Here is a 288,358-nt window from a genome sequence, read left to right on the forward strand (position 1 = left end):
ATTTCCAGGAAAGCTGGACAAGTGTCAGCATGTGGCACTGTTGAGATAAGTAAATGCACTATTGTTCTAGGAGGATCTGTTCTGTGGATTCTGCTTCTACAAGTGATTATTAATAAATATGTCTGAGCTGGTCAGAGTGAGAATATAGGGGATAATTATATTCATAGTTTGGTATTTATGTCTTCTCTAAATAATAAAACTTTTTGATCAATTATGCTTACCACATTTGTATTAAGAGAATCCAAGAATGACCTGCTTTGAGGATGTGGAAGAATGATCTTTTCCCTTGGTTATTAAATAAGAATGAAATTTATTAGCTAATTATTCCACGTCTGTTTCCCTTAACTCAGAAATGGTGCGACCGAATAAATCATTGTTTCCCGCCTGGTGCATTGGTTTTCTGAAAAAGGAGTGAGGAAAAGGCTTATATTTCCATTGCTTTGAATTCTTATGCAATAGTGATGCTGATTTCCAGAGCATCTCTTGTTCAAATATTCTAGATCTTCTTTCATCACAGTCCTACGTGGATAAGGCTGTGACTTGGGATTTAGATGTATTTTGTAAGTTATTGCTACTGAGGAAAGGGAAAAGTAAAGATATTTACATTTACCATTAAAGACCTAATATGCGCCAAGTGATTTGTAATGGGTGTCACTTTTAAATTTTTTTTTTAACGTTTTTATTTTATTTTTGAGACAGAGAGAGACAGAGCATGAACGGGGGAGGGGCAGAGAGAGAGGGAGACACAGAATCGGAAGCAGGCTCCAGGCTCTGAGCCATCAGCCCAGAGCCCGACGCGGGGCTCAAACTCACAGACTGTGAGATCGTGACCTGAGCCAAAGTCGGACGCTTAACTGACTGAGCCACCCAGGCGCCCCATGTAATGGGTGTCACTTTTAAGCTTCACAAACTTCCTGAATATAAGAAGCTAAGTAACCAGCCCAAAGTGACCCCACCAGTGATGACAGAGCATGGATTTGAACCCTAAAAGTTCTGCTTATTAAAAATCTTGCCAACTTTCCAGTACACTTCCATTAATTAAGAATTACCCCTTATGCAGACATTTAATGTGTATGGTCTTTAGATGCTACAAAGTGTGTATGTATGTATATATACACATATATACATACCCTGGAAGTATTTCTTTCCAGGTGAATTTGCTTAAGGTATTTTGTCCCGGACTGCCTTGAATATGTCCTTGAACTTGAGGGGAACTACCCACCCGACAAATCTGCCTACTTGGTACCAGTTACACTGAGGAGAGGCCACAGGTTAGTTTCCCAGATGATGTTAAATGACCTCCTACTTATATCCCTGTGTCTTACATAGTTTCCCAAGAAATTGGTTCCTTCAGCTTTCATCTGCAGACCCGTCTTCCACAGGCCTTAGATACCCAATCATGGGAAGCGGTGTTGGGGGCAGATATACTATTCCCTATCATCATTTCAGTCTAACCCATAAACTTCTCTCTCTCTTGCAAATCATCTCTGTTGAAATCAGAGTCGTACTGGTAGTACCACTGTATCAGGTCCTCTCAGACGTGCTTCAATCTCTCAGTTGCTGTATGTCTAGTATGTTATCAAGAAAAGGTCCAAATACATTTGATTTGGAGTAGCATATTGTTTAGAAGTTGTGCTTGGGATGTATTCTATCATGAGCTGCCATCTTCCCAACTCCCACTCAATATTTCCATCTAGCTTTACACTTGTTATTCAAAGTTCAGCGTATCTATCACTTGGGAGCTTGTTAAAATGCAGAATTCTGGACCTTGCCCTAGACCTACTGGATGAGAATTGGTATTCCTGTTGACAGTCCCACCATTGAACACGATATCAGCTGATTTGTATGCATTGTAGGGTTTGAGAACCTATGATGTCTATTAATCTACCATTTCCTGAATTTATGCTTCAGATGGGTCAATTCTGAAAGATGTCTCAGCCATCTGTTTGCACAAGTGAGCAAAAATCCTCCATAGAAGAAGGTTTCATTATGATAGGCCTAAAATCATCTATACAAACAGTTTTCAAGCAAAATATTCAGTATGCTATCAAAGGCAGAAGGTGCACGAAGAACCGAGATGACGTAAGTGTGATCCATAGACAATAGCAATAGATCCAACGTGACTTCAGATCTAGGAATCATCAGACATAAACCATAAAACAATTATATTTATTATGTACGAGGAAATACTTGTTTTTTTTTTTAAATGAAACCTGGAAATGTCTGTAGGGAATAGGAAGCTATAAAAGTGACATAACAGATTTTAAAAACCCCAGAACTTTAAACACAATGAGTGGGTTTAGCAGAAGACTTGTCTGAAGAGAGAATTTTTAAGCTGAAAGGTAGGTCGGAAGAAATTACATAGCATGAAGAGACACCAAAAAAGTGTGTGAGACACAGAAGACACAGTGTGAAGGTCTAACATGTTTAATGAGATGGGGAGATAAGGAGAGAAGGTTAAGACTGAATGGTACAGAAACAGTGATGCCTGAGGATTTTCAGGAACTGTTTCAGACACCAATCACAGATTCAAGAAATTTATTACGTCCTAAATATAATTTAAAAAATGGTATTTTGATACATAGTAGCTAAAACACATCCAAGAAAAACCTTCAGTTCATCCTTGAAGGAACGGAGGCAAATTCCACGGTACTATGCAGTATAACAAACCACTCAGTGGCACGTAGCAATTTTATTATGTTAAAAGAATTCTATAGGTTAGGAATCTAGATCATACACAGCAGGGATGGTTTGTCTCTGCTTCATTGTATGTGTGCCTGGGCTGGATGATGTGGAGCCCAGATCACTGGGATCGTCAGCAGGAATGTCTACACTTGTTCTCTCCAGCAAGGTAATTTCAGGCTAGTCTGATTTTTTATATGGCGGCTGGATTCCCTCACAGTGAGTGGTCAAGAGCAGAATCTAAATAGCATTTAATTACCTAGCCTTAGAGGTCACATAGCATCGCTTACACTAAACACTGCTGTACAAAAATGTCAAAACTCTACTCAGATTCAAGTGCAGGGAACATGGCTCAGTTGGAGGAGTGTCAATTAACTTGTAGCCACTTAAAAAAATTCAGCTTCCAAAACTAAAAATCTGGTTACAAACTAGGGACATGGGTTATTGCAATGACTTAATCGGGTTGGTTTGATATTATTTCCAGGGCACTTTATTCGGCATCTATTATAATAGATTTATAGCACTCCCGGTTTCTAGAGAAGAGATTCCAGGCTTAAGCACACTTCTTTCCAAAGAAAGATTCCAAGAGAAGTCTTTGAAGAGATATTTAATCAATTTCTTGTTTGCTGAACTTCATTATTAACCAAACTGCTTAGAAAGATGGTCAGAATCATCTTTACCATGTTTAGAAAGGAATAAATTGTGGTTTCAAGAAGCCTCAATTATGTGTATGAGGAAACCATGTGTAATGCCACAAACGCTTAGTGAACAAGTTAGAAAAATGAAAAAAAATAAAAATAAATTAAAAAATCAGCCCATTTATCCCCACAGGTCTATTCTGTTAGACCACAAGAGTCCATAAACCTTTGCTTCCCTCTCTAGGCTCGGTCATATTTCCAACCCTAAATCAACCACTGTGGCCAAGGAAATAGAAAGTCATGACTGGTTTGGCCTAGGTCATGTGCAATCCTCTGGAGTCTGGGAAGGTGCTAGTTTCCCTTTAAGAAGCAGGGTGGAAGTTAGGAGTCATTGGGATGGGACAAATACATACTGGAAGAGCCACTATCAAGTGTCCATGGTAGGTGAATATATATTCCAGGCAGAGTAAACAGCTTATGCAAGGTTCTTCAAGGTCATGGATAATTTGTGGGGAAATGGCAAGAAACTTGAGAGTAAATAACATCTAAAGTTGGTGCCCACTAAACCACAAGGGCCAGACCATAATTATGTCACACTGAAAGATGATTAAATACATGTCTCACTCTCAACGCTCATTTCAAAATATTGAGTTCTATATTCTTATGGAGCTGAGATGGAGGACTGGGAAAATATAGAGAACCAGGAAGTAAAAATGCAGAAATGTTACATAAAAGTTTCCTTTAAAAAATCTTATGTTCTCCAAGTTCCTAGCAATGCTGCTTCAAGCTATGTTGACTACACTCAATTACAGGCTCTATTCACGGGTCCATGAACCTGACACTTGAGAGCTTCCCTTGAGGTGATTGCATGCCAAGTATGCTTCGACCAGATGAAAACTAGATTTATAAATACTTCAGCCTGTTTTAATTCTACCTCTGCAGACTTCTATGTCATTTTTCAAGCAAGCTTCAGTTGGGACGACCTTACCAAAATAGAGCCAGGAATTCAGGAATCACATTGACGCTATACCTTGGATAGCTCCTTGCTGTTTACAAAGCACATTCGCAAATGTTGTTAAACCAAATACTTACAACACCCCTGTACAGAAGGTATACTGATTCTCATCTTACAGATGAATAAACTGAGGTTCAGAAATCTTAATGATGTGCCCAGAGATACACAGATATCTGTGAGACGCAAGGCTAGATTCCTTTATCTCAAATCTTCACTCCTCTGGCTGTTGCTCTTTCGTATTGTGAATAAAGCGGACATTACCAGAAGTCTCCAACTTACTAAAGTACAACTTGAATCACAGCCCACATTATATTTTAAGCTACTCCGTGTATCTGGAATGACAGCAATAGCTTGTCTAGATTCAAAATAGTGGAATAATGCAAAACACAAGTAACCTACTTTCAAAATGAATGTACCTGAAACACCATGTTTCTTGAACAAACCCTCCATCGTAGTTCAAGGACTTCTATGTTTTGGCTCCAACCACTTTCAAATCAATAAATCCTCCCATTTTCCGTGTTCTGCATCCCACACCACCTTGGCTTTGAGACCCATCCCATTGCCTACACTCTTCTTTTTGCTTAGAAATATTTTCCAACATGTCTTCCATTTCCGCTTTTCCAAATTTGATCTGTGCTTTACAGCACAGGTCACGTGGAACCTCAAAGTCATTATTTCTTAACAGACCCCTCCAGCTTTCTCACTGTAACTCTGTTCCTGTCCAGTACTGTTTCTCTGTCTCAGAACGTGTGTGTGATCACAGAAAGGCAGAGGGGGGCACTGAGGTTCTCTGGAGTTGCCTCAGTTCAGGCAGATAGAACAGAATACCATGACTAGGGGCTTAAACAACAAACATTTGTTTCTCAGTGTTTCTGGAGGCTGGGAAGACAGATATCAAGGCGTCAGCAGATCTGGCATCTGCTGAGAGCATGTCTCCTGGTTTGCAGATGGCCATCTTCTTGTTATATACTCACATGTCAGAGAAAGGAGAGAGGGAGAGAGAGAGAGAGAGAGAGAGAGAGAGAGAGAGAGAGAAACCATCTATCTCATGTCTCTTCTTTTAAGGGTACTAATCTCATTCATGAGAGAGCCACCTTCATGACCTAATAACTCCCAAAGACCCTGCCTCCACATAACCTTCACTCTGGGGAATTAAGGCTCCAACATATGAATTTCGAGGGGACATAAATATTCAGTCCTTAGGATTCGGCACTAGTCCCCCACCCCTGCAATCTATGTACTTCTCACATCCAAGTTACATTCATTCCATCCCAAGAGCCTCCAAAGTCTTAACTTGTTTCACCATCAACTCTAAAGTCTAAAATCCAAAGTCCCAGCTAAATGTGATCTAAATCAGATATGGGAGGGGCGCCTGGGTGGCTCAGTCGGTTAAGTGTCCGACTTCGGCTCAGGTCATGATCTCACGGTCCATGGGTTCGAGCCCCGCATCGGGCTCTGGGCTGATGGCTCAGAGCCTGGAGCCTGCTTCCGATTCTGTGTCTCCCTCTCTCTGCCCCTCCCCCGTTCATGCTCTGTCTCTCTCTCTCTCTCAAAAATAAATAAACATTAAAAAAAAATTAAAAAAAAAATAAATCAGATGTGGGTGAGACTCCAGGAAAGATTCATCTTGAGGCCAACTCCTCTCCAGTTGTGAACGTGTGAAACCAGAGGATTTCTGTGCTTCCAGAATACAATGGTGGGACAGACATAAAATAGACATTCCCATTCCACAAAGGAGAGAGAAAAAAGAAAGAAGAGGTGAGGGGATGGTTCCCCAGCAAGTCCAAAGCCGAACAAGGTACACTTCATGAGAGATTAAGACTCAAGAATAGTCCTCTTTGCCTTGATGCTCTGCCTTCTGGACCCACTGGGTTATGCAACCTGGGCAGCACACAGGGCCTTTCGACAGCACACGTAGAAAAGCCTCATGCTTGGTTTAATGCTCTGCTCTCGCCCTCTTGAAATTCTTAATAATGTTTTGAGCAAGGGGAGCTGTGTTTTTACTTTGCATGAGACCTGCAAATTATGTGGCTGGTGCTGCTTTCTTGATTGCAAACTCCAACAGGATGGTATAGAAGGGAAGGGAGAGAAAAGGAAAGAAACACACATCTGCTACTTATCTGTCCGGTTTTGAAATCCTCTCTCTTGGTTGTCCCCGTTTCTCTGGCCGTAATTGGCCTCTAGAAATGGGAAGAACACGGCTTCAGATCTGTACATCTTAAGCCATTTCAGCCATTATCGTTTGCTCCCAGCTGCATGACTAATGGGACCCTCTGCCTTTCTCCTTCTCCTTGGGCAGAGGGCATTTTTTCCCTTCCTCTTCTTGAAATCAGAGGAAACAGCAAAATCATCCCTTCAGCAAGGGATTCTGGCTTGTTTACTTTTTTGTTTGGCTGCCCGTTTAGACAGCAGCCTTGATTATCTTACTCGAAGCACATCTGAGCAGAGAACAAAATTCCAGAGAGAAGGTACAGCCTAGAAGAGGGGGGAAGGGGGACAGATTTGGGGCAGATAAGATTCTTACTGTTTTTTGTTTTTTTTTTTTTTTTTTTTTTTTTTTTTTTTTTTTTGCCTTAGCTTACTCTGGGCGTTGCGGTAGGTAACTGTGCTTTAGTTATTTTGCTGGTGCTCTGTTCAAGAGAGTTGTCTGTTAGGTATTGGGAACCAGACTTGGACGGGGGTGGGTCATTGGGCTGTAGAAAGAGGAGGCAAAGCTGGAGTTGTGTCTCCCTCTTCAGAGAAGATCCCGCAGGGCCCTCCAAAACACTCACACCCTTATCCCACGGGGAGAACAGATGTTTGGGCTCCTGCCTCAAGGGAGGGGGGGCATTGCCAAGGGGATGGTACTAACTAGAGAAGCAATCACCATCAGTAGAGGATTGCAGTTGCTCTTCCAGACAGAAAGAAACATTGGCTCTGTTTCCTTTCCCTCCTCCCAGTGCCCAACACTGAGAAAGATAGAACCAGAAAAGGCAGGGAAGAGAGGACAAAAATAGCAGACACTGTCCCTCTTCCCATTTCAAGCTCCTCAGGCCACAGCCTGACTGGTGCTTAGCAGAAAGGGAACAAGAGCTTTTAGATCGCATATAAGAACCAGGCTGTAAATGGAATTAGACTGGCTGGAGATTTTGGTCATAAAAGCACCCGCCAACTATGGCATCTGCCCTGGATGCATGATTGGGTGGCAAAGAGAAATTTGGGCAAACACAGGTGGCCTAATAGTTACATTTAAAAACGCACTATGTTTTTGTTTGCCTCATGCAATTCAGATGATTAAGCCATTTACATTTGCAAGTTGCCTGCTAAAAGCAGCCAGGGGAATGCTTTGCTGTTTAATTTTTGTTGGTGGTTGGAGTGAGAGAGAAAGAGAGAGAGAGAGCCCTCTGTATAATTCCTTCCCTTCAGTTTGAGCAAATGCCCACCCAGAACAGATAAGTATTCCAATATGAGAAGGCTGGGCTCTGTCTGTTGGGATGGGCTTTGTCCAGGCTGTATTCATCGCTGAGATGGAATCGGTATCTCCTGTATCACGTGAGTTAGGTGGACATCTACGGAAAACCAGGTGAGGAGGAAAGGGAGACAGGATACTGCCGCTGAGGCCACCCAGACTCTACTACATGGAGGCCACCATATGTGATAATCATCTGCTTCCATCGTGGCAACGACCTTTGTAGCCCTGGGTACTGTTGGCCAATTTCCTTTGGGCTTCTCCATGCCGAGAAACTCCTCCATTCTCCGCAGGCAGTGGGAGTCACTCATGCCCAGATAGGGAAGGGACAGGTGTCACTTCCAGGCTATAACTGGTGACAAACAGGCTTGTGCGCTGTGGTCACTTAATCATCCTTACCCTCTTCCCACTGCGCTACCTCCCAGACTCATCATGACTGAATGTCGGCAATTTGTTACTTTGAAAATATCCTCCATTCAATTCTTTCTTTTTTTTTCTTATTGTCTCCTGGAGTCAAGCTCTAGAAACGGAATTTAAAATTCACCTCCCAGTGTGTCTGAGATGTTTATTCTTTCCATTCTGGATACTTGGCTGGCGTGCACTTCCTCTGTCTTCCATTGAACGATTCTGCCCTTTAGCTGGCTGTGTAACTTTCCTTTTGAACAGATAAATGGTACAGCATTCATTATTGGTTAAGAATGTTTAATATAATGTAAACTTTTAAAAGGTTAAATATAATACAACATTTGAAAAATGCTTCTAAAAGTATCATGAGAGAAGCCAAACATTTTTTTTCTCTTGGCGAAGAAAATTTTATTGTGATTTTAAAGTTTTGGAAAACACCTTTGTAACCTAGTGTTTGCCCAGATTGAGGATAACTTTCCATTTTGCATTCGCATGGAGTACTGCCTGGAGTCAGCTATTGTGAATGATCTAGAAGTATCCCCGTGTGGAGGTATTCTCGAACAGGTATCTCAGCCTTGTAAATAGTCATCAACTCCCATTTTCCCAGCCCTCACCTCATTGTTGTCAAAGAAACACAGAGTTCTGTTCATTGTTCTTCCTCTGTTTTGGGAGAGTGATGGTGTAGTTGAGAAAATACATGATTGAACTGATGAAGGATGATCAGTGGTTTGTGAGTCTGCTTCTTTTTCCCTCTGTGTGGTCTACCCTTTGACCTCTCTCACTTCTTGTGCCTCCAATTTATGCCAATTTAAAATGAATCCCATTTCTAGTTCTGTGACTTTAAGAAAGCTATTTACTTTTGCCATGTTCCAGATTCTTTGATAATAAAACCATAACAATAAAACCTACCTCATTGGGCTATTGTGGAGATTAAATAATTTAATACATAAAAAGCACTTAAAATACTCCTTGGCAGGTGTAGAGTGAGTGTTCAATAAATGTCAGTGGTTTTTGTTGCTACTTTTCTTCTTATTCTTGATACTTTAATTAGGTCCTTTCACCATTTTGAATCTTAATTTCCTTACCTACAAAATTGGGTCCATAACTTTTTCCCATTCAAATGGATTACAAGGACTTGAACAAGGAACACGAGGGAGAAATCATTAGTAAAATGTTGGCTAATTAACACCAGGGAGACTCTGGACAAGGCTGTCCTCTATTTTCAGGATCATTAGAAGTTGGCTATGCTTGGACTTGTGTCAGACGCTCATTAGCAGATGTCACTATCCTCCAGCTCAAGGGTTTGCCAAAACCTCCATGCCGAGTTGGGAAAATTCATTTTCTTCCAGGAATAAATTCATTTAATTTTGTAGGTTATTTATTCATCAATCAGAAGAGCTCTGATGATGACAATATTGCCCTTGACATTCTGAAAGACAGGGCTCCGTGCCCCAGGAGAGAGTGTGCTTACGTATCACCAACCCGTGTGCTCATGCGGGGCAAGAAAACGCCACATGCAGGGACATCAAGAGTTGAGGGCAGTTCAGAAAATGTCCTGAGGGAATGTTTGGGGATCTCAGTTGAGGGTGGAAAAATATACAGCTCAAGAGACACGGAGGTGAGAGGAAAAACTGCCAGAGAACAGGGATGTGTTGGCTCCTTGCACAGCCTGCTCTTGGCAATGGTTAACTCTTCAACTCTTGCTCCAGCCATCACCCACTAGAGGCAATGTGGTAATGCTGCCATGGTAACAAGCCAGTTCAAGCTGTCTCAGTTGCTGAAGTCCAGAACCTAGATGACGTCGCCAGTGCCTTCCTACTTAGAACCCCAAATCACGTGTTTATACTAGCTAACAAGTGGTCAGGGCCATTTCACATGCCAATTTTTGACTTCTTCAAAAACTTTCAGATTTACCTAGAGAGGAACTTGGAACCGCTGGGGTTAGACATGATCCAAATGAACACTGCCCAGCCCTCTTTCACCCTCACCCTGCTTTTTAACTGCTTTATTTCCAGCAGTGTTCATTATTGCTATATGCTCAATTAAACTTATTCCCCATATTGTACTTTTGCTTTGGCTACTCATCTGTATCCCTCGCTAGAATGGAAATCCTAAAATGCCAAGCACATTGTCTCTTCTCTGTTGCATTTTCTTGGGTCATCGGACACAGTGCTTGTCATGTCTGGTGCCGAATAGATGTTCAGGAACTGGAAAAGGCTAAATATGAACGCCTATCATAATGCCAGGCATCGTACTGAATTCCTTTTCGTGGCTCTCGTTTCTGAAAATTGGTTACTAGACTGTCAAGAAATGCTTAGCCAGGCAGCAACAGGTTGTTAAGGGCATAAGCTTACAGCTTCCTATTTCTTCAGGGGTGAATATGGCAGCTTTGTTGTAATTGGTGCATTTTTGAATGGCTTTTTTATGGCAAAAAGAAATACCATGAAATGAATAATCTTAACCATTGCTATTGATTTCAACAGCCCCCTCCGCTGGTTTTAGTAAGTGATAGTTGGCCTACAGCACTGTATAAGTTTAAAGTGTAGAGCCTAATGATTCAGCTTACATATATTGTGAAATGATTACCGTATAAGCTTAGTTCATCTCCATCAGATAGGTGGAAAAGAAAAAAGAAAAGAAAAAAAAAGGTGTTTTTCTTGTGATGTGAGCTCTTGGGATCTACTTCCTCTGGAACTGTCCTGGAGGTCCCACAACAGCATTAGCTGTGTTCATCGTGTTGTGCGTTGTGCGTTACATCCCACTACTTGTTTCTCTGACAACTGGAAGTTTGGATCTTTTGACCCCCTGCCTCCGATTTCCCTCCCTTCCAGCCCTCACCTCTGGCAACCACAAATCTGATCTCTCTCTTCATTATCAGCTTTTTTGGTTTGTTTTTGTTTTTAAGATTCCACATACACACGAGACCGTACAGTGTTTGCGTTTCTCTGTCTCACAAAGCCCTCGAGTTTCTACCATATTGTTGCAAATGGAAGGATTTCCTTCTTTTTTGTGGCCGAATATGTTCCTGTTCTGGGTGTATTTTTAATTAAAAGTAATCCACTTAATCTGCTTTGAGTGGCAGGTAGTTAGAGCTGTTATCTCTGTTTTCAGCAAATACTGATGAAGGAAAAACAGATGTGTGTGGTTTGGGGGGTGGACATCAGAACTTCAGCCCCTGGAGGTGAGAAGGAATTAGTTCTCCTTAGAAGTCATTAATGGGGTCCCAGACTTTGACCGAAGCTTAAAGCAGCCAGTGTGGACACGTGTCTTGTCGTATATTAACCATGACATATGTTGTATATATTTTATAAACTCTGCCAGAGTTAGAATTTTCTGACTTAAAAAGTAATATATTTCTTGAAGAGTTACATAGGCTTCTTTCCCCCTTCCCTCCTTTCCCTATATCTTTCTTTCCTTCTCTGTTCCTTTCTTCCTTCCTCCCTCCCTTCTCTCTTTTCTTTTTTTCTTTTCTTTCTTTCTTTCTTTCTTTCTTTCTTTCTTTCTTTCTTTCCTTCTTTCTTTTCCTTTCTTCTTCCTCCCTCCCCCCCTTCCTTCCTTGATTAGGACATATTCTACACAAAGAATGCCTTTAAAATAGCATTCTTTTTAATTAGAATCTGCCCCTTGGACATGCTTTCTTCACAAACACATGAGCTCCTAGAAGGGGATGGTCCTTTAAACAAACATGCAATGAAGATCCGTTCGGTACTAAATTAGATCAGGCATCAGAAGGAGGATTCCGAGGTGATACCAAGTGAACAAGCCAAGGGTTCTACTTTCTAGAGATGTAGAGTCTAGAGCAGGATTATGAAAATGGCATGCATAATCCCCCTGAAACCGTACAGGTAATCCCTGAATTTTACACAGGTGGAGTTTTCCTTTGATTTTCAAAAGAGCCTATACCACAAAAATGTTCAGAACCATAACTACATTTTTCTTTGTCCCTCTGAATACTCTCAAACTTTTCCTCATCTCTTTTTTTGGTTTAATATTTTAAAACCTATCTATTTATTTTGAGAGAGAGAGAGAAAACGAGAGTGCGAGCATGCATGAGCGGGGCAGGGGAAGAGAGAGGCAGAGAGAGCATGCCAAGCAGGCTCCACACTGTCAGCACCGTGCCCAATGCAGGGCTCGATCTCAAGGACCATGAGATCATGACCCGAGCCGAAATCTAGAGTCAGGCGCTTAACCGACTGAGCCACCCAGGTGCCCCTCCCTCATTTCTTTAACCAAAATTGTTCACCACCTGATTTCTCTGCATCTTGCCCCAAGCAATCAGGAAACAAAGAAGCAACCTGCTGCTTGACGTCTAATCATCTTTATCTCCCCAAGACACCAAATTCCATGGAACAACCTCTTTGTTCCTCAGGAGAATACCACACTTTCCTTTCTCTCTGCCAAACAGCAATTTGTAGAATGTTGCAGTTGGAAGAGATTTCCTGTATCATATTATGTGCATACTTTATCTGCTGCATTAAAAAGCAAAGCAAAACCAAATGTTTCAGAAAACACTTAGTCATATGCTGGAGGGCACACGCAGCTGGGGCTGTAAATGACAGCTTTTTTTTATATATACTTGCACTTAGGTTTTAAGAGAAGATCCCGATGTCAAATGAAGGCAGAAGGAAATAACTGATCTAATTTAGTAAGGCTTTATTAGACATTTCTAAGGATTTTATAAATGGTCGACATGCGGCCTTACTGCCTTTATCACTAAATATGTTGCTAGACTTGTAACACTTGTCTTGGTGTTTGAAATGGCAGGTAGAGTAACCTTCCCCAGTGGCACACGTAGCCACGAAGAAGAATCCAGCGAGCTCAAAACTAGAGGCTATCGTGGTTTTATCCCCCTTCGTTCTGTTTCAACATGTGGCGATTCATCCCGCTTTCCTCCGTAAGAAACAAAACGCTTGCTCCTACCTGATCTGTGTCTCATGCTGTCATTTTTGATGTGTCGAAAGAGGGGTGTGTTTTGTGTTTATGAAGATTTGGGCCAGACTGGTATTAAAACAAAAAAAGGCGATAACAAGTGTGGGCGAGGATGTGGTGAAAAAGGAAACCTCACGCACCGTTGGTGGGAATGCAACTTGGTGCAGCCACTGTGCAAAACAGTACGGACAGTCCTCAAAAAACTAATACGAGGAAGGCCATGTGATGCAGCAATTCCACTAGTGGGCATTTACACACACACACAATGAAACCATGAATTCTAAAAGACGCACGCAAGTCTATGTTGATCGCGGTAGTATTATTTATCATAGCCAAGATATGGGAGCAACCCGTGTCCACTGACAGATGAATGGATAAAGAAATTGTGGTATATGTATGATGGGCTATTAGCCATTAAAAAGAATGAGACCTTGCCCTTTGTCACAGCACGCATGGGCAAGAGGGTCTTATCCTAAGTGAAATAAGTAAAAATGAAAAAGACAAACACTATCTGACTTCACTTTTATGCGGGATGTAACCAAACCAAACAAAACAAACAAGCAGAGACAGGCTCATAAATACAGAGAATGAACTGGTGATTGCCAGAGAGGAGGTTGGCGGGGTGGAGGGTGGTCATGGGCATGAGAATTACAGCACAAGGAATAGTCAATAATACTGTAATAATATTGTATTATTACAATAATAATAATAATAAAAAGTGGCAGGTAGATAATAAATAAATAAATAAGTGGCAGATGAGGCCACTGAGTAACATACAGAATTGTCGAATCACTATGTTGTGCTTCTGAAACGAATATACCCTTGCATGTCAACTACACTTCAATAATAAAAATTAAAAAAAAAATGACTTGGGCCAGGTGTTCAGCCCAGGGACCCCACAATCTGCCAGGAAACAGTCTTTACACCTGCGCTCTGTGGGGCTTAGAGCGTCCTGGTAGAATCTGGAGTCCCTGTCGCATTCTGGGCTGAAAATAGGGAAAGCAGACAGTAAAGCAGTTCAATGGGACAGAGTTCGTCAAAGCAGTGAGAATCTTCCAAAGGCAAACAAATAACTGTTGATAAGAATTTAATGAAAGGCCATTTCTGAAGGACAGCAGGGAATAGGAAGGAGATGCGATAACTGAAAAGAAGCTCGTGAAATTGGATACGAGGCTTTAACAGGGCGGTGGCGGCGGGGGGGGGGGGGGGCATTATGAAGGGGACTATGTCAGGAAACGGAAAATTTAGAGGTCAAAGGATTCTTGCAGCAATACCAGCGGATTACATTTTGTTGGCTTTTTTAAAAATTTTTTTTAACGTTTTATTTATTTTTGAGACAGGGAGAGACAGAGCATGAACAGGGGAGGGTCAGAGAGAGGGAGACACAGAATCTGAAACAGGCTCCAGGCTCTGAGCTGTCAGCACAGAGCCCGCTGCGGGGCTCGAACTCGCGGACCGCGAGATCGTGACCTGGCTGAAGTCGGCCGCTTAACCGACTGAGCCACCCAGGCGCCCCGATTTTGTTGGCTGCGAGGGAGGTACAATTTTGGGTACAATTTTGCTGATGCGAGGGAGGCTCAGACTTTTTCCCCTGTCCACTGCATTCAAACCTGTCTATACTCGACTGGCGTCCAAGTCGTGCTGATATGTCCTGGAAATCACTTAAATTCATCCCAATACCACAAGAACATTCTCAGGTCTGTGATCCAATGTTCTTACGCAGCTAAAATAAAAGGCAGGTTTTTTTTTTTTTTTTTTTTAAATAGAAAGTTTTACTTGCTTAAGGCTTAAGTCCAAAAGCAATTCCATAAAAAATCTCAAGAAGCTTAATATACCAGGTGGCATTCTCTGGTAAGCAAAGAACATTACGGTAGAACTGTGTTTCTAGAATTAGTGGTTGAACATCATTAGTTGGAAACGGAAGTTATCCACGGCCCATTAGCTTTCCCAGGGGACAAGGCCTTGTGGGAGGGACTGGGGAGGAGCCCATGGATGAGTCAGAGGTGGTCCCACGCTCCAGATGGCCTCACGGAAATACAGGTATTCGACCAACTGTGCTAGAAGCAGGGAGTGGTACTTGCTTGTCCAGGAAAGGGTGTCAGGAGGCCGGGGTCGCTCAAACCATTGCAGATTCCTAAAAGAGGCCTGTTTTCAGGTCATGCCTGTGGCTGGTTCCCAGGAGCTAAGCTCTGAGCCTTCCACTCCTGGAGGCTCCCTTCTGTACCTCAGACAAGGGCCCTTCAAATGCCCATTCTTTGCCTCATGAGTGATGACGAGAACTGCTTGTACCCCTCCCCAAGAAGCCCCTCCTGAGGTCAGGCTGAGCTCAGGACACAACGGGCTGTCCCCCACTGTCCCATCACACCATGTCTGCTGGGTGGGCTCGTCCATCCCACCCTCCACACCTGGCCCCTTTCTCGCTTATTCTCACTATAAAAGACAACCCCTTTTTGCTTCACGTTGAGACACCCGGCAGGTCTCACGGCTGGAACACTCTCACTGTTACCATAACCGCTGTCCCCCTGGGGTTGCAACAACCCCGCTCTCCTTCTTACTGTAATCCGTGCAAATAAAATCTCTCCTTGGCCACCGCCCAGGGTTGGTTTTTATCCGACATTACCCTCTGGCTGACTGGCCAATTCTTTATGTGAGCACGCTTATGCCTTCTTATTATGATATAAAGTGCTCGGAAGTCTCCGGGCCTTATTTGCCCCAATCCTAATCATGTGTTTCCTGAATGCAAAGGGCACCGATCCATTTACCTCTAAGCCTGATAAGTTTACCTCTAGTTTGCTGGAGTCTAGGTCAGTTTACCCCCATGCCTTGTTTGTCCTGGGCTTCTTTCTGCTATCTGTCAGGCTTCCTGGAAAGGCCGCAGCCCCTGGACCTTGGGAAAGTGGGAGGGGGTGCCTGGTGTTCGAGTTCCTGCTGGGATTCCCTGGACTAGAGGTACAGGCTCCCCTTCCTCCACCCTGACACCTCCTAGAGCCTCAGACTCCGCCCCTTCAGTACACTGTTTATATCGCTGGCTCCCAACTAGTGGTGATGTCACCACCCAGGGGACACTGGGCAATGTTGGGAGACATCTTTGGTCGTCATGACGGGAAGAAGTGTCCACTGGCATCTAGTGGCTATCGGCCAGGCATCCTATACCGCGTAGCACAGCCCCCTGCAACAAAGAAGTATTCAGCCCCGAATGTCAACAGTGCGAAGGTGGAGACATGCTGATTTATGTGATAATCGCTGACGCTAACAAATTTAGTCAAAGGACATTTTCTCATTCAAAAGTTGAAAATGGAACAGGAAAGCTTGTCCAAAGGATAATCTACCTTCATCCAATCACACGGGGGCCATTTTTTTCTAGGAGGCACCGAACGATTTTTGGACCGAAAAAAATGGTCAACCATTCGGCAACAAAAATTTATTGATTCGTTTGCAACATTAGGTACAACATGTATAACTTTATCACATGGTAACAATCCCGTATTTGTGCTTTGTAGGATAAGTAAACATTCATTCCGGCACAAAAAAGTCTACGCACAATATTCTGGGATGGTTTAAAAAATAAATCTATCCTTTTCCGTTCAGTAGCACAAAGAGCTTTCAGTCTGAGATAATGGATACATTTTACAATTTGACATTTTGTTAATGTGACGAGTTGAACACATATCTTAAATCGGGACTATTGATGTAACAAGTGCCTAATGAATTCTGGGGAGGATTCCGTGATGTGTGAAGAGGGAGGTACGGCTCCCAAGGAGGCTTTCTTGACATTTCAAGCTGTGGATGACATATAAGTCCAGCGCTGACGGCCTGGGGCCTTGTTCACATTTAAAATCACTTCACAAATTTTCAAAACAGAGTAAAAGCAAGATATTTAAGGAAATCTTTGATAAACACCTTCTCTGGTCAAGAAAATAAAAGCCGGTGTACCTCAGTTAGTTGAAGGGGAAGAGGATTTATTAAGGAGAAGTTAGATACGTCGGTTTTTCAAAAGAGTAAAGCTCTGTTTCTGAAAAACTTCAATGGGATAAGGTTTTCTTTTTTCCAAATTAAATGTCAATGTGTTTGAGTCAGGAAGAGTCTACGGTCCTAACGGGTTAGGTCAAATCCTGCGCCCGTCACCATATCATCCTGGGAGCAGGTCGGCCATACCAGTATCAATGCATTTATGATGAAACCACTGAGCTCAAGTGTCAAGATACAACTTAAGACGACAATCCTCTCATGTTGTATGAACCTGTAAGCTAACTCATATATTATTTAAGGTAATCATCTCTTCATAATTTACAATAAAAATAAAAGGAATGCTTATATTTTATATAATTGAATACACGAGGAGATTTTATCTCAAAAGATTTTTTTTTTTTTGATAGTAAAGTTTTCCCTTATGGTAAGAATTCTGTGATCATGTTACCCAAGTAATATAGAGACGGAAACGAGACAATTTTCAGTTTTTCTGTCTCTCAACTGAACACCAATAGTTTTCTGGTTAGTTGAGAATGCAGACACTATTGGGGGGATAGGAGATACTTACCAGTGAGCTGCTATGAATCAATGAAATCACCTGGGCAGAGGACATCGCTAGGACTCCTGCATTTCTCTTAATGTCCACTGATAATGGTCTGAAAGTGAAGATCTTTTATATCAAAATTCTGGAAATTTCTCACCCATATCTTAAGTGTTTACCTGGGCTGAGAGCCCCTTAATCAGCTCAAAAAAGTAAAATAAAAGTTACATCATAGTTTACAAAATTATTTTGACTAGTGACTTTGTTTCCAGTTGATTCACATAATTGGAGACATTACATGTCATTTTATATCATTAAAAATACTTAAGTACAGCTTTCCTGGAGTTTGGGCCGAGTTAAAAGCTTTTCGTTTGGGGTCCATTAAAATTTCTGCTTTTCCAGTGATTCTAATACAAGCTTTTTTTGGACTCGCTCACAGGTTGCCTTGATTTGTACCGATCTGTGTTTTGCTTTTCCTCAGATTTATTCGATCTGTGGCAGACTCGAACAGCAGATTTTGTATAGCTCTGCTAATGTGATGGGATGTTTTGAGGAGGTTTAGAGCATTTCAAGCAAACCACTGTAATCTAAGCTGGGAAAAAGGGAAGGAATATTCTAAGGGCATTGCTGCCCTATCCCAGTCCCAAGAGCCAGTCAAAGAGACTCGGGGTCCCCTCCTTCTGCTCCTCATGCATTTTGCAGTACTGAACAACCGCGTGAAAGATGTCTCCCACTTTCCAAGACTTCTGCTGAACCAGCCGCACGACATCTAGAAACTAAAATAAAGCACAGAATTAGGACTCATGTATCACAGATGAGCCTCAAAGTTATCTCATTCAACCCCTTTTCCAAAGCCAACAGCTCTCCGGGCTATTTTTTTAAATCTCTTGTGACAAGGGACTATTTTTCAGGACAGTCTATTTTCTTTTTAGACAATTCTGATTGTTAGAGAGTTTTTTCAAGTGAACTGGATTTTTCTTCTTCACAGCAGCTGCCTTCCATCGATTGTGGGAAAATAAATGGGATTCTTCTTTCAAGAGTCTATCTTTTGGATATTTCAAGAGTTTCCCCAGGTCTGAGCTGGACTCTCTGTGACAGGACTGTATAGCATAGCTCCCAGGACCTTCTATTTGTCTTACAAATAATCTTTCATTGGATGCATACATTTAGGCCAAGTAAATCAAGTGCTGACCTTTTGGGTACAGTCACTCATTGGCTCCCCACTCTGTCTTGAATAGTCCTCTCCCCCAGCATCACATTTCAAGAGACATTGGTTTTCCATTGTAAAAGGAAAAGGAAAGATTGGGGCATCAGAGAAAAGGGGAGAAAGGCTAGGATGTCTTTGCACGATTTGATTAATCAGACTTTTCCAGCGTTTACTTTCCCAGCTCTTACTGGAAATCTAGAAAGTAGGAGTTACCAGTAGAGAAGGCTTGAACATCAAGTTTCTGAGATCTCACTGAGAGAGGCTCATAGGTTGGTGACTTCTTTTCAAGATTTCCATCAAGGGGTCACCAATGGCCTTAGGCTAGACCCATCCCTTGAGGGTGTCGCCTCTCCCTTAACATGTCTTATAAAGATGCAGCCAACATGAAATACACAGAAATATAAAATTAGCCTCAGTTCCTTCTTTTGCTTCCTGTAGACTCTGGCTCACTGGGCTACCATTTCATTCCCAACTTTTATCTCGGAGTCATTGCTCTAAGAGACAAAGCTCTGGAGCAGATGCCAGTATTTGCCAAGCCCTTCCCAGGAGGCTGTTGGCCCCAGACCTTTCTGGAAGCCCAATTACTAGATTCTTTCCATCTATTAAGGACTTGCTGAAGTAGGATCTGCCACTGTGGTGATGAGCACAGGATGATGCTGACCGATGCCCCACCAGCTAGCCACTCTGCCAGTAGTTTGTGGAATAGTCACAGGCTAGAATCTGTTTCATGGTTTCTAAATACAATCTGATATCTCAATAAATCAGCTTTAAAAATGGTCTGGCACGACTAAATATAGACTATACTTGAGGCTCTGATGACTTAACCTCAGACATCAAGACCTTGAAACATCTGTGGGGCTGATGGACAAGAAGGTCTATACTCTTTTCTTCCTTCACTAAAAGGAATTTCTAAATAAAAATGCAGCTAAGATTGGACATTCCCAGTTTGTTGCTATAGCCTTTTAAAACCACGTGCAGGGGGCGCCTGGGTGGGTCAGTCGGTTGGGCGTCTGACTTCAGCTCAGGTCCGTGAGTTCGAGCCCCACATCAGGCTCTGTGCTGACAGCTCGGAGCCTGGAGCCTGCTTCGGATTCTGTGTCTCCCTCTCTCTCTGCCCCTCTCCGGCTCGCACTCTGTCTCTCTCAAAAATAAATAAACACTAAGTCCACATTCAGGTTAGCAGTTGGCCCTAGATCTTTCATTGTTCCTGTCCATGTTATTGCTTTGGTAATTTTAGAATCAGCTTTAGGGTGTCCTGGAGCTGAGTTTTTCATTCCAATGCAGTGAAAAACAAAAATCAAACATTTTCACTTCCTGCCACTTCACAGTCCATAACAATCAGGTTCCCTTCCTACATATCACAGTGGGCATTTCCTTGAGCAAATATTTTGTCTTAGGAAACTAAAATGGCTTATATCCTGTGATGGTGTCATTGACAGACTCACTTGAAGAGGGGTATTACGTAGAGGGCTTTTTATTCTCAGGTGCATTTGCTAAATTAGATCAATGGTTTACAAAATTATATGGTAGAGTCTATGGGAGTTGTTGCGAACTGTGAGATTTAAAAAAAAAAAACAGTCAACTTAGATTTCTGAAAGCAACTACCTTCTCTTGCTCCAAGGCAGAATTCCATTTTATGAAGTACAAGTGAGTTCGTTTCTATAACCACTCCTGCAATTACGGCCTGTAGAGTCGTGATTATCAGCCTTGTCTGTGGCCTAGAACCACCAGGGACCTTTAGAAAATTCCAATGTCTGAGCTTCATCCCAAGAGGAGATTCTGATTTAATTGGCCAGAGCAACTGGGTCTATAAATCTCCCCAGGTAATTCTAGTGCACACTAAGTTAGAGAACCATGACGAAAGTATTCAGTTCAAGCCGATTTCTTATGTTTATAAGTGAAGAAACTTAGTATCTATTATGCATTAATGTTGGCATTCTCCACCAAATTCATATATTGAAGTCCCAAACCCAAAAGTGATGGTATTGGGAGGCAGGGCCTTTGGGTGACAATGAAGTTTAGATGAGGTCATGAGGACAGGACTCCTATGGTAAGACTTATTCTCCTATAAGAAAGGGAAAAGAGACACCAGAGCTCATTCTCTACCATATGAGAACATAGGAAGGGAGAGGGCTGTCACCAGGAATGGAATCTGCTGGTACCTTGATGTTGCAATTCCCAGCCTCCAGAACTGTGAGCAGTACATTTTTGGTTTAAGCCACTCAGTCTATGGCATTTTGTTCAGGTAGTCTGAGCTGACTAAAACAGTAAAATCTTCCCTATTTTTCCTTCCTTTTTCTCTCTTACTGCTGTTCTACCAGTTTGCAAGTAGAATGGAATGACCTAGAGGTAAGGTCACTTCTCTTATGACCCTCACTTTCTTAGGAAGGCATGCATATGCCTTTTTCCTCTGTGTTTGTTTGTTTGTTTTTGCATCACCTCCAAGAAAAAGAAGTAATTCTCAAATGCATAAAAATGAGAAAGGCACTGATTTACAGTGAGGCCAGGCATCAGGCCACTCTAGCTCACAGGAGCTCGTTGGATTTAGAAAAGGAGCTAGAGAGCAATGATATTTTGGATCCAGAAGGAAAAATAATTGGCCAGTTTATGTCATTTGTTAAAAAAAAACAATTGTTGTCATGATTTTTTTTTACATCTTAAATTAAGTAGATTACATTTAACTGATGTCAGTCATTGCGAATTACATTTACAAAGTGTTTTAGATCTTTAGGCATTAGGATTCTCAGCAAATTTGCCCTGGAATTTAAGATAGTTAAAGTCCAACTCAAATTCTGTCACTCTTTCGGGCTATTTCTTATGGGAGGGGGTCTTGAACTTTGATACTCATCAAAATGGCTTCACTTGAGGGAAATTGTTAAAAATGTATACTTCTGGGCCCCATGGAAAGCGATCAGGGCTAAGAAACGACCTAAGAAGATGAATTGTAAGCAAGTGTCCCAGATAGTTCTGTGCACTTGGCTCATAGATTTCTCTTTATAACCTGAGTCTCCCCTGGATGACACTCACCCTACTCTGGGTCCCTCCTGAACTAGAATGGAAATTCCATGAGGGTAGGGAATTTTGTGTCCTTTGTTCCTCATATTCCCAGAGCCAAGAACAGTGCCTGGTATGTTGTACATGCTCAATGAACAGTTGATGAATGTTCCGAGTGCACAACTTTCAAGTGAACATGGCATTTTAATGAGTAGGGAAAATGCCATGAAAGAGAAAGCTTGAAATGAAAGTGTCACTTTTCAGAAAGGAGTGACACTACACTGGTCACCAAAAATGCTTGGCATTTGCCTTTTGAGTTGAAACGAGGCTGAAATTCATTATAAGCTGACTTTAAGTGCCCCTTGATTCCAAGGTCAATGGTGGGAAACATGAGCTGCTTTGGTATTCACTCATGATATCGTCTCCCCTTTAGTTTATGCCCTTTAGCTTCAGGCTGGGGCACTGAGTGGGAAACACACAAGTGGGAAAATTGTTAACTAAATTCATTTTTTTAAAAAAAAAATCAGAATTCACACAAATGGTGGCTTGAAGGGTAGAACTGTGAATGATATCTAACACTCTAGCGATGGTGGGAAAAATGACATTTCTGAACTTAACAGAGATGTTTCTTTAACCCTTTCCAAGCTGAGGAGGAGCAGTGCTACCCTTGTGTGACACGGCCCCGTGGGAGGCCACAATCTCTCTTCTGCACTACTGGAAACTAGCTACTTCACCAATGAAAAAAACAGTCAGAATCAGCACTTGAGTGTTCAAGTGCAGCACTGATAAAAGCAAGGATATAAAAATTTTGTGTAAGGGTTTGCTTTATTTAACCAGTTTGGTCTCAAACAACAAACAGTGCCCATTTATGGAGAAGCCACTCTGCAGAGAACCTTAACTGACTCTGAAAGAAATGAGAATATTTAGTTCCTAAAATTACAATCCTTAGAAATAAGCTCCTTGATCTGATGCTAAATTGCATGGGTAAAACATTACTTAATGTTTTTCTTGATAACACTCGTGGAGTGTTTATTTTCTCAGAAAAATAGCTATGACCAAAGACAGGCATCCCCTCTGAGAATTGAAAATTGGTGAGGATAAAGAAATGTCAAGTCAGGGCCTGATTTACATAATCAAGTTACTAATCAAGTTAGTGATACACCCTTTGTCCTTTCACCTAATGGGGATTTATGAGGCACGTATTCACATAGAGTCCTGTGTTATTTCTTCAAAATGGGGGATTGGATAAAAAGCTACTTTCTTAGGAGACCATCTGAAAATGGACCTAGCAATGCTCTGGAGATGAAGTTGGGAACCAGCCAGTCCTTCATTTTTCCAGGAATTTGAGGACGTCATTTGCCTGAGGAAGTTCTTGTTCCCCTCCCCATGGTAGGGAGTCTTTGGGATGGTGTACAGAAAGAGGGAGGGGTCCAATGAGGGGGGTTCTTTTGCCCCACTCTTTGCACCGTGCAGGCTAAAAGGTAAGATGGAAGGAGACCCTATTAAGTAGTGAACTACTCATCACCTTGCCAACAGAGGTATGACAAAATTCAGACGGCACAGAATGGTCGGAAGTCCTGGACATGAAGAAAAATATAAATTACTGGCTGGAGAGAGAGGCTGATGTGGGAGGGGCCAGTATAAATTAGGTCTCTGCAGTTTTTCCAGTGGCCAATCCCATTGGCTGGTGATACAGAAATGGGGAAGGTGTTCTAATTTCCATGTACATGGGCAAGATGATCAAGGATCTTTCATTTCAAGCTGCTAGATTCTGACAGTGAGAATTAAAATGCAATTACACATTAAAGAGAAAATCCAGATTGTAACTCCAAGATCATTTAGCTTGAGAGAGACACACTATTGAGAGGTTTCCAGGACTAGGCTGAGCCACCTTTACCATCCTTTCTCATGGGCCAGCCTCTCTGAATCCTGACTTGTCCATTAAAAAGCGACAGTAATAGCCATTTGGCTCTTCTCCCAGGGTTGTTGAGAAACAAGCTTAATGAATACGTGGAGGTACTTTGGGACAATAAGACATTCAAAAATGCACTGTGGCAGTGATAAGCAGGATCGTAAAACGGCTCCCAAGATTTCTGCCCTAATCCTCAGTACGTAGGATGAGATAATTACGCCCTTATTATGTTATTGTACATGGCAAAAGAGATTCTTTAGTTGATTTTGAGTTAATCAAAAGGGAGACTATCGGGTGAACCTAACCTACTTGCACAAGCCCTTTCAAAGCAGAGAGTTTTCTCTGGTGGCAGAAGTAAGGGACTGACTGTATGAGAACACGAAGGGGTCCACATGACAAGGAATGCCACAGCTTCTAGAGGTGGTCCCGCAAAGAAACAGGGTGTCAGTCCCACGGCCACGAGGACCTGAATTAGGACAACAACCTGAAAACCCTTGGAAGCTTGTTTTTCCCCACAGTGTTCAGGCAAGCGCTCAATCAGGCTGCCATCTTGCTTTCTGCCTTGCAAGTCCCTAAGCACAGAGCCGAGTAGAATTTACCCAAACTTCCGGCAACAGGGCTGGGAATCATTGTTCTAAGCTAGTAAATTTGTGGCAGTTGATGACACAGCACTAGAAAACGAATAGAGCAACATTATTATTAATGTGAACATTTGCAGAAGGGGCGTACTTTTAAACTGCGGGCAAATCGAGCTTGAAGACATTGGCAGATGAATTTGTGCGTCAATCTTAATCATTGAGATTCTACCACGGTTAGTGGGCAGTCTCAAAGATAGGGAGTTAGAGTGACAGTTGCTATTAATGTTGAGGTTGGCAAAGGGTCTATTCCCTGACTTTATACTGCTGGTAGGTGGAGAATGATCACGAGAAAGCCTGTCTAATGCAAACCTGTTCAGTAGGGACTTAAACATGCTTCTTCTTGACATCATGCCACAGTCTGTTTTAAATATCAATGTGGCCTCACTTTAGTTTCTTATATATATCAGGTCTTTCCCTTGTACCCTTTATTTAAATGAGTGTTATGAGGAGGTTGGTTCCAGAGCAAGGAACCATCAAAACAGAGCAAACAAACCAAGGAACAATCAAAAAGCCAGAGTCTGGAAGAGTTCCCAGCTCCTCAATTCACTTTCTCACTGCCACCAACGAGCCGAGACAAACTGAGGGTCAAAGAAACAGTTATTGTGATTTTAAGCAGGTGGAAGCTTTCAAAGTTCTAGCCACAATTTTAAGGTGAAAAGTCAAGAGCAAATCATTCAAAATTTAAGTGAGTTGACTGGGAAGTTACTGAGTTTCCAGCAGTGACAAAGCCACGAAGCTTTTTTCACATCCAAACACACGACATGGTACCTTTTCGATTCTGTTTTCCTGAGATTTCTTAAAGTAGATGGTGGGGATCCCAAGTTCAGAGGCTGCTATCCACTGCAGAGTGGCTCGAAGCTCAGCGTCAGGGCACTCTGGCTCCAGGTCAAAGTTGATCACCAGCAGGCTCCCCTGGGGACTGGCTGCTCCCACCTGCACTCCAGAGGTGCCTTCTGAACACAGACAAAACCTCAGTCTTATGATGCTTTCCACGGGGAGATCACAGGCAAATTGTGTGTCAAAATTATGGGAATGTGGCTTACCCTCTACGTTTTCTGACTGTCCTTTAAGAGTCTCCTTTTCTTCTACTAATTCACTTTGGGAGAAAACAACAGTATATGGTTGGTAATGTTTAGAAAGGGTAAGCTGCAAATGGATGATGAGGCAATGGGTCGTATTGATCTACAAGCTTCTGAAATTCGTTCTAGATCCATTGTTTTCGTAGAGTGGAGTAATACTGGGGAAATATCAATGTGGCTCTTATGTAGGATTATTGGGTCTGCAATCAATACCCTGGCCCTAAAAAAGAGGCCAGATTAAATGCATAGTTTTAGTGGGGATAATTGGTGGGGGAGACCGGAAGAAATGCATCCATCTATTCTCCTCAACTTCCCTTCCACAAACCTTCACCAGTTTGAACAGTCAAGGAAATATCTTGTAGGCCACTAGATCTGATTTGGGGATGTATCCTTCTTCTGTATTTGACTTTAAAGGTCCCTATTATTTAAAGTCCCTGTTTAAATAAAGGTCCCTGTTATTTAAAGGTCCCTATATTTCCATCCTGATACGATGATTTTTTTCCTAAACTATGGTAGCAACAAATCTGCATTTTAGTCTGAAATAAGGGATAAAACAACCAATGGGCTGCAAAATTGAGTTGTACAATGAAATATCTTAATTAAAATTGAAAATTTTCTTTTTCTTTCTAGCAGAAGGATGAAGGAGGCTGGAGGTGATAAAGAACTAGAGATAAAACCAAAGTATTTCATTAAAGTCATGGTCAATGTTTGAGGTGTTTTCATACAGCAAGTACTTGTTAGGAAGCCTTGATATAATGGTAGGATTCAGTAAGTGCTTCCAAAAGGAGAGCATATAGCTCAACAGTTGAAAGGAGGTGGCCATCTTGCAAAGACTGTGGTTGTCTTATATTTTTGTACAGTCTAGCAATTAGACTATAGCAGCTCCTAAAAATGTGTGTTTTTATGAGAGAGTATTCTCCCTTATATTTTCTATTCATGCTAAGATTTGCTGGCTATAAATTCCACTGTATTCCTGATGTTGAGAGAGAGTTTGGTTGTTCTGCCATGCTTACAGAATTACTTCTAGAAGCACGGCCAATTTCCCAAGGGTCTAGATTCTCTTCTACGTCTCTGCAAGTGATCTAAGTGAAATGGCGTATGGTAAGACAGTTTCTGCTATCGTGGAGCGGCCAGACATGGATATGGGTGGTGGTTATTTTGGTTTTCCCTGAGTGCATATAATCTGCGGGGTCCTAGGCTCAAACCCTAGGGAAAGATGGAAAAGGGTAGCTAAACAAATGCTTCCTGAAAGAGAAAAAATAAATTTAACCCAAAGTGATTTTTTGTTTGTTTGTTTTTATTTGGGTCCTACCTTAAAAAAACAAAGCAAACCCAAGCTAACGTGTATGTTCATCTCTACTTGTGACTAATGGCTCTATGGAACAAAGGGTGCACGGCGACCGTCAGTCGCTGAAGTACATACTCCCACAGGCCAGACACCTGATTACATAGTGAAGCAAAAATGATTTAGCTATAGAGAGCAACTGAGAAAGGAGATCAGGGAGCACTGTTAGTCTTGTAGTTCATTTTTATTTTTCTCAGATTTCAGAAAACTCCAAATAGTAAGCTAAGTCATAATGGTCAAAAATAGATTTCAATTCATTTACTTTTCCAGAATAATCACAAATTCTGGATGCAGTCCTGACCTCGCATTGTCCTCCTTTTCGGCACTGTAATTTACGTTACACATGTGCTTCTCTAAGTGCTATTTTCCCTTGGTCTTTTAGACCTTTTAGAAGGGTCCCAAGGTCGTGGGGAGCAGAGTCACTGCAGGGCAATGACCTGTCTCCATTGTAGCACCTCTTGGTATTAGACCCATTTAGTAGTGATTATCCCAGGTTTCTACGAGTAAAGGAAAAGCCGTTCATGTTACATTCTATTGAACAATAGTCTCTGTTGGTTGGCATGGTATGATCTAAAAGGATTTCTGCTTCTCTCTGTCCAATTAAGTAAAATGACATCTCTTTCTGATTGTATAGATAAGCTTTTTGTGAAATGATTTTATCAGAGGGGGCAGATTTGAAATCCAGAAGACAGTGGTAGGGTAGGGTAGGACCCGTGGTGGCCCTACCAGTGGTGGTAGGGTAGGACTATTCTAGGCCCTAGTTCTTGCTCCAGTGACATGGAACCACAGCAGCGTGGACATGATGATTCAGTGGTTGGGCACGATCTCAATGACCAAAATGGATTGCCAGATGGAGTTAGGGTAGCGGTGTCACAATCACTGCATCTCGGTGGCTACTTACTTAATCATGGGAGAAGATGGCATGCTTTCCTGATAAATGTCCAGGTCCACAGTGCCAAGACTGTTAGTGGCACTACTGTTGCCATTGCTGACAAAGCAAAAGTTTACATATTAATGCCTGTCTCCACCACCTGGCCACACCGCCGACACTGATGTTCTGCCATTTTTTTCTAAGAGGTCCTTCTTTGGTCCCCGGGAGAATATCGTTGGGGGACCCCTACATTAAGATTTTTTTCTGGACAGATTAGGGGGAAACGGCACAAAAGACGTTTTTGGCCCAAGCCAATCATCATCATCGTCATCATCGTCATTTTCGAATTTCTGTAGTGGTGTCATGCCTGATGGGCTACACCTAGTGGGTGACAATCTCCAGACTTTTATTTTCCTCATTCTAGGTATAGTGAGGATGTTTATCTGGCAGGAAGAGACTCCTCGGTGTTCCCATGGAGACCAAGATACTTCTGAGAATGCTGGCTGGGGAAGGTACCAGAATGTTCATCTGCCTGCTTGTTGACTTCTGACAGAAACCAGGGGACACGCGTTCTCCCTTTGCCTGTCACGGGATTTTTCTGAGGGGCGTTCCACAGAATATGCGCCTGGATCATTGTTTAACTATGGCACTGCAGAACTTACAAATGTGAAATTGGGCAATGCCAAAGTTTAATCAGCTCCTTTGTTGTAAAATCGTTGGGAAGCAATACCTGCTACCTTATGTATCGAGGAGTAGGAGGGCTGATGTATCATTTTCATGGGTTACACAATCAACATATGGTCTAGTTACTAGCTTGGAATTTATTTGCTGAAACACAGTTGACTTGAGCCAATTTTTTTTAGGCTGTGTCTGTACTTGCAAAATGGAATGCATCCAATTTTAGCAAGCTCACCGAGTTTCCTCATACTCCCACTATTTCCCAGTGACATCTCTTCCAAGTCAGGTTTTCAAAGGGTGAGTGCTGGTGTGTCATATGATGGGGCAGTCTTCCCTCGGGAGGACCGTGACTAACACACTAGACTCCTCCAGTTTCAAATTCCGGCTTTGGGTTTCGTGTGGGGCATCAGATATATTCACTGATGGAAATCTGATGACTCAAACACGTCGCTCAAGGTAATGAACCCTGTAAACTTCTGCTAAGACCAGACGTTGAAATTCTCTTTCCTCTCTATCTCTGTATTGTAATATTTCCCGCCAGTTTGGGGGGATTTTAGACAAAGTGTGTGACAATGTTAAGATTTCCTGGGTCTAAGCAGACCGAACTTCCAGAAATAAGACTGCCAAGGAGCCATTACACCCAGATGCATCTGTGTCCCATTTGCCCGTTGGCCTTTCTGGAAAGTCTGTGGAACTGGGCCAGTATCAAATAAGACTTAGGGCAGAAATGTGGAGATTCTTTCCGTTTCTACCTCACGGAGGGATAGTGTTCGGTTTATGTCTCTTGATGGGCTTGGGTCTTTCCAAATCTGATCTTTCATGAACTCCTCTCTTGCTTACCCAGAACAACAATATAGAGGTCAGGGGAGAGAAAGGGAGAGAAACAATTAGGCCAAACAACACAACACAATGTGGAAACACTTGCCTCATGTAAACCCAGTCTGGGTTGCATCTGAGATACAAATGAACCAGAGAGAAAGTATCAAACACACCAGGTGTAACAGCAGCCCTTATTTAAAAATTCTCAGTCGTTATCATTGACTGCACTAGCTGGGACTTGGCAGAGAGAGAAACACAGCTGACTCTTAACCTTGGCCAAGGTAATTAAAGGCACAACTGGATATTATGAAACCTCTTGGCCCAAAACATGACAGGCAGGCACCTTGATCTAGCGGGGAGCTTTCTCTCTTGCCCTGTTAGGGACCCTTTGCAGAGAACCACTTAGGAAGCATTTCCAGTATCTGTGTTGAGACCTGTTTCCCTGGGAAGTCAAGTCAAGAGCAGGTACCTCATGGATCGCTCGCTGAGCTGAAGAAAGCTACTGGTATCATGTGGATTGTCCTCCTCGTTGGTGAGCTGGGACCAGCTGTCCGTGCTCTCCCCACTGCTGCTGGGAAGGTTGGGAAACTCATCGGGGGCTCTGCCTTCTGCGGACACCTCCGCCTCTGCTACATCAAGGCCGGCACTGTAGATGGCAAGGCATCATTACCAAGAGCGGAGGCACAAGACAGAGCTTTTCACGAAGACCTTGCTGACTGCTCAGCGGGCGCGAGTCTCTGCCACAGTGAGGAAGATACCGTTGCAGACAAGCGCAGTCTTTCTTTTAGGCTGACCCTTCTCCTAGCACTCTCCGTCCCATTTTGCCTTTTCGAGATTACTCCCTTCAGTTGTCCCATCTCTTTATTTCATCTCCTTCTACTGACTCCCTCCAATCATTTCAAAAGCACGTCGAAACCCCCCGGGGCTACCTACAGAAGAATAAAGGAGGGACGGTAACATCTAAAATAGAGATACCCAGAGCGCCGTCTCCCAGAGATTATGATCCAATGGTTCTGCCAGGAGAGCAAGAAACCTGCATTTTAAACAACCACTGCAGGTGATTTTAATGCAAGTGGCAAGTGGAGCATGCTGGGAGAAAAACACCCACCCGGTTCTGGAGGTTTACCAAGTCGGTTTGTCTCTAAATGCCTCTGAACACATTTTGCATTTGTAGCTTACCTTTCTTTCCCCTCTTTTTTTTTTTAAAGCTTTTATTATTTTTTTTTAAATATGAAATTTATTGTCAGATGAGGAGGGCACCTGTTGGGATGAGCACTGGGTGTTGCGGCTTCCCTTTCTGTACCATCCTCTCCCTTTGAAACCTCTGATGGGTATCAGTATTGCCTTTCTGGGTGCTTTTTTAGGTCAGGTAGCTCTCTAAAGCCTTTAACCCCTGATCTGACAGGCTTTTCTCCTCACAGCCTTTCCTCCCCGGCCTCCCATGACTTTCTGCCTCTCTGGTCACACCTTGCCCGGAGCCTGGTTCCCTGGGTTTCCTTTCAGTGCCACCATCACTGATGGATTCACTGCCCTCCTTTCCAGTCTGTCCTGAACAATTTCCTCTACTCTCTCTCCTGCCTCTGAAAATAGCTTCTGAACTTGAACTCCGGCCAGGGCCCCTCTTCCTGCTTCTGGGGGCTCTTTTTTTTCAGCTGGTCTCCTGGAAACATCCAATCTGTCTCATTAATATTTTGAAATCAACATATCTAAAACAAATGCTAATTGCCCTCCTATCCCCTTCCCATGTGCTTCAATTTCCATTGATCTTGCCTTCTCTATGCTCATGAAATTATCTTAGTTTAGGTCGTTCCGAATTGTTAGAATTTAGATTTGGAAGGAACCTCATAGATTTGCTGTAGATTGGGATGCAAAAGCCCAGTGAGGTTAAATGACTTGTCCAAGGTTGCAAAAAGAATGGGTGCCACGGGCGCCTGGGTGGCGCAGTCGGTTAAGCGTCCGACTTCAGCCAGGTCACGATCTCGCGGTCCGCAAGTTCGAGCCCCGCGTCGGGCTCTGGGCTGATGGCTCAGAGCCTGGAGCCTGTTTCCGATTCTGTGTCTCCCTCTCTCTCTGCCCCTCCCCCGTTCATGCTCTGTCTCTCTCTGTCCCAAAAATAAATAAACGTTGAAAAAAAAAATTAAAAAAAAAAAAAAAGAATGGGTGCCAGACATTAGACCTCACGTTTTGAGACTCGTGGGCTTTGTTCCGTTCCTCCTCGTCCGCACTGTATCATACTAGCTTCCTAACAATTGAGCCCCAACCATTTCTCTCCACTTTCAACCATACGATCCAGCAATTCCCCGTTTAAGAATTTATCCCCCCAAACCGAAAACACTAATTTGAAAAGACCAGTGCGCCCCTATGTTTATCGTAGCACTACCTACAATAGCCAAGATATGAAAACAACATAAATGTCCAGCAAGAGATGAATAAAGAATATGTAGTAAATATATACAATGGAATATTACTTGGTCATAAAAAGAACAAAATCTTGCCATTTGTGATAACATGGATGGAACTAGATGGTATTATGTTGAGTGAAATAAGTCCGAGAAAGACAAATATTATATGACTTTACTTTTATGTGGAATCTAAAAACAAAACAATGCTGGAGAATCATGTAGTGAGGCTTGCAACACAGGAGGGAAACCTCGAAATTATGAAGCTTGGAGTTCATATAGGAATTGCTGTTGACACATTTGCCCCTCCTCTTCACCAGGGAGAGGTGAAACAGAAAGAGCGAGAGGGAGAGAGGGAGGGAGAAAGAGAAGGAGAGAGAGAGACAAAGACAGAGAGAGGGAGAGAGAGAGATCCCTTATAAACAAATCCAAACGTTCTCTGCAGAGAGGACGAAATGGTCTCTACTTCACCACCCTGGATTGTAAACAAATAGCTCCAGAAATATAAATCTCTGCATCTCTCTAGAAGTCTCTGTCTTTAGGGCTACCATCCAATCGTTCTTTGATTGCCAGTGCTCTTTGCTCAGAAAGCCAAATGTACAGGATTGTGAACATGCTCCTGGAACCCTTCTCCTGACACTACATACAGAGTCGTCAAAACCTAATAGCACAGGAGACAAGGACACCAACAGACTGCAGGCAAAAAGCAAGAGTGTATCTCTCAGGTGATAAGGAAGAATACAGCTGGTGTCATGGATATGGAATGCTTTTCTAGGCCATTGCACGCTGACTGTAGACAATACTGGCTGTTGCCAGCACACTGGGAATTACCATGGGGCGGACAATTACCTTGCCAAGGTTGTACCCTCCCTCAGCGAACATCCAAACAACCAGCTGATACAATGACACAAAAGGCCTCTCGTTGTCTCCCCTGGCACCAAAGAGACGGATCCTTCCACCTGCGGCATTTCCCGCAGGACGTGCTGAAGCGTCCGTTGCAAACACATTTGGGGGCATCTTCTCTCTGTACAATCTTACCTTTCCTACCTCCCTACAGATGTATGCACACCTATCTCTGGAGGGCACTCCCTAACAGATTATCTGCCCGAAACTCCCCCTCTTAAGGTCTGTTCCCAGGAGATGCAACCCAAGACACTTCGTCTCTTTCATTCAGAACAGTATCCTGGGCTGCAGAAAAGCCTAGGTAGTTCTCTTCAATCTCGGGATTCGTACCATTATCCTTTCTCCAAAAATGGATGCATTTTAATTTCTTAAAAAAGAGTTCTGATGTAGAGAGTAGGACTTCAAATATATAAATTCTGGGGTTTAATTAAAAATCTCCTTAGTTGATATATGAACTTGTGACCTAGAAAATGTCACAAAAGCTCTGGATCCTTGCCTCTAAGATTCCTCCCCACGGCATTCTGGATAGGTACAGCCTTAAGGTGTGGCTCTTTCTCACATGCTGTGCTACTAACAGTTGCTGCAAAAAGGTTTTCCTTTCTAACATGTCGAGATTTTTCCAAACTGAACAGGGAGAAAGTGAGACAGAGGCTGCACCCAAAAAACATTTGATGAATTTAATTAAATTCAAATGAAAGAAAAGTCTATTGAAGCTAACTATTCCCCCAAAAGGGGGGTAAATAAGCCAAGTACTGAGCACAAAGGAGACGCTTCTAAAACCATCTGTTTGCTCATTTAACATGAAACTTCCGAGACTAACTGTTTACTAAGTTAGGACCTTGCATTATTAGAAGAATTCATTCCAGGATATTTCTTACTAAAGCAGAAGCTAAATCTCAGTGATTGACATTGAACATTCCAGGTTAAAAATGAGTCTGTCAGCATATTTTATTTTATCTAATTTCATGCTCTATTTACAGTAAATCTTATATTCTGTGTCACATAACTGGGAAGTCGAAATGAATAATGATTATCTAAAACACCGGTTTTCATTTTCTTTCGAGAGGAATATACAGCTTTGCTCATTTATTTGTGAATAATGCACAGATGTGTTATGCAGATGTATGTATATGGCCTTTCCCCCACTTCTGATTTTATATTCACACATAGAGCTTTAGAGGACCGGTTGTAATATGCTATCAAATTCAACTGTAGAATTTCTGAGTTAGCAAGGACCTCAGAAATCATCGAGCCGAATGTTCCTCCACCTTAATTTACTAGTGAACTACTGTCATACCTGATTGTACTGTCGTGCATGATTTTTGCCACGCCTGCATTCCCTCCTGTATTATATTAATAATAAAAATTGTAAGCAACCAGTTTATGTAATCTAAAATGTTTATTTTAAACCTAAATGTTTATTTTAAAAAGAAATTTTGAGTCATCACTGTAAATAGAAAATAGAAATCACTTGCCATAGGTAGAAGGTAACAATAAACATGGAACTACATTTACAAGCTCTCTTTCCAATGGGTCATGTCATTGTTTAGTTATAAAAAGTTCATTGAAGGGGGAAATCATGACAATCAAGCATCTACATTTTAAATATTTCATTTTAACTTTAAAGCATAAAAATGTCCTTAGTCACCAATCTTTAAACCAATGGATAGGGGCGCCTGGGTGGCGCAGTCGGTTAAGCGTCCGACTTCAGCCAGGTCACGATCTTGCGGTCCGGGAGTTCGAGCCCTGCGTCGGGCTCTGGGCTGATGGCTCAGAGCCTGGAGCCTGTTTCTGATTCTGTGTCTCCCTCTCTCTCTGCCCCTCCCCCGTTCATGCTCTGTCTCTCTCTGTCCCAAAAATAAATAAACGTTGAAAAAAAAAAATTTAAACCAATGGATAATATAGAAGTGTGTTGATAATTTCCAAATATTTGGGGGGGATTTCCTAGATTTATTTTTTTGTTATTGATTTTATTTAATTTCACTGTGATCACAGAACATACCCTGTAATATTCAAAACAGTATACTGACTGCAGAAAAGTCTATGTAGTTCTTCCATTTAAAAAATTTTATTAAGACTTTAAAAAATTTTTTTAACATTTATTTATTTTTGAGAGACAGAGAGAGACAAAGCACGAGCAGCGGAAGGACAGAGAGAGAGGGAGACAGAGAATCTGAAGCAGGTTCCAGGCTCTGAGCTGTCAGCACAGTCCCTGATACGAGGCTTGAACTCATGAACTATGAGATCATGACCTGAGCCGAAGTCGGACACCTAACCGACAGAGCCACTCAGGTGTCCCTAGGAGTTATTTTATGGCTTCGTGGTCCACTCAGGTTAATGTTTCAAGTACACTTGGAAAAAAAAAATGTATTCTCAGAACAGATGAACATAAGGGAAGGGAAGCAAAAATAATATAAAAACAGGGAGGGGGACAAAACAGAAGAGACTCTTAAATATGGAGAACAAACAGAGGGTTCCTGGAGGAGTTGTGGGAGGGGGGATGGGATAAATGGGTAAGGGGCATTAAGGAATCTACTCCTGAAATCATTGTTGCACTACATGCTAACTCATTTGGATGTAAATTAAAAAACAAAAAGTGTATTCTGCTGTTGTTGGAGTGTTTAATTAGTGTTAATTAGGTCAACTTGATAGAGAAGGTTGCTCAAATCTTGTATATCGTTATCGATTTTATGTCTACTATTGTATCAGTTCCTGAGAGAAGGGTGTGAGATTTCCAATCCTGATTGTAGATTTGTCTATTTCACCCTCCAGCTCTATCAGATTTTGTTTCATGTAGTTTGCATTTTTGTTATTTAGGTGATTACATATTTATAATTACCATCTTCTTGATGGATTGGACTCTCTATCATTATAAAATATCCCTCCTTATCCCTGATAAAATTTCTTGTCCTGAAGTCTACCCAGTCTACTATTAATATGCCTACTTCATATTTCTTATATTTCTTTTCCCATTCTTTTACTTATTACTTATTTATGTCTTTATGTTTGAAATACATTTCTTACAGACAGTTATAGTAGGGTTTCACTTTTATATTCAGTCTGAGGAAATGTCTTTTTAATGGAAGTATTTAGACCATTGAGAATTAACGCAATTATCAATATGACTGGGTTTATTTTATTTTTTTAACATTTATTCATTTTTGAGAGACAGAGAGAAATAGAGTGTGAGTGGGGGGAGAGACAGAGAGAGAGGGAGACAGAGAATCTGAAGCAGGCTCCAGGCTCCGAGCTGTCAGCACAGAGCCCGACGCGGGGCTTGAACTCACAAACTGCGAGACCATGACCTGAGCCAAAGTCGGACACTCAACCGACCGAGCCACCCCGGTGCCCCTGACTAGGTTTAAATATATCATCTTGATCATTGTTTTCTATTACTCTCATCTGTGCTTTGTTTCTGTTCTCCTCTTCTCCTGCATTTCTCTGGGATTAACTGAACACTTTTTAGCATTCCATTTTATCTCCACTATTGGTTTATTAACATAGCTCTTTGTTTTATGTTTTTAGTAGTTATTCCAAGGTTTACAGTATCCATCCAATTTATCACAGTCCAACTTCAGATTACATTACACAAAGTCACACAGAATGGAAGATTCTTAGGAAAGTATATTTCCATTTCCCCCTCCCACCCTTTGTGTCATAACCGACATATATTTTAGTTCTACGTGTCATAAAATATTTTTTTCATTGTAAATAATTATATTTTAAAGAAACTTTAAAGTAGAAAAGGTGTTTTATATTTACCTACCTACTTCATAGTTGTGCAGTCCAAGTTTCCGTCAGTATCGTTTTTCTTTAGCCTAATGACTTCCATTAGCATTTCCTTTTGTATAGATCTCCTAGCACATGTTCTCTAAGATTTTGCTTGCATAAAAAGTTACTCTTTAGCCCTTATTCTAAAAAAAAAAAAAGGCTTTATTTTTTCAGAGAAGCTTTGGGTTCACAGTAAAACTAAGTGGAGAGAACAGAGTTCCCATGTGCCCAGCCCCTGCACACCACAGCCTTCTCCACTATCAACATCTTGCACCAGAATGATACATTTGTTACGATCAATGACCCTATATTGACGCATCATTATCACCCCAAATCCATAGCTTCCGTGGGTTCACTTCCGTGTTGTACACTTTATGGGTTTGGACAAATGTATAATGACATGTATCCACTGTTATAGTATCACACAGAATGGTTTTATTGTTCTAAAAACCCTCTGGATTCCATCTTGTCATCCCTTCTTCCCTCCTAACATCTGGCAACCACTGAGCTTTTTACTGCCTTTTCCCAGAATGTCGGAGGGTTGGAATCATACAGTATGTAGCCTTTTAGATTGGCTTCTTTCACTTAATATGCATTTAAGTTTCCTCCATGTTTTCTCATGGCTTCATAGCTCATTTATTTTTTGTGCTGAATAAACCTTCCATTGTCTGGATGTACCAGAACTTATTGATCCATTAATCTGCTAAAGGAAATCTTGGTTGTTTCCAAGTTTTGTCAATTATAAGTAAAGCTGCTGTAAAATCTTATGTGCGGGTGTTTGTGTAGACATAAATTTTCAACTCCTTTTGGTGAATACCAAGGGGCGTGACTGTGGGATCATATGGTAAGTGTATACTCATTTTTGTAAGAAGCTCCCAAAGTGTCTTTGAAAGTCGTTGTGCCATTTTTGCATTCCTACCAGAAATAAATACGAAGTCTTGTTGTTCTACATCTTTCTCAGCATTGTGTGTTGCTTGAGACACAAACAACACATTGGTTGTTTTCATTTGACATTTGCCTAATAACATATGATATTAAGCATCTTTTCATATGCTTATTTGCCTTCTGTATGTCTTCTTTGATAAGGCGTCTGTTGAAGTCTTTTGGCCACTTTCAAAATCGAGTCGTTTGCTTTCTTATTATTGAGTTTTATATATTTTGGATAACAGTCCTTTATCAGGTATGTCTTTGGGAATATTTTATCGCAGTGTTCAGCTTGTCTTCTGGTCCTCTTGACAAGCACCTTTCACACAGCCAAAGTTTTTAATTTTAATGAAGTCCAGTTTATCACTTAGTTTTTTCATGAATCACGTCTTTGATATTCTATCTAAAAAGTCGTTGCCAAACCCAAAGCCACCTAAATGTTCTCCTATGTCATCGTCTCGGAGTTTCATAGTTTTATTAAGTTTTACATTTAGATCCATGGTCCATTTTGGGTTAATTTTTGTGAAGGGTGTAAGTTTTGTTTCTAGACTCTTTTTTGGCAGGTGAGTATTGAGTTGAAAAGACTCTACTTTTCACACTGTTTTGCTTTTGATCCTTTACCAAAAATCAGTTAACTATATTTGTGTGTATCTATTTCTGGCATTTCTATTCTGTTCCATTGATCCATTTGTTTATTCTCTTGCCAATGTTACACTGTGCTGATAACCGCAGCTTCATAGTAAGTCTTGAAGCCAGGTGATGGCAGCCTGACTTTGTTCTTCTTCTTAAATATTGTCTTGACTGTTCTGGGTATTTTGCCTGTCTGTATGTACTTTGGAATCATTTTGTTGATATCCACAAAATGATGAGCTGGGATTCTGAATGGGGTTACATTAAATTTATAAATCAAGTTAGGAAGAACTGATATCTTGACAATATTGAGTCTTCTTATCCATGGATAGCCTTTATTTTTTGTGAGGTGAAGAACACTAAGGTGGCAGTTTTTTTTCCTTCTGCACAGGAAAGATGTCATTCTTCATCTTTTAGATTTCCCTTTTTCTGATGAGAAACCTGCAATTTTTGTGTTCCTCAGTATGTAAGTTGTTTTTCCCTCTGAGCTACTTTTAGGACTATTTCTTTGTCGTTGGTTTCTAATAATTTGGTCATGATGTGCTTGATGTGGGTTTTTGTTTATCCTGCTTAAGATTCACTGTACTTCTTGATTTGTGAATTTATAATTTTCACCCAATTATAGATTCACGTGTACCTTTAAATATTGGAACATGTTTGTAATAGTTATTTAAAGTCCTTGTCTGTTAATCCCGTTACCTCTGTAGTTCCTGGATATATTTATGTTGACTGATTATCCTATGGGTTATGGGTGACATTTTTCTGCTTCTTTGTATGTGAAACATTTTTTTTTAAATTGGATCTTATGCTGTATATTTATGCTGTCAAGTGCTGGATTTTGTTGTATTTCTCTGAAGAGCATTAGACCCATTCTAGGTTAAATTAGTTTTAGTTCAGTTTGACCTTTTCAATGTTGAGTTACAAGTTTTATTAGAACAAGTTTAGATTAGCTTTTATTTTTTAGGGGTAAGTTAGCCTTAATTCTATAGCGTGATACTTTTGGGGGTCTCTGCTAAATGCTGAATGTGTTTAACATGGGTTCTCTACTCCGCTGGTTGGAAATAAATTTCTCCAAGTCCCATGTGAACTTGTGGGATTCTTCAGCTCACAGGTCTTTGGCTTCATGGGGTTTCACATACACATGCAGGGTTTAGCATTCAGCAACAGGCTCAAGGGGATCCCTCTACAGAATTCTGGAGTTCTTTGTGTGGCATCCTCTAATCTCTGACTCCTTAACTGAGAGTGCCTTCTGAGCTCTGTTCAGGCTGTCCTCTTTGTACTGTTGCCTAAAAAGGGAATCTAGGCAGAAATTTGGGGCAATTACTGGGGTCACAATGTTTCCTTCCCTACTTTCAAAGTGCTGTTGATTGTACAATGTCTAGCAACAGTTGTTTCATATATTTTGCCCATTTTTCTAGTTGTTTACAGAAGCAGGGTAAATTTAGCTTTACTTACTCCATTGTGGGTGGAAATGAAAGTTGTTTCACACTTACCTTTTACTGTAGTTTCTCTCTGCATGTATGCCATTGAAGTCTTTATTCCAATGACCTTATTTTTTAAGTAATTATTTTTCATAACAGAGGCTATAATTTCAGTAATTATATTTGTCTTCCTTTAGTATTTGACTAATTTTCAAGTCTACTTCATCTATTTTAATTGTAGTTTATGCTTGCTCTTGGTTTATATACCTCTTTAAATATTTAAGGTATATTTATTTTATAGTCTGTATCTAATAATTCTAATATCTGAAATCCTTATTAGGGTTAATGCTACTATTTGATGTTTGTACTAGGTCTTGTTTATGGTGCTTTGATTCCTTGTGTATCTTGTAATCTGAGTTTTTAAATGCTTATTTAATGGGGCTTTATCTATTGAAGTCCTTTGAGACTTGGGCTAAAATACCCAGAGATTTATTGTTTCTTCCACCAAGGTCTCATCATGTTATTAACCTGAGATCGCTTTAAGGTAATTTACCAACTTAGGGTTTCCTTTTTTCTTTCTCTTTCTTTCTTTCTTTCTTTCTTTCTTTCTTTCTTTCTAGAAGTTTGTTATATCATATTTATTTATTTAAATTTTATTTTTTATTTTTTTAAATTTACATCCAAATTAGTTAGCATATAGTGCAACAATGATTTCAGGAATAGATTCCTTAGTGCCCCTTACCCATTTATCCCATCCCCCCTCCCACAATCCCTCCCATAACCTTCAGTTTGTTCTCCCTATTTATGAGTCTCTTCTATTTTGTCCCCCTCCCTGTTTTTATATTATTTTTGTTTCCTTTCCCTTATGTTTGGGAGGATGCGGAGAAACAGGATCTCTTTTGCATTGTTGGTGGGAATGCAAACTGGTGCAGCCACTCTGGAAAACAGTATGGAGGTTCCTCAAAAAACTAAAAATGGGGGCGCCTGGGTGGCGCAGTCGGTTAAGCGTCCGACTTCAGCCAGGTCACGATCTCGCGGTCCATGAGTTCGAGCCCCGCGTCAGGCTCTGGGCTGACGGCTCGGAGCCTGGAGCCTGTTTCCGATTCTGTGTCTCCCTCTCTCTCTGCCCCTCCCCCGTTTATGCTCTGTCTCTCTCTTTCCCCCCTCCAAAAAAAAAAAAAAAAACTAAAAATAGAACTACCCTACGACCCAGCAATTGCGCTACTAGGCATTTATCCGAGGGATACAGGTGTGCTGTTTTGAAGGGACACCTGCACCCCCATGTTTATAGCAGCACTATCAACAATAGCAAAGTATGGAAAGAGCCCAAATGTCCATTGATGGATGAATGGAAAAAGAAGATGTGGTATATATATATATATATATATATATATATATATATATATATATATGTATGTATATATATATATATATATGTGGTATATATATATATATGTGATATATATATATATATATGGAGTATTACTCCGCAATCAAAAAGAATGAAATCTTGCCATTTGCAACTTAGGGTTTTCTGAACCAGAGATAGTGTAAGTTAGAACCTCAAATATGCATTAGGGAAGCTGTGGTTATACATTCTTAGGGGATTTTTCCCCTTTCTACCTAGAGCCCTAACCCTAAAAGATACATCTTCTTCTTAACTCCTTTTCTGGTGAGTGAACTTTTTTCCTAAGTTTGTACTTTTTTTTCTGAGGACATAATCCTTCAGGATATGGAGGTTGGTGTCATTTCTAAGTCTTCATCATGCATGGACCCACAGTACTATTTCCTGGTTTCCTCTAGCTTTTAGGAAATGAACTTGTAGATTAGGGAGACTAGTAAGAGCAAGCACAGACCTAACTTTAGTCTATGACTTTTGTTTCCAAATCCTTTCATTTTCTGCCTCTGAGATTGTCATCATTATTGGTAACACTGTTAAGGTCAGCCCTGTATTCAAAAGGATATTTATCATATTTAATCTAGGACTTCAAGGTGGTCTGTGGGAGGATTTTTTTTTAGACTAGCTAGAACACCAGTGCTGCTTGAAATGCAAATGCACATCTTCCCCTTCAATTCTTCACATGGTTGGCTCCGTCTTCCCCTAGGTCTCATCCAAATGCCCACATTATATCTTAAGTAACCACTTCGCCCAACCAGTTGCTCTCCGCCACATTACTCTCTTTATCTTTCTCTCATAACACGCCGTGATGATCTTTTGCCAAAGGGTTCTTTCCATGCATGTTTTCTGTCTCTCCCACTGGTGTGTAGGACCCATGACAGCAGGTACTAAATCTCTACTTTCTACTGTGTGTTTCACCTCAAGGGCAGCGTGTGCCACAGAATGTGCATGTACATGCTTGGTGGATGAATAACTGTTTTCTTGAAGCCAATGTAAATAAAAACACAACACAAAATATATTCCTGAAAACATCAGATTATGCCAACGAAGACAACATGTGAATGCTCGGGATTCTTAGCTTGGTGTTTCTGCCTTGTGATCCCAAATTATCAAAAAGTTAGATCATTGCCCTTCAATAACCTCAGAGGGGGCAGCTGAATTAAGAAGACATCGCTGCCCACCAGTACGATACCATTTTCCCAGAAATCAAGAATCAGGCTGTCCTAAATTATTTACTTTCTTTATGACTGAGGGACTATTCAGGTATCTGGACAAATGTGGCAGCTTCAAACCCAACAAGTATTTTCATTTGGACATGGCTTCCATTATGAATTCCGAAACTGTTAACTCTGTTTTTCAAATAAAAAAGTAAGAAAGTGAATTTTATTTCAGTATGTTGAGCCTTTGTATCATTTTTAGCAGAGTTATGAAAATGTCCTTCAGAAAGTAGCCTAAAAACATTTTTAGGACATGATACCTCGCCATGACCAGACAGAATCAAGTGTTGTGTCACGTCCTTTGCTCTGTGTGTAGGTAGGAACTCTTTCACAGGGAGTTCAGTTCTCTATTTTGACATATCAAATCCCCTAATAACAACCCTGAGCTTAGAAAATGTGATCCAAATAGAATGAATTTCCCCCCTTGTAAATCATAGTAATTCCGCTTTAACAAAAAGTTCACACTGTTCACAACAGGTTTCTCGTGGGAAAAAAAAAATCTCTTGAAATAAAGGCAATCATACACCCTAACCCTGAACAACAACAACCATAAAGGGAACGTTTATTGAGTACTTCTAATGGGTTAGGCACTGAGTTAAGAGCTTTATTCCTATAGCTTACTCACCTAAACTGCCGTAGAGAGATTAGGGAACTTGCTCAAAGTGACACTGTTACCAGGTTAGTCAGTAGAGTTCATGTTCTATAACAATTCTTCATATTGCTTCACAAAGAAAAATATATTCGACGTCCTTATGTTTTGGAAGCAGATTCAGCTCTTGAATTTCTAAGGATGATGGCTCTACATTTTCATTTCTTTTGTTCTTGGAAAACCAAATCAGAAATCCATACCATGAGTTGAGAGAATATGTGCTTGAGTCATTATATGGAATCCAAACCTAAATCAGTTGGAGGCCTTATTCATACGTATTTCCCAAACAGTTTGAAAGTCCCCAGGTTGTACCTCTTTTAAGCTTAAGGTTAGTGACCTTTCACTCAACAATGTATAATGAATGTTACTTAACTTCATTGACAATCACTATTTGGTTTGAGCCTGAAACCATGCATCTTGTTGAACTACTAGTTCACAAATGTTTCCTCACTAGGTAACTTTCTTCAGCTAAAAATCGCAGCTGGTTTATGACGATGGCGAAGAAGATTCAAAGTCAGATACGTGGAATCTAAAATAAGACTTTTCCATGTTCGTATATCTCACCTTAAGGGAATTCTAAAGAATTACACATTGGCCCTTTTGTTTCTTCAATTCTTTGATCTAAAGTGAGGTAGGGTACTCCTATAAGACTTTGGTAAGTATTGTCTAGAGCTGGAGAATTACTGATATATATGAACTTGTTTTGGTCTGCTTGGTCTGTATTTCATTACACTCTTTTGCTTGTGGGTTTTCATGCTTTCCTTCTCTTGAATTCTCCTAGGATTTTATTCAATAGGAAAGTTAAGTTCTCAGCACTAAGAGGCGAAGAAGGAAATAGGTGCACCTTGACCACCATCACCTACACCTTGTAATGATGCCATAATCATAGGGAGTCCCGGCACCTGAGGACGGATCCCTTCTGCTTCCCTGGTGGGGGGAAAGTATTAGAGATTTCCCAGAGCAGCTGAAATTTGATGAAAGCTGTGTTCAACTTGTTTATTGCACCTAAACATTTTAAAATACCAGGCTCTTTGTACAACAGGCATAGGTCTCTGAAAAGACATAGGCTATTTTTCTAACTTACGTTTTCCAAGGCTACTCAGCTTAATTTGTTTTTTTTTTTTCTGTCTTATTTAACTTTAGAGACAAAAAAACATTTAAAAAAATTTTTTTTTCAACGTTTATTTATTTTTGGGACAGAGAGAGACAGAGCATGAACGGGGGAGGGGCAGAGAGAGAGGGAGACACAGAATCGGAAACAGGCTCCAGGCTCTGAGCCATCAGCCCAGAGCCTGACGCGGGGCTCGAACTCACGGACCGCGAGATCGTGACCTGGCTGAAGTCGGACGCTCAACCGACTGCGCCACCCAGGCGCCCCAAAAAAACATTTTAAAATGAAGCAACGGGGGGCGCCTGCGCCCCAAAAAAGCATTTTAAAATGAAGCAACGGGGGGCGCCTGCGCCCCAAAAAAGCATTTTAAAATGAAGCAACGGGGGGCGCCTGCGCCCCAAAAAAGCATTTTAAAATGAAGCAACGGGGGGCGCCTGGGTGGCGCAGTCGGTTGAGCGTCCGACTTCAGCCAGGTCACGATCTCGCGGTCCGTGAGTTCGAGCCCCGCGTCAGGCTCTGGGCTGATGGCTCAGAGCCTGGAGCCTGTTTCCGATTCTGTGTCTCCCTCTCTCTCTGCCCCTCCCCCGTTCATGCTCTGTCTCTCTCTGTCCCAAAAATAAATAAATGTTGAAAAAAAAATTAAAAAAAAAAATAAAATGAAGGAACGGTATTAAATGCCTAAGTCATGGAGATGAAAACTACAGTATAGGGATTATTGTCAATAATAGTGTAATTGTGACGTATGGTGACAGAGGGTGACCACACTTGTGGTGAACACTGAGTAACGTGTAGCTGAACTGTGTTGCACACCTGAAATTAATATAATATTGTAGGTCAACTAAACTTCAATAATAATTTGTTTAAATGATACAATGGTCCCATATTCAAGAGTAGTTATGAATTTTCTACAAAAACTGGGAATTGTAAGAGGATTGACTTCCTTAAGCACTTGGAAAGAAAGAATTCCTTTGTCTCAAATTCAAAATGCATTGCCACTTACATTACAATCTTCTAGAAAAGAACTCCTGAAATAACAAAACTCCAATGTTGCCTTGCACTTAAACTGCCATGATTATACCATGCATCTAAAGGTCCAGTATTTGTGGGACAAGGTGTCCTTGCAAAGATCTTTAGAACAAAACAAAATAGAGAAACTTGAAAGGAGAGACGGTAGAGAAAAATGATACTAAAATGTTTAATGTCAGATTCTAATATTAAAACGTATTTAAATTTAACTTTTTTCAAGTGGATAAGTTGACATAACTTTCTTTTTTGTTTGAAAATTTTTATGACTGAATTTTAAAAGGTAACAGTATGGGAGATTAATTTTAATGTGGAAAACGAAACTTTCATTCTCCTATTATATAGATGAATTCAATTTGTTTTTGAAGTTTTAAAAAAATTACTTCCAGGGTCGCCTGCGTGGCTTAGTCGGTTAAGCGTCCGACTTCGGCTCAGGTCATGATCTCACAGCTGGTCAGTTTAAGCCCCGTGTCAGGCTCTGTGCTGACAGCTCAGAGCCTGGAGCCTGCTTCCAATTCTGTGTCTCCCTCTCTCTGCTCCTCGCCCACTCAGAGTCTCTCTCTCTCTCTCTCTCAAAACTAAACAAACATTAAAAAAATTTTTTAAATTACTTCCAAATTTCTATTATAAGTGCATATTAACCCAGAGAGGTCACTTATTGTCTCAGAATTCAGTTCCTGCATCAATAAAGTCCCTCCGATTTAGACTAAATATTAAGGGAGATGCAAAGTCCAGTCCCGTGCACCCTATCTAGTCTAAGAGGTCATTCACTCACCTGGGGTTTTGGCAGGCACTCTCGGCAGTGTCTCCATCCCTCGTCACATGGGGGACTTTTCCATCTTTCAAATGCTCCTCTGCTTCCTCTAGGGGGCTGCTTTTGGAAGAGAAGTGTTCAGGTTCTCCAACACACTCTTCTCTCTGATCTGTTTCAATTTGAATTAAAGGTACATCCCTGGCGCACAGGGACCACCTGCTGTGGCTTACAGGGACAGACCCATGGCATGAAGACGTTTCCTTTTTAGAATCTAAACCATTGTGGTTTGTAAGAGAAAAAGCTTTGCTCCGAGCTGACACTGGGGGATGCTTGCTTTCGGTAATGGAGTCTTTCCTCGGGTTATCGATGGACTCCTGCGCCAGAAGAGCAGGCCCACTTTGCGCCCTGCTCGAAGATGATCTGTCTGCACATCTCTCCGTTTGCCTGGGAGAGCCACCAGGAACAGGCTCAGCTGCCTCAGCATCATCCGCTATAATTTTGTTCTTTCGCATGAGGGCCTTGATGGAGTTTGCCCACGTCTCGTGAATTAACATGTTGGTGATCTGGTCGGTTCCACCTCTCCGATACAAGCAAGAGTCAGATTTGCAGAGACCCGATGAGGAAGTGCTACTGACTGGATGTACACTTAGGAAATCTTGCTGGCTGTTTTGAGTAAAGCCATCTAAGGAGCTGGCTTTGATGGGCGCATTCACCGTTAGCCTGGCACCCAGGGGTCTGCTATCTGGCATGGATGACTGTCTGTAACACAAGGGGGATCGCAGAGAAGGTGACAGTAGGCCAACTGTCCAATCCTGGCTGCTTCGTCTGGAGGACGTGCTGTCCTTGTTTTCTCTTTCGATGTCCCTCAGCATGTACCTGTAGAATTCCTCTGTTATGCTCTCGGTGCTGGACTGCTTAGAGGGACAGCTTGGCCTCACGCTGAGGTGCTCATTTTTACGGCACGCCTGTTGCACGGCTGAGTTCAGGATGCTGCTGGCATTCTTGCCTGCATAGTAATCCAGCAATAACTCAAACCCTCTTCCTTCATTTTCCATCTGGTTCACCATGAACCTGGAAAACTCCTCAGTGATGCTCTCGCAGCTGGACTGCTTGGAGACAGAGCTGGCCCTGCTAACTGGCTGACTTAGGGTACTCATGAAACCCAGGCTATTTACGTAGGCCCTGGTGTTGGAGTCCTCCTCTGGAATGCTTTCACAGCTGGAAGCCTGCAGCCGGTTCCACCTGTCTCCACTGAGTAACCGGTTCCGGGGATAGCTCTGGGCTTGCCAGACGCCGTCCACCACGGAGAACTCTGTTAGGTTCATGATCTTGGCTGCCACTTCGTCTGCAAAAACACTGACCGAATCCGGGATGTCCTCAAGGTTCACGGACTCGTCCACCACCCTGTTCATTAGCTTCTCTTTAAGCTCCGGGTGCTCATCCGTTTTCCTCTTGATCTCGCTGAGCCGTGGTGGTTTGTGCTTCCTCACTGTGGCCCCGCTGGTCTGGCTTTCCTTCTTCCTCTTCAAGGATCGGCAGGATACGTTCGGGGTAACCAGAAACTCATTCTCTCTTTTCCATGCACAAAACCAGGGTTGTTTTCCATTGGAGTTGTCAAGGCAAATTGCTGCGATTTCGGTTGCCATGGAGACGATCATCTCTGCTAATTCTTCCGCAAAGTCTGTAATGCAGTATAGGTCTGCATGTTTTGCCTGTAGCGTGGATTGAGCAGGAAGGGGGAAGTCATTCCCTAACAAAGACAGGTTAACTTGAATTTCACTGTTCAGACGTGAGGTATGATTATACTTCTCCTGGGCGTTTATACTGACACTGTCCTTGGCATCCTGGGAACCTCTGCTGTACTTGCCCACTGTCAGCGTCCTCTCTCTCTCTGAAGAGGCTCTGAACTCATTCTCATTGTAACTGGGTGTCTGATGAGGCTTGTCTGGATCTTCTCCCACTGTTACTTTTAGATCTATTTCCTTGGGGGGTGTTTTAGCAGGTGAAGAATCTGGCCCCCTGGGACTACAGGGCAATTCAGATTGCAGCGTGGGATTCTTGAAGAGGCCTAGCTTTGCTGGGCCCCTCCTATCTTGCTTCAGATAAATGTCATCTAGAAGATCATTGGTAAGAAGACTGGTACTCTGTGGATTGCCACCAAGTGGCTGGCCGCTGGAATGTTCGGTGGCTCTTGTCCACGCTAGGCTAGCAGTCTGATCAGGTGGCTGGCAGCCTAAGTCCGTTTCCCTCCATCTGATGGTCTCATTAGCAAGGACAGTGGGCCATTCACCAAGCTGTACAAAATGCCTCATCTTCTTGAATGTGAAGCATATCACACTGAAGAGCAGTTGGTTTGTACTTTCCATCAAGGTCTCAAGAGTCTCAGATGAATGTCTGCTAACATTGGGATCACTTGTTCTGTTTCTCTGGAGAGCTTCATCAATGGAATGCTCCAGAATAACATTGGAGAGGGTCTGTGCCAGCTCATTCCTGAGGACGTTTTCTGAGCACAGGGTCTGAGGCTTTGAAGCCGTTTCTAGGATTCTCCCGTTCATTGATTCCATGAGGTCTCCGATGCTGCTGTGGGGGTCGGGCCTTGTTAAAACCAGCGCAGCCTCCTGGAGTAATACCTGTGCGATGGCCTCGCTTCCCAGCTCCATGCTGCTCCCTGTCGCCAAACCGCAGAGTGGGGGGACTGCTGCATGAGCCTCAGTTGCACACGAGAGGCCACTCGGAGCCTTCGCCTCTTCCGATTCGCCGAGGCCACAAACAGCAATGGCGCTCGCCACCTGGGTCATGCCACACAAGGCAGATGGAAAGGAGTATTCGCTGACAGAAGGTTCCTTGAGGACTTGGGATATTTGACTTTGCAGGTGGTCACTGCCTCCCAGTGGACGGGGTGAAACCAAAGATTCTTGCTCCATTTTAAGTCTCTCTGTGGCCTGTGGACTGGAAATAGTTCCAATCACAGTGGCCGCGCAAGCTAACGCAACTTCCAGAGCGCTCTGAGGGTGTCTGCCGGAGTTCTCTCCAGAGAGGACCCCTGAGGTTTCAACAGAGACTTCCATCTCAGGCCACGAGGAGATGCCTGCCTCAGGGGCAGCATCGCTGCCATCTGGACTCTGAACGATGACGATTTTGGGGAGCTCATTCCATGACCGTGGGACCACCATACCTTTTGTGGAACAGCCACTGGGTAGCAGAGCGCTCCCTACAGAAACACCGACTGCAGATTCCTGGGGTGGCGTAGGCTGCGACTGAGATAACCGAATAAACGCATCCTGTAGCACGGATTCTGCTAAATTTGTGGCATACTCCCCAGCGGTGACTTCTCCATCTTGGTGGGGAGGAAGAGAGTTTGTGCCGTCTTCAGGGTCCCCTGGGTCTAAGCTGCTGCCATGCTCAGTGAGGGTACCGTGCACGGAAGGCCCACCTTTCTTAACCATCCCAGGGAAATGAACATCCCCTGGAATATATGGTGCCTGTGACTTTTCCACATGCCCTTTATAACTTTCTGAGTAATAGTAATTTCTGGCTGGCTTCTCATTCTGCACAGCTTTGCCTGTCCACTCTGATGGCTCGGCTGATGAATCGAGGCTCTGTAAAATGGTGCCTTCTACTTTTTCCAGAGATCCTTCTGCTTTAATCAATGTGGTATGAGATCTGCTAATGCATTTGTCTTCCGAAGGATAAAGCAACTTTTTCTTGTTGTCATTCCATTCCTCCTGAGTGACTTCCTTTGGTTTTTTACTTTCCAAAACATGAGTGGAGGCATTTATATTTTCATAACCTGGTGAAGACAAAACGAGGGCCCACTATTACTTTTTGGATGGCAGGATCTCATGAGTCCAAAATAACAACCACTTTCTAAAAATGCCTTAAAGCATCAGTTTCCCCCTTGCCTTCCGCCCCCCAAAAACAACATTTAGAGTGTTCCTTCAAGACAAATGCATCTGCAAAGGTTTCTGAGTTTCGGTATGGAACCCTGCTCGACAAAATGGCTCTCAACGTGGGATATGAATGTAAGCGCTAGAGTGGGAAAAGAAGGCAGTGGGGAGACAAGTGCTGGTCACCTCTCTCCACCGGAAAAGGACCCCCAAACAATTGCATTTTAGAGCTTCCCAGTGCATACAGAAGGAGGAGGAAGGATGTCTACAGCAACCTCCATAGCAAGCCTTGTTGCAAACATCCGCTCTCAAGTTTGGGTAGGACTTGTCCCAGAGAGTGTCAACAGCATCTGGGATATCCCTTCTTCGGTGGCTAAGGGTGGGGAAGAGGAACACCTTGTTGACTGGACTGTATTGATCAGTCAATCAAAACCATGAATAAATGAGTGCTAAGTACTCTCCCGGGTTACTTCCTTCTGTCCTTCCCAAAATTACAGGCAAGTATCATAAATATATGTAGCTACATAGTGTAACTATAACAGTGTTAGAGGCACTATTGTCCTCCCAAGTAATGGATGAAGAAACTGGGGCTCCAAAGGACTAGGTAATCAGCTCAGGCTTCACAGCCGCAAAGAGGCGGTGCTAGGATTCAGGCCAGTTTAAGTGGGCTCAACTTTAATAGGTAGCTTTATGGAAGTCTTCGGGCAGATAACTTTCCTCCCTGTGATAGTCTTTGTCTCCTGGCGGGTGGGAGGATGTCCTCAGCATCCCCAAGGCATCTTCAGGAAGACGGAGTCACCCAACCATTAGATCTGAGTGCATTAGTCAGCATCCTCACTAGTGTTCCCTTATCCTCTCCTTCCCTCCCTAAACTCAGTAAGTGATGATGGCGATGTGTCAGCCAAACTGATGTGGCCTGAAACTCTCCTGGAATGGAGCTCATTTTCCCAGGGTGACTAATTTCAGGATGCGCATGTGTTTTCTCGGGAACTTCTCACCATTCCTGTATTCTTCCCCCTCAGTTTCCTCCTCCAGGTGCTCCGATGCGGTGAGAAAGTCTTCTTCAATTGAAGACAGGGAACAGTTTGTGTCATCTTCCACCTTCAGGATGTTTGTTTCCAGCTGGAGCTGCCGTTCCTGCACCAGTTCCAGACCGATCAAAAATTTGTTGATTTCAAAGATGATGCAGTTGGTACTGTTTGCCCTGTTCCCTCTCGCACACTGGACCAAGCAGATATCTGGCAGCCAAGGACACTGAAAGTAGAGAGAAAAAGATGCATTTATTGAAAGACAAAATAAAAAAAAAACCCATTGCTTCTGACCTTTCTTCTTCTACTAATCTTCCTTGTTATAAAGAGTGGGGGACATTTAAAATACTTGGTCTATCTTCTGGGCTGAGATTGACGGATTGCTTGAAAAAAAAATTCAAGTGATATTTGGGAACACAGGGTACCTAGGAGAAAGTCTGGCTTAGGGGAAAATAGACCAGCTGTATCACATATTTTTGCTCTCTCCTGTCAAAGCAAAAATTGCACTGGGCAAAGTTAAACAGGTTAAGGAAGACTTTCTTCAGAGCTCTTAAAATAGGAAAAGAAGGGCCAGAACTGAGTTGGACCCCAACTGCACTGAAACAAGAGGCAATAGAGTTTTTAAGAGCTGGTGTCGGAGGCCCGTAGGCCATCTGTGCTTGCTAACTGGCTTTATCCAAAGGAAAAGTAAGTGTACTTGTATCTGCACGGCAAGAGGTAGTTTTGCAAATCGGAGGAAGGATCCTACTAACGTTAGGCTCCCATCCTTCCACCGAGAAAGGGACACTATCCTGTTTGATGATCTTATTTCAGAGACGGTCCCCCGGTCTTTGAAAAGGACACTCCTGGGTTGTAAAACAGGCATGAGACTTTTCAAAATGATTTCCATCTCAAAGGGACAGAGAAATAATTCATAACGAGTTTTCTAAAGTGAATGTTCTAAGAAAAGGGCAGTCAGTGCCTATCAGGAAGAAGCCTGTCTGAAGTCTGGTCAAGCTGAGGGGAATGTTAAGACCGTCTTGGGCACCCTTCTTGATTAAACTGAGTCCCCGTTTCTCAGGCCGGTGTCTTTTTCTGCCTTGGTGATGCTCTAGCCATTATCTACAGTTAGAATTTATAATGTGTATGGCTCATCTGAAGAGGCAGACACAGTGAGATATGAAGCAATCCATTGGAAGTGCACTAATTATCTCTAAAAGGCCAGCATGTGAGGAAAACAGTGATAAGGAGGCTCAAATCATTGGATGGTGTCCCAGTGAGATCTGTTAATTTTGTTCTCTTCTAGCGTTACAGACCATGTCCCTATTCGCCACTACACATTTTCACTATTCATATTGTTGTTCATTAGAAGAGGAATAAAAGTTTCAATTGCTTGTGCGCAGGTTACTAGTAAATTGCAAACATACGTTGTGCATCAGGATTTTTGTTTTTTTTAAAAGGAACAATATGTTCATTTATAGTAATTTTCAACAGAAAGTTCTTTGAATGGAAACAAGAGTTAGTGGGCGGGAGGAAGCCAAATAAATTTATATCTCAGTGGAATCTGAAATGTTTGGGGGAAATATTTTATGTCCAAATGTTTGTCTTACAGAAAGGATCATTTAAATCATGTGCTTTCTAGGATCAGAGTTAATTTTGTCATTTTGGAATTCTTGAATGTGGATACATGTGTGTGTGAGGGGTAAGTGTGTGCACACACAGAGAAATACATGTACACCGACATCCATATTGTATTTCTGAAAGTAGTATATATTTTTCAGTCTTTTTGGTTGAATATTATAATTAGAGTAATTCTAGAACAGATGATTGCAAAATGAAAAATCCAACCATTCTCCAAGGGGTCCAGGAGGCTCAGAAATGGAATTGATCTATGTGCTTATGCAATTAGGTCTGTTTTTCAAAGAAGAGGGGTCATAACCTTATTTTTTTTTAGAGTTTATTTGCTTTGAGAGAGAGAGAGAGAGAGAGAGAGGAGAAGGGGCAGAGAGAGAGGGAGAGAGAATTCCAAGCACAGTCTGCACTGTCAGTTCAGAGCCTGATGCAGGGCTTGATCCAATGAACTGTGAGATCATGACCTGAGCCCAAATCAAGAGCCAGATGCTTAACTGACTGAGCCACCCAGGTGCGCTCTGACCTTACTTTTCAAAGTGTGGGTTGTATGTAGGCCAGCAGCCTTGGCGTGGTTTGGCAGTTTATTAGATGTGTATAATCTCAGGACCTACCTCGGAGGTACTAAATCAGAATCTGCATTTCCCAGAACTCTTTTGGTGATTCCTACATGCCTTAACATTTGAGAAGTAATGGTCTGTAGCTTTTATGGAAGTCACAAAGGGTCTGAGATCCCCCGCAATAATGAGGAACAATTGTTGTAGAGTTAACGGTAGCTGGCGTGATTAATTTTATTTCCACTGAATTCAGACATAATACACTAACTTGAAATTTATAACATACTTTTTGGGTGTGTATTACATGCAAGGTATGCTGGTAGGTACAAACATGAATTAGATAATTCCCCAGGAGGGTGGGACACAATATATTGCCGGTGGATAAGGCATGAATAAAAATAATTACAAAGTGGAACCAAATGAAGTTATTTGTAGGTAAAAATGGCTGCGTATTGGCCATTTCATATCATTCAGATTAAGTACATATGACATAAGGTTTTATATGTTGTTGCAGGAACGAAAAGAGATATTAATGAACAGTTAAATAACACCTCAAAACAAATGTAGAGAAAGACTTGTATTAAAAGTGCAATGTTCCATGGCTATTGCACTCCTAGAAAGAAAACATATTTTCTTAACAAGCTTCTTGCAAGTAAATAAACATCCTGAGAGTCTTAGGGAAATGAAGACCAAACACTATAACCTGCAAAATAATGGCAGGTATTATTATATAATTTTATTGTAGTCTATTAAGTGTTTTGAATATCTTGTTACCTTCAACGCAAACAATATTTCTGTGAGGCTGGTGATGTCTTTGCTCTTTTATAGAGGAGAAATCAGGCACAGAAAGACTTACTGGTCCTTTCAAGTCTACACCAATATAAAGTGGAAAGCCAGCACTGCAATCCAGATCTGTTGGATTCCTGTGTCCTTTCCAATTCTCCCCATGACTTCCTGGCCCAGTCAGCAAAACTCCAATATTAACCACAAATGTGCAAGCTGGAAAGAAGGGTGGTTTGCACCTGGACCTCCTCAAACGCACACATGCTCAGTAAAATTATGTGTTCATCTCATAGAAAGGTCAGCCACAGGAGGAGTAGATCTTATTATTGTACGTAATAAGCATCTCAGAAAAATTTTCTTCTGTAGGAAAATAATTGCTTTTACTTGTACTTTCCACTTAGTATTTTACTTGACCATGGGCATGATGATTTTCTTTAAGAATGTTTTAGAGTCTTAGCCTAAGGCTCTTAAGGATGGCCCGAGGAAGGAAAATGTACCTGTTGTGGCAATTTCTTATTTGTTGCTGGCTGGTATGTATTCATTAGTCTTTTGAGACGCAGGTACATGGATAGTTGTGCAATGTGTTTATATACATTTAATTGTATCCAAAAGAAATAACATCTGAGAGAATGCCAGACTAAGTAAGTTGCTCTTTGAGAGCAAGATGTCCGACTCATTTACCACTGTATCCTTAACCCCCTATGCTTTGCACTTTTCCAGGTGCATAGTAAGTATTTGTTGAATGAATGAATAAAGTATTTGATAAATATTTTCTTACATTTTTTCCAGTTGTACAACTGTAAAATAACATAGCAATATAAAAAAGCATGTGAGTCATTTGCTGAGCTGGAAAGATGAAGACATTGAATAATCATTTCGTAATCATCTATGAGAAGATAACAAAACTCCTCAGGAGGCAGAAAAGGCACTCTGTACACAATCCCTTGCAACAATATTACACTTCTCTTCCCCAAAGGAGAATGGATGATTACTCCTGGTGTATATAGTACTCCACCCTGGTACCTTATTTTGCTTTAAATGAAATTTTCTTTCTACTTCACCTTCCTTCAACTTTTTGGACATGGAGAGAAAATACAATTTGCATTTGAATAGTCCTTCCCAAGGTGCCTTCATGTTATTTTATGAAAATCACTGTGACTAGTCTCTGAGAATGGAGAAAAGGTATTTTTTTAAATCTCCATGTTATAGAATAGGAAATTACAGTTGAGAGAAGTGAGGTAATTTGTTATCTGCACCACTGAACATCTTTGGCATTGTAATTTCCAGGGTCAAAGGTGCCAAGCAGCTCGTTTATTGCCTTCTTCACAGGGTCAGTGGGAACAATAGCTATGCCCTTGGGACTGCCCTTAGACTCCCCCCATTAACCCAGCTCATGCTGCCTCCGCCAATATCTCCACGTTTACTTAGGAATCAACAGGTAACTGAATTTCTTGAGGCGAGGCAGCCAAATTGAGACTATCCCTAAAGAATTAGGTACCGGCTATGGTTGGCTAAGATGGGATTCATTATTGATATGCTGCCCCAACATTGCTAATTTATTAAAACACATGGATTGTGGTATCTGAAAAACGATGTAGGCCTTTGGGAGACGGCAGAAGGGTGAAGTGATATATAGGAAGCGATGAGGCCTTTTAGAAGAGGGAAGTAGGAAACATTTAAGAGTGTTATAGCTCACAGACAATTCTTGACGACTCCTAGGAACAAATATGCAGAATTTTAAGCATGCTTTTGATGGATGACATTTAATAAGTCCTGATAATTTAACTTTCCCTAACCCTAATTAGTATCTGTGTTGTTTTTGTGACCCAACGTCACTCAATCTTCTTCTGTTTCTCATAGCCTGTGAAGCATCATTTTCTGGCTCACCCACAATGCCAGTGATTTCCATGGAGTTAATTCACCTAAACCCTCTGAGGTGATCATGTGACCCAGCCTGGCCAATCTGAACACTGCAATCCTCAGGCCATAGTGAGTGGTTGAGAGATAGGCACATGACACATGAGAGCCAATAGAACACAATCAGACTTTTACTGTTAGGCACCTGGGGGGGACATTCACTCTTGCTCAACTTGAACCCAAAGGGAATGGGCTTCTTATGGGAAAAGACTGATAAAGATTAAAGAGAGAGAAAGCCGGAAAGAGGTCACAAGGGGAAATTCATGTCCTGATGGCACTGTTCAAGTCCCTATAATAATCTATCATTAGTTTTTTCTTTTTAAATGTTTTATTTATTTTTAAGACAGAGAGAGACAGAGCATGACTGGGGATGGGGCAGAGAAAGACGGAGACACAGCAACTGAAGCAGGTTCCAGGCTCTGAGCTGTCAGCACAGAGCCCGACACGGGGCTTGAACTCACGAACTGTGAGATCATGACCTGAGCCGAAGCTGGACACTCAACCAACTGAGCCACCCAGGCGCCCCATCTACCCACTAGTTTTTTTAGTTACATTCTTTTCATGCATGAGCCAATTTTCTGTCATGTTTAATTAGAAATCCTAACAGGCTTGGTACAGAAATACTTTTAAAACTCAGTTTTGGAAATTACTTTTGGTCATCATAGTTTTGCTCAATATAAAGAGAAGGCACTTAGGGCCATTTCTGTTTTCTCTTTCCAGATGATTAATTTTCTCACTAAGAATATAAATTATGAGACAGACGGAGAAGTTTGGTTCTAGTCTTTTTTTAAAACAAAATTTTTTTTCAACGTTTATTTATTTTTGGGACAGAGAGAGACAGAGCATGAACGGGGGAGGGGCAGAGAGAGAGGGAGACACAGAATTGGAAACAGGCTCCAGGCTCTGAGCCATCAGCCCAGAGCCCGACGCGGGGCTCGAACTCACGGACCGCGAGATCGTGACCTGGCTGAAGTCGGACGCTTAACTGACTGTGCCACCCAGGCGCCCCTAGTCTTAATTACCAAATTGTAATAGGCTGTGTGCAGATTTTTACGAAGCATCCGGGGTAGATGCTAGAAATAGTGGGTACGTTTCCGAGTTTTTTGGTATTTCAAAGGACTGAAGAGTAAAAGAGTATTTTAAAATTTTCCAGCAAAACTAAAACCCAAGAAAGAACAATTTGGAGGAAAGCAAATGTTCACCATTTTAATCCGTAGTGGTGTTATGTGTCACTATCAGCATATCTTATTTGGGAAAAATCAACAATCTTCAATATGATGTGCCTCTAGAAATCATTACATAAATATATATATATATATATATATATATATATATATATATATACACACACACACGTATATGTGTATATATATATATATACACGTATATGTATATATATATACACACATATATACATATGTGTATATATATATTTGTAAATTGAACAATTTATAATTTAAAAAATTTGTCTTCAAGTAAAGAATGTTATAATGATTTCTCTAATAATAATGAACATCAGTACACTGAATGAGAAAAATAGCATCTTAATTCCTGCTTTATTTTTAGTAACATTCATTTCCTCTAGGAATTTTACTCTTTAAGTCTAGGAAACTCACATTCCACCCACGGGGCTACAATCCTGTATTTATTACCATGACTCATTTGGTATATCCTAAGAAATAAATAACATCCAGAAAGAAGAAATGCTGGGATGCTGGGACCATATAGTATGAATTAGAATTTTTGTATTATATGTGAAACAGAAGATGAATCTATTTTTTTTAAATGTTTCTTTTGAGAGACAGTGAGAGCATGAGTGAAGGAGGGGCAGAGAGAGAGAGAGAGATGAAGAGAGAGAATCTCTAGCAGGCTCCAAGCTGTCAGCGTGGAGCCCGACATGGCACTCCGTCTCCCAACTGTGAGATCGTGACCTGAGCCAAAATCAAAAGCCGGACGCTTAACTGACTGAGCCACCCAGGCGCCCCAAGATGAGTCTATTTTTGACAATCTAATGGATTTGTAGAAAACCAAGCTAAGCTGTCAATTCCCAGCATGTCTGCTCTAGTTTAAGTACAACTTAACAACATGAACTTGAGAATATAATAAATGGTAGGAGTTGAGGTAAGGGAAGCTCTGTCAAACTCTGAGTGGCATATTTAGAAGAAACACAGATTAAGACTGCTTTTGATTGCAAAGAAATTTTTGAGTCCTAGGCTATGGAAGCTTAAATGTGGCATCTATTTGAAGTCCGTACTGACTTGTGCCAAGAGCTGACCGTAGATAACTTATCTCTGATGAATATTTTATCAAGAGTTTACATCTCTTACCTGTGAAACTTCAAAATCTGCTTGGAGATTTCCAGATGTTAACCCACTTAGAAGAACAATTTCATTTTCTTTTGGCTGCTGGACATTCATGGAGCTGATAAGTTTTGGAAGATCTGGTGAAACGTTGACCAATTTCTGTAGAGGAAGAATCTTTATTAGTTTAGATGATTTCTTTTCACCTCCAAAACACTACCCCCAAACTACTTACTTGCAAAAATAATATACCTGAATAACTGCACCAATGATAGATTACTTAATCTACTAAGATTATTACTAGACGAAGTGTGAAGCTGAAACTTGAAGGTTCACACTGGAATAGGAAATTACTTAAAGCTTTAAAAACTCTTTGCTTCTAAATATGCCAAAGTAGACATTTAATAATTACTGTCACACCACAGGTATGCATAGTAGGGGTTTCTTCTTTCCCTTAAAACTTGGAATGAGAGACTTGTCTAATCATCATCTGTTTTAACAAAGTCAATAATCATATCAATAATAAAATAATTTCTAACATTAATTTTGCTCTATGTACCAGGCACTGTGCTAAACTCTGCACACATGTTACATTTTAGTACATTTAATCCCCACAACACCCCCACCCCGATTAGGTACCATTACTACTTTTTTTATTTTTGCACATAAGTAGCCTGAGGCCCAGAGAAGATGAGTTCACACAAGTTTAGGCAGCTAAGTGGATGCCCGGTTTCTACCCTTAGCTGTAGAAGAAGACGGTCTCAAATCACTCACATAAATCTTCAAACACACAGTCCTTAAGATGCCAACTTGCTTTGGTCCCTCCTTCTTTCTCTTTGACTCTGCACCACAAGTCCCCTAAACGAAATGATATGTACACTTTTTTTTAATCCCTCCAGCACTACACGGATGAATGACGTCGGAAGCTCTGTGGAAGTCTGTAATGGATAAGCTGTATGGGCAATTGGGTTTGAGAAGCTTCAGGTGCAGCACTGGCAAGGGAACAAAAAACAAAACGAAACAAGAGCGCCTGGGTGGCTCAGTGGGTTAAGCTTCCGACTTCGGCTCAGGTCATGATCTCGCAGTTCATAAGGTCGAACCCCGCATCCGGCTCTGTGCTGACAGCCTGGAGCCTGCTTCGGATTCTGTGTCTCCCTGTCTCTCTGCCCCCACCCCTGATTGCACTCGTCTTTCTGTGTCTCAAAAATGAATAAGTGTTAAAAAAAAAAAAAAACCAAAACGTTACAGGAATAACTCAGTCATCACAGGCCGGCTGTTCTGTGATGTCAAGCTGCAAATAGTGTGTTACTCTACCGTATTATGCCAAAGAGTAGGGTCAAACCATCTTCAGCTTTGGGCATGAAAGGATAATCAATTCACACCAATTAATTCTTCCTATAGGACCCCTTGTTAGCTCTCGTTCCAAAGGACTGAGGGGTCCTTCAACGTCTTGCACGTTGTCAAGGATTTACGTCGGGATCATCACAACCTCCGATGAGCCTGGAATACGTAGCTGCTGGAGAACGCACAAGTGCGAGTCCCAGATGAGTGTAGGGCTGGGAAACCAAGGTTAGAGACCAAGCGTTTCCTCAAAGCAGCAGGAAGGAGCATATCTGAGACCCGCAGAGAAGGGCTGGTTGGTATCCAGCAGGTTGGGAAAAGCCTTGGAGACATCATCTCAGGCGGGGTGTTTGAGACAGGATGAAGACGGGGGCTGAAAAAGCCACTATCAGGCCCCGTGGGCAGGAAAAAGCGCCTGTTTGGAGAGCGGCCCTGTTATCTTGGGAAAGCAAGCATCACAAACATAAGGAAGGCAAACTGTGGGAGGTGGCAGGGAGACGGTCAGGGAATGGGCCGTGATGACACCATCCAGCTGAAGAGTCTCCAACTAAGTGAGCATCATTTATGGAAAACGTCACGTCAGCTGTCTGGTCAGTGTAGGCAGCCCTTGTCACGAGCTCCCGGGGAGTCCGTGCTCCCAGCATTACCTGCTGCAGGTGCTCCGTGCTGCACGCATCCTTGTTCACATCCAGGTTCACGAAGCAAACCTGAGAAAGAGGGCAAAAACAGCCATGTAAGTGAAAAACCGTGGCAGTTCTTTTAGAAGAAAGCAGGAATCCATTTGGGGAAAATGATGTAAGAATCCCGCACATTTTGTGTAGTTGATCGGATACAGAAATGGCCGCTGTACCTTTGGGCTTCTATGCAAACCTCTAAGGCCCTCCTCACAAATCCCTGGATTCCACAGAGCTCCCCTTTCCGTTCGTGGCACAACAAACCAGACAGTCTCTTTGTATTCAAGTCCATGTAAGTCACAACAAAATCTGCAGGCTTATACAGGGTTAGCAAAACTCATGAAATAAGAAAAAAGACTTGGTCCCCCTTGAAACCTCTGTTTATAAACGCAGTGAACGTTTCTCTCCATTTCTCCCTTTTTTCCCCTCATCTTCCTTTTCTCTTCTCATTTTTAATACAGTGCAGGAAAAGTGGATTTCTCTTTGTTTCAGGGTTTTAGCTGATTTATTTAATCCTGCTGTATAGTTTGCCTCTTTTTAGCCATCTTAAATAAGTGTCTGAATAGGCTGAGTATGAAAACAACAGTGACAACATTAAAAAAGAATTCAGAACAACAGTAAGAGAGTGGTTGTAGTTTAAAGCTCAAACACAGCACAAGAGAAAAAATCTACTATGGGCATTCACATGGAGATGGGGAGAAGAAAACTTAGAGAACAAAGAGGTGAGAAGTATTCTTTTTTCCCTCTGAAATTAATTAATTAATGAATTTGAGTATAGTTGGCACACAATGTTTTATCAGTTTCAGGTGTACACAGTGATTAAAGTTTCTTATTCTTAACAAGTTAATTTGCCCATATAAAACTGATAAAATTAATTATTTGGATATTTAGTCAGACGTTTGGGTCAATTCCTGGAAGCATACGCACTCTTCCGATTTCAGTTAGTTGTTCGGGATCATGATTTCCTAGAGTCCATCTTTTTCTTTTTGAGGTTTAATAAGAAAACATAAGTGAAAGGCTTTGGGTAAGTCTTTAAGAACTACGTAGTTAGGGGCGCATGGGGGGCTCAGTAAGTTAAGTGCCCAACTCTTGATTTTTGCTCAGGTGATGATCCCGGGGTTGTGGGATAGAACCCTGTGTTGGGCTCTGCACGGAGCATGAAGCCTGCTTAAGACTTTCTTTCTCTTTCCCTTTCCTCCTCTCTCCAGCTTGCACCCTCTCTCTCTCTCTCTCTCTCTCTCTATATATATATATATATATAAAATAAATTAAAAATAAAAAAAGAACTACAATAGTTATACATTGCTAAATTTTTGTAAAGATCACTACGTTTTACTTCCCATCAATGGAAGGTTTTCCGGATTTCTGAACTCACAATATCCTTGCAGCATATCCCTAGGATACACTATCTGCTTGTTAAGAACAACTTGATGGGCATTTGGGGGAAGAAAGGGCATGAACCGCCATCCACATTCTCACTTAGAGGTTCTCCTCCTTCGGGTTAATAAGATGGCTAAATAGGGAGGATTTAGCTCTGGGCATGAGCTCCTGTAGGGGCAGCACAAATGGAGACATAAATAGTAGATGGTGCTTGGAAGGAGTGCACGGCTTAGAGCAGTTTGCAAATACTCATGCAATAATCGGAACTTTGCCCTTGGAAGACTGGTTCAGTGTCTATGAGTCCTCAGGGGCGTTGACTAACATGCAGCTAGAACTGCAGTTGCTGAATTGATTAGACGGTTTTCCATTCACCTTGAAGAAAGGTGGGTGACCTTGACTCGGGCATCACAAGGCTCTTCTTTCACAGTGGCAGAGGACAAAGCAGAAACCAAAGCAAGGCATCTATAATAACTACTTCTCTGCCCACTGATACTGTCTTTTGTTCTCTGAAGATGGGCTTTCTTTTTATTCATTCTGGATTGTCATGTAAAACTCTGCCTACATTTGGAAGAAACCCTTCACACTTGCCAGCTGGGCCGAGACTAGAACAAAGTCAGACATAAACCAATCGCTTGCTTACGCTTGGCACACGGATCTTTCCAGATCTTGGTGGGAGAGGATGATCTAGGTTTCTAAGGGCCTGATGTACATACAAGGTCTGAAGACCTTTTTACAAAAAAGAGTAACAAAATCAAAAATCCTAAATTACAAGTGAAAGTGGATACTCATTTATTTAGAAGAAGAAATCATTCACAAATACCAAATTTAAAAGAGGTAACAAACATCACAAACATGACAACTTCCAGAAAAAAAGATATTTTAACTAATCTACTGCCTAATACACCTCCATAATACTTTTTATCTACATTTCTGGCTTCATATGATGGTAGTTTTATAACATTTTCCCTGGATAGAAAAGAAACATAATTCAGTCTTGACCTAATACTGTTGGTAGATTTTTTCAGCTTCACTAAGTTTTGTTGATAATATTTTATACATTTTCCAAGTTATCAAATTCAGTGGGAAACCACTCTAAAAGTTCCTTCATATAGGAGTTGTTGTAGGCATGCTCATCACTTGTTATACTGCTACAAGTCTACAAACATTGAGAATTTGGCTATATTCTCTTCTTGTTTGATTCTCATTTAAAAAGAAAAAAAAGGCACGGTGCAATTATAATTTTTCAATGTTATCCAACAAATTTCCTCCAGGAGAGAACTTCTGTGTTGACCAGGCATCAGTGAGAAACCAGTCTTGTCTTTATAAGTTCACATGTCTGATGACGGGAAGAATTCTCCGCAGAATAGCTTCTGCCCTATAAACCTTGTTTTCTCTCCACTATCTATATATTTCCAGTAGGACGTATTTACATTGTGAAACCATTTCTGACCTGACACCTACATGTCTCAATCAATGTCTGGCTGAGTTGCCACTGTCGATGATAAAGGTATTCCTGGGAGCCATTATTACATGTGTATGGCTAGCAATTGCCTAACTATATACAGAAGTGACCTCAAATTGTATAAAAATATCTTATGTATACACAACCCCACTCAATTTCCTTCAAGTCAGACCCCACACGTCTGCGGTCACTCCAATGACCCTCAACATAATAAAAGGTAGTGGGGAGTCTCATTGGAAGGAGATCATTGTAGTTAAAAGATCTTCCTTTTGAAAATTTTGAAAATTTTACAAGCATATAACCACTTGAGCTTGCGGGAAGGGGGAATGGGCATATGAGGAGCCCTGACTTTTAGGCTCTGAATTTTAGGCTTTAGAGTGAACCCACTTCATGCCAAAATGGTCTGTGTAATGGTGTTCCTCTCCAAATGTTCACTCTCTGAGGCCTTGGTTTCTTTATGGAGATGTAGGCACCCACTAAGACCGAACTCCAAGTGGAGAATGTGACAAGCTTGTGTCCAGAAGAGTTGGGGAATGGTGGGTATGGGGTAGGAGGTTGTGCAAGGTGAGGAGAGGGGGAAATGCGCCTCATTTCCGAGGGGTGTGGTTTTGGTGCTGGGTTCTGAGAAGACAAACAATGCGCGTTATTGTTCTTGTTCTCAGGGAGTTACGGTCTGGAGGCAGAACACATTCTTTGAATCTATGAAGAATATTATTACAGAAGTGACAAGCCTGCCATTACAGACATGGTGGAGAAGGAAAGTGGGAGAATGTGGTCAACCACCAATGGCATTGCAGAGAAGGCCGGATTTGAGGGGAGCAGGCAGGACAAATTTACAATGGCGCAAACCATGAACGGATGATCTCCCCCACCGCCCCCATCAGCCCCAGCTGAGTGAGGGCGAGAGGCTCTGAATTAAGCACAAGGTGAAGAGAGGGAGAAGAAAGGGGCTGCGACGACCAAGGTGAGGGGCACATCCTAGAGAAATTCCAGAAGTGAAGCCCAAGTTGGTGAGCAATATGCCTTTCTTTCTACGCTATGAAGAATCTGGGCATAACTCAGCAGACTTTTTAAAGAGGTGAGGTAAAGAGGAACTCATCATTGTATGCTGGACTCCCAGTGCCGTTAAGAGTTGAGAAAGACCCGAGGGTTAGAATTTCCCTTTCAACAAGTAAGGCTGTTCTCTGTGTTGTTGCAGGAGGGTATAAAGAAACAATTGGTGACGGAAGTTGAAAAGAAGTTTCTGGGGGTTTCGGGTGAGTGTTTTATGTGACTAAAATATGACAGCCTGGGAGATTCTGCATTATGGTTCTATGGGCCATGTGTTGAAAGGGGTCCCTTCAGCAGAGAGAATGCTGCAGGCAGGGAAGCTGAATGTCTGAGATACCAGTCACCTGGGAATAAGATGTAACCTTTCTGTGTTGACTCTTCATCTCGGTCTGGGGTCATGCTATTGAGTCATCTGTAAAATGCCCGAATGTGCAAATCCAAAAATACCAAATGATCCAGAGAAATGTTGTTTTAAAGTATGTGTGTTTACTTAATAATCTCTTGAGCACCGTTTATTTCCCTTCAGCCTTCGCTAGATGGTTTATTCACGAAGGCAGGCCTTGCTCGTCACTGAATTCTTAGTGTTTAGCGAAGCCTGGCATTGGGTAGGTGCTTAATAAATGCTTGTTGATCGACGCATAGGCACGAATAGAGTGGAAGCACTGTCTCAGGTGTTACAAGCATCTTACCCGTAATAATTATTTTCCTTATTTATGTAGTGAATTCCAATGTTATCAGTAAACAAAGCTGTCTTCCAATAAGGACATAAGGGAATAGACAGTGAAGTTTATAGAATTAACTGAACTAATGTTAATCCAGCAATTGGTACTGTTTAAAGTACTTAGATTGGCTTCTTTGTTCTGTGATTAAGGCTTTGCTAAAAAACAGAAAAAAGCAAAAATTGAGAACCAGAATCGGTAATAAATACGGGTAAAAGGTATTAACATTTTTCTTGCAATAGAAGCTCCTTTTCTCTTCATATAAAATACCTTTCGTGTTGTCTGTTTGTGTCCCGTTCAGAGCACCTGCAGACATGCTCAGCCGAGATAGACGGAAACACACATCATCCCCGAGAGAACACAGACCCGTCTTTTCTTGCCTACCTAAAAAAGTGAATTTTGTGGTTTTACGTACCTTTCAAATGCAAACGCCTCTCTTCTGTCATTATCACAGTTTTAAAACAAAAGGTTGGAAGAGTAAGTATCACCGAGAAAATGATGCCACTTTATGATTGTGGGCATAATCTCATCAAATAGTCTTCAAAAGTTATTTGTCGATCCTAACATTCTACTGCTATTTTTTCTGCTTTGTGTTATGGATTATTTAGTCAAGCAATACCAATTATTTATTTCACTGTAGGTCCCTTTTCATAAATGGAGGAGATTATAGCATGTTATAAAATAGTATTTCACTATGAAATTCTAGAAAACAGTGATATAAGACCTATTTTGGTCCAAGCCCCTGTGAGAAAAAGGTTAACATTCAAATGTAGTAAAACAGGAAAAAAGAAATAATTTGAAGTGGATTGTAGCCCACAGCATCTTCTGTGAGTTAATTGCACTTATTGAATAGCTTTAAATATTTATTATTTATTTATTGTAGAAGTCAGACAAAAGCAATTTTAAGTCAGAGAAAGAAGTGTCAGACAAAAGACATACCGTATGTCATGTAACAGGTTTGACATTTTGAACAGAAACCAGAGAGAAAGAACTGGTGACGACTGTCAGGGGCAAACTCCCACTGCACGTGGACAGTTTTTTTTGTTTTTTTTTTAATTTGAGAGAGAGAGAAGGGGGCGGGGATCACGGATGTGGCAGGGGTGCAGGGAGACGGAGAATCTCAAGCAGCCTCCATGCCCAACACGGAGCCCTGCCGTGGGGCTTGATCTCACAACCATGAGATCATGACCTGAGCCGAGATCAAGAGTCAGTTGCTCAACTGGCTGAGCCACCCCGGCGCCCCTGTATGTGGACAGTTTTATTTTTGCATGGGCCCTTCAGGTGGTTAATGCAATAGTTGAGGAATGTCATCGCATTATACATCCAGGAGCGCCAAAAGGCGCCCAGAGGCTGCACGCCAGCAGGGCTTTTAATCCAGGGTTCCGGGCCTTTGACTTCTGCTGGGTATTGTCATCGCTCCTGATGTCAGCTGAATCCTGTGAAGGCGGTCATTCTATCTGGAGGCACTGCTTAGAAAAGGTTAACCAGAAGCATCATGTCAAATCGCCTTTAAAATCTCGGCATTTGAATGCTTACTATGACCAAATATACACTTAAGCTTTAACTCAGAAGAAACTCCGTCCCTTCCTTCCGCGGCTTCTAACAATGCAGCCATCTGGCCATGCGGAAAGGATGGGACCTCTGTATTTGACGGTATTAAAATGCCCATCTACGCATCTTCCAAAGAGAAAAACTGCCTCATTTCTTACCCCAACCGAAAGACGCCTACTAGATTCAGGATCGTGGACCAAAATTCTCTTTGAAGGAATATGGCATTTTTCCGAATGAGTAGTTTAGACTGATGATAAGTAAAATGGCAATTTAGGCATCAACGTCGTTATGTCATGATGCTGTCAGACATTCTCGAACACACCCGATGTTTGGAATGATAACGGTATTTGTATCCAGTTACTATTGCTTTAAAATGATTGCAGAGATCACACAAAATGAAATACAAAATGTTACTTACACTGAAGACTGTCAAATCTCTCTGCTTTTTAAACTGTCGATATTTTTAAAAAATATCTTAGAATTGCTGTTTTGAGGAAAGCTAGTCAAGCATTTTGTGACGAGAGACTTAGTGAAAGGTACTGGAATTTCTAAACTGTGTCAGATAGTCTAGCCATACATCCAGCCAATTTTATTGCTAACCTAAAAAATAAAGAAGTATGCTACTCAATTGTTTATTTTCCCACTATTTTTGTTGTGTCAAAAACCACTTCTTTTGGAGAAAAAGGAAATACTTAGATACAATATCTGGTATACATTTACCAGTTGAAGAACACACTGTATTTAAATTTCCATTTTAAAGATGTGCTTTACTGAGATGTAATTCACATGTGACTTACCCCTTTAAAGTATACTTCAGTGGTTTTTTTTTTTATTTTTTTTAACGTTTGTTTATTTTTGAGACAGAGAGAGACAGAGCATGAACAGGGGAGGGTCAGAGAGAGGGAGACACAGAATCTGAAACAGGCTCCAGGCTCTGAGCTGTCAGCACAGAGCCCGACGCGGGGCTCGAACTCACAGACTCATGACCCGAGCCGAAGTCGGCTGCTTAACTGACTGAGCCACCCAGGCGCCCCACTTCAGTGGTTTTTAATACATTCCCAAGATTGTGCAACCATCACCACAATTAACTTTAGAATATTTCTTCACCCACGAAAGAAGATGTATTTATGAGCAGTTAGTCTCCCTTTCTCCCCGCAAATCCCCCAACCTCCAGCCCTAGGCAACCACTAATCTACTTTCCATCTCCACACATTGACCTATTTTGGACATTTCATATAACCAGAGTCGCTCAATATGTGTTTTTTTCTGATGACTGACATAACATCATTTTTTTTTAACAACGTATCGACTGGACAATTCTATACAGTAGGCTGCGTTCACTGCGTTAAGTCTAATCACTATCTGTCACCATCCAGCTTATTACAATATTACTGACTATATTCTCTCTGTTGAGCTTTTCACCTCTGTGGCTTGTTTATTTTATAACTGGAAGTTTATACCTTTTAATCCCCTTCACCTATTCCACCCATCCCCCTACCCACCTCCCTTTGGGCATACCTACATAAAAGCTTTTTGACGACAACTGTCGTCTCTTGTCTCCTTAGTGATGAGAGCTTTCTCCCATCATCTCCTCCCACTGAAAGGGGTAGTATTAAGGAAAAATGATGCCCAAGGATGGTGGGGGCAGAGATGAGTCAAATTTCCCTTGGAACAGAATTTATCTGGGCGCTCTACCTTGCTTGTATGTTAAATTGAAGGGAAAAAGAATGCATAGGATTGACTTGTTTCCACTTTGTGTACTTTTTCTTTCACAGAGGTTATTTAGATTTCCAATGCATAAAGAGAAGAGATAAACTTCTGAACTCTCAGGATTCATGCTCTGGTATAGTGCAGGCAAAGAAAAGCCAAATGTTGATCAAATATCAAGCAGATAAATTATTGTAGACATCACTGATGATGGTGAAGGATCTTCCATTCATCAGCAAAGATTTGGTTTCTTTGGGAATCAAGATGACCTTTCAGCTCTTCACTTTGCCTCCTGTAAGTAAGCCTGATTTCAGAGAGCCACGGGAATCATCATCAAGTTTAATAGGGAAAATTCTTTTCTAAGGTGTGTGGAGCATGTATTGAGCAGGGGGAAGTAGTCAGAGGATTCATGTCTTCTGATCGGTGAGCTGGACCTCAGGAGGTGGTTAGTTGAGATGATCTGTTTGCTGACCCTAAATTACTCATGTCTAGAACATGAAATTCTTATCCATTGTCAAGTTAAATATAATGATTCTGTACATCTCATCCTTCGAAATTCATTGTGCCTACACTGCTGTTTTAAAAAAATAAGTTCTTACCACTCTCTTGGATGCTATCTGTTCAAAAAATTTAACTCTCCTTAATCTGGATAAGTATGCTCCAGTGAAAGCATGACAGAGAAAACAGGGCTATTCCTGAGGCATGGAAGTCAGGAATAACCCAGATCCCCAAAGTATGAACAGTCACGATCAAAGAACTAACAGCAAAGAACTAGAGAAGCAAATAGGCCATGTGACAAGAAAAAAATTCTAGTTTTCCAATCTTTGACAATAATCCTATTTTCCTTTGAGAGGACACATCATTGTTCAGAGAGAGGAAGGCAAACTGTGAGAGGCTGTGAAATACAGAGAACAAACTAAGGGTTGCTGGAGGGGAGGCGGGTGGGAGGACGGGCTAAATGGGTGATGGGCATTAAGGAGGACACTGGTTGGCATGAGTACTGGGTATTACATGTGACTGATGAATCACTAAATTCTACTCCTGAAACCAATACTACACTATCTGTTAACTAACTTGAATTTAAATTAAAACAATTCTGTAAGTGGGGCGCCTGGGTGGCTCAGTCGGGTTAAGCGTCTGACTTTGGCTCGGGTCATGATCTCGCGGTTTGTGAGTCTGGGCCTCACGTCGGGCTCTGTGCTGACAGCTCAGAGTCTGGAGCCTGCGTCAGATTCTGTGTCTCCCCTTCTCTCCGCCCCTCCCATGCTCATGCTCTGTCTCTCTCTGTTTCTCAATAATACATAAACGTTAAAATTTTTAAAGAAAAAATTCTGTAAGTTTCACCAAAAACAATGGAAGAAACTCCAGAGTAAATGACTTAATCATGTCATCTCCTGGCTGACCCTTGGGAGAATATTCTCCCCTTACATGGCTGGAGCAGTCTCTCATCTTTGAGACACAATAGTTTGGGGAAGGCAGGAGGTTGTTCTTTGCCTACAGAGAAGCCGAGCTTCAAAGCCAGCTCTGTCCTTGCTTGATTCTAGTCTACGGAGGGATAATGAAGTACTCTGGAGAATGTCTATGAAGACTACATGAAACATAAAGTAAAGAACATCAGAGCAAATTGGATGACATTTCACTGATTTCTGGGTTATTGTCTATAAGGGTGAATTATTTGAAATTGCTGCTCTTAGATCACACAAAAATGGCACTTTCATAAGGCCCAATCTAAATAATTTGAGAGGGAATATTTATAAAGTGCAGCTATTTCTGACAACGTAAAGCAATTAAAATTTGGGTCCTTGCACATAGCTCCTCCCTCTTCTGCCCAGATCTTTTTCACTTGGTATAAATCTTTGTTCCCGCTTCATTACCGAAACATTATTGATGAACAACATTAAATTATTTTTTGTAAGTCTTTATTACTTATGTTTGGACCATGTATTATTTAGTACAGAGTGCTACATTGGTTTTCAGGGATATAAGACATTTGATGAAGAAATGCCTTCCTTCTTATTCCCAGAAGTAGTTCTGACTTAATTCATCAAAATTCACACCATGGGTAGAGTGCTGCCTTACTCCACACCATGAAACCAGTGGATGATTGCAACAGACATGAAACTGGGAGCCAACGGCATACATGGGAGTAAAAAAAGAAAAAATTGAAAGCAGACATGTAGGGAGGTTAAAAACATCAACCACTGCTTAATCGTTATCATTTAAGTTTCTAAATATGAATAGTGCTGTTTGAGAGAACTTACAGACCTAGACACCACAGAACCTCTTTTATGAGAAAAAGGATCTTGGATCAGAAAGAGTAAATACCAAGTTTTATGTGTACAAATCAACCACTAGAATCCGATGCATAATTTCAGTTTCTCAACACAATACATAAATGGATATATGGATTAGCTTTACTTTAAACATTAAAAAAAGTCAGCCAAAAATGTACTTTTTGCCAGTGTTGAAAAGTGTTATCAGTAAATTGACAAAAATCTTCCTTCGGATGTGACGAAACAACTCATCTTTGACTATGGCATAAGAACCAAATGCTACAGACTTGATAGATTGAATATGAACCTTGCATGGGTTTAAATGTTGTAGAAACTTGTGTTTTAACTCTTCAACTAGCTTTCATTAAGGGTTATTTCCAATTTTTCACCTTTAAAGTAATAAAAGAAAATAAGCCTCCAGTGATTGCCTTTCTCCTCTCCTTAAAGCCGTAGACCTTTGCACAAGAGAAAGGGGGTAGGCACACACGTTTGGGGTCTGAGTACTTCAATTACGTTAGAGGAGTTGAGAAGCAAGTTAAGCACTCAAAATTATCAGGAATAAACAGTAGTGAGTCTAATTTTAAAATGCAAATAATTTATCTGAACTAAACATCTACCTAGCACATCTCGTATTTTTGAGAGCCAAACCCATAAACAGCTCCAAACTCTACCTCCCCAGGATGCGTTGGGTGTATCTGAGCAAAGCCTTTGTGGGTCTTCAGTGATTAAGTGAGACGGCTGTCCGCTGGTATAGATAAAAGGTGCAAAAAATAATAACTCAGTAGCCACTTCCAAATGCACATCCTGGGTGATGTAATGCAGGAACGTGGAGTGACTCCCTAGAGAATTTAGTACTCCAATCCAGCTGCTAACGGGGTAAAGGTATTTTTCCCTTCTTTTGAACAGATCTAGATGGACTATCCACATTGATGACTGGCACCAGAAAGCAGGTGTCACATTCCATTTCACTGGGCTCCGTCTATTCGGCCTGTTCTAGGTCTGCATGTGAAGCCATTAGCTCAAGGCATGTGTCCCAACTACAGTCCCCACAGCTTGGATACTGAGGGCTCTTTAGAGACTCAGTTTAAAATATTCCAACACACAGGCAAGTCTTCGGAAGCAACTTGCTTTTCAGTGAAATAACTATTAAAGTCAAACCTTTGAAAGGTGGAATTTGGAAAGCTGTAGTTTGCATGCAATGAATGAATAATTAGATAAAAATAATTCAAGAAACAAAAAAAAAACATGAGAGGGAACATCTATCTTAAGGGAAATGATAAAAACTGTGCTTTCATATTTGTTTCCTTTGACCATGCTTCTGATTAATTAGTAAAATATCCATGTTTCAAAAGACTTTCTGCATGATGAAGACTGTGTGTGTGTGTGTGTGTGTGTGTGTGTGTGTGCGTGCGTGTGTGCGTGTGTGTGTGTGTGTGTGCGTGTGTGTCTTGGTGAAACTGACATACATGCTGCTTTCTGGCTTCTTTGTCCACTTTGCTTCCCTGAACTTTATTTGTTTAAGGGAACGACTTCTGGAGAAAAGGCCCTCATAATGGAAGTGCTAATTCAAGTTAGCTCAAGCTGGTAACAAATACAGCAAGTGAATCTCTGCACACTTCAATTTGGATTATGGAATCAAGTGTTCAAAATAGGTAGGTGACTCAGAAGTTCTGAAAATACTTTCTATTCTCTAACCACTCCAAAAATCATTGACAGGAATAAGGCAGGAGTGGAGTTTTTTGTTTTTTTAAGTTTCATGTTTCAATGTTTCTGACTTCAATCATGAAAACACCCATTAATTGGACCTCATCATTTACAGAAAAGGAGGAAAATATTTTTTTTAAAAAAAATATCATTATAGGTTCCCGTCTGAGATTTAAAGTTACAGCTTTCAACTGGAGAATACTGTGAATTGCATATTGGTAGCTTTTGAAAAGCCTCCGAAAGACCCCTCTCTATGCAAAGAGAGACAGCACTGCCCGGGTAAGGCCAGCATGGGCCGTGAAGTTCGTTCCTTTGTAATGTCTAAACCTCATCATATCATGTCTGTGGCCGGCTAATATTTCCCACTTGAAAGGGAGGCAGAGTAAAGCTTAAGAAACATTCCTGACCTTCAAATAGCTCCACCAAATAAATTTTAATTTCACTAGGAGTAAATGATAAGAAAACGATCAAAATAATTAACTTTCCAAAATGTAAGTGCAAACACATACAGGAAAATGTGTTTTAGTATTTTTACTGCAGTACAGAACAACAGAATTTTAGAGAAGGAAGTGAATTTAAAAATCATCTGGCTCAACTCTTTTATCTGTAAGGAAACTGAATCCCGGGTAAGCAAAGCATACCAAATTCCATAGCTAGGTCCTTCCTTCCTTCTTTCCTCCCTCCTTCCCTCCCTCCTTCCCTTCCTTCCTTCCTATACTTATTCATCCTACTCATTCATTTATTCACTTAAAGAAAATTAAAGGGCAACCCTTCTATACTTGTGGAGGTAAGTACTGACATACAACAGTAAACAAGAGGGTCATGGATCCTTCTTTTCCTTATGATCTGGGGACCTAAAGTATTTATTTGTTAGAAATTAGACCACTTTAAATGAAGACAGAGAGGAATGGATGTTAAACAGAGGTACAAGCTAAAATGATACGGAAATCCAGACAAGGGTAAAGGGTAAAGGTTTTGAGACATGGAGGTTTAGAAAGGCCAGATGGAACTTTGAACACATCAATCTAGGAAACAATGTGGAAAGGTAGATATGCTGGAAGAGAAAGCTAGCAAAATGGTAGATGAAGGTTCCATTGTCATGATAGGATTCTGTGCTTTCTATTTTAAGCGCTAGGAAGCAACTGGAAGATGATGAAAACTGTAACTTATTTTGCTTCATTGACAGCTGAAGATGGGGGTTGTCAGCTGAGGGTAGATGCCCCTTGAAATCTCCTTCAATTATCTTTAATGCTTCAAGTCACTGGTGCAAAAGTGTGGCATCCTCCAGATATTTTTACAAGGCTGGCCAGCTTGCTAGAGATCAACTCTGGTGTGAAACTCAGTCACTTCTTTGGTGTTCATGGGGAAAAATACTATTCACACCAGCCCTTTAAGTTTAGTAGAGTATCTAAATATCTTGGTCAAGAGGGGTTTTGTGTGTGTGTGTGTGTGTGTGTGTGTGTGGAGGGGTGCTGTCCCATTTACCATAACCCTGTGCTCTTCATTGTCTTCCCTTCCACCTCATCGCATCACCTACTCCCTCCTTGCTATGCCTGGACTTCAAATTCTCTATCACGCACAACTGCTTCCTTGCTGAACTCCTGACACAACCCAGGCCAGGTGAGGGATGGTAGTTGAGAACTGGACTCCAGTCCCAGCTCTGTCCCTCCTGAGCAACTTCTTAAAAGGCTCTGTGTCCTCCTCCATTAAATGAGGAGACAACAGTGTCCATCTCATCAGGTGTTTGGAAGGGTTTAAGACATAGAGCTTATAAACCCTAGAAAAGTACATGCTTAATGAATATTTTTGCTTCGCTATTATTATTACTTCTCCATACACTTACCAATATGTAGTTAAAATTATCTACCTCTTTTAGATCAAAGTAATATACACACATGGTTTAAAAGTCTCCATACACTTATCAATATATTTAAAACTATCCAGCTCGTTTAAATCTAAATAATAGACACACATGGTTTAAAAGTCTGTTAATGGAAAATATTTGCCTGCTGCCCACCCAACTGTGACACTTCCCAAACTCCTTCTTCAATTTCTTCAAGTATACTGCTATTTTTTAAAAAGCTTATTTATTTATTTTTAGAGAGAGAAAGAGAGTGTGCACATGCATGAGTGAGGGACTGGCAGACACAGAGAGAGAGAGAGAGAGAGAGAGAGAGAGAGAATCTCAAGCAGGCTCTGTGCTGGCAGCTGGGCTCGAATGGATGCTTAACTGACTGAGCCACTGAGGCGCCCCAACTATACTGCTCTTTATTGATCACAAATGTTAGATATGGTCTCCTCACTGTAGATGAGGTTTTAGCAGTCTTAGGCTGCTATCCTTACCTCACTTTCCCTCCCCTCTCTCTTCTCCATATTTTTATATCATAATTTTTGACAAATCAATATTTCGTGTTTGCCTTGTTGTGATCAAGTAATTTGATCGGGAGGAACCATGTTGTATATGTGATTTTCCTTTTTTCAGTTAAACTTATTCTTATTGGATTTAATTCTTGCCTTACGTAGTAGATTGAATCATTCATTGTTCAGCCAATATTCATCCTTTCCCAACTCCATGGGAAGAATCTACTTCTCTGCTCATTAGCTTTGAATTTGGTTCTATGACTTACTTTGACCAATGAGATGTTAGCATAGGTAATGCAAGCCAAGGCCTGAAACGTATCTGTGTGGTGGGGTTGTCTTCTTTATACTTACCATCTTCCTTACAGGAGCTTGTTCTGAGGCTAGCCTGCTGGGCTTAAGGGGTGTGAAGAACACAAGGAAAAGCCAAGCCCAGTCTGGGAACCCCACAACAACCTGAAGACCCACAGGAAGTATATATTCGAACACTTCTGAAACATTGTGGTTGACTCTCATACAACAAAAGCCAACTATTATACCTATTTTTTTTCTGATTAGCTTTCGATTTCACTATTATTCTTCCTTAAAATTGATTTACAAGAGCCTTAAGAATAATGGTTTTCATATCATTAAACACAACGGAACTTTTATTCACTTTTTTTCTTTAACCTGGAGACATTTTACTGAGTCCCCTACTCTCTTACTCTCATCCAGGTTGGTTTTCCTCCAGATTTCACACACAACGGTCTTCTTGGGAGTTTCCAGCTTCTATTTTGGATCTGCTGCCTTCCTTACCCAATGTCTTATTCCTTTTTTATTTATTTTTTAAATACAATTTATTGTCAAGTTAGCTAACATACAGTGTATACAGTGTGCTCTTGGCTTCAGGAGTAGATTCCCATGATTCATCACTTACATACAACACCCAGCACTTGTCCTAAGAAGTGCCCTCCTCAATGCCCATCAGCCATTTTCCCCTCCTTCTTACACACCCCCATCAACCTCCAGTTTGTTCTCTGTATTTAAGAGTCTCTTATGGTTTGCCTTCCTCTCTGTTTGAAACTATTTTTTCCCCTTCCCTTTCCCATAGTCTTCTGTTAAGTTTCTCAAATTTCACTTATGAGTGAAAACATATCTTGCTGTTTGCAACAACATAGATGAAACTTAAGGGTATAATGCTAAGTGAAATAAATCTGTCAGAGAAAGACACATATCATATGTTTCCACCCAATGTCTTATTTCTTGATTTACTCTCGTTTTGAATGTGCACATTGTCAAGTAGCTTTCTTAGAAAGGGTGCATGGAGACAGCTTTAGGCAGTGCTCATTTTGGTAAAGTCTTATTTTAATGTTTCTTCATTTTTGAGAGAGAGACAGAGCGTGAGTGTGTGGGGGGCGGGGCGCGGACAGAGAGGGAGACACAGCATCTGAAGCAGGCTCCAGGCTCTGAGCTGTCAGCACAGAGCCTGATGCGGGGCTAGAACCCATGAACTGTGAGGTCATGACCTGAGCCAAAGTAGGATGCTTAACCAACGGAGCCACCCAGGCACCCCTTGGTAAAGTCTTACTTTAATCCTCACTTTTGACGGATAGGTTGACTGGATAAAAAATGGGCAGAAGGCATGAACAGACATTTCTCCAAAGAAGACATACAGATGGCTGACACACAAAAAGATGTTCAACATCACTCATCAGGGAAACACAAATCAAAACTACAATGAGATCCCCCCCTCATACCGGTTAGAATGGCTAAAATCAACAACTACAGGAAACAACAGGTGTTGGGGAGGATGCAGAGAGTGGGAGCCCTCTTACACTGTTGGTGGGGGTGCAAACTGGTGCAGCCGCTCTGGGGAACAAGATGGGGGTTCCTCAAGAAACTAAAAATAGAACTACCCTATGATCCAGCAACTGTACTACTATATATTTACCCAAAGGATAGAAAAATACTGATTTAAAGGGATACATGCACCCTGATGTTTATAGCAACATTATCAACAATGACCAAATTAAGGAAAGAGCCCAAATGTCCATAAACTGATGAATGGATAAAGAAGATGTGGTACACACACACACACACACACACACACACACACACACACACACAAGAATATTACTCAGCCATCAAAAAGAAGAAAATCTTGCCATTTGCAATGACATGGATGGAGCTAGAGTGTATTATGCTAAGGAAAATAAGTCAGGCAGAGACAGACAAATGCTGCCACTGCCTGATTCAGGACCATATTCTCTGTGACCAGGAGCAAAAGTCTTTAAGCAACATCCTTAATTCCAGCTACTTCCATTCTACCTCATTCTGTGCCCAGCTCCTCCCGGCCCCACAAGCTTCATTTTCCTTTAATATCTAGAGAAACTTTAGCAAGGGGTGTGAGTCACTCCATGTGCTAAGTGCATATACATACAATTATATCATTATACATGCATTACCCTCCACTTGGTATATGTTAATCCTCACCTGCATTATACCATTATACGTACATTACATCAAATTATGTTACTTAGTCCTCACCACTCCCAGATAAGGTAGGCACCACCATCTTAATGCATTCCACTTAACAGCCCTGCTCCTTAAATTCTGGCTGAAAGAGACCAGTAGAATTCCTGAACACACGTAGTTTTCTTTCTTCTACACCTCTGCTCACACCGTCAGCACTATTGTTGTCTGTGCCGTTCCTTACCCCCTCCTAGTGCATCCATTCAGACTTCAAGTGACATGCTGTCTTCTTCAATGACCTCCCTTGCAGGGTTTCTGCAGTTTTGTGCTCCCCCAAGCTTTGGTTCTTAATTGCTGCTACATGGCATTGCAATAATCATGTTAATAGACAGAAGGGTCTTCTTTTAGTAGTTCATGAACTCCTCATTAGAAGTGTTTGCTTATTCACTTTCATTTAAATAAAATTATATATAGTAAAATTTACATTATTTAACGAGGTGGGATACATGCATAGATTCCTTTAAGCACCACAGGGTACGGAACAATTTCAACACCCCAAAGAATTCGCTTTTGCTGCCCCTTTATAGGCAGAACCTCTGCTCGCCTTTAATGCTCGCGATCACTGACCTGTTCTCTGCTCCTGTAGGTTTGCCTTCTCCAAAATGTCATATAAGTGGAATTATATAGTATCTAACCATTTAAAACTATCACTTGGCAAAATGCATTTGAGATTTATCCACGTTGTGTTACCTACTGTTTGTTCTTCTTTCTTGCTGGGTAGCATTCCATTGCATGTATCCATTTGCATGTATCAGTTTGCTTATCCATTCACCTGTTTATCAGTATGCACCAATATTAAAGGGACTCCATGTTACATTAAGTGTAGAAAGTGAAACACAAACCATTGTATACAAAATTCTATGATTTATGTGAAGAAAAAAGAATACAAGTATATATAAAAAAGAGAAAAAAAAGAGAGACAGATCTCCTTCCACTGTGTGGGGGCACAGCAAGAAGGTGGCTGTTTGCAAGCCAGGAAGAGAGTCCTCACCAGAAACTGAACCCTGTTGGACCTTAACCTTCAGCTTTCCAGCCTCCAGAACTGAAAATCTGTTTAAGCTATAAAAATGTAAAATAAAGTAAAAAGAACACTCCTGATTTTGGGGGGCCTGATTGCATCAAATAACAGTGAAAGGATCATTATTTGGAAATGGGAAAGTAAAAATTTCCAGCAGGTTTAAAGTGGACCAAAAAATGGGATGTATTATTTCGACAGGCAGAAATCTGCACATACAGGGCAAGAGATGAGCAGACCTGAGACAAATTTGTAGCCAAATGAGAGGAAAACAGCACTATAATATTAACATAAACATTCACTCTTCAGATCTGGTGTGTAGAATTTTTTTCTTTGAAGCTTCTCCTACTTTAAAAATACCTTTTTTTCTTTAGAAACTCCATCCAAAATCATTTGATATCTGTATTTTATCTGGGCAGGAAATGCTCTGATATCATGTGTAGGTTTATATCAATCTTTCTCATATATCTTGTCAGATTGTGTCATGTGAAAATTTCCAAGTTAGGACTAAAATATAGTTTTTATTCAATCACACAGTCCACAGCTTGTTGCCTTTGTGATTCATATAACTGACAAAGAGATATTCAGCTAAATAGCTTAAACAACTAAACAGCTTTAGTCTACTTGCCTAAACAGCTTTTTAGCCGCTACATAGGAGTACCATATGAAACCATGTTTTGAACACGATCTTTGTTAATTTTCAATTAACAATAACTTGCTTTCTCTAATTACCTGGACCACTTAGTTGTAGAAGATGTTAACCAGTACTTGGAAATATTTTTCACCCCAATATTCATATTCTCTTTCTCTCCTCTTCCACCATTTTTTCATGGAAACAACACCAAAAATACATACAATATAGTTTTCTCCATAATTCTGCTTTACAAATGAGTCTTTACTACTGAGGAGTTAGAATTTTATGGAAAGGGAAGGATTAATAAAAGCAGGAGGAAGATGCTGCCAATAATTAATTAAAATCATTAATAATCTCAATTCTAAAATGATTACTGACTGAGAATGAGCATAATGACTAATACTTATTGAGTCAAATGCTATTCAAAAAACTTTGGGTCATTATTTTACTTATTCTTCATAGCAATCTTATGCAGTAATTGTTCCAGTTATCCCCAGGAAACCAAGGCACAGAAAATGTAACCACAGTGTGGGAAAATCCGTGCTAAAAGTCATCAAGGGACATAAAAACGGCTACCCAACGTCTACTGGTTGTGTTAGTCTGTGCTTGGTGCTGTGCAGTGCATTATCTTAGTTCGTCCTCCAGAAGCCCAGTGATGTAGTTATCGTGATTTCTGTTTTCAAGTTGAAGAACTGAGACTTGGATACGTTAAGTAAATTGCACAAAGTCGGGAAAACACTGTACATAAGAGTGAAGATTAAATTCCAGTCTGCGTGTCTATTTCGATGGATACAATGTGTCCTTATCAAAATAAGGAGCCTCATACTTAGGTCAATCGTATCTGAAGGAATCTACTATGGTCTGGTTCAGCAACCCATTTCTACCCTGGGCTCCAAAATCCCTTTGTTTATAGCTTATTGACTATAATAAGAGCTCGATACCAAGAAGCTTAGTGTAGAACCAGAGCACTGCAATGATTTCAGAGCACAGGAGAACTTGGAAGTTGTCTGTCCAATGAGAAATGCTAATCCACATATATCAAGATGTTCACAGGCATTCCAGGGTTCTCAAGTTAATTGTGTTAAAAGGACCTAAAACTGTTTTTCAGGTTTGCTATCAAATTTGGTGTTTTAACATTATTTGAAAGATAACTATCTTTCTAGCACAATTTCCAGTGTTTATATGTTTCTTCCAATTTCCTTTCAAGGGAGGTCAACCAGTACTGTCTAAACTATTTCTCTAAGGAATGTTTCACATTCCAGGATATTCTTTGGAATGATTCTTCCTGAAGAATGCATTTCTGGGGCATAGAGTGGGGTGAAGGGAAACGTAAATGTTCAACATACCTTGGGATTATATAGGTCTAACAGTGGTGGACTTCTCTGAATTAATGATTTTGTTCATTTTTACCTTTTTTATTGTGGTGAGAACACTTAACAATATACTTTTGTTGACTATAGGCACTATGTTCTATAGCAGATCTCTAGAATTTACTCATCTTGCATAACTAGAACTTCAGACTTTGCTATCAGGGGCTGGAAAAGGCTGAACTAATGATTTTAATTGCAAAAATGACTTATTCTAAGCACTACTCTGTGTGATGTTTACTTCTAGGGCTTTAATATATATGCAGCTGAGTCTGTGATGGTGGCTGAGGATTTTTCTCTCCAAGACGTATCTAAAGTTGGGTTCAATTGGTGGTTGGGATAAATCCATAATGAGCCTGAATTCGGAGAGAAGATGGGTGGCAGGGCTTGGAAGAGGTGTCCCCAGGGAAACAGTGAGAGTACTCAGGTACTCTTAAGTTTGGTGGGTGATTGAGAAAAGACCATGGGAAGAAGAGACACTACCAAGAGCAGTCCATGAGAGGGGAAAGTAGTGGCCTCATCTCTGAGAGCTGGGTCAAAACTGGTGACAGAAGCTTCACGAATCTCCCTGGACTTGGGGCCAATCTTGGAAATATTTGGGGCACCTTGAAATTCTCCATTTTCATACATATGCTTCAAATGTAGTAAGTGTGACCATTCTTTTCTAACTGTTAAACTTCGTCATGACAACATAATAATGTGGATAATAACAGTAGGCAGGGCGGACTCTGTTGGCTGTAGGTAAGTATACCTAGGGATAGTAGGATCAGGGATGAGAGCTGAAGTCCATTAGCTTTATTATTGTATTATCTATCTGTCTATCTATCTATCTATCTATCTATCTATCTATCTATCTATCTATCATCTATCTATATCATCATCATCATTATTATTACTGCTATGATTATCATTATTATTATTATATTATTAATACGAGTTGGACTCTCAATTTTACCTATGACTTGGTAAGACTCAAATAAGGAATTTTGTTTGGTGATAGCTGTGATATTTGGCTTGAAGTATTTATTTATACTCAGAATATCCAAGGGATGAATTTTCTTGAAATATAGCATTAGCTGTAGTCACTTAAAAAAACAGAAAAACACTTGTTTTCCTTGAAAAATGGTCGGATCTGGTAATGACTTAATTTAGACTGCAGCCTTATTAGACCTTATGCAATGGTGAGGAATGAATGATGAAAAGCATCCAATTTCTTTCAGAGATTGCAAACTGGGACTCTCAGTCTGAAGGCAGCGAATTTGCAGCCTGGAAAATGTGTGTCGTGTGGAACGGATAGTGTTTTAAGGGAAGTCAAGGTAATTTTTTTTGGTTGTTTTTTTAATTTAATTTTTTATTTTTTAAAATTTATGTCCAAATTAGTTAGCATATAGTGAAACAATGATTTCAGGAGTAGATTCCTTAATGCCTCTTACCCATTTAGCCAAGGTAATATTAAATAACTGGGTAAGTTCACATTTAAAAATCTGGATTTCTAGCCTCTTTATAAAAGCTCTGGGACAATAAGCCTTCACTTCCATATGGCAACAATTCCCTAGACCTTTTCAAGTAGGCTGTGCTTCCCTGGTCTCCCATCTCCACCACTTCCTATCGTGGACACTGAGGTCTAATGGCAAATGTCACTTGTCATTGTTTTCTGCATGGTAATTTTTTTCAAGTTTATTTTTATTTATTTTGAGGGAGAGATAGAGAGCAATTAGGGGAGGGGCAGAGAGAATGGGAGACAGAATCCCAAGCAGGCTCTGCAAGGTCAGCACAGAGCCTGGGGTGGGGCTCGATCTCACCAACTGTGAGATCATGACCTGAGCCAAAATCAACCAAAATCAAGAGCTCGACACTTAATCGATGCAGGCTCTCTGGTAATTATCTTAATAGTAGAAAAATATGTCTCCGTACCCATCTCTTTATTAAAAATGGAAAAGTTAAATGCCAAGACTTTGAATTTTTAAAAAATGGTAGAAGGCCCATTCTTTTGTGAAAGTGAATACTGGATCCACATGTTTAACATACAAGTACATCTATTGTTAAAAGGAACAGAATCATTAAATAATATTATGAAACAATCCATTATCGAGAACTCCACAGGTATAAAGAAAAGATTTGTGATGAAACAATTCGTGATCTGTAAAAAAGGACTGAAAATTTAAAAGCATTTCTTTTGGATATGAGTAAAATAAGTGATGCTCCTGCAGAATTAGTTATGTGTTAGGGAAAAAAAATTGGGCAATTGCTTTTTACAGATGGCAGATTTATTAAATAAAGTCTACTGAGTGCTGCAGAAATCATGTGTTCTGAACAGAAGCAAGCCTTTATAAACAACATTCTAGCTGGAAATAATGTTGCTTGGCATGCTGAAGCTACTTCTGAAATTTTACTATATAATTTCCATGGAAAATCATTTGTAGCATCTGCTAAAAACACAGATATATCCTTCCTTCGTTTTTCTTTCTTTCTCTCTCTCTTTCTCTCTCTTTCTTTTTCTTTCTTTCTCTTTCTTTCTTTCTTTCTTTCTTTCTTTCTCTTTCTTTCTTTCTTTCTTTCTTTCTTTCTCACTTCTTTCTTTCTTTCTTTCTTTCTTTCTTTCTTTCTTTCTTTCTTTCTTTCTCTTTTTCTCTTCCTTCCTTCCTTCCTTCCTTCCTTCCTTCCTTCCTTCCTTCCTATCTATCTCTCATCTATCTATCTATCTATCTATCTATCTATCTATCTATCTACTATCTATCATCTGTCTATGTAGTACCCAGTTAATTGTATTTGTTCCTGATGTTGATGATAATTCTGATTTAACCCAGAACTTTTGGATATGGTGCTCCTGATGGCATAATATCAGGAAGTGACTTACCTCGTTTACTGAGAGAGATCAAATAGCTTATTGTCAACTGGTCAAAATTAGTAAGAGGTGGTGTTGCTGCTGTGGTTGGTGTTAAAGTCGGACTCATTGAGAAACTAACATACACGGGGGCAACACTTTTCAAGAATGTACAATTTTAGTTTATGTAGTATCTTATGAACTAGTTTTGTCTTTTTTGGTTAAAAATAAAGCTAGACAATGTTACACATAGCAATTAATTCCATGAACTCCATATGCTCCTATAGCCTGAGTCAAGGTAAGGTTGCTAGGTGCATGAACATGAAATGCTGCACAGTGCTGATGCCTTCAGTATCACAAAATGCTGAAACAGGTTTTAACTGTTGAAAACATTGACTTTTTCAGGCATCCATCATTGTCTTACAGATTTGGCCACTTTAGTTGCCAATACAACGCATCTAACCATTGAATAGTTATCAGGATGCATGATTTTCATTGGTCTGATAATCCTAAAATTCTGTATTTGGAGATGTCATTTGGGAAGAAATAACTGAGTCCATGTTCATATGCCAATTCAGTTTCCCAAATGAAACTACACCACGTTGCCCACACTATAGTTTTGAAGGTTGATGTTTAAGACGCTTTCTCTGGTCGATGTAAAACTTAAAGTAAAATTAATTAGCATTGCTCAATTTCTCTCTCTTAATATTTAAGCTGTGAAGGAAGAGCTGCTGCCCAGGGAGATTACTGAGATACAGAATCTTAACTAATCTAAAAATGGTAATATGGGGACATCATAATTCTCTCTCTCCCAGATAAACTTCATTAAATGTAAAAAGCATGAATCTATTCAGTCTTGGGAACAGTTGTTTTTCCATTATGGAAAGCAATGAAAGGAAATACCACATGCAGCCAGAGGCTTCGTGGCTGAACTTGGTATTAACACATTGCGGAATGAAATATTAAGACCTGCCATCGACATCTTGTGTAGAAGAAAAGGTTTCAGATTTTTAGTTTCAGATCAAGTTCTGTTAAGTTACCACATAAAATTGTAATAATGGGATGTTTCTATTTTTAAAACATGTACTTTAAAAGTTTTTACTTTAAAGTGTTATTTTCAGTGTCAATCATGTTTGTATGGTGTTGGGTGTTTTTGTCTCCGTTTAGTAAAAATGAATGGCAGAGGATTATATTTCTGGCAGATGCTGGCTTTGTTCCTGTGTGTCACTCATTTATGTTACCTGCCTTACCCTGTAGGCATTCGAGTTTATGTTCCCTGGTACAGATATCAATTAAAGCATGAGGTCAAAAAGGGAAAGAGAAGAAGAAAGGAGGAACCAACACAGAACTCTTTAAATTCTGACACAGGGGCAGAGTAAGAGAACCAACAAAGGACACAGGTAGCCAGAGAAGTAGACAAGAAATCAGCCAAGCGTGGTCCTGCAAAACTTAGGGGAAGACAATGTTGGTGGAGGCAATCCACCACGAGTCCTTGTACGTTCTTGCTGGGTATGCCAAACACACAAGGCCCTGACCACTCTTCACCAGGGCCATTTCTTAGCTTTGTGTTTGCAGAAAACAATCTTAAAGGATGAGGTATTGTTTCCCTCAGGATTGCTCTGGCTATTCAGGGTCTTTGTGGTTCTGCACTTCCTGATTTCAAACTATACTACAAAGCCAGAGTAACCGAAGCAGCAGGCTGGCACAAGAATAGACTCATAGACCAACAGAACAGAATGGAGAGCCCCAAATTAAATCCTGGCATTTACGGCCAACTCTTTTTTGACAAGGGAGCCAAGAATACCCAATGGGGGAAGGATAGACTCTTCAAGCAATGGTTCTGGGAAAACCGGAGAAGCACACGCAGAACAATGAAATCAGACCTCTACGTCCCATCACTCACAAAAATTAACTCAAAATGTATCGAAGATTTTAAATGTAAGACCTTGTACCAGAAAAATCCTAGAAAAAACAGGGAAGAAGCTCATCAATATTGGCCTGGGCAATGATTTTTGTGGACAGGATGCCAAGAATAGAAACAACAAAAGCAAAAATCAACAAATGGGGCTATATCAAACTCAAAAGCTGTAACACGGCCAAAGAAACAATTGACAAAATGAAATGGCAGCCTATAGAATAGGAGAAAATTTTTGCATAACATATATGAGAGAAGTAGTTAATATCCAAAATATATAGTGAACTAACACAATTTAACAAAAGCTAAACACTCCCATTAAAAATGGGCAGAAGAGTGCCTGGGTGGCTCAGGTGGTTGATCATCTGGCACTTGGCTCAGGTCATGATCTCATGGTTTGTGAGTTCGATCCCTGCATCAGGCTTTCTGCAGTCAGCACAGAGCCCACTTCAGATCCTCTGTCCCCCTCTCTCTCTACTCTCCCCTGCTTGCATGTGTGCATGTCCCCCCCTTTCAAAAATAAAATAAAGTAAAATAAACGCACAGAGAACTAAATAGACATTTTTCCAAAGAGGGTGTCAAAATGACCAATAGGTACATTAAAAGACGCTCAACATCATCAATTATCAAGGAAATGCAAATGGAAACCACAATGAGATATCACCTCACACCTGTCAGAATGGCAACCATCAGAACAAGAGACAACACATGCTGTCGTGCTGTCGAGGATGAGGTGAAAAGGGAACCAGCATGCACAATGGAAACGTAAACTAGTCCAACCACCATGGAAAACAATATGGAATTTCCTCAAAAATTAAGAATAGGTCTACCATACAGTCTAGCAATTCCACTCCTGGGTGTATACCGAAAAGAAAGGAAAACAGGGTATTGACAATATATATGTACACCCACTTTTATTGCAGCAGTATTCACAATAACTAAGATATGGAAACAAGCCAAATGCCCATCAACAGATGAATGAGTAAAAAAGATGTGTGTGTGTGTGTGTGTGTGTGTGTGTGTGTGTGTGTATGTGTGTGTAATGGAATGTTATTCAGCCATGAGAAAAGAAGAAATTCTGTCATTTGCAACATGGATGAGCCTTGAGGACATTACACTAAGTGAAGTGAGATTAAGTCAGACAGAGAAAGACAAGTTCTGTATGATATTACTTTTACGTGGAATCTTAAAAAGTCAAACCTAAAATGGTGGTTACTAGGGGATGAGGGTGGGGAGATAAGATTAATGGTATTTAAGGGTACAAATTACAAAAAATTAATTTGTCTTGTCTTCCCTCCCATCTGACAAAATAGTAAGCTCATTCATGGCTCCCTCTAAAAGCAATGCTTTTCCAAGCTCATCATTCTTTGGTTGTGGTGCATACTTGCAATGTGCATGGCACATACCTGAGACCCACCCGTGTCACCCCTGTGGTTCTTAGGAAGCAAGAGAGACTGACAGAAGCACATTGACTCTCTGGCCACTGCTGTGCTATGAGTAAAAAAGTCCTTTTGCTCTGACCCAACAGTCTCGTGTCTTTATTTAGTGTTCATTTAACAGTAACAGCCTAGATTAACAGCTTGAATGCAGGATAAAATTAGGTCTTTCATAATCCTTCACAGACACTCATTCAGGGACGGAGGCATCAGCATTGCCAAGAGGTCAGAAAGATAAGGATGGGAAAAGGTTCTTACTGGTCCTTGATCCACTTGACAAGAGCAGTTTCCGTGGAGTTCTGAAGGCTGAAGAGACGAGCCTAATCAATGTCAAGAAACTTATTTATAAGTGGAAATACAGAGGAGGGTAAACAGCCCAAAGAAATGGGATCAAAGGAGAATTCTATTTCTGGCAATGATTTTTCATTTATTTCATTGGGTCTCCCTCCCCTTCCTCTCCCCTTCCCCTCCGCCCCCCCTCTGCCCCCCCCTGCCCTGCCCACTTTTCTGCCCCAGCCTTTGGTTTTCTGACTCTGGACCTAAGGCTGCTTCTTATGGTTGTTCAGGCCTGTGCCATTATAACTCCAGGGGGCGCCATTTGCTTTCTGGTCCTGGTAGAATCCTAAGGTTATTGTAACAGTTTTCAGAAGAGAGGCTGTATGGTGATTTGAAGAAGGGGCACCCTTCGGACCTGTGGCAAAGCTGCCTCAGGGGACACTCAGGATGAATCTGACCCTGAGCAAACCAGCCTCAGGCTATAAAGATTGCTTCTTTGCCTGTACTCAACAAAATTTTTATCAGGAGTCAACTCTACACCAGGTACTGGGGTACCTGGGGGTACAAGACACAGACACGGACACCTCAAGGTTCCAGAAGCCTTTCAGGGAGAAACAGATGCCACAGCATGCACAACGAAGAGCTGTCAGCCACCAAAGTGGGGAACAGAGGGTTTGGAGAAGTGAGAATAGTTTGTGCAGAGCTGGAGTTGAAATGATTCATGTGGGAGGGGCGAAGGAAGAGTGGAGTGTAGTTTCAAATGGCACCCTTTATCCCATGAGGCCCCTGTGGTTTAGGCTGGAGGACATAACTCACAGTGGAACTTACATATGCCCTTAGGTGGGGCGCCTGGGTGGCTCAGTCGGTTGAGCCTCCAACCGACCCTCAGGTCATGATCTCATGGTTCCTGAGTTCAGGCCCTGCATTGGGCTCTGTGTTGACAGCTCAGAGCATGGAGCCTGCTTCAGATTCTGTCTCTGTCTTTCTCTGCCCCTCCCCTGTTCATGCATTGTCTCTCTCTCTCTCTCAAATATAAATAAACATTAAACATTTTTTTTGAAAAAAAAATGCCCTTAGAGGCCAGGAACAAAACCCAAACCTGTAGCAGTCCTGGAAAGAAGGAAAGCGGTATGCTTAACTTTTTCTAATAATTAGACAGTTGAATAAGATCCAGAGAAGCTCCAAGTGGTCCTTGTTCATTTTTCTCATCTTTCCCTTCGGATCATTGCCTCCAACTGATTTCCCGATAAAATGTGGTTTATTCTATAGTTGTGTTCATCTATTCTATATGCCTGTGTTCAGAAACTCCAAAGGTTGGTGATCCCAGTGTCCATATCTGACCTCATCATCAGCCACAGCTATGTCCTTTTTGCCTTCCCCTGCCCCACCCCCCATGCTTGCTCTCTCCTTTGGGTCTCATCTTGACACGGGGTAATTCATTTTCTATAAAATGGTAATTTGCGTCCCTTTGAAGTTTATCCTTTTTAAAAAAGGTTATCCAATTACCTTCTGTTTCCTTTCAAGCTACAGTCAAGCTGTTTGAATCTGCAGATGCAAAGCTCCCCTTCACCTTCCAGAGAGAACAGAGAGCTGAGCAGCTGGCAGGGCCCTGAAGCCCCGCTGTGTGGGGACCAGTGCAGCCAGAGCCCGGGGCTGTGATGAGCATGCAGTTTTAGGTTGCAAATTGCTCACGTGGTGACAAATCACACTCATTTCGGTGTCCACAAGAGAGGGAACACATTTCTCGGCTAGTTGGGCTGTTTGGAGCAACAGGAACATCCATTGTTCCATAATAGATTCTCACTATAGCACAAACTTACTGGAGAGATAATCTCTTAAAATTCACCCATTGTTTCTAGCACCCATGTAAACAACATGAGCAAACAGAAGAGGGAAGACTTCAGAGATTGTTTAAGTGTGTTTTTGACGCACTATCTTACTAGGCTTTATTCGTCAGTCCTGTTTCATTGGGTTTACTCCTTATCGCAAAACATATCCAGGATTGTCCTCCCACCTGATTTGAGGATTCAGCACCATGGATGTGACTTGAAAAGCCCAAACCACTCCATGTGTGTTGAAAGACTCAACGACCTTGGCTTTTTTCGTTGTGTGATGACATCAGGGCCCAAGGCTCTTTTGCTTCTCTCTTTTCAGTATAGGAGTGAAAAAACTGAAATGGCAGGAACATTTGCCTTTTATATTTGTACGTAATAAAGCGCAGGACTAAGTAGTGTCAATCCCACAGACTCACTGGTACCCGTTGGGAATATCGCGGGTGAGCCCAATCACAGTAAAAAATGGATTTATTCTTAAAATCACACACTGAAATGAAATCGATAGAAGATCAATATCAGGTAGAAATTTACAAAGTATAAAATTATATATGAACGGCACACGCGGAGCTAAAAATCTGGGAAAGCTGAGGTTTCATATGCTCCCTTAAAATCATCTTGACTTTCTGATCGATAGGTCCTCTTGAGGGCTGAGCCGGCTAGACATCAGATGGACAGACAGGTGGTCAGGGAGATGGACTGTCATTCAGTCATGTTTTCAAGGGTCTCTGGTTCAGAGCTGTGACTGAATTTGATTCTAGTCAGGGCCCCAGGACTTTAATTGAGCATTTCTACATTTCTGTTTCCTCTGTTTATATACGGGGGGACAGGTAAGATATCATTTGAAAAAAAATATTTTTGTTGCTTAAAAAAAAAAGGCTGTGATTCCAGGCATATTCAGAGGCTACGTATGAATTATTTACAAATATACATGAATAGTCACAAATTTCAGCTTGAGTCATTACATATATAAGAAGACAGAAATCCACACTTTTCTCTGGGACCCAGCAAACTTTAAAAGCATTAACTAAAGCTTTAACTAAAGGTTAAAGTAGATCCACACTAATATTCTGAGCACTTTAAAATGTTATGTTCCAAGTTCTCTAGTTATCTTTAAAACATCTTTGTTATCATTTAGAGTTTTAAACATTCCCTCTCATCTCAGGTGTTTTGTGTTTTATTCCTGTGGATTTTAATATTACAGAGTTTCACTTAAAAATTGTTTTAATCTTTATTTTTGAGAAAGAGAGAGACAGAGAGAGAGAAAGGATCTTTCTTTAATGTAAATATTAAACCTAATTGATGATTACATGTATTTGCCTTTGGTTACGTTTCTGCACCTGCCTAGAATTCTTTTCCCTAGGTTTTTCATCCAATTAATGTTCTTCTATTTTTTACGCTGCAATTTAATTTTTTTTTAACATTTATTCATTTTTGACAGGCAGAGAGAGAGAGAGAGACACAGAGTGTGAGCAGGGGAGGGGCAGAGAGAGAGGGAGACACAGGATCTGAAGCAGGCTCCAAGCTCTGAGCTGTCAGCACAGAGCCCCATGTGGGGCTTGAACCCCTGGACCGCGAGATCATGACCTGAGCCAAAGTCGGATGCTTAACCGACTGAGCCACCCAGGTGTCCCTTCACGCTACAATTTAAAAACATAATCACATCTCCTCGGGAACCTACTTTGCGTGTTTAGCTTTTTCCCATCACCATTTTTGACCTGAAATAACTCTTCCCTCCCCTGTGGTCCCACCTCCCTTCATTAGTATCTTTGGCACTAACATATCACCCTGAGGTGGGGCTGAAAGAATGTAAACCTTCACTCTTCATGGAGTGACCGTAGACACGGCTCATCTAGCTTTATTTAATTTGTTGTAAAAATGTTTTTATTTCTATCTTTACAAATAATGTGGTCATTAGAATAAACGAAACAAAAAAAAATAGGTAAAGACAAACGGATCACCCAAACCCCACCTGCCCCCTCCAATGTTCATACCACTGCAGTAATAAATTTTAACAGCTTAATGTAGGTCATTTCCCATCTCTCTCCAAATCAATCTGTATCTACATAGATATATAGTTCTACTACCAGTATATACATGTATGTGAACATAGATACAAGGGTTTTGTTTGTTTTGTAATGATAGAATTTTACTATATATATTAAAACATGCCTTTCACACGGACATCCATTTATCTAACTAGATATATTTGTTCTAATTTTGCTTCAATAAATGGGATCATAATGCATGTTGGATTTTCCACCTACGAGATGTGAGAATGGATTTGGGGGGGATTACTGGGGAAAAGTGCGGTCTTTATTTTATTCTTTTCCTTTTTATTTAATTTGCTCTACTCCTTGATCTGTCATTTCCACATGAAGTCGTTATTCCTTCCACACCCGATCTGTGGTAAGAACTTGATGTATATATTATATATATGGGGGATTTGGATATTCCTTTAGAAAAATGAGATCGTATTATATACCTTTCTTTATATTTGACTTGTGCCATTCATTAATGCATTTTGGTAATCCCTCCAAGACTAGTGATATAGCTCAAGTTCCTTCTTTATATTAACTGCATTCTATTCTGTGGGCCAATGTAGCATAATTTATCCAACTGTTATCTTTCTCTCACTCTCTTTTTTTTCTTTTTTGAGAGAGAGAGAGAGAGAGAGAGAGAGAGAGAGAGAGAGTGTGTGTGCGTGTGCATATGAGCGGGGGAGGGGAGAAGGAGAGGGAGAGAGAGAATCCTAAGCAGGCCCCATGCTTAATGTGAGCCCAACATGGGGCTTGGTCTCACCGCTGTGAGATAATAACCTGAGACTAAATCAAGAGTTGGTCACTCAACTGACTGAGCCACCCAAGTGCCCCTCCAACTGTTCTCTTATTAATGAGAGTCCCTTTACTTCCAGGTTTGTTGGTTTATTTCTGTTGTTGCCACTATGAAGAATGCCATATATAGATTCTCGGGGTACCTGGATGGCTCAGTGCGTTAAGCATCCAACTTGAGCTCAGGTCATGGTCTCACGGTTCATGAGTTTGAGCCCCCCATCAGGCTCTGTGCTGACAGCTCAGAGCCTGGAGCCTGTTTCTGATTCTGGGTCTCCCCCTCTCTCTCTCTGCCCCTACTTGTGCTCTCTCTCTCTCTCTCTCTCAAAAATAAATAAACATTAAAAAAATTTAAAGATTCTCATTTTCAGTTGCTTTTATGGGTTTGTACCAAAAGTGGGTTTCCTATCCACACAGGGTGGACCAATTTAGATGTCATCAGCGATATGGGAGAGCATTCTTTTCCTACATCCGTGTCAGTAACATAGGTGTGTTGCTCTTTTAAACTTTTGCTTTTATCACTAAGGAGCACAAAATTGGAACATGTTTCCTTGATGAAGCTCTTGGACCTTCCCTGTTCTTTGGTGTTTTCCTTTTCTTTTCAGTCCGTTATTTTTAATGGAAGAATTCAGTCCATTTCACCTTTCATTCAACTTTCCAGTAACTGGGTGAACCCTTGCAATCTGCAGACTCAAGACTTTTTTTAAGTTCGGGTTAGCGTTTCCTTTTAAATTATTTAATTCTCATTTTCCTTTCATTTGCTTTACATTCCTTTTTCTTCTTCAGAGGCTGGTCATTCTCCAGTTAGATTTCCTATGTCTGTCTTCTTGGTATTGAATGCTTTTATTTTCTAAAGTTAGCAGTTTGAGATATTTCTGTTGCTTTAACTCCTGGACTACAAATTTGAATCTCTATGGTGACCATCTTCCACTCAGCCTATCTCTTGAAATCTTTAGTTTTGAAATAATGGTTTTCAGTGTTCAGGATTCATTTTTGTGCTCTGAGTAGGTTTCCTTATATGTTCTGTACTGCCTAAGCCTGGCCAGTCTGGAGGCTCCAGAATTTGCCTTTCAAAAGAGGCAGCCGGGTTGGAGAGAGCTGCGTGAGAAAATGATGTGGGACTCCTGAAGCCACCTCGTCCCAGGTGACGATTTGTATACAAAGTGCTCTATTGTGGGGCCCCTGGGTGGCTCAGTTGGTTGAGCATCCAACTTTGGCTCAGGTAATGATCTCACAGCTTGTGGGTTGGAGCCCTGCTTCGGGATCTGTGCTGACCTCTCAGAGCCTGGAGCCTGCTTCGGATTCTGTGTCTCCCTGTCTCTCTGACTCCTCCCCACTCACACTCTGTCTCTCTCTCTCAAAATAAAACATAATAAAAAATTAATGCTTTATTGACATTTATTAAATGTTTTCAAAATAATTTCTTAATGTTTAATTACTGTAACTATTGGAATTCTTGTTTATAACAGACTGAAATAGATTTGGGCTAACACAAACAGAAAAGAAATTCACTGCATGGAAGCTGAGTAACTTATAGAACCAGATGGAAGGCGTTCCAAACAGGCGTTCAAGCCTGCAAAACATACAGAAGCCAAAAGAAACTAAGTGGCTGGATTCACTCTGGGTCAGACCATCAGAAGATTGGTTAGGTGCTATTGTCATTGTCACATTAGTCAGCTGTGACTTGTCCTGTTGGCACTTAATACTGAGCGCCGCCAGCATGGAATGAGTTATGAACTGCCCCCACTTCCGGTCCCAGTTGGGACCAAGAGCAGGTGACTGGCCACGCTCAAGTTAGACTCCCGTGCACTAGCTGGAGAGTGAGTACTATCTCTCTTTTTCAGCTTCTAGAAGAATGAAAACGCTAATAAATTCCCTAAATATAGGAAAGATTTCATATGCTAAGCAGCCAAAGAAACTTCAACGGCAGTGTGATAGTTCATTTTATGCTCTGCTTGACTGAGTCATGATACCTAGTTAAGCATTATTTCTTGATGTGTCTGTGAGGGTGTTTCCAGAAGAGATTAGCAACTCGAAATTATAGAATACAGCATTGTTAACTCTATTCTCCATGCTGTACGTTAGATCCTGAGAACTTATTCATCATATAAACTAAAAGTTTGTATTCTTTGATTCCCTTAATCCATTCTCCCCACTTACCCACCTCTAGAAACTACCAACCTATTCTGTTTCTACAATTTGTTGTTGTTGATTCTACATATAAGTGACAGCACACAGTCTTTGTTTTTGATGTATCTCACTTAGCATAATGCCCTCAAGTTTCATCTATGTTGTTGCAAATGGCAAAATTTCCCTTATTTTGGCCGAACAATATTCCATTGTCTGTGTATGTGTTTGTATGTATAGAATGTGTTTATACACATATGTAGTGTATATAGAGATATATATTTTTCTTTATCCGTTCACCTGTCAATGGACACTCACACTGTTTCTATGTCTTGACGATTGTAAATAATGCTGCAATAAACATGAGGTGCAGGTATCTCATCAGGCACTGATTTCATTTCCTTTGGATATACACCCAGAGTGGGATTGTTGGGTCATATGGTGGATCTAGGTTTAAGTTTTTGAGGAGCTCCATACTGTTTTCATAATGACCACCAGTTTACATTCCAACCAACAGAGCACATAGGTTCCCCTTTTTCCCCATCCTCACCAACACTTGCAATGCCTTGTCTGTTCTATTACAGCCATCTGACAGGTGTGTGTTAATTTTTCATCGTTGGTTTGATTTTTCCTGACGATTAGTGATAGTGAGCACCTTTGTACATATTTGATGGTCATTTGTATGTATTCTTTCAATAAATGTCTATTTTTAGGTCCTCTGCCCAACCAGGTTACTTGCCTATTTTGTTTTTTTGTTTGTTTGTTTTTTGCTATTGAGTTGTTGTATGAGTTCCTGATATATTTTGGTTATTAACCTCTTATCAGATGTGATTTAAAAAGATTTTCTCTTATTTTGTAGGTTACCTTTTCGTTTTGTTGATCATTTATTTTGTTGTGCAAAGGCTTCATAGTTTGACGTGGTCCCACTTACTTATTTTTACATTTTTTTCTTGTGCTTTGGGTGTCAGATCCAAAAAATCATTTCCAAGACCAATGTCAAGAAGCATTTTCCCTATGTTTTCTTCTAACAGTTTTATATTTCCAGGTCTCATGTTTAAGTTTTTAATCCATTTCAAGTTAAGTTTTGTGACTAGTGTAAGATAGGGGTCCAACTTCATTCTTTTGCATTTGGATAACCAATTTTCCAACACCATTTATTGAAGAGGCTATCTCTTCTCCATTGTATATTCTTGACTCCTTTGTCAAATATTAGTTGATCACTTATGAGTGGGTTTATTTCTGGGCTCTCTATTCTGTTATCTTTGTGCCAATACCATACTGTTTTGATTCCTACAGCTTTTTAGTATAGTTCAAAATCAGGATGTACCATATCTCCAGCTTTGTTCTTCTTTTTCACAATTGCTTTGGCTATTAGAGGCCTTTTGTGGTTCCATTTGAATTTTTGGACTATTCTTTCTATATTTGTAATTTTGCTAAGAATTACACTGAATCCATAGATGGCTTTGTATAGTATGGACATTTTAACAATATTAATTCTTCTAATCAATGAACATGGAATATCTTTCCATTTATTTGTGTCTTCAATTGCTTTCATCAATGTCTTATAGTTTTCAGTGTATAGATCTCTCACCTCCTTGATTAAATTCATTCCTAAGTATTTTGCTGTTTTTGATGCTACTCTGTGAATGGTATCGTTTCCTTTATTTCTTGTTCTTATAAGTTCATTGTCAGTGTATAGTAATGCAACTGATTTTTGTATGTTGATTTCCTATTCTGCAAATATACTGGATTTGTTTATTAGTTTTAACAGTTTTTTGGTGAAATCTTTAGGGTTTTCTATATACATGTCATCTGAAAACAGACAAATTTCTTTCTTTTTTTCCCTTAATTTGAATGCCTTTTACTATTATTTGTTCCCAGGACTTCTAATACTATGTTGAATAGGAGTGGTGAGAGGAGGCACCCTTGATTTGTTCTTAATTTTAGAGGAAGAGTTTTCAGACTTTCATCATTGAGTATGATGTTAGCTGTGAGCTTGTCATATATGGCTTTAATTACATAGAAGTACATTCCTTCCATATCCAATTTTTTGAGAGTTTTTATCATGAAAGAATGGTGAACTTTTTCAGGTGCCTTTTCTGCATCATATGAGTTGATGATATGATTTTTATCTTTGGTTTTATTCATATGATGCATCATAATAATTTATTTGCATATGTTGACCGATCTTGTATCTCAGGGATGAATCCCACTTGATCATGGTGTATGATCTTTTTAGTGTGCTGTTGAACTTTGTTTTCTAGTATTTTTTGGAGATTTTTTACATCCATATTCATCCATTCCCAAAATTGGAATTCGTCTGTAGTTTTCTTGTAGTGTGTTTGATTTTGGTATCAGTTGAATGCTAGCCTCATAAATTGAATTTGGGAGTGGTTTCTCTTTTTCAATTTTTTGGTAAAGTTTGAGAAGCATTGGCGTTAAGTATTTAAATGCTTAGTAGAAATCACCAGTGAGACTATTTGTTCTTGGGCTTCTCTGTGTTGGGAGGTTTTTTATTACTGATTCAATCTCCTTAATCATTGGTCTCTTCAGGTTTTCTATTTCTTCATAATTTACTCTTGGTAGTTAATATGTTTCCAGGAATTTATCCATTTCTTCAAGGTTGCCCAATTTGTTGGTTTAAAATTGTTCATGGCAGTGTCTTATGATCTTTTGTATTTCTGTGATATCAGGTGTGATGTCTCATCTTTCACTTCTAATTTTATTTATTTGACTCCTCTTTTTTTTTTCTCGGTTAGTCTACCTAAATGTTTGTCAATTTGGTTTATCTTTCCAAAGAACCACCTCTCAGTTTTGTTAATATTTTCTATTGCTTTCCTATTTTCCAATTCATTTATTGCTGCTCTAATCTTTATTAATTTCCTTCCTTTCTGCTAACTTTGGGCTTAGTTTGTTCTTCTTGTTCTAGTTCCTTGAGATGTAATGTTAGGTTGTTTATTTGAAATCTTTCTTTTTTCTTCATGTAATTATTTATAGCTATATATTGCCCTCTCAGAACTGTTTTTGCTGTATCCCATAAGTTTTAGTATTCTGATTTTCCATGTTTGTTTGTCCCAAAATATTTTTTAGTCCTCTCTTGATTTCTTCTTTCATCCATTGGTTGTCCAGGAGCATGTTACTTAACTTCCATGTATTTCGGATTTTATCACCTTTCCTGTTTTCATTGATTTCTAGTTTCATACCATTATAGTCAGAAAAGACACTTGATATAATTTCTATATCCTTGAACTTTCTGCAACTTGTTTTATGGCCTAACATATGATCTACCTTAGAAAATGTTGCATGTGCTCTTGAGAAGAATGTGTTCTGCTGCTATTGGATGGAATGTTCTGTATATGTTTTTTTAGGCCCATTTGGTCAAAGGTGTTTTTCAAATCTGTTGTTTTCTTGTTTTTTCCCCCCACTGGAAAATAATTTTTATTGAGATCGCACCAGCTGCACGATATGCTCCTGACAGTAAGCTCCTTCTTCCTTTCCAATTTGGTCACGTGGATGCTTTTTTTCTTAAGTGGTCACGTGAATGCTTTCTTTTCCTCCACATCTGGAATTGGCCATGACCAAACTTGGAGGTGGTGTCAATGAACTTAAGGTCAATATTCTCCAGAGCCTGGTGAGGACTTGCAGAGAGTAAGCACTCTCTTGGTTCTCACCACACAGCCTTATAGCATGACAAGGTCATTGATCACTTCATCATAGTGGACAAAGCCACCAGAGGTTTGATGCTCTCATGAGACAGATCATAATCAGTGGAAGCATTGTTCTTGATCAGTTTGCGATCCTTGATGAGACAGCCCTGGCCAATCTTAATAGATCTACTTGTTGATCTCAGTGTGGTATGTAGCCTTTCAAATCTGTTGTTTTCTTACTGATTCTCTGTCTGGATAATCTATTCATCGTTGAGAGTGGGGTATTAAATCCCCATCTATTATTGTATTGTTGTTTATTTCCCCTTTCAGTTCTATCAGTATTTACTTTATATATTTAGGTTCTCTACTGTTGGGTGCATAAATATTTAAAATCATTCCATCTCTTTGATGAATCAGTTACTTTACCATTATATAATGATCTTCTTTGTCTCTTCTGACCATTTTTAGCATAAATTATCCCTTTTTCTTAAAAAAATATTTATTTATTTATTTATTTATTTATTTATTTATTTATTTAAAGTAGACTTCACGCCCATCATGGACCCCAACATGGGGCTTGAACTCATAACTCTGAAATTGAGAACCAAGCTGAGATCAAGAGTCAGATGTTCAACTGAACCACCCAGGTGCCCCAAATTCTCTCTCTTTATTTTTATTTTTTTTTAAATTTTTTTTTTCAACCTTTTTTATTTATTTTTGGGACAGAGAGAGACAGAGCATGCACGGGGGAGGGGCAGAGAGAGAGGGAGACACAGAATCGGAAACAGGCTCCAGGCTCTGAGCCATCAGCCCAGAGCCTGACGCGGGGTTCGAACTCACGGACCGCGAGATCGTGACCTGGCTGAAGTCGGACGCTTAACCGACTGCGCCACCCAGGTGCCCCACTCTCTCTTTTTTTTTAAAAAAATATTTATGTATAGCTCCCTCTTCTTTCCTTTGTTTATCATTTGTTTGGAATATCTTTTTTCCATCCCTTCACTTTTGGTCTTTTGGTGTGCCCCTAAAGCTAAAGTGAGTCACATGTAGGCAGCATATCGTTAGACATCAGTGTTTTTATAATACTAAAGAATTCAAGGAGGTGGGGACTACTATTTCTATCTATACTAAACATTGAGAAGTTACTTTTGCATGACATGATGCTGTATTTTCCAGAGGTGGTCACACCAATACATATCACTTCACGTGGTCCTTGCCACACAACATAAACATACCTCCAGTGAATGGAGGGATCATTTATTCCTTTTTTATCTTTTATCATTTTTAGCCCATGTCTATAGTAGAAGCAATCATGTCTGAAAATAGGCCAAAAAAGACATTACAGCTTGCATCCAGCTCCTGGGAAACATGCTTTGGTAACCCTGAGCCACTATGTAACAAGTCTGGCTACTCTGAAAACCTCATGCTGGAAAAGCCACTTGGAGAAACAGAGAGATAAAAACAACAACAACAACAACAAAAACAATGCATTGAAATAAAGAGATATACACAGCAAGGCCCTACTGTTTGAGATGTTGGCTGTTTGATTCTTCCAGCCAAAATATCAGACATGTGAATGGGAGAGCTTTTAGATGATTCTAGCCTCCAGCCCTCTGGCCAACTCATTTGATGCCTCATGGAACTAGTCTTCTAGTCTTCCTGCTGAGTTCCAAACAGTATAAGGTAGAAACAAGCCATCCCCCTTGGGCCCTGTCTGAATTGTTGATCCACAGAACTTATAAGCACATTGAAAGTTTGTTTTATGCCACTAAGGTTTTGGATGATTCCTTGTGCTTCCATACTAACTCGAACAGACACTTGGACAATCATGGACTTTCAGAGATGGAAAAGAACTTTGAGAAAATCTAGTCCAAGTTTATTTTCCATATGATAAAATTAGCTCAGAGGGACAGAATAATTAACTCCCCATCTAACAGCTCATTTGTGGCACAGCAATGGTCTTTCCTTCCTTGTGATGTGAGGAGAGTGCTAGTCTGCCAGGAAATGTCCTACATGAGTTAGTGAATTGGGAGAAGGCCTTCTTTCCAAATGTTGGTTCATATAGCTTCAGATAGAGTGGATAAGGCAAGACCGATGGCACTGAGGTTCCCAAAAGTTAGTGCATGCATTATAATATACTAGGCAGATCAGTTAAAAAAATGCTAATTGTGTACATATGTGTGAGCACGTAGGCGCTACACAGGGGCTAGGGCAATTTAGGAATCTTTCCAACTCTGAGTCAAGTGACTCAGAAGTATGCCTACTGAGGGAGCATGCCTAGAAATATAGATGGAGAGTCTTGAACAAAATGCATTATTAATGTACTGCTTAACATGCGGAAGAAACTAAATCATGGTGACATAAACAAAAGCCTGACCTCCTGAGATCTTCCCGTGTGACGGTATTGCCCAGATTTTCAGCTGTACCACAGTGCTCTCCAAATTAAATCAGCACATCAACAATCACTTAATTTCTGGTGCACCGTGAACTCTTCAACCACTGCCACCTGGTCACTCCACTCTGTCTCATAGGAGACAAAACTGATGGCCTTAGAACACTGTTGCCTGAAGGTTTACCTGCCTCAGCCCCTCTGTGAGTAAGTTTGATCAATGTTACTTTAGCAGTTACCCCTATTATCAGTTAAAATCTTTTTTTAGAGCATAAAATCAATGACTTTGAATCTGAAGTTAGCAGTAATATGGTGCCATGAGGAAGACCAAAGAGTCATTCTCAATGACATATAGTTACTGTAGGACAGAACCACTCTGTGAAATATGAGACAATTAAAAAAAAATGAAAGCTGTTTCGGTGTTCAATGTGCAAAAAATTGCTATACAAGCGAACAAAGATAAATTTCTGGAAATTAACCTCATGATCAAAGTTTCCATAATGTGCCCCTATGACTTTAATCCGAGCAATTGTCTGCATTAAGGCAGGTTATATTTTTTGATAATTTGAAAAGAGGTATGAGCAATGCAAAACTCACTGCAAATTTACACTGTGATTTAAAAAGTGTATTTATGGGGCACCTGGGTGGTTCAGTGGGTTGAGCGTCCTGCTTTTGATTTCAGCTCAGATCATGGTCTCACAGTTCATGGGATTGAACCCCATGCAAGACTCTATGCTGACAGTGGGGAGCCTGGTTGGGATTCTCCCTCTCCCTCCCTCTCTTCTCTCCTCCTACCCCTGTTCACTCTCTCTCTCTCTCTCTCTCTCTCTCAAAATAAATAAACGTAAAAAAATAAAGTGTTTTTAAATGCAAAACTATCCTATAATGAGAGTTAATTGGTATAATCCCGTTATGTGTACTTTATATTAAAAGCATGAGAAAATTAATCTTGATATATTAAAAACTTCCAAAGTATTCCCCCAATAGTATATGACTATTTTGGGGGTCTGTTTGCCTGCCTTCCTTCCTTCCTTCCTTCCTTCCTTCCTTCCTTCTTTCCTTCCTTCTCTTTACCTCTCTCCCTCACTCAGTCTCTCTCAGCCTGTATTCCTGCCAATCAAGTTTCTGTTCAGCATGCGACAACCAATATTATCCCAGAAAAAATGAAGCCATTCTAGTTCAAAGCCAAGAAAAATTTGGCTCTGGGAGCACAGACTGTGTCTAATCACAATCGTAGGTCCAGGGAGTAACACAATGCCTATTGAGGGGGAAGAACATAATAATAGAAGTAAATTAAAATTACAGAATATCATCACAAAAATGAATTTCAAAAATGAAAGCATTTTTATAATACCTACATTTTTCTCTTGTGCCATGTATGTAGCGACTTTTTAGCACATTGTTTTTTGGTATACATAGATGTGTCTGTTTTTCAAATTAATAATGATTTAGTTTGAGCTCAAGTGTATACATACATGCCCCTGTTAACTTACTTCCTGAAATCTGAGGCCCAGAAACAGGAGAATGTGTCTTCTAATCCCACCCCCTTTGAATTATCAAGGACTTACTTTCCTTTTCTAAAGAGCCTACCAGTGTTTGATCCTCTCTCTGAATTGCAAATCCCACATCAAAGATTTTTCAAGGATTGAGAGCATGGCTTTTGCAATTTTTGGTAGGTTGTGATTAACAGGCTACAGTAAAATGGGATGGTAAATTAAGGTTTACAGAACTAAAAATACTGTTAGTTAATTACAGCTTTGAGAAAAAAAACAAAGGCTAAGTTTATGCAGGAAGCAATATTGTTCTCCAAAGACGCCAGATTACTCTTCAAAAAGAAAAGAAAATGCAGTATATCTATCTAATACTCAGATGTAAGTCAGGGGACAATGCCATAAAACATGTAATTTCCTGGGACACTTTGAGTAGTTAAATTAGAAGAGGCTAAGAGGTAAAACCCAAAAATCTTTACTAAAGTGGCACAAGAATAAGAGAGTTTGTGGGAAATTTGTTCTGAAAGGTCACGTTGATAAAGATTTCAAATCATACCGTGGCTTAAGAAATGGGAAGCAGGGATCAAGCAATTCAAGTCTTGATGGTGGAAAGTCAAATTCCTTCAAACACTCGATGCAAAAAAGACCTGAGATTTTCCTTCGATAGAACAGAAATAGTCTTGTTTTTATCCATACTAAACCAATAATGCAGAGCAGTATTTACCTGTCAAAGTATTAGCTATTTGTTCTAGCATACAGATTAGCAAACTTTCTGTAAAGGGCCACGCAGTAAATATTTTAGGTGTGCAGGCCACAAAGTCTTTGTTGCATCTACTCAACTCTTCTGTGGTGAAGAAGCAGCCAATATGTAAGTTCATGGATGTGACTGGGTCTCAATAAAACTTTATTTACAAAAACAGGAAGGGAGCCAGACTCTTTTTTTCAACTGATGCTCTAGAAAATCAAAGATATGAAATTAAATGACCTTAGTTTCCCAATTAGTCCTTTAATTGGCAAGTGACATGCTAGGAGGAGTCTGCTTGGCAAATGTAATCAGAAAATATGGTTTCAGGCACCAACTCCATCACTTTATGATCCTGGACTAACATTAAACCTTTGAACACCCATGTATATCTCTTCCATAACAATACCTATTCTGGCTACTTCTTAGGGTTTCTATAAATTCAGTGAAATAATATTATTTGTGGAAACACTTTGTAAACTAAAGCATTATAAAGTTCTCATGTATTAAAGGTGATAAATGAGCAGAAAAATTATTAAGCAGGCACTTAAAATGATAGCAATAAAAAGGATGCAAACTTATGGAATCATTGGACAATCACTTTTAGAGGTTCTGTCCTGTATATAATGGAACAGACGGATTGTCCAGTTGCTATGAAATCAGAGGGCTAGAAATGGCTTGAAACAGTATGCAGACTGTGTGGAAAAGACTGGACTCTTGGTTAGATTGCCCGTGTCTTAATCCTGGCTTCACCATTTACTGATTGTGACTCAGATATACCACCCAAGTCAGTCTTGCCTGGAGAAAACAATAATCCCCACTCTGTAGAGATATAATATGAATTAATGAGTCTGCCTAATGTTCTTAGCAGAGTTTCCTGGCAGACCAGAGGTATTCGATAAATATCAGTTCTTTTTTTTATTGAAAAGCGTCGCAAATTCATAGGAGTCTGGGATGGAAAAGCCTGCAGAGGCCATTTACCAGATGCTTGAATCACCTCTACGACAATGTGGTTCTGTGTCTGTCCCATCTCTGAACACTTCTTTTATTAGAAAGCTCATTACTTTGCACAAAACTCAGTATCGGTAATGAATTCATTATTTCTATCATTAACATATGAAATTTATTTCTTCACAGGAAAAAATAAAGCAGTGTTTGGGCTTACTGTCTTTTTTCATTCCTCCTACACATGTCTAAACCCTAAAACAACATGCAGCGTCTTGCCTTCTTAATACATGGCACCCACTGGATGGAGCCTATAGAATGGAACACTGGCTAGGAAACCTTCCTTCACCTGCCTCTGGAAAGACTGGCTGGCAAAGCCCTGCTCATTTCATTTTTTTTTTAAGTTTACTTATTTATTCTGAGAGAGACAAAGACAGCATGAGCAGGGGAGGGGCAGAGAGAGAGAAAAAGAGAGAGAATCCCAAGCAAGCTCACACAGTAAGTACACAGCCCATGTGGGCTTGGAACTCACAAAACCCTGCGATCTTGACCTGAGCAGAAACCAAGAGTTGGTCACTTAACCAACAGAGCCACCCAGGCGTGCCCTCCCCGCCACCTCTCCATCATTTCATCTTGCTTGGGTAGTGTGTGTTATTAATTGGCATTGCTAATTAGTATTATTTTTTTTTTCAAATTTTAAATGAGGCATTATATTCATAACAGAGTAGCCTGATACATAGGAAAGTGAAAAAATGGCTACAGAACTGATGGGAAGGTAGCTTAAAGTCTGCATGAATTTTTCCCATAATTATCTACTCACTAAGAAAAAACATCATGTCCATTCATTTCACATTTCTTTATATATATATATATATATATATATATATATCCTACATAAAGATTGTTTATTATAGATTAGTCAAGTTCTTGTGTGGTTTCATTTTCAAACAAATGAGGTGACATAAATTTTCACGCACCACGGGAACCCATTATTTCTGTATCATCTTAAATGTCTTGTGAAGCTTTGTTTTAGGCAATGTCTAAAATGTTCACCCTTGATTAATTTTGAAAAGGGCTTCAAAACCTAAAACCTAAGTGGACCTTGCCTATGAAAATTAATTCCTCCTTTGGTTTCCAGGCACAGGAACAGGGCTTGGGTCCAATTCTATGCTTTTCTTCTTTGCGATCACTTCTATTTAGATCAAAGGGATCTTTGCCTTGATGATGAGTAAGAAAGAGCTATGATGGACAGAGAAAAAAGGGCATCTTTGCAGATGAGCTTACTGAAGGAAGAAAAATAGCCAAAAAATTGAGTTGTCATGAGAACAGCTTGAAGCCTGTGGCACTGATTGATGACTTCCCTTTGCAGTTACCAAGGTAAACCGAAAATACACCCCTAGTCCTTCCGCCTCTTAGGTAATTCAGACAGAATGTGTCTTCACAGACTAAGCATCAGAACAACAGCAATCTGCTGAGTTAACAGAATACCATGCTGAAGGTCAGCGTGAAAAAAAATAGAGGCAAAAATATTATGCTGCTCTCGCCAATTAAGCAAAATATCACTTTCTTCCAATACTTCCCTGTCAAGAACAATGAATAAGCATTTGAAAAGAGTGTTAAAACTGGAAGAAACTTTTCTGCTCACAGAAACCAGGTCACTTGGGAATTTGTGATAAATGGGAATTTTGGATAAATGAAGTATAACCCTTAATATTAATATCAGGGTTTTTTGTTTTGTTTTGTTTTGTTTTGTTTTTAGCCTGCACTTACCTTACAGTATTCACCAATGCTACTAGACCAAAATTGCAGGGACCAAAGAATTTTCTTGGCGACAGACACATCCACCCATGAATTTCTGGTTGAAAATACACAAAAATTCTATGTGTTTTAAAAATACATGACTAAGTTCTCTTGTAGGTTGATAACACAATTATGTAGGAATAAATGGTGGTTTAAGTAGAGTAGACAATTGGGTCTCCTATGCAATAAGTGCTACTGAGAAGGGCTCAGTTTCAGCTATTTGACATTTATTGTCATTTGCCAGATCATCTTTGATGTTTAAGTAACCTTCCAGCCAACGACTAGATTGCAGATCAATTCATGTGATGTCAAGGGAACCGTTTATTTTGTGGGTTCGCTTTGAAGTTATAGTCCTTAAAATTAAAAAAAAATCAATGCTGTTTAACAAGTTTTTCATGGCTGTTCTGGACATCGAGTGACGCTTGTTCAATGTTTTCAGAATAAAATTAACAAAAGCATCTTCTGAAGTTGGACTCCACATATCTTGACAAACATTAACTTGTTAACTTGACACAAAAATGCGATGCTCTTCCAGATGGTAGCTATGCTCATGGTGAACATAGTATAATTATAAAGCTGTCGAATCACTAAATTGTACAGCTGAAACTAATGTAACATTGTGTGTTAACTATACTTCGATTAAAAAAATTAAATAAAAAGAAATTAAAGTTTGTTTGTTTGTTTATTCATTTTTGAGAGACTGAGAGAGCACACAAGAATGGGAGGGGCAGAAAGAGAGGGACCGGGAGTCCCTCAGGCTCCAAGTGGTCAGCGCAGAGCCCGACGTGGGATTCCATCTCACGCACCGTGAGATCATGACCTGAGCCTAAATCAAGAGTCAGACACTTACCCGACGGAGCTGCCCAGGTGCTCCCACATATAAATAAATTAAAAATAAATAAATTTTTAAAAATGAGACATCCTTCTTCAGGGACATTAGATGCTTTAACTTGCATAAGACAATATCCATTCTACCTTCGACAAGTCTGAATGCTAAAGTATGTTAAGCTACCTTTAACTGGACACGTGAGACCCCTGACTAGAGTTCCAGACCCTGTCTGGCTCACAAACCTCTGTGTTATAGAGTCACATGGGCTGGAAAAAAGAAGCCATAGTGAGTTCCAGGTCTGGGACGACTCTGTGGACCAACTCCCGGTGAAATAGGCAAAGCTGGCAGAAACCATAAAAACAAACACATTAATTTTCAAGAAATTGTCCTAAGGACATACAGAAAATGCAGAAATATGTTTTCAAGAAAATCTAACACTCAGAACGGAGAGAGTCTGCTGCATTGAAACCACAACTCACTTTCTCCTTTCCCTGCCTCCCCTTTGTCCAGTTCAACTTGACAGAGTCATTTGGGTTCCCTTCCCCTCCCAGACAAGGGTTATTGGGTCTCACTAGGAGTCAGGGATTGACAGCATTCCTCATCCCGTCTAACTCCAAACTGAAGAGACTAAACTCTTGGTGAGTAAAGCCAAGAAGTCAGGGGCTTGCTTCTTTCTTTCATCCGGGCCCTACTCAGGTGTTACCCCAGAGATGACAGACTGAGGACACCAGGGCACGATCACCCTCACTCTGGCCTGCTTGTAGAGCACAGGTCCCAACTGGGCAGGGCAAACCAAGAACACCAGAGGCAACTGTCCCACCTAGTACTCAGAACAGTGGCTCGGAGGGTTTGCCCTGTAAGAGATGTAGTCTGTAAGAAAAGAGAGCTCAGAAGCTCTCCCCAAAGGAACTGAGATCATCTGAAACAGAATCGGTGGAAGTTCAAGATAAGGGCACTCTCAAAAACAATCGCTCCCCTTAATTAAGAGCAAGAAATGAAACCACAGGCCAGCTATTTTACTAGAGAGAACCAGAAGAAGAAGTAGCTAAGAAGAGCCCTCGTGGCATGAGAACAAAACTCAAAACTGGTCTCAAAAATTATGCTTGCCTAAATTTAATTGGATCAGACTGCTGAGCAATTGATACTCCAGGGCATTGTTAAAAGCAATAGAGCCATCAGCTGGTAAAATAGTAAAGCCAAACAGATGGGGTGTAATATCAAATGAAGCAGGCAGCTCAAAAGAAAGATCAGAGAAAGACACGGTGAAAGAGAGACCTGTTAAGACCAATGTCATCCTAGGTGACTATCCACAGGCCCAAGGCTATGTATCCCTGAGGAGTGACACCAAAGCGTTCACACGGTAATGGGAAACAGATTTCACTAAAACGACCTAGCCTAATCAAAAAAAAAAAAAAAAAAAAAAAAAAAAACCAAATTAAAAAAATCAAATAACAACAAAACGAGCCCGGGAGGGTGAGGAGGGGATCAGCATCCGGAGTTCTGAGCTTCTTAAGATGCAGAGAATCTTTGCTCACATTTCAATATCCCTCAGAGATTCTGGTAGAGCAGTGTGCACACAGCAAGACCCAATAAATGTCAGCCGGATGAGTAGTACAGGCAATGCCACTTGACGTGACCAACGGCTATGTGGCTTGGTACGGACATATCAGATTTTAATGACATTTATACCTATGGATGATGTAACGAGATAGCTGTCCGATATAATCTGACAGTAATTTATATACAAACATGTGACACAATCTTAAAGTTACTAAAAAAAGAAAATCACCAAAAAAGCTAAATATCTTGGAATTTTTCAATAATACTAATTTGGGGTCTTCAGCTTGGATTAGTAATGCACATCGCTTATGCCTCAAATAAATGTAGCCCTACCATGAAGAAATCGTTCCTTTTATGACCTTCTGATGCAATTATCCTAATATTTTATAAGGGTGGGGATCTACCAGAGTGTTGAATAATGTACACACTGCACTAAGAGCCGGTGGATTTGGGCTTTAGACCCTTGTTACTAATTTACTCTGTAGCCCTGAACAATCCCTTCTCTCCACTGCTATTTTTTTCTTCTCGCTTGAAAAGTGAGAGGGATGGGCAATATATCTTCTTAGGTTTATTCCAGCAACTGGGCGTGGCGACATCACAAAAGGAAGCTTAGCTACTTAGTCTGGTAGAATAAGGGAACACTAGCACATTCTTTTGGCTCAGCATGTGGTGTAGAGAACTCTCTCCAGTTGATATTGTACTTTCACCGGTACGCTCTGGCAAATACATATTGTGAGTGTGCTTCCAATGTCAAAGGGTGCCAACGTCAACGTGTTTCTTCACCGGATTGTCATCTAGTACAGCACTTTAAATTTTTTTTTTTTCAACGTTTATTTATTTTTGGGACAGAGGGAGACAGAGCATGAACGGGGGAGGGGCAGAGAGAGAGGGAGACACAGAATCGGAAACAGGCTCCAGGCTCTGAGCCATCAGCCCAGAGCCCGACGCGGGGCTCGAACTCGCAGACCGCGAGATCGTGACCTGGCTGAAGTCGGACGCTCAACCGACTGCGCCACCCAGGCGCCCCATAGTACAGCACTTTAAAAATCAGGATAGCAGCTGAATCAGGTGAATCAGCTCCTTTGGAATTCATATTCAGTCCAATTACACACTTGAGCCACGGTCTCGAATTAGACCCTGAACTGACTCAGCAGCCCCCTGGAGAAACTCTGTGATGCTGAGAGTGGCAGTGGGGACTGGGAATGTAGTTATTCATACCACCAAAACCTTAAAATAAATCCAGGGATTTGTCTGCTGCAAAAGATTTCAGGAGAAAATGACACCAAGGCCTTGGGGTCTTCTTTACTTTTTTTTTTCTCTCTTTGTTTTTGCTTGTGATTTTTGCATATTAAATCTTTAGAGGAGATATGTGGGGCATTAGGTAATAAAACAGCGACAGCAAGGCTGGACATGCATAGCCAGAAGTGAAAAATCAAAACAGCTTTTGTTAACCAATTAGAGATGACAAGTAGGGGAGAAAGATGACTGTGATTCGGAAGAGTGTAGCACGGGGAAAAGTGTAGATCATAAAACCACCCATGGAAAACGAAAATTTGGAGGGCAGAACCTATTTTTGGATACTTACCTCCAGTTATATTGAATTTGAGTTGTTTCTGAGATGTTCAGGTGAGTGTATCCAACGAGTACCTAGAAATAAGCCTACAGTACAGAGATGGTGGTCATTGGCATACAGATGTGGCTGAAGCCATGAGGTATGGACGAATGATCCAGTAAAGGCAGTTGGCAAGAAGGGACCAGGCTTTCACACAGACCTGTGGAAAATGCCGCCATTAAGTGCCAGGTGGTGGAGAGCAAAAGTCCAGGAGTAAGACAAAGAATTAATGATCACAGAGGCAGGAAAACAAGGAGAAGAATAATGTTCTTGAAGCCATGGAGAAAATAGCTAGGTTTCAGAAGCTGGCTGGGGGTATGAATTCGGTCAGCTCTGCTAAAAGCTAGGTAATATAAGCAGTGAAAACATCTCAGTGGGTTTGGCGAGCGATTTCCGCAGAATGGTGAGATAGCCAGAGAGTAACCAGGTAGCAGAGGCTTTTTATTAGTTCTTAAGTTTGATGATCAAGAGAAGGAGGAACACATTTTTCTTTTGTTTTGATACATGCTTTCAAAAGAAGATTTGGAGTAACATCAATACGTGTAAGAATGGAGAAGTACAGGGGCGCCTGGGTGGCTCTGTCGCGGTTAAGCGTCCGACTTCGGCTCAGGTCATGATCTCACGGTTCGTGAGTTCAAACCTCACGTCGGGCTCTGTGCTGACAGCTCAGAGCCTGGAGCCTGCTTCGGATTCTGTGTCTCCCTCTGTCTCTGGCCCTCCCCTTCTCATGCTCTGTCGTGCTCTCTGTCTCTCAAAAATAAATAAACATTAAAATTTTTTTGAAAGAATCAGAAAGTATATTCAAGTATAGAGGAATGCAGTGGAGAATAGCACTCTTATCAAGAATGATGACCATTTGTTCTCTTTTAAGACAAAGCAACTTTGAAAGAATACGATACTGAAGTAATAGACAAACTAGCTGTCAGTGTTAAAGTAAGGGATGTAAGAAACGACGATGAGTTTCGCAGGAATTCATCTGAAAGAAAGGATGCGATACTTTTTTCCTGAATTGTCACGAATAAGCAATGCTTGAAAGTTGAAATGACTGTTTTGTATGAACATAGTTGGACTAAAAACGTCGGCAAGAATACTGGAGGCAGCAGGCTGGGGCTCCAGGGTAGGCTAGGGCGAGGAAACAGCACGCGCAAAGGGACACTGATGTTTGGAGAATGGCAAGTATTCCAATGAACTTGGGGAAAGGGTGGTGACAGGGAGTCAAGGTTGATCAGGAGCCAAATCTGGACAAGCCAAATGGTGGAGGGTCTTGAACTGGATGCTTGAGACCAAATACGCCTATTGGATTAACTTTTATCTTTTGGACTATTCTGTTTTGGTTGGGTATTCATGAAGTAAATTGTTTACTTATCAGAACAACACTTTCAACAGAAATATATACATATGATATATATAATATATATCATATATATGATATCATATATATCATATGTATATGCATACATGAATATATATACACACACATATGTATAAAGGAAATAAGTTGGCATAATTCATGTCCACTGTCCTTTAACTTCTAGGTTGGTTAAGACTTTATTTTCCAAATGATCTTCTGAGAGTAAGGCCACAGAAGACAGTATTGTGTATTTGTGGAGCATAGTAAAAATCTGGACAAGCTAATTTGGGTGATGAGGAAGGGGGTTCTAGTAATGTACTTACTTGGTCCTTCACTAACAGAATTTTTGAGCTGGAAAGTATTTGAAAGATTGTTTAGTGACAGAAGTCCTGAATTCAAACGCAAATAGAAATTGGCAGGTAACAAGAATGACACCAGGTATGCACAAACTGAAAAGACAGATGTCACAAACTGGAGTCCTACCAGCTAATTCCATCCCACAGGTGCGCTCTGTTTTGTTTTATCATTTTACAATTTTATTAGCGGCCGAGTTTTCGAAATCAGATTTTATGTACAAAACAAAATTTCTGACTTCTCTTAAAAAAAAATCAGGAGACCTTCAACCCAGGGCCCATATTCCCATTTGGCATTGAGATGAGTTGACGTGTCTGTTCTTTCTAGTTTGTGGGGGAAAGGGTGGAAGGAAATAACCTGGGTACCAAGAGTAGATCCACTAGGTATTAGAATTAGGGTACTGTTCTTTCTTGATGCTTTCCAGTTATCTGTTACCTATTTGCATTATATTTGATAAAAGAAAGAAAATTTGTTATCGATAAATGTAATATATGTCAATCTAGAAATTAGTTGCCTGGGGTGTTCCAGTGGTACTGGATTCTATGTGTCGTAGAAGCAGCAGCCATAAATTGGTTGACCTTGACCCACAGGTAGGTATTTTGAGCTGTTTTTGACTGTCCTATGAACTTTCATTTTCAGTCGTTCCTCCCAGTGCATTTGGCCATTGATGGGAGTAACAGGTGGGCTGGGATCCTTTGGGACAAGTGGAGGTGGTGCTCTCCTTCCATGCCTGTGCAGTGGTGAGGGACAGCTCAAGTTGAAACACATGAATAGGAGTCTCTCAGGAGAGACTAGGGGTTAAAGCTTGAGAAACTTTAGAGCAGCAATTGCAACGAGGTGTCACTTCGCCCCTCACCCACCACCTCCAGCCAGGAGAGACTGGCAACATCTGGAGGCCTGTTTGGTTGGTACAACTGGAGAGTGGATGCTACTGGCATCTACTGGGTGGAGGCCAGGGATGCTGCTACATACCCTGTAATGCACAGGAAAGCCCCCCTTCCCCCAGCAGCAAAGAATCCTCCAGCCTAATCCAAGAACACGGCCAAAGGTTCACAGATTCTGCTTTTGAAGAATTCATCCCTAGGTGCCTAATAAAACCGCTTGAGCCCCTGCTGACTTAGGCTGTCTGGTGAATGATTGTATTAAACCAAACCCGAGGCAGAATTTAGCCTTCATACCTTTCTGATTCAATTTCACCATTACAGACTTTATGGACCAGCCAATGATCCCAGTAGCGTCTGAAATGTAAAGTGAGGGCTGTCTCTGGTCTTAATAAGAGTGTAATATTCAAGTACGGAAGAGCAGAAATTCTTTTTTTAGCACTTTCTTAATAGACCTCTAGGTTGAACTTGTCTCATTAGAAAAGAGGGGAATAGAATTCAGAGGCTGTGAATTAAAAACCAGACATCCTACAGCAGTCATTGGCCAGACCCACTTTTTAAATTTCTTCTTCTCATTATTTACTCATTAAAAAAAAAAAAAAAAAAGACTGAGACTCTAAATTGTAAAAAAAAAAAATGCTATTACTTCTAACTAGTTTTCCTGGGATTTTAGAAGAACTGATTAAGAAAGACATGTTGATCCAAATAAATAATTCCACTAAGAAGAAATAGAAATTATGTAGTCAATATCCTTGAAGCTGAAAGGTATTTAATGAGAAACATTGTGTATTGTTGTTGGTCTTTCTTGATTGATAGGCTTTCCACTCAGAGGAACATTGCTATAATAGCAGGAATCGTGTGAAATTTGAAACTCAAAGCTATTCTGAGCTATTTTAATAAAGCATCCTTCTGTCAAAATGAATTAAAAAAAAAAAAACAGTTGAGAAATGGTTATGAACACCCAGGTTTTAAAGTACACTCAGGTCCATTCATACGACTGTACTTTTAGTGGCAAAAATATCAAGATACATAAAATACTCCATTACGTATATGAAACTCAGGTTAACACGCTTAAATGAAATATCTCTTGATTTGGCCAGGGGGCGGTCAGGGACGTGGAGATCACCGTATAAGCACATTTACCAGAAGACACCATCCTCATCTGCAAACCAAAGCCTTTTTTCTACTTATACACCCTCTCTGCTTTGACTGAGCTTCTCACCTCCCTGAGGATAACCACGAAGGCCCTCAAATCTCTTATCTCTCAACCTGCCCTTGCCAACAACTCCAACTTAAACACCCAGCTGCCAACTTGACATTTCCACTTGGATAACTAGAAGACATTCTTTTCCATAGCACTATCCTTCTCCTCCCACTTCCTACGTTCCCCTCTCCTCAGTCTTTCCCCCCCACAGTGCGTGAAACTTCCATCCATCCGGAAGATTAAGCCCAAACAACAGGACTTGTTCTTGATTTTTCGCTTTCCTTCATTCAATTGACTAACGTGTCCTGCTTAATATATATTATGTATAATTTTTGGAGCCTATTTTTTTATGCATAATTATACTGTGAGTCTTTATTTCCATGTGCTGAAATATTTTTTGCAAACCTGGTTTCCAAAGAATGCATTAATCTTCATGGTATAAATACCCAACATGTATTTAACCATTCCTGTACTGTGGGGTATGCGAGATCTTTCTATGTTTTGCCGTCATATGCTGTTAAGTTCACTGAATACTTAATAATGTTTACTCTGTGCAGGCACCGTTCTAGAACTTTAGAAATGTTAATGCATTTAGTCCTTACAATCCATGAGATAAATACTATTAGCATCTCCATTTGACAGATGAGAAATATGAGCCACAGACTAAACAATTTGTTAGAGATTATGTAGCTAAAAAGGGAGGTGGTATTCAAATCGAAGCAGCCTGACTCCAGACCCCACATTCTAAGTCAGTCTGCTGTGTTGCCGTAGGTATGTTACTTTGGCACATCAACCATATTTTACATCAGTCTGCATGCAACTGCAGCTATTTCTTTAGAAAACACTTCTAAAAGTGAATGAATAGTCATGAATATTTAAAATGTTTTGGATAGCACATATTACAAAAGTTTTCTCCAGAAATATTATACTTTGTCAGTTTCCACTCCTTATGTAGGTTGTTGAGTGTCTTCTTAACTGTGTTTACATCAACACTGGATGTAACCATTTTTATTTTATTTTATTTTATTTTATTTTATTTTATTTTATTTTATTTTACTTTACTTTATATCATTTTATTTCATTTTATTTTGTAAATATTTTTAAAAATGTTAACAAGTTTATTAGAAACAAATTCTGTAATAGTTATAGTGGATTCTCTGATAATCAGAGAGGTTGACTTCTTTTTGTGTCTGTATTAACAATCGTATTATTCAATGAATTTCTTATGTTCGGCTTTTCTCCAACTTTGCTATTGGAAATTTTACTTTTTCATAATGAATTGTGGCAACTCTTAATGCACTGAGATTAATACTGTGAGGCTTTCATATATACATATATGCATAGAGTTGTTACTTGGCTTTTCATTTTGTTTCTATTGTTTACTGAAGTGTAAACATTGAAACATTGGTGTCTACAGTTGTATCAAGCTTAAATAGTCCTACAAATAGCCATCTAGATTTCCCTCTTAATTCCTATTCATGCTATGAATTATTGGAAGTCTCATTCCACTTACTTAGTAATGCTTAGATATACATTGCAATTTCTTGAGCCAATAAAGAAAGTCAATAATCTTAATTTTTATTATGCAGCATTTTTCCCACAACATAAGTGATACAACACAAACTCAAGTTTCAAGGAAAATAAACTTGTAAAAACTTCCTCTTAGTTTCAAGATGCACGGCATGATACATGTATGGGTTGGGTCTAAAGTCTACACCCATAATACTACTATATTATTTCGCCACACACTGTAGGTATAGTCCTTAAGTTATATCAAAAGCTCCATCTCAGTTTTGTTTATCACATTTCTAGGTTTCAGCTTCTTGCATGTGTCCTTCCGCATGTCAAGCCACCTAATTGCTTTGGTGGGAGACTTTTCTCCACCATCCCTCTGTGTCATGCTTCACCATAAAGCATTCTAAGTTATTGGCTTCCAGAGACTTGGCAAAATTTAATGGAACTTTTATTTCACCGAGAGTCAAAGTTCTCTCTGGGACTGGTGGATTTCGCAAGGTGCCTCAGGAGCTACTGCTCAGGGCAGGGTGCGTCCACACAGATCAGATTTGCTAGCGCTGCCTTGCCTTACCTGTTTTATCTAAGGTTGGGTTAAGAAGCAAGCCTCCAAAAAGTTCTTCTGGATCAATCAAGGTGGGGGTACTAAAACTCCTAGAAATATATCAAGATGGAAGAACTTTTCTTGAAGAGCAGTCCTGCATGAAGCTGGAAGGAATATTCTACCATGAGTGCAAGCTGAGAGCTCCCTTACGGGTGCAACTCAACCCTGACGGTACTTAAGCTGCCTCCTAAGAAGAGTGTTGGTGCGCTTAAATACAAGGCTTTCATTTTGCTCAGTCTGGCTGATTTCTTCCATCAGCACTGGATTTTTCACTTTTATGGGGGCAACATTTAACTTCTTGAAAACTGTTGCATAAATATTTAAGGAAAATTATTGTGCAGTGGGTACCAAATGAGGAACCTGAACAAGAGTTTCTGCAGCTCTGGGTTCAATCCTCATTATAAATATTTAAGCCCTGCACTGAAGTATGTAAAGATAAAGGGGCATTGTGTCTGCAACTCATTCTCAAAAATTTTAGAAAAAAAATCCTATATGTACACATGCACGCAGATGCATACATACACACAAAGGAAAGGATGAGCAAACGTAGTGAAACGTTAGCATATCGGGAATCTGGGAATTCTAGGAATTCTTGCAATTTTTGTGTATGTCTAAAATTAAATAATTTTTTAAAAAGTTCCAAACTTGATTTTTTAAGGAAAAAACACATGAAAAGTTGCTTGAAAAGTTGGTAAATATCTGGACTAGATAATGTAAAATGTCCCTTCATAGATCTATAATTATATTTTTCCTTGATCATGTGAGTCTAGATTTTTCTGTAGATCAACGTATCAAGTGGGTGTTTGTCTTTCCCTTAACTTATTTTTGTTTAATTTTAGAATAGATTCAATATAGAAATATTTGGAGAAATAATATAGAATAAAGAGCTGTCATCTGAGATATCGTTTTGTCATTGTTGCCACTGGGTTGCATTGACATCAGAGACCCACTGGACACCTGCCAAATATCTTCTTAGTTTTGTAATATCATGTGTGGAATGTTGAAGCCTGCCTAAGAACTTAATTTATTTAAAAATTTAAGGCGAATGTAGCACATTTTCAAATACTGTGATTCGTCAATTAAAATGCATGCTAGGGGCGCCTGGGTGGCGCAGTCGGTTAAGCGTCCGACTTCAGCCAGGTCACGATCTCGCAGTCCGTGAGTTCGAGCCCCGCGTCAGGCTCTGGGCTGATGGCTCAGAGCCTGGAGCCTGTTTCCGATTCTGTGTCTCCCTCTCTCTCTGCCCCTCCCCCGTTCATGCTCTGTCTCTCTCTGTCCCAAAAATGAATAAACGTTGAAAAAAAAATAAAAAAAATAAAAAAAATAAAATAAAATAAAATGCATGCTAGAGGGTATAATTTATTTGGAGGGTGATAGCCAAGTCTTAAAATGATCAGTAAGGAAAGAGTCTGACAGTAGCTATAAATAGAAATAATGTGAATTGTCAAGGTAATTTTAATGAAGCATTAAATCAAAAGAGGATTCCTGATATAAAAAAAATTAAATTTGAGTAAATAGCAAAGGGTAATAGTGGATTAGAAAGCAACTAAATTAGTTTTTAATTAAAAAAAGTCAGGAGTCCTGAAAAGTCCAATCCCTACCCTTTGTGTTAAGAACCTCTATTAAGATAATGACTCAGCTGTTGGGTTTAGAAATTGGCTTCCATTTCCATTATTCTTTTCCACATTTCCTTCTCTTAAATAATCAGGTTAAAAAAAAAAAAACACCCTGAAAGTTAATGTTAGTGTAAGGGTTTGTTTTTTTTTTTTCCAGTCTGGCAAATTAGAAAGAGAATGAAATTATGTAATTTGAAAGGATAAGTCTCTTTGGAAAAACATAAGCATATTGTTTATATTTGATAGCTTATCGAAAATTTTTGAGGGTAACTTGTAGGGCACTTCTGGAGCCAGACTTCTGGGCAAGCTGTTCGTGTTTGGCACGTCTACTGTATTTCTGACTGCCTCAAATTACTTCTCATTTAGACTCTTCATTTTAGCTGGGAAATGAACGTAGCTCTCTATTGAAATAATGACAAAAAAAAAAAAAAAACAAAACAAAAAACAAACCCTCATTGCTTAAGGGTTGAGAACAAACAGCCATACTGACCCAAGTGCACAATGGGTCTCCAAGCCTGATGGCTCCTGATGGCTCTCCAAGCCTGAGTTTGTCATTCAATAAAAATTTTATGTGGCCATCTTGAATTCAGAGGACATTGGCTCACAAAGTTCTTAGTCCTCAGGACTGCATGTTCAGACACTTTTAGTTCAGTAGAATGGATACCAAGCCAATCTAATTGGAATGGAAAGAGTTGGCTGTTAATTTTGATCGGGAAGAAATGAGTTAAAGGAGCGATGATTAACATAGAGCCATGAACAGAGTACAAAGCAATAAAATATAAGCCAACTTTGCTACAGGCTCCTCAGATTCTGTTGTGATTATCGGAAAAGAGATTTCGATTTGGGGTGATTTTATTACACTACATTTTTAAATGAAACTTGAATGAGGATAATATTTTAAAATACAGTCGTTTTTCCTTTAAATTCAACTTTCACTTTCATCCTGCTATGGAGAATTTGTTTTTGAAAAGCAATTAAGTACTGTTTCCCTGACCACTTTCTGGTCAGGAATCTCTCTTTTTTTTTTTTTTTTTTTTTTAACGTTTATTTATTTTTGAGACAGGGAGAGACAGAGCATGAACGGGGATGGTCAGAGCGAGGGAGACACAGAATCTGACTCAGGCTCCAGGCTCTGAGCTGTCAGCACAGAGACCGACGCGGGGCTAGAACTCATGGACCGCGAGATCATGACCTGAGCTGAAGTCGGCCGCTTAAACGACTGAGCCACCCAGGCGCCCCTCTGGTCAGGAATCTCCATAGTTCACCTCTGTTTCTCCTCTAGATCGTCACCTCCCTTCAGCAATGTCTAACTCTGGACTGTGTTTCTTCTTCCTTCCCTAGAAATATGTGCCAAGTCGGAAAGAGAGAAAGGACTCGGACATTAAGAAAAAAGGAGTAGACGATTCTTTTGAGAGATAAGGGCTACTTTGCTATAGGGATTTTGACATTTCTTTTAGGTTTAGAGTCATGGACAATTTTTATAAACATTGTGGGGAAACAAATCTTCCAGTATGCCTTTTATTTGTGTTTAGGTTTTTCTCCTTTTGGAAAGAATAGAAAGAACTGTAAAGGAACGATGATTCAGCTCAACTTCACTGATGTCATCGGACACTATAAAGGGACAATGAATTAGGAAAGGAAGTCATATGGTTTTAAGCCCAAATTTGAGTCCATTGGGGTTCGTGGGGAGTGTGAGGAGAGTTCTCTTTGCTTAGGGAGAGCCAAGGGTAATCTTAAATCTGGTTATAAATTTAGCATTTCTTTTTTTTGAAGTTTACTTATTTTGAGAGAGAGAGCAAATGGGAAATGGTAGAGAAGGAGAGAGAGCGCGCGCGTGCGCAAGAGAGAGAATCTCAAGCAGGCTTTGTACCACCAGCACAAAGCCTGATGCAGAGCTCAAACTCATGAACTATGAGATCATGACCTGAGCCGAAGTCGGACACTTAACCGACTGAGCCACCCAGGCGGCCCTAAGTGGGAGACTTCTTAAACAGGAGCTGCTTGGATGACAACTTTTTCCAGAATGTAGCTGGATAGCTTTTACGTTCCACTTCTCTCCCTTTCACGATGTGATTAGAGATCTGTATCCATAAATGCCTGTATTTTCTAACTCATCTCAGAAGTGAATTTGCAAAGGATGGATCGCTGTCAAATTATTTGCCACGTAACCCTTTCTGTTTTCCCCAAAGATTTTTAGACACCAACTAGTTTTCTGGATAATGGATTAAAAGTCCTAAAAGCAGTGGAATCAAAATCATTTGCCTAAACAAAGAGATGGAAATAAGTGTGTTGAATGGACTCGGCTTTCCTTGTGCTACGAGACTCTATGGTGTAAAATGTTTCACATCCTCCGTCTGCCAGTTCTGGTGCTGCCCGTTTTATATAAAAAGCTTCTTCACCCCATTTTTAGCTTCCTTCTTTTGTGTTTTATTTTTTTTCCCTTTTAACAGCAATTCTGGCATTCAACTTACCTCCAAGAATAGCTCAAAGCTGAAGTTCACAGTTTAGTCATGAGAATTACATTTCTCTCCACGTTGGAAATACTCTTCCCCAATCTCTGTCATTAAGAGTCCTACAGAGCTAGGTGATTTCAATTACAATGAAACATATCACTTTGTAGAACATACAGGAGGGAGCGTATCTCCTACAGGAAGGAGAATTCATAACACTGATTTCTCGTATCAATAATATGTGCTCCCACTCTACGCCTTAAGAATTTTATGTGTCTATAAGAACATCTCTTCCTTGAAAACGAAGGTTTTGTATGGAAAGCACAGCTCTAGTATATTAAAATGCATGCCTGTATATTTCCTAGGCTGGAAAGGTTTTCAAATGATGACTATAATTTGTAAGAATGGTAGAATACTTTTACACGGTTTTTGTGTTGGAAAATACTAACCAGCAGCAGTTATAAAATATATTGGAAAGAATCCAAGAGAGCTCCCTGAATGGTCTTTTATTTCTCATCATACGATCCTATTTCAGAATCTCTTTCTCAGTCATTTTTGAAAATATAAACATCGTTTTTCCTTTTCAGAGAAGTGATCGGGTTAGTTTACCGGTCGAAATGAGCAAAACGGGAGGAGAAACATGAGGTCTGCGTGTTTTTGTGTTAACGGTCCGTATGAACCAGTGGCGTATTTTCAAAATGATACTTTCCTAACCTTGTATTTAATGAGTTATGAAACTTGCGTCCTTCCCAGGAGCACACCTGCCAGACTCCCTGCTTTCTCAGCCCAGACCCTGAGAGTTGTGTTTACTTACGGAAGCGCAGTTTTCAGACTTGTCTTCCACAAAACCAATCTGGCATGGCGTCCTCTGATTCTGTAACCAGTAGTCTGTAGACTCTAGCAGACTGTTGCTTCGAAGAACCTAAGGGAATCCAGAAAACCTTCTTAGTGTTACAAGGTCAGGTTTTCTAGTTAAACCAGTGGTTCTTTTCTGAAAAACCTGTTTTTCGTGTTTTCTTTACCTCAGAGCATCTGGATACTGGGAAAAAAAAAAAAACACCTTGCATGATAATAACACCTCTAGAACATGTCAAATAGTCAACCAGGAGTTGGTTTTAGAGGAATGCAATGGTATTGAAACTGATGCTTCTTCTGTCATCAAGTCCTACATCTGGAAACTTCGATGATGTCCAACATGGGGAAACTTCCAATGACTATTTTGGGGTATGGTTCATTTGGCATTGAGGCTCAAAGTTCACTTTAGAGCTGGTGCTCTTGTACACTCTATGAATATTTTCAATCTTAAAAAATGTACTGTTTTTTCCTTTTGGTGCAATATTGCTACTGAAATGATGATTCTTTTGTATTATCATTTATTTTAAATTTTTTTAATGTTTATTTTTGAAGGGGAGAGAGACAGAGCGCGAGTGGGGGAGGGGCAGAGAGAGGAAGACACAGAATTCGAAGCAGGCTCCAGGCTCTGCGCTGTCAGCACAGAGCCCGAAGCGGGGCTCGAACCCACAAACCGCGAGATCATGACCCGAGCCAAAGTCGGACGCTCAACCGACTGAGCCACCCAGGTGCCCTGAAATGATGATTCTTAAGCTTCAGCTTTGCTAATGTGTCTGTGAAATAGGGCTCAATTTTTCTAGAATACCTAACGTATTATGTCAAGTTTTAAAATTATCGGGAATAATTAAAGTGCCTCGTGATAATCATTTTCCACTTAGAAACAGTACAGTAAAGCAAAACAAATTTGAATAAATGAATTAACAAAACCAAATATGATTTACAAATGACTTGTTTCTGGGCTTGGATTTTAAAGTACGGAAGAAAAATTCTATTTCTGAGACAAGACATTTTGAAGATGCAATCTCATGAATAACCAAACAATTCAGTTTCTAATGTGTCTTAACATTGCCCAAACATTCCACGAGATTTTTTCCAACTTACTTAAGATTTCCAGTGCTTTGCTGGTGCCCTCTACTTTATTAGGGTGCATGTCTGCTAATATTTGACTACTACCTTCACTTAAGCCATATAACAGATTTAATCAGTTTGGTTAATGCCACAAAAGTAGAATGGCACTTCGATTACATTTTATTTGTATAACAAAGGATTGTCTTATGCTATAAAGAGAAAAATGCATTAATTTTTGTCTCAGTTGTGAGTTAGCCAAATATAATTCTGACACATGTTCCCATAACACGTCTTGTTTTCACCAAGAAATGTTATTTGCTTTTAAATCTTCCCACTCGATGTTTATTATCATCTAGAGATGACAGATTTCCATCATTCTTTTCTAGAACAGCGCACAAAAAGACATACTATGGATAAGTAGGTATTTGAATGATGAACTTGGGCTATGACTGTGGACTACAGTTAGCAACACAGCTTTTCAGTTCTCTTACGGATTTTACCTGAACTGTGGTTCTCAAAGTGAGGGCTGGCCTACCAAGGGAACCCTGAAATCTTCCAGAGAGGCCCGCAAACAATTTCCATAATAACAGGAAGACATTACTTGTCCATTTCGCTCTCACAGTCTCTTAAATCCTCTGTGGAGTCCTCCAGGGCTCATGTGCGGTGTCACAGCAAGACCGGCCATGGGCCGAAGCTAATGGCAGGGTCTAGGTGCCTTCTGCCAAGTTAGACGTTAAGGAGCTGTGCTAAAAATGTAAAATGACATCACTCTTTTCACTAAAAGAGGTGTTTCTTTTGAAACCAATTTAACTTTACATAAAATTTCATATTAATTCCTGTGTTGCTGATTATAGCCATTTTTTTGGATAAAGATGTGGTATGTTTATGTATATATGTATATATATGCACATATACAATCATCAAAAAGAATGAAACCTTGCCATTTGCAATGACATGGATAAAGCTAGAGAGTATAATGCTAAGTGAAATAAGCCAGAGAAAGACAAATACCATATAATTTCATTCCTATGTGGAATGTAATCATATGTGGAATTTAAGAAACAAAACAAGGGGCGCCTGGGTGGCGCAGTCGGTTAAGCATCCGACTTCAGCCAGGTCACGATCTCGCGGTCCGTGAGTTCGAGCCCCGCGTCGGGCTCTGGGCTGATGGCTCAGAGCCTGGAGCCTGTTTCCGATTCTGTGTCTCCCTCTCTCTCTGCCCCTACCCCGTTCATGCTCTGTCTCTCTCTGTCCCTCTGTGTCTCCCTCTCTCTCTGCCCCTCCCCCGTTCGTGCTCTGTCTCTCTCTGTCCCAAAAATAAATAAATGTTGAAAGAAACAAAACAAAAGGGTAAAGGGGAAAAAGAGAGAGAGAAACCAAGAAAGAGACTCTTAATTATAGATAACAAACAGATGGTTACCAGAGCAGAGATGGATGAGGGGATGGGTTAAACAGGTGATGGGGATTAAGCAGTGAACTTGTGATGAGCACCAGGTGATGTATGGAAGTGTTAAATCACTATACTCTACACCTGAAAGTCCTATTACACTGTACCTTAACTGGAACTTAAATAAAAACGTGTAAAAAGATGCATGTTGACATTTAATGTGTTTATTGTTGCTTTAAAATATTTTAAAATAGGACCTGTCATTTTGAAATAAATAAATAATCCCCCCAATTTTCTTAGCTTTAATTGGGAATTTGAAAAAAGTAAAACGTCAGAAAGCAAAATCCCTGTAAACAAAAGCTTTGTGAGGTCCCCAATACTTTTTTTTAGAGCGCAAGGGTATTTTGAGCCCCACCGTTCTCCCAAATTGAGAACCACTGATCTAGATTAACTTTATTTAAAGTAGAAAACGTCTCTTGCTCCAGCCCCCTCCTCACTGCCATTCACTTTTACTTCCATCACGGGACAGAGCTGAAGAGCACCTCTATGAGTGGGTCTGAGTTGACATCCTAGCTTAGCCATTGGTGGCAGAATGACCTCGGGCAGTTGACCTCAATTCTGAGTTTCAGCTTCCACACCTGTGGGTGGGGAAAATAATACCCACGGGTGGGATCACGAGTACTCGGGGAGAGGACGGCTGTCACACATTGTGGCGCGCAGACGGAAGGTTATCCTCTCAGTACGTGCTTTTCGTTGTTACTGTTTGAAGCGCACTCCAAAGGGAAATCGTACATTGCATGCCTTCGCTTGAAATTAGTGGATTGAAACCATTTCAGATCTGTGAAGACAAATTCTCTTTAGCAAATGTTCTAATCTAAGGTGTGGTTTTCGTTCTGCATTTTGCAGTATTAATAGGTACAGCTACTATTTTTTATATGCTTAGAATGTGCTAGAAAATGTGCTGAAGTTTTCTCTCTTTTTTTAACCTTTTAATTTAATCCTTATTGCAATGCTACAAGGTACGAGTTAAAGATAAGGATCTTCACAGAAATTGTTATTTTGAGGGTGAAGGACCTTGAGGCTCAGAGAGATTTGAGTTTCTTCCCCAAGTTGCTCAGAGCCTCCTGGCTTTTGATTTGGTTTTAAAGACACCAAGGCCTGTGAATGAAATCATTTAATTATGCTGCCTTCTTCCTTAACCATACAGAGTGACTCTAATTTGGGGTATGTCTCTCAAAAGTTACGTGTGTCCATTTTTCGTGTGAATGTAACTACACCTTCTTATGGACTTCCATTTTAAAGCTCTTTTCCATGAATGAAACTCTGAGGTGACATTTTTCTTCAAGGAGAAGAAACATTTTATGATGTAAATTATAACAGTTAAATTAATCCACTTGGCCTGTATTATCAGTATTTTAATTTTTCTTTTTCTTTTTTTTCAATATATGAAATTTATTGTCAAATTGGTTTCCATACAACACCCAGGGCTCATCCCAAAAAGGTGCCCTCCTCAATACCCATCACCCACCCTCCCCTCCCTCCCACCCCCCCATCAACCCTCGGTTTCTTCTCAGTTTTTAAGAGTCTTTTATGCTTTGGCTCTCTCCCACTCTAACCTCTTTTTTTTTTTTTTTTTCCTTCCCCTCCCCCATGCGTTTCTGTTAAGTTTCTCAGGATCCACATAAGCGTGAAAACATACGGTATCTGTCTTTCTCTGTATGGCTTATTTCACTTAGTATCACACTCTCCAGTTCCATTCACGTTGCTACAAAGGGCCATATTTCATTCTTTCTCATTGCCACATAGTACTCCATTGTGTATATAAACCACAATTTCTTTATCCATTCATCAGTTGATGGACATTTAGGCTCTTTCCATAATTTGGCTATTGTTGAGAGTGATGCTATAAACACTGGGGTACAAGTGCCCCTATGCATCAGTACTCCTGTGTCCCTTGGGTAAATTCCTAGCAGTGCTATTGCTGGGTCATAGGGTAGGTCTATTTTTAATTTTCTGAGGAACCTCCACACTGTTTTCCAGAGTGGCTGCACCAATTTGCATTCCCACCAACAGTGCAAGAGGAAAAAATGTTGGTTAGATGCCATGAAGTAGGTGGCAATGCCTTAACCATATGCGTGTTGTCAGGCCCGAGGGCCTCTTCCATCCTTGTCAAGGGGAGTGTAACCTTCTCTCCTTTCATACAACACAGTATTTTAATTTTTCAAAGGAAAGCATACTTTTACATCTATTTGTGTTAACGCTGAAAGAAATCCCTATTGTCAGCTTCTACTGCCCCTTGCCTGTGCTCTTTAAAATGTGGAACACCCATCAATAAATCAGAGCCTTTGTTCACTCCGCACCATAACAATGTTAGAGATTTAAAAATGGAAGCATCAAATAAACATACCAGTTAATAATACTTCGCAGTGTAGTTTAATAAGTGCTCTGACTACCATCACTTCGAAGCCATTTCAAAGCTCACTCCTCAATGGGGCGCCTGGGTGGCGCAGTCAGTTAAGCGTCCGACTTCAGCCAGGTCACGATCTCGCGGTCCGTGAGTTCGAGCCCCGCGTCAGGCTCTGGGCTGACGGCTCAGAGCCTGGAGCCTGTTTCCGATTCTGTGTCTCCCTCTCTCTCTGCCCCTCCCCCGTTCATGCTCTGTCTCTCTCTGTCCCAAAAATAAATAAACGTTGAAAAAAAAAATTAAAAAAAAAAAAAAACAAAGCTCACTCCTCAAAAAAGCAGCCACTGGACCTCTTCTACTTTCTGGATATTCAGAGCACAAGGCGTTAGGGTTGCAACAACATAGGTCAAGAAAAGAAAGCAACTGTTACTTATTCTTGTCCAAGGTCAGCCTTAGGAAGAGGACAGAGATCAGACACAAATCACTTGAGTCTTTCAGAAAGGTGGTGGCTGGATTGGCATGGTTTCCTGGTGAAACACTGAGAGGCAGAGATGGAGACATCCAAAGGCATCAGCCTGACGCTTTCCACTGCGAGATCCCCACGGCTGTGATAGACGCTGTCTCATGATGGGGCAGATGTTGACGAGAGCTGGCTAACCTGTTAGATTTCTCCTGCATTTAACTTCTCCAACAGAAAAATGAGCCCAGAAAGATCAATCTGTCAAGTCTTCTGCTTTAAGGGTGTTTGTACCTATTTTTAAAATAAATAATAACCGAAAATATGCAAAGACCTTATTCTGTCCTATCCTGGGAGTGAAGAAAGTCAACAGCTCTTTGGACCTGCTTACTCAGTGGAAAATGCTAGAAAGACTTCCCCTTTGGTTATTCCATATCCCTTGGACACTGAGTGTCTTCTCTATGGTAGAGAAAATGGCAGAAGAAAGAAGTGAGATTTAAAATGAAACCTAAATCTTTCAATGCCTTCGAAGAAATGTTTTGAAGAGAGCTTTGTTTAATGAGAGTACTCGTTCACTATATAAACTTAAAATCTGAATTTTATTCATAATTAAAGAAATAGCTTACCTGATAATGATTAAAACAAAGTTTCCCCATCTATTTCGTTAATAGACATAATTAATATCTATAGTATTGAATTATTGACAAAATAATTCTATATTTATTGAGAATGCCCTGGGGTAAGGCCCTAATATATATTATCTGAATTAAACCACTAGACATACAAGGTAGGATTTAAGAGGCCATATATGTAATGTGCTTAAAACAGTACTTGGCCCATAGCAAATTCCCAATAAACATTAGCTATAATAAAACACATATTTTCTCTTTTCCTCGGCTTAGAGGGGTCAATAATTTGCCTAGCTAGATAACTAGGATTTGAGCCAGGCTCTCTGACCCCAAAGTCCTCATTAGTCAGTGCTCTACTGCAAGTTGGTAAAATTACGTACTTTCTTGTTCTTATTCTACTGAATCCTGGTCTATACATTTATTCACCTCTCTTTCAGTGACCTCATCTGGGTGGTAAGGAGGTTCAAATCTCACTTCTGAGCCCCCTGTCTGTGTGGTCAAATCACCCACTAGCTCCCAGCCTCAGTTTTTGTAAACAATTAACTCATGCGATCTGAAGGCCTCTTCTGTATTGAACAGCATGTAACTCTTCCCTCCTCCTCCCGTTTTCCCTCTCCCTGCCTCCTTCTCCCCCAAATATATGAAGAGCCAAATAAACAGAATAAAAATTCAGCCTCCAATAAACCACTTAGCATCATAGGTTAGGCAATTTTAACCTGTGAAGAGCTAGATTTGGGTTTAATGGTTTAGTCAAACCATGAGAGACAGAGGAATGCCAGAAGGAAAAATACGTACTTGAAAATGGAATAATTTTGAAGCTTTATGAATATAATCTCCCTGCTGAGAGAGTCACTTGTTGAGGGGGGAAAGAGAAAAACTCATCAGGTTCCTCCATGGCTCATTTATTTAATCTGCTATTTTTAGTTGCCGATTTACTTATTTCAGAAGAAGATCTACTAATGAATGTGCTGTGTGTTCACAACCTTGAAATAATAATGGCACGTTTTCTCTTAAAATTGCCTGAGTGTCCTCAACAATGAAGAATGATCCTTCTGCATTATTTTTACACTTATTTCTTTATATATATAGAGAGATCCAAGTTACAGAAACTGAGTTTTGATATGGAAGGAGGAGGGAGAAATAAACTCTTAGTAACCCACACATGGCTACCCAATGCCTTCCGTTATTTATTTATTTATTTATTTATTTATTTATTTATTTATTTCCAAAAGTAATTTAGATTGGAGAAAGCAGTAGCTTATGGTTGGTTAGTCCCAGAGGTCTAGACACAGAACTGGAATTGTGTGCCATCTTACTGAGCAAACTTGGACAAGCCATCTAACTGCTGTGGGACTGAGTTTCATCTATTATGTGAGGACAACTAGACCCCCTTCTGAAGGCCATTCCAAGGTTCAAATAAGAAAATGTTTGTTGAGGGCTAATCTCTTCATAGAGTTGGCAACTGATACATCACAGTTATTGTTAAAAGAATGCAGTACAATTTAATTTTTTTAAATGTTTATTAATTATTGAGAGACAGAAAGTGGTGGGTGGTGGGCAGAAAGAGAAGGAGATACAGAATCTGAAGAAGACTCCAGGCTCTGAGCTGTCAGCACAGAGCCCGACGTGGGGTTTGAACCCACGAACTGTGAGACCATGACCTGAGCCGAAGTTGGATGCTTAACCCGACTGAGCCACTCAAATGCCCCAAGTGCGAATTAGACAATGTTTTCTATTGGAACATTTTTTCTGGATCTTTGCATATTTGCCAATTTTTCATTAGTCATTCTATATGATACATCATTCTTGTTTCCCTCGTAGGTCTCTAATCTCTTTCTATTAATATTCGGCCAGCAAAGGTTCATTGAACTCTTTAGATGGTTGACACTTGGAATATCATAATGAGCAAAAATGGTCTGCACCCTTTTGGAAATTAAACTATAATAGGGGAGGATAAGCATTCACAGGACTGTGATAAAGAAAGTGGGCGCTTTGATCAATGGCGATCCAGGGCTGGTATCACCCTGGAGGAGTGGGAGCTTCTATCTGGGGAAGGCCTGGCAGGAGACTGTGCACCTGACCAGAGTTTGAAAGATACTTCTGAGCGGTGTGGGGATGCTGGGGGAGGCGTGAGGGGGTGGGGAAGAAAGGTCTTTTTTTCTGAATAGCTTTTCCTCCTCTGATAACCTCACTTGGAATAGTCCCTCTAGTTCTGACCTCAGGGTGTTGCTCTTTCCTCCTTCTTCAGTCATTTTCCTCGGAGAGCTCACTAACTCTTGGGGCATTAATTACCACCCAGAGGGATGACACAATGGTCCACAGCTTAAGCTTTGACCTTTCTCTGGAGCTTGGTTTCTCACTTTTCTGTTAGTTATTATTCTTAGATCTCCTGCTGTCACCATAAAACCCTTGGTGTCTAAACCCAAACCCCCGCCTTTCCCAATTCCAGTCCCTACAAGAAACCTGACTCCCTAACTCTCCTGTTTGCAGTTGATGGCAGAACAATTCTCCTAGCTGCCCTGGCTTGGAACATCTATGCCATCTGGCATTTACTTCTTTGTCTGTTTCTTGTCTCATGTTCTGCTAATCATTTTTTCTTTAATTCTCTTCACATGTGACTGCATACCATGGACTAATCTAGTCTCTGAGTAATCCAATAGTGAATTACCCAGAATTGACCTCCATATTTATGGAACTTAAAATATGGCATGGGAGCCAAATAGTAAATAATGGAGCACTGAAATACACATTAGTTACAAGTTGTGGTGGGTAGTATGGAGAAATTCAACATGGCGAATTGACAGAGCGTAAAGGGGGGTGGGAATGATACTTGAGAAGGGCAGGTAGGGGAGGCTGGGGTCCTAACAATTCATGTTGTAATTGTCTGCTTCTTCTATCCCCCTCACTCCCTCACCCTCTGCTTCTCAAATCTACCCAGCTCACTGAAACCACAACGAAGGGTAAGAATGTAAGCTTTTGAGACAGACCTGGTTGCAGTTTCCAATCTTTCCACCAGTTAACTGTGCGGCCCAAGGCAAGTCACTTATCCTCATTGAGACTCAGTTTTGCCATCCACAGGATGAAGTAAACGTTGCCACTCACAATGAGGGATTTTTAATAGACATTAGGAATAGTAAATATACCCAGCATCTGGTTATTTGAGGTGTTCACAAAAAGGTTTCCGTCAGTAAATTGCTGATGTTACGTTAATTCTATTCCAAGACCTTAAACCTCAATTGATTAATTGAGCCAGGATATATTAGCGTTTTACCATCTATCAGACCTATCAGACGCTGGGCTAGGCCCTGAGACATAGTAAAGAAGGCAACTATTTGCTGACAGTGAGCCCAAAATTTTATGGGCTTGTTGCCAAACTATGGCCTAGCATCCAAGACAGAACCTAACTCAGCTCCTACCTGTTAATCATTTCAGGAATCATTTCATGCAGCTCCAATGTTTAAGATACTCGTTTACTAAAGAGCACAGTCTTGATGATGCACATGGTTTCCCTCATATCTTTTCATCTGCCCCTTGAATTTTTTTTAACAATGTTCTTTCCCGACCGTCAAGAACTAATTGAATCCAGGCTTCATTAAGAACTAATTGCATCCAGGCTCCCCTTCCCATAGCAAGTATTTCTCTCTTCTGGTGAGATCTCTATAATGAAAGCAATATTCCTATCTCAGAGTTTTGGAATGTGCGTGCGTGTCTTTTCCTTCCTTTTATGATACGGGTGTAGGAGTATCTTATTCAATTTATCTTCCACACGTATCTCTTGACATACAGTTGGTCCTGCGCACCTGTTTGTTTTTTGCCACCAATTTTTTTTTGGTATTTGGTGTAATAGAGATTTATACTTTTCTTTTCCAATGATTGTGTTTCAGAAAGATTACTTGTGAGTGATTTATTCAATAGGAAGAAAATTTAAAAGTTATATCTAGACACGTAATGATATTTATATTTCTGCAAGGCTTTTATTTCTCTCAAGGTTTCATGCAAAGGTAATGAAGAATTTTTAATTTTTTTAATGTTTATTTATTTTGAGAGAGAGAGAGTGGGCAGGGGAATTGCAGAGAAAGACAGAGACACAGAATCCGAAGAAGGCTCCAGGTTCTGTGCTGGCAGCACAGAGCCCAACGCAGGGCTCAAACTCATGAGCCATGAGATCATGACCTGAGCCGAAGTCGGACACTCAACCCACTGAGCCACCCAGGTGCCCCGGAAGGTAACAAAGAATTATAAATTTGAGCGAGATCTGCATTTTGTAGTCCTATACTATCAAAATATTATCAGATTTCATTTTCTGGTAATTTTAAGTGTAAAGATGTAAAGCAGCACCAAACCTTTTAAGGAGGAAATTTTTACATGCAAAATGCTGTATTTGCCTAATGCATGAGTGGCGATTAATGATGGAAGGTTCCTTAAAATTAACTGAATAATGTCAACATAAAAAAAGACTCATCTTTCTTCAAAACACAGATTTATCAACCCCTCCAAACAAGTAGACTCAGAGAATTTAAGAGTGCTGGAATAGTAGGACATCAATGCTTTCAGCTGTCTGCAGGCTGGACAGCGCCTGGGGTGGACATTCCAGGCCCAGCACCCCTGGCCCTCTGCTTACTCAAGGGTTTTAAACAAATACCATTTTTAAAATAGCATGTCACAGTATGAAAAACACTGTCCAAAGAAATCATTCTTTCAAATGTGACATACAATTTTCATGAAAGAAAGAAAAAGCAAGACCTATAAAATAAAGGGAGCAAGGGAAGACCATTGGAAGAGCCATGGGCATCACGTAGAGAAGAATCTCCAGGCTCCCACTGCTGTTCTAGACTCTCTCTAAGAAACCTAATTAAATGTTTCTTGCACAAGAAGACTTTAATGTGAGTAGGTCAATCAGATTTGCACAGTAAGTGAGAGATGGCAAACAGCTGATTAGGATGAAGGAAGCTACTCAGAGATGCTGTCACCTATGTGCTCCGCAGTATAATCAATGGCATCTCTACTGCAGATAACATTTTCTTCATAGAGATATCACGGTCCTATAAGATTCACCCTTTTGGGGGGTGCCTGGGTGGCTCAGTCGGTTACGTGTCCGACTGTGCCTCAGGTCATTGTCCTCTGGCTTGTGAGTTTGAGCCCCGTTTCAGGCTCTGTGCTACGAGCTCAGAGCCTGGAACTGGCTCCAGATTCTGTGTCTCCCTCTCTCTCTCTGCCCCTCCCCTGCTTGCACTCTGTCTCTGTCTCTCTCTCTCAAACAAATAAACATTACAAAATTTTTTAAAAAATAAAAATAAAAAAGGATTCACCCTTTTTTTTTGTGTAAAGTTCTCTGAGTTTTAAAAAACACACATAACTGTGTAACCACCATCCCAATCAAGATGTAGAACAACTGTTCAACTCCTTCACTCTCCCCAAATTCCCTTTTGCTCCTTTTAGTCGAATGCCTCCTAAGTCCTGGCCCCTGGCAGCCACTGATGTGATTTCTATCCCTAAAGTCTTGCCTTTTCTAGAATGTCATGTATGTGGAATCATTTAGCATGTAGCCTTTTGTGACCCATTCCTTCCACTTGGCATAATTAATGTGTTTGGGATTCACCCATGTTGTTGTGTGTTCAGCACTTCTTTTATTATGGACTGGTGTTCCATTGTATGGATGCATGCAGATTTCTATTCGTTTTTAAATTTTTTTTAATGTTTGTTTACTTTTGAGAGAGAGGGAGAGACAGAGGTGCCAGTGGGGCAGGGGCAGAGAGAGAGGGAGACACAGAATCTGAAGCAGGCTCCAGGCTCTGAGCTGTCAGCACGGAGCTCGACACGGGGCTTGAACTCACGAACCGTGAGATCATGACCTGAGCCAAAGTCGGATGCTTAACTGACTGAGCCCCAGAGGCGCCCCACATTCAGATTAAAAACACACACACACACACACACACACATTTACCCACTGAAGAACATTTGGGTTGGTTCTAGTTTTTGGTAAATACAAATAAGGCTGCTACAAACATAGGCCTACTGGTTTGTCACACTTTAAGGTTTTCTTTTGCTTGGGAGAGATGGATAGGTGGTGTGGTTGCTTTGTAAGAAACTGATAAACTGGTTTCCACAGTGGATTTGCCATGTTCCATTCCCACCAGCAAGGTATGAGAGTCCACGTTGCCACGTATCCTGATCAGTACCTGGTGTTGTCAGATTTGCCTCAAACTCATTTTGGAACTTCTACTAGGTTCATAGTGGTATTTTGTCGTGGCTTATCTTCCCTTTAATTTGTAAAGATATGGGATATTTGTTCCTTTTTAAGATTCTTCTAAAATGAAACTCTTCACTTGGATTCTACGCTGGTGAAGACCTTATTCATAAAACCGTAAAGCATGAATTGGACTATACCGGATGCTAACTCCGATTGCCGTCTCAAAGAGAAGGAGAATGCCATCCACAGCAAGTGTTCATTCACTCACTCATTCATTCAGCAACTACTTGTTGAACACCTGCTAGTTTGGAAGGTTTTTTTTTCATCTTGTTTTGTAATTTAAATATAATTTGTTCCTCACAAGATGCTTTTATCCCATGGGAAAGGCAATTAGAAGTATATAGACATGGGAGTTCAGGAGGTGATGGCATAATATCATATTTGTTAAGCTCCCCTGGGGTATGGGCATAGATACTTCAACATTTACATCTCTCCATCTCTCTCTGTTTGCTATTTACGTGAAGGGTATAGTACAGTGATCTGAAATGTGACATTATATTAGTATTTGTCTCTCTGTGTCTAATTTAGTCACTTAGCATCATACTGTCATGGAGGTCCGTCCATGTTGTGAATGGCAAGATTTCATCCTTTTCTACAGCTAAGGAGTATTCCAGTGTGTATATACACCGCATCTTCTTTACCCATCGTCCACCCACTGATGGACACTTACGTCGTTTCCATATCTTGGCTGTTGTAAATAATGCTGCAAAGAACACAGAAGGAGAACACTTGCTGTTTTCACTAGGAGCTGCTTAACTAACCGGGCATTCGGTGGTGAACGAGACAAGAATAGAGACAAAACAGACACAGTCTTGTTCTCATTCTGTTGGGGAAGGGCAGACCGTAATCAAATAAATTTTATAGACAGAGAAAGAAATGCAGGGACACAATGAAAACTACTGTGAGGATAAATAAAGCCAGAGAAAGGGATCAAGAAGTAAGGGACGCTAGTTTGGAAAGTATTTTTTGGCAGGCCTCTCTGAGGGTGACAGTGGGCCGAGATCTGAATGAAATGAGGCGCCAGCCACATATCCTTCTGGGGGAAGAGCATCCCAGGCAGAGAACATTGGCAAAAACAAAGGCTCAAGGCAGGAGTTTGCTCGTTGTACTCAAAGAACAGCAGAGAGACCATAACGGCCGTGCAGAGTAAGTAGCGAGAAAAGTGAAGAGAAAGAAACGTTTTGCTTTTTCACTGACAAGAAATCCAGTGCTGGGCTTGGCCACACATTCTGTAATGTCTTGAAGCACTCTAAGATTCCACAGAAGTGTTTCATTATATTTTTGGAATGTTTAGTCACTGGCTTAGTAGCGTTTAACACACACACACACACACACACACACACACACACAAGGTCAGAAAATTTTGTGTAATTTTACACATGTAATTTCATGTTATTTAATCTGTGTTTTAGCACACTTTCTGAGAATTCTGTAATTTTTTGTTTTCCACTCTGGGAAATAATGCCTTTCCATTATTTCACAGGGAAACCATAATGTTATTTCAAGCACACTGAAATCCCAGGAAGAAACAATATACAAACTGGACGTAAAGCTTCTGTGAAAGAAACAAAAATACTAGCATAAAAAACTCAATTGGTTCAGTCTTCCGTTACTGAAGGTGTAATTAAATGATAAGATAACATTTTCCTTTTAATGATGATTCTAGTGGCTGGCTGCCTGAGTTCATGTCTGTTTAGTGTCCTATGACAAAACAAGAAAATGTTTCCAAAGGATGTTTTCCTGTTCGTTGGAGACATTTTGTAATATGATTACTGTTTGGTTAGGTGTGATGCATTCTTGCATGGATTCCATTGACACCTGTTACAATTCGGAAGTCTCGTAATTGATTATGTGAAAGAAAATTCCAAAGTGAAGTAAACATTGCTAACGGTGTCATTTCAAAGTAGGGTGGGGAGGACACGGAGTACAAAGTAGGCTGATGCCCATCTCCTGTTTCAATTCTGGGAACACCGTGAACGTCCAACTTTTGTCAATCGCAACTGTACGACCTCCTGAAATACATCCTTCTACTTTGGACTGAAATAGAGATAATGAAACACCTGCTGGCTACATGGCCAATCCTGCCTCAGTCAGTTTGGCTTTGTCAGCACCAATCATAATTCCTTCAAAACAAGTTATGCAGTCTGGTGCCTTTTGTCTTTAATAAGCCCGTACGCCCCTCTTGCAATTCAGAGTGCTCTCTTAATTTCAGTCCACTCTGTGTCTAAGGTCCCAAATAAATGCTTCTGGTTGCTTGACAGCCTCTTCTTCTTGGTCGACAATTATTTTGAGAGTATTGGAAAATAAGGGAGCTTTTTAAGGTCCGGGAACAAAACAATCCTCCATTACAGAGGAGGAAAGTGCCTAGAAAGAACCAAATCAGAGGCATAGTTGGTTGGGAAGGCTGGGAAGAAAATGGTAAGCAAGGGATCTGCAACTCGTTCTCTGTCTTTACGGTGGAGGGGGCGGGAGGGATTACCTCCAGATAAGAAAGAAGGCAACGTTGTCATAAATATACTAAGGACTGGCCTCCAGATACACTGTGTTTTCATAGCGGGATGGTCCTTACCTATGTAAGGCTTTTAGCAATGGGTACCTGGCCTACCTAAACTTGCTTCTGATAAATAAACATGGAATATACTGATTTATGGAACATCCGTCTCTGCTAAGTGTCACGCATGGATGAAACTATCTGAGTATAAAATGGAGAGTTTTCTTGAACAAAAAGGCTCTCTTATCTGAAATTCGTGTCCCCGGGTGTGGAATTTAGAGACCCTGTGTATTGACCTTGGCCACAGTGCATCCTAATGCGGCAAGAAACAAACGACACAGAGCCTCAGGAACAGTTTCGGACATCTTCCTGCTTTTCTTGGGCCACACAATTACTTGTATCCTGGAAACCACACTGTATCTCAATGAAGTCACGGAATGGGATAAGAGCACAGAAGACAATTCGGAAATATCAAACCGTTCTTGTTTCCTTTTGCCACATCACACAGATGTCAGCTGGCTGAAGAATGCTTTGAAAGTTGATCAGAGCTTTTTCTGCATGAAAGTGATAACCGAGTTTGAGTCTCAAGTATAAAACGCAAGAGTTACAGAAACAGATATACTCAGGAAATGCAAATATAGTATAATTTATGAATGGTCAGCAATGTTTTAAACCGAATAAAATGAGACATATAAATAGAGGACAGCTGATTGCTATTTAATTGCTATTTAGAAGCAGTATAATGCTGTAATGTTGATATGATCTGTGAGGGAAATATGATTTTTGATGTTAGGAGAAGGAAAATACAAGAAAAACAAGTATGTGGGAAAATATAAGATACGCTTCAAGGTTTACCATTCATTTTGGATTATTTTGTGTAGGTTTGCAAAGCGTGGATTGTGCAAAATTTGCCATTAGTCAAAGAGACAGTGGATTCAGTGGCCATGTGTTCCTTGACAGTTGTTGCATGCCTTTGGCCTTTGGCAATTATAAGAAAGGGAAAACTGCCATTTCTTGACTCTTCTCCTATTTGAAAGAAGCTATTGGAAGCATCTACCTTTTAACATGTAAGCTGATGGCCATGTAATTTGCTAAGGGAGACACCCACTTCTTGGATGCTCTCCCTCCTGTAGAGTATGAGCCCTTACGTGCGTCTTTCAGGGTGGGTCTAACTTTCAAAAGGCCTCCTAACTACAAACACCCAAATGGGGGGCTCCTTGTCAGGGATTCGTGAACCAAAAGGCCTCCTCAGAGGGCTGTTCCAATTTATCTGAGTCATATCCTTCCTTCCTGCTCTGACACCGCCAGAAGTGACAGTGGGCACTTCAATCAGAAGGGCAAACCTGATTAAGATACAGGAAAGGTGGAAGCTGTTAGGGCCGATGGCGAATGCAGTATCTACTCCAGACTCCAAAATCAAGAGGATGGCTTAGATGGGAGACTGACAGGAAAAGAGAGCAAGCCTTAAGGCTTGCGTGGTAGGGCGGAAGGGTGACGGGTCTTTTAAACACCCAAACATAGAAAGGAAAAACATTTTGAATGACAGATTAGATATTTTTTAAAACTTTAGATCCCTTGCATTTTTGTAGACAGATATTTAATACGTAATGTACAGGTTTGGGGGAAATTGCAAGGATCGGGAAAAAAAAATCACTTCCCTGGTTCCCATCGCATAGCATCATCCCCAACTCCACAAAATGTTCTAAGCTATTTTAGGGTTTCAGAGTCCTACTTTTTGCTCGAAAAAAAGAGAGAAAAGAAAAGGCATCGCAAGATCCTTCCAGGAGTTCTTCACACATAGCAGAAAGGATGCTCAAGGAACCTAGCGGAAGAGGACAGAGTAAGACTAGCATGTTGGAATTGTAAGCACTGTGGGACCATTGCCGGAGGGCAGAGAGAGGTGGTGTGGAGTCCTGAATAGAAGTCTTCAAACATACTGATTTTGGAATACGAAGCTGAATCACCTTCAAACTGCAAAATCAGCCATAATTGATAGTTTTGAACAAAGTCTCCCACATAGGATTACTGAACTGACATTTTCCAATGACATGTTTTTGCTGAAGGCAGAGGAAATTAGTGCCACCAGGGCCCTCATTATCTGCATTCTGGCCTCAGTGCAACTATGGCCTCGGAGATGTCAATGTACTCAGAAGTTTCCTTAGGTGTTTAGTGAAATGACTCCCCGAGGGAATTTTGTGGCTGGCTCTGTAGATGGAACTGGCTGAATCTGAATGCACGGACGTCTTCTGCTACTTTGTCTCCAAGCTCTTCTTCCCAGTGACCTCAATGATAATCACAGCTCACGGATGTTTCCGCTTAAACAGACAGCGTTCACGGTTCCGTTTACCCCTCACTCCTGATCTTGACTTCCCCACGTGTCTCTCCTCCCACTGTCTGTGTGCAGGTTCCGCCTCTCCTCTCCCTGCCCCACCCCCTGGGGCACATCACCTGTGCTCTTTCTGGCATCCTAGATTCCTGTCTCCCTTTGCTCTAAGGAATTCTTTTTAGAACTATGAAATTCTAAAGCTTTCTTCAAATATCACTTTTAGTAGCACAATTCTGCATTTATTTTCTTAAAAACCTCCTTATTTCTTCAATGCCTCTGATTACTCTTGCAGAATGGTGATAAAACAGGACACCTAGGCCATGTGACAAAATTTAGACCATTCTGGTCTAAAGAGCTGGGTCTGGAGACCATTGCCAGGCTGCATGATGAGAAGAGAGTATTTATAAAGCTGTGAGTGCTGTATACTCCAGGGCAAAAAGCCTAGTATCTTCCTTCTGCAGAAAGGTGAGCACACCCAATTATGCTGATTTTGTTTTGAATCTTATTTGCATATTTACGTTTTTAAAGCCCTTCCTTCCTGTAAGAAATCAGCTTCTAGAAGCACAGCATATTATAGCTGTTTTCTGTCATGCACTTCCTGGAAATACTACTGGGGCTTTTGGCCCAGAGCAAGACAATCCTGACCAATAAAAGTGTCTTTGGAGATACAGATCAGATTCTGAAAAAGCCTCCCAATTTGTAAGTCTGCGCCTGCACACATTAATTGAATTGCTTTCGTTAATTACATGTCATCAAACTGAGATGAGCTTAGATGAAAGTGTATTTTACAGAATAAGATGAAGTTGCCAGGGACATCCACTCCGCCAATTCTTCGGAGGTTTCTATGCTACTGTTGACAACAAATTAAAGTCAGCTTCAAGGAGGCCTGTCATGGCAAAGAATGCTCTTGAAGCTTCAAAGAGATGATCACATATCCTGTGAAGATCAAACTCTACCTCTGGGAACCTGAAATGTTTTCAGTCTGTAGCCTTGGGTTAGTCTAGGTTTAGTGTGGATTTAATTAACATGACATAAAAAGAGAAGGAACTTGGGGTGTCGGTTTCTCCCCAACAATTCTTTCGCCACATGGATCCTATACAAGAGGCTTGATTCCACTATAGCCCAAGGAGCAAATCTTCAGTCCAGGAAGTGAAGTGAGGATTGAAAATGTCCAGCTACTGCGGAAATGTGACATTGAGTGAAATGCTTTCAAAGTAGAAGAAAACCCAGCAGAAATTCAACGTAACAGGGGGACCATGGATACTACCTCAGGTAGGTTTTAAAATTCTATTTAAATAATTTTTTCCCTTGTGGAAAGATTGTTTATTTGGAATCAACTAATACAGATTGAGCGTCAACTTTGTGTGCCAAGAACTTACACAAACCTTTTTGCATATAAACGTCATACCAACCCCGGACATCTGAATCAGGGAAGTTATGTCACTGGCCTAAGATCACACAGTAAAAAGGAAATCTGGAATCTGACTCAGATGTTTAGATTCTAAGTCCAGCTTTGTTACTTGGGATCCTACTTGCCTTCTAGAGAAAGTGGGTATTTATTTATTATAAAAACAACATAAAAGCGTTTCACTTAGTGTCTGCTAGATATAAAAGGATAACATTTATAATCACTTAGCTCACTTAATGGAAATCCCTATGATTCAGTCTAACAGTGATGATTGTATCTGTCTTATAAGAAGGATTGGTCCTATGAGAACAGGGAACATCAGGCAAGATCTATGTGAGGTAAGATTCAAGAGGTACTACAGAGGGCTCTATTATTCACTTTCCACTGAAAGGGCGGGCCTACGCCGGCCGACTCCATCCTGTTCCGTGTCCTTCACCTTGACCACACCTCCTCCCCTTGAGTAACCCCCCCTCACCTGCCTAACAGGACTCAGACCCTATCCCAGGACCCTTCCCCAGCCAATCGGCTGAGGCCACAGCCATTACCTCACCAACTGCCCCTAGGCCCCAATAAAACCTTTGTCCTTTTGAAACTCGCTCTCTCTCCCTGGTATCTCACCGCTGCCTCGGTGCAGGTAGGGGATTGAGCTCCAGCTAGCTTGAATAAAGGCTCTTTGCTTTTGCATCGGACTCGGCTCCCTTAGTGGTCTTTGGGGATCACGAATTCTGGGCATAACACCACCAGCTACTTTTTCTCTCCCATTTTGTTCCTTCAATATTTTGAAATTCCATCCTTTTATTTATTTTTTTAAATATTCATCTATTTTTGAGAGAGAGAGAGAGAGAGAACAAGCCAGGGAGGGGCATAGAGAGAGGAGACACAGAATCTGAAGCAGGCTCCAGGCTCGGAGCTGTCGGCACAGAGCCTGACGTGGGGGCTTGAACTCATGAACCTGAGCGGAAGTTGGATGCTTAACTGACTGAGCCACCCAGGTGCCCCAGGTGCCCCGAAATTCCATCATTTTCGATGCATTATTTTGGAGTATCACACTGCATACATTAAAACTTTCCCAGCGTTTGGAGCTCAGTAAATTATGGTGACACAGAGGCTATCTCACATTCCAACTTGGATGGATCGGTAGTGTCTGCTTGGAGCTTCAAGATGGGTAGAATTCTGAAGTCAAGTCCAGGTTCAATAGGCTTGATTCCCAGGGCCAGTTAAAGGCGGGGGCAATGACACTGGTTTAGCTGTAGCAGTAGCTAAGTAAAAACAGATTTTATTTGTTACAACTATATTAACCTACACAATGACTAATACCTCGGTGAGAATTTATCTGATACTTTTCCTAGTATTTAGAGGAAGGGGAAAAGAAAGAGAAAGGATCATTCCGAAGCTCAAGCTGGGATAACCATGTAACTTATTGCGCACGGGGCACTTCTGAGAACAAAACGGGGTCCATTAATGCAAGGATAATACATGTAAACCATGACTGGGCGGTATGATCATCTTAGCTCTGGTGCAAGGCAATCCCTTAAGGATTTCCTCCTTCAAATAAGTCCACCAAAGTCATTTTCTTTTCTGATGCTATGGCTTTTTCCACAGCTGTGGCCTCCAGTAACTGTATTTCCCCAACAGCAAAGAGGAATGACAGCATCTGCATGTGGGCAGGATTCCTGCAACCCTTAGGGATTTCATGAGACACTCAGGAGAGAGACTCAGTCCTTTTGCAAGTTTTCAGAAGCTGATTATCCAACTAATGCATTACCTTCTGGACCCTTGTTTCCTGTCTTCCACCAGTTAATTTAGCAATATGTCAGTTCTGATAAGAAGATCTGATGGGGAAGAAGATGAGGCTATCACATAAAATCAGTTTGGGGAATTACCAACAGATTTCAATGATCCATGGTATTCTTATTGAAGGTTGATTGACTGAACAGTGGTGATTCAGCTGGACAGCCTTGCTATTTCTATGATAAAGCTCTGCTTGTATTTTCTGTCTCTTTGAACATACATTATATGTGCATTTATAGTCTCACTTACCTAGACCCATTGCCTGTGATTAACAAGCTTTTTTCCCCCAGATTGATCAATGATCACTTAAATCGGCTTGCAGTGATATACAATAAAGGCATGAAATCATTCAATATTCAATGTCTTTTTATTGAGGGCCTACGTGCTAGATGTAAAAAGAAAACAACAGTGAGCTACTCTTTGAGGGGGAAGTGGAACGACTAGAGCCTACAAGGCATATACCATGTGGCATATTCACGGCTACTTAAACTGCCTTTAAATGCAATTATTGTGTAAATGGAAGAGAGTACTTAAAATGAAAGGAATGGACCACAACATTAGAAAAATATATTCCGGGATGCAAAGGGGTTGACTTCTCCTGCATTCATTTGTAGCAACCCTTCCTAAATAAATTTGCTTGGCTCTTCTCTGCGCTCATTCAAATCTCAGCCGTATTTCAAAGTCTAAACTAAGATCCGATTCGCTTTCTGGAGGTTATGGTCTGCTGCAGGTCAAAGGTCTCTCTCTGCTTTTTGCTATAAACTGTGTAGACATCCTACATAATTATTTAACTGGTGAATTACTTAGTTTGATTTTTTCAACTGAGAAACCGATATTGTCTCCCACACTAGACCCTGACTATATATCTATTCTTGTATCTCTCCCTAAGATCTAATGGAATTTTGAATGTATTTACATTGGACCATATGAAATTGCCTATAATTGATCATTTTTCATCTGTAATAAAGGAAATTTTGTACGGTTCAACTTACTAATAGTTCTAGAAGTGGTGGTGGTGTGAGTAGGATTATATTTAAAACTTTAAATTCTTGGGGCACTTGGGTGGCTCAGTCGGTTAAGCATCCAACTCTCGATTTTGGCTCAGGTCATGATCTCACAGGTGTGAGATCGAGCCTTGTGTCAGGCTTTGTGCTGACAGTGTGGAGCCTGCTTGGGATTCTCTCTCTCTCTCTCTCTCTCTCTCTCTCTCTCTGTCTCCCCACTGCTTGCAACCTCTTTCCCTCTCAAAAATAAACATTTAAAAAAACCTTTAAATTCTATTTGTATATATACATTTATATTACATGTATACATATAAATATATAATAAATGATTGAGTTTGGGTTTTAATTTCTTGAACAGATACTCAGCCCCAAAACGCTCTATTTAGTACCTTCTAGACACGATTTATAAAAAATGAATACGACCGCCTCTATCTCCAGAAAACAAACGTAGCTGACATAACAGATCACAAGGTACCAACTCTCTCAGCATGGTCATGTATATATAAAATTTTTTTCTGGCATCACATACTTACTGAAAAATTTCCTGTAGGATAATATTACTCATAAACACTCTTTATTTTGAGTGCTTACCATATGCCAGACACCGTTCTAAACATTTCATGTCTATTAATTCACTTGTGCTCAGCTGTCATCTTCTTTTTTCTGATGAGCAAATTGAGGCATGAAGAGGTCAGGTAATTTGCTCACGATAACACAACTAGTAATGACTGAACTGGGTGTCAAATTCAGGCAGTCTTCTTTCAATCCTTAATTTAAATACCATGTGGGCTCTAATCAATAGAAATAGAGTTATTTAAGAATGAGAATAAGGGGCGCCCGGGTGGCTTGGTCGGTTAAGCGTCTGACTTTGGCTCAGGTCATGATCTCACGGTCCGTGAGTTTGAGCCCCGCGTCAGGCTCTGTGCTGACAGCTCAGAGCCTGGAGCCTGTTTCAGATTCTGTGTCTCCCTCTCTCTCTGCCCCTCCCCTGTTCATGCTCTGTCTCTCTCTCAAAAATAAATAAACGTTAAAAAAATTTAAAAAAAATGAGAATAAATGAAAAATGATTTAGCCTTGTGAAATGTATAGCATCTGGTGAGGATTATAATTTGGAGTTACAGAGTTGAATAGAACATACCCAGGGCTTGAAGACCTCTCTTAGAAGAAACTCAAAATCATTTTGAATTATAGTGTCTCAGTTTTCTGCATTAAAATGGAAATTTATAGCACTGACTCTTCTATGAGAATTGTATGAGAAAGAATAATAGATCATATAACACATGGTAATTAGAGCCTTGAACTAATGAGACCAGTTTATTTTTATATCTGGTTATGAATGTATGCGTGAAAATACTTTTGTAAAATTATGTTTAATGCTACTTTTCTATCATCAACTTATGTTCTCTAACACAGATATGTGTCATTTTCTTTGTTACTTAGAACAATACAAACACCACACAAGCAGAGAATAAATAAGGCTGCTTAACTGGGTATAGTAATCAATAAATTAATATACATATATGCATACATAATGTAGAGTATGTGTGCATAAATAATATATATCTATACAATATGTTTAGTAATAGAATTTGTCTTGAATTATTCCTATAAGTATTTTTTACAATTTAACTTTTTTTTTGAGAGAGAGAGACAGAATGAGCAATGGTGGGGCAGAGAGAGAGGGACAGAGAGAATCTTAAGCAGGCTCCACTACCAGCACTGACCCTGATGTGGGGCTTGATCTCGGCCCCTGAGATCGTGACCTGAGCAGAAATCAAGAATCAGACACAAATGATTGAGCCACCAGATGCCCCAATAATTTAAGTTTTTAAAAAAACAATTACTGAAGTAATCCAGTGTGACACCCTCTAAGTCTGGATGAGAAGAAACACATACATTCTCCTTTGGAATTCTGCATCACATAGTGACAAAAGCTTTAGGTGGGAAATTGGGCATTTCGCTTTAAGTTTCCAGGCCTTAAGTTGGATTGGCTGGAAAAAGAAGTAGATGAATTTATGTTATTCAAATGACAGCTTTCAGCAAATGCGCTTAAAGCGAGATTTGTTTATGAGTTCTGGAGTCTGTATTCTAGGAAATGCATTTCTGTTTCTCCTCATAACATAAGCCAAGCACACCCTTCTCTTTGAGAAAATAGCAGCCAGGAATGCTTCTCAGATACAGACTTAGGTGCTCCATATAATAGGTGGGGCACTGCGGGCTTAGAATTTTCGAGTCATACTTTTCTGAACTGTTTGAGTTTTCTGGTCTTCTTCACCCATTACATTTTTAGCAGCATTAGAGGTTATCCGGGCAAGCAAACTGTGGGCCATTCCGTTGCTCGTTTTTGCTGTTTTGCTCTGTTTTAGAAGAAGTACCTGGAGAGTCAAACTACACTCGCGTTCAAGTTCAATCCGAGAGACAGAGCCGCGCTAGGCAAGGTTACCTTCTTACACGCTGTGATGGAACTCCCCAGGCCGCCTCTCCAGCCGCCGCTGGTGCTGCCCTGCTGCGGTGCGCAGACCTCATACATCAGTGGGGACTCCAAGTTGCTGTTTGTGCCCCAAAAACACAAAAGAGAACACATTCCAGTGAGTCTCCTCCATACTCAGAACAGAAGACACACAACGTGGTTTAACAACAATCACCTTTCGGGCGGCGCTCAGCACTGCCAATCCTGCTGACCCCGACACTGCTTTGCTGGCTTCCCTCCCGCAGTTGGAGCCGCTGCGAACTATTCCCTTGGGAACAGGAACCTGCAATCCAGTGACTCCCAGCGCCCAGATGGACACAGTGCATCTGCCTGACTTCTAGCACCGTTAGTTTTTCTTGAGCAAGCAGTTTTTAGACCCCAGATAATGTTTTTGAAATGCCACGTTATTTCTGCCCAGAATTCAAAGTTTATAATTTCAATCAGGAGGCAGGGCAGGACCATGCAAAGAATGTGGGCTTTAGAAAATGCACATCATGGGGCACCTGGGTGGCTCTGTCAGTGAAGCGTCCGACTTCAGCTCGGGTCATGATCTCACAGTCCGTGAGTTCGAGCCCCACGTTGGGCTCTGTGCTGACAGCTCGGGGCCTGGAGCCTGCTTCGGATTCTGTGTCTCCCTCTCTCTCCGCCCCTCCCCTGTTCACACTTTCTCTTTCTCTCTTTCAAAAATAAATAAACATTAAAAAAAAAAAAAGAAAATGCACCTCATCTCTTTGTATCTCTGGGGTTTGGGGCATTATCTTAACTTCTTTGCCTCCAAAGTTCTAGACTTCTCTTCCTTCCCCTTATGTCTGGTTGAAATTATTACCAATCTTGGTTTTCACGATACTCTGGAAGATTTTGGATTCAACCTAATTTAAATACAAGAAGTCCTCTGGATCTTAAGCATTTCTAAAATATGAAAATTTGGGATTTAAAAAAATGTATGGATATCTGAAGTGTATGCATTTTATTTTTGTTGTCCTTGACCACATAGAATATGTACATTTCATCATAAACATTTTTTTGGAATATGACCTAATAATTATTTACGCAATTATCAGGCCAACATTTAAAAATTTTCTCTTAAAAGAAACACCAAATAGAAGATCAGTTAAACAATGCATTTCTAACTAATATATAATCCTCATGGTTTAAGTGCTACGTTAGTCAATTTTCATTACATTGCAATTAAACATAAGTCAAAAATACATAAGTATAGTCTGTTAGCATTTCCACTAAATTACTATGAATGGCTTTTTTTTTTTTTAACGTTTTTATTTATTTTTGAGACAGAGAGAGACAGAGTATGAACGGGGGAGGGTCAGAGAGAGAGGGAGACACAGAATCGGAAACAGGCTCCAGGCTCTGAGCCGTCAGCACAGAGCCCGACGTGGGGCTCGAACTCCCGGACCGTGAGATCGTGACCTGAGCTGAAGTCGGATGCTTAACCGACTGAGCCACCCAGGCGCCCCTGAATGGCTTTTTTTTTAATGACTGTTGATGATGTACACAATGGATCACAGGTTTAGGTAAAACTTACACAGAATAATTCGAGTAAAATCTGTGTTACAGTTGCCATCTTGAGGACTAGAATGAACTTAATTTAAATGAGAGGATAGCACTCATATTATCTTTGCTTCACTGGGAAGAGGCGATGGAAGGAAGAAAGGAGTGTGCTACTAGGCTCTAGATCCTTAGAGACTCTGCTGCTCAGCATATCTGGGTCTGTCCCTTCACTTACCGATGAACATTGGGAGTGAAATCTCCAGTGCTTTCCAGCTCTGGAAATCACTTGTAAGATATGGAGAGCCCAAGCTTTCAGCCCTATTTTTACAGGTTTCTCAGAATGGGGACCTATAACTCTTTGGCTGTCACTTAAGGGTGACTGTACCTCAAAGTTAGCTGCAGATCTCCCTCTGAATGCTTTCCTGGCCATAGGAATTACCCGAGTGCCAAAAGTTTATCATTTTCAGGTTCCAAAACCACTTATATGTGGGAGGTAAGCCCGTGGACCAAGCTAATTTTGATCTGCAACAGCTCATGAGTCAAGGAAATCACATTTTCCAATGTTAGGACATCTGCCATTTCTCTTTACAGGGTTAACAGCCTAGGAGTATGGAGGAAACAGGCTGAGAAGTAAGGATGACACAGATTGAATACAAAACAGGGTAGAAAAAGGGTTTCAACAATCTCTGATTGCTCTAGAGGGGGATGACATCAAACTTATGGAGAGTTAGGTCCAAAAATAAGGATTAATAGGAAAAAGTAAAAGATCACGCAAGGAAATTTCTTGTTTCTGCATAAAGCGTGTTGTATCTGCCTGCAAGTAGAAAGGTGAATAGTAATTTTTTTTTTAAAAAATATGTTTATTTATTTTTGAGAGAGAGAGACAGAGGCAGAGCATGAGTGGGGGAGGGGCAGACACACACACACACACACACACACACACACACACACACAGAGAATCTGAAGCAGGCTTCATGCTCCGAGCTGCCAGCACAGAGCCTGACACAGGGCTCGAACCCACAGACCACAAGATCATGACCTGAGCCGAAGTTGGATGCTTAGCCCACTGAGCCACCCAGGTGTCCCTGGCAAGGCGCATACTAATTTTTATGCATAAAAAAGTTTAAGAACTGCTGAGTTAGTCTAGTGGAAGGAGAGACAATGACAAATCTACCCACATATATCTCGGTAAGAAAGCCCATCTGCCTTTAAGATTACGTGAGATCCCAGTTGGAAATGAAGGCACGGAAGGATTTTTGAAAGTGTTGGTTGCCTGTGAGGTTCACTCCATTTGTCCCAATGTGAAGTCTGTATAACACAAATAAAGAAACGTATTTTAAATATATATGTGTGTGCATGTGTTTGTTTCTTATTTTGAGAATTAAACAGGGCAGTAGACTCCCATTAGTGGGAGTAAAATCTATGCATTCCCTGATGAGTGGGACACAGTTCCACGGTACCAAGAGTTAAACCGAATGCATTTTCTAGCCCCCAGAAACGCATTCCAAATCAATTTGATGATGCCTAACATACAAAACTACATGTAGAGAGGCTTCTCGTTTCAAGCATGTGACACGGGTGTCAATTCCCAGTAAGTGACGTTACCACGCAGCCCAATCTGCTTCCATGCCTTTGGGATGGCGATGGAAATTTGAGAGTATTTTCAAATTTCTTTTTTCAACGTTTTTTATTTATTTTTTGGGACAGAGAGAGACAGAGCATGAACGGGGGAGGGGCAGAGAGAGAGGGAGACACAGAATCGGAAACAGGCTCCAGGCTCTGAGCATTCAGCCCAGAGCCCGACGCGGGGCTCGAACTCACGGACCGCGAGATCGTGACCTGGCTGAAGTCGGACGCTTAACCGACTGCGCCACCCAGGCGCTCCAAGAAATTTGAGAGTATTTTCAAAGATATTGTCCCTGGTCTCGAGAGCCACAGAACATTGGCTGCTACAGGATGAGGCAGAGACAGACACATGAAACTCATGACCTTATTAAAGTGAATTCAAGTTGACATTAAAAGAATGGCTGTCGAGATACAGGACAGCCTTATATGTTGCTGCTAATGGGGAAGGCTGCAAGGTCTTCCCTGGGACATTTTCTTTGATTTTGACAAACATTGATAATATTTATTAAGCACATCCTTTCAGGCTGGTCTCATGCTGAAACTGCTAAATGTGTTTCCACGAGGAGGTAGATCAAGGTGGATAAGAAGGTATAAAAGCAGAATCAGAAGCAGTGATTTTAAGAATATTATGGGAAGAGAAGTCGGCTCCCGTACAGATGTCATATATGAATGAGATGCTGAGTCGCCACCACATTGCCATCATTAAGGGTTCATGCAGTGTGACTAAGTAGGTCATCGTCAGGAGTGAAAATGGCTAAGGGAATATTCGGTTATTTCTCCAGAGAGAGAGAAGTGTCCGGTTACTGGAAATCAACTTTGTCACTACTCAAAGTTTGGTCTGTGAACCAGCAGGTCTGATGTCACTTAGGAGCTTATTAAGATACCCAGGAATGCAGGTCCCTCCCTAGAACTACTGAATCAGAATCTGCATTTTAACATTAAACTTGGGTGATTCATATGCCCATTAAAGTTTGAGAACCATTTATCTGACACACTAAATTACACACCTATTCCCTTTTCCCCTCGGATCCTGGCACATAATGTGTCTTCTTTTAGGCACACCCTTCCTCCTGAATAATACCCACTCTATCATTTGGGTCTCTGTTTATAAATCACCTCTTGCACCAACATATCTCCAATGCCTCATGCACACACAAACACACCTCAACACTCTACCACTCCCCATATTTCCACCAATACCCTAACCCAAGAAGTGGGACAGACACTCTTCTTGTGTGTTCCAATAGCACCCCCACCATGTCTCGTTACAACGCTTGCCAAATGGCATATAATTTTGAAATGTTTGTCTGTTTCCCCTTTAGGCTGTAAATACTGAAAAGAACAGGGATCCGTTAGGACCTAGAACAGTGCCAGGCAGTGGTGAACCCTGGATTAGTACTTATTCCTGTTGTCTGTTCTTATCTTTCTGAGCATCCTGCTTGACATCAAAAGATTATGCACAAAAGAGTGTTTGAATTCAACGCTAAATTTTCTGCAGTGGTGACAGATGGTGAGATAAGCCACATCTGAGCAGATCATGAAAGAATTTCCCAGGATAGTTCTAATGAAAAAGGATCCCGCCGCTATTGTGGCTCAAATGTCAAGTAAACACAGTGTAAAGTTGAAATAAATTTAGCGGATTCTAAAAGGTAAGATTTGTTCTCATCTCCTCCCCACTTACAGAATGTTTTCAATAAGATGTAATTACGGTTCCTTTGATTGTCTCCATCCTATTAAGGATATTTACTCTTGAGCTTTATACTAAACCCTTTAATCTCGACACTGGAAAAAAAAAACATAAAAACTCACATCCATCAGAAGAGATCTTTAGAAAGGAATTGGTTGGTCTCATTACAATCAACTTAAAGACAGGGCCCCTGGGTGGCTCAGTCGGTTAAGCGTCCGACTTCGGCTCAGGTCGTGATCTCACGGTTTGTGGGTTCGAGCCCCACTTCGGGCTCTGTGCTGACAGCTCAGAACCTGGAGCCTGCTTCGGATTCTGTGTCTCTCGCTCTCTCTGTCCTATACCCACTCGTGCTCTGACCCTCTCTCTGGCTCTCAAAAATAAATAAGCATTAAAAAAAAATTAAAAAATCAACTTACATACTACCACTAAGAATGTAGAGGACTTTCAAATACACCTGCACGTGGTTCAAAATGAAACTGTGCTCGAGTGAATGTCCTTAGTTTACTTTCAGACAAAGAGATTAACTCTTACGTGATGCTCAGAGGTTTTGATAAGTCTTTCCAAAACCGATTTATTTTAAAAAATCATATGATACGTTAGGTTCTCTTACCCTCATCTTCTGACCAATTTATTACCGAGGGCTCTCTTGCTGACCAAACTTTAATTAGGCTACTCTGAGTCTTCTTGTCAACTAGATCATGACCTTGACTTGCAGTCCTACCCCTGGCCCACTGAACCCAGTCTTAGCAAGGAATCCTAAGTCACTTTAGTGGAAATCCCTCCACCCTTGATATCTTCCCCCATCCCTCACCCTTGAGATCTTTCCCCATCCCTCACCCTTGATAGGTATGTCCATCCGCCGACCCCCTTACTCTGCCCATTGGTTATAAATCCCCATTTATAAATTGGTTACAAATCTTACATTTGGAGTTAAGCTCAGTTCTATATTCATGTCTTTCTCCCCAACTGCAGTAGCTCAAATAAAATCCGTCTTGCAATTTTAGTAAGTGTTTGGTGAAAAAGTTTTTGTTTACAGTGTATACTCTTGTATTCTTTCACTCAGTCTCCGGTTTTATTGCCTAGGTATGAAGTTTGGTTTTTCTTTCTTCTGTTTTTTTGTTTTTTGTTTTTTTGCTTCTGTACCCATGTTTTTCCTTTCTAGGTTGGAGACATCAGAGCATGATTTTATCATGTAATCCTTACAAATTAAATACATCACCAGTTTATTAGTGGGTGAAAGACCAGCAAAGTCCTCCTTGATTCTGTAAGACTTCAGTAAGCTTATCAGAGGAAACAACTATCCAAATTTTGAAAATATTTAGAAACACTGTTATATGTCCTGTTTCAATATTTAAAAGCAACCTAGTAGGGGCGCCTGGGTGGCGCAGTCGGTTAAGCGTCCGACTTCAGCCAGGTCACGATCTCGCGGTCCATGAGTTCGAGCCCCGCGTCGGGCTCTGGGCTGATGGCTCAGAACCTGGAGCCTGTTTCCGATTCTGTGTCTCCCTCTCTCTCTGCCCCTCCCCCGTTCATGCTCTGTCTCTCTCTGTCCCAAAAATAAATAAACGTTGAAAAAAAAATTAAAAAAAAAAAAGCAACTACAGAATGGAAAATTTCAGACTTTCCCATCCCTTGGACCAGTAAAATAACAATAAAAAGAACAATAAGATTATAAAGTGGCCATCCTTTTATTTTTCCAAATAAGAACATTTACAAAAAATTCCTACCTCTGCTCTTACCATCATTCTTCAAAGAAAGAACATTTTAACAATATGATAAAAAACTTTGGTAGTTTATATAAGAATGAAGAATATTTCTTTTTAGGAACAGATAGTTGAGGTGCCTTCACTATCATTTTTGCTCTCAGTTCACTGAAAATGCTGTTGCAGATCTAAGTCTGGGTACCAGTAAATGATAATAGACAGAATAAAAACAGGACATTTATTATTAATAATAAACAAGTTATTAATTATTGATTATATTATTAATTAATACTATAATTAATTAACATTATATTTATATTATATTAAATATTATACTGTAATCATATTATAATTATATTATATATTATAATTATATTATATTATATTGCAATTATACTATATTATGATTATATTATATTGGTATATATTATAATATATACCAATATAATTATATTCATAATGTATAATCATATATATTATAATAATATATAATCATATATATTATACTTATATATTATATTATAATTATAATACATACTAATATAATATAATCATATTAAGAATTAATTATATTATTAATCATAAAACACTATTCTTAGCAGAAACAGTGGTTTCAAATTAGTTATACTCTAATCTAATCCTGATTATTAAAAAATCAAAAACAGGGGCACCCGGGTAGCTGTCAGTTAAATGTCGATTCTTGACCTTGGGTCAAACCTTGCAGTTTGTGAGAAGGAGCCCCACGCCGGGCCTCACACTGGCAGTGCAAAGTCTGCTTGGGATTCTGTCTCTCTCTTCCTCTCTCTCTCTCTCCCTCTCCCTCTCTCTCTCAAAATAAATAAACTTAAAAACAAAAACCAAAAAAGATACACATGATTATAGCATAATTAATTCATTTAGGATACAATTTGTAAACACCAATGGTGAGTAATCTCTCTATTTTTCAGGACTAGTTGGGCTGAAATCTTTTATCCTGAAAAATTATAGACTATAAAGCATGCAATAGAGACTTTTTCATTCAGGCAATCCTCAAATCTGTAAGATATGTCCAGTACAACATCAACCTCATCATAGGTAGATATTGTGCAAAATTAGTAGATTGCAACAGAAGAGACAATTAGATAATAAAATTCCTTATATAAGAAAAGGGATATACTGTGGAATATAGTGTTACTGGTAATTATATATATATAAAATAAATATACTTAATCTCCCGAGTGTCAGATATTGTGCTTTGCAAACCCATGTATCATCTCCAAGAAAAGAGGTGATAGCAAGTAATGTCCTCATGAACTTAATCATACTGTAGGGTTTATTATCTTCGGGCCTTAAAAAGCTGTTTCACAATCTCAAGCTTCACCAAGGCCCCAATAAATCACTTTAAAATGATATCTTCTTGTTCAGAAAAGAGGATCAAACAAGACAGCATGATAGCTTAGCTCCTTTTTTTTTCTTTTTGCTAATGAGGGCTATCAGGAAAATTTTCAAGACATATGTCTTGCAAATGGTGTTTGCTAAAAGACTATTTTAATGTAAGGCAAAAAGATCACATCACTGTTGCTAAGCTAGTGTTGCGTGAATATGTATTTAGACGTGAAGACTGTAAGATGCGTCCTATTGAAGTATTTATTCCTAAATTCTTTGTTTCTAAAACAAAGCCTTACGTGTATATGTGTTTGGATGGTCAAAACACCTCAGGTACGTTGCTGCGTTCTGCTGCATCTAGACTTTAGTTCAGGTACATCCAGAATATACATGACAGTAACCACCTCAGCTCCCAAGTATTTCTGTTCTTCCACCAAAGCACCTGGACATCTTTTCTACGTTACTTTGAACACAAATTACCATCATTTACTGCATGGTGGGTGCTTAGAGCTCTAGGAAGTATTTTACATAATCTTTTAATTATGCCCCTTTTATAGATGAGAAATCATGGATCAGAGGTTAACATAATATAATCCAAGGTTATATTGCTCGTCAATAACTGAGCTGAGATTTGACTTGCTTCTCTTAGCACCAAACCATGTTCTTGTCCACTGTGATCTTTCATATTCCATCAAATCCTCTGCTTCTATGACCATGACATCTAAATGAGTCTTAATGCAGCCAAAGCCCAGTGCTCTGGCATTTGAAAAACCCAGGTTCAGGTTTCCACTCTAGCACTTACTACCTGCATGGAATTGGGCACATTACTGAAGCCTCTCTAAGATTTGGCTTCCTCATCTGTGAAATGCAGATTATAGTAGAAGCTTTGTCACAGAACTGTTCCAGTGGTTAAATGGGGTTATTCTCACAAACCAGTAATGCAGTGTTCGCATGACATTGAGCACTCGATATTAAATTGGGAAATGATATTATATTAATCTCTGGAAGTTTATTTATTCTTAAGAGTCTCCCTGTTCGATTTTCAACACATTTTTGATATTAAGTTAAAGATAACATGTGCAGACCTTTTGAGTAAATGCATCATTACTGGTTACATTGACATTTCTCTTTTCTGTTCTGAGACCTGGGTTTTGAAAATAATTAAGAATAATTAAGGCGTTTTTTTTTAAATCCAAGAAAACACAGAATTCATTCAATTAGTCTAACACTATACAAAAAGATGTGACTCATTCAGGCAGTTTTAGTTCTATCAACATGGAAAAATATCCAGATAATTGAAGCCAAGCTACAAAGCTCACAGAAGACTAGTCCGACTTTGGTGAAAATAGGAAATGATAGTGTTTCTAGAGAAAAGTAGCTGTATTGTTAAAATGCTACTTTAGTTGAAAAAGCAAATTAATAAGGTTATCTTAATAAAGGCATAAGAGTAATTTTTCTAAGGTATTTTGTGTACTTTCCCTCTGGGTTTCTGTTTGCCCTCTTAATTTGCTTGGGAAACCCTTCCTTCTGGAGATACTGGGAGTTAGGCTCCCATGGAGCCCCTGCTTCAGTTCACAAACATCACATCATGAAACGGAATAAAAGAACCAGTGCCAGAGGGGTGGTATCCTGACTTGAACCAAGCATGCTGGTCATTTATATTTAAAGTCAGTTGTCTAGGGCACCTGGGTGGCTCAGCCGATTGAGGGCCAACTCTTGATTTAGGCTCAGGTCATGATCCCAGGATCGTAGGATCAAGCCCCATGTCAGGCTCCATGCATGGAGCCTGCTTAAGATTCTCTCTCTCTCTCTCTCTCTCTCTCTCTCTCTCTCCCCCTCTGCCTCTGTCTTCCGTTCTCTCCCTCTCTCTCTCTCAAATAAAAATAAATAAAATACAATCAGTAATATTAAAATGGTATAATGAAGTAAAGGGGAGTGAAATAGAAAAGATAAGAAAATGCAAGTGTGTGTGAAGAATACGGGCATGTGTCATTCTGAAGTGTCTAGTGATTTTTGTGTGAAGTGTAGATCTTACGAAATCTTGGCTGATAAGTAAGTGAATGAGTGAATTTTGTTGATCTCTTAAATTAGGAAAACTGATGTATTATTCTGTTGATTAAAACAATGTGTGATATAATGCATGTTGTTTCTGGGAGTATAAATTTACATCTAGGCATGCTTTTCAAGATTCTTATCCATGCATGTCTGTCACCCAGGGATGCCCTTTATAGGAGTCTATTCTACAGGACAGACACCAAAATAAAGTATGTACTGACATATTCAACTCAAGATTATTAATAGAAAAAGCTAAAAATAAATAATACATTCACCAATAGATACACTGATGGATTTAGTATGCAGACATTAAGATAATGTCCCTTTTCCACTTCCCCTCACACACACACACAAAAGACCTGGGAAAATGTTCCTCTGTTAAATGAATACAGTTGAACACAAAAATGTTATTCTAGGGCATTTCTGTGCTCAAAACTTTGCATAATCTCTGCATTTCACTTCCAGTAAAATTGCAAGTCATTGCCATGGCTCTAAATGCCTGTACTCTCTGTCATCTCTGGGACCTTGTGTCCTCCTCTCTTTCTCTTTCTCTCTCTCTTTCTCCACTTGCACCACTGTCTTAGTGCTTTCCTTAGCCTGGGACACCAGGCTTTTTGCCCGGAGACCTGCACACCTCACTTTATCACCTCCCTTCAGGTCTTTCTCAAAGGCCTCTTCTGGATGAGGCTTCACCTGTCCATTCTATTTACAAGACCTCCCTATTCCTGGACTCCTGATGTATCCTGTCCTGCTCTATTTTTCTCAGTATCAGTATCATTTTCTAACATTCCACAGAAGGTATTTATTTACTGTTGATTATTTATCATGTGTATTATTCTATAATAATAATTATCATAATTATTTATTATTATCATGTGTCTTTCCTCCCTGCCACCCCACCCCCACCACAGGCAATAAACTCCACAAATGCAGGGATCTTTGCTCATTTTTCATGATGCAATATCTGCGGAAATCACAATTAGTAAACAGATCTTTCCCTATCGATGTTAATATGTGTCAATTTCCATTTTAAGGCACATCTGTATTTTATATGGAGCGAAGAGGGGTTTTACCACCTAGCTGGGGTTCAATTAAAATTGTTAGAGCTTCGGGGCGCCTGGGTGGCGCAGTCGGTTAAGCGTCCGACTTCAGCCAGGTCACGATCTCACGGTAGGTGAGTTCGAGCCCCGCGTCAGGCTCTGGGCTGATGGCTCAGAGCCTGGAGCCTGTTTCCGATTCTGTGTCTCCCTCTCTCTCTGCCCCTCCCCCATTCATGCTCTGTCTCTCTCTGTCCCAAAAAAATAAATAAACGTTGAAAAAAAAAATTGTTAGAGCTTCTTTCCAAATTTGTTATTTAGTTCCTGAGGTGGAGGTGAAAAAAAACCCATCTAATTCACTACTGAACCTCACAAAAATGCTTAGCGCAATGCCTGACAATCAGTCAGTGCTCAGTAAATATGGTAGGGTCAATAAATGGCACCACCTAAACTCTTAGCGATTTGTCTTTAATTGTCAGCTAAAAGTAAAGACCATCTCTCAGTTCTAACTTCATGCTTTTGTCTGTGATGGTCTACGATCCTGAAAGACAAATGTTAGTGAAACTATCGGGGAGCTAGAAATAATTCCTGTGAGCCATGAGGGAACTGTCACGGTTTTTGTCAAGATGAAGCTCATGTTATACTGTAATTGCAATATTTGAAGCCACTACAATAAATGAAGGGATGTGACACACCCACACATTAAACAAATATGCTGGAGAAGATTAGCAGTTAATATAAATATGCCAAAACTAAAGAATTTCTTATGTCATGTGATATAGTGAAAATATTACTGTGTGGCAGAAGTCAGAAGACTTGAATTTGGGTCCCAAATGTCATTTTTGCTAGTTTGACCTTAGGAAAGTTACTTAATCTCCCTGAGCCTCAGTTTCTTCATCTGCCAAATGGGACCAATACTATTTACTCTTCAAGATTGGTTGCCACTGAAGGGAGGGAATCTCAGCCAATACTAACACATACACTTGATTGCCATTCACTCTACCCCAGCCATTATGACAAGGGCTTTATTTTTGTCACTTCATAGCCTCACAGTATCAGAGTAGGGGAAGTGCTCTTAGACTATTATAGTCATAGGACTGAGACGCGGAAGCTTAGAATTTGCTCAGAGTTGCCCGGTTAATTAAGTGACTCAATTTGAGATCCAAACCTAGATGAACCAGAGCCCTGGTCCGTGCCCGTTCCCAGGAGTCCTGCTGTCTTCACATATTACCACTCGGCTTTGGTCACAAACTAACTTTCTTAAGAACTGTTATTTTTTAGGATGCTCACATTGTATGGTGACCTTTGGGCCCAGAGAAGAGCACTGCGTAAAAGGGGTGACGGTTCACAAGAGGCGATGTCTCTGGCTGCCGCACCAGACTGGATGGCTGTGCTTATTGAGGGAAAAGGGGGGCTTCAGCCAAATGCACTGCCACCACCAGGCCTCCATGAAAGTGGAATACAAAAACAGCCTCCTCCCGTGATTTCAGGGATGAGGAAAGCCCTGCCTAACTAAAAATGTCTGCCACGTGTCTAATCTTGATGCTGGAGTCCCTACTAATACCTTAGAGTCATTTAAATGAAAAGAGATATCAGGACCCCAAAAGATGGGACACAGAAAGGGTAAAATTTGATGGCAAGAAAGAGACAGTGTGCACCGCAGTTTGGAGCTTGGCTGCAGTGGTGCGGTGAACCAGAAAGCCTCCAAAGTCAGGGTCAAAACCTGAGAGTTGGAAATTCAGAGGGCCCATCGGATGCTGGAATGAAAGAGAGGAGGTGCTGATTATGACTTGGCTGCATATATCCCCTGGACCCCACACCCCACAACCAACCTGGATTCCTGGGAGTGTCTCCTGGCGGACAAGGCAGCAGAGAGGCTGGGAGGTGAGTTTGGTTCAACTACCCACATGGCTGATGGAGAGAACCACACCCACAATAAAGGAGTTACAAACACCAGCAGATTTGGAGAGGAGGCAGGAGAGGAAAAGGGTGGAGGAAGAAAAAGAAACAAGTTTTAGTATGGTTCAAGGGGAAAGACACACTCAAGCACGCTGTCTTTAATAAAAAGAACAGAAGTAGGTAGATGATGAGGTTGTTAACAATTAAAAAACAAAACAAAACAAAACTCCGAAAAGGGGTCAAAGATTGCATGCGTATTTTCAGAGAGCCTCTGCCTTGTGTAATGTTTTTGATTTGTGTCTGTGACTGGGCTTCACGTTTCTGATGCATCAAAAGGTAGTTGACATCTTGTAGTTAAGAATTTCAGAACCTTCCAACCTAGTGTATGGGGATCTGGAGGTGAAGAGCACTTTGTGCTTCTCAAGTTTTAATACTAAGATTAATACTGGGCGGGAGGCGCCTGAGTGGCTCAGTCCGTTAAGCATCTGACTTCAGCTCAGGTCATGATCTCACAGTTTGTGAGTTCGAGCCCTGCGTCTGTCTCTGTGCTGACAGCTCAGAGCCTGGAGCCTGCTTCGGATTCTGTGTCTCCCTCTCTCTCTGCTCCTCCCCAGCTCGCGCTCTCTCTCTCAGAAATGAATAAATGTTTAAAAAAATTAAAAAAAAAGGTTAATATTGGGGAACCTGGGTGGCTCAGTTGGTTAAGGACCAACTCTTGATTTCAGCTCAGGTCACGATCTCATGGTTCATGAGATGGAGCCCCATGTCGCGCTCTGCAATAAACTTTAAAAGAATTAATGTTAAGAGAAAAACAGATTTTTATGGAAATTGAATGCCTTGTAGTTAATTTTCTATGCCATTCTTATCTGTAAGTATGTTCTAGTATTACCTCAAATCTCAAAATGTAGACATATGGGAGCAAATGGTAAATAAGGAGTCCGTGAAATTATCTTTGCATCTCTATGGCTGACAGTTACTGGTACATGATTAGACTTCAAGACATTTTTACTGTGTGGATAAAGATGCTCGAGGAGACCATGGCAGTGAAACATCAGAGCTATCAAAGCAGGAGATATCTGGTGTGGGGGGGATGGGGTACATCTGTGGTCATATAAGAAGACCTCCAGTCTATGTCATTCACTAAGCATTATAATTTTCTCTGGAAAGGTCTTGTATGCTTTCTTTAGATTTAGTCCTAAAAAATTCATACTTATTGATAGCACATAAATTTCCTGTTTTAATTTCACTTTTTGTGTGTGGCTCATATGAAAAAGTGTACTTTATGTGTGTGGTTTGATTTATACTCAGCAAACATGCTAAACTCATTTATTTTAGTAAATTTATCTGTAGATTTTTTTTTAATTTTTTGTGCACACAATCAAGTAAACCACAAATTCTGAGAGTTTTGGTTTCTTCTTTGCCATTTATTTTATTTTATTTTATTTTATTTTATTTTATTTTATTGTTGTGTTTTGTTTTGTTTCTCATTATTGCCTTCCTGCCTTGGCTAAATCTTTAGTGAAATGTTGGACAGAGTAATGCAAACATCCTTAAAATTACAGCACTACGTATTATGCTTGCTCTAGGTTTTTATTAAGGAAGTTCTTGTCTCTTTATATTTTTCTAGTGTTTTTATCCTACTAATCATAAAAGGATGTTACATTTTATCAAGTGTCTTTTTACATTTACTGATATAATCATATTGCTTTCTTCCTTTGGACTGCTAATTTGATGAATTATAACTGATTTGTAATATTAAATCAGTCTTAAATTTCAGAGAGCAGCTCAATTTGATGACAATGTGTTATCCTTTTTATATGTTGTGGGACATAGCTTGCTAACATTTTGGTTGGGAACTTCTTTTCCTCTGTCATCATGAATGAGATTGACTATATTTCCTTTCTTCCCTTGCCAGATTAATATCAAGGTTATTATACCAGCTTCTTAAATATATTGAGGGCATTCTTCTTCTTTTATTTGCTGGGAGATTTTGGGTGCTACAGAAATTATCTATTACCAAATATATGGCAGAAAAATCCAGTGAGGCTTTCTGGGAGTGGAGCTCTCCTGTTGGAAGGGTTTTGACCACAGAGTCGGTATCTCTAATATTTATGTTGGTTTCTATTTCCTCTTCAGTACTTTGGCAAGTCATATTTTTATTAAAAATTGCCTTTTTTAAATTTTTTTTTCAACGTTTATTTATTTTTGGGACAGAGAGAGACAGAGCATGAACGGGGGAGGGGCAGAGAGAGAGGGAGACACAGAATCGGAAACAGGCTCCAGGCTCTGAGCCATCAGCCCAGAGCCCGACGCAGGGCTCGAACTCACGGACCGCGAGATCGTGACCTGGCTGAAGTCGGACGCTTAACTGACTGCGCCACCCAGGCGCCCCAAAAATTGCCTTTTTTAATCCAAATTGTGTATAGATGTGTGTGTGTATATATATATATACACACACACACATACATACATATATATATATATATATTTTATACTACTACTATAAGTTTGTCTATAGTATCTAGAGTGATGTCCTTTTTTTTTTTTTTGTCATTGTCATTCCTATAACTACTTCACCTATCTCCTTGTTAAATTAAGTATGTCAGGGTTTTTTGCCATTTCAAAGTCAATCCTTTATAGTCTATGTTTACTTTTGACTGTATTAATTTCTGATTTTACTATTATTTACTTTCTTTGAGGTTATTTTGCTGTTCTTTTTAAAAACTTAGGAGATAGATACTATAATCTTTAGGCTTTCTTTCTTTCTTTTTTTTTTTTTTAATGTATGCCTGTAGGGCTATAAATTATTCTCCTACAATGGTTTTCCCTGAGCTCCAAAAGTTTTGAAAAGTGGCGTGGTTATTATCCTTCAATTCAAAGACTTTGGAATTTTCATTATAATTTTGTTAATTTTATTTCCATTTATATGGGAAATATTAATTTATCTTTTCACTGTTGACTTCTAGTTGAACTGCATTTTACTCAGATAATATGCTGTGCATAGCATAACAGTGATCTTTGGTACTTGTTACCAATTGCTTTATAATCCAATGTATGGACCATTTCTGTAAATGTTATATGTACTTTGCAGGTTTGGGTTGTAGTATTCTATATATGTCCATTATGTTGGTTGTGATTGTCTAAGCTCATATTGATGTTTCTGGATAAATTCTTTTTATATTTATGTCCACGTATCTATTTTAATTTTAAGGATACTTTGTTATGTGAATACAAATATAAAATGGTAGGTATGCCTTGCTGATTATTTGACACTTTTCATTATGCAGTGACATACTTAACTTCTGGCAATGCCCTTCTATTTCAAAGGTTATTTTGTCTGATAAAGCTAAATCAGTTTTTTTTTATTGTTGTTAGCTACTGAACAGTGTGGTTTTTTTTCATCCTTTTAGTATGTGATGTTTTAAGTGTCTTATTTTCTTGAATTTGCAAAATCCAAATTATAATTTTTGCATTTTATTTGGAGCACCTAGTCTATTTACTTTTTTTTCTTCTACATTTATTTATTTTTGAGAGACAGAGACAGAGCACGAGCAGGGGAGGGGAAGAGAGAGAAGGAGACATAGAATCCAAAGCAGGCTTGAGGCTCTGAGCTGTCGGCACAGAGACCGATGTGGGGCTCCGATTCACTAACCACAAGATCATGACCTGAGCTGAAGTTGGATTCCCAACCAGCTGGGATATTCCCAGGTGCCTATATAGTTGTCTTCATTTTTAAGAACAGTTTTATTTTTGGGACAGAGAGAGACCGAGCATGAACGGGGGAGGGGCAGAGAGAGAGGGAGACACAGAATCGGAAACAGGCTCCAGGCTCCGAGCCATCAGCCCAGAGCCCGACGCGGGGCTCGAACTCACGGACCGCGAGATCGTGACCTGGCTGAAGTCGGGCGCTTAACCGACTGCGCCACCCAGGCACCCCAAGAACAGTTTTAGATTTACAGAGATCTCCCATATATACCACACCCAGTTTCCCCTATTATTCATAATTTATATTACTGTGATACATATATTTAATGTTTATTAATTTTTTTAATGTTTATTTATTTTTGAGGGGGTAGGGGAGGAGGGAAGGGTATATAGAGAGGGAGACACAGAATCTGAAGCAGGCCCCAGGCTCTGAGCTGTCAGCACAGAGCCCGATGCAGGGCTGGAACTCACCAACCGTGAGATCATGACCTGAGCTGAAGTTGGACGCCCAACCGACTGAGCCACCGAGGCACCCCAGTTTATTTACCTTTAATGTAACTGTTGATATATTTAAAATCTTTTGTAATTTTCTTCAGTAACACTCCCAGTTTTTGTCTGTAAGAAAATATCTTTATCTATTCTTGTAAGATATTTTCACAAAGCCATTATTTTCCTTTTTAAACTGGCCAATTATTTTCCTTCACACTGTGAAGATATCACTTCATTATCTTTGGATACCCATTGTTGCTTTTGTGACGTCAGCTGTCAATCTAATTGTTAGTTTTTAAAGGTAATGCGTCTTTTTTTCTGGCTACTTTTAAGATTTTCTTTAAAAGATTTTAAGATTTGATGGCCTGCTGATATTTAGCTAATAATTCTTTATTATCATATCAACTCTTCAGTTCTTTTAGTCAATTTTAAAATGTTTTATTTTAAATTCGGCCATTTTCAGCAAGGGAATTGATGAGTAATTTTGTTACATTACTGGAATTAAAACTCACAGGTCTTTTTTTTTTATTTTTTTTTTCAACGTTTATTTATTTTTGGGACAGAGAGAGACAGAGCATGAACGGGGGAGGGGCAGAGAGAGAGGGAGACACAGAATCGGAAACAGGCTCCAGGCTCTGAGCCATCAGCCCAGAGCCCGACGCGGGGCTCGAACTCACGGACCGCGAGATCGTGACCTGGCTGAAGTCGGACGCTCAACCGACTGCGCCACCCAGGCGCCCCAAAACTCACAGGTCTTTAAAAGCTTTCCGGTGGTGTGGTAAAGGACACACAGAAAGAGAAAAATAGTACCGATAGGGTGCAAAGGGAAGAAAAATGTGTGTTACAAACAACTGATGCATCTCCTGAAAAGCACTTCATGAAGAATTAGAAGCAATTGGGTGGAGAAGGAAGTAGATAATTAGGTGACCTATAGATCTGAAGTCACTCAGACTTTTCACACAGTAGGAGCACACTGGCGGAAACAGTAATAACAATGGCAATGATGCGTATTAGATGACACCCATTAGAGGTTAAATGAAACCATCTTCGTTTTTTATGAAGATTAACATATAGCTAAAATGGCTTACATTTTCCAAGGTAGACCTGATTGCAAATCATTTGCAGGACTGCCCTTCAAAAACACATACGTGCCAAGGGTAAGTGTCTTGATTTTAAATTCGAAAAATATGGTCTTCATATACAGATGTACATAGCACACAATCTCTTGACAAGCAGGCATACTGTAAAGCAAGTTTACCTCTGCACGACAGATCAAAGTGCCCAGTGGGCGAAAACACAATCTGTGAGTTCATTGATAATCGTTGAATCTTAAATTTTTGAGTTATAAATTCATTATAAAAATACACTGCCATGGTGTTTATAAATTTCATTTTGCAGAAAAAGCTTCGGTAGGTGACTCGCATACAAAATTCAGATAGGATGCATGCTACCTGTCTGCCAGATCTGAATTGTTTTCTTCACAAGGCATTTTCATCCTAATGGAAGTTGCATAACACAATCCAATATGTTAGAGATACAGGTAGAGTGATCAAATTTTCTACTAAACTCCAGTTTAATTTACAAAAAAAAAAGGCAACTTAAAAATGATCAGGTTTGAGAATGAGATACAAAAATAAAGAATCAGACATCTACTTTCTCTTTTTTCATGAGTTCACTCAATTAAAAACAAAAGTAAATGAGTGAACAAATAAAAGGATAGGCAAAATGCAGGACATTGTATTAAGTCCTAAGCTACAATGCTTAAAAACACTCCGCTTGAAACAGAAAAATATACCTGCATTTTCTACTTCATGAGAATAGTATGTAAGCCAGAGGGGCTTAGAGCTTCCTCTGAACTTTTATATTTCAGAGGAAAATTGTAGTTAAAAATAATGAAGCTTTAATTTGGGCAGCTCTTCAGGAATTGGAATAAACGATACTACTGGCTAAATTATATCTTTGCACAATTTGTAGATAAACTATTTTTATTTTTTAATGTTTATTCACTTTTGAGACAGAGAGAGGCAGAGCACTAGTGGGTGAAGGGGCAGAGAGAGAAGGAGATACAGGATCCGAAGCAGGCTCCAGGCTCTGAGCTGTCAGCACAGAGCCCAATGTGGGGCTCGAACGCATGAACTGTGAGATCATGACCTGAGCTGAAGTCAGACGCTTAACCGACTGAGCCACTCAGGCGCCCCTGGCTAAACTATTTTTAAGCCAACTAACCATTTACAAAGATTCTCATTTAATGCACTTGAAAAACATTCGTTTTTATTTTTTTTAAATAGTATTGCAACATTCCTACTTTTTTTTTTTTTTTTTAAATTTTTTTTTTCAACATTTATTTATTTTTGGGACAGAGAGAGACAGAGCATGAACAGGGGAGGGGCAGAGAGAGAGGGAGACACAGAATCGGAAACAGGCTCCAGGCTCCGAGCCATCAGCCCAGAGCCCGACGCGGGGCTCGAACTCACGGACCGCGAGATCGTGACCTGGCTGAAGTCGGACGCTTAACCGACTGCGCCACCCAGGCGCCCCTTCTTTGAACTTTTTTTTTTTTTTTTAAATTGTTTTTTTTTTTTCAACGTTTATTTATTTTTGGGACAGTGAGAGACAGAGCATGAACAGGGGAGGGGCAGAGAGAGAGGGAGACACAGAATCGGAAGCAGGCTCCAGGCTCCGAGCCATCAGCCCAGAGCCTGACGCGGGGCTCGAACTCACGGACCGCGAGATCGTGACCCGGCTGAAGTCGGACGCTTAACCGACTGCGCCACCCAGGCGCCCCAACATTCCTCCTTTTTTGTGGAAACCATATTCCTAATAGCAAATGCATTTCTGATACCATGAGGCATTATCAAACTGTTCAACTATATTCTTTCATCCAGGTTAATCCCAATGATTGAGGTATCATCGGCATAGTTTCTTATTTCATCCTTAAAGCTCCTTTTGCCCCACCTTTTCATTTCAGAACGTGAAATCAAGGCCTAGAGCTGGGACCAGTATCTCTGTCAGAAGGTTCGCGATGAATCCTCCTGTCACTCATTCAGCAGTAGCTATTTCTGAGATAAAATTTGACAGAGTAAGAATCCTTTGCTTTCTAAAGGCAGACATAGGAAGATAAAGCAATCAGAACACAGATTATCAGAGAGCTAGAATCTATATGCAGCTACTATTAATAAGAACTTCCAGTATTATGTCACATATAAATCATAGCAACATAAAACACTACTCAATGAAGACCATAAAATGAATATAAATATGTATTTCAGCTTGTAGAACTCCACAGATTCCCAAATACTCAAGATCCAAGACACCTTGACTTGTTCTTGGAAATCACATTTCTTTCTAGCAGAAGCGGAGCACGGAATTTTACTGAGGCCGAGCAGATGAACACGTTTCATCATTATTAGGACAATATAGCCATTGTCACAGCAGGTCGATGCTGTTGCCTCATTAGATGGCACTGAGAAACGTGAACTGAGAGCAGTGAGCAAATTGAGCAAATCCAGCTGGGGAGATTATGTCAAGACACTTCGAGGCTGCTTAGTGCCTTAAAACACTAGTGTTCCTAGTGCTAGGAACATATTTCTGAGGCAAATCCTGTAATTTAAGATTTATGGCAAATTATAGTTGCAAACAGGCAAGAGAACTTCTACGTGGCACAGCTAGGAGGGAAAGCAAAGCCTCCAAGTTCAGGAGCTGCTGTTAAGTGTAGCTCAGGGAGGGAACGCAGCCGACCATTAAGCTTATTAGCCTGTTTCTTTGCAAAGTAGAAACGAATGTGCCCTAGATAGGAGATCATCGCGGTGAGAAAGGTCTTCCCTTGTGAAAGATTTAAGCAAAAATATGCCAACTAAGAGGACGAGACTTTTTCTTTCCCCTTCAAGACCTATCTTGAGATAAGATTACTATGTTTTATGCATACCTTCACAGTGTCTACATGCTGATTTCTCAGAGAATCTGACATGCAGGTCTCAAATGTAGCTACATCCTGATTGTGATAGACCTACAAACAGCAATCACAAGGAAGCTTTATATACTTGTGTTCTTGATGTGTCCTGTGGGATTGCCTAACAGCTCAATTCTTTTCCACTGTAGATGGAATAGAGTTTACCCTCCCAGCCAAAATTACAAGTGTAAGGCTGACCTCAATAAATAGTAGGAGTTATATGTATCAGACCTTTTAGCCACTGATTCAGTTACCTCTGAGTTTCTCATTTTCTTAGGCAAGACCTTCCAGAAACGTGCAAGCATTTCATTTTTCCTAAAATGCTCAATCAAAATAGAATTTCTTTCTAACAATGTGCTAAGGTCTAATAGCCATTTTATAAGCAGAAAAAGCAGAATGGAACATAAGCCTTTCTAAGCAACCATAAAGCTAAGTAGAAATCTGCGTGCACTTTTTTTTAATTCCTTCAACCAATAGCTACTGAGCCCCAAGCATTGTATGAAGAGCTCAAGACACTGCAGTGAATAAAACAAAAAGCCTTGCCTTCATGGCATTTATGTTGTAATGAAGGAGAGAAACAAAAAAGCAATACATAAAACTAGAATAAGGAAAAGGACACCTGAATATTATTCTAGTGAAGTAAATATTTTCATAGTGTTTGCTTAGCTTTCTCTGCATAAAAGTAATGAGAATTGGGGCAAGAAACATTAGTATACAAGTTCAAGGTAGTGAAATAATTTAGCCCAAATCACACAGCACATCAAAGAACGCCTCAGACCAGATCTGTCAACTCCATGCGGTGGGATTTTTCCATTACAAAGCACTGTCTACACGGTACCCAAGGTAAATTAAATGTTCCCAAAGAGTTGTGTATTGAATATCATGAAAATACAATCTCTGAATTATCTGAAAAATTAGATGTATATCTGAATATTTCAGGCTTCTCCACTCACAGGTTCAAGGAAAGCAGGACTCGACAAGAATAGAATGAGGCAGCTGGGTAGACAGCAGTGGAACACCTGTTATTCTCTTTTCTATTTGTTTTTTACAGAAATTACTTTCAGAGGAATTCAAAGTCTATTTGCCTCACCGCAGGTGTTTCTATTACTGTAGCCTATTAATATGGCATTAAAGGAGGTATTATTTTGATGGAAAAGCAATGGAAAAAAGTTAGGGAGCAGCACGTTTGTAAGGGGAAGGGTATCCCCTGCCCACAGGGACTACTGGAATTTGGATGAGTTGGACTGCTTGACTGTTGCTAGGAAAGCCTTCTTTGGAGAGTCTTGAAAATAAATACCTTGGCTGAAATATTTTCACTGGTTATTTGAATGTCTGTGGAAGGGCAGTAGTTGTTCTGTCTAGGTTGAATAATTATGATTCTTGAAAGTAAAGTCACCAAGAAAAACAAGGAACCAAAGCTTCAATAATGTTGCTATTCATTAAGTCACAGTTAGTCGCCTGCTGCAGAGTGATGTGGAAATGCCAGGGGCAAAACAGCATGCCAAGCTTAGTGCAGCTAATTATGACTGATATGCTTTGCAAAAAGTCAGGAATAATGCAGAGGACCAGATAACACACTCACGGATTCACTTCCTCCATGACTTTGCACTAAAGCAAAGCAACTGGGAACATCATCCAGTGGATTTAATCAGTGCTGATGTTCAGTGTTGATCCTCTATTCGAACAACTCCTGTTTATTGTACAAATTGTCCACTAACTGCCCTGGGGAGCAGTGGAGTCAGGGTTCCTGTCTAGGTTGTGGGACCTCTAGATCTGAGCTCTCCACCACTGTCCCACTAACCAACTTAGACATAGTCCGTGTTCCTAAAGATGAGGTCAAAGCAAAAATTGTACCAGACAAAACTGGGCAGGTACAGAAGACTTTATGCAGGGCTATTGCAAAAGGGGAGAGAGAGAGAGAGAGAGAGAGAGAGAGAGAGAGAGAGCAGAATATAGTCTAAACTCAACATCATGAAAACAAAGAGTGGGAGAATTTTTAAGAGCAGAGGGGTGGTGGTGGTGTTAATTGGTCTTACCCAAAGGAAAAGTAAACTTTCTCATATCTTCATGGCAGCAGACAGTTTTATAACTTGGAACAAAGGTGCCTACACAAGCTAGGCTCTTCCCTTCCTACAGAAAGTGGGAGATCGGGAGATTGGGGTGCTATCTCCCATGATGTTTATGTTTCAAAGAGACTTTCTCCAGGAAATGGAATTCCAAGTAATGTCTTAACAAAAACATTCCTGGGTTGTGAAACACAATAAGAGGGTTTTCAAAGGACTTATATCTCAGAGAAACAGAGAAATCATTTATAAGCACAAGTTTTCTAAAGAAAATGCTGTAAAGAAAGGAAAGCCTGGGACTGGAGTCAGGAATATGATGTCTGAAGTTTAGCCAGGCTGAGAGGAATGTCAAGTCCATCTTGGTGGATGGACTGCGGGTGCTTCCAACATCAAACCCTTGGCTTCCCTTCCGTCCTCATTTCTCAGCACAGGGAACCACACATTTTGCTTCTACACCGTCATCACTATGTCTGTGGAAATAATTTCTATAAAAGTGTGTCCTTAAAATCTCCGTCCAGACTAATCAACTGTTTGTTAACTACTCCTGGGAATATGGTCAGGCACTGGGAGCCAATCTGTGACACCTAGTTGGTTAGAAAAGGGAGCAGAGGAATGTGGCATTCCCTACCCCCAGCTTCCAGGTAAGGGCTTTAGTATGAAAACCTTCATCACCTTGAGGAAGGTAGATTAAAGAGCAGTCAATTCAGCTTGGTTTGGTTTTGAATGTATCTGCAAGGCAATGCTGTCAGTGGAATTAGCGAGATTGGAAACAGGAAGTGTGAAATGTCTTATTAATCATGTCCGTGTTCTCTGTGATCATGACATTCAAATTTCTTTAGTTAGAACTATGTGAACCTTCTCAATTAAATGCTTTGATATATTTATTTGGCTAAAGGTAAGCTTTTATATGCCAATCAAAGATACTTTGATGGAACAATGTTTTTTAAGTGTACTCTTTCAACATCCTGTAAACCTTTGCCTGTTTGTAAGGCAATCAATGCTTGGATCCAGTGTCCTGGGCTCAGTACCCCTTTCTTCACATGGACTTTGCTAGTCTTCCGGGAGATATTAGCATCGACGTTCTCTGCGCTAACAGAGAAACATGGCTCAAGGAATATTAGGTAAAAGGTATATTTAAATGATTCATCTTCCTTGGTGCTTTTCATACACTCAATCTAAATCACCACATGTGCATCAAGAATAGACCAAGAATTGTGAGACATTTCGGAAACAGAAAGACTTCTGTAATCTTAACTACGGTGGAGATTTCCAGACGACTGAGTTTTTGAAATATTCAATTGCACCTGCATGGCTTCATTAGATAATCTGCTCATCTACAGATAACGTTTGTGAAGATGGAAAAGATTTCCAGCAGTGCCCTTCCCTGGAGAAAATCTGGTAAACCTGAAGTCACTGGAACTTATCTGCGCCCACCAAATCAGGTGTCCTTGTTATTCATTAGCCTGTCCCTGCAGTTTCAAGATTGTATAAGAAAGCAAATGGACCAACCACTAACAGTCTCTGGTGAAGATCCCTCCCCAGTTGAGTGTTTGTCTACTGCATCAATACCTTTGGTGGTTGTTTTCTGTTGATGATTTAAGAGGTTGTGATTTTGTCTAAATGAAATGCTAATCAACTGAAATAAATCTTGGAAAAGATGCGGGAAGAAGAAAATGATGTTTGGGAACTCTTTCTCACATGTCAAACCATCTCCAAATAAGCGTCTGGCAGAGTGAGATCAGTTAATTTTGGAAGAGAAAAATCAATGAGGGTGATGACGTGACAGATATTTTCACAAGAGATTGACTTGAGAGTCGGAGAATTAAAGGGAGCACCAACAAAATTGATGAGGGCTGCTGAATACAGAACTAACACTGTTCATGATATTGTGACCAAAAGTGCCATGTTAACGACAATTTTGACTGGGAAATTGGATCTTCCAATCCAATCAACACCGAACCCATTATCTGTTGTTTACATGATTCATACTTACTTTCTTATTTTTAAAATACTGATCAAATGAACTAATTTGTATAAGTTGTATGATTTTTAAACATAACGTTTCCAATCAGATGTCTCAGTTGCATTCGCTGTTTAATGGCATTTCCTCTTCTTTGTCGTGAATGTACCTCAGGTACTTTTTCCAGGTTCCACTCATTCTTACATGATGAAGATGGCACACAAATCACTGGCTTTCATTCCCTCCTCTCAAATAAGCAAGGTCTTGCCCACTATTTTTTTTCCTTGCTCCCAACCACCATACCAATCCCATATTGTCTTCAAGGTTAAAACTTGGATTAGATCTTCACCTTTTCCGCCTCCCTCTTTATATGTGCCTTGTCCATCCTATGGAAAATATCTTAGACCTCATGGAAAAACTGAGAAAAATGCCATCATTAATATTTTGTTGATATGCTTTCTCCTTCAAGAAGGATGACTGGGATCTACATGGGCTGATGTGATTAAGGCTGGGAGGACAGCTTCTCTGGAGAACATGTTCTCTGGATACTGAATTGCCTTCTTGGACACTTTTTTAATAGTGATTCATGTGATAAAACTGCAGCTCATTTTCTAAATGTCAAGGTTCTTATGAAGTCACCACTTTCTTTCTTTCTCTTTCTTTCTTTCTATCTTTTTCTTTTTTTCTTCCCCTTCTTCTTCTCCTTCTTCTTCTTTTCCTTTGCCAGAAAGGAAGGCTAATGGTTTAACAGAATGCTAGGTCAGATCACTGACTTGTTGATAATTAGACAGGTGAAGTATATGCACCTATTTAATTTCTATTTTGAAGCACTGTTAATTCGCTCAGAAAAAAAAAGTAGAAATTAGAAGTCTTCAGGTTATACTGAGTGCATAAGTCAGCAATGAGCTCGTCATGTTGGGCCAAGGTTTCACATAGAAGAAAATGACTTCAGCTAGTCCTGTATTTTTTACCTGAATGTTATTTTTGGTTTAAATTGTTTGTTTGCATAAACGAAGTGGGAGTACTGGTTACTCCAGTGGTAAATGAATGAATAAATCTATTCATAGGCATTAACTATCAAAAGTTACTTATTGCATTCTTATTACGTTCTCATTATTATGTTAAAAATTATAGATTTTTAGAACAAAAAGCAATTAAGTGTGTTGTTTAACTTATGTTAATATTAAAGTATAAAGAGAGAAAATCATGAAGTCTCCTTATATCTCTGGAAGCAAAGTCAAATATTTAAGAATTCCTCTTTTAGTTAATGCATTTTAATACCTAAACAAAGTATGCTAAAATATAAAATTTACAAACTTAAAAGGGCACTTTTAAGCACTAATACTTGATATGAATTGGTATCCAATACGTACAGATATATTTTTTAAATGTGTGGATAACATTGTGGGGTTTCTATTATTTTATTTTTTAAGCTTATTTTGAGAGAGAGTGAAAGGGGTAGGGGCAGAGAGAGAGAGGGAGAGACAGAATCCCAAGCAGGCTCCACACTGTCAGCGAGGAGCCCGACGCAGGGCTCGATCTCACGAATCATGACCCAAGATCATGACCCAAGCTGAAACCAATAGTCAGAGACTTAACCCACTAAGCCACCCAGGGGCCCCACATCGTGTTTGATAAATAATTAAAAATTACATCTCACAAAGCTTTAGCATTCTATTTTGTTATATGTTTATTCTGAAGCAGTTGGCTTTACTTTAATCTTAATTATCTCATAATCATTTTAAAGAAACTGCTTCTAACTTCTCAGATACAATCAGGCTATCGTCAAAGAAAGTCTAATTAAATACAAATAGACCATTATCTTATATGAGTCCCAGTTTGCCACAGATCAATTTAATTCCTCCAATACACAGGAAAATTACTCTTTTGCGTTGCTTATAAATAAAATGATTGATTGTGTGAGTGACTTAATGATGGATATTCCATTTGTTCCACGAAGAATTTGTAACAGCTAACAGAAAAGATAGATACAATAAAATGGTAAAACAGAGGTTAAAATTCAAGGCTAAGGAAAATAGAAATTATAACAAAAGGCCAGTATCATGGTTCAAAACAGCACACATATTCAGGCAATAAACTCCTACATGTTTGTTACAACTGAATTTTGAATTTGTTTTTGGGGATTTCTGAAGCTGAACTGAAATGGAAACATGAGCAGTTATATAGATATCATAGTTCTTGAGGAAAAGTAAAGAAGGTATTTAGATGTGGGTGAGAGACGAGTTTGCTGTGCCAGAAAATGCCAAGAGCTTCTATGTTTTGGACCTTATTATTAGCATTATTTAAAAAAAAATCCAATGCAATGGTAAGTCAAGAGCTCAAGGTTTTATTCTTGGCCCTACATCCAAATATCTGTATGATTTGAATAATTCATTTTAACTTTTCATGACTTCAATTTCTTTATCTGTAAAGGTAGGGGATTTAGCAAAGTGACCTTTACTGAAGTGTTTTTGTAGCTCTGAAATCCCATAATCAATGGGTTCCCATTTCTCCAGCATAGAGAGAAATCATTTGATCTTTTCAAAGGACATATTTTACAGGTAAACTTCATTTTTTTAAGGTTTATTTATTTATATGGAGACACACAGAGAGAGAGACAGAGAGCAAGCATGGTGGGGAGGCAGAGAGAGAGAGGAAGAGAGAGAATCTCAATCCGGCTCTGCACTCTCAGCGCAGAGCCTGATGCTGGGCTTGATCTCACAAACTGTGAGATCATGACCTGAGCCAAATTCGAGAGTTGGACGCTGAGCCCACTGAGCCACCCAGGCGCCCCTATAGGTAAATTTCTTGTTAGGGAGAAGTTGTTTTAAGAAGTTATTTTTAAGAAATTGTTTAAAGAAGTTAAGGATCACCTGTCGATCATGTCAATCAAATAAGAGAACTGATCAGTTTTGTGAGCCTGAGAGAGGTCACTCAGGAAATGAAACAAGAAACCTGAGTCAGCATGTGCCGGGTGGGGATCTACTTCCTAGTGCATCTCCTTCCATTGGCAATGCCACGTGCCTCCACAGTGATCTACGAGGAGAGCAGGAAATCAGTCTTGCTCTATCCCAGAATCTTGATGGTGTCAGGAGTGAGTGTCTGCTCACTAACTGTTGCTTGATGTCTGACCCTCCAGTCAGACATGTTACTCTTCTGTTGACATGTTACCAGAATTACTGTGCAGCATTAGAAGCATCTAATGTGAAGTTGGAGGTCTAATGTCATTGCCTATCTTGAACATGGTGTGGAGTCAAAGTGGCCTTTGAAAATCCCTTATGAGGCTCATAAATCACGGCATGCTGAATTTTGTGAAAAAGTCTTATGAAGTTATTTGCGTGTACGTGTGTACTACACAGAAATGCAGAATATGTAATAAAATACAAGATAAGTATAAGCTTACCATCTTTTCAATAATGAGAGAGCCAGAGAGAGGAAAAAATTTGAAAAAGGAAAATGAACATGTAGCATTGAATCTGCATGAGTTAAATGTGCTCATGGCATGCCATTATACCCCTAAATAGCAGCAGCTCTGTGGGACTGTGAAATGGGCAAGGTGTGAACTGATATCAGGATGAGTGTCATTCCCAGTTCACTTTCCATGTCCTCAGGAGGAGAGACCTACAGGCCACAGTTTTCATTGCTATTATGTGGAGCTGGTCCATAGGGCCTGCTTCCTGACCGCTTCAACAGGTGGTCAAGGTGAGTTCCATTTCTCCCTTTCTCCAATCCCCTCCTCTTATCACTGCATGTTAGTGATGAGAATCTATGGAAGTCCAGAGCAAAAGGAGAATTCTGTGAGGTCCCTTGGAAACCTTCATGAGCCAGTCAATAGCCCATCAGACTACCTACCATTTCAACCTTGAAAGTGACAGGGTCAGGCACAACGGGTCAGGTTACTGTGCAGTTTCGAAAACCTCCAAAATATCAGACGATTAACATCACAAAGGTCTATGTCTTGCTCATGTTACCCACCCATCACGGACTGGCTGAGACCTCTGCTTCAAGCTATGCTCAGTCCGAAACTCAGGCTGATAGAGCAGCAACTACACGAAATATGTTATACACCATGGCGGAAAGCTGGAGAAATGAAGCAAATCATACATGCCCTCTTTAACACTTCCACTTGGAAGAGACATGCCCCTTCTGCACAATTTGCATTGACCCAAACAAATCAGATGGCCATACCTTGTACCAAGGAGATGAGCAAGTGTAATCCTTCCCCACACTTAGGAAGACAGCAGGAAATATTTGCTGGATAGCTTTAATGACCATTGCAACAAACAGATGTGCCAAAGAGTTAATTCTTTAAGGTCTCCAAGTCCTCTTTGATCTGGCCTTATGTTCTTAAATAAACTTGAGGACGGCTCAGCTACATGAATGATTCACATATCGCAGTGAAGAAACCAACCATCCTGTCACTTTTCCCCTTTATTTAAGAAAGAAGGAGGAGACAGGCACCTAGGTGGCTCAGTCAGTTGAGCATCTGACTCCTGATTTTGGCTCAAGTCATGACCTCAGGGTTGTGGGATCGAGCCTGCTTGGAATTCTCCCTCTCTCTTTCTCTCACTTTCTCCCTTTGCCCCTCTCCTCTGCTTGTGGGCTCTCTCCCTCTCTAAAATAATTTTTTTAAAAAAAAGAAACGAAAGAAGAAGGGGAGAGAGAGAAAGGGGGCACTCTTAGTAGAATCTCAAGTGCTCTTTCAGAGCCAGGACGATGAGTATTTTAGTTAAATTAATCCCTGTGGTGGAAAGAGTAATGGGCCCCCAAAGATGTCCATGGTCAAATCCCCATAACCCGTGCATATGTTATTACATGGCAAAGCAGAATCAAGTTTCAAGATGGAATTAAGGTTACTTATCAGCTGACCTTGATGTAGGGAGATTATCTTGGGTAATCTGGACGGATCCCAGTGTAATCATCAGGATTCTTAAAAGTGCAAAAGGGAGGCAGAAGAAGAGGTCAGAAGTCAGAAGGACATGATGTAAGAGCTCAACCTACCATTGCTGGCTTTGAAGATGGAGGAAAGGTGCCATCAGGCAAACACTACAAGCAGCCTGTGGAAGTCAGAAAAGGCAAGGAAACAGATTCCTCCATAGAGCCTCCTGAAAAGAATGCGGTCCTGTCAACACCTTGATTTGCTTCCCGTGACACCCGTGGCAGACTTCCGACATACAGAATTTTAAGATAATATATTTGTGTCGTTTTAAGCCACTGATTTTGTGGCAATTTGTTAAAGCAAAATAGAAAACTAATATAACACCTTTATGTTTTTTTAAACTGACTTGTACTTCTAAAACCATGGCTCCCCTAAGGAGTTCTGTTAACTGTTTCAATAATTTGGTGATGTGGTGTGTATTTTAAATCGAAGGAACAAAAAGAAGCACAGTGGTCTGTAAATTATTTTTTTTAGAGAGGAATTCTTTCAAACCATATGTCCAAATAAGTCACCTCTTCTGTTTCACGCAGCGTGCGGCTTGGTGTGCATGTAGAGGTTTTGGTGCCTGGATTCTTAGACCTCTTTGGGAACAAACACAAACTTTTAATTCATGGGCTTGACTCCACTGGCTGTCATGTGCTGGGTTTCCACTGCTTTCCTCTGCAGGAATTTTGTGTCAAAATCTCTTACAGTATCCACCTGTCTTCACAGCTGCTTTTGATTTGGAAACCATATTTTGAGAAAGATTGAATCAAAAGACATTTAGAAAAAAAATGGCATGTTGAAATTATATACTAGGCTCATCAAAGGCAAGAACGATTTCTTACTCATCATTATATACGCTTCGGTAACTTTCTTAGAATAGGAGTTAAAAACTATCTGAAATAAATGAAACCATGTGGCATGAATAAGTTCTAGGTCTCCATAGTGGGAATGTACATGTATCATGAAATTAAGAAGGGCAGTGATGTAGTGATACAACATTTCACACACTGGAATATGAAAAGCAGCGTTCAAATTCTGACTCTGTCACTCACTAATTGAGTGATCTTGGGCAAGTCATTTAACCCTATTAAGCCTAAATTCCTTCACCTTTAAAACAGGAATAAAATAATTGCACTGACTTCCAGTTTCCACTCAGGGAAACTCTATCACACTTGTATAGATATGTCTGGCTTTTAATAAAAAAAACTTTACGTCATGTGAAAAGGTAGGGGGAATAAAACCACTTCCAAGGGATGGACAAAGCAACCAATAGAACCAGATGTGACTATGTCACAGATGTTCAACTATCTGGCAAAAAACTCAAAATAATGATTATTAGGTTAATGACTCTGGTGGAAAAGGTACAATGCGTGCAAGCTCACAGGGGTAATTTCTGTAGAGGAAAAATCAAATGAAAATGTTAGAAATGCAAACCACTATAATTGAATGAAGAATTCCTCTAATAATTTCTTCAGTAGAATCAACTCAGCTGAGTAAAGAGTCAATGAATTTGAAGCAGGTCAATACAAACTACTTAAACAAAAGGATAAACAATAGAATAAAACTAACTAATAAAACTAACTAACTAACTAACTAACTAACTAACTAACTAACAAAATCAAGCCAGAAGAGAGTATCCAAGAGCTGTATCCTGATATATGTACTGTCGGAATTCTGGAGGGGAAAGACAGAATGAGAACAGGGTAGGAAACACATTAAGAGATCACGTATTTATTTTTTTCAGAATTATTAACAGACACCAAACTACAGATCCAAGAAGCTCCGAGGGCACCATGTGGAATAAATGCAACACACAGGTGCACGTGTGCACACACCCTCCCCCCTCTCCCCCCCCCACCTTGGCCTATCACATTCAAACTGCTCTAAATAAGAGATTAAAAAGAAAATTTTGAAGGCAGGCAGGAAAAAAAGACATGTAACATTGAAAGGAGCCAAAATAAGAATGAAAACCGTTTCTTAGCACAAACTGTAAACCCAGAAGACAATAAAGTGTCATCTTTAAAACAATGAAAGAAAAAATATCTTGCCAACCCAGAAAGCTATACTCATAAGAAATATGATTCAAAAAGTAAAGGAAAAATTGACATTTTTCTCAGGCAAACAAAACTGAGAAAAGTCATTGCCAAGAGACATTCCTTATAGGAAATGTTAAAGGAAGTTTTTTTGGACAGAAAAAATATAAATAGTAAATTAATAGAGAAGATAAAATAGAATCATTAAGGAATTCTCAACCCAAAGGAAGGCAGAAAAGAGGAAAAAAGGAACAAATAGATAACACAAACAGAAAATAGCTAGTTAGTTGGTGAATTTTAATCCAGACTTTCTAGAATCATAATAAATATGAATGGTCTAAACATACTAATTAAAAGAGATTATCAGATGGGATTTTTTTTAAAGGAAGATAGCCTGTCTATAAGAAATAAATCAAATACGAAGATTTAGACAGGTTAAGAGTGAAAGGACAAAAAAAGATAAACCAAGAGAAAGCTGGAGTAGATATGCCAATATCAGCTAAGGTATGCTTCCTGTCTGACTTATGTGGGCTGTTCATCAGCACTGATTTTAAAAATCGATCATGAAACACACGTACTTAGAGGAGTTTGTTAAGTATGATAAGCAGCAAAAGACAAAGGTTCGCTGCTCAATGTATGTCACACATACTATCTCAATTCTTATAATGGTTGCCCCAGTGTGGATAACCAATAACTGCCAAGTGGTAGAAGCAGGATGTTAATCACCGTGCAAAATTCTTTAAAAAAAAAAAAGACTTTGTTATACCTTCTGTGAGCATTATGCTGCTCTCCCTATGGGGAGGCATTAAAAATAAGCCAACCAGAGTGCCTGGGTGGCTCAGTAGGTTAAGCATTCAACTCTTGATTTCAGCTCAGGTCATGATCTCAGTTCATGGGATTGAGCCCCACATCAGGCTCTGCACGGACATCGCGAAGCCTGCTTGGGATTCTCTCTCTCCCTCTCTCTGTCAAAATAAATAAACATTTTTTCAGTTAAAAATGAACCAAAACATTCTCTAAGCTGGACTTTTTTTTTTTTTTTTTTTTGGATGGGTATATCGCTTCAGTTTCTTTAAATGCCTTAACTTCATCTGTCACTTTTAGGAGAATGAGATGTTCATCCATACCAGGCCCAATTAAGAGTCATTGTTTCAGTAAAGTCTATAACACTATGGGTTAGAAATAAAAGCGACCCAGCAGAGTAGCATACTCAGGGTCTATATCATTACATCCAGGAGAAGACTTAAGAGCCACAGGTCAAGCAACTTGCCTAGTCACAGCCATCAATTCCAGAACAGGACTAAACACTAGGTCTCCTGACATCAAATACACCACTTTGCAAGTCTCCGTAGCTGTTACTCTCATGCACAGAATAAAACCCCATTAAAATGAATAGTACCAGACAAAGGCAACCCCTTGTGAATGAGAAGAGCTCTAACAGTTTATTTAAAAACTGATTAGTGGGTATCAGATACATATTTTATACTAAAGGAACCACATGGACAGATACCAGGGCCCCCTAAAAGTGTATGTGAAATGTGGGATTATCGGTGGACTTCTAGACTCTTTATAATATTGTTTTTATGGTAAATTGCCTTCAGAGTTTCTGTCTCTTCTTCAGATACCTATTATGCTACAGCAATGTGGATCTCAGAGTCCTCAGTACCAGGACTGACTAATTCCCAGTTTCTTTCTCTAAAGGAAATAGTACCTCTTGGGTCATGTTTCCTTGAAAATTCTGAGTTGGAGAATGTGGTCACATCAGCACTGCTCTTGAAGAGAATGTGATTTCCAGGAATGAGAATGGCCTTCAGTTTATACTAAATTTAAGACAGTGTCTGTTGTTTGTCCTTGATCCTCAAATTGTTAGGAGTGATGGATTCATCTTTTCTGAGAGTTTCAGATATCTAGGACACAGAAATGTCATGTCCTATTGATTTTTTCTTTTTGTATAAATTCGAAAACAGATAACCTTTCAATAAAAACTGGATAGAAGGCGCCTGGGTGGCGCAGTCGGTTAAGCGTCCGACTTCAGCCAGGTCACGATCTCGCGGTCTGTGAGTTCGAGCCCCGCGTCAGGCTCTGGGCTGTTGGCTCAGAGCCTGGAGCCTGTTTCTGATTCTGTGTCTCCCTCTCGCTCTCTGCCCCTCCCCCGTTCATGCTCTGTCTCTCTCTGTCCCAAAAATAAATAAAAAACGTTGAAAAAAAAAAAAAAACAAAACTGGATAGAAGACCATAGTCTAGTTTATAGTATTACCTTGTTTGCTCCATTAAAAAGAAAAAAAATCTAGTTGTTTTTCTCCAGAACCAGCATTCCTAGAGAAAAGCCTGGAGATTGTGGCGGGTTGTAGTGAAATGTTGCTAGGTTAAACTTAGGTTTGGTTAAAATAAGCTCACAGGAAATCTAAATCAAAAGAGTTCATTTTTTTCAAAAGTCGATCTTTGTTCGATAAGTTACTCATTCAAAGTGCCATATAAAAGCATTACTGAAATAGAATCCGGTAAGCCAAACTAAATGAAATAAAAAAAAAAAATAGTACAGTATAAAAAATCCAAGTGATTTAGGAAATGAGACGTCCCCTTTCTGAAACTTCAAATTCAACTTTAGATGTGATCAAGGTGACAAATTATTTCTGTTCGCAAAAATGACATTTTCAGTATTTGTCGGCTTTAAAACATGACCTTGCTTTTAGGCTGCCCCCATGTGTTCTAATGATACCAGTGTTGGTCCCAACTGTGCATCAGAATCTTTTTCCCCCTTTTGAAAAAAAAAAAAAAAAGTATGGATTTTTAATCAATACAAGAAAGAAAATTAAACCTGAAGCCAGAAGAACTCTGTGGATGACTCAGTTTTGCTACATACTATTGCGTGGCTTTTTAAATCCAATTATTTTCTTCATTTAATTTCCTTTTCCTTCAAATTTTTCAACTAGGAAGTGGGGATGGTTATATCTGTCGTATTCACTCACAGGGATGTGACTGATCGAACAATTTCATACATAGGCTAACACTTCATAAAATATAAACCTTAATTTACACACGCCAGTTACCAATGCAAGTGAGGGTACCCTTCCGTCCATCACCAGTAGTTACTATATTGTAGTGCGGGGTACCACGGCATGGAACATCCTGGTTGAAGAGTCCTGGGATTCTCTTTCATTTTCATAATACTTAGTTTTGCCACCTTAGCAAATCAAATAAACTTTTTGTAAAATAAATGACTATCTTAAAAACTTTCAGATTTCATTTTTTTTTTTTTTTTGCTTTTTGTTTTTTTCTTTTTTGTTTTATGTTTTTCGCTCGAACTAGACTACTAGTCAGGATACAGGTGGGGTCTGGACCTATAACACAACTAACATGGAACATTTCATCTTTCCACAGCTCAGCCCCATTATTGGAAACACCTTCCAGCTTTGACAACCAGTGATTTAAAGAAATCTGTAATGTGATCCACATAATGTATTGTAGACTTAAAAGTGTCATATTAAGAACTAATTGGAGCTTTCACAGAGGTAAGGTAATATATAGTATAACAACCCAAAGAAGCATAAACAATTGCTTCAAAAAAAAAAAAAAACAAACATGCTTCAAAGTATCTACAGTGTATGAATCACATACAAGTTTTAGATCAATCTTGACAAAACACTGCTTGAATAAAATTTCGTTTATATCTTTGATTCACTGAAAAATTTCAGAACATGTAAAAGCCAACACACCAAAAATTCTATAATTAACTCAATGTATAGCTAGATCATTTTCTTTTTGCTACCCCATTGCCAAACAAAATTTCTTCAACGGCATTATAATTCTTTATAGAAAAAGTGATTTATAATCACTCAATTTAGTAAACACTGAAAACATTATTTCATATTTAGACAGCACACATATTGATTGACCACAATTTGATTTTTTTCTGACCATTGCCATATTCTTGTAAAAGCTTGTGTAGAGTTTCCAGTGATCAATTCTTTATTCAAAGTTTTGTGGACAAGTAGTATGAATAATATAGTATTTCCATACACTGTTTCATAATTCTACTTTATTTTTTGTATATCAATGCCTGTGGCTTCCAATTAAATATTATAGAAAGTAAATTATGTTTCTTGTATTCAGTGAAATAGAGGATCAAACTAACTCATCTATTAGAGTTAACTGAATATCTCTCATATGAGTAAGGATGCTGATAAAATAGCTGAATTACTACGCCGATTTGTGGAAATGTGATATGTCTTGGTGAACGGACAAAAATATTCAAATTTAAATTCAAAATTTAATTTGCTGCAGCTGATATTAAATCAATATTAATATTTTTACAGAGCAATATCATTGCCGTTGGTCCGCTCTTCATAAGGTCATTTTTTTTTTACAATACTGCAACAGAAATAATGTTAAAGAATAATTGGCAGAATGAATTTTAATATTTCAGAAAATGTCCCAGCTTTTGAATAGGAATACAATCTTGATTCAGGCCCAGCACCTTGATCTGCAAACTTGCATTTAACGCAATCCGTCTCCTACCAGAAGTGTCTCTGTTGGAATGTGGGAATCACACAGTTTACCATTTCAATTCTCATGATCTCAGGTAGCGGAACCCCCAATTGGCTTCACTTTCAAATGCCTCACACTTTTCCCTAAAAATCAGTAGCAATGTGTGTGTGTGTGTGTGTGTGTGTGTGTGTGTGTGTGTACATATATATATATACATAACTTAAAAAAAAAAATCTTCCTGTGGTCTTAACTGTCTTTTTCGTGCATTAGGGCAGAATGGAAAGACTTCATGCTAGTTTGACCGTGTCTGTCCCCAGGGTTACAGATTTTTCACTTTACAGCAGCTTCAGGCCAGGCATAGACACCACCGTGGGCCTTTTCCGACCCTTTCGCTACCCCGCAGAAAAGGGATGCTTAAAAAGGAAATTGCCTGTGGAGCTGGGAAAGCTCCATTTCATTACAGAATATAAATAAAGACTTCAAGTCTCTAGATGGCAGCCTTCAACGCGCTTGAAAAGCAGTCTCGGTCCTTTGCCACCCCCCACCCCCCTCGACTCTCATCCCCATCTTGGCCGCTTGGCAATATAGTATCAGCTGCATGTGTGCCCTCGCCCTTGGATGTTGGGTTTCGCTGCTCTCCAAGAATGCGAGCTGAAAAATGTTTATTCCTGTGCCTGATCATCTCGGCTGGAACTGCCTAGAAGTGTGCTTGGGGGAAAGGGGGGGGAGTAGGGGATGACAAGATGAGCTACACCTATAAGCCCCTCGCCTAGGAGAGGTGGGGCTGTGCGGGCGGCAGTGAGACCCCCGCACCCCCCTCCCGGAGCCGCAGCTCGGGGTGGTCGCTCCTCGAGCTGCGGAAAGAGCGCAAAACCACCTGCTCGGCTCAGGGAACGGCGGCGCTCCAGCCTCAGTTTACCGCTAAGGTTTATGGGGGGGTGAAATATAAAAATCTCAGTTTCCCAAATTCGCAAAGGACTGAGTCTGAGGGAGCGCGGAACCGGGGCAAAGGGAGAGAAGGAGACCGGAAGAGACGCTTCCAGGGAAACACGCTGCTCCCACCCGGCCGAGTCGGAGGCGGCGTCCCGGACCCACCCCGCGTGGGGACCCCAGGCTGGGGTGGAGGCCGGCGGCGCGCTCGGCCAGCGCAGACCGGCCTAAGATGTGGGGACGCTTGGGGCGGGTGGGACTGGAGCGGACCGGGTCTTGCCGTCCCAGGTCTCGGTGGGGCGCAGCCTGGGTGCCGTCGGGGATTAGGGGCAACCCCCCCTCCTCCTTCGCACCCCCTTGCCCAGACCCAAATGCACGGGGATGGGGACTCTGCCCTGGTCTCGCTCCTCCTCGGCTCATCCCCACCTAGGAGCCCGTCCCCCCACAGGGCGCGAAACCCGCGCAGGCTGTGCCCACGGAAAGTCTGGCTCCCGCCGCGTACAGCCGACCCCAGCCCCGACCCCCGAGGCGGGCCCGGGCTGTCCCCCGACCCCGAGCCGCCCCGGCGCGCAGGCCGCACCCAGCTCCGCGCCCAGTGGTGCACTAGACGGGGGCCCACCGTCCCCCGGGGGCCGCTCGCTCGGCCAGGGCCAGACCAAGCCGAGCTCAGACCCTGGAGTCCCCGGAGCAAGTTCGGGAGCGACCGGGGGCGCGCGACGGAGTTCGAGGGCCACTGGGTGGGGCCAAGGGGGAAGCGGGTCTTACCTCGGTACGGAGAGCAGGGAGTTGCCATCCATTGGCGACGCGCGCGCGGGGGAGAAAGGCGGCAAGCGCGCGCGAAGGACGGAAGTCTGGCGCGAGGAGCCGGTGCCCGGAGCGCACGGACGGGCGCGCGCAGGCTGGGACAGCTGTCGGGGACACGCTCCGCCCCGGCCGGGAAGCGCTGCCCGCCGCGACCGCTGGGAGCTCCCCTCCCCGTCGCCCCTCCGATCGCGCTGGCTCGCTGGGCCCGAGCTCCAACCCTTTGCCCTCCGCCGCCGCAGCCCGGGTCCAGGGCGCTGGAGGCTCCCTCGGAGCTTTCCCGGCCTCTCCAGGAGCCCAGCAGAGGTGATTCTGAATGTCTCTGTCCCCTCCGCCCTGCCGTCGCGTCTCCTCCCCTCTGCCTCTGGGGTGCGGCGGGTCTCAGCCCTGAAGTTGTTCACCCACTTTCCCTCGTTCGCGCTCTACTGCTGGCAATGCCCACATTCCCCACTGGTCGCGCACCATTCCCTTGTTTGCGTTGCTAGATCTGATGTTATTTTTGGTGTCTTCTACCATGTAATTGGCTGATAAGTCAGAGCAATACTGTCCTTGATCTCCCAACTAGTCTTTCTTTACGTGGCCTCTCCTTCCTGTTTTTGCTTCTCAAATTCTTCATCTAACTCATTTTGCTTAATTGTGACTCACTCACTTCTTGCCTGCTAGAAGCTCGTGTGCACATAGAGGTCTCCAAACCCATGACTGTGGTCATCCATCAGAGGCCAGCACCCAGGCCCTGGAAGGAAGGGCCGTCAGAGAAATCCCCAAGGGCCTGCTTCAGTATCTCCTTGAGCAAAAATGACATTCGTTTTCAGAAGAAAGACGTCGGTGTTAACAAATGACTTTTGAGAGGACACTGTTGACTCTGATCCTTTTTCATTGTAAAAAATATATGTATATTAAAAGAAAATCAGAGAGCTTCCACAAATGGGAAGATGGAGTGTGTGTATTTGCCCTATTCTCCTGGTAAGGGCAGCTAAAAACTCTGGAGATTATAAAATAGAAGAAGACACAAAGGTACACAGAAGAAGGCAGACAAGCTAGGGAACTTGGGCCACAAGGACTGACATTGTGGGGAGTTCCTCGGTTTTCTTTTGGCTGCACATATCCCAGATGTGGGGGCGGAAGAAGTTGGCAAACTGGAAATGTCGGTGGGTGCAGGCAAAACACCTCTCCTCTCTCTAGCCATAGGACCAGAATAGGGGCAGTTTAACAAGACAGAAGATTTGCAGATAGTAATGGCGATGCTCTGGCCGAACACACACACATGCGCGCGCACACACACACACACACACACACACGCACACATCCCGTAGTCCCATCTTACCAACACCATCAAAAGACAAGTGGGAAACCTAGATTCTACTGTTTCGAGGCTCTAAGGAAGAATCCCAATTCCCCAACTCAGCTGGTGTCAGAGAAGGCTGAGTAGGGAGCCAGGCATTTGTAGCCATCCCTCCCCATCTTGGTGTCCATGAAACCTGTATTTTCATACAGCACAGCAGTAATGATGCCTCCCCCCCCACCCCACCATTAGGCATGGCAGGGTGGGAGAATCAGATCTTTTGCTACCACCCAGAAGTAATGAGACCACATGGGAAACGATACCTAGGCACTTCTACCAGACTAGTGATGGAAGCTTAGGACTAGTGAGAAGCCTGAACCCCCATCCATATCTAGCAGCAAGGAGGACATCCCTCTTCCTCAAGTGTCAAAGAAAGTCAAGAGGGGAACCTAGACTCATCCCTACCTAGCACCAATGAGGCAGCATCACCTCCCCACCCAGCCCCTTTGTCCTGTAGGAGCAGCACCAAAAGAAGTCAACAAAAACAAATCTTTAAATGGGATTCACAGTCTCCTAACATAATACCCCAAATGCAAGGACTTTGGTAGAAAATTACTCAGCATAGTAAGAACCAGGAAGACTCCAAACTGAATGAAAAAAAAAAAAAATCAAAAGATGCCAACACTGAGATGACAGAGATGCTATAATTATCTGACAAATAATTTAAAGTATCCATAATAAAACTGCTTCAATGAGCAACTACAAACACACTTGAAATGAATGAGAAATTGAAAGACAGCCTAAGAGAATCTTAGCAAGCCAGTAGAATACATAAAGAAAAGCCAAAGGGAAATATTAAAACTTAAATATACAACAATCAACATAAAACACTAAATGGATGATTTCACAGAACAGTGAAGAGGGTGGAGGAGAAAAATTAGTGAGCTGGAAGATGAAATTTTGTAAATCATCTAGGTTGAACATAGAAATACAGAAAATAGACTTAAAAAACAAAAGCAACAGAGCCTCTGGAACGTGTGAAGAAAAATGGCTGAAAAATTTGTACATTTGGCAAAAGACATAAAGTTGTAGGTTCAAGAAGCTGAGAAAAATCCAAACATGATAAACACAAAGAAATCCACACTAAGGCCCATCACAAACTTCTGAAAATTAAGGACATGTGCAAAATACTGAAAGCAGTCATGGAGAAAGATTGCCTTACCCATCAAGGAAAACAGTTCAAATAACAGTGGGTTTCTTATCAGAAACCATGGAGACAGAAGTTAGTGACACGACATTTTTCAAATACTGAGGAAAAGAGCTGTCAACACAATATCCATTGTCCAGTGAAAATATTATTCAGAAGTGAAAATGAAATCAAGGCATTTTCAGATGAATGAAAACTAAGATAATTTGTCACCAATAGACCTACCCTGAAAGAATGGCTAAGGAAGTTTCTCTAAATGTAAAGGAAATTATAAGGAAAAAATCTTGGAACATCAGAAAAGAAGAACGCCATCAGCAGTAGTATGGTAAATACAAAAGTATTTATTTTGTTTCAAATTTTCTAAATTATATTTGACAAAGCAAAAATTAGAAACGATCTCAGATATGCTTCTAAATGTATGTAGAGGAAACATGTCAGACAGTTATATTATAAAAGGAAGAAGATAAAGGGACACATGAGATTTTAGATTTCTATATTATGCTCAAACTGATAAATTGAAAATACCAGTAGACTATGGTAAGATATATATATTATATATATATATATATAATATATATATACATATATATAATATATATAATGCAATATGTAATAAATCATTAAGAAAAGCTATATAAATAGATATGCTCAAAACATTATGGATGAATGAAATTAAAATAATAAAAATGCTAAGTAGCCACAGTAAGGCCGGTAAAAGGAAACAGAAAAAAAAGAGAGAGAAAACAAAAAAAACATAAAATGCCAATCTTAAGCCCTAGTATATTGATAATTACATTAAGTGTAAATGGTCTAAATACAATTAAAAGACCAAAATTGGCAGAGTGGAATAAAAACTTGACCAATTATATGCTGTCTGTAAGAAATTATTTTCAAATAGAACTATATAAGAAGGGTGAAATGAAAATGTGGAAAAATATATATCGCGCAAACATTATTCAAGAGAAAGCATGTGTGACTATGTTAACATTGGGTACAATAGACATTAGAGCAAATGAAATTGCCAGAGACAGAGAGATTATATAGTGATAAAAAGGTCAGCCCACCAAGAAAACATAGCAACCCTTAATATGTACATACTGAACAATAGAGCTGCAAAATATGTGAAGCAACAAACTAATAGAACAGAATGGAGAAATAGGCAAATCCACAATTATAGTCACAGACTTCAACCACTCTTTCTTAACAATTGATAAACTAGATAGAAAATCATCAAGAATATAAGACTTAATGGAATCATAAACCAATAAGATCCAATGAAATTTAGAAAGCACTGCACCTAAATAGAACAGAATACACAGTTTTTTAAAAGTGTCTATGGAACAGATGCCAAGATAGACCATAACCTAGAGCACAAAGCAAATCTCAACAAATTTAAAAGAATTGAAAGCATATATGGTTGTGTTCCCCAACTGCAATGGAATAGAGAAGAAATCAAGAACAGAAAAATAAGAGAAAAATAATCCAAACCTTAAAAACTAAACAACACACTTATAAATAATGCATGGGTCAAAGAAGAAGTCTCAAAAAAATTTTAGGGGCTCCTGTGTGGCTCCGTAGGTTAAACATCCAACTCCTAGTTTCAGCCCAGGTCGTAATCTCATGGTTCATGGGATTGAGCCCCATGTTGGACTCTGTGCAGATAGTGCAGAGCCTGGCTGGGACTCTCTCTCTCTCTCTCTCTCTCTCTCTCTCTCTCTCTCTCAAAATAAATAAATAAACTTTAAAAAACACTTTTAAAAACACAACGAATCCACCGAAGATGAAAACACAGCATATCAAAATTTGTGGAAATAGTTAACCAGGTGGAGAAATTTATCATAGTCAATGCACGTATTAGAAAAGTGAAAAATTCCCAGATCAATAATCTAAGCTCCTTCCTCAAGCACTTAGCCAAAAACGAGCAGAATAAACCTCGATCAAGAGAAGGGATGGAAATAATAAAGAATAGAAATCAATGAAATTGAAACAGAAAAACAATTTAAAAATGAATGAAACAAAGAGATGCATCTTTAAAAAGATCAATAAAGTTGGCAGACTTTTAGCAAAATGGACCAAAAACCAAGAAGGTACAAATTACTGACATTAGTCGGTAATAGGGGGTCATCACAGATCCTGCAGTCATCAAAAGATAAATAAGAGAATACTGTGAACAATTCTGCACACGTAAATTTGACACCTTAGATGAAAAGGACCAATTCCTTGAAAAACACAAAGTCCTTGTTATGGTTTGAATTGTGTTCTCCCAAAAAAGATATGTTGAAATCCTAACCCCCAGTAATTCAGGATGTGAATACATTGGGAAACAAAGCCTTCGCAGATCTCAGCAAGTTAAGATGAGGTCATTGGGGTGGGCCCTAATCCAATATGACAGATGTCCTTATAAAAATGGGAAATCTGGATATGGACACATGTAGAGTGAAGATGATACGAAGAGACCCGGGGAGAGAGCCATGTGATGAGGGAAGCAGAGATTGGAATTACACTTCCATAAGCCAAGGGGTGTCTGGGATTACCAGAAGCCAATGAAGGATCCTTCTCTTGCAAGTTTCAGAGGGAGCACAACTCTGCTGACACCTTAATTTTGGACTTCTATCTTCCAGAACTGTGAGACAATACATTTCTGTTCTAAGTCCCTCAGTTAGTGGCATTTTGTTATGGAAGGCTTAGGAAACTAATACATTATCTAAACTGTTCCAATTTGAAACAAGTCATTTGAACAGCCCTGTAACTAGTAAGGACATTTGTAAGAAAGGAAAACCCTTCCTAAAACACTTTCCAGGCCCAGATGGTTTCACTGGAGAATTCTATGAATACTTAAAGAAAAAAATAACACCAATTCAACACAATATCTTCCCGAAAATAGAAGAGAAGTAAATACTTCCCAATTTATTTTTTGAGGTCCGTATGCCTTGATAGCAAAACTAGAGAGACAGAAAGTAAACTATAGACTAGTGTTATTCATGAACATGGATACAAAAATCCTTACCAAAATACTAGCAAACATAATTCAGCAATATATACACAGAATTATACACCCATGACTAACTGAGGATTATTTCATGGATACAAGGGTAGTTCGGTATTTGAAAGTCAACATAAACCGCCATGCTAACAGGTAGAAAGAAAATAAAATACACGATCACATCAATCAGTGCAGAAAAAGTATCAAACAAAATTGAAGAGCCATTTATGATAAAGAAGACTCTTAGAAAAATAGGAATAGAGGGGGACTTCCTGAACTTGGTTAAAAACATCCATCAAAACCCGAGAGCTAACATTATACTTATATTTACGGTGAAAGACTGAATTATTTCTCCCGAAGACTGGAAACAAGGCAAGGATGTCATATCTATTCAACTGTAATGCTGGAAGTTCTGTCCAGTGAAATAGGCAGAATAAGGAAATAAAAAGTCTAAGCAATGGAAAGGAAGAAATAAAATTGCTCATGCCTTCAGAATATGTAATTGTCTATGTAGAGCCTAGAGCTAAAAAATTGCAAGATTGCAAAATACAAGGTCAACACCCAGAAACCAATTGTATTTCTATATACTGGTAATGAGAACATGAACATTGAAATTAAAAATACATTGCCATTTAAATTTACTCCAGAAATGGAAGGCTTAGCTGTAAATCAAACAAAACATACACAGGACTTCTGGCTAAAAACTCAAAATACTGATGAAAGAAATCACACTCCAAATAAATTGAGAGACATACTGTGCTCATGAATTAGAAGGCTCAACGTAGTAAAAGTGTCACTTCTCCCCAAATTCGTATCTAGGTTTAACACAGTTTCTGCAAAAATCCCAGCAAGTTTTTTTTTTCTTTTTGATGTAGATAAGAGTATTGTAGAAGTTTACAAGGAAAGACAAAGGAACTAGCATGGCTAAAACAATTTTGAAAAAGAAGAATAAAGTGGTAGAAATCAGCCTACTTGAATTCAAGGCTTATCATGTCGTTAACGTTAATTAAGACCGTGTGGTATGGGTGGGAGAATAGATAGATCAATGGAACAGAAGAGAGACCCCGGAAATAGACCCACACAAATGTGCGCAATCGATTTTTAACAAAGCTGCAAAAGCCATTCGATGGAGGAAAGAGAGCCTTTTCAACAAATAGTGCTGCAGCAATCGGACATTCCTATGTTAAAAAAAAATGGACATTGACCAAGTCTCACAGCATCTACAAAAATGAACTTATAATGAATCTCAGACTGAGATGTGAAATATAAAACTATAGCACTTTTAGTTCAAAACATAGGAGAAAATATTTGGGATCCATGGCTAGGCCAAAGTTGTTAGACTTGGCAACTGCACAATCTATACAGAGAAAATTTGATACATTACATTGAGTTTAATATCTTTTGCTCTGAGAAAGACCCTATTCAGAGAATACAGACAAGGTACACGCTGGGGGAAGGTATTTGCAAGACATCTATGTGACAAAAGACTAGTATCTACAATATATTTTTAACTGTCCCCAAAACTCAACTGTAAAAAACAAACAAACAAACAAACAAACAAAAAACCATCCCACTAGAACCTGGGCAAAAGACAAACACGTTTCCCTGAAGAGAATTTACTGATGACAAATAAGCATATGAAAGGATATTCAACCTTATTATCTATTAGGGAATGCAAATTAATACCACAATGATATTTCACTCTACACCTATCATCAGAATGACTAAAATAAAAAATATTGACAAGATCAAGTGCCGGCTGGTGAGGATGCAGAGAAAGTGAGTCGCTCATCATTTATCTGTTGCGGGTGGGAGTGGAAAATGGAAAAATCACTCTGGAAGCAGTTTGGCAGTGTCTTAAAAAACTGAACGTGCTACAGCCCCATGACCCAGCAATTTCACCCCTGGGTATTCGTCTCAGAGAGACGAAGTCTTATGTTCATACAACATCCTTACTTGAATGTTTATAGCAGGCATAGCAGGTTTATTCATCACAATCAAAAACCAGAAGCGACATAGGCGTCCTTCAATGGGTGAATGGTTAAACATCCATACCATGGAATACTATTCAGAAAGAAAAAAAAGTAAACTATCAATATAAGCAACAACCTAGATGTCTTGCTGAAGAATTGAGCTGAGTGAAAAAAGCAATTTCAATGTTACATTTTCATACCTATCTATCTACATACATGTATATGTTTTTATATTATATATAATATATTTGTATTTTCATATTTATATATATAAATAACACACTTGAAATAACAAAATTGTAGAAAGGGAGAGCTGTTGCCAGGGAAAGGCTGGAAGCAGGAGGGAAGTGAGTGTGGATATAAAATGGCACCATGAGAATCCTTGTAGTTGTGGAAATATTGTGTATCTTGGCCATACATATGTCAGTATCCTAGTTGTGATATCATGCGTAAGATTTTGCAACATGTTACCATTAGGGTAAACTAGTGTTGGAGGAAGTCATAGAGGGCATCTGCTGGTTCACCTGATAGCTAGACCTCATCCCCTCTACATCCTTGGGATGTTCATAGTGCTTGTCTTCCCTGTGCTGGAAGCGGCCCCAAGGACCTAGCCTTGAGATTGCAATGTGTTGTTGAGGCCATCTGGACTGATATGTGACTGGATCCTGCTGAGACCTCCATATATACTTTGAAGATTCTAGAGACAGGTGTGAAAATCTACTGCTCTTGCAGTCTCGCAAGACAAGCTTCATAAGTAAGTTCCCTTGCTTATTATAGCTTCCATCTACCAATTTGGAATGGCCTGCTGCTTTCTTCAGTCTCTCTTTGCTCTCTGTGTGTTGGGATCCAGTTTCAGATTTTGCCCAAAGAGCTCCAAAGGGAGTGAAGGTGTGAACCAACAATCCGATAAAAGGTATACATGATAATTCTCTTTCCTTTCTCACAGCTGCATGTAAAACCACAATTGCACAAACATTTTTAAAAGTTTAATTTAAAAAATAAAAAAGAAAATAATTGTTTTAATTTTATCATTTCGTATGTCCATGGAGCAACTAGTATAGAACCTATAGAAAGGTTTAGAACTGTTCCTCAAGATTACACGTCTCCACTAAAGAAAGAAAACTATCATCTTCTTAGTGGCCATAATCAATGGCAATTTAGGGATAAGTAGAGACAAAAAAAAAAAAAGGGAGGACAGGGGAGAGGGGACAGAAAGAGGGAGGGATGGAGGGACAGAGGCTGATGCGAAGCCATCTTAGCCACAGTGGAATAAAGAGATATGCTATCATCACTTTGCTGCTGCTGAAACATTTTCAAGAAATTTTTAAAGGCTTTCAGTACTTTACAGTAAGTCTTGGGTAAAGTAATGTTGGACTATTTTGTGGTAGCAGGTCTCTGAAAGATCAGCTTTATTGTATCTAGGCCCACAGATCACAGGACACATCAGAGGGGCAGAGTGAGGGGTCAAGTGTGGGCACGCCACCACCATGCGGGTACGTTGATTTTACTTGAATTTCACTCTGCTATATTCTTCAGATCTAGGGCTTTTGTGTTCAGTTTTTAGTGCTGCCATCACACATTACTACAAATTAGTGGCTTAAAGTAGGAAAAAAATTGTTGCCTTACAGTACTGGAGGTTAGAAATTAGATATTGGTCTCATCAGGCTAAAATCAAGGTGTGTCTGTAGGCTTTGTTCCATTCTGGAGGTTCCGGGGGAGAGTCTATTTCCTGGTCATCCAAGTTGTGGGTAGAATTCAGTTTCTTATGGTTGTGGGGCCAAGGTCCCCCTTTTCCTTCTTGCTGTAAACTCAAGGGTGTTCCCAATTCTAGAGCCTGCCATATTTTGTAGGTCATGACTCTTTGTCTCTATAAAAGACAGTACTGGTGGGTCACATCCTTCTTACATGCCTGGCCCACTGTTCTGGCCACTTTCAAGGACTCACATGATTAGACTGGCCCACCTGGGTAATCCAGGAGAGTGTCCTCAGCTGAAAATCCTCAACCCAATCGCCTAACCTGTAAGGTTGCTTTGACCATGTAAGGTAACATATTCACAGATTTTTGGGGATTGAGGCATGAATGAATTTGAGGGGCTGTCAGTCCATCTACTATGGTCAGCTGCTTGGTGGGCTGGAGAGGTAGGCGGGGACATGCAGTGACATGCTATTCTCTTTGTGTCTTAAACATGATTTGCTCTTACAATGATCCCCAGCTTGTCTCTGGTCCCACACTTTCTATTCAGAGTTGTACTTAGTGACCTCCTTTTACTTCTTTCCTGACTATTCACGCTGTCATCTTTCAATAAGCACCCAGTGAGCAGGTCCTGTGACCCAGGTGCTACTGTAGGTGAGGGGCATAATCGAGTGTAATGGGAAGAGCGAGGTTCCTGCTTGTTCCCCATGAAGTTTATATTCTGAAGGAGGAAGCAGACCACATGAGATATTTTAGATAGTGATGGACAGTAGAAATCACATACAACAAGGTAACTTTGGATTGAATGGTTGGAGAACATATTTCCCAAAAGGGAATATTTAAGTTTATACCAGACCAGAAGGAGCTAGATGTGCAGAGATCTAGGCCAAAGGGCTTGGCCAACAGGCAGAGGCAACAGTTACTGGAATTGCTCCTGAACTAGTTCCAAGGTGACAATGAACTTAGTGGCATGGGGAGTGCAAAGAAAGAGCACGTTTTCTTTATGGTGCTAGCTTTCCCCGTTCCCTATGTAGGATTTGGCTGGCTAAAGCTTGCACCTCACAATTCATTCTCAGGTTGAGTACAAAACCAAAGCCAAATGTAAGAAGTGAGCATCATAATATGTCGTTTCCCCCCTCCTCCCCCTTTCCTACGAGTTTCCTCATGTTCTTATAACTATCTGTACTGATCGTACCCATCACTGATTGACGTTGATGTTTTTCTTCCAAGATATGTGATAGGCGTGACATACATTTTTTCCCCATTTAAAAATAAAAAGTTAAAGTATCAGGAAAGAGATCATTGTTGCAGGTAAGTGGTTTGGTCTGTAATTTATATGTTGCACAGCAGGGTGTAATACTTGTTGAGAAACAAGAGAAATATCTATGTGCATTTGAAGTCCTAAACATTTCTTGATTAGGGAGACTCAGAGTCTTAGTCTACATAGCAAAGGAGAACATTATTGTGTTTGGTGATTGCAATGATCTCTGTACCTGTCAAAACAACTAAGCAATGAAGTTTCAATAATAATAATAATAATAATAATAATAATAATAGTAATAATGGAGTGGGCATATTTGTAACTTCTTGTGCATCATGTTTAAATAAACAGTTGGGAAATTTATATTTTAAAAAAGGAAATGGAGAATACGGTATCATGGCATTATCCAAAACATTAGTTTGACTAACATTGTCTTTTTCAATTTGTTAATTTTGCCAGGGTTCTCAATTCTGGTGCCTCTGGCACTGCTCTCCAAAATGTAGGTTTCTACCAATTATGGGGGCAGGAAGAAGGAGATGCAATTAGGCATATGGTTCTGGATGGTGGCCATCAGAATTTGAGGTCCTGAGGGTGTGAGTGGGTGCCAGGTACTGTACTTTTAATGTGGTCTGGAAACATAGTCAGAAATCAGTTGGTTTGGTTCCAATTTAAGTCAGGAACTAGAATATAAGGATTTGGAAGTTTGGGATCCAAGATTCAATGGTAGTCAGAGAATTTCTTGGGTATTGTATAGGGCCTGCATGATTCCTAAGAGTACGTGAAAATGACCAACATCCACCTGTGTTGGCCTTAAGCAAGTGACCTACTTAGCTTTAAGGATGTATGTATGTGCAAGTGGGATGTGAGATTTATTCAGCAGCTTAAGGAGTTTGGAAGTCAAGGGCCAGTAATGAACTCAGAAGAGGCAATGAAATGGGGAGAAACGCCCAGAGATCCCAACTACAGCCACGCTTTCTGGGCAGCCTCTTAGTATCCCTCCCTGATGCCTACAACAGCATTCATAATATTGATAAACTCAACAAGACGCATCTCATGATGATCAACTTAATGTAATCCACTTTCCACTTTGTCGGTAAATACCTGAACACATTACCTTACACCTGGGGAAGACTGCTCTTGAACATGGTTAAACCTTGATCTTTGAGCTGCTGTGTTTTAGTCCTGGCTATATATGAAGACCCACAAAGACCCACTAAATTGGAATCTTTGGAGATGGTGTCCAGCCATCAGCACCAGATGTTTCTGGGGTGATTCTAACGTGCAAAGTCTACACGAACCTCTCCTGAGTCTATAGCAGCTCTCTGCTTGTATTGAAAATAGACTAATTGAATTATGGGAGAGTGAAGGATGCTGTAGGAAAAGCACAGAAAAAGAACCAAGAAATTAGAAGCTTGGAGATCTTGTCTCTCCATGTCTAAAATGCTGAAGGACACTAGGCAAGTCCCCTTTCATCCAGGCACATCCATGACATTTGTGGGACCTGTAGCAGGTGTACCAACAGAAGTTCATCAGCCTTGTGTTCTAACAGGAAAATATTCAAGAAGCTGTTAAATAAAGCAGGTTGTTATCATCTTATTTGGTTAAAGGACCTTAATAATGCACAGGAGGCCAAATTCTTGTATTCCTAGAAGTTCCATGAGGGTAAGTGTCAGGTGAGAGGTGGCCCTGTCTTATAGACTCTGCCCCCCACCCCCAACTCTTGCTGGAGAACCCATAGTCTTCAAACCCCAGTGATGATATCTTGTGTTTAGGAGGTGGGCTGGTTTCCCAGAGGGCCTCATTCTCTTCCACCTTCGCCTTTATGTTCTCCTTATGTACAGTGCCCCTCACTGGATCTGTCTCCTGGCTCTTGTCATTGTCCAAGCAGCATTCCGCGGTTACTTGTTACTCTGCACTTGTTATTCTGCTGGTTTATCCTGGGGGGAAGAGGGTGTTCTTTTAGCTCTTGTTAAGTCTCAGACTCTAGCAAGCATTGTGCTCCTGGGTCCCCTGGGTGTGATTTTCTCCTTTCTCCCCCACCCCCAGCTGTATTTCTGAACCTACCAAGGAATTCCTGCTCCTTCCCCAGAGGTGGAAACTTTTTCTGCTCACTTCCCCAGCTGCAAGGGGTTTTAACACTTTCTTAAAGGTGACAGTGGGTTTGGCCCTCTCCCTACTCCCTTAGAGCAGATGGGGAGAAACGCGTGCACGGGTTTCATGTCCCTTCTGCAACAATGGCTGTTCCTGTCACCCAGGTTTGTTCCACAGGGAAATATTCCCAGGACTCTCACCAAACATTTTTTTGTGAGATCCATGGAGAAAAGCCCGCAAGACATGAAGACTTTCAATCCACCTGCAGTCCCAGGGGCTCTGCACTTTTTTGGCAGACCCCGTGTTGCCTCCATCGATGCCTAACTATTTTAGCTGAATTTGTCCTACCTGCGTCTGGTAGGTAAACAACAATTTTCTCCCTGTCTCTTTCCCAGGTACCCCTGTCTTTCCAGAGTTCAGGCCAGCGTATCACCAGGGACCTCAGATCTCTGATGGGGTCAAAGAAAGCCATGAACCTAATGTCTCTCTGCTTTTGTTGTCGTCCTTAGAGTGGGAATGAGAATCTTTTCAGCTTGCCAAGTAGAAGAATTGCTGTTACTCTCTAAGGAAAAAAATCTGAAACTAGATTAAAAAAAAAAGCTAGATCGATTTCTATAAAAATGTTAACAATAGTTATTCCTGGATGGTGGGGCTGTATAAAATCTATTTTCTTCTATGTGTTCATCCGTGCATTCTAAACTTTTTCCTAAGTGATACTACTTTGTTAATCAAAAGAGACCAATAAGGGGCGCCTGGGTGGCGCAGTCGGTTAAGCGTCCGACTTCAGCCAGGTCATGATCTCGCGGTCCGTGAGTTCGAGCCCCGCGTCAGGCTCTGGGCTGATGGCTCAGAGCCTGGAGCCTGTTTCTGATTCTGTGTCTCCCTCTCTCTCTGCCCCTCCCCCGTTCATGCTCTGTCTCTCTCTGTCCCAAAAATAAATAAACGTTGAAAAAAAAAATTAAAAAAAAAAAAAAAAGAGACCAATAAGCATTTTAATGCAAAAATAAAGAAAATAGTAAGCGAAAGACTGTGAATCTATCTCAGAGGATGATCAAATTCTTCTCTTCAGGTATACAGGCTAAGTAATCATGCAGTTTGATCCCTACCTCCCCCAAGACAAGAACTTGCCACCCCCTGGACGCATGGCTTGTGTGTGGCTCAGCGCCCTCCTGTGTCAGGGGCACAAAGCAGAGGAGACCACTGGGAAGCAGCAGATTGGGAAGATGCTTGACAACACACACAGGAGACCAAGATGACACAACATAAGAAGTGTCTGGCAATTCTTCTCTCACCTCCATACCTTCACTCCCCATGCCACATCTCACTTCTGTTATTAGTTGGGTCCTAGACTCAATGCCTCTGGAATGCCTTTTCCACACTCCAACACAGAGCAAGTTACTCCTCTCGTGTTCTTGGATATCCCTATGTATGTAATATATATTTAATTTCACGTGCTCTTGATTTATTATTATTAATCAATACATTTTTAGGATTAATTAACATAATATATAGTTACCATATAATATAATTTGGCTAGCAACTTTTAGATACTGGTTTGCAATGGAATAAATATCAGGAAGCAACGATTCCTTTAGAAGGTATTTCACAGTTTCTTCTTTTTTTTTTTTTTTTTTTTCCTAATACATTTATAAAGAAAGAAACCAGCTGGTCCTAAATTCTTATATCAGTTTTTTTTTAAGTTTATTTATTTATTTTGAGAGTGACAGAGACAACGCAAGTGGGGGAGGACAGAGAGAGAGAGAGAGAGGAAGAGAGAGAATCCCAAGCAGGCTCTGTGCTGTCAGTACAGAGCCGATGTGGGGCCTGAACCTACGAACCGTGAGTTCATGACCTGAGCCAAAACCCGGAGTCAGATGCCCAACCAACTGAGCCACCCAGGCACCCCTGGGTGATATAGAGAAAACAGTGTTGCTTTGATGATAGAAGATCTAACTGCATTCCTTGTTCCATTCCTTGCCAGCCAAGGTCACCTTGGACAAATTGCATATTTTTAAACTTGTTTCTTCACATAGAAAATGAGATCTATGCGAGGTAGGTGTATCACAAGGCAGCAATATTGTGAGTTAGGTGTAAAAAGAGATTTGAGAAATAGAGAGAGACAGAGACAGGGGACAGGAGACAGAGACAGAGACAGGAGATATTTTTTACATAGCCTCGCTGCTCACTTTCACGAAGTAATTCTGTAAAGACTCTGTGCAATGTTTGAATCCCCGTGACATGTAAAATAATGTGTCTTATTTTTATTTTTATTTTTGAGAGAGAAAGACAGAGAAAGAGTGTGAGCAGGGGGCAGAGAGAGAGGGGGGCAAAGAATCTGAAGCAGGCTCCACGCTCTGAGCTGTCAGCACAGAGCCTGATGCGGGGCTCGAACCCACGAAACAGGAGTGAGATCGGGACCTGAGCCGAAGTTGGACGCTTAACCGACAGAGCCACCCAGGTGCCCCATCGTGATATGTAAAATAATTTACACACTGACAAATGCACAATGCCTGCATCTTGTGAAAATATTAATTATTGTTTTTACTGTCGAGAATTTGCAATATTAAGGATTGATTTCTACAGTTCAAAAGATATTTGGCTGTTAGTACTAATGGATGCACTTTGCACCTTTTCAAAGAGGCCGTTACTCAGAGGAGGCTTCTAAATGTTGTGTTCCAGGTAGACAGAAACATCACTTGTAAGAATGTACTTTAGAAACTTTTGTAATCTGACTTTATGCTCAAAGAGATTTTGCTTATAGCCTACAACGTTCTTTAGATTTTTGACATCTTGTAAATGCAACTAGTTCTTTCAATGTTTCAAGTGAAATAGGGGCCTAGCATTTGTTAGATCAGAACTTTAATTTCCCTAATGGGGAAAAAAAAGGCAGGGATGGGGTAACAGATGTTATCCAGAATCTGAAAGTGGCAAGGAAATGAGGTCTCCAAGAGGAACAAACTCTGCCAACACCGGGACTTTAGCCCAGTGACATCATTGGTCTGTGACTTCTCACTCTCAGAACTCTAAGATAAGTTAAGTTTGTGTTTTTAAAAAGTCAATAATTTAAATTGCTAGTTTGCTATTTTCCTGTTGCTGTTGTAACAATTTGCTACACCTTTAATGGCATGAAAGAACACATTTACTCTGCTGTAGTTTGAAGGTCAGAAATGTGATAAGATTCTCATGAGGCTAAAATCATGGTGTCCAGAGGACTAGTCCTTCTGGAGGCTCCAGGGAAGAATCTGAACAAATTCCCTGTCTCTTCCAGACACTAGAAGCTTCCAGCTTTCCTTGGCTTGTGACCACGTGACTCGATTCTCTGCTTTTGTGGTCACATCACTGTCTCCTCCCTCCGATCTTCTTAGAAGCCTCTTTCTTATGAGATTCCAGTGATTGCATTTTGAGCCCACCCAGATAATCTAGAATACTCTTTCCTTCTCAACTTCTCATATATGCAAAGTTTCTTTTGCCGCATACAGTAACATATTCATAGGTTCTGGAGATTAGGACAAGAACATCTTTAGAGCTGTTGGCCTGCCACAGGAGACTATTTATATAGAATTTATTGTAATTACAAAATAAATAACTAAAATATATATTTGCATATCTCGGGTGTCTCTAGAAGTTCTGGAAAAGGGGAACATGGCTCTTGAAAATAGCTTATACGTTACCTGGGAGAATTCGTACGCTGTTGCATTCATGTGCTACAAGGGCTATGTTTTCTCTAGACAAAAGGCTTCCTGTAGAAACAGCATTGGTGCTGCAGATGTTGGAGATTTTTTGACATCTTTTAAGGATAACTCGTTCTTTTTTGAGCAAAATCCCCAAGCACAGTAGAGGTGCTTTAATAGACATGGGCCAAAGATGCAGCCACCATCAAGCTTCAGCAAGACCAATTTGCTGGTCTGTCTTGTTGTTTTTCACATCTACAGTCATATTACCTTGCCATGCTTTTCAAGAGATGAAAGCTGGAGCCACATGCAATGAAACAAGGATTTTTAAAATTACTGTAGCCACCAAGGAATTCAGCAGCCTGTTCTACTGCGCATTTGTATATAAGTGGAAAGGGAGCCATAGACAAGAATAATAACTTTATTGCCGGGAATACACTTTTTAATTTAAATGTTAATTTCAGTAATGAAAATGCTTACTGATGTCAATATTGAAATAACCCAGAATCCAATCGACTTTTGATAAATATTTTATCTTCATTATAACACTTGAGAGCTGATGGTATGGTTTTATTCTCTCATTCAGTAGGAGTTTATCGGTGTCTAATATGTGCAAATACATTGCACTTGGTACCATGGATACATCAGTGAACAAGGAAGTCATGATTCATTTCCCGACGGAGCTTATGTCCTAGTTTGCAAGGCAGACAAACAAACAAACCAAAACAAACTGTGATCAAATAAATGTCTGTCCACAAATAAATATATGGGTAGAAGTCATATTATTAAAACATGTCTGCCATATTCTCCCAGGTTAAAATAATTAAGTTGCTAGGATTATTGTAGGCGTTAAAATCCAACGTTTGATTTTTTTTTTCATCCAATAAGCATGAAATTAAATCTTGCTCTGTGTTCATTCTTGCGAATTACCTGTCTTAATTTTTAGTTCCCTTTTTGATGTTTCCATTTTAAAGGGAAGGCTGCTGTCACTAAAAATTCCCCAACCACAAACCTTCTCCCAACCTTCTACCTCTCAGAAAACAATACCACAGTTACCCAGTACTTCAAGATAACAACATAAGGGTCATCTTTGAGCCCCACCCTCTCTCTCTCTTTATCTTTTTTTTAATTTCTGTTTTTTTTTTAAGTTTATTTATTTATTTTGAGAGGGTGGGGAGGGAAAGAGAGTGAGGGAGAGAGAGAGAACGCCAAGTAGCCTCCGCACAAGCACAGAAACCAAGTCGGGACTTGAACTCACGAACTGTGAGATCATGACCTGAGTCGAAACCAAGAGTCGGACACTTAACCCGTCTGAACCACCCAGGTGCCCCTCTCTTCTTTATCCTTATATTCGTGAGCAAGAAGGTTCAGGAGGGGAAGAGGTGCCAAATCGTTTATAGTGTCCATGCTAGTATCGTTTCTTCAGTTCTGGGGTGTGTGCTGGGGACATCTAAGATGGCCCTGAGGGCTCTGAAGGCAGAAAAAGCCCTGTGTGTTTCTTGTTTCAAGGAATTGCAACAGGATGAACAAGCAGAAAATTGATCTAGGATCAGAGACTCAACGAGGTAGACCACTGCGTGAGTCTAGAAAGGATTTTACAAAAAAGGAGATTGATGGAGAGGAGGTGGGAGTTAGAAGGAAATGGGGAGGAAAAAAAGGAGTGAGGTGCAAGTGAATATACTGGGGGTGCTTAGTGTGTAATTCAGAGAGGCTCAAAAATGAGTGGCTGAAGACCCACAGACCCTCCAGTGATAGGGCACTGCATTCTAATCTGGAATTTTCCACTCGGAGGGGTGCCTGGGTGGCTCAGTTGGTTAAGCATCTGACTCTTGATTTTGGCTCAGGTCATGATCTCACAGTTCATGGGATTGAGCCCCGCATCAGGCTCTGCACTCACAGCACAGAGCCTGCTTGGCATTCTCTCTTTCTCTGCCCCTCCCCTGTGCTTTCTCTCTCAAAATAAAAATAAGTAAAGACTTAAAAAGAAAGAATTTCCCACTTGTAGCCTCATTTTTCTCATCTCATCATCAAGTGGGCGCTAAAACGATATTTATTCTAAAGACTTGCTCTGTCAGCATTGTATAAAATTATCAGATGGGATATTGTATGCAAAACATTTTATATGTTGTTTTCACCAGAGGGGGTATAATTGTGATGCCAGTAAATCTTAGGCATTGAGAAGCGTCACCCGATGGGCCTTTATTCAGCCTTACAGAGGTCTTAGTAACGTGTTCATATCATATTTTGGACACAATTTATGAATGTAATATATTTTACGGGTGATTTTTGAAGGTCTTCTATTTCTTTGCACTCAGACTACCTTCTTATACGTTTCCCTTCTTTCAGAGTGTTCTTAGGGCAGTGGAAGGGAAGAACTTGAAAAAGGAATGCAAATAAACAGACTATCTCAGAAACACTAGACTCAAAGGAAGATGGATTCCAAGAAAAATTTAATAAGGCAAATTGAGCAAAGGTAAGAAAAGAGCCAGGAGGGGCGCCTGGGTGGCGCAGTCGGTTAAGCGTCCGACTTCAGCCAGGTCACGATCTCGCGGTCCGCGAGTTCGAGCCCCACGTCAGGCTCTGGGCTGACGGCTCAGAGCCTGGAGCCTGTTTCCGATTCTGTGTCTCCCTCTCTCTCTGCCCCTCCCCCGTTCATGCTCTGTCTCTCTCTGTCGCAAAAATAAATAAACGTTGAAAAAAAAATTTAAAAAGAAAAGAGCCAGGAGAGTGAAAATTAGATAAACAGGAGAAACAGAGAAGTCAGAAAAAAAGTGGTTATGAAGGGAGCCCGGAAAAGAAATTCTGACATACGTGAAATGAGAGTTCTTGAAGAAGAAAAGTGAGCAAACACATAAAAAAAAAAACCCATCAGAACCAGTTTTCACAACTGTAATCCAAGAACACACTTTTAAAAGTAGGATATTGAAAGAGTTCATTTGAGAAAATTGGCTTGGCAATAGACTCTAAGACTTTTCTTAGCAAAACGGTTAATCTTCAAGGACTAAGAAAAAAAATCCCAGAGTCTTGACAGGAAAAAAATAAAACTATTTAGAAAAGTCAGAAAATTAGTCTGGCACTCAACTTCTTAAGAAGTGAATGTAGAACAAAGGGACAGTAGAGCAGCATTTTCAGGGAACACAAGGAAAGAGGGCGTGGGTCAAAAAGGTACATCCCAGCCAAGCTGTATTTTAAATAGGCCACAAAAGAGCAGTTTTAAATATGCAATAACTCAGGGAATATGAAACACACTGACCTTTCCCAAGGATTCTACTGTGTGATGACTTTCATCCTACCAAGTGGTAACTGGAAATTTTTCAGCAAAAAAGACTGGTGGTGAGCACTTAATGCATTTAGTTGTGCAATTCCGACAAAAATAAGGATGCCAACGTGGTGGGAAAAAGCCAAATAAACAGCATGTGTTCTGAAGAAGTGGAATGAATGCAAGTAAAGAATAGGAGTAAAAATTTAAGTGAAGGGGGAGGGAAAACCTAACAGATGAACAAAGGCGAAGGGAAGGGAAAATAAGAGAAAAGCAGAGATGGAGGTAAACCATAAGAGACTCCCTTTTTTTTAATCAAATTTATTTTATTTTATTTTATTTTATTTTATTTTATTTTATTTTATTTTTTTATTTAATTTTTTATTTTTTTTAAATTGACATCCAAATTAGTTAGCATATAGTGCAACAATGATTTCAGGAGTAGATTCCTTAGTGCCCCTTACCCGTTTAGCCCATCCCCCCTCCCACAATCCCTCCCGTAACCCTCAGTTTGTTCTCCATATTTATGAATCTCTTCTGGTTTGTCCCCCTCCCTGTTTTTATATTATTTTTGTTTCCCTTCCCTTTTGTTCATCTGTTTTGTCTCTTAAAGTCCTCATATGTGAAGTCATATGATTTTTGTCTTTCTCTGACTAATTTCACTTAGCATAATACCCTCCAGTTCCATCCACGTAGTTGCAAATGGCAAGATTTCATTTCTTTTTGATTGCCAAGTAATACTCCATTGTGTGTGTGTGTGTGTGTGTGTGTGTGTGTGTGTGTGTGTGTGTGTATATACACACCACATCTTCTTTATCCATTCATCCATCGATGGACATTTGGGCTCTTTCCATACTTTGGCTATCGAGACTCTTAAATGCAGAGAACAACTGAGAGTTGCTGGAAGGGAGGAGAATGGGGGGGGATGGCTTAAATGGGGGATGGGCATTAAAGAAGGTACTTATTGGGATGAGCACTGGATGTCATATATAAGTGATGAATCACTGGGTTCTACTCCTGAAACTAATATTATATTGTATGTTAACTAACTTGAATTAAAAAAAAAAACCCAAAGATTACAGACAGTTTGATAGTTAACTTGTGGGGTCAAAGCCCACTAGTTAAAATGGACAAATCAGATAGTAAAAGATTATGTAGGAGATTAAGAAAGTAGGCGATTAAATACAGTACAGTTTAAATACAAATATATCCACTGGAGGAAAAAAAAAGAAAGAAAGAAAGAAAAAAAGAGAGAAAGAAAGAAACCTTCCTAAACCTACTTCGTAGACATTTGAAATATAGCAGAAATGATAACCCCACCTAAATAAAGAAACTTAGTAAATACTAATATATATAGTAATTGTATCATAAAATAATATAATGGGGAAAAAGGGTTTCTGCATCTGATGAAGAAAATTACAAGAGAATACTGCTGTCCATCCAACAACTAAAATAAGTCTGAATACTTTATACAACCATATGTTTTCCAACCCCCCCCCCCAACCAAAGAATTGAAGACACAATAACTAACGAATCAGACTTCAGAAAATAACATGATCTTAATAACAAAGAAAGAACAGCTCTTGTATGACAGGAACTGTGTATAAGAAAGGGACAGGAAGAAAGTCAGCTTAATACGTCACAAATTGGCACCAGTTGCATTGGGATTGGTAGGACAAGTTGACATTTCATGACAGGTCTGAGAACGCCACCTCAGTATCTCTCAGGGTTACGGATTTTCATGAGATGCCTCTTCCCAGTGACCGGTAGCGGAAACCCTTGCGACCCTCATTGCTTGTGAATCCTCTGTGTAGTAGAAAATGGGAGGGTTCTTTCTTCTTTATAATGTTCATGGAAGCCTCTTCTCAAACCAGCTGGTGACATGGCTTCAGCTGTAACAAGCTTCTTCTCTTTCTTTCCTTTTCTGAGTCACTGTTGCCCATTACCAACCTCTCGACGTGGGTTTTCATTCCCTGGTGGGGGAATGAACTTCATAGGAATTCGGTGAAGATTGAATGAGATATATCGCATGGAGTTTCCCACAGTGCCTGACATATACTACAGGCTTAACAAATGCTAACTACAGGAATGGTTATCACTAGAGATCATCTTTTTTCCCAGTAGGAGCAGAGAGGAGCATTCTTTAAACCCTTCCACTACCTCTCCACGACCAACCGACCGACACTTCAGGTTTCTGCGATTGGTGCCTTCCCAGGCAGGGGGCTTCCTGACTGCCATGATTTTGCTCAAAACCCCACAAAGCAAGTGCCTGTTTGTGGTTTCTCCTCTCCAAAGCTCCTTGTGGGGCAAGAGCCTGACCAGGAACAATTGATCTGTATTAGGATTAAAAAATTTTGCATGAGTAGGTCGAGATTACTTGAGGAAAGAGCTGTGACTGTTTTTCTGCTCACAGAAAATGTTTTGATGGTTTAACCACTTTATGAATATGTATAGCATATCATTACCATTGTCATCATCTCCTTCCCAGCAGCTTAGGGTGAGCTGCCCATTTCCCTCCTCTTGGTTCTTTCTCCCAGCATTCTGCTGTTCTGTTTCTTTTCTATAAGCCTCTGCCCTTAGCTGCCTTTTACCTCCCCCACAAAGAACTAACTGATCAAGTTTTAGAAGTGTTCATCATCCCAGTCATACTTGAACTCAGATATTTGTAAAACCAAACAAAAAAGGACAATTCTTCGATTCTGGACTTCAAGAAGATACCATTAACATATTTGATTGTATACATAGTTTTCTTCCTTCCTTCCTTCCTTCCTTCCTTCCTTCCTTCCTTCCTTCCTTCCTTCCTTCCTTTCTCTCTTTCTTTCTTTCTTTCTTTCTTTCTTTCTTTCTTTCTTTCTTTCTTTCTTTCTTTCTTTTCTTTCTTTCTTCTCCCAGAAAACTAAACACAAAGTCTGGGGATTTTATGGTAAATATTTAATATGTGTCTTAGTGGCATTAGGACAGGTAATTAAAGGGGCATCTGGGTGACTCATTTGGTTAAGCCTCCGGACTCTTGGTTTCAGCTCAGGTCAAGGTGTCACCGATTCAGGAGTTCGAGCGGCAAATCAGGCTCTGTGCTAACAATGTGAAGCCTGCTAGGGGTTCCCTGTCTCCCTCGCTCTCTGCCCCTCCCCCACTCTCTCTCTCTCTTTCTCAAAATAAATAAATAAACTTAAGAAGGAAAGGTAAGAGGGGCCTCAGGCGACCTCTTCTTAAGTTCTTCCAGCTCCTGTTTAATCATGTATGAAATGACGTAATGAGAGTCAGTGACTTTGAAATTCCCCTAAGTGCAAGGTTCTTTTTTTTTTAATTAAGATTCTCTCTTTTATCTATTATTATTATTATTATTATTATTATTATTTAATGTTTATTTATTTTTGAGACAGAGAGAGACAGAGCATGAGGGGAGGAGGGGTGGACAGAGAGAGAGAGGGAGACCCAGAATCCGAAGCAGGCTCCAGGCTCTGAGCTGTCAGCCCAGAGCCCGACGTGGGACTCGAACTCATGAGCTGTGAGACCATGACCTGAGCCCAAGTTGGACGTTCAACCGACTGAGCCACCCAGGTGCCCCGAAGTGCAAGGTCCTCTAATGGGCTGATCCTTAAAGATTCACCAAGTCTAGATGGCCGTTTGGCGATCTGCACATGAGGTAGATATTAGACTTGTCAAGGCACACCCTGGCTTGAAGGTGTGTGCGTGTGTGTGATGATGTGAGGTGGTATGGCATGAAGTCCCCACGATGTCTCTCTTACTGGTAAAGAATCTTGCTTCCAATAGTCAGGGTCTTGCCGGCACCAGCATCTCTAGGTGACAGAAGCCATCAGGCAGAAGGCTTTCTTAATGTGACTTCTTGAGAATGACTCAAGTCAAATTCTGGAATGAGACTGTGTGCAACTCTAAATGCTGCATGATTTTATTCTCACATGGCCCCTTATTTCCTCCTTAATTCAGGTCTGGTATGTCCGTAGTCAGTGTGGCTAAAGGCATAGTCCGGGCATTCTCTGGAACCTGTGGAAATACCAAAGTATTTGCACCTTTACAGCAGGAAAATTATTTCCAGCCTGGAAAGGTGAAAGTGATCTTGCTATTTCCTGGAAGCGGCAGGGGCTTTAATATTTAACCATTTCATACCCATGTACTTGAGGCTGTACTTGCTTTGGCTGTAGGTCTCCCAAACAGGAGACAGGATGAATTGAAGCCCTTGGAAGCCATTGTTCGATACGTCAGATGGTTTCTGTCCACCTTAGGATCACCATGACCGGATATAAGACTGTTCAAGAGTTCATTAAGGCTAAATAAGGTCATTAGGGTCTATCCTAATCCAATCTGACTGGTGTCCTTATAAGAAGAGGAGAACAGGGGACACCTGGGTGGCTCAGTCAGTTGTGTCCGACTTTTGATTTCGGCTCAGGTCATGATCTCCAGGTTCATGAGTTTGAGCCCTGCATCAAGCTCTGTGCTGACAGTGTGGAGCCTGCTTGGGATTCTCTCTATATCCCTCTCTCTCTGCCTCTCTCTCTCTCTCCTCCCAAAATAAATAAATAAACTTAAAAAAAAAAAAGAGGAGCACAGGATACACAGAAAGATGTCAAGGGTGTGCGTGCGCAGAGGCAAATGATCTGTGTGACGGTTAATTTTATGTGTCAACTTGCCTGGGCCATGATACCTAGATATTGTGGTCAAACCTTATTCTGGATGTTTCTGTGAGGGTAAGTTTTGGATGAAATTAACATTTAAATCAGTGGATTCTGAGTAAAGTAGTTGGCCCTCCGTGATGTAGGTAGGAACCTACATCAACCAGTGGAAAAGCTAGGTAGGAAAAGATTGACCTCTTCCTGGCAAGAGACCTCCGGAGTGTAACTGCAACGTTGGCTCTTTCTGGGTTTCCAGTCTGCTGGTCCACCCTGCAGATTTTGGTCTTGCTAGCTTCCAGAACCATATGAACCAATTCCTTAGAATAAATCTCTTTCTCTATATATGCACATCCTACTGGTTGGTTCTCAGGAGAACCCTGACTAATACAGTGTGGACAGAGGCAGGAGTGCAGAATGGAGTCCTGAGGCCACGTCTTCTCCACTGCTCTTCAGGCTAAAATGGGAGGCGCCAGGGAAGAAGCTGCTTTACGATCCAATGCCCTAGGCTTCAAACCAGGTTGTAAACAAAGACCTGGGGCCAGGTGCATCACAAAGAATTCTACTTGAAAGAGACAATAAAGCATCCCAGAGGAAATGGCATTGAGTAGCATGTTCCCAAGTGATTAAACTGGAGGACAGGATGGGTGGTGGAAGCCTTCTCCTCAGAGGAAACAGCACGTGCAATGGCAAGGAATTGTAGGAGAACCTGGAATGTTCAAGCAAGTCAAGCACATTGGACTTGGGAAAATGAAGGGAACAAACAAGGGGATGGGTGTGCAGGAAATGAGTTCTGTACAGAAGGGGATTGGGAGACGAGGATACTGTCGCCTACCGGGCGGTAGACCTGGTAGATAGAAGAAAGAGACCAGGTGGAAGAAAGAAACGAACCAAGGAGACAACGGAGAACAACCGCAGTTCGGAAAGACAGTGAATTAGCAACCAAGACACTATCTTTTCAAATAGTGAACACACAGGGATGCCTGGGTGGCTTGGTCTGTTGCCTGTCTGACTTTGGCTAAGGTTCTTGAGTCCGAGCCCGCACTGGGCTCGTTGCTGTCAGTGTGGAGCCTGCTTCAGAGCCTCTGTCCCCATCTCTCTGCCCCTTCCCCTGCTTGTGCTCTCTCAAATAATAAACACGTTTTTTTTTAAATTAAAAATTCTTCATACAGTTATTTAAAAAAAATAGTGAACATGTGCCAGTTTAACTTCAAAGAAAAAGTAGGCGGGGTTTCAATGAATAGTTTCAATTGAAGGACATAGATTCAGTAGAAACCCACAGCTTTTTCTTCTCTGGGCCTTTGAATTTTTTTTAAAACTACTGGCGAGGGCACAAGATAGTGAAAGAAGATAATCTGTCATTGGAAAGATGTGAGTTTGCTTGCACAAGCATAAAGATTGGGTTAGTGCAAGTAATCCTTCTGCTATTACTAACTGAAGGAGTCTGAGGTGATCCATGAAAGGAATGGGAAGTTACTGTGTAAAATTCTTACCTATTGCCAAGACAATTGATTTGATAAAGCTTGAAAATTTCCCAAACTCAATGCCAATTCCTTAAGATACAGAAAATGGTGAGAGAAAATAACACTCTAAGTAAGACTCCCTCTAGGAAGAATGCAAAGTGTACAGAATGTAAGACAGACCAAAACCAATAGTAGAAGTAGCAGCTCCTTGAAGGTGCTATTCAACTGCGAATTAGAATGTTCTAGAATGTACTCAAAATCTAAATATGCTTCTTACAAAGATGCAGGAGATTGACCTAAAAGGGAGACTTAGAACGCCAAACATTATTACAATTACTTTTCCTGGAAGAATGGTATCAGGGGTTGTTTCTGAACCATGCAAAGTAAAAGATTTCAGAATAATGGGACCTCTGTATACATTCTTCAGTAGTTAGAAAACACGGTATGTGCTTGCGTAGATGGGAAAGGCAAATAGTCTTAACACAGGAATCCCAAAGATAACTTTCTTGAAACACATTTTCAGAATAAAATGGATGAATATTAAAGAAGTTTTCATCATTGATATGCATATAAATACAAAGAAGAGTATGATATCAAACAGTTGATGGTGTAGTTTGTCTAACACCAAACATAACAGAAGAGGAACTTCCCCTTGGAACCTTCAGTTCTGCTCAGCATGTGGGCACCCCAGGAACCTTAGACACTTCAGAGCTGAGCGCCGGACCTAAAAAGGCCAAATTGAATTTAAAATCAATTATGACTCATCGAGGCAGAAAACAGATTTGCTTCGGTCCATTTTCTGTCAACACCTTCAGAAAGGAACTTGGACTGTCGCTCTTCTTGGAATTCCCCCGAACGTAGCTGCGGCCACCTGAGATTTGGAAAGTGCCACTCATAGGTAAGGCACTGTCGTGAGTAACGAGATGGATTGTTGGCAGAGTTATTCAGAAGTCTTTCACGTTGGGGTTACTGGCAAAGTCCACCACGATGGCTCTTGAGTCATACCAGCTCTGTGCTGATGAACAAAGCGTTGTCCCTTATGAGGTTCCCGCTCTTTCCTCTTCCCCGTCACCATTTGGAATTTTTTGAATAGAACTCTAGAGAATTGTTTTGATTGAAGTGTGTGAATCATTTAGTTTACGCAAATATTATTGAAAGCGTTAATTTATTACTCAATAATGCAAACAGGAGACTCAAAGACCTAATAAATGTAAACAGAGTTATTTTTCTGGAGTGCTGACCGAAAATTGATTTTATGTTCACTACTGCTGGCTAACTTGTCCTTCACAAAGTCTTCTGTATTTTTTCTGCTCTTAAACGGAACTGAAGAAAATATGGGATATGCTTTAAAAGGTATAGGGCAATAAAACAGAAATGATCCATAATCTCAACAATCAGAATCAGTATTGAAAGGCAAGTACCTATCCTGGACTGAGAGAGTGAAAACCAGCTTGGACTGAAGAATAAAACCGAGCATCCCATGAATCGGGCTCCAGGACAGACGTAGGTGAAGCCACCTGCCAAGTTCGCAGGAAACATGGTTCCTCATGGGTCAGGCAGCAGCTGTGAAATGCCATGATGACCCCCTCGTGGAGTCTTTGTCATTGACTACTGCTTTCTGACCCTGGATCTGCTCTGCTTTCCCATCATTACCTGGATACTATTGCTAAACTGCTCTCACTTGTCAGCACCCAATTTTTAGTTAGTCCCACTTTCCATCTTCCCTCAGAAAAAGCAACCAGCAAAAGGTAGACTCTTCCAGTTATGAGATAATTAAATCCTGGCGATGTAATGAGCATGAGGAAGACACAGCTTGGTGATTCTAGTTAATGATGCTGTGTCGTATATTTGCAAGTTGCTAAGACAGTAAATCTTAAAAGTTCTCATCACGGACACACAAAATTAACTCTGTATGGTGCATGATGGACGTTGACTAGACGTTTGAAGGTAATTATTTTGCAGCGTATACATCTATCAAATCACTATGTTGTATACTTAAAACTAATACAATGTTATATGTCAATTGTATCTCAAAAACAAACCACATGAGAAAAAAATTTTAAACCTTAATAGGGTATATTTAAAATTGCTACCTTATTTGAGATGGGAACATTATATGAGTACCGTTCTAGCGCTGTCTTTAACAAACCTAAGTGTTATCCAATGGCTTTCATACCAATCTTTAATGATAAGATACAAAGGACTGAAAGTCAACCAGGAGGGAATGAGACAGATCCTTAACATCAACGTTAACATTGTTTCTAGACACAAGGAAATCATACCCGACCTTTTAAAAATACAACAAGGTAAAACCTTAAAATTAAGATGTCAAACAATAATGCAATGTATGAGAAATGTATGTTTTTATAAATGAAAAAATATGTAATTGTTCTTTTATAATCAAACAAGTTAACAGAGGGGAATGACGAGGAGAAATGGCAGAATGAGAAGGTGATACTCTATGGAATTGCTCAAAACTAGGTGCTATGGACTGAATGTGTTCATCCTCCCCTAAATTCCTGTTTGGGAGCCCTAATCCCCAATGTGATAGTATTTGGAGTTCGGGCCTTAGGGAGGTAATTAGGTCATACAGCCCTCATGAATGAGATTGTGCCCTTATTAGAAGAGACACCAAAGGGCTCTCTCTCTCTCTCTCTCTCTCTCTCTCTCTCTCTGCCTCATTCTCTCCCCTGCCATGTGAGGACATACTGAGAAGGAGGTCATCTGCAAACCAGGAAGAGTATCTGCCAGTATCTTGATCTTGGACTTCCCAGCTTCTAAAACTATGAGAAATAAATGTTTGTTGTTTTAGACATTCAGTTGATGGGGTTTGTCGTAGCTGCCCAAACTGCGACACTGGGTTTGAGTCATAGATATGCAACTCATTAGCCATGTGATTGGTGGGGGGCAATTTGTTAATTTCTCTTATCCTAATTTCTAGGTCATATCTGCCTATCAAGATGGTTTGTAAAATGGGGAATGAACGTATGCAAAGTGGCTTGTGTTAATGTCAGTTATCAATTAAGGAATGGATAAATGGTGAATATTTTTCTCTATTGTAACTGTCAGGTTGTCAATAATTTGTGCACATGTATACAGAGCTCTGTGTGCATTCACACACACATACAAACACTCAGATATTTGTTTTCCATTCAATGACTTAGCATGCATAATACCCATTTACGTCTTCTCTCTGGCATTCAAGGGTACAGTTCTCATTTATTTAAAAATTAGGCTTTATGAGAATCCAATTACATTAAAAAACAGAGAAATGTGACATACAGCACCCTATGGTACAGTTTTTGTACTTCACCTAAACAGTGATATGAAATATGTGCGTAAAGCCAAAAGTCCAGGAAGGTTCATGAATTTCTGTTTTTAGATTAGCTTAAGAACCTGGAAACCTGCACTATTTGCATAATTACGTCCCTTCAACTAAGAACTCACCTTGCAATGACAGGAGCACTGTCAATGAATATTTATTATCTGGACATGATTGTACATTCATTATACATCAGTTAGCTTATATAGCCTCCATACTTCATACCATGTTGACGGTTAACTTTTTAGATACCGTAAACAAGTGTCTCCAAGTAAGGTTGGCTTTAGCCATAGACAGATAGGTATAATTTTCAGAGTATGCGGGAGAGAATCTGTGTTCTTTTCAGCATGGAAAATTCTTTATTCACTCAATAGCTGGTGCCTACAAAAGATTTGCTCATTTCTTTTAAAATGTGGGGGTCCTCCACGATGGGAATTTCTGGAAGAAGTAGCCCTAGGATGTGTTAGCAATTCTTTAGACTTACTCTCAATTTGGTATCTGAAGGAAAGCTTTAAGTGGAGAAAAGTGGAATTCTTTTGCAGAGACTGGGTATCAGAGAAGGGTACACTAGGTCTCAACCCAGTGTAAGAAAACTTTGACCGGATCAGTGAAGTGGTGATCTGGAATACAATCTTCACTAGTTCATAATTTACAGGTGAAATTCTATCCCGAGAGGTATTCTGTGTCCTTGGGTTTGCTTGAACAACATGCTTCTTTACGTACTGCCCAAGATATATGAACAGTGATCACCTATGTGTGTGGTTGCAACCGGCTTGGAGACACCAGCATATGTTAATTCCCATCAGTTAGAAATTCTACCAATATTATCATCCTGGTAGGTAATATTTATGTAGTACTTACTATGGTCCAGGCTTTGTGATAACTATGATGCAGATATTTTCTCAATCAAACCACCTCCCAGTAACTCAATGAGGAAGGTATATATCATTCTCATTTTACAGATGTGGAACCAGACATAGAATATTTACATAACTTGCTATTGTTATCAGGGATGTTAACTGGGAAAACTAACCTAGGTGAGTATGAACACAAAATGTATTCAAAACCACCTTGATATATCGCTTTATCCTCTTTGATAACTTCCTTAAATGATCTAATCTGTTTTAACTTGAAGGTATTTCTCAGAGGTCATGTATGGGGAATGGGCTTTGGAAATCTACCATTGCCATGCTATCTCGCTGGGGGAGCCACCTCCTTCTTTTTCCGGAATAATACCACCAAATTTAACGTATACTTATTTGCATGAGTGTGTTGCTTTTTTAAGTGAACTACAAATTACTTGAGACAGAGACCAAGTATTATTCATATATATCCTACCATCATCTAGCTACCAGACCTGGGCATAGAAGGTGCTACAAAAATTCATTTCTACTTCTTCATACATAGTCCTGTAAATTCCAATGATGGATGAAGCTACATGAGCCTGAAATGTCACCTAAATTGAGGACATTATAAACATACAAAATGTTAAGCTACAAAACCTAGCTTGATAACTTCCACCTTTCTTCAGGAAAAGATCTCTAGATAGATTGTATGAGACGTGCATATAGTAGATATAAAATAAAAAATTATTTAAAAGTGTTTTTATTTTGGAAATTAAGCCCGGAAAGTGACAATGAGTTAGTTTCAATGGAAATAATCAGCTTTTTATAGAATGTATTAACATTTTATTCTGATAACACTCAGAGTGATCAATTGTTCTCATGTGTTTCCTAGAAAATTAAAGAACAAAGTACCTGGTAACTTTGTTAAGAATGGTCTTTGAAATGAACATAGTTTATGAGTGAAAAACCAGTGCAAAGAATGTCATGAATATACAATTTTGGCTTAAGATTTGTCAGGAATTAAAAATATGTATATAAAATATAGGAGTTTTCTCTTTATATATTCACACATTCTTAGACGTGTAATCATATTATAGACAGTAGATGTCCAGTAAAATCTTAGTTTGCGAGCATAATTCGTTCCTGAAACATGCTTGTAATCCAAAGCCTTTATATATGAAACCCATAAGAAATAATGAAAACTCATGATTTGTTCCATAACCCAAAAATATTCATATAAAAATGGTTACAATACTCTAATGTAATATAAAATAATAAAGAAAATGCAAGATATAAAGAAAAATAAACATATTAACCTGCACTTACCTTTGAAAACCTTCGTGGCTGGTGTGAGGGAGACAGGAGAGAGGAGGGTTATTGTGAAGGACGACTTTCACTATCACTAACGGAATCACTGCTATCTATCTTTTCATGCTACTTTAACAAGGAAACTATCCAATGACACTTGCTTTTGCCTCCTTTTGAAGATTTCACGGAAATGTGACCTTGCCTTGTCCTTAAACAGATTCATCGCTCGCACTGCTACAGCCTTATTCGGGTGGTGCTTTTCTACACAATTTTGTACTGTTTCCCACATTTTATACATCTCCCTAACCTCATTTGAAGTGAGGGATTCATCCACCTTTTCCTCCTCCTCCTTTGCAGACAAGATGCAGGCATAGACTTAAAATCTTGAAGTTCTGGCCACTTGCATACCTCATTTGTACTTCTTGATGATTTCCTTCTTAACTTCCACCGTAATCATCTCCTTCTTACAGCCTTTCTTTTCAACCTTTTTCTGCATGTGAGCCCTTGTATATGCTCACATGTATGTTGAGCATATTAATAAACAGTATTAATAAACTCTTCTTGTATACTGTCTTGAATGTAACTGGCAACAAGGCAGCAGAGGAAAGGGTCTATATTCGCAGGCAGCCTGATCTAGAATGAAGCAAAGCATTCCTAAGGTTAATCTTGTTATGGAAAAGCAAAGGAGTGTCCATAGGGCTTTGAAGTGGCAAAAAATACACTAGTGCCAGTGGTGGACCCCTTCAAATATTTTGAAAAATCACTAATTTCTGCCAAACACTGTGGCCTGAGACCAAACATCTGAGCCCGGGAGACAATTACCCACAAGAGAGGGAGAGAGAGAGGAACCATTGGCTTAGTTGTGATCGTGGGACGTTCAGTGTCACATACTACTTGTTTTGCAATACAGCACTGATTTATCGAGTTAAAATTAATGAGAAATGTTTGCTCGTCTTGCAGAACACTCACAGAATAAGTCACTCACAATCCAAGGTTTTGCTGTAATTTGAATCATAGAACTGGAAAAAGATCAGTTAATATAATCTCTTCGTTTCAGATGGGAAACTGATGTCTATGGAGTTTAAAGACTGGCCCAGGGTCACATGGCTAATTGTTAACATGACAAATCACAATTTCTGGCTTCTAGTTCCTTATGCTTTCAACAATACCATACCAAATAAAAAATATTATTAAACTGTTTCTACTTGTAGTTTTGCTTTACTTTTCCTATAGTACCTGTTAACTGTGTACTCCATTCGAGTACCGATCTTCTAATTTTATAGATAAATACTGCATTTTTCCTTCATTTTAATATTTCTCGAAAATTTAGTGTTTCCCTCTGGATTTTAATTTCTGGCTTTTTCTTTGTGAACTCATTAAAACTTTGTCTCATTATTTTTTTTCTAATAATTAATTATAATGCTTCTCATTCTTTTAATTAATTAATTTTTTTATTTAAATCCAAGTTAGTTAACATATAGTGTAATAATGATTTCAGGAGTAGAATTTAGTGATTCATCACTTACGTATAACACCCAGTGCTCATCCCAACAAGTGCCCTCCTTAATGCCCATCCCCCACCCATCCATTCAGCCCATGCCCCCACCCAACACCCCGCCAGCAAGCCCCAGTTTGTTCTCTGTATTTAAGAGTCTCTTATGGTTTGTCTCCCCCTCTCTTTTTATCTTAATTTGCTTCTCTTCACCTATGTTCATCTGTAGTGTTTCTTAAATTCCATATATGAGTGAAGTCAGATGATATTTGTCTTTCTTTGACTGACTCATTTCGCTTGTATAATGCTTCCCATTTTAATAATGCTTTTGGTTTTTTAAAAATGCTTCCACATATTATAACACTGGAGGCACACAGCAACCCCATTGGGGAAGCGTGTCTTTGATGAATCCCCAAGCTGATTTTGTTATTTTCCCAGTTAAGAGAATTCAGATGCTTGCAATTTCCATATGAGCATTTCTAACTCCCTATAATGTATGGCATGACAGGCCCATCCTCGCTTGCTGAGTCTATCATCTGCCACTCACTTCCTTCCAGCATATTAGCCACTTTCCTGCCCACTGAATGCACCATGGTCCTCCCCAGTTCAGGGCCACTGCACATATTGTTTGTTTCCTTTGCATGGAACACTATCCTTATGCAAGTAAGATCCCCTTCCCTTTGCTTAGTTACATAATATCTTAGTATCTATTTTTGGGTTTCAACCCAAACATCACCACCCATGGGAACTCTCCCTCCCCAAACGTGGTCCTGTTCCCCCCTTATATGTCCACAGTCCCATATACCTTCTCTCAATGACATTCATTGCAGTGTAACATTATATTCCTGCTTCTGATTATTTGCTTACTTTTCTGCTGTCTTCACTAAACTTTAAGCTCCAGGAGGACAGTGAGAATGTGTTCCATCATCTACTCTTAGGTAAAAACCATCACAAAGCTTGGTTGCTTAGAAGACCAATTTATTACTATTCTCTGTAGTTTGGAGAATTGATGGGCAGCCCTAGGAAATAGGCACTTTGGTCATTCACACAGTTGAAGTTAAATGTCAAGTGAGACTGGACTCATTTCAAGACTTCCTACAGTAAGGTGCTGGGTCTGGAACAATGAGAGACTGACCAAGCCTGCTCCCCACCGCATCCCTCTCTCCCTCTTCCATTGCTTCTTCACATGGCTAGCTTTGGGCTTCTTCATGGATAGCAGCCTCAGGATGGTTGGATTTCTTTTTTTTTTTTAATTTTTTTTAACGTTTATTTATTTTTGAGACAGAGAGAGACAGAGCATGAACGGGGGAGGATCAGAGAGAGGGAGACACAGAATCTGAAACAGGCTCCAGGCTCTGAGCTGTCAGCACAGAGCCTGACGTGGGGCTTGAACTCATGAACCGCGAGATCATGACCTGAGCCGAAGTTGGCCACTTAACCGACTGAGCCACCCAGGCACCCCAGGATGGTTGGATTTCTTGCATGGTGAACTCAGATTCCACAAGCTAGTGCTCTAAGACACAGGAAGTGGAAACCAGCAGTCTCTCAAAGCCAGCCTGGAATCTGGCGCCATATGAATTCCATTGTATTTGATTGGTCACAGAGCCTACCTGGATTCAAGGAGAGGGGAAATCAACCCCAGCTTGCAATGGAAAAAAGGATTGAACGTATGGGGAGGGAAGGAATTGATGATGGCCATCTCAATCTGTTTAGGGTCACTGTTTTATTATAACTACCTAGCACTATATCTGGCCTTGAGTAGACAGTCAATGAATATGTGTTTAATAGAAAGAGCCTGGAGACAAGAGTCTCAGGGAACACTTAACAAAACACGGATTCTTCAACTCTCCCCCTGCCGACAAATTATCACGAAAGTCGCTCCCTCAAGTTCCTTTATGTGGTTTCCCCCTCAAAGGAAATTAATGAGATATTATCTACTAAATAGTCCAAGTCTTCAGTCAGAATCTTGAGTGAGAGTATTATTCTCAGCCACTCAGTACAGAAGGCTGCGTTGCACACTCTGAAATTCACATAGTCCACTACAAAGAAACCTGGACACCCCAGGGAGGAAGAGTGTAAGACACTATCCTTATATGGGATTCAGGAGCTTGTGCAGATTTTCCCAATTCACTCAAGTCTGGAAGCGTGAGAAACCTTTGCCCAAACTCTATCCTTGAAAGATTTCCAGCCTAATTTGTAAAAACATTTCATTTTGTGACACTTTCAGCTTCATGAACATTTAACCAAACTAAAAATGTGCTCCTAAAAGATAATCACATAGCCAATAGGCATTTGTTTTTGCCATTATTTCTCTTGTAGGAGGAGGATGATAAACAGGAGATTTTAAGTGCGCAGTGCTTGTAAATCACCACACTTGACACTTTAAAACGTCCTCTGACTAATCATGCCAGAATTTTATTTATTTATTTATTTATTTATTTATTTATTTATTTATTCATTCATTTAACAAAATGCCAGAGTTAATCTCCATGAATTGCAGGGTCACTTGGGAACAAAAGTTGGAAAACTCACTCCAATTTGCTGCAGCAGAAACTCTTGTTAGTCTAAGCATTGACCGAAGAACATTTTAACTCAAGCTTTTATGTCTACTGAAGATGTATAGATGCATCCATGGGAGAACATTAAGGCCCAGTGTCCCTGATAGGGAGCTAAAAACCAGGGTCAGCTCTAGCATTGTCGTAAACTACTTTCATTCCCTAATTTACAACCCGCGTTCGCTTCAGAGAACAACCCGCCATATCCCACATTTAGTTTCTTTTCTGGCAAAGAAGTAACACAGCAGCATCAAACTGTCTTCTACCGCTAAAGAACAGGAAGACAAAGGAAGCTGATTTCCATGCGGCAGGTGGATCCGTAGACCAAATGACATGCCCTCATCTCGCATGCAGTTTTAGATCTTCAGTAGTTGTCTGAGATATTCCTGACATTTGTGATGACATAAACAGGTTGTCTCAGGAGCACAACCTGCTGACCAACATAAAATAGCTTTCATCACAGATGGCAGTCTGTTGTGCCAACAGCGATAGAAGTTTTCACCGTGTGCTTGGGTGTTAGAAAACCAGCATGCAAATATTTGTACTTCACATGAAAGTTTTGCTCATATCACAGCTGGCCAGAGACATTGCTGCTAGATCTTGGCAATAGGGATATTTCTTAGTTTGTATAGAAAGAAGTCAGAATAAATGAATAAACATGATCACTGGTTTATGGAAACAATTTTTGATGGATATAGTGCAACCTTTAATACACCGTTTTATGTATTTTTAATGGCAGCCATAACTAAGGGTCCCTATAAATTGTATTAGTAGTAAACAGATAGGGGGGTGCAGATAAATTATCTTTAGTGAGAAAAGTGGACGAACACTTTGATTAAAACACTTTTGCAAGTCAATGAAAAGTTTATGAAATATCACTGAAAAGGGAGTTTATGGACTCTTGGGATTTGTTACTGTGATCTGGAACGCACTTCTGTGGCTCCTAGACCTACATAAGTTCTTTGTTGGAAACTCATCTAATAGCATCAAGGAAGCCATTCTCCCAATCCAATGCTCTCGCTGAAATGACCTTGGAGAAGACGGATGGCTTCAGCTACAGCTGGCAGGCCTTCAGCTCTCCCCTAGCCAGAGTTCTCAACGTTTTGACAAATTAGGTACAAGACAATTGTTCCTCCTGTCCCAGAAAGCCTTCCCCAGGAGAAGGAAAAGATCCTTTTTTTTTTTTTTTTAAATGAGGGTGAAAGATAACTTTTTCTAGAGGTTCTATTTGTAAAGAACCTATTGACAATATTTAGGCATTTATTTATTTTGAGAGACAGAGACAGAGCGTGAGCAGGTTAGGGGCCAAGAGAGAGAGACTTACAGAAACTGAAGCAGGCTCCAGGCTCTGAGCACAGAGCCTGACGTGGGGCTCAAACCCACGAACCGTTGAGATCGTGACTTTAGCCGAAGTCGGACGTTTACCCGACTGAGCCACCCCGGGCGCCCTGCTATTGACAATATTTATATGAGATTTGAAGACCCTGGGGAATCAAAAAGTTTTTACATCAATCATTTACCAATATGTTCTCAATGAAGTACTTTTTCCTAACCATGTTCCCCAGTATTATTCAGAGATATAGAGAAAATATGTTTTCTGTGTATGTGTGGTGAAAAGAGAGAGAGACAGAGAGAGAGAGAGAGAGAGAGAGAGAGAGAGAGAGAGACGTCTTATCCCTGGCTAGTATTGAATGAATGGTCCTTCTGGTCATTATAATCAATTTTCATTTTGGACTACTCAATCCTTTTTGCTTTTATATCATGACATTTTTCCTCTAAAGATTATGTTTCTACCTAAGAACCAAGAAAGTCCAATTTATTTCCATGCTAATGATTTTTTGTTGTTGTTCAAGTAAAATTCCTTTTTAAAGACTAATTACCTTACTGAGTGTGTGCACATGTGTTATTTTTTTTCCTATAGAATCTTCATTTCAGGGGCGCCTGGGTGGCTCCGTCGGTTAAGTGTTTGACTTCGGCTCAGATCATGATCTTGCAGTCTGTGAGTTCGAGCCCCGCATCTGGCTCTGTGCTGACAGCTCAGAGCCTGGAACCAGCTTTGGATTCTGTGTGTCCCTCTCTCTCTGCCCTTCCCCCACTCATGCTCTATCTCTCTTGCTTTCAAAAATAAATAAAACGTAAAAAAAATAAAAAAAAAAAAGAATCTTCATTTCATGAATATGATATTGCCTTTTGTGCCTACTACAGCCCCTGGCAATAGTTGGTACTCAGTTACACTTCTTTAATTTATACAGTCAACAAACATTTATTGAGCACCTTGTGTATGCTCACGGTGTTAGGATAGCTGCTGGAGGCCACAATGGGGATGAGATCCAGCCCAAGACAAGAAAGAGCTTTTAGACTAATTAGATCATACAGTGGGTTACAAATTTAAACTTAAACATTTATGAGTCACTTTATAAAGTTGTTTCATAGCATATTATTTCTTGTCATGTTCACAGCCACCTTGTGATCTTAGTAAGGCAGGTATAATTCCTATTTTATGGTTGAGAAAGAAAAAGTCAGAAGTTAACTTCAATGGTAATCCAAAAGTGGAATCAGGTTTAGTTTTGCTTTTTAAAATATTCTCAATGTTAATTTTTTTAATTACCAGAAGAGGTGATTATATTACTTTGGGTTACATCAGGGATATGGTACTTTTTTTTTCAGTCATAATTATTTTAAGTAACTTTTTTCTATTCTAACGGTAAAATCATATCTTAATAAAAAGTCATAAAATAGGGGCGCCCGGGTAGCTGAGTCAGTTAAGCATCCAACTCTTGATATAGGCTAAGGTCATGATCTAATGGGTTTGTGAGATTGAAGCCTATGTCGAGCTCTGTGCTCTCTCACTCTCACTCTGTCAAATAAATAAATAAACTTTAAAAAAAAAGTCATAAAATAGCTCTGTATTACAAGCATATTCTATAAAATCTGTTATTTTTATAGCTTATAGGTTTTTTTTACTTTTAAAATTACTTTTATTGAGTTCTAGTGCACAAATAATAAAAACACTTTTAAATGATAAAATTCAACGAGTTTTGACAAATATATACATTTATCCAACCACCTGTCAAATAAAGGTCTAAAACATTGGAAGTAGAATTTAATCTTTGATTTTTTTTTTTTTTTTTTTTACTATACCCTCCTGGACTAGAGCTCAATCCCTGAATATAGGTTCTGGGGACCACTTGGAGACATAGATGTCGGGGTGGTAGTTGACCCAATGCAGCCAGGCTGCCACAACTCTCCTCTGGCGCTTCCCTTACAAATTGCCCACTGACCAGCCTCGTGCTTCAAAGCCCACTGTGGACAGTGGTAACACAAGGCCATGTTGTGGAAGGGCCGGGCACCATTTTGTTTCTACATGCCTCCAGGAAGCAAGGCTTCTTTTTATACTTTTTGGGCCCATGTCCTTGCTCCGATTTCCTCAACTGTTTTACCCCCCACTTGCTCATTCTGCTACACGTTATATCGTTCCTTTCAATTGAACAACTCTGGTTACCCATTGCTTAAAGAAAGATAGGCTATCTCATTTTTATCTTTTTCTGTTTGGAGACACATATAACGGACGGTCTGAAAAAGAGAAACCACAGGTAATTGTGGTGATACCTCTGCTGAATGTAAGAGAGAGCTTACCTGTAGGCAAGAGGTTTGGAAGGAAACTGCTAACCTACTGTGAGGAAGCTGTTCTGCAAATTATTCCTCTGTGAAAAAATGGGAATTACAGCCTTTTACATGAGATGTCAAGCGAAAAGTACGTGTGAGGCATATAAGATGACTCACAAAGGAAAATTCTCCCTGCACACCAAAGGAAGTCAACCAGGAGCAAATAACAATTTGGTAACAGTCGTATTTGTCACTTAAGAAAGCAGCATCAAAGTTCTGCGTGTCCTTCCCTCTGTGTGAAAATAAGATATTTCTCCTTTTGAAAACATGCCGTGCTGACTGTTGATGAAAAGCAAATGAGGAAAACATTGACGATCGTGCATTTATAGCACATGAGGTGGTTGTTGTTTCTCCAAATTGAGGCCAGGGGAACCCACACATGAAGCATGGAAACAAAGGCCTTTTTTACTCCTTTATAGAATATACTGGACCCACCAAGGGATAATTTCCAAAGATGTGCCAAGCTGTGGCCTGATCAATGAAGAGAATTAGGGATCTAAAAATAGCAGAGGTGATATGTTGCATTTAGGAAGAGATCACGATGTGTCCTGTAAATACCTCTGAGGCAGTAGAAAGGAAGGGCTATTTGCAAACTGATCACTAGGACCTGAAAAACTAGAGTTTTTTCTTTCGATTATCTACCTGAGATCCGTTTAACTTATGTGTTTAAGCTTTGTGATAGGCTCCTTAAAACATACTGGAAGCTTTAATTTTTAAATGTGCCATAGGAGAACCATACATAAATATACATATATAAAGATATATACGTATAATCTAAACATATGCAAATACATAAAAACATCTAGGTGTATATATGTTATACATGTGTATATTATATGTATATGCATTTGCATATGTATATGTATATACAGGTAATGTCTAAGAAGTCATATTATTGAAAGAAAAAGACATTGTGTTAATTAGAAATGAGCTCTCTATCTTCATTTTATTGTTCTCATTGTGTTTTTTTCTATCTTTCTAATTTCAAAAATGAATCATCTGGGATAGTTGGAGTGAAAAATCTCAGGAATTCCATATATGATTCCATGAACGATCAACCCATCTCCATAGACAATGTCGGTCAGCCCGTCTCCGTAGACAATGTTAGGTAATTGAGGTTTATCTTTGTCATCCTTTGGCCTGTGCAGCCCCCCTCCCTGATGAGTAGTATTTTGTATATAGTAGATAGTCAACAATTTATATAATTAGGTGTGTTCTCCCATATTAGCTTGCTTTCCCAATATTTATGCATTTTACAAAAAAAAAATCTCCTTTCTCTTTAAATTGATCTCTTCCCATCTTCTCTTGCATCTCTCCTAGACAGTCCCTTATTTCACAGAGAAGACAGAAGTAATGGAACTGGTCTCTCCATTCCCGCCTGGAAAGCCTGCGCGTCTGCCTGAGTCCACGCTGCCACTCTTGTCCCTGATGAAGGGTTCCCTGCTCTTGGGAGTGCTAAGCTCCTGAAGGTAAAAACAACAGCAGCAGCAACCAAACAGTGAGCAAGACTGGAATCATGAGCAAGAGTGGGAGACCAGCATTGCGCTGTGCGTAGAAATCATGCCACAGGAAGTCACTTACGCCCATTGGGGCTGCCATGGGGTCAAGTGCTGTGTGTGGAATTTGGGGCACATCCTGGAGCTGGGGTATGCACGAACAGCAAGACAGGTGCCTGCTGCTCTGGAGAACTCTGTTCAGTAGGAAAGGAACAGGCAACATTCAAGCAGCCTTTGTTCTTGCTGCTTGGGAAGGCAAGAATTCATGGGTTTTCCCTGGGCTTGGTGGACACAGTAAAACACAGCTGGTTTCTTCCCCAAGAGTGTGGTCTGCCAGCATGAAGAGAATCCAGCCTGCAAGGCTGTGGGATGTATTTCCACATGCAAGCTGAGATGGGACAGTGGTCAAAACTCACAACTGCCACCTCAAGGAATTGTGCAAAGGAGAGCTCCCACAGGCTCTCCCAAGGAAACCCCATCCTGGAGCCCATGGGACATCACTGTTTTCCAGAGGACATCAAACATGGATTCCAACAGAAGGGCAGGTAAGCAGACAGTGAAGTTTGACCCTTTTCTTTAATCCTGTTTCTCATCCCTTGGAGGAACTAGAAGTAGAGGGATGGAAGAAGACACAAAAAGGAGGAAGAGTTCTGAAGTAGGCTCTGTGCTGACAGCAGAGAACCCAATGGGCTCAAAGAACAGGGACTCAAACCTGTGAATTGCGAGATCATGACCTGAGCCAAAGTCAGATGCTTAACCGACTGAGCCACCTAGTCGCCCCCAGCAAAGAGGAATAGTTTTTGAAAGAAGAGACACACTCTTGTCTCTGATATAACTGGCATACCGACACTTGACCCAGATCACGTTTTAACACAATCCTCTATACGAAAAGATTATTTTCAGTAATAATCTTGAAAAGATCATTATGGCAAGAGAAGAAATGCAGACAATGAAAATTTTCTTTAATGGAACTTCATATATATAATAATGGCAGTAAAAGTTTAAAAGAAATTTAAAGTGGAAATAAATGCTAAAAAAATAAAATAAATATTAAGGTTCAAAGGAGGAAAATGTAATGGACTGATACTTTTAAATTACATTTTATATTTTTTATTTTTTTAATTTATTTTTTATTTTTATTTATTTATTTTTTATTGACTTGTTTTATTTATTTATTTTTTTAAATTTACAATCAAATTAGTTAGCATATAGTGCAACAGTGATTTCAGGAGTAGATACCTTAGTGCCCCTTACCCGTTTAGCCCATCCTCCCTCCCACGACCCCTCCAGTAACCCTCAGTTTGTTCTCCATATTTATGAGCCTCTTCTGTTTTGCCCCCTCCCTGTTTTTATATTATTTTTGTTTCCCTTCCCTTATGTTCGTCTGTTTTGTCTCTTAAAATCCTCGTATGAGTGAAGTCATATGATTTTCGTCTTTCTCTGACTAATTTCACATGGCATAATACCCTCCAGTTCCATCCACATAGTTGCAAATGGCAAGATTTCATTCTTTTTGATTGCCGAGTAATACTCCATTGTATATGTATACCACGTCTTCTTTATCCATTCATCCATCGATGGACATTTGGGTTCTTTCCATACTTTGGCTATTGTTGATAGTACTGCTACAAACATGGGGGTGCATGTGTCCCTTCGAAACAGCACACCTGTATCCCTTGGATAAATGCCTAGTAGTGCAATTGCTGGGGCGTAGGGTAGTTCTATTTTTAGTATTTTGAGAAACGTCCATACTGTTTTCCAGAGTGGCTGCACCAGCTTGCATTCCCAACATTGTTATATTTTTTAAAAGAAAAACCTATACCAGTATATTAATCTACCACAGCCATGAATAATATTATAATTTCAGTTTTCTGCCAGTTTTTCAGTGATCTATTAAAAGTGTTCTTTGCATAGATATACTCCTATCCAAATGATGAAATGTTATTCGTTTTAATTATGAAATGTTTCTTTCACACGTAGCAACAAATCTGAAAATAGTTAACGAAAGTCTTAAACAGAAGGTTTAAGTTTGGCAGAACCTCATAAAAATCCCATTTCATAATAAATTCTAGACATCGCAATACTATTTAGATCTTTATTTTTTCAGAGCTGATTCTAGAGGAAATTAAATATCTCTACAGTTGCAACATTTCCACTAAAATGTCTTCACCATGAAATTCAGCACACACTTCTGTTACATTTGAAAGAAATTTCCAATTTTTTTTCTTCTGCAGAAATCAGTAAATGGCTCAATAACTTGACTTGATTCATTTATTTAGAACAAGCATCTAGTTCTTGGTGAAAATGATCAAAGCATTCAAACACTGTCTTTTTGGCATCTCTGGCATTACAAGGCCATTGTCTTTGTCATTTCTCCTGATATTCCTTAAAATTTGATTTTTTCCACTATAGAAATTATATTTCTTTACATTTTATTTTTGCATAGTCAATGACATTCTCTACAAAGAACAGTTTTTTAATTTGTTTTTAATTTTGTTTATTTTTGAGAGAGAGAGACAGAGACAGAGAGCAAGCAGGGAGGGGCAGAGAGAGACGGAGACAAAGAATCCAAAGCAGGCTCCAGGCTCTGAGCTGTCAGCATAGAGCCGGTTGCAGGGCTCAAACCCATGAATCATGACCTGAGCCAAAGTTGGACACTCACCTGACTGAACCACCCAGGCGCCCCTACAAAGAATAGTTTTAAACCCCAGTGTTTCGGGGCGCCTGGGTGGCGCAGTCGGTTAAGCGTCCGACTTCAGCCAGGTCACGATCTCGCGGTCCGGGAGTTCGAGCCCCGCGTCAGGCCCTGGGCTGATGGCTCAGAGCCTGGAGCCTGTTTCTGATTCTGTGTCTCCCTCTCTCTCTGCCCCTCCCCCGTTCATGCTCTGTCTCTCTCTGTCCTAAAAATAAATAAACGTGGGAAAAAAAAATTAAAAAAAAAAATAAACCCCAGTGTTTCATTGTACATTATTCAAGGTTGATTCTGACTGTTTGCAGATTTGTGTCTGATTATCAGCCTTATCTAAAACTTCACATCAGAAAAAAAAAACAAAAAACCTCAGAAAGGAAAAACTGTATCCAGCTATCACTGCTTATTCTGAATCTCCTGTTTACATCCAAGAATATATAGGGGTTGGAAACATGAACTGTGCCTAATCAAGTTTGAATGACTCCAAAACTTTGCTAACTCACTCTTGAAATTAATGTGTTGCTGATACTTTGTATGTTCAGGCTCCACTCTATCACTGGATGCTTCTATGTAGAATGCTACATTTATTGAAGATAAATGTGCTCATTTGCAACTTAGACTGTATTATTAAAACTCAACAGTAACCTTGGCAATTGTTTACAAATTAGATTATATAAAAGATTTTTTTTTGTGTGGGGGAGGAGTGTTTCACTGCTGACATTGTTTAAAACTGCCTACGGATGGTGATAATCCTTTAATCAGTTTTGTTATTGCCTGCTCCCGTCTCCTTCTTCAAAGTATTCCACTGCCTCTGCCCCCTCCCAGGCTGAACTGAATGTGCAAAAGAAAGTTTTGGTTTAGATACATGCACCTTTTTATATCTGAAAGTTGGCTTAATCACAAAAATAAGACAACTGTAACTTCAAGTGACCAGAAGCTATAAGATCCATGGGAGATGTCATCAAGAGATTGGAAAGAAAGATACAACAGAGCAAGGCTGCACCCAGTGAATGGAAAAATATAGAGCCGCTTCCTGTAAATGACCATTCTTTCAATGCAAAGGCTACAAAAATTGCCAAGTATTTTCCAATTTCATATCAATGATTCTCCCCTTCCAATGCACAAAATAAGTGTCAAAATGAAAATACATCAATAATGTTGAGTCAAAGGTTAGTCTTCCCATTCTTAACGCCATGCTATTAAATCATCATGTGGTTGTCTAGTAAAGAGTAAGCAGAGAACTTAAGAGCTTTTGAGCTCTTTAGGGTCAGTCTGGAAGCTTTGTAAAGGTGCCCTTGCTGTTTACTCTCCATTTGCTGTCCCCGCTGCCTGAGATCCATTTTCTGTCCTTCTCTGTCCTGGTCAGTGCCCCAAGTGGACTGACCCGGATCCCCGGGCCTCGTTGCATATTGTGTTCAGTTCACAAGAGATGCTGTCAGATGTCTGTGCCTGTGCTGTGGCTGTCTCTCTTTGACTACAACACCAGTCGCACTTCTTTGTTTATATGTTTATTTTATTTTTGAGGGGGACAGGGAGAGAGAGAGAGACAGAGAGAGAGGAAAGGAGAGAGGAAAGGAGAGGGGGAGGGGCAGAGAGACAGAGGGAGACAGAGGATCCAAAGTGGGCTCTCTGTTGACAGTGGAGAGCCTGATACAGGGTTCAAATTCACAAACCATGAGATCAAGACCTGAGCCAAAGCCCTACTGTGCAACATAGGTGCTCCTGGTGGTCCCACACTTCTAAGACTCCTGCTCTTCTCAGAGTTTCCACACCTTGCCCCTCCCAGGGGTACAACTTGCTGATGCCAGGGAAACTTAGCATCCTCTGTTGTTTTCATTGACCTTGCCCATAACTCTGTTAATATAACATTCATTAAGTTTGAGCCACAGTTTCAGCTGAAAATGCCTTCTGTCTCCTGCCGGGACTCTGACTAATACAGCGCCTTTTGTTTTCATTTTCCAGCCATCCATTTATAAGACCCCTGCTTCACCTGCCCAAGCATCTCTGAGCAATTCTGTCTGCCCCTCAGATGCCAACTCTGCTACATTTTGGGCCGGATCCTTAGACAAGATAAACTCTTTTGAACATCGGTTTTCCTGTCTGTCCAATGGAAAATGAATCTAATAACAAGGATTAAATGAGACAATGTGTGTAAGCATGTGCATCGGCATGACTGGTACATCACTGGTAATAAACAAAAGGTTGTCTGGTCATATTACTACAGAGTCCAAAAGAGCCACCCTCAGCATCGTAGATTGCCCTCAGTCTGTAATGCCAACTCCATTTCTTTGTTTAGAGACATACTCTCCTCTGCCCCTACGGGGAGCATAACTTTGGTTTCTTGTTTCTAATTTTTTGGAATGAGGTGGCCAGAATTGGGTAATCATATATTCTATGGTCATGACACCTTCTCTTTTGTTGGTCAACACATGGCCCCTTTTATTTATTTGGTGAGTCATGTTTAATTGTCTGGTAAGCATCCTTAAGCCCAGCGCTCAAATAAAAGCAAATTCTTGATGTAATTTCCATGTAACTTTCCAGTCCAGCCTGCGTCCATCCATCTGGCGGAAACATCATCTTGGGCCTCATTTTCGTTATTCCTTTACTTCCATTTTTGTCTAGTTTGGTTACATCTATATACTCTCCTTAAAAAAGTAAGCATGTTTATTTTACTTGTTAACTTATAAAAATGGTATGCAGTATGAAATCTTTTGATCTTTCGGGATTCATTTTAGTTTTTTTTCTCACTCTTATTTTTCCAAGATTCCTCCATGTTGTTGCATGTCATTATAGTTCACGAATTTTGACCATTATATAGTATTCTATGGTACGAATAGTCTATTCATTCACTCTCTTTGGGTGCGCACTTTTGCTGCCTCCCAATCTTTTGCCATTATGAAGAGTATTATTATCAATATTCTTGTATTGGCATCTGCTGTTCTTGTGCAAGAGTTTCTCTTGGGATATTCCTAAAAGTGACGCTGCCGGGACTCAAGTATATGAATGTTAAGCTTTAGGAGATGATGCTGTGATGTTTTCCAAAGGGCTTGAACCAATTACCACCTTCTAATAGCAAGACATAGTAGGTTCTGTGTTTCAAAATCTTATTCAGACTTTGTTGTTTTTGTTTTTTCAGCCTTAAAATTTGCCAGTCAAATGTCATGGACTTGTATCGGATTAAATGAGTGCAAGTCATTGCAATTATATTGTCCTCTTCCACTAATGATGTTAAACATCTCTTCACTTGTTTCTTAGCATAATGGGATTACTTTTTCCTGAAATTAATTTTTTAGAGTATCTGTCCTTTCTATTGGGCCACGTATCCTTTTTATTTTTATTTTTTTTTAATTTTTATTTTTTCAACTTTTATTTATTTTTGGGACAGAGAGAGACAGAGCATGAACGGGGGAGGGGCAGAGAGAGAGGGAGACACAGAATCGGAAACAGGCTCCAGGCTCTGAGCCATCCGCCCAGAGCCCGACGCGGGGCTCGAACCCACGGACCGCGAGATCGTGACCTGGCTGAAGTCGGACGCTTAACCGACTGCGCCACCCAGGCGCCCCTCCACGTATCCTTTTTAAACTGAGTTTTGCAGTTCTTTATGTAAGTTCTTCCTTTCTTGGTTGTGTGTACAAATTTATAAGTTGTGTTTTTATTCTCTTTAAAGCATTTCTGATGAACAAAAGTTAATTTTAACATAAACAATTCGTCTTTTCCATTTCGTCAATGTTTTTGTGCCCTGTTTAAAAAATGTTTCTCTACCAAAGATCTGAAAGGTATTCATGTATCTTTCTAGTAGAGGGCTTAAGAGTTTGTTCTTGGACATTGAACAGTGATCAACATTTCAAAACAAATATTGGGGGTGTCTGAATAAATGTTTTTGTTACACAATAAGATAGTTTATTGGATGTAGTTTGGATGTCCAAATACAATAGTTCTAGAGACGTGCTGATGATCTGAGGAAAATGGGCGGAGTGTCAAAACCGCAGGCATCACTAGATATCACAGATATCACAACCGCAGGCATCACTAGATATCACAGATATCACAACCGCAGGTATCACATCCATGAATGATAAACATTTGCCGAAATACTAGGCAAACATTTAAAGTTTTAAACTTTCATCTAAATGCAGTCAGACACTTCTGGATTTTCCTACAAGCATTTTAATTTGTCACAGCCATTAGATTGCTCTCAATTCAGCTCTTCTTTTACTCAACTAATGCTTACTGAGTGGCAATTCTCTGCCACGGTTCCATTAAATGCCTATTTAGTCTTGTCTCATAGTAAATGGATGCACCTGTGTTTGGAACAATCAAATGTTTTGTATCAAAAAAGAAATATATTTCCTTTTCTAGATTTTCAAATTTAAAATGCGAAATGATTTCTTTATGCTGAAGCTAAACATCTTTGAATATATTTTGGGAGAATTAGAAGATAATCACCTATCCTGCAATATATTTTCCTTATTGCTTGCTCCCTCTCATTTCTGTTTTGCATTTCTTTCTAGAACCTATATTCATATGTGCCTTTCAAACTGTAAGTATAACATACACAAAAAATTGGTTAAGGTAAGTGCTTCAATATTTTTTTTTTCATTTTGTTGAAGGTGATTATTTTAAACCTACTACTGAGGTTTGATGAATCAACAATTATATTACACACAAAAATATATTCAGAACATCTATTTATATGAGATATGTTTTCCAAGATGAAGCATTCTTTTTTATTAGAATACACTATATCCAGCTACTAGACTGGATTATGAGATAATTTCGAAATCAAATTAAACGAAAAATATATATAATTGTATTTCAAAACATATGGAACATGTTTAAAGTCAAATAGGTTAATTAATTTTCATGTCAAAAGTGGCAGGGATCAGATTATATTTTACACCATGTGCTAAAAACCTGAATACACACACACACACACACACACACACACACACACACACACACAGTTTCTTCTATAAACTTAATGGGAGATTTTATTATTCTTTCATTTTAATTTTTTTTAATGTTTATTTATTTTGAGACACAGAGAGAGAACTAGCAGCGGAGGGGCAGAGAGGGAGGGAGAGAGAGAACATCCCAAGCAGACTTCACACTGTCAGCACAGAACCCAACGCGGGGCTTGAACTCATGAACCATGAGACCATGACCTGAGCTGAAATTCAGAGTCAAATGTTTAACTGACTGAGCCATCCAGGTGTCCCCTTGATGGGAGATTTTATAAAGCTTTCTTTCAGTGGCAACAGAATTAAGGATCAAAAAATTAGGAACTTAAGGGGCTCCTGGGTGGTTCAGTCGGTTAAGTGTCCAACTTCAGCTCGGGTCATGATCTCATGTTTCGTGAGTTCAAGCCCCAGGTCAGGCTCTGTGCTGACAGCTCAGAGCCTGGAGCCTGCTTCGGATTCAGTGTCTCCCTCTCTCTCTGCTCCTCCCCCACTCGCACCCTGAATCTCTTTGTCTCTCAAAGAAAAATAAACGTTAAAAAAAAAACTAAAAAAAAAATTAGGAAGTTGAAACTGATTTTAACAGTTTGAACTGGTTTGAAAATTTCACTTAATTTAATATATATAAACAAAATACTGCCATGAGCAAAGGTGAAATACTTTTTCTTCAATCACACCCAAAATATTTCCAAATTGACCAGACTTCATGTAAATTTAAATACATTACATGGGATTAAAATTATCTGTATATATGTATTATACCATATGTTCTCTGACCCCAGAGAATTCTCACTTCTGCATTTCCTTGCTCTCCTGTTATCATAGCTGTTATTCTCTATCTGCTTCATTTCTCAAAAAGCAAACCCTATAAGTCACTTTCGATTTTTTGAGTGTCAATTTAGTTAATAATATTATGTATAAATCCACTTAACTGGGCACATGTGAATGGCAAAAACTTGAAATGCCCGGTCCGTGGAGGAAATAGCCGGGCACATTGCCAGACTGTTCCCGGGTGATTCTCTTGTCTTCCCTCAGTAGACTGTGCTTACCACAGGTGACTGAGTGATGGCACAGTGTTGGTCTAGAGATTAACCGTAAGAGTTAATCTCTATAGATTAACTGTTAAAAGTCTATAGAAGTCTATGAAAGTCCATAGAGTAACTGTAAACTGAGAGTTTCTTGTTTTCTTAAACAATGGACAGAGAAGAAACTTTGCTTTTTCCATTAGTGAATGGAATAAGTGAGGCTTGGTGGTGAAAAATATTAAAAAGTTCTTATTTTGCTTTCCTATATCTTATTAGAAAACTTAAAAAGTTTGCACAGCCTGCTCTGGTTGTTTCTTTCTATATTGTCGTGGTTTGTAATAATGCTGTCAGCATTGCTGATACCTCGTCCCGTTCCCCTTGGCTGCCCGCTGCTCCGTTCCTGGTTCGCAAGAGCTGTTCCCTGTGGGCGTGTCTGGTATTCTCTGCCTGAGAGCCTCCTCGGTCCACTGGAGGTCAGAGGAGTTCGTGCCCCGCTGGCACATCCTTCATCCAAAGGGGAATGATCATCAGAGAATAAACACCCCCCGCCCCCCACGCACACACACTTTCTGAGCTTCTGGTGGCCAATTCTCAGATATAGTCCACTTGGTTTCTGGAGGGTTCTAAGCGGGATGAAGCCCTAGACCCTGTAGCAGGGATCTGGTCATGAATTTATCCTTTACCGGCTTCTCTCCCTTCCTCTCCTACTTTCTACATTTCCTCATCTGTGTTTCCTGGTATAACCACACCCACTTCTTGTCTTAGATTCTGTCTTGAGGGTGATCGGAAGAAAGACAGGTAGCCATGATTTTCATTATCTAGTACACATTTTCATTCTCTCACTGTTGATAAAACATACACTCTCTGAAGGGCAGCCACTCATTTTCTACCTTAGTTATTCTGGAAGAACTGCCCATCGAAGCTTCAAGGCTCCTCTGGGGGTGTAGGCATGTGGCCTGGGCTTGGTTAGGCATGATATCCTATTCCCCTGGGGCACAAATCAACTGTGAATGGTACCCCACCATCCCCAGCCCAATATGTGTAACGCAGAATACAGATGATGAACAGAAGGGAAAAACACCAGGTTGCTTCCATACCCAAGGAAACGAGGGAGAAAGAGTTTTGTTGTGGCAGAAATCTCACAGATAGCTAGGCTACTATAGGCAAAGTTTTCATACTTACCGTTGTTTGTGGTTGATCCGGTTGTCCAATATGGATGCGTACATTATTAGCAATTGCTACTGACAGGAAGTTCCAACACATGTACCTACTTTAACACATACAAAAACATTTCCGCATGCAATCCAGTTTCCAGGACTACAAAAATGCAAAGAATCTAGATGCAATGGGTTCTCAAAACTAAATAAAACCATCCTCACATCCACTCCTACAACCTAACGGCCAGTCTCCCAGGAATGTGTTGAATTATTTTTTCTATTTTTTTTTGTTGAGAATATTTATTCACACTTTGCTTTCAACTCTTTTTGATGTATTAAAATGAGAACATCTTATTACATCTCACCTCCCTTGTAAGAATTGCCAAAAAAAAAAAAAATCATAATAAAACCCACATGTGTTTCCTGAGTGGTATGTAACTTTCTAGGAAATCAGCAGAGTAAAATACGCAATCTTAATTTTACTCTATCAGCAGAGTAAAATACGCAATCTTAATTTTACTCTATCCTGAAATTATTTGCCTCATGTGTGCGCTGCCATAAAAGAGCTTTGAAGCAATCATACGTGAGATTAGCATATGCGACAAGAAGCGAAGCATTTTGCTTTTCTGCCTGCTTTCCAAAGAGTTGCATGGGTGATTTAATGAGAAAATCCAATTTCTCTTTGTTTCATGTGACAAGTGGTCCCCAAAGGATATTATCTACTCCCTGACTCAAAGTAAAGTTAATTCTTTGGTTCATTTGCTGCAAGAGCCAGATATTTCTAGGGTTAAATGGGGCCTCAGCTATCTTTAACTTCTACAACCTACATTTAATACTTCTTACTCTCAGTGTTCTCAATTGGAAATGGAATTATAATGACTTTACTATAGGGTTTTTACTAGATATGGAAATATACATAGCTAATGTACTGTCTGTCATGCATGTTATCATTTTTATTACTGCATTTAAGGGTATTTCACCCATTTATAACTAAATTACAAAGATATGCCAATTATTATCTAGATCTTGACCCTTCTTGGATATAAATGTATCCAATGCCAAAATCCCGTCCTCTTGAGCATCTTTTCCTTTCCAACTTGATGTGCTTTTTCAAACTGAGGGTTTATTCTTCTTCCAAGAATGAACACTTCTTAGCCATATAGATGCCTACGTATTATCTTTTCCTTCTTACTCTGAAACAAAGAGCATGTGGAACCTGCCATTTTATCCTCCATGTTTTTTAATCTTGCATTCATTTTTTTCTTCTCTCTTTCTGTGCTGCGTTCTGGTAATTTCCTCAGCCATATTATACAGTTCATTAATTTTCTCTCCTACTGTAACCCACCCATGGAATTTCAATCAACCAATGGTAGGTATATCATGAAGCTATTAAGGGATGGGCAAGATGGGTGGTCCTCAGCCCTGACTGAATATAGAATTGCTTGGGGAAGCTTTTAAAATCCTGGTGTCGAAGCTTCATCTCAAACAATTTAATTAGAATCTCTGGGAACCAGACACCCATAGGTTTTAAAGTTCTGTGGGCGATTCCAATGAGAAACCAACTGTGAGGATTTCTGGCGAGAGGAAGGTGAGCCATGTGTGGGACCTGACTGATGACAGTAGAATGAAAACAAAATCCACTTCTTGAGCTCTTACATTTTTTTTAAAGAAAATGACCAACTTTGAATGTATTTATTGTGTAATTTCAGCATGTAAAAGAAAAAAAAATAAGTTTCAAGAAACATTTATTTATAGTTTAAATTCCAGAATGAAAATTCTGAATCGGTAACTGTTATTTATGATGTTATAGTTTTTTCTCTTTAACTGAGTAGATGATGATGCTCTTCTATATTAGAGCAAGTTTGGTACATGTGAAGGGGACGCTTAGGGACAGTGAAAACGACAGCAGTAATGGTTGTGTTTGAATATCTTCTGTATGTCTGGTACTTTATGTTTTCTTCCAATTTTTACAAGAAGTTGGGTATAATTATTTTCCTGTTTTACCATTGAGAAAACAAATGTGGGCAGGTTCGTCAAACGACCCAGGTCTACACAGCTCATGAATGGCAGAGCTCTGATTTCCAAACCCAACCTTTTTAACTTCTCTATCCCTCCGCCCTTACCTTACCAGTTGGCTCTTGTTTATCGATAACCACAACCATTATTCACAGCTGATTGCACTGCCTGGAGAATACCTACTGCCACTCCTCTGACATCTGTTGGGAAGCCACAGTCAGTCATCTTTTGGCAATTGCCTTTAGAGGTGTCTCCCTCCTGTAGAGATTTTCCCATAGCTGGTTAGAAATACTCTCTAATTCTAAAGACTCTATCATCTTCGATTCTCTATCCTCAATCCCTGACATGGTGACCTAAAGAGAGAAAGTGTTCACTAAGTATTTATGGAACAAATAAATGAAATGAACAGAGAAAAAGCAAAATCAGAAATAAGTCCTTTAGGGAGCATGTGTAAAGCTGACAAGTGTTCTAAATTTTGAAGCCAATAACATGGGCATTGAAATAAGGCCAGCCTTGGTTTGAAACGCATTTTTATAATCGTAAACTCTGTTTATCTTTCTGAGCTTGGGTTGCCTTATGTGTAAAGTGGGATTAATGACGATGACTGCTAAGAGTTGTTTTATAGATAAAAATCCCACCAGATGTAGAGAGCCCAGCATAAATAACTTCTCAACGGTGGTACCTATTTTCATGGTGCTGTATTTTGTCTTGTGAAGTTTATAAATGTCTGTAATCTGCTAACTTTTAAAGAAACTGGAAGGAAATTTGTGTGTTTTCCACAGGAATTTCCAACGCAAATTCTGGATGACCTTTTAATATAGCACTGAGTACACTGAAACTCAACAAGCCAATACATTAATAATCAACTGAAGATTTAAATTATATATATAGTTTTAAATATCTATATACATGATTTAAACATATATATATATAAGATTGTAGATATATACATATATATGTATATTCATACATATCTATGTGTGTGTATATATACATATATATACTACTCCACCAGCTTTCAATAATTTAATCTTAATTTTAGGAATTTATATTAAAAAGAAACTATTGCTCTGTATTAAGTTTACTTCTGACTGTTCAAAATTTCATGCTTTTTTGAGACTAATAATACTTTCTATTGTTCTATTTGCCTAATACAATGTCTGCCTAGATGTTCACCAAGCGATTTAAAATAAGTGTTTGTTTGGAAGAAGGAGAACCATGATCCCAGACCTAGTAGATAAGGGACAGTACCCTACGATTTTCTGAGCAATAGCAGGAGAAAAAGCATTGGCCCAGTTATAGAGAAATGCAAAGAAGGTGGATCAACCAGTCTTCAACACATAAATATTTAGACCCTTGTTCCCTTTCTCTCCCTGAGTCCAAGATGATTTTTTCAAATATGACTTATTTTGGGGAGAGTGCAAGTGGGGGGGGGCAGAGGGAGGAGGGCAGAGGATCTGAAGCGGGCCCTACACTGACAGGCTGACAGCAGTGAGCCCAATGCGGGGCTCAAACTCATGAACTGTGAGATCATGACCTGAGCCGAAGTCGGACGCTGAACTGACTGAGCCACCCAAGGGCCCCTATAGTCCAAAGTTTTAATACTGATCTTGAATCAGAAATGATTAATAGGCTCCATGAATTGGCTCATAAAAAGACTGACATTTCAACTACATTCTAAACTCATTCCTGTTTGAGACCATAGAAAGTTTTGGGGACACCTAGGCAGCTCAGTGGGTTAAGCACCTGACTCTTGATTTCAGCTCATGTCATGATCTCATGGTTCCTGAGATCAAGCTCCACCTGTTTCAGGCTGGGATTCTCTCTCTCTCCCTCTCTCTCTCTGCACACCCACCCCCTGTCAAAATAAATGAATAAACTTAAAAAAAAAAAGACCATAGAAAATTTTAACTTTATCTTTGGAAGAACTCCCTGTCACCACATTCTATTATTTCAGTGACAGATGTTTCTGGCCAACCCAGTGAGTCACCACATGTGTTTTGTTGTTGTTGTTTTGGTTTCTTTTTTTAATTACTATTTGTCTTTCATCACCATGTACATAACCTCCAGTAATCCTTCCTAATGCCAGCCTTGAGCCAGAAAACTTTGACTAGACAAATTGCCACTTAAAACCATGCAGCCTCCAATTAGAAGGCCAACTGAAACTCTAGGAAAATGTTATCATTGCAAGTAGGTTTTCTGGGAAGGCAAGTCTTCCCCCCCCACCCCGCCAACATATTGGTATTTTTATATTATCAGGTATATCCACTTTACAGGATGATTTCTTGTTTTTATAACGTTTGACTGAGCTTCCCAGGGGACCTAATGAGAACCAAACACTAGCTCTATTTTCTGTGTTTAGGAATGGAAACTCAGTATATAGGTTCCTTACGAAAGAGGTTTTTTTTTTTTTTTTTCCCATGAAAGGCAAAATTATATAATCAATACCCTTGAGGGGCACCTGGGTGACTCACTCGGTTGAGCGTCTGATGCTTGATTTCAGCTCAGGCCATGATCTCATATTTTGTGAGATCAAGCCCTGCATTGAGCTTCTTGGGATTCTCTCTCTCTCTCTCTCAAAATAGATTGATAAACATTTAGGAAAATATCTTTGAAGAACAACTTTCATCTGTGTGTGGCCTCTTCCCCTCATTCCCTGGCTCTTTCTTAGAGGTACTAATACTTTTCATTTTATGTTCATCAATTCCTTATTTTAAAAAATAATCTTGGCACGTATGTAATTATGCTTAATACAATACAGTGATTAGGTGTTTTTGGTTTTGGTTTTGTTTTCGGTGAGACTCGTATGTAGTCTCCCAGATCTTGTGTTTTTAATTCGATGTGATATTTCTAAAATTCCTCTCAGTCAGTTGTAAATGAGACCCATTTGTTTTCATTGCTGTATAATACTCCATGGTGATTGTACAAAAACACTGATTTGACTTGTCTCTCTTTCCAGTGGATGGACTTTTGTCTCCCCGAGGCATTTGGAATATTTCATGTACCCTTCTCATGGTATACAGCATGCAGGAGTTTCTTTAGGATAAGAATTTGCTGAGCCATGGATGTATCTGTCTTTCTATTTCCTACAAAGTAGAATGTGAGTTGTTTGCCAAAGTGGTTGGACCAGTTACAACTTCCACAAGAGCACGTGTTCTTGTCCCTCCATGTCCATTACAACAGCTGATGTTTGTCAAGTTCCTAAGTACTTGTCAGTCTAATGAATGTGAAATAGCAACTCACTGTGATCTTAACGTGCATTTCCTAGATCACTGAGATCCAAGATGTACAACAAAATTGAACATCTTTTCATGTCAGCCATACGCATTTATTCTTCTATATAAAACTTTTTTCACGTCTTTGATCATTTTTTCTGTTGTGCACCCTAATATCTAACGTTCATGTATCGAATAGTTACTCCATTTCTTAGTAATTTTTAATGCTATTTTTTACACATATAATAATTCTTATTTTCTGGACTCTGTGATTCATTTGTGAAATGCTGCACTAAAATTAACTATATTTAAAAAAAATGTTTTTAATGTTTATTTATTTTTGAGAGAGAGAGAGGGCACGAACAGGGGAAGGGCAGAGAGAGAAGGAGACACAGAATCTGGAGCAGACTCTGAGCTGTCAGCACAGAGCCCAAAGCAGGGCCCAAACCCATGAACTGTGAGATCATGACCTGAGCCACCCAGGTGCCCCTAAAATTAGCTGTATTAACTAATATGGCTGTATAGGTGTTTATGTCTGATAGATAAAGCCCCATTTTCTTATTTTTATTATTGAGGATTGTTTTGAGTATATTTCGCCCTTTGCTTTGTCAAATACATTTTCAAATATTTTTGTCAAGTTTCACATAAAATGCTACTGGGATTTTTATCGAAATTATACTGGACGTTTGGATCAAGTTGGGGAAAATCGAAAAATCATTCTACCTGTCTAATAAAAGAACTATGTGTTTAGATCTCTTAAATAAATAAATAAATAAATTAATTAATTAACTAACACATACAGATTAAAGTTTATTTATTTTGAGAGAGAGAGTGTGTGTGCAAAATGGGAAGGGGCAGAGAGAGAGGAGAGAGGAAGAGAGAGAGAGGATCCCAGCTCTGAGTCCAATGTGGGGCTCGAACTCACAAACCATGGAATCATGGCCTAAGCTGAAATCAAGAGTCTGTCGCCAAACTGACTGAGCCACTCAGGTGCCCACTTAAATATATTTGAATAAAATTATATGACTTTCTTTATGTAGGTGATGCCTACATTTATTTGATGAATTCTTTGATTCATTTTGGTGTTTATTTTTATTATAAATTGGATTTTTTTTTAATTTCTGGGTTTTGTTGGTATTAGAAGTACAATTAGTTTTTTATGTCTATTCCATATCTAACCACCTTTCTAAATTGTCTTTATTATCTTAATAACTTGTAGATTTTAGGGGGTTATGTAGATAATTATATCATCGGCAAATTAAAGTTAATTAGTTTCTAGGGGTGCCTGGGTGGCTCAATCGGTTAAGCATCAGATTCTTATTTTGGGCTCAGGTCATGATCTCATTGTTTGTGAGATCAAGCCCCATGCTATCAGCACAGAGCCTGCTTGGGAGGCTCTCTCTCTCCTCTTTCTCTGCCCTTCCATGGCTCGCATGTGTGCTGGTGTTCTCTCCCTCTCTCCCTCTCTGTCAAAATAGATAAGTAAACTTAAAAAAAAAAAGATAAAAGTTTAATTAGTTTCCAGTTGTTCTTTCCAATGTTTACCCTATTAGTTTCGGGATTTAATTTATCATCATGAGTGTATAGTATTCACATATATATTAATGTTTTTCATCGGTTTAGAATATTTTCATTTTTTATCTTTTCAAATGTTGCTTCTCTCTCCTGATGAAATTGCTGTTAGATATATGTACCCCATTCTCATTCTATCCTTCACATCTATTGAGATTTGTTCACATTTGTCACTTTTCTGACTCTGTGATGCATTCCGTCTCTTCATTTCTCTTCTTTTTTTTCTTTTCTTTTCTTTTTTTATTTTTTTTAACATTATTTCAACTAATCCTCCCAAGAATCCTATGAAGTCACTATCTTCATTTTACAGAGAGGGAACTAAGAGGCTCAATATTTATTTAATAGCCCATTATTTTATCCATTGATTTTTTTTTTTTTTTTAATTTTTTCAACGTTTATTTATTTTTGGGACAGAGAGAGACAGAGCATGAACGGGGGAGGGGCAGAGAGAGAGGGAGACACAGAATCAGAAACAGGCTCCAGGCTCTGAGCCATCAGCACAGAGCCCGCTGCGGGGCTCGAACTCACGGACCGCGAGATCTTGACCTGAGCCGAAGTCGGCCGCCCAACCGACTGAGCCACCCAGGTGCCCCTATCCATTGATTTAAAATGCCACCTTTAACATAAAGAGAATTGCCATATATCCATGACTCTGTTTTTAACTCTATTCTGCTCCATCGATGTGTTCAACTAATTCTGTCTCAATACCAAGTCTAACATTATGGATTTATTTATTATATATTTTCCTATTTGCCATCATTGCATTTTTTTCAAAAGCATCTTTTTTCCTTTTTTTTTTTTTAAAGAATAGGTTGACCTCACATGAAGCCTATATTTTATTTTTATTACGCTTATTGTCTGGGGAATAAATATACATGATATTATATACAAAAACACAGGAGGATAAAGAGTAAGTAAATAAGTCTTCTTTCCATATATTCTGTGATTCAGTTCTCCCTTGAGAGGCAACTAATGATACCAGTTTCTTATCTGACTTTTTAGAAACAATCCATATTAACTTTAAAATAAACTTAACAAGTTCTATTAAAAAATTCAATTAAATTTTTTTAAATAATTTCATTTATTAATTTTAAGAGAAAGAGAAAGAGAGTGTGAGCAGGGGAGGGACAGAGAGAGGAGACAGAATCTCAAGCAGGCTCTGCACTGTCAGCACAGAGCCCGATGTGGGACTCAAACTCACAAAGCATGAGATCATGACCTGAGCTGAAATCAAGAGTCAGATACCGAACCTAATGAGCCACCAAGGCATCCCAATTAAAATCTTGATTAAGATTGAATTGAATTTATGGATTAATTTAAGGGAAAATTTATACAATAACAAAATTCATCCAGCAGCTAGAATGTCTTTCCATTTCTTTTGGTCTTCTTTTATGTTCTTTTTTTTTTTTTCTAATGTTTATTTCATTTTGAGAGAGAGAGAGAGAGAGAGAGAGAGAGAGAGAGAGAGAATGAGCATGGGAGGGGCAGAGAGAGAGGGAGACACAGAATCCAAAGCAGGCTCCAGGCTCTGACTTGTCAGCCCAGAGCCTGATGCAGAGCTCAAAGTCATGAACCATAAGATCATGACCTGAGCAGAAGTAGGACACGTAACCGGCTGAGCCACCCAGGAGCCCCTTTTATGTTCTTCAATCATCTACTGTAATTTTCTTTTCATCTTATATCTTATCTCTTGAAACGTAGGCCTAAGTATTTTAGAATTTTTGTGTGTGGCAGTAATGAATGGGATCCTGGGTTGTTTTTTGTTTTGTTTCGTTTTGTTTTTTCTTTCAATCTTTCTTATGAATCCAATACTTTCTGATAATTTCTCATTTGACTTTCTTGCGTTTTCTATCTGGACGATGGTATTGTTAACAAATAATTGTATTTCAATTGGAAGTTCAATTCAATTTCGGTTGAATCTTTCTTTTTTTAAATTTTTTTTTTTCAACGTTTATTTATTTTTGGGATAGAGAGAGACAGAGCATGAACGGGTGAGGGGCAGAGAGAGAGGGAGACACAGAATCGGAAACAGGCTCCAGGCTCTGAGCCATCAGCCCAGAGCCTGACGCGGGGCTCGAACTCCCGGACCGCGAGATCGTGACCTGGCTGAAGTCGGACGCTTAACCGACTGCGCCACCCAGGCGCCCCTGAATCTTTCTTTTAATCTTTGTATTGCTTTTCTTGCACCAAATTTATTATTTAGTAAGACTTTTAGTAGGTCTTCGGAATAGTACTGAAGGTAGGAGATAATATCATCTTTTCTCTATCTTTGTGGGACTACCATTTTATACACTATCATGTTTGCTGTGTGTTCCTATTGGAGAAGTTCCCATCTAGTCCATCTACTAAGAGGTTTTTTTCCTTCTTACCTTCTGACCCCCTTCACCCATTTCTCACACCTCTACTCCCTGCTTCTAGCAGCCATCAATCTGTTCTATGAGCTTGTTTTTTGGGGGGGGATCAGATCCCACAGAAGAGACATCATACGGTATTTGTCTTTCTTTCTGTGTAATTTCTGATATACCTTCTGGTTCTATACCTTCCAGTTCACTAAATGTTTCGACGATTTATAAACTGATATTTAGGCCATCTGTTGAATTTTTTAATTCAAAATCTAATTTTTTTTTGTTTCACTAGATTTCATTTTTAAGTAACTCTATTATTGATGAGCTCTTTGTGTGTGCTCGTCTTTGTCGGTTGTTTTTTTTTTTCAAGTTTGTTTATTTATTTTGGGAAAGACAGAGTGTGTGCAAGCAGGGGCGGGATAGACAGAGAGGGAGAGAGAGAATCTGAAGGGCAGAGCTAGACTTGGGTCTCATCTCAGGAACCTCCAGATCATGACCTGAGCCGAAATCAAGAGTTGGACGCTTAGCTGACTGAGGCGTCCCTGTGATATTGTCAGTTATGATAAGAAATACATATCTGATCTTCATCCCATTTCTGGCAAGAGCTCTTAAAACCATTGTAATTTCCTAAATGATGAGAGCAAAAAAAAAAAAAAAAAAAAAAGTGCCTGTTGTTATGTTAATGAGGTGTCTTTGTAACACGCCTTTGGTTACCAGGAGAACCAACCTTTTGATTAGAGGGTTGAAACTTTTCAGTCCCCTGACTTCCAGGGAGGGGAGAGGGAGTAGAGATTGAATTTAATCAATCATATCTATGTAAAAATGCTTCCCTAAAAAGCCAAAAGCACAGCTGATAACCTGGATTTGTGACTGAGGTCTGAAGTGGGGGGCGGTCTTGTAGGATGGGGCCCTAATTTAGGGATCCGACGCCATCTTCAGATAGATAGTGTCAGAATTAAGTTGAATGGTTGGGTATCCAGCCAGTGTCCAGAGAATTGCTTGGGTGTGTGTGGAAGCCTCCCTGTTCCATATTAGAATTTGGGCCCACAGCCTTAACCTGTTTATGCATTTCTCCCTTCATGTATTATCCTCAGCCCTAGAAAGGAAACCAGTTGTGGCTGGGGCGGCATGACCACGACTATCCTTAAGGGTGGGTCTGGGTAATAATCTCTTTTATGTGCCATCAATGCTTTGCTCTATGCTTTTGGGAATATACGAGCTTTTTAAATTAACAATATTAATGGGATCTGAATCCTATCCATGACAACTATTTCACTTTGGTAGCTGCTTTTTGACTTTTGTATTTTGATTCGGTGATGGAATCATTTCTGTTTGCACTTCCCTTCAGGAAACAATATATACATATATTTTTTCATCCTAGATTTGGATTGTACTTTCTAGTTTGCTTCCAATTACACTCATGTAAGGAATGCTTGAATTGAGAATTAGGATCCAGTTCTCTACTTGACTGTAAACCCTGAAGTTTGCTGAAATAAAAACGGTCTAAATAAACACATTTCAACCAGAAGTCTCATAAAAATACTTTAACTTGTAGATATTGTCCTGTTTTAAAATACAGTGGAAAGATTGTGAAACAAAGCATTTTAGCTTTTTAATAGGTGCAAGTAAATTAAAACCGAAGCTTCATAAAAAAAAAAAAAAAAGAAAGAAAGAAAGAAAAAAAGAAAAATGCTTGTTTTAGGTAGAAAAATATTCACCGGAAGCAGAACTGTCCTTCTGAGGTTGAGCTCCAATATGATATGTATTTCAGTGTATATACTTTCCTAGTGACTTTTATTTAATATATTTTTCTATTATTTGTTCCTAAGACTTCAAAACATATTGAAGACATTCATCACAGCATTGAGAACGTTTTGCAGATCTTAAATATTGCTATTGAAATTTAAACACAAAAATCAATTATCCTGTGAGAAGAGATTTAAAACTAAAATATATCAATTTACTGTAATAGAGTGATTTGCCCAACCATGATTTATATAATATGTTCTGTGGAAATAGTCTAAAATTTTTTTAATGTTTATTTATTTTTTGAAAGTGAGAGAGAGAGAAAGAGCATGAACCAGGGAGGGGCAGAGAGAGGGAGACACAAAATCTGAGCAGGCTTCAGGCTCCAGGCTCTGAGCTGTTATGACAGTAGAGAGCCCGATGTGGGCTCAAATCCACCAACCATGAGATCATGACCTGAGCTGAAGTCAGGCACTTAATCGACTGAGCCACCCAGGCACCCCGGAAATACTCTAAATAAAATTTGATTTTATTTCTATTACCTGTATAATATTAAGTGAAACAATTAATCTATAAATAACTATAAGTTTCAGCTGTCATTTCATATTTCGTTGTTATAAATATTTATACCAAAGCTTTCTGAATATTAAAATTTATAAATCATGCTCAGATTTAGCTTCAGCATAAATATTAGAGTTAACTAGTACGTTCCTAGTGTTATTGTAATTTTGGTTTGTGAAACTTCTATATGATTTAAGAGACTAATGCATCAAAAATTGTTACGTGTTTTGGACACACAAAGTATAAAGGTAGAATTTATGAGATCAGTTACTCAAAGGGAGTAGTTCACAGAGCTGTGAAGGAGCAGAGTTTTTGCATGTGATTGAAATCAAACTGGTGTGAATTCAAATAGAGGTGTTTTAATTTTAGGCTTTTGAGGGTAATCCCTGTTGTGACCACAAAGATAATGGCTAGAGAATATACATAGAAAGAAAATATGAAGGGAAGTTAAAAATTTCACGATGAAAAATCAAATACACACTAAGTAGAAAGTAAAGCAGGAAAGGAGGGACAATAAAGCTCTAAGATATATAGAAAAAAAAAATAGCAAAATGACAGGAATAAGTACTTTCCAAAACTATCTTGAAAAAGGGCGAACTAGGAGAACTCAAACTTCTTGTTTGCAGAATTTACTACAAAGCTACCATAATCAAAACAGTGTGGTAATGGCATAAAGACATACCTTTAGGCCAATGGAATAAGATCGAGAGCACAGAAATAAAGCTTTGCAGGCATGGCCAGATGATTTTTGACAAGACTGTTGGTGGAGGAATAGCAGCCTTTCAACAAACAGTGCTGGGAAAACTGGATATCCACAAGGAAAGGAATGAAAACCATGAAAATAACTAGCAATCCAATTTTAAAATCTGTGAAGAATTTGAATAGACATGTCTCCAAAGAAGATAAAAAAAAAAAAAAATGGCCCTGTGAGCACATGCAAAGATGCTCAACATCACTAATTGGGAAGGAAATACAAATCAAAACCACAATGAGATAGTACTCCACATCCATTAGAATGGCTACTATTAAAGAAACGACAAAACAAAACAAAACAAAACAAAACACAGAAAATAACAAGTATTTGCGAGGATGTGGAAAAACTGGAACTCTGTCCACTGCAGGTGGGAACGTAAAATGGTGTAAGTGCTATGGAAAACAATATGGTGGTTCTTCAGAAACTTACGCACAGAAATTCCACTTCTGGAATTTACACTCAAAAGAATTGGAAGCAAGGACATAAACATATATTTGTGCACCCATGTTCGTAGCAGCATTATTCACAGTAGTCAAAAAGTGGAAGCAACCCAAGTGTCCACTGATGGACGAATGGATAAACAAAATGTAGTGTAGACATATAACGGAATATTCAGACTTAAAAAAGAATGGAATTCTGCTACATGCCACCACATGGATGAATCATGAAAATACCATGATAAGTGAAATAAGCCAGACAGAAAAAGACAAATATTGTAGGTCACTTAGATATGGTGCCAAGAGTGGTCCGATTCATACAGACGGAAAGTAGAATAATGGTTTCTAGTTGCTGAATGGAGAGGGGAGGGAGTCCGTGCTTAATGGGTATAGATTTTCAGTTTGGGATGATGCCAAAGTTCTGGATGTGAAAATCATGATGAATGCACAGCAAAATGAATGTACTTAATGCCAATGGATTGTACATGGAAAGCAGTTACGTGATAAATTTTATGTTATTCATATTTTACCACAGTAAAAAGTTATTTGTTTAGATATTTATCAAAAATAACAAATGCTTATTAAAGTTTTCAAACAATGCAGAGGTGCATGAAGTAAAAAAGAGAAAGTCTTTCTTCCCTTCCTTATCTCTGAAATAAAATTTAAAGCAATTTTATGATATGAGTCCGGATTTCTTACGTAAAGAACGCGGGCAATGTGTAGGAAGTACTAGTAAAAATCACCAAAAATATAGGGTTTATAAAGAAGAAGATTAAAGTATCTATGACAAAACAGCAATTAATTATACAGGGTCATAAGTGTTTATCCAAATATAGGGCTCAGGCAGAACCTGGGTTCTTTCTAGATGGTTAAATAATATCTGGGGCACAGATGGGCCTTTCTGGCTCCTCACAGATATAAAATATGACGTGTATTTGTAAGATAATCCCTTATGGCACAGCAAAGCATTTCTCTATTTTATATAGAACTTATTATTACCGAACTCAATAGCTCTTTAATCCTGAAATCCTAACCTCAGAAATCTGCCCTGGGAAAACGTTTAGTTGAATAGGTTTTCGCCATAGGCTTGTTTACTCATATTTGTAGATCACTGGGATAAAGCAATGACTTTAGAAGCCAGTATGCTCTTAATTGTTTATAATTCTCACCCTAGAATCACCCAGACTTCCTCCTTATTCTCTAACTTTTTAAATATTTTTTTTGCGTATTCTTACCCCTCTAACTTAAAATCCTTCCCTTTCCCTTAATTCTAAGTAACCTCTCCTACCCGAGGCAGAAATTGTCCTCTGTGGAACCCTTCTCATCTACTTCAAGGTACGTGCATACTCTTTATCATACTACTTGAGCTTACGACTGTATTTCTTTCTGGGAGCCTGGGTGCCTCAGTCGATTAAGTGGCTGACTCTTGATTTTGGATCGGGTCATGATCTCATGCTTCGTGAGTTCGAGCCCTGCATCAGGACAGCTGTGGGTCTGTTTGGGACTCTCCATCTCCCTCTCTCTTTCTGCCCCTCCCCACTCATACTCTCTCTGTCTCTTGCTGTCTCTCAAAATAAATAAACTTGAAAAAATAAATAAATATCTCTTTCCTGGTGCCTTTATCGCTTAGACACTTCATATGGGTAAAATTTTTTGCCTCTATGCATTGCCCACACACATAGCAGGACATTACCGCCACACTAGATACATAATAGAAAATCAACAAGTTCATATTAATAGCATATCGTACTAATAGATATTCTTTAATAATATTACCTACTACTTTCATATCTACCTATTGTAATACAAAGCTTATTCTACATAATGTATCCAAATCATTTTTTTTGCATACATTCTATAGCCTCTTAGACATGATACTCAATTTTCTTAAACTCTAGCAATAAACATGTATTCATCAGGCTGATTTTCCAGCCTTCTATTTGGTTTGAGATGAACCCGTGCCAAGATTCTAATTCCTATGATGTATGTTTAGAAAACATAAAACATTATTATCTTTACCATTTTATATATTCAGGTATTTGGAGAAAAATCCAGCATTATGTTGCATTTAAGTTTCTTAAAAGAACTCCTATTATTTTGAATGATCTGGACTGGCTAATATTTTGAGTTAAAGAGTTGATCTGTTTTGCACAAAGAAAGGGTGTGTTATTTTATAGTTTGGTCCACTACATATTTGACGCATATATATTGAAGCATATTGCAACATCGATTTTATTTTATTTTTTATTTATGTATTTTTTAAATGTTTATTTTTGAGAGAGATAGAGTATGAGAGAGTGGGGTCGGGGGTTGCAGAGAGAGAGGAGGACTGAGGATCCAAAGCAGGCTCTGCACTGACAGCAGAGAAACTGATGCAGGGCTTGAACCCGAAAACTATGAGATCATGAGCTGAGCTGAAGCCAGACGCTTAACTGACTGAACCACCCGGGTGCCCTGCAAAACTGATTTTTTTTTTTTTTAATTTTTTTTTTCCAACGTTTATCTATTTTTGGGACAGAGAGAGAGACAGAGCATGAACGGGGGAGGGGCAGAGAGAGAGGGAGACACAGAATCGGAAACAGGCTCCAGGCTCCGAGCCATCAGCCCAGAGCCCGACGCGGGGCTCGAACTCACGGACCGCGAGATCGTGACCTGGCTGAAGTCGGACGCTTAGCCGACTGCGCCACCCAGGCGCCCCTGATTTAGAAAACTATAAACTTGGAATTGATCTAGTTTCTGTTCCCACTTTGACTGAGAGGCTAATATTAACCCTTGCATATACCTATAGGTGAGGCCAGTGCTAAACCTTGTCTATATCTGTATATGAAATCAGGACCAGTCCTTCCCTATGTGTGTAAATAACTTGATAACCCTTCATGTCACCTGGAACCTATGGAGTGCATGGTAGAGGCTGACCTTTGCCTCCCAGAGCAGCAACAGCAGTACCATCTAGGAACTCACTAGAAATTTAGGTTCTCGGGTTCCGCATTGGACCTACTGAAGCAGAAACCCGAGAGGCTGGGCCTCTAGATCTGTGCTCTAATTAGATTTTTCTGATGCACTGTGAGAGCCCAAATCACTGGCCTACCCAACAGTGAGTGCTAACACAATTTCTACTTCATTTGGTAGCAACATGCTCAAGTCTTTCCTCCAGTCACTGGGGTCACGTTATGATTAGTCTGAGCCAGTCCTTTTTGTTTTTAAATGTTTATTTATTTATTTTGAGAAAGAGCCGGGGTGGGAGGGGGAGAGGGAGAGAGTCTGAGCATGAGCAGGGGAGGGGCAGAGAGAAAGAGGGTGATAGAGAATCCCAAGCAGGCTCCACACTGTCACCAAAGAGCCCGACGTGGGGCTCGATCTCACTACCATGAGATCTGAAATCCAGAGTCAGTTGCCTAACCAACTGAGCCACCCAGGTGCCCCTGGTCTGAGCCAGTCTTGTGAATGTTCTTTATTCTCACCGGGATTGGTACAGGGAGGGCATGCCTGCTACTTGGGCCAATAATGCATTATAAGAGAAACCAGCTCTTACGGAAGATTCTGATTCCTGAAAAAAGAGAGAGCCAGCCTGTGAAGAAAAACCTCTTTCCAATACATCACCTGACCCCTGGTTTCTGTGTGAGTGTAGTTAGTTGCGTGATGTCTACATTAGTAATTAAAAGGGGCAGGCTAAGAGAAACGCACAAATGTCATCTTGGTGGTCTGATATTGCAGAGTCCCTGAGCAGACCTGGAAGCCACCTGTCCCAGGGGTCTTGGTACGTAAGTTGTAATAGATATGTTTGTGGCTTAAGGCATGGGTAGTCAAAGGCACCTTTATTTTCAGTCAACACATCTTAAGTGAGTGATAAAAGCTGTGTATGTTTCCATCGTGGCAAACATCATGCCAACTGCTATGGTTTATAAAGAAATTGCCAGCTAAGCTTTAGTTTTAGGTGTCCTGCAGCTCATAAATAATCATGAGGAAGGTACGTACCAGAGCTGGAGGTTATCCAATGCCTCCATTTTCCAATTGTGCTTCAGATTAAATGAATTTTAGTGAATTGGGAATCGCACCGGGAAAATGGAGAAGAGAAGCAGGCCCATTTGGAGAGTGGATATAATGCATGATTCTCTTCTGGGGTGGAGAACATGGCTGAATTCCAGTGAGCAAGGGGACAGGGGAATTGAGAATAGGTTGGGGACGAAATTGGTAGATGTTCATGAAGAATTAGGGTCTTAAGTACAGTGCAGAGTGATGGCAGATTTTTTTTTAAATATATTTTTTAATATTTATTTATTTTTGAGAAAGAGCGAGCGAGCAGGGGAGGGGCGGGGGTGGGGGTGGGGGCGAGAATCCAAGGCAGGCTCCGTGCTGACCACAGAGAGCCTGATGCAGGGCTTGAACTCACGAACCGTGAAATCATGACCTGAGCTGAACTCAGACCCTTAATCAACCTGAGAGTGATGGCAGATTTTTAAGCAGGGCAACATACATGTTATGAGAAAAAGAGAGGAAGAAGTTACGATTTCTTTGTTGAGGGATTGAAGAAGGCATGTTTTATTGTTTTATTTTATACTAATTAGTATTTTATGCAATTAGGTAACTCTTTAGGGGGTTTCTAAGACCACCCATGTCTTCAGTGGTTTGCTAGAACACCTTGGAGATTCGGCATGGAGTCATGATTATATCAACAGAGCACACAAACACAGCTGGTCTGTAAGGGAAAAGAATACAGCAGGAGTCTGGTTAAAAACACATTCACCTTCCTATGTCCTCTCTTTCCTTTAAGTGGTCACACTGGACACGTTCTCCCCCCCACCCCCCAGTAGCAAAAATGCAGCAATATATATGCGATGCTTCTGCCCAGGAAAGCCCATTTGAAACAGGTCACCCGTGTCACCTTCTCTGCTAGCAACTTGCAAAATTTCAGCCTCCCACAAATCTTAATGATAAATCACATTGTATGTGCAAACTTTTGGGCATAAGAAAACAACCTGACAGTTAAGGAAAGTTTCAGAAGACTCGCCAAGAGCGAGCCTAGAGGCAACCTAGAAGGCAACCTTTTCTAACCATGAACTGTTAACAGACCTGCTCTGTTAACTGTTTTCTGCATAGTGGATTGCCATTTAAATAATAAAACTATCCAGCATTATTCTCACTTGTTACATATTTAGTTGGTCAAAATATTTCAAATTTATTTTCTCATGTTGTACGTGACTTGTGTAGTAACTGAAATATGACTTGTATAGTAAATAAGACAAACATTGAAAAAACGCTAATATCTCTCTCAGACACTAATGAAACACTTAAGAGCTAGAATAATATATTAACTTTAGTGAATGATACTCGTTTTGCTATTTTTTTTTTTTAATTTTTTTTTTCCAACGTTTTTATTTATTTTTGGGACAGAGAGAGACAGAGCATGAACGGGGGAGGGGCAGAGAGAGAGGGAGACACAGAATCAGAAACAGGCTCCAGGCTCTGAGCCATCAGCCCAGAGCCTGACGCGGGGCTCGAACTCCCGGACCGCGAGATCGTGACCTGGCTGAAGTCGGACGCTCAACCGACTGCGCCACCCAGGCGCCCCTCGTTTTGCTATTTTTTAAGCATTATTTTAGCTGATATCAGGGGTAAAGGGGTGATGGTCATGACATTTGGGCAAGGCATTTGGTTTAAGAGGCTGATGAAAAATAAAAGATTAGGGCACCTGGGTGGCTCAGTGGATTAAGTGCCAGACTTCGGCTCGGCTTGTGATCCATGAGTTCGAGCCTGGCATCGGGCTCTGGTGTTGACAGCTCAGAGCCTGGAGCCTGCCTCGGATTCTGCATCTCCCTCTCTCTCTGACCCTCTCCTGCTCATGCTCTCGCTCTCTCTCTCTCTCAAAAATAAATAAACATTAAAATATTTTTAAAAAGAAAAATAAAAGATTAAAAGGAAAGATGCATGTAATTGTCAGAACCTGAGGAAAGTATTTGAAAAGAATGGAGTTGATGATATGATGAAAGCCAATAATGTACATTTGAATTCGGAATTTTTAAAAGCAAAACTGGTTATGTTAATGCTGTAGAATGGTGGTTAAGGACTCCTTCTCATATTTAAATTGGAAAAGGGACTCCTGTGTCCTTTATTTATTTATTTTTGTGGGGAAGAGGATTTGCTCAATTTGCAAATTAATAAATATATCTAACCAGCAAAGGATAGATTTTACTAGATGCTTACAAAATTAAATTAGTATAATCACTTTCCAGAAGGTACAACCTTCTATCATGTCTAGCCAAGGCCTAAAGTTTGTGGACCACCCACAGATACTAAAATAAATATATATATATATATATATATATGTACACACATATATATTACTATATATTTCTACATATATAATAATAATATATAATATATAATAATATAATATATAATAAATAATGTATTATTATGTATTCTCCTTATTCAGTGAAAGAAAATGCAATTACTTCTAGATATCAAGTGTGAGAACTCTAGTATAAATGATAAACTCTTGTTCCCAGGTTGAGTTTGAAATTGGGCACTGTAACAGCATGAATTAAACCCTTAAGATTTCTTAGTGTATCTTTACACACTAAATCTCAGAAAGAGTCCAAAATAGCTCCCAGTTCCCCAATTAAAATATTCAGCCTAAGCTCTAATTGTGATCCTGGAATATACAACGGAAATTAAGGAGACATAAACATGCTCCACCATTACCTACTGGCTAGTTACTCACGAAGCAACCAATATTCGAGCCGTTTTGCTGTCACTTTACATTTATCTGCAGCATATTCAAGATTCTTATTGGGAGCGAAAGAAAACCCACTATCTAAGTTTATCTTTTGAAATCTAGTTCACAACTACAGATTTTCATAACAGATAAAAATAGCAGTCACGAAGTGGCTCTGTCTGCTGTCATCACAGGACCCTGCACAGAGGGAGGGAGGGCAACGCTACCAGGAACAGTGATGGGGTGTCTCCAACGTGCCAAGGGCTTTGGTAGTTGCCATTATATATTAACATACCTTAGTATGTTATATAGTATACTGTATGTTATATAGTAACATACCTTTGTCTTTACCATGACTCTAGGAAGCAATACGTAACCTTATTTTATTGTGAAAAGTTACAATGAGACTCATTGAAATAAAAAACCCAAGTTCAGATGGTTTTAAGTGGAAGAGCTGGGACTGAGTCACAGTCTTGGTCCAAAGTCCAAGCTTTTGTTAACTAGAGGGGCTGAGTACAGAGACCTGCCATTTCTAGGAATGAAACAGAATTTGTATTTAATCAAACATGAACATGAATATGAAAAATTAATCGTGGGAATAAGACAAGACAAGGGGTATTTTAAATCCCAATCTTAGAAAATTTGTCATGTTGGAAGTCTTGAAGTATTTTAAACGGTTTCCCACTGGTTCTCCTTTGCCATTATCCACTTTATACTTGAGACAATAGTCCAGCCCTATTTTGTTATCATTTCACACCTACCTGGAGCACATTCAACAATGTTATGGACATAAAAGACTCACGTTCTTGGGTTCCTTCATTCAAAACTATGTTGTCAACTACAGATTTCCCTCCCTGCTCTCATGTTTCATTTCCAGTTGAATTAATATCCTTGGAACAGAAAACACAAAGTGGTCTCTCTGACATGAAAGTGGTCTTAATAACTGTGTCCATCAGTAGAATGAAGTGGGACTGAAAATGTGAGGAACTGAATCCAGCTTCCTAGGACTATAGACTTGAGCATGCCCCATAATCACCTCCACCCTACTTAAATATAGGCAATGGTTTTGAGATTAGGGGTAGTCTAGAAATCCGCACTTTTTGATTAGAGCGATGATCAAGTCTGATGTAGATGATCAGTCTATACTTTGAGAAATGCTGCCTTAGGACAAGGTATCAAAAGCTGGAAGTTTTTTTTTTAATTTTTATTTATTTTGAGACAGAGAGAACGCATGACAGCCAGCATGAGAGGGGAAGGGGAAGAGAGTGAGAGAGTCCCAAGCAGGCTCTTCACCGTCAGCCCGGATCCTGAGGTGGGGCTCGAACTCAGAACTGTGAGATCATGACCTGAGCCGAAATCAAGACTGACCTTAACTGACTGAGCTACCCAGGTTCCCCTAAAAATTTTTTTAAAATTTATTTTGTTTTTAAGTAATCTCAACACCCACATGGGGCTCAAGCACACAACCCCAAGATCAAGAGTTGCGTGCTCTACCAACTGAGCCTGCTAAGAGTACCTTGTTTCCTTTTGTTTACATAGATATCAAACACCCTGAGAATCCCACTGAATCATTAACGCATGAGTAGGGCTAACACTTTGAGAAAGGACTATGGGATCCCTGATACGCACAAAATCAGTCCTTCAAGAACCAAGATTCATTTAATTTGATGGGGTTGTATTCCTCCAACCCAATAAGTAAACCATCTAGATATGGGATGAGATGAGCCATTAGGTGAGGGCAATGATACAGGGACTTACAAAAATCTTTGTGGAAGAAAGCAAAGTTTCTGATCACTGAAGGGAAGACATTCATTAAGCAGATTTAGTCTATAGCCAATGCAATGAAATGCACAGTGGGAGAATATGGGGTCAGTTGGTAGCTGAAATCACTTTATCCTACATGATTCCATAGAAATTTAGTCTAAACTCTATCCTCAAATGGATGAATAGTATTGAGCTTGGCTAATGGTGCTGAAAATTTAACAAGGTTTTTCCTCTATTACTGATTTTACAAATACTCAAACTACGTATTCATGTTTTCAGTTAACAATATGGTATCCAATCTCAAAAGAACTTTCTTTTTAAAGGGAAAAATATTCTTTATAGAAATGTAAGATAGAATGCCCATGAACCTTTAAAGGTAGAAGTTTCATGGGATATTTAAAAAATGTATATCATTTTGGGTCCTGGTTCATAGAAACCTTTTGGATAAAGACTAGCCTTTGAAGTAAAAATGTGATAATGCTGCTTTCACAAGTTCAGTTGTATTTTTATCTAATCTGAAATCTTTTAGGCTTCCCTATACTTTGAAGCACTGATTGACAGGGCACTCATCGTGTGTTAAGAATGTTACCAACTTTGTAAGTCGCTGATAGAGAATACATATGTCAAAGTCTGATGCCAGACTATAAAAATACCATCTTAAGTAAAAGTTTTCTTCAAGACCCTTCATCCTCAAGTTTGTATCTTGCTGTTACCCAAATTAAAACAAACACCAAACAATACTACCAAATAAAAGAATTATGATCAGCTTCTCTCGTAGGTGTTATTTACATGATATCTTGTCTTAGATAGAATGGTTAGGGTGTCAATCTTTAGAGATGAATACTTGCATTTTATTTTATTTTATTTTTTATCAATAACATTGGTATCTCCAAATTCACACAAATTTTCTATAGATAAAAGAACTTGGCTATGAAGGACTTCTTGAGCAAATCATGCCATGTTGTCACAGCATGCTGCCATTTGCAGCAACATGGATGGAACTGGAAGGTGTTATGCTGGGTGAAGTAAGTCAGTCAGAGAAAGATAGATCTCATATGTTTTCACTCATATGTGGATCTTGAGAAACTTAACAGAAGACCATGGGAGAAGGGAAGGGGATAAAAGTAGTTACAGAGAGGGAGGGAGGCAAAACATAAGAGACTTAAATACAGAGAACATTCTGAGGGTTGATGGGAGGTGGGGGAGAGGGGAAAATGGGTGATGGCCATGGGTGAGGGCACTTGTTGGGATGAACACTGGGCATTGCAGGTAAGCAATGAACCACAGGAATCGACCCCAAAAACCAAGAGCACACTTTACACACTGTATGTTAGCCAATTTGACAATAAATTATATGAAAAAAAGAAATAAAGATATTCCTCTCAATGTAAAAAACAACCAAAACAAAACAAAATTAGTATCAAGTTCCAAAATGCAAAAAATACGCAGGCATTATTTCTGAGCTCGAGACAATGAGGCTAGAAAATGAGAATTAAAAAATAACTACACGATTAACCACTAAATAAAGAGTTCTAAAAAAAGAAAGAAAGGAAGGAAGAAACCATGGCTTTATATGTTTTCTCTGCTTTTTAAGTTGGTTCAGGCAGAAAGCTAAGTCTCGCCACTGTTGTTCCATCTTGGCCTAAAGTGGATGGGACTCCCCACTCTGTAATTTTATAACCTAAAAATGCGTAACTCTGTAGGGAAGCCTGTTAATAAGCATCTTCAATATCATATCAAAAATTGCCGTTGGTTTTTCTTTTTCAGATTTTTTTTAATAGTGGACCTAGGAAAAAATTTTTTTTGATGCTTCTCTGGAATAAAGCATTGAAAATGCAAAAAAAAAAAAAGTGGTAATGATGGTAAGGCACGATTTAGGACAGAGAGAGATAGGAGAAATATGACTGAGATTTTAGGAGCATATTTCATATGTAACAAAATGATTATAGAAAAGCTTTTCAAGATATTTTTCAAAGATAATATGAATACTAAGAAAAAAATTTAATTTAAATATGAGCACAATGTACAATTTTAATAAAAGCTCATCAGTGAAACATGAACAAACAAAGCATTCACCTAATAGGGTCAGATTATGGCAAAAATGCCATGAGGGCTCAATGTTACGCTCTCTCTGCTATTCTTTCTTTTTTTTATTATTATTTTTAATGTTTATTTATTTTTGAGACAGAGAAAGACAGAGCATGAATGGGGGAGGGTCAGAGAGAGAGGGAGACACAGAATCTGAAGCAGGCTCCAGGCTCTGAGCTGTAAGCACAGAGCCCGACACGGGGCTCGAACTCACGGACTGTGAGATCATGACCTGAGCCAAAGTCGGACGCTTAACCGACTGAGCCACCCAGGTGCCCCTGCTATTCTCCTTTCTAACTCTTTATCCCCAAATGCCTTCAGACAATCTCTGGGTCATACCTTGATTTTTCCTTTTTCTTTCTTTAAGTTTTATTTAGGCTCTAACACCCGAACCCTGAGATCACGATCTGAGCTGGAATCCAAGCGTCGGACACTTAACCAACTGAGCCACCCAGGCGCCTTGTACCTTGATTTTCCCCTGATATCCTCTTCTTAATCACATCCTATCTTATCTACATTGGTTTTCATTAGAAAATGTATTCATTAGACCCAGTTGAAGAATAAGTGCAGGGTTTTGGGTTTTTTGTTTTGTTTCATTTTGTTTTTTTCCTGAGCATTTATATACTAACGTGCTGTATAAAGACAAAATTTAGACATTTTCCATGGAATATCTTCCAGGAATATTCTAGGACACAGATAACAGGAACAACAGTGATAAAAGATAATCTAATTTTGTAACCGCAAACGAGGATTGTTTCTTTCCCTGTTCTGATATCCTATATTAGATAGTGTCTGTACAATTCATTTGGTATGTATCATATGCTTCCTGAGAAATGCTAAATTTCACAACTGGCAGGAACTTTTCAAAGCATCGTTTCACTCCCCTCAAAGAGGAGGCAGCTGGGCTGAGGGGTAGTTAGGTGACATTTCTAGTTTCACACTATCCGTGGTTCCCCTGGATCGCCATGATTCCCGTGTGGAGACAGCCTGAACACTGTGTTGAGATGAACCGTGAAGCCCAGTGGGAGGTAGTGCCATTGTCCACAAGCAATACACTCCACCGCCACACAAGGCTGAATTGCAATCTGTATGTCCTTATCTTGGCCAGCCCTGGCTTATGACAGTCATGGCATGGGGCTCTCACTCCTTAGGGTTTCTTCCTTCTTGCTTTCTTCACTGATACACTTTTAGTGCTTAGAAAGCGCTTGGATCATAGCAAGCACCCAATATGCATTTAGTACATTAATGTATTCTTTAAGACAATTGGTGGTTTCTCCCCGACCTCATATACCAACTTCTATGCAGGAAATTAAAGTGGGGGGGGGGCGGGGAGGAGAAAATGTCCCATTTAACCATAAAACAAAATCTGCATCAATTATGCCTTACCGTCTACATAGCTGCACACAACTCTTAGAGAGCAACCTCCATTGTCCTTTTTCTGCTTTGCTAAATAGAAGATTTTTGAGGTTTTCAAATGTCCCCATAGTAAGACAGTCATGACTTAAAGATGGCATTCTTCCAAAATTTTCTCATGGAAAACCAGTCCACTTTTACTCTAAATATGAAAAAAAGAGAAGTAACATCAGTTGGTTCGGCCACCCATCTTCTTGACCCCCCATCTTCTGGACCTCCTTGTTTGATTCTGTTTAAGAAGAAACAAGCCAAACAGAAATTCTGATGTTAATGTTCATCAGCCTATTTCAGATCCTGAGTCGAGTACCATGGTAAGCAGGTTAGGAATGGGAGCATCGTGGACAAAAATGGCCCAGAGAAGCCAGAAAGAAGGAAACTTCTAGAAAAGTGTCATCCTCTAGGTATAGTGCCTAAGCAGCAATTAGAAGTCTGTAAAGTGAATTGTAAAGCCTACAAATAAGTGTGTCTCCACTTCTTAAACCCTCCAGAAAAGTCAATCCTTGTTACCTTCCAAGGTACCTTACAGGAAAGCTTTCCCAAGTGTTTTAAATGCTAATTCATTTCTGATTGACTTCTGGGTTACAGGATATTGAAAATCTGAAGGCATGAGCCCTTGACCTTTGTACTTCAGAGGCACCATGTATAATACCATGCAGGAGTCCATTTTTAAGAATTTTTATACCAGTGCAAGCATTTCCTCCAATAAGGCAACATGGGCCACTGGCCAGAATGACAGAAGGAGTGGCGTTTCAGTTCACAGTTGCTGTCATCAGTGATGCACGCCCTCCACCCCCACACTGGCCCCATCGCCCCCTCTGACCCTACAACCAGCAGGTGACTTGATGATGCTGAGCACCCCAGTCTTTGGTTGAAGCTGATTCTTGCTTTCATCTTAACACGTCTTCTATGCTAACCTTTAATAAGGTCTTGTTGAAATAAATACTGTAACATATGGCATTCAAATCTCAAGCTCTTACTATGCTTTTGAGGTGTTGAGAATTTGGTCCCGGGGAAGGGGGGAGAAAAGTTACAGAGAGGGAGGGAAACAAACCATAAGAGACTATTAAATACTGAGAGCAAACTGAGGGTTGATGGGGGGGTGGGGAAGAGGGGAAAGTGGGTGATGGGCATGGAGGAGGGCACCTGTTGGGATGACCACTGGGTGTGGTATGGAAACCAATTTGACAATAAATTATATTTAATATAAAAAAAGAGTTTTTAACATAAATAAAAATAATAATAAAAAAAAGAATTTGGTCCAGGGCTCCATTGCATCAAAATCATCTGAGGTCCTTGGGGAACCCATTGTCAGCCCCAGTTCCAGAAGTATTGGGGCAGGATCTCTGGTGATGGGGCAGGTGAGGAGGATTTTTTTTTATGTAACCTTCCAGATATTGATACTTCCATGGGCACCAAAACCCTAAGAAATAACTGGAGAAAAGCTTTGGCTTAATAATGAGTGACAGGATTCAGAGGCTGCTGGGGTTTTTTTCCTCTTTCATCCACACAAACATGAAAAGCTGTGCCATCGTTTCCGACACTTGTCTGATCTCACTTTTGGTACAAAGAACTAATTTCCTCTGTGAGTCTGTTTACCCCGATGAGCTGCCCAGAAGTTTCTGTAGAAATAATCATGTTAAAATTGTCCTGTTTTTCTCACTTAAGAATCCCCTGAGATCTCAAGCTATTTGTAAAGATGTAAATTCAGTGGCTTGCGATACATTTCCCTCCCCCTTTTTGTGTGTGTGTTCCAGCTGAAAAATAAATCGCAGTATTTTATCCTTATGAATAATTCATCTACAGTGAAAAAATGCAAAAAGGAAAGGGTGTGCTGCTCTTTCCATAAGAAATAACCCCATAAGCTTCTGACCTGAGGCAGTCACAATAGCACCCTGGAATCCTATCACCTCAGGATATTTATGGCCTTAACTACAACAGGGAAGATTACCTGCTTATGTAATAAATATTTCAAATTCAGAATGAAGTAGAGTCTATGTTTTTCAATTAAATTTTGGCTGTTGAATGTAGGATTTGTCTTTGGCTAGGAAACGAGAGATTTCTGCAGTTAGTAAGCACCACCTGTTTTGGGAAGGTGAATCAATGGCACTGACACAAAGGGCAGCTGCCTTGATCCACTTTTTTGAGACTGTTTCAGCCTCAGTTCAACACAGAATGGAAGGGAAATAAATATTATTAACCGGTCTGAGAGACCCTGTGAGCCAGACAAAGCAGCACCAGGTTCTGGAGTTGGCAACAGCTCTTTTTCAGAAGCTGTTTCTCCCATCTGGGAAGCCATTACCTGCATGCCAGGCTCTTGAGAGAGAGAGAGAGAGAGAGAGAGAGAATCCCAAGCAGGCTCTGCACTCAGTGCACATCCCGATGTGGGGCTTGACCCCATGAACCATGAGCTCATGATCTGAGCTGAAACCAAGAATCTGGGGCTCAACGGACAGAGTCACCCATGAGCCCCACCTTTTATTCATACTCTTAATCTAATTTTTTTCCACATTTGGATTTATTTTTCTCCTAAGATCGCTCAGATGTACTCATGTAGAATTGTGAAAATAAAGGAAAGAAAAAGCAAAAAGATTCAGTATCCATGCAGCAGGGAAGCTAGCATAGGAAATACTATTTTGGTTGGGAGAGTCTTCCCATGGTCCTCCTTTGTAGGTTTTTAACTGCATTTTGGTTTTTAACTGCATTTGTGCCTTGGTGTTTAACCTGTCCAAATCCATATTTAAGAGAATGTAGCCTAAGTGTCCAGGAAGACTGGCTAAGGGAACAGGGATTGTTTATGCTTTATTGTTCAAATGGTCGTGAGTCGTGTCTGGATAACTACTTCTCGTCCAATTTCAGAAGTCAGCGTTATAAGATGCTGTAATACAGATTCCCTATAGCGATTCCATTGGACTTTTAAAAGGCATATCCTGAGATGAAGACTCTGTTTTCTCCCTGAAAAAAGCATGTTTATTCTTTACTAAAATGGGCTGATGGTCTAATGATTTCTAAGCCTGGTATTTAAAGTACACTTCTCTCGCCCTTTCTCAAATTCTGAAGAAAGGGACACTAGTTTCTTTACTGCTTTTTAAAAAAAATTTCAGTATTATAATTAGTTATATAATTATTATTATTTTTTAAATTAATTTATTTATTTTGAGAGAGAGAGAGAGCACGAGCAGGGGAGGGGCAGAGAGAGAGGGAGAGAGAGAATTGCAAGCAGGCTCTGCACCTGCAGTGTAGAGCCCGATGTGGGGCTGGAACCCACCGACTGTGAGATCATGACCTGAGCTGAAACCAAGACTTGGACCCTTAACTAATGGAGCCTATCAGGCTCTCCAGTTATATAATTATTATATAACAAAGAGCTGGGTATTCAGTAAGGCATTGTTAATCCTTTAGGTGTATTTTTTCCTCCACATCAGGGAGATACCGTTGATTTCATGGTAGGTATGTTTAAATCTGCATAAATTAGATGTTATGAGAACAGTTTTCACCTCACCATCAGGTACTTTTACATTTCCTAGCCTTATGCATTTATGCAACAGCTCAAAGACAAAAGTGTTTTTTTTTGTTTTTACCGGGAAGATTACTAAAATGATGATAATCATTGACTATAGGTTAATCATGAATAGAAGATTTCTTTGAAGCATATTAATTATTCTAAAGGTACTTGCACTTGAGGGTGTGAGGCTTTATTTAACGAAATTTTGATTAAATATGTATAGTAGCACGCTAGTTGTATAGTCTCAAAACACATCACTTCTGTGTATTTTCTCATCCATAAAACAAGATTAGGATGGAAAATTTCTAAAATCACTTTCAAATCTGATTCCCTTATTACATTAATGATTACAAACCAGAATTTCTGCATTTTTTTCAACCAATATGATCAATCCTATTTGTGCCTGGCATTTATACAATAAATAGTAAAGTTTTTACATGTAATATTTAGCCTTGACAACAATTCTGTGAGGTGGAGTTTTGATCCCAATATTATCAAGGAGGAAACTGAGTGACTCTGGCAACATTGGCAACATTCCATAGCTCATAATTGGCCAAAGTGAGACTCAAACGCAGGTGTGTGTGTGTGTGTGTGTGTGTGTGTGTGTGAGAGAGAGAGAGAGAGAGAGAGAGAGAGAGAGAGAGAGATAGGGACAGAGAGAGAGAGAGAGAGAGGTAAACATTGAGACCGCTTGTGATTCTTTTTATCTAGTCCTTCTTATGAGACTAATGCATCTTAGACTTTGTGACAGATATACAGGGGTAAAATACAAAGTCCCTTTTCTCAGGGAATTTGTGTGTTAAAGAGACAAGACATGCAAGATATTAAATAACATTGAAAATTGATAATGCATGCAGTTTCAAAAGATGGAGAAAAAGTGTCAAGTGAGTGGGAAAGACAATAAAGGTCGTGGGTTCCTGAAGGTGAAAAGAATAAGTGTGCCTTCGAGGTGCCCAGTCAAACTTAAGAAATACTGAGTCAGGGGGGCATGCCCAGGTGGCTCAGATGGTTGAGTGTCTGACTCTTGATCTTGGCGCGGGTCATGATCTCATGGCTCATGAGATCAAGCCCCACATCAGGCTCTGCACTAACATCATGGAGCCTGCTTGGGATTCTCTCTCTCTCTCTCTCTCTCTCTCTCTCTCTCTTTCTTTCTCTCCCTCTCTTTCTTTCTCTCCCTCTGTCTCTGCCAACCTCTCCCATCCCCACGCCCACTCAAACTCTCTCTCTCTCTCTTACGATAAATAAACTTAAGAAAAATTAGAAATACTGAGTTAGGACTTCTAAGCTCCTCAGAGAGGAACCCAGAGGGGGTCTCAGTTTCTAACTGGCTGGGACTACACCTTTGCTTGTCTTCAGTATTTCCCTAGCCTGGAGGCATTATTCTACAATCAAGAAAAGCTGTTGATTGGCTGCGTCATTTCTTTTAAAGCAGAGAATGCATTCCTTTCCTCAGTGCTTGGAAAATGCCATAAAACATTTCACATTGAAGGTGCTATGGCCTTGCTGACCCTGCACTACAAAGGAAGAAGGCGGTTGCCTTGGTTCGGTGCAAAAATGAGGGGCACAGATGTGAGAAACCAGTCAATCACCCCATAAAATCCATGGAAAATCGGAAAATCCATATATATACATGTATATATACACACACATATATATATGTGTCTGTGTGTGTGTGTGTGTGTGTGTGTGTGTGTGTGTGTGTTTGGCATCTAAATCAAGTGTATAGCAGTGCTTTACTTCAGAGGGTTGGCATTCATTCCGATGCTTCTTCATTGTTCAAATTATTAGGGCATTGTTCAAATTATTGTTTGAATTGTTAAAATTAGCATGTGCTACTTTTCTAATTCCAATGACTGACATTTAAAAAATGTTTCACTGCATCCTGTTGAATCTACCGAACTTCACATTTCAGAATGAACATGAATACAGATCAAAGGAGTTTGGCATCCATCCTATTTTAGGAAATTCGGGATGGCATAAAAATAATGAGAAGACAATGGTATAGGAGATACTTAGGGCTCTGGTTGGCTTAGCTGGTTAGAAAATAGAGTTACTCCTGGCCAGGGCGTCAGCTTCGTTCCTTAGTGGGCCTTGAGTTCCAAGGCCTCGAGCTGCCCGCCAGACAAGCCCCAAACAGCCTGTCGGCCAAAGCACATTGTTCCTAATGAGAATAAAGTGGCAAAGTGTGGATGGTTCAGTGAAATTCAAATCAAGTGTGAAGGAAGGAACTCTCTGCGCTTTAGGGATGGGAGTCAGTAACTGCTTTATACACGAAGAAAAGCCATGTCTTCCAAGGCCACAATTTGTCTTCGAACTATTTCTCTAATATATGAAGTTGCCATCCATTCTTATAAATTATTTTGCTAACTCTTTAGTGTCCAACGTATTACGAGACAAGTCCTTGACCAACCCAATCTTCACAGAATGGATAGCATGGGTAGATTTCCAGGCTCTTGTTCCTACATCCATCCTCCAAACACAGATCGGATGAAAGGAGGTCCTGTTTGGGCTGCAGGGTAATGGCATTATTGCTGAATTATGGAAGTCACTGGAAAACAGATTTGATCATAGAATAGAAAACTCTCTTTTGTCAAGATGTAGTTTTCCCTGCGTTGGCAGGGATATTCAAGCCATCCCACTTAAAGTGACCATCGGGGTTTGTTTGTTCTATGGGACTTCGAAGAATTAACAGTGAAAATGGAAGTTTTCTGTAAAAGGAATCATTCAGTAATATCCAGGATTGCTCTGAAAATAAGGACAGTAGGCACAGGGCCCTGGTTTGACTAGCTATTAAAAGTGTATTAAAAATTTCCGTTCATGATGACACTTGGAAAACAGACACTGAAACAGATCAATAGAACTAAATAGAGACTTCTGACCATCGTATGAATATATGAAAACTTTACATGTAATGACTGATTTTTTTAAATAATTGGTGAAGCTTGGATGTGATTGGTTGTTAATATTGGTACAACTAACTAGCCATTTATAAAAATAAGAAAAAAAAATCTTCTTGCATTTGATTCATTAAAAGAAATCTCAGGTGATCAAAATTCAAATACAAAAAAATATATCCAATATGCATTGGAAGAAACCAGTGAAATGTTTCTCTTTGAAATATTTTCTTGAAATCAACCCAATACACGTTATGAAGAAGTCAAATTTATTTCTAAAAATACTTCTTAAATGCAAAATGCTACTACACGGTTTATTTGTTTGTATAGAATTCAAAAGGTTGCTAACTGCACAAATACCTTGGTATTTTCTCCATCACCCTCTTGTTGGGTTTCATGTTTCCCAGGTGAGAAACTCAAACCTACCTATTCCAGTTACATTTAATTTTGTTGATCCTAGTAATTTTTCCCGTAGATATTCACATAATGAAAGCTAACACTTTGCATATTTTTTAAATAAGTAAAAAAAAAATTTTTTTTTTTAATTCCACCTGCTGAAAGCCTGAGCCCTGAGTGGACCGGTTTTACTCTGGAGCCTGGACTGAGAGTCTAGATGCTGGGGACAAAGTTCAGGGTAGGAGAATAAGGTAGGTGTTTTAAGGTCAGAATGTCATGAAATTCTTGTATTAGGAAAGCAAAGCCTCTGGGCCCTGCTGATTAACCAGCCACCTCTGGGTCTGTGGTCACAGTGGTAGTGGCTGGTTGGAGAGGGCTTGCTGTGGTCCTGGGGAACCTGTGGGTTCTGGGGACTAGAAGCCTCTGCTGCATTTATATCATCTCAGTAAGAGTTATGGGCCCAGTCAGGTCTGTTTGTCAGAGTTCCTCATGTGGCTGGCACCGCTTTGAGAGCTTGCTGGACACGTTTTGACTTAACGCTCATCCAACCAAAGGAATAGTTCTGCTTATTAACCCTCATTTTTACAGGTACATCGAGGCACAGAAAGGTTCAGAAGTTCGCCTAAGGTCCGAGGGCTGGTGGTGGAGACCTTCTTGGATTTGCATCGTGTGGTTGCAGACTCTGGGTTCAAATTTACCGTGCTGCCTACAAAGAACAATATTTGGATCTTAACATTCATATGGCTGCTCTTTATTCTATAGAAAGGATGAGAAAGAAGAAAATACTTTTTTTTTTAAGGAAAGAAAGCCAGTTTATTTATACTTGAGTGGGAGATTTTTCTCTCTTTTTCCTTCCCTTCCTCATTCCACTTGTCTGCTTCCTTTTTTCCTGGTTGTGTTATCTGGAGAAAACCACAAGAGGTGGCATTTTTAAACGATCAAATTTTAGTACCAAAGAGATAGAGCTCTCTGGCTGTAGTCTTAATTATTACTGCTTCAGAGATCCTTGTGAGCAACTTAGCCCGCATCATTGCAAAATGAATGAAGAAGGCATGTGCAACTGCCTGTTAGTGGACAGGGTAGTTTTGAATATACAGACAGAGCAGAGACCGGGTGACAGATGGACGTGCTCTAGGCAGCAATTGCCAAACACATTCCTCTATCCGCGGCTCCATCTGTCAGCACAAGTGTGTTACTATTTTGGGACTCAATTTATCCACTCGGAGAATAATTTTCAGGCTTGTTCTTAAGGTTAACATGAAACCTGTAAATCACCAAGACTTTTCCTTCTTGCCATCGAATCCCTTCTCTATTTCCCTGGAAGTAAGACTCATGGGGCGGGGCGGGGCGGGGGTGCTGGGTGTGCTTGCAGGGGATGATCGAGTATAAACGTTTGACGCTAATACAGAATAAAAGTCATTAAAAAGGAGAGTAAGGGGATCATGCCTTCTGCAGGGGATGTACTGATTTGAAAATACAGCCTGATAATAAGCCATGAATGGGAAAGTCCAGACTCAGACAGAAGTGTCTATTTTGGGGGCGCCTTCATGGCCCAGTTGGTTAAGCGTCTGACTCTTGGTTTTGGCTCAGGTCATGATCTCACAGTTTCATGAGTTCAAGCCCTACATTGGGCTCTGTGCTAACAGTGTGGAGCTGGCTTCGGATTCTCTCTCTCTCCCTCTCTCTCTGTTCCTCCCCAGCTCATGCTGTGTCTGTCTCTCTCTCAAATAAATAAATAAACAAACATAAAAAAAAGAAGTGTCTATTTCCTCCAAATCCATAAAGCAACTGTGAACCTAATTCTGGAACTTAAAAGGAATATCCAAGAAGTGAATTCCTAGCCAAATGATATTTCTTTTTTCTCCCCCACAGTTGAAGAGCCTAGAGGTTAGACTAACCGTGGTCTTACTTCAGTAAACAGTGATGAAAATAATTGTGTTTGCCTGTGCCCTGTAAGAGTGAAATGTAGGTCTATACAGTGAAGGCTCGCTCTAAGTTTCTATAGGAAAGGGAGCTCAAAGGACACTATATTCTGTGCTCCCTTCAAGGTAACAGCTAAGGAAGAGGTTACTTGTGTTTTGCCTAAACCCAAGCAGGTGTGTTTCCTCTTTTGTGTTAACAAAATAAAAGGCTACAATAAATCCAAATTCATAAATCTTACGTACTTCGACCTTAGGATGAACACAGAATGATGCTTGTAGTCCAAGAAAGATGTCTGTCACATCTTGGACACTGGTGTCAGGACTCACATAATACTTATTTTAGAGACTGTCCATCCTAACTTTCAGCCATGGAAGTCCCCATGGAAGAAGGACCTACCTCCTGTTCTCCAAGAATACCTTGTTTCCCGCACTTTTTCGTGTGCTCCTCCCCCAAAATTGCCTCATCTTTCTCCCTTCTGCTTATGTAAATGTTACACAGCCTCTGAATCCACATCCAATGTGTTCCTCCATGAAATTCTACCAGATTCCTCCATTCTAGAAGTTTCTCTTAGCTTCGCTCTTCTTCTAAACCACAGGGAGTCCAGTGATCAATCAGGGGTTCCTAGGATACTGACTGGTGCAACTGAGTGAGAAGACAATGAGATGGGGGAGGGATGTAGGAATGGGGTGTGTCTGGGAAAGATAATGGAGGAAGAAAGCAAAGCGGGGCAGGCAAAGCCTTCAGATTGTCATGTGGATCTGGCATCTGTGAAAAGAAAGAGGGGGAAGGCAGAGGTGGATAAGGATATGCAGGCTGTGGTACCGCTCTGTCACTGTAGGCCAGCAGAAAAGAAAACCAGGAACAGAGATCGCCTGGTGGAAGAATCTTGCACTGGGCAGAAATGCCCAGGTTCTCAGAGCCTTGCTGTGCTCAGTCATTGCCTCCAGGCAGCCCAGGAGGGGCTCGATTTGCTCAAAAGCTGTGATGGCTGCAGAAGGAGCTGTAACTACAGGCTGCCAGCTAAGTGTCCATCTTGCGAGTTCTTACTTGCAGGGAGATCTTCCTGGCACCCCTCCGGTTGCCACCCTCAGAATCTGCTCATTGGTATCTGCCACTACGATTCGTGTCCCTTGTAGTTGTTCAACTTGCAAGGTTTGCTAGGCTGCATGAGGCTTTTTCCCCCAGCCCCATAAAAGTTCATGTTCTACTCTGTAAATGTGTGAGTAAGTGAAAGGGGTTTGCAGATGTGAAGACATTCAGGATATTGAGATAGGGTGAGTGTCCTGGGTTACCCAGATGTGTCCATCGTAATCACAAGCATCCTTCTAAGAAGAAGGCGGTAGAGTTAGAGGCACAGGAAAAGATATCAAGGCAAAAGTAGAAATTTGTGCTGACAGGACAAGGTCATGAGCCGAGAGACACTGGAAAAGTGGAGAAAATGGACTCTCGCCTAGAGACCCCAGAAGGAACACAGCCGTGCTGATTGCTTTTCATTTTGATTTTGAATGTGGTTAAAACCCATGGTCAGGGACCTTTTGCTGCTGTGTTCACTGCTCAGTGTATTAGCCCTGTTAACTTTAAGACTTCTGACCTACAGAACTGTAAGATAGTAAATCTGTGTGTTCTTAAGCCACTAAATTTGCTATTACTTATTATGACATTCTCAAGAATCTAATACCGTAGGTATTTATGACTCGTGGCCTTGTGCAATATGACCCCTTTATAAGGGCTCAGGGGACAAGCAGCTACCAAATGGCTTAGAGATCACGATTAAACAGATTTTATTAGCTCAGACGATTATGACAGGGAAAGGTAGGATGAAATAGGCAGAGAGGAGAAGGTTAGAACCTGAGGTCCCTGGGTGGAGAAAGACACATATTTTAAAGCAAGGCTGGGGGTGTCTGACCACTTGCAAACTCCCTTAGGCTTAAGGTTCCTCTTTTTTTTTTTTTTTTTTTTTTTAAATTTTTTTCTCAATGTATTTATTTATTTTTGGGACAGAGAGAGACAGAGCATGAGCGGGGGAGGGGCAGAGAGAGAGGGAGACACAGAATCAGAAACAGGCTCCAGGCTCCGAGCCATCAGCCCAGAGCCTGATGCGGGGCTCGAACTCACGGACCGCGAGATCGTGACCTGGCTGAAGTCGGACGCCCAACCGACTGCGCCACCCAGGCGCCCCTTAAGGTTCCTCTTAAGAACGTAACAGATACCATCTGCTCCCCCTCAGGTTCCCCTCAGGAACTTGACAATCAAAATACCGAACTGAAATAAGCAAACCATAGAACTTATGTCATACGTGGGACACTATGACCAGTCTGACTCTGCACGCAGTGGAGTTGAGCCAATTAGGATTGGACAACCCAGCACCTAGAGTTATTAAGCCAATAAGGGTAGCACGTGAGGAGGAACATGGGGGAAGGGAAGGGAGGGGCCACCCAAACCCTATAAAAGTCCCTCGCCTACAGTCTGAGGGTATTCACCTTCGAATGCCCCTCTCTTCAAAGTGAGCTTTCATACTATCCTTACTCTCCAATCTCCTGTTCTCATGAACTTTTACCTGACGCTCATTTTATTTTGGGTCCACCTCTGCATTCTTCAAAGTGGCGAGACAAGGAATCCTGGATGATGAAGTTTTGGAGTGATGGTGGGGTGGTCCGGAGCCAACCACCAAGAAAGAATTCTTGAAGCCATCTTTGGTGCAAAAAGGTGGTTTTATTAAAACATGGGGACAGGACCGGTGGGTAGGAAGAACGGCACTGGGATCCTGAAGGGTAACTCATTTTATACCCTCAGGTTGGGAGGGGGTCAGGGATAGAGTAAGTCTCCGAGGAATTTTGGAAGCAAGGTTTCCAGGACCTTGAGGGGCTAGCTGTTGCTAGGAAAATGCCATTTATTACCATTTAATAAAACCTCAGTCATGAGACCCTTCAGATGCATATCAGGGGTCATAAGCTTGGAGCAGGATTGCCAGCATATATCCTGGGGAAGTTGAGAGAAAGGAAGTAGATTTATAGGATCCTTGAGGTTGGGACAATGTTAAGCCAAAGTTCTCTTTTGCCCCTAGTGAAGTGTCATCATCCAGCTGAGCTCCAAGAGGGAGGTCACTCTGCCGGTTTCAAGTACTTGTCAATGGGCTGCAAGCAGTAAGGCAATTTAATTTTTCATTTGCCTTACTTTCCCACATTACCATGGCAAGCACTTAAACCCCTTTCCTTTGTTCTTGGGGAGCCAGGAGTGTCCAGGAATATCACACAGATCCCACCTGGGGTGTGCGTGTGGGGAGGTGCTAGTTTTACCCCTCAGCCTGCCTCAGGCTCCCTCATCACCAGGTATTGAGGTAAACAATCCTGCAACAACATGGCCCAACACCAGCTGCAAAACTAAGACAACCAGCTTTGCCTTGGTATCTGGGTTGTAAAGGCTAGTTAATGAAACCAAATTCATAAAAATATTTTGCAGGAGATTGGAATTCCAGCCCCAGGATCCACTAGTGGAACTGTATGGATCTGAGAGAGAGAGAGAGAGAGAGACAGAGAGAGAGAGAGAGAGAGAAGGAGGGAGAGAGATCCTTTGCCTAGTGGATGCCAATCAAATTAGGAAAATTAGAAAATGAAATCCACTGTCGGGGAGCAGATTTTACCATCCCCAAATACGTCTCTTTATGAGGGAAGTCCCCATTTTCAAGAGTGTCTTCTACTCTGTACCAGGAAGAGGAAGATGAGTAAATCTCTGGAACCTATTATCTATGGGGAAGGCAAAGACTTAACCTGTACAACCTTGCCCTCATTTCCAGGAAAACCTGGAGACCTCTCATAACTAGCCCCCAACCCCCACACCTTTGATCTTTAGCTGGAGATGCTGTTTTAGATGGTGGCTTGAACCATTTTTGGGAGTTACTACGTTTTTCTGGATATCTCCCATGCATGCATGAAGCATACATACTATTAACCTTGTTTTTCTTCTGTGAATCTGTCTTTTATTACAGGGGTGTTTCAACCAAAAGCCTAGAAGGGGAGAGGGAAAATTACTTTTCTTCCCCTATACAACAAAGGGAACCCAGAATCCAGTGGCGCTATCAGATGTGGCCAGATCCCTACCCTACTTTACACAAGGAAATCAATGCTCTCTTGCCTGAAAGCAACCACACTTCCCCATTGGTCAGTATCCAGTTGATTGCTCTGAAGGTAGCCAAAGGCAAATGTTATTCTTTGTTGTGGCTGCTGCTGTTATTGTACACAACCTGCATTAATAGGGTTGTTGGTAGACCCCTCAGGCTTAACACAGTCCCAGGGGATGTGCTGGAAGGAGCTCAGCCAGGTGTGTAACCGCACTGCACGATGGCTGAGTACCAGGTGTTGGCAAGCTCTATAGAAGAGTTTCAGTCACAGTGCGACCGGGCGTGGATGCTGAACCAGAGCTCACCTCTGGCATTCAGTGATGCCAACGGGAATGATGCTGAAATAAATCGCTCCCTCCTTATATTATGCCTCGAGTTATATCCCAGGCACAACGCCCTCTCAGTGTAACCGAACCAGACCCATCTGGCTGGCAACTTTGTGTGCTGATGATTCCACTATAATTTTAATGAAGCAATCTCAAGATTGTAAAACTGCCATCCACAAAGATGTCCTTACAGTAAACTCATCGATGTGTCCAGAATTTGTATGCATTATGGATGGAGTCCTTGGGGTCCGCACAAATCCCCATTACAGACAATTAGCCGTAAAGCCTGTATGTGTAATTCTATCCCGAAGCCAGGCCTGTAGCATAGATGCTCAGAATTTAACACCATCCAGCCACTCCTGCCCGTCTTGGCTGTTCACTTGGGAAGGCCACCCTGCCTCCTGCCAGGTCGGCCTCCACTCCCTCCAAGTCCACCAGTGCCCCAGATATTGTTACCCCAGCCCAAGGGAGCAACGAGGGAGACAATGAACCCCAACCTTATTAGATATTCCAGTTTCTCCTCCTCTTGCCCCAGGTCCCCCTCCCACTGAAAGAGAAAAGACTGTCCATCTGGAGGTGGATTTGCAAAAATGTCTCAACTCATCTATCCTATGGACCCTACAGAATAATGTACTATTTTTCCGAAGTCCTAACCACTCGCCCCTCAGACATCTTGCCTTTGTCAAGATACTTGTAAAGGTATAAGTTCCCTGTGGACTGCCCAACAGCACTAAATCTTATTTCACCTTTCTGGAAGGCCAGATAATGTATTCTAAACCGGATTAGCCATGATAAGACACTTTCTCTAAAGACGTCAGCCTAACCTGCTTAGAACCCATGGTCGGGGACCTTTTGCTGCTGTGTGTTTGCTGCCTAGAATGTTCACCAAGGTCTCTCCATCTAGTTAGATTCAAATTTCATTATCTCTCCAACATGCTGAGATCTCTGAAATTTCTTTTTATCTCTCTGGGTTTCCAGGGGCTGTTTCCTGCCAAGCCCTCTAAAGTCTTTTCCTATGAAGTAGATTTTGTTTTGGAAAATATTCAGGGCTCGTCTTCTGCAGGCCCCTCCTCTTTTGTAACCTGCCCCCAATTGCCTGGGCAACTCAAACTCTGATCTTTTTTCCCTCGATCTAGAAAGACTTCTATTCTCAGTCTGCATTCCAGTCTGTGTTCTATTTCCTTGCACCATAGTTTTGAGAAATGTCTTGAAGAAAAAATCAGAATGAATGCGGATCTCTTGTTGTGTGTCTTTCTTCTCAAGGACCTTAGCGTTGACTGCTTTCCAGTGTCTTCAAACATTCAAATGGTATCACAAATGTATACAGCTGACCTTATATACCTTGTATACCTTGTATACCTTGTATACCTTGAACAAAACAGGTACAAGCTTCACGGATGCACTTGTACGTGATTTTTTTTCAAGAAATATAGCATACTACTGTAAATGTACTTTCTCTTCCTTATGATTTTCTTAATATTTAACTTTCTCTAGCTTACTGTGTTGTACGAGTACAGAATGTAGTACATATAACAGACAAAATATGCATTCGTTATTTAGGTTATCAGTTAGGCTTCCAGTCAACAGCATGTTGTAAGCACAGTAAAACCTCGGTTTGTGAGCATAATTCATTCCGGAAACATGCACTCGTCTATCAAAGCAAATTTCAAGAACCATTGGCTCAGTTTTGATCATGTGACATTTGCCATCACATACTACTCATCTTGCAAGACATTGCTCATTCATCAAGTTACAGTGTGTTAGAAATGTTGGCTCACCTTGTGGAACACTCACAGAATGAGTTACTCGCAATCCAAGGTTTTGCTGTAGTTAACTTTAGGGGAGTCAAAGCTATATGTGGCGTCTTGACTGTAAGGGGTTCAATACCCCTAAACCCTGTGCTGTTCAAGGGTCACCTGCATTGTCAGGTGTATTAGTTGTAGCAGCACAGCAGGTCAGATATCAGCTATTCCATCAAGGCCAGAAAGGAACCCCTAACACTGCTGGTTTTATCATTCCACTTTTTTCCCCTTTGCTTATGCTTACGTACCTATATTCGTGAAATTATCATAATGTTATGTTAGCTTTCTTAGGTTTTTAAAAGCCGGGCAAGCAAGGGTGCATTTCTTGGTTTATGGCCTAAGAATTCAATTGTTAATGTCTCTATATTATCTTCTTGACCTCAGCTAAGTTTTTGTGCAGCCTTTTCACATTGAGTTGATCTTAAAAAGGATCTCTGGCATTCAGTCTTGTATGAATTATTTTGAATCTGAATGTAGGGTTATGCACATACTGCTATGGAATTTCACCTTATTAATTTTGTACCAAGTTTTTCTACGATAGGATTTTCTCAAAGTTTAGTCTGCCATGTGCTGAAAGAGATTTCGCTAATACTTACATAAATATAATCACTGATTCTTGTTTCAAACCAAAATATAGTTTGTCAGATCAACATGTGATTAGCTTCATCAGTAATAAGAACTGAAAATTGGCTGTCCCCAAAGGGCTGTGAAACCCTCATTAGCAGTAAAACAAGCCATTCATAATTTTAGCAAGTGCTATTTCTGTCTGAGTGTAAGGTCAGATACCTGATTGATAATGCTATGGACTGACAACAGAACAGGGGTGAGGCAATTAGCGACTAAAAACCATTAAAGTAATTTGCGACACAGATGAAATTAACGTTGAATTATTAGAAGATATTAAAATGATTTGGATGTAATGACTCTTTCAGCGGCATGATTCTGTCCCTCATTAGGAGCAAGAAAATGGTCACGTAAAGCATACAATTCGATACGATGAATGTGATATTATCAAAAACTTATCCAATTAGTAAATATTTATATAATGTCTAATATCTACCAAGTACTGTGAGTCCTGCTATAAGAAGTGTTGCAGCGTTGGAAATAAAGAAAATGTAGGACATGTTATCTCAGAAGAATATTAGTTTCAGTTCGAGAAATGCATTGATGTAATCTCTCCATTTTTAAATAGACTCTTTAGAAATACAGGTCTATTCTCTATAGAACCATGAACGTGGTTTTCATAAGGAAAATGCTTTAAAAAGTTACATAGAGAGTGGATAAAATGATGCACTGTGTATGAGTGAGCTACTTTCTGATTAAAGATGACGGAAAACATAATTTTTCAAAGTGTTACAATGTGTTGGGGAGGAAAAAATTTTCTAAACTGTTCAAAATTCTTCTGTCTGGTGTAAGAATTTGACTGAGATGAAACAGATTAACTGGAGTAAGTAGAATGTAATTATGCAGGTAGAGTCCACATAAATGTGAGAGATTCCAGAGACCGGCAAAATGAGGTATGCTATCTGGAGCTATAGAGAAGGGGGTAGGGATTGGAACCTCAAAGGGAAGGAAAGCAATTCACAGGAAGATGCAAAAGAATAAAAGTTTGGTAAACAAATGTTTGTTAGGCCATCTGAAAACAATGGGGCATAGGGAAGAATTTTTTACAAACAGAATTTGCTAAATTCCTCCATGTCTACCACACCTGGTTCCTAACATACGAGAGTAATCTGTAGTTCCCTTCCTGGGTCCTCTATTTAAATTCTTTTATGCGATTATGGCAAAGGTCAAGAGTTCTTTCTGAACCTTCTGTTTCTTAAAAACAATCAGTCTCAAATAATCCACATGCCAAAGACACACGTTTCGGGTGCTGACTTTTTCTCCCCTACAAATAAAAGTAGTAAATAGGAAAAATGGTGTCATTTATTGCTTGCCAGGATATGTTGAGGTAATGTACACGTATTTCAAAAGAGCAAATTGTCTCAGGGCACACTGAGGTTCAAACCCAAATCTGCATGCCTGCAAAGCCCGCTTTCCTGACCACAGGTCAATAGTAGTGATCTATCTGCTTTCTCTAACACGGCAGTACTTTTCTGTTCCCTACTCATTCAGTGCTTTGTTCAGCTCGTGTAGCCTTTTGCCTCTCACAGTTATTTCAGGGCCTAGCTTGTTTCAGAGCACATTGCTCAGGGAGAAGATCTAAATAAGGAGCTCCTATTGAAATAAACTGGTTCTAAAGGGAACTATAGTTCATTAAATTCTTAGAGAGCAACACTTCCATTTAGCTGCCAATTAATTTGATGATTCTTGTGACATGTGTCAAGATCCATACCTGAAAAGTGTTTCTCTCTGCAAACAGATTGCAAATGCCATAAAATTTGCTTCTTGCGTGAAATTAGCTCATGAAATTTGAGGAAGTACTATTTCTCATAAATTTTATTGAATTAAAGGATTGTTGCTGGTTGCATTCGCATGGTCTTTGGTGATGTGAATTTGCTGTTTCCTATTAAGAGATGGAGTTCACTTCTCTACCTCCCGCCGAGAAGTATATCTGGGCAGACCCTGCAATTCCTTTGAGCAAAAGAATAGAATAAAGTGACACTATGCAGTTTTTATATAGCCCTTGAGAGGACTGGCAGCTTCAGCTCCGTTCCTCTTGGAACACTCCTCCTCAGAACCCATCTGCCATGATGTTAGAAACTCAAGTTCATAAAGATAGAGTATGTGGGGGTCTCTGTTCAACAGCTCTAGCAAAGCTCTCAGAAGACATCCAGCAAAGCAGATGGCCATGCAAGTGTACCCTCTTCGACATTTAGCCTAGTCTGACCACAGCCTCATCTGTTATGTGACTGCAACTGTGTGAGAGAGGGACACAAATGAGAACCACCTTGCTGAACCCAACCAACATGAAACGTGACAGATAATAATAAATTGCCTTTTAGCCCACCAAGTTTTAAGATGGTTTATTATGCAACCAATGCATAACTAGCATACCCATAGATTTTTTTAGTTTTTTCCCCCCTATAATCCCAAGGAGTGTTTGAATGGCTTTACTTTCAAGTGCTTTGTATAAAGCTACTTCTCTAAGAAGGCTAATTTTAAGGTAGCAACGTAAAGTGGGTTACTATTTTTAATCTTTATTTAGTAGATATGGAAAATAGATGTAGAGACGCAATAGCAATTAAAGTCCTGAGCACATAGTAACTAATTATATGCTATACTTATTTAAGGATTTAAGTAGATTCTACAGGCTCTGTGATCTCGGGTTAGGTTTCCAGGCATCGGTATTTGAGAAGATGCATTATACCTACAGGTAGCGATGGTTTTCTATGTCTCTTTCCCCTATATTACTTAAAATTTTTTTTTTCAACGTTTTTTATTTATTTTTGGGACAGAGAGAGACAGAGCATGAACGGGGGAGGGGCAGAGAGAGAGGGAGACACAGAATTGGAAACAGGCTCCAGGCTCTGAGCCATCAGCCCAGAGCCCGACGCGGGGCTCGAACTCACGGACCGTGAGATCGTGACCTGGCTGAAGTCGGACACTTAACCGACTGCGCCACCCAGGCGCCCCTCCCCTATATTACTTAGAGTTCTATTTACTTCTATTTAAATCACTGTGTGATTTCATCCCCTGATGGACATTACCTAACATATTCCAATTTTGTGTCGCTTTAGTTCTAGGCTTTGCAGTCTAGTGGTCCTTGTTCTCAGAGCAGGAGTGATTTCATCAGAGAGCAAATCAAAACTTTCATCGAATTGTAAGCTCTGGGTGCCATCTGGTTTATTTGGGCTGTTTCCCAAGAGATCAGGTGGCACAGTAAGGTGTCTCCATTTTCAATGAGGTCAGCCACTTGAACACCTCTTGTTACTTTCTTGAAAAAATTTTGAGGTTACAATTGTACAGGGTACTATGAGCAGGGGCTCATTCCTCTTAGTCACTGAAGGTTTGAATTGTCTCACCTAGTAAACCACCTTGATCAGCGGAAGTACTAGCTAAAGTTGAGGGGAACCAAGAACGGTCAGAAGAGAGAGTTATCAGAATCAGTTGAAGCACCAGCATCACTAACAGTCTTGTACGTGTCTCCAGGAAAATGAAACCAACCAGAATCCTAAGGGTAAAGGAAGCAAGTGGATCTGAGTGGTGCATGTGTGACACACAAGATGCCGTTCTGTTTTATCCAGATGCTTCTTCTGAGTCTATGGCGCTCATTCCCTCAGCTGCCGGAAGCACTGCCTGCCGATGGCTCACAGCTGAGTCCATCCGCAGACATTGCCCATGGCCGAAAGGAACGATCGCATCCAAAGTTATACCTTCTCCCTGAGGGCAGTCCACACACAAGCTCTCCCCAAAGTCAGCCAAAGCCTTTGCTACAGCTGCATTGAAGTATAACTTCTACTTGTGAGAAATCTAGCTTCTTTTAATCCTTCATAGGTGCTATTCCTGAGAATGCTCACCTGTAAGCTTCTTTGATGCAAAGAAACTGCTTACTAGTCTCTGAAATAATGAAATGTCATCAAGAGAAACCTTGGTTAGTTACCTGCTTTAAATTAGGGTTGACGCTGCAATACTGAAGTCACTCGAAAACGCTGACGTGAGGCCTAGGCACTCTCGATTAATTCCTACTGATGGCTCGTTTTATCTAACAAAGGTGTGTTTAGAGTGTCTGAAGTTAAGAGGCTACTCCCTAACAACGTATGCCCATAAAACAGTTAAGAGTTTCATTTTCTTCATGTTTTTCTCCTCTTGCCGAATTGTATAATTTAGCTAGATTAAGTGGTGCTCTGAGCGTTACAATAAGCTGGTTAATTTTATTCCCTCTACCATGTTCATCAAGTCTCATGACCGGTTAGCTCAGGAGACAAGACCTAATGAGTCTATGACATATGGTTTAATTTTTCTGGGGCTCCATAGTAACTACCAGATCTCTTCTTCAGGGATGGCACACTCATTTCCCTCCCCAGCTAACCTCTGGAAATTTAACACCTGACACAGCAACTCCATCCCTCACTGGGAGTTTCCCTCAGCCTTAGGAACTGCTCAATCACAACTATAAGTTCTTTCAGGAGGTGCCTTGCTGGTAATAATTGGCTAATGCAAATATTTAAAGGTCCAGCTCCATTTTCTCAATCTGGGGTAAGGTTAAAGGTCTATCCCAGCCTCAGAATGGAATCGGCTAAAGCCCTGGTTGCCACAGACGTTCACGTCTTCCCAGTTTTGCCTTTCTCACTTCCATGTAGGTGTCATCCAAGAACAATCCCTCAATAACCCATTTGTGCACAGTTCTTGTCTCAGGGTTGGTTTCCAGGAAACCGAGTCTAAGGCAGGCGACAGGACCTGGTGATCATTGCTCTGTCACATGGCCACAAGCTACGTCTGTAAAAGCTTGGCTAGTTGTCATACGGAAGCTGGGAGAGATGCAAATTCATCTTCGGTCATGGGCATATTCTTCCAAAGTCAGGCAGGCCATTCAGCATATTTCTCAGAGCAGGAGAACAGAAGATCACTTCTGCCTGCACCAAAACATAATACAAGGGACGTTAACAATGAGGAGTATTTGACATTATTATTACCACACTGCATTTGTTTGCCGGCAAAGAAATGTGGAAAAGTAATCTTAAGTTGTTGGTGCAGCAAATGCAAATGCAGATTCCAACACCTACTGAAATCTTCCAACATAGAAACTGCAGAAAATAAACTGCTATTTTAGTTTTCTATCCATATGTTGGGCAAACTAAGGAAAAAGTTGCGATTAGTAAGTTTAATGTGTAGTACAGATAAAAGGCTAAGAAATTGGGAAGAGGCTAAATCCCACAACCTTTGCTAGCATTCCAGGGCTCCACCTTTTACTGACATATTTATTGTTTTCATTACTCATGTTAGTGCCCTCATGAAGATATTTCTGCTTCCAAAATGCCTGCTTCCCAGGTGAACAGGTTTGAAAGCAGCTGTCTTCTCTGGAGCATGAAGGTTTGCCAGGTAAGGTGAGGAATGATGTCCACATTGGTGCCCAGATGAATTCCACCTTGCCCACAACTTTGTTGGTTTGTCTTCAGTAGACATTTGTTCATGGTTCTGACCTCTGTGCACTGGCACTAGGAAACCAACTCTTAGCCCTACTGAGCCAAGGAACAAGGTAAGATTCTAGATGTAGTTTCTTACTAGAAGCACAGTTCCAAGAACCCGAGATGTGTTAACTTACTTCACCAAGGTTATGTGATTTGATTCTTAAAATACCTCTTCTGAGATAAGTGTTAAGAGTGTATTTATAGTTAAGGAACTTGAGATTATGGAATGAAACTCGATGGGGATATTCTAGCAAATGTGTAACCAGAATTTGAACCCATGTCTGTTAGACTCCACAGTTTCTTTTATTATCCATACCCCTCAAATGCGAGTTTCTTCCCTTCCTACAGAATCTAGATTGTTTTATGGGCAATGAGAGGACTTTAATTTTTAAGGTAGGGGAGTAAACCAATCAGTGTGATGATTCAGGAGTACGATTCTCCCCAGTTGGATAGGGCTGGAAATGTCGTGAACGGTTATTATAATTGTTCACACGTAAGGTAAAAAGGCTTGGACTGTGATAGCACTGGGAATGGAGAAGAGTGGAAGAGAGGAGAAGAGTGAGAAACATTTCAGAGTGCTGATTAAATGGGACCTAACTGGGGCGCCTGGGTGGCTCAGTCGGTTGGGCGACCGACTTCGGCTCAGGCCATGATCTTGCGGTCCGTGAGTTCGAGCCCCGTGTCGGGCTCTGTGCTGACAGCTCAGAGCCTGGAGCCTGTTTCAGATTCTGTGTCTTTCTCTCTCTCTGACCTTCCCTCGTTCATGCTCTGTCTCTCTCTGTCTCTAAAATGAATAAACGTTAAAAAAATAAAGTAAATGGGACCTAACTGGTTGCACTGTGGGCAAGGCAAATGAAATAGAGCTCTGAAGATGGTTTTGAGTCAGACAGAAATGGGGAATGCAATGATGGAAACATTAATTACTCTTTGTGCATTTTGATTTGGAGCTGCTTCATGGACTTCCAGAGAGAAATTACTAATAACCAGTTGGAGATTTTGAATGGTAGTAACAATTCTGTCTCTTAAATTATCTAGACTCTTGCCATTTTGATGAATAAGGAATTAGCTCTAAAGTATAACAAGCAATTGACAGTTTCTGCTTTGATTAAATTAATCACACAGGATATATAAAACCTCTTGCTGATCTGGTAAACAATTAAGCAGTCATCCAGAGAGTTAGATGGCATAGATTTGAATGATATAGCAATGTCACCAGAGGTGTCTGAAATATAATATGGAAATATAGAAATCTAGACTCTGGAGTACTAGAGACAAATATCAGTTTTTCTCTGAGAAAGGATAAGAGCTTTAAATAAATATTTTTTAGAAATAAAAAATGAGATGTGATAGTTATGGTTCTTAGCTCCGTTTCCAAAAGCTACATCCAATGTTAAAAAAAATCAGGCAGGGGGCGCCTGGGTGGCGCAGTCGGTTAGGCGTCCGACTTCAGCCAGGTCACGATCTCGCGGTCCGGGAGTTCGAGCCCCGCGTCGGGCTCTGGGCTGATGGCTCAGAGCCTGGAGCCTGTTTCCAATTCTGTGTCTCCCTCTCTCTCTGCCCCTCCCCCGTTCATGCTCTGTCTCTGTCGCAAAAATAAATAAATGTTGAAAAAAAAATTTAATAAAAAAAAAAAAATCAGGCAGATTTCTTACATAAAACTCTACAATTCTGGATTTCCTCTCCTCCTTCCTAAAAAAAAAAGGAAATCTGGTTATACTAGGCAATATTTATTTTACTTAGCTGTACCTTTGGATGGGCATGAGTTCTCCCTTCTATCACAGACCTCATCTTTCCTTACCCTTAACATCTGCCTTCTTTTATTTTGTTATTATATTATATTATATTATATTATATTATATTATATTATATTATATTATATTATATTATTTTTAAATATTTAGTAATTTTGAGAGTGATAGAGCATGAGCAAGGAAGGGACAGAGAGAGGGGGAGAGAGAGATACCAAGCAGGCCCCATGCTGTTAGCACAAAGCCCAACTTGGGGCTCAGTCTCACCAACCGTGAGATCATGACCTGAGCCAAAATTCAGAGTCAGATGCTTAACTGACTGAGCAACCAACCGAGCAACCCAAGTGACCCTTTTATTTTCTCTTATTATTTTTTACATACACTTTTTTTTTTTTAAACGTTTATTTATTTTTGAGACAGAGAGAGACAGAGCATGAACGGGGGAGGGTCAGAGAGAGGGAGACACAGAATCCGAAACAGGCTCCAGGCTCTGAGCTGTCAGCACAGAGCCCGACGCGGGGCTCGAACTCCTGGACCGCGAGATCATGACCTGAGCCGAAGTCGGCCGCTTAACCAACTGAGCCACCCAGGCGCCCCTACATACACTTTTAATTGTTTTGTTTTGTTTTGTTTTGTTTTATAGAGAGAGGGGGTGGCGTGACAGGGGAGAGAGGCAGAGGGAAAGGGAGTCCCAAGCGGACTCCATGTTCAGCACGGAGCTTAACATGGGGTGTGATACCATGACCCTGGGACCATGACCTGAGTCAAAATCAAGAATCATATGCTCAACTGACTGAGCCACCTGGGCGCCCCCCTGCTCCCTTTATTTACAACCTTACTTGTACATGCCTATTTTTTGTAGGTGTTGAATTTAAGATTCCAGATTTAAGATAAGGGTAAAATATTCTGTTGGTTAAAAGCCTATAAATCACATTTACATGAAGATGTAAAAAACAAAGTCTTGGCTAGTGGAAATACCGTATTGTCTAAGTATATTTGAGTAAAGATAGACACAAATGTGTATCTTTGATAACTGAAACAAAATAGTTACTATAATTCAGGTGATTGAAATATCAAGAAATAAATAAAGCCTGGCAATTGTAGTTACTAGATGGCTAATGCACAGAAAAAAAATGCAATTATTTTAACACTTACTGTTTAAGTTATAAGATGCTATAGTACTTGTCTGGCTTAATGACAATGTATTTGGGTTTGGTTACAAATTACTCCTGGCCAAAGAGTTTTAAGGTCACAGCAGTTTTGCTTCCACACGGCCAAAATTGTGCTACCTGTAGTGTGCTGTACCCGGAGTTGCTCTGGGTCTAAGTTTCTCTTGTACAGGCGGCCAGAGGTACACTGAGGCTCAGTGCTTCCAAAGAGTAGAGCATTGTCACCTTAATCCATTCAAGCAGTACTGGCTTCTCTCATTCTTTTGTTTTCAAACTTCTTCAGTCTGTTTTTTTTTTTTTTTAATGTTTTTCCATGGAGATACGTAGTTCATGTAGCATAAAATCCATTTTTAAAGTGTACCATTCAGTGATCTTTTAAATTATATTCACAAAGTTTTATAACCATCACCACTAATTCTAGAACATTCCATCACCCCAAAAAGACCCTCTGTACCCATGAGTGGTCACACCCCACAAGTCCCCAGCAATCACAAACCTATTTTCTGTCTCTGTGGATTTCCCTGTTCTTGACATTTCATATAAATGGAATCATACAATATACGGCTTTTTGCATCGGGTTTTTTTGTTGTTGTTGTTCACTAGCATAAAGTTTTCAAGGTTCGCCAATGCTGTAATATGTACCAATATTTCATTCCTTTTAATTGTGAAATACTAGTCTGCTTTAGGGACATACCACAGTTTGTTTTATCCATTCGTCTGTTGATGGACACTTGGCTTGTGTCTACCTTTTTGATTTTCAGAGTAATTCTGCTAAGAACACACATGTACAAGTTTTCGTGTGGACGTATATTTGCAGCCTCTTGGGTATACACTTAGAAATGGGGTTGCTGGGTTATATGGTCACCCTAATATTTAACTAGGTTCAATATTAACTTTGAGGACCTGCCCAACCAAGGTAGCTACACAATTTTACATTTCACAAGCAATGCACGAGGGGTCCAGTTTCTCCACATCCTCACCAACACTTAACGTTTGTCATTTTTATTAAAGCTTGTGCTGCAGGTATGAGGTGGCATCTCACAGTGGTTTCAATGAGCATTTCCCGAATGCCAAATGAGCTCAAGCATCTTTTCAAATCCTTACTAACCACTCATCTATCTTCTTTGAGGAGATGCCTATTCAGATTCTTTGTCCATCTTTAAATTGGGTTATTTGTCTTTTTATTATTGAGTTGCAAGCATTCTTTCTACACCCTAGATCCAAGCCCTTTATGAGGTCTGTGAATTTACAAATGTCACCCATTCTGTTGTCTTTTCGCTTTCTTCAGAGGATCCCTTGAAGCACAAAGGTTTTACATTTTGATGAAATCCACTTAATCTATTTATTTTTTTCCTTGGTTGCTTGTGCTTCTGGCGTTGTTTTAAGAAACCATTGCCTAATTCAAAGTCACAAAGATTTAAGTCTCTGTTTTCATTTAGGTTGTTGACTCATCCGAACTGGTTTTGGAGTATGATGTGAAATAGGGAACCCAACTTAATTCCCTTCCATGTGATTATGTGAGTTTTCTCACACTATTTGTTGAAAAGGCTACTCTCTGCATTACATGGGCGTGGCATCCTTGCTGGAAATATCTTGACCACAGACGTATGGTGTATTTCTCAACCCTCAATTCTATTTCTTGGTCTTTATGCCAGTACCATAGTTTTCTGTGCGTTTAGAGAATGGTTGAAGGAGGTTTTCAACACCCTGAGTGGGAGGTCGCAGGTTTCTGTTTATAAAAGTCGCATAAAAGAATAAGATGATGCTGAAAACTGAACAAGAAGATGAAATGTCAAACAAACTCCCTTTGAAGAACCTACATAAGATCTTACATTGTCACAGCAGCTATAGAAGCAAACATGAGTGGGCCATAAGAATCTGGATACAAACCCTTTTCTTAACCTCCCTACTTTCCAGAAAACCTGTGGCTATTCCATGCAGTTAGCCAAATTAGGATGACACCTCCCAATTGTTAGGATGGTGACATCAATTTATTTGAAATGACGATAGTTGCTTAGTGGGTGAATGAATGTCAAACCAGGGAAAGTACTAGGAATAAATGTAGTTAATAAAAATTTTTAAAATCTATAGCATTATAATTCTACTTTAAGTCTGGAAACAATCTGCATATATTTGGCATGTAAAATGGGTGAGATAATGGGCCTAACAAAATGTCTGACAACTTAGCTTTTTGGTTCCAATGTAAACTCTGCCTGGTTTTAAATTTGTGCCATTTAGTGGAAAGTTGCATAAGAATTGTACTAAATTTGTAAACGATATTGGAATGATAGAAGAATTTAAATTTTATGGCTGGTTCAATTCACGAGACATTAAAATGTGATTATTTTAATGGTGAGAAATTTTGCCTGGAAAGCGAGGCTGAAGGAAATGTACGTTAATTCTAAGCGGGGACAATTAATTAAATAATTAGGGAATTTAGTCTCCTTAACTTTAGCTGATAAATATTAACCAAGGACATGATTGAAATTGACTTAAAATACTAGATTTTATAAATAGAATACTTTTTGCACAGTATACTCCAGGCTCAAGGAAAATAACATTTTTGGATTTGTAACAAATAAATTGAGCATTCATTTAGAACCCTAATGGTTATAAATTTTCATTTATGCTAGATCAATAATTTCTAGAGATCTGCTGTATAGCATAGTGCCTTTGGTTATCAGTACAATATTGTATACTTCAAAATTTGTTAAGAGTATAGATATCACGTTAAGTATTGTTACCACACACACAAAACGAAACCAAAAGCAAAACATAAAGGGACACCAGGAAACTTCTGAAAAGTGTTGGATGTGTCTATGACTTTGATCCTAATGACAGTATCATGGGTGTTTGCGTATGTCCAAATTCACCAAACTGTATGCATTAAATGTATGCAGTTCTTTGTGTATCAGTTATACAAAGCCATTAAAAAATCCTAAATAGCAAATTGATTTTTTCTGTATACAAATATCACATGTGAACCTGAAAATAAAGTTGTAAAATTATCTTGTACAATAGCTTTTATTCCACTATAGCAGATTTAGGATACACCTTAACAATAATATACTCTATAATTTTTGTTAGTAGCACAACAAAAATACGTATTTCTCTGTATTATATATAATATTAATATAACAAAATATTATATATCTGCATATTTTAGATGATCAATGTGTTTCTGCTCTTTTTAAATGTTTCTATTACAATATTTTTATATTTTTAGAAGTATAAATATTTCTACTCAATATTATTCTATTAATTCACTCCACAGGTGTTAGTTGACTACCTGATGGGTGTGTGGATTGAAGACAAAGGATAAGGCAGTCATCCACAATATAATATTGAATTTGATAGAGACGTAATCTGAGAATTTGCTGGCCATCTTTCTCTCCTTTCAGGACACCACCATAACAGTAATGTTGGAGGAAGGTTGGTGTTTCTTTCAGGGTGACAGCAGATTATGACTTTGACGTGCTTCATCCATTAACATTATTCTGCACCATATCCAGTAGGGGAGGAAGACAGCTGAATATTTAAGTCCCTGCCATGTTTTAGGACATTTAAGATGCACCTAGAAGAGCTGAGCCAAGAGTCATTATAAAAGGAATTAACAGCTGGTGTGGCTTGGGCACTGAGCAAAGGCAATTCGGCCTTATTTATTAGTGTATTTGCCCTTTTGCACTCCGATTCTGTCTTCATCACTGTCACTTCATATCAAGTCCTAAAATTAGGTGGTGTGAGTAGTCTAACTTTGTTCTTTTTCAAAATTCTTTTGGCCCTTTTCGTTCTTGTGCCTTTTCATATAAATTTGAGAATCATTATTTTTGGAATTGTTTGGTAAATGGGATTGGGAGAAGCAGCTTGTTGAAAATCTTGACGATGTATTTTTGTATAATTTTGTATTAGGGACTAACTTCTTACAGAGAACTCAGAGATAATATTTTCTTACCTCAAGTAAATGTTGGCAACTTACTAACTTATTGGGTCCTTTGTCACCGTCCTTATGTTGTGGCTGTCATATGTCTGTATTTACAGGCACCAAACACTTCAAAAACAATGAACTACATTTTGTTTTCAAGAGCTATGCCTATTTGAAAGAACACGAGAAAAATAGCCAATTATATTTATCATTTTGGCTTCCTTCATTTTCAAAGTTGCAAGTTTTCCTATCTGACCAGTTTTCTTCCACCTGAACACTTCCACTAGCATTGCTTTCAGAGGAAGGATACTGGTAACACATGCTCTAAGTTGTACTTCATTTTCAAATGTTTTATTTTGCCTTTATTCATGAAGTCTATTTTTGCTGGGTATAGCATTCTGGGATGACAGTTATTTCCTTTCAGCACTTAAAAAATATGGTTTCATTCTCTTCTGCATTCTTGATTACTGATGAAAATTTTGTGGTCTCTGAATCATTCTCTATGTAATGTGTCCATTTTTTATCTGTTTTTAGGATTTCTCATTATATTTGATTTTTGGTAGTTCAATCATGATATATCTGGGTGTAGTTCCTTAGAGTTTTTTTTTCTTAATTTTAACATTTATTTACTTGTTTATTGAGAGAGAGAGGGAGAGTGAGAGGGCAAGATGGGGAGAGGCGGTGAGACAGGGAAAGATAAATCCCAGCCGACTCCACTCTGTCACCACAGAGCCCAATGTGGGATTTGAACTCATGAACTATGAGATTATGACTTGAGTCAAAACCAAGAGTTGGGCATTTAACTGACTGAGCCACCCAGGTGCCCCATTTTTTTGAGTTTAATTTACTTGAGGTTTGCTGAGTTTCTTACATCTATACAGTTTATGTTTCACCAAATTTGGGGAGTTTTCAGACATCATTTCATCAAACATTTTTTCATCCCAATCTCTTTCTCTTCTTCTGGAACTCTAATGCCTGTGTGCATGCTTGGTCTTTCGGTATTATCTTACAAGTCTCTGAGTCTCTTTCCATTATTTTCCAAACGTTTTTCTTTTCTTGTTAAATGATTTATGTTGATGTATATTTTAAGGGTGCCAATTCCTTCCTCCGTTATCTTTCTTGTGCTATAGATCCCTGTCAGTGAATTTTTCAATTTCCACCATTGTATCTTTTTTCAATTGTAAAATTGCCACTTTGCTATTTCTATAGTTTCTTGACAGCTACTATTTTTACATTTGTTTCAAGAATGCTTTACCCCTTCTTCATGGGACTTGGGTACATTAGCTGCTTTAAAGTCTTTGTTGGCTAACTCCACTATCTTAGCTATTTTGGGTCTGATGTCTGCCTATTGTTTGCCATTTCGCTTGACAGTTACCCCCTTGGGATATTTTCCTAGTTCTTTATATGTCAAGTAACTTTTAATTTTAAAAGTTTTAGTGTTGGATATCATGAATATTATGTAATGAAACTCAGACACCTTTGTAATCCTCTGTAAAATGTTCTTTCTTTCTTTAGCCGGCAATCAATCCTGTTAGGTTCGGACTCTAGGTCCCAGTGCACACCTTGTCGTTGTAGTTCACAAAAGCCTTCATAGTACTGTTCTCACCCGCTTCATTTGTGTGCTTTCAGACTTCTCTGGGACTGGAACAGTGGTCTACACTTGCCATCGTTAATCTTATGTGTCAATTTCACTGGGCCAGGGTGTACCCAGGTATTTGGTCAAACATTCTGGGTGTTTCTGTGAGGGAGTTTTTGGATGAGATTGACATTTAAATTGAATACACAGTTGGGCGCCTGGATGGCTCAGTTGGTTAAGTGCTCAACTTCAGCTCAGGTCATGATCTCCCAGTTTGTGAGTTTGAGTTCTGCATGGGGTTCTCTGCTGTCAGTACAGAACCCACTTCGGATCCTCTGTCTCCCTCTCTCTGCCTCTCCCCTGCTCATTCTCTCTCTCTCAAAAATAAGTAAACATTGAAAAATAATGATAAATTGAACACCGAGTAAAGCAGATTGTCCTTCATGACACGAGTGGGTTTCATCCAATCAACTGAAGAACCAAATAGAAAAAAAGGCTGACCCTCCCCCAAGTAAGAGAATTCTGTCTAAAGACTTTCAAACTGAAACATCTGCTTTTGTTGTTGTTGTTGTTTTGCCTTTAGATTTCAACTGAAACGTGGCTCTTCTTGTAACTCAAACCTGCTGATCTTTGTGATCTTTGGACTGGAATTACATCATTGGCTCTTAGGCCTTCGGATTTAGACTGGAACTCAGTCCATCTGTCAAAGTTTCGGGAGGCTAAGCAGCCACCATGGCCACCAACAAGTGTACCTTCATGCCTGGGCTTTGCCTCAGGACAGGTCCAGGAGAGTAAAAAAAGAAAACAATTACATGAATATTTCTCCCATGCCCTTATTTCCATGAGGGTTCACTCCTTATTCTCTGACCAGAAATAAAGAGTTATTTCTTGGAGAACCTTCTATATATTCCAGGTATGCAGTTTTGGAATCCAGGTCTCACTAGGGTCTAGGTCAGGAGATAATGGGAAAAACAAACAAACAAACAACAAACAAACAAACAAACAGGAAACTCATCACCCTACCAGTGACCCTCCAAGTTTTGATCCCTGTCCCCTGAACCCAAATCTGTCTCCTTTTATCTATTTTTCAGAATTCTCAGGTTCTGCCTTATGTAACCTTCCCAGAATTTTTAGTTGTAAACAGTGATTGTGCCTGTTCATTTTAGGCAGAGCTGGAAGTCAGGATTGTTTTATCCTGACTCTGCCAGCTTACTTTCTAGAATCTGCCTCCCAATGTAGATGCAAAGTCAAAGAACAGTGTACCTGACAAAGCTGTTTTGACATGGTTGCTGCGATGAAGGCTATGTTAGTGCAGCCCAAAGCTTACTGTGTCTTATTGTGAAGGAAACATCACCACAGTACCCTTACCAATCATTAGGGATTAACGTGTTTCTGACTCTACTCCTGCCTCTTATTGAGATTCTGCTTTCCTCTGTTTTCCTCTGGTCCCTTATTTCATACCACAGCTGAACTTCACCTCCAGGAACCCCGCGCCACCCATAAGCCTCACCTTCATCCTGTCTTGGGAAATCACCCTGTTTCTGACTCTCACTTTTTTTTTTCTTGAAATCACCTCTTTTTGGGGTCTCAGCTCTTCCTAAGCCTTGTCTTATTTTTTGTCCCATTTGATCCCTCACCTACCTTTAACATCAGTGCTCATTCTAGAAAGAAAATCTGTTACACATTTTATGTGGTCACTCAAAGCAAAATTTCTACATTTTTATGCACCTGGACAAAGAATAATATTTGACGTGAAACTTCCATTAACCTAAGGAGAAGCCTGTTTAATTTGATTCAGCAATTGTCTCTTATGCTGTTAACATGACTGAATCTGAAGCTGAAATTATCAGACTAAAGACAGGAATGGTAGCAGTTTGTGGTTAACTTGTTTTTCTTTCTTTTTTATCCTTCTCCTTCTTCTCCTCCTTCCTGAGTTGTAACAACAGGGTACTACAGTTGTGTTTGCCACAAATTTTTACTGTGATCTCTTTCTTTTCTTGCAGGTGAAGTGGTTCCCTGAGTTGTTGCTTAAAACAGAACATTTATTTAAGACGCTGCCCAGGCACCGAACTGGATTTTCTTCAACAGTGTTTTATGACATAGTAGTTTTGCTTGTTTGCAAAAAACACAACACAAAACAAAACAACAACAAAACCAAAGTGGTTTTTCCCATCATTTACTTTTTGTCCCTCTCTTAGCTTGGGCTGCGGTAACAAAATACCATAAATGGTTGGCTTACACAACAAACATTTATTTCTCACAGTTCTGGTGGCTGGAAGGCCCAGACCAGGGTATCAGCATGGTCTGTTTGTGGTGAAAGCCAGCTTCCTGCCTTGTGGACAGCTGCCTTCAGTATGTGTCCTCACTTGGCCAAGAGAGGGAGCTCCAGTCTCTTTCTCTTCTTGTAAGGACACCAACTCCATCTTGGGGGTTCCACCCTCATGACTTTATCTAAACATAAGTCTTTCCCAAAGGCTCTAACTCCAGATGGCCCCTTTGGGGGTTAGAGTTTCAACATACAGATTTTGGGAAGGACACAAATGTAGTCTTTTACAGACCCCAAGTCCTTGAGAGAAACACTCAGTGCTTAGGAAATGAAATGGAAGATGAGGCATAAATGTCCTCAACAACATACTCAAGGTAACATAATCTATAAACTGAAGTCTTTGACTAATTATTCAGATTAGCTTAATTGTTCATAATGCTGATCAAACATCAAAAGAAAGTTTACTTCTGCTAAATTGTAAAATTTACATATTTAATTTGTCTTCCTTCTTAGCAAACATTGAAACAATGTAGGTTAAAATGTTAATTGGAAGAATATAATACCTGAGTAGAGAGATGGACTTTGTGAAACAACTCCTTTTGCTTTTACATAAAGATTCAAACTCTTTAGAGAAAAAGTTACTGAATAGGAACATTCGATGTATATTATCCATTATATCTTAAAATTCTAGAAAAAAACAGTAGTGTGTCAGATTGAAAAATCACTTTTTTTTTTTTAAAAATTTTTTTTTTTTCAACGTTTATTTATTTTTGGGACAGAGAGAGACATAGCATGAACGGGGGAGGGGCAGAGACAGAGGGAGACACAGAATCGGAAGCAGGCTCCAGGCTCTGAGCCATCAGCCCAGAGCCCGACGCGGGGCTCGAACTCACGGACCGCGAGATTGTGACCTGGCTGAAGTCGGACGCTTAACCGACTGCGCCACCCAGGCGCCCCTGAAAAATCACTTTTTAATAATAAACTATCTAGAAGGTAGTTTGGCATTTTATCATATTAAACATGACAATATGCACAGCTGAAAAAAACATAAGTAATTGGTGTTTGGGAATGTCATTACACATTTACCTTAAAGTAAACATTTTTACTTTAAAGTAAACATTACTTTAAAGAAATAGGTGTAAAAAATTCATGGTAATTCCAATCGGTAAATGCTGTAGAATCACAGTCTGGTTAAAGGTACCACTCCTCAAGCAAATGATAATTGGAATATTTTATAGGGACACATTACTTTTCTGTATATTTTGTATTTTAATGAACTAAATAGCATTAAATTCACCTTGTTTTATGTATTTTTCATATTTTCTTCAAAACAATTTAACTATAAGAAATGAAACAATTACTTGCAGTCCCTTTTTAATCCTTCCCATCTGCTGCCTCCTCTTTCACCAGATGCCCTTGATTTAATTGATGTGATATTTATCATTCCAAAATTTAAAAAATATATATATTTTTCATAATAAAATAGTGATTCCTCTTTTAAAATTTTTACAAACGTTAAAATGGTGTAATTGAAAATGTCTCCTTGGGGCGCCTGGGTGGCGCAGTCGGTTAAGCGTCCGACTTCAGCCAGGTCACAATCTCGCGGTCCGTGAGTTCGAGCCCCGCGTCAGGCTCTGGGCTGATGGCTCAGAGCCTGGAGCCTGTTTCCGATTCTGTGTCTCCCTCTCTCTCTGCCCCTTCCCCGTTCATGCTCTGTCTCTGTCCCAAAAAAATAAATAAACGTTGAAAAAAAAAAATTAAAAAAAAAAAAAGAAAATGTCTCCTAGTACTTCTAGCTTTTATCCTTTTAGTTCA

At 40.1% G+C, this 288,358-nt stretch overlaps 1 protein-coding gene and 1 non-coding gene across 2 annotated transcripts; both read right to left on the minus strand.

Moving 5' to 3' along the window:
• Positions 1-16,523: 16,523 nt before the first annotated feature.
• SPHKAP (SPHK1 interactor, AKAP domain containing) lies at positions 16,524-180,559 on the minus strand (the record flags this gene model as incomplete). Its single annotated transcript, XM_086719842.1, is given in 13 exon segments — positions 16,524-18,403; positions 25,147-25,331; positions 25,422-25,474; positions 27,704-27,790; positions 29,640-29,816; positions 45,393-49,161; positions 50,257-50,512; positions 57,479-57,613; positions 59,440-59,499; positions 118,236-118,343; positions 141,932-142,037; positions 180,143-180,202; positions 180,204-180,559. Coding segments are annotated over 13 exon segments (5,496 nt in total), but the record flags the coding sequence as incomplete, so codon positions are not given.
• On the minus strand, positions 122,811-122,935 carry LOC112849172 (U6atac minor spliceosomal RNA). Its single transcript, XR_003222597.1, has one exon. It is a non-coding gene; the product is annotated as a U6atac minor spliceosomal RNA (small nuclear RNA).
• Positions 180,560-288,358: the final 107,799 nt, after the last annotated feature.

This window comes from Puma concolor, chromosome C1, assembly GCF_028749965.1.
Source record: "Puma concolor isolate L17-30 chromosome C1, mPumCon1.1.hap2, whole genome shotgun sequence".
Lineage (NCBI taxonomy): Eukaryota > Metazoa > Chordata > Mammalia > Carnivora > Felidae > Puma > Puma concolor.